The sequence below is a fragment of the Tyto alba genome, unplaced genomic scaffold, assembly GCF_018691265.1.
Source record: "Tyto alba isolate M040663 unplaced genomic scaffold, T.alba_DEE_v4.0 Super-Scaffold_42, whole genome shotgun sequence".
Lineage (NCBI taxonomy): Eukaryota > Metazoa > Chordata > Aves > Strigiformes > Tytonidae > Tyto > Tyto alba.
This window is the reverse complement of record NW_024881318.1, coordinates 15,957,044-16,245,401: the sequence shown is the minus strand read 5'-3', so window position 1 is coordinate 16,245,401 and position 288,358 is coordinate 15,957,044. Positions and strand designations below refer to the sequence as shown.

Sequence of the window (288,358 nt, the reverse complement as noted above, 5' to 3'; positions counted from 1 at the left end):
CCTGCACAGAGAGAGTCTCACATGCAGTCCAGTTTGCTGGATTCATGCCTTCCCTTACCTACAATCCACAGTTCTAAGTGTTGGGATATTTCTAGGCTGATAGGAGCTATTTGCTCTTGGCAAGTGTGTATATAGTTTGCCTTCTCATCTAACATGAATATGAAGGACTATCAAAAAAGACCCGGAGATTTTAATCTTGATGCAACACTCAACGTTAGCATTTAATGTGGTGCAAAATGCTTGTGCAATTCTAGTCCTCTTGTACTTGGCTCCCCTTTAAGGACTGAAAATGAGCTGAAAGCAGGGCTACTTCTTCTCTGATATTAGGAAAGCTTTAAACAGCATGTTTAGTGACTGTCAACTATGTTCTTCCTAACAACTGAGAGAGATAAAACATCAAGAAAAATACAAACAGGTTCTTCAGGAACAGACAGTCCAAAAGGCAGAAATATTTTTTTTCATAAAGTATAGACCTTATCCAAAATCAAGGTAAAAAGCATAGTATTGACCAAAACTCCATGAATATTCTGCCCGTTGATAAGTCTTACCATTTCCATAACTTTGAATAAGAAGCACATTTTTTGAACTGTCAGGTCAGCCTTTATTCCCATGGTATCTTTGTTGGTGGTTCCAGCTGAAGAGGGCATGTGTCTACACCATTGGATGAGTTGCAGTATTTTGGTGGCATGAAAGGGGTTTCCTGTATCCATAAACATAAACTCCCAAAGCCTCTTGAAATTAATGAGTTCTGGAGGTATGCTTGGTATTGTTCAAAACACAGGCAGAAAGCTTCAGTTCTTCAGATTAAGCCATCTGATGAACTTGGGGGAGGAATACAGAACATCTCTATGTTCATGTGGCAGCTCCCATTCCACCAGAGGCTCATTTGCTGCCATTAAACCAAGAGGTCCGCATTAGGAAAGCAGTTTGAGGATGATAAAGGTGAAAAGGAAAGGAAGACAAATAGTAGAATGATTAGAGAAAAGTAGTAGACTGGTGTAACTATCCCCCTCCAGAATTGAAGAACTGCAGATTTGTACCTCAGGATAATAGCAAAGAATTGTAGGAAAAAAAAAAAAAAATAAATAAAGAGGTAGAAATGAGAAGGAAGTAAAAAAAATAAAATAAAACCCTGGAGCTCTACCTCAGCTGACCCATTGGAAAATTTGTGACTGCTATATCATCGCAAGAGCCTAGTTACAAAAACCAGCCAGGATTGAATGAGACTCCATTAGTATAAATACAGTAATATGGGAAAGAAAAGCACTGAAACAAGACTATCATCAAACTATTACTACAGTAGCTGAGCTGTGTATAATAAACCAATTTGTTTATTTATGCTGCTATATTAGTTTCAGCATATAAACAGGTTTTCATAGTCACACACACACAACCACAAATAGTCAAATGCCCCTAACACTAGGTGCTGTGGGCAGTTCAAATTTTTGTCATGTATCTTGGCACTTTTTTAGATCCTCCCAACTTTAGTAGCCTGTAAATATGCAAGTCTGGGGCCATGAACAGGAGGACTATGCTACACATTTTTTGACATCTTCTTCAGGTGGTCCAACAGAGTTTTCTTTGTTTAGTAGAGAATAGTTCATTGCTGAAGGTCAAATAAAGACTTTTGTGTCCCACCGCTTGTACATAGGCTTGTTTGTCAACAAAGATCAGCTGAAATGTGGGATCAGTGAAAAGCAGGATAGGAACCTAATTGAAATATTCATCTATCTTTTATTACTTGGTATTATTTTATTTTCAAACCTCTCATTATTTGACAGGACAAGTTGTTTTTTTAGTACTCATATAGCTCTTAGAACACTTGAGGAGCTATTCCCTTAAATCTTTCAAAAATAACATCTTCAGTGACAACTCAAGTATGGGAGATTTCAGCCCAGATAAGAAGTGTTTTGAAAACTTGCCAAATACATAAACAGAGAATATATAATGAATACCCTGTAACCGACATGCATATGATTGATGCCGTCCATGAATGAGTTACTTAAAGCTTATTTTTGTGCACTTAGCCCCCACAAACTGGACCACAGAATCCAGACTGTAGTTCCTGCTGTCGTGGTGACTTTGGAGTTCGACTCTACCAAGGGCCCCCAGGACCTCCTGGGCCCCCTGGGATGCCAGGTAAAGATGAAGGTTAATTCATTTCTTGATCAGTCTAATTATATGCAATAAATTACAGGCTATTCTATGAAATATCAGTGAGTGGTCCAAACATCAGTATTTGGGGATGGATTCAGGAACAAGTTTTTCTGTAATTTCTGGGGAGACACAGATTTTCAAGTAGACTCTAAAGTCTTTTCCAGTGAAAACCGATTCGTTATTAAAATTCAGCTTTCAAAAATCCATACTGAAAGTAATCTTATTACATTTCTAGGGCAAACTGGTCTCTCTTCTTAAAGGAGCATGAAGCTTCCATTAAAGTTGGAAGAACTTGTTCCCTGGAGCTGATTATTGTGATCACCTTTGAATATCCAGCTATGATATTGTATACTGTATTCAGGAGATTTTTTTCATCTAGCATACTGCTAGCCAATATTTAGAGAGATACAAATGCTTCTATTCTTTCATAGAACTTTCTTCTTTTCTTTCTTTCTTCTTGTCTTCCATAATAAAAAGTATAAAAAGTACTTTTTTTTTTTTTTTTTTTTTCCCCTTAAAAATGCACACAGAAGAACAGGATACACACAAAAAAGCTATACTTTGATCTGATAATTGGTGTGGAAAAATAAGAGTCCAGAGAAGGGAAAAAGGTAGTTAGTTTCATGTTGGTGTAAGTTTGCTACAGCAGCTACTTTCAGGGATTTGAAAATCACCGTTTTAAAGCAGATGTATAACGTAAATGAACATGACACTGACTGGCAGATTTGTCTCATCTTCAAAAGCTTACATCTTATGTTATGATGATAAAAATGCAATTTCATAATCCTTCTGTCTCACAAATGTACTGCCAGTAACAGACATGATAGATAACCATACACACACACACACACACACAAATGTAGTGATTTTTGGTAGAAACAGTTTAGAGTAACAGTTAAATCTGACTGTTATGAAGTTATATCTAAGTGAATGAAGTGTCTCAAGAACTAGCCTCAGTTAGCAAAATATTGAAATAAATTGTTACTTTGACATATTTGGGGTATTGGGCAAAATAAGGTCATAGGCATTTTTGGTGTTAGCCTGCTGTGATCTATTCATGCATCAACACTTTATAAAAATACCACTGACCATTACAGAAGTAAGAGAAATTTAATGGTGAGACCACTTATGCAAAAATATTGCACTACATATGGATAAACTGTTGTCTTCTTAGAAGCAGGACATGATTTTGTATTAGACCCACACTTTCAAGGCTGCAGTGGACATACTGGGCCACAGCCCTGTCCCAGCTTTGCCCTTTCCTCATGCGATGACATATCTCAGTCACACTTCCTTGTCACCACAGTATGCCACAAATGTATGGCCAACAGCAAGATTCTGCACCCTGGAATTTCTCTATCTTGTTCATCTGCTGCATTTCATATAATTGTGCCTGTAAGGGGAAAAGCTGCGTTTCCCTTGATTGAATCAAATGTCACTTGCAAACTTCTGTTCTGAACTGGTACAGAAGTAGTTCTGGCTTTACATGAAGGATAATTCTTGTTATTTTTGAGTTATTGATTTCTCTATCCAAACAAAAATTTGCTTAATTTCTTCTACCATTTAGCTTATTTGCTTGAAGTATTTTTTTTTTCTCAGTACAAAAACTCTGAAGAATCACTTTATTATTAGATTTGATCTTAGACAACACCATTCTTGTAAATTCGTAACCAGAGTCACTAATCAGAACAGAGTGTCAAATCCAATTTCAGTTCAGGTAGAATTAGAATAATGATGACACTAATTAGTCCCCTGAGTAATTAACGGAAAGGTCAGGCTTTTGTTTCAGGTAGGCATAATAATTGCTCAGTGATTCTAGCCAACTTTAAAATTTGCTCAGTCATTTCCTCAGAAAACATCAAGTAAGTAATACTGCAGATGTAGGAATATATTTTTATAATGACTCTTTTTACAAGAAGCTATCTCAGAAAAGCTTCATTATAAAAAAATTATCTTTCTTTAAATCTAGGAATATTCAATCAATCAACCCCTTCAAGCTAACCAGTACCTGAGAATGCACACTCTCCTGGTTGGCACAGATGGATCATTTAGACAGTTTAAGGCTACAGCCATTCTTTATTTGTGTATACATACCTTAAAAATAGAAAAATGCTATACAAAATTATCTTATCCTATTCTAATTAGGTCAGATTATCAGGAAATAAGTATTTACGCAAAATGAAAGGCAAGAGTACTTATGCAGGCTACCTGGTATATGTCCATAGGCAGTGGTTTTTGCTTTCCTTGAGCCTCACAATCACTGAGGTCTTGTTCTTGCATTTTTTTTTCCAACAATACAGTATGTTGAGACATCCACAGTTTATACAGCAACACCAAGATAGCATGAGGGTTAACTCTTAAACATCAGTCTATACCCTTCTGGAATCTTGCTCATCAAAACTTTCACCTTCATCTTAACCACACAGCTGTTTCTTATCCATCGCAGCTCAATCTGGCTTTTATGGTACTGAAAAGTCCATGTATTGCAAACTGGTGGAAAGGACTCTGTCACAACTATCTGTTAAAATATATTACATGAAATTATTTAAGTTAAACAGAAAGCTCTGTTTGCTTTAAGGAAATCATGGAAACAATGGAAATAATGGAGCAACTGGCCAGGAAGGAGCCAAAGGTGAGAAGGGAGACAAAGGAGATATGGGACCAAGGGGAGAGCGTGGCCATCATGGACCCAAAGGCGAGAAGGGCTACCCTGGGATTCCCCCAGAGCTACAGGTACAAAATCTCTGTCTTCTGTTGGCTGCAGCAGTTCTCAGGTTATGGTTTTCTTCTCTGAAAAACAGCATCTAACTACTGTAAGATACTTAAGAAGCAAATCCCCCTGTAAATTAATACAGTGAGAGACATATATAGTCCTTGTCGTAACTGACAAAGGTGTTCTGCCAGATCTTCACAGACAAGAAAGACATCAGGGGTTAGTCTTTCTTTAGAGTAAGAATCCAGCTGAGAAATGGGCAGGAAGAAACTTCTTTGGTTCCCTTTTAGGGCAGAAAGCCAGTATCTGTGTCATTAAAGGAGAATAGTGGGGACTATAATTTTTCTATGAAGTTGTATCACATACATAACTACACTTCCTATGGCATATGAAAAGAGTAGAGGAGCCTCTCAGGCCTGTTCTTCTCAGGTCAGTCAGGCTTTGTGAGATTCTCAGAAGCATATGTATCCAACTTCTCACAGTATCGGGTCAAAACCTCCAAGTTCTGACATAAGTCCTCTGGTTTTTTTAAAAATACCCCTCAGTAGCCATGGTTTTATATGTTTAGATACCTTAAATATTTTGAAAAGCATGTCGGTTCCGCCTATGAATGAACTACCCAAAGGCCATATGAGCATTAAAACCTGGGTTCAAGCCTGAGCTGATAAGCTCTGTTGAGGGATGTGCTAAACTTGTTTGGGCTCAGAGCTGTGTTGGAATAGTTGCATAGCCTTTGGATTAGAGCTTCTTCATGTCCCAGCAATCTGGAAGGTGGCAGAGAGGTAATGTATATATGTATGTACCTTGAATATGGTGGAGAAGTAGTGTAGTCCTGTTCTTAAGGCAACGAAAAGTAAGTGGGACTTGAATAACTAAGACCCTTGGTTGCTGTTCCAAAAGGAGTTTAAGAGTGTTGTTCACACTGTATACTGCAGTGTAGCAATACATGAACAGTTCACCTGGAATAGCAGGAAAACTTTACTATCTCTGTGATGTAGCACAGCTAAGGCAAGCCTTTGAGATGTATCCCTCCTGGTCTCCAGCTGCCACCGTGAAAGGGGCTTCTGTAGGTCAGATCAGCCAGCCCCATGTTGGGGAATCCAAGAGTATTTCAGGTGGCACTAGATGCATTTGCGTGGGCAAGTGACTGTGGTCAGGTTCAGCTCCAGAAAGCCTACATGTGAGGGAAGCACCTAAGCTCCCACCTAGAAGAGCAACTCAGCTTAATCTGGTAGTCACTGCTGCTTCTGGGTAAATGGGACTTCAGACACCACAGAATATATAGATCCCCAGAAACTATAAGGGAGTTGACATCCTCAATCGTGTGTACACATTTTAATGGCTTGATCTGATTTGTAACCCCCAAACCAAGTCCATCACAAAAGGGACAAAATGGGATATAGCAAACACACACAGAAAGAAATCCCACTTCCACTCTATGTGGAAAACTGAAGATCTGATCTATTTACAGATCTACACCTTTTAACTGAAGGATAGTGTTTCCAAATAAGTCATTCATATATGTTTCATATCCTCATAAAAGGCATGCAAATTAACAGCAAAATCAACAGTACAACCAATGCATGCAGTGTGGGAAAATGGCTTTGGATTTCTTGGCACTGTGTATGTTTGAATTCTCCATCCTATGTTGCATGAAGATGGAATAACTGCAGACAATATAATTCACAACGAAAATGGTTTCCAAAATTACTGAACCTTTGTAATGAAATAGAATTATTTTAGCGTTCTCAAAGAATTAACTGGAATTAACATTATGGTTGAATATCTTAAAAACATACTTGTAATTACAGTCAACATAAATACTTTTGCAATTTTAAAATTAACTATCAGCATTTTTTTCTTACATAAATATAGTGGTAGTAATTTAATTAAAAACTGAATAATGAAAGAGCATGAATAACAAAAGCTCATATTGCAATACCTATTTCCAAGTAAAATTCCATCACCCTTTTTAACAGATGTGTTTTAAAATTCTTTACACCATATAGCATATAATTTCTTGTTAGCATCATGCTTAAGAGTTTTAGAATGGGGGTAAGTAGAGGGGAAAACACTTTTGAATATAATACTGTTTTAAGCACAGGATTATTTTGAGAGGCTTGGTGTGTCCATGTTGATCTGCTACTTCAAAATGAAACCTAGGGAGAAAAGACATCATTTTCAACTCTTCTGATCAGCCCAAGAAAAGTAGGTTGGGGCCAAAGAGAATGTGAAATGGAATCTAGACAAAAAGCAATAAATTCCATCAAGCTGCCATTGCAGCTGCTTTCTTTTAACACATGATGAACTTTGATGTGATCCTGGCTGAGAAGCAAGAAGTTAACAATTTGCCATCATAGAAAATGCATTCATGCAGGGATAAGGAAAATCAGCCCAAGCTTTCAGCTCACATCTGGAGCTCCTCAAATTTCTGAGCAGATGGCTAATGAATTCCATTGTTGGATCCAGACTTGCATTGATTTTGCCTGTTTTGGTTTTGTTCTCATCTGGATCTGAAATCAAAAGAACTCTGGGGTGTTTTTTTTAAATACCAGTATAACTGGAATCTCATGAAAAATGTTATTTTTTGTGAGGGGCAGTAACAACTGTAATTGAACACCTCATCTAAAAAGTTAAGGCAGAGTTAAAATGCCAAGTCACTATGTGACCTTCTGGCATTCAGGTACAGCAATTCTGCCTGAACCCTGTTTATTGACAGTCAGATGGGGGGATCACAGCCTCACAGAAGAGATAACTCCCTTTCCTGCCCATGCAAGTTGACAGGGTTGTTCCCTGCTATCTTCCTGATGGTAATTTGGATTGTCCAATGTGGGACATTTTGCACTGCTTTCTATGCAACATCTTCCACGGCCCACATGTCTCACTGCAAGAAGTGTAACATGAAGCTGAAGCACAGTTTTCACTTTCCTAGTTTCCTCTTTTGGTCTCCACCACACTCTGTTGTGACTGAGGGTACAGTCTGGTAAGAGAGGAAGCAACTGGTAAGAGAGAAAAAGCACTGAATGTTGAGTCCCAGAAACTGCATTTCTAGAGGACCTCTAATAAAAATGCTTAATCTATCTCTGAAAATAGTTAAGAAGAAACACTAATGCTTATGGATTTTACCAAGCATTATTTATTTCACACATTCAGTTAAAGGCAATATCCAGTCTAAATGCATTGGGGAATACATAAAAACTAATTAAATCACTTTTATCAGAAACACCATCCATTTCAGTACTAGTTTTCTGTTGCATCATTCTAAAGAGACTTTAAATAAAATCCTAAATGCAGGTTCTGACCTGCAAACACTTGCCCATACACTTACCTTTACAGTCATGAATAGCCCAATTGAATGTAAGAAGCCTAGTCCTCTTCCAGTTTCATTCAATGGGAGTTTTGTTGCTGGAATTTAATGGCCTTGGAACAGGCCCTAGAAGAACATCTCTGTCAGGAAAATAAACAGACTGCAAATACAGGAAAAAAATCTGTAACTGCTTCCTCTACACATATGCATTTCGTGAACAACTGTCTGAATAAGAACTGCATTTCTGTAGGTTGCATTCATGGCTTCCATGGCTACTCACTTCAGCAACCAGAACAGTGGGATCATCTTCAGTAGTGTCGAAACCAACGTTGGGAACTTTTTTGATGTCATGACTGGGAGATTTGGTGCTCCAGTGAATGGTGAGTGTTTGCAAAATAAAATAATGCAATTCTGGGAGCTATTGGGAGAAGCATGGTCAATAATGATGTGAAACTAGTTAACTGCCGTTGCACAAGGCACTGATAAGACTTATTCTGCATAGCTCTTGCTACCTACTTTCAGGAAAAATGAAACTGGAAACTGAGCAAGCCAAGAGAGGGCTTGCCAGACAGTGAGACTAGTGCTGGCACAAAGGCAAGAGGAAGAAGCATGGCTAGAGCTGTTGAGGGAGCAGGACTGTCTGCTTGGAGACCTTTAGCCCTTCTGCCACTGTGATGAGGTAACCATGGTCTTGATGTTGCAGCAGCAGCAGCTTCACAGCTGCCCCCTGCCTCCACTCATCCTCTTCATCCCCATCTTCCCCCATTCCAGTTCAGCTGTGAGCTGGCCGGCAACAGACGTGTGGCCAGAAATGAGGCATTACAGTTTTTCCTGAGTTATTTTTCAGCTGCACCAATACCCCAGCTTATGCAGCGGTGGTGCAGAAAGAAAGACAGGGGAGGCAGGGCCATAACCAAAAACATGTTGTCATGATTTAAGCCCAGATGGCAACAAAAGCACCAGGCAGCCGCTCTCTCACCCTCACCACCACAAGAATTGGGAGGGGAACAAAGGAAACAGTAAAATCCTGTGGGCTGAGATAAGGAGAGTTTAACAGAACAACACAAGAAGAGAAGAAAATGAGAGCAGTGACAATACTAAGAAACAGAACCTATAAATCGAACGATACACAATGCAATTTCTCACCAGCCAGTGCCCCAGCTCAGCCCCTTCCCCAGCTGGGATCACCCCCCACCCCCAGGCAGCTCCTCCAGTTGTATACTGGGCATGAGGTCAGCGTGGTGTCCCATATCCCCTTGGCTGGTTTGGGTCACCTGTCCTGGCTGTGCCCCCTTGCAGCTCCTTGTGAAAATTAACCTTATCCTAACCGAAACCAGGATGCGTGTCTAAGCAAAGTCTGAAAACACTTTCCTTCACTTGGCCTTTCTCACCCTGCTATTAATTTCCTCACTGCTATGGGAAAAGAGATTAAATAAAGGTCAGGCCCTCCAAGCTTGCTGTAGCACATCTTACTGGCAATTAGGAGTGTATGTCCTCAGAGCTATTTCCTTTTGAGGTTAATGTGTATGTGGTTGTCAATAATCTTTGGTCCACAATGACTCAATGACTTTGAAGCAAACTGCAAGCTCCCACTGAAGGTCAGTGCTACAGATTTACTGTTCAGGAACCAGGAGCTTGTCTTCCTGCCTGGGTCAGTCTTGTAGACACGTAATGCGGTCACACTGACAACACTGTTGGCACCTTTCAGACAGAGAAAGAGCTAAAAAGAAAACGGGTAATGGTAAGGGTGTGTTGTGCAAGAAGAGAAAGTGGTGGCTATGTCTGCATTGTTCAGGATGCTGTATGGTCAGGTGAGCAGCAGTGGGTGCTGCTGAAGCCACTCATGCCCTGCCTGACCCAGGCAATGTGCTGGCTGCCTGACAGCCTCTGAGGCTGAGACCTGGCTGGCCTGCAGGCTGCCCTTTTGGGAGAGGGCAGGAGCAAGAAGGTAAGGAAAAAAGGGTGAGAGAAGGGTCATCAGACTCATCTTCCGGGAAATCTCCCTTTCAGTGAGAAGGAAGGGATGAGCATTCCTGCCATGTTCAAATACAGTCATTTCTCTGGAACAGGAGGTATCTGAACCTCTGCCATATGCAGAATAAAAATGAATCAGGCTTTGGCACACTATAAGCAGAAGTAAAATAGCCACTGACAACTGGAGCGCAATTTTGGCCTCAGCTGTTATGTTTTCTAAGCAAGAAGCAGAAGTCTGTAGCATGACTACCTCCATCTATGAAGCGAATACATTGTTTTTTGTAATCTTTTCAGGAGTGTACTTCTTCACCTTCAATATGATGAAACATGAAGATGTGGAGGAAGTGTATGTGTACCTGATGCATAATGGTAATACAGTTTTCAGCTTATATAGGTAAGTGAAGGGCCAGGTCATTTTAATGCAAAAGACATACTTGCACAGATGTGATAGCTTGCTCACATTTCAAGAAAGATGAAATTGCTCATTTTTTTGAAGAAATTCTGTAAGGTAACCAGCAGAGAATTGTATTTTGCCCTCTTCAACTTGCAAATCTGGATCATAGCTGCCACAGATCCTGCACCTAAAATTCAGCCTTGATCACAAGTTCCTCAAAGCTCAGGGGAAAGGATTTAGCACTGCAAGTCAGGGTTGGAGTCCAGTGGCAACATGTTGACATTTTCCTAAAATATATTTTTATCCTCATTTTGCCTGTCAGAGAAAAGGCATAATGAAGTGTTCAGCAACCAGTTACAGTCTTGTTGAAGAATAGGGGAGAGCACTTAATTTTAAAGGTGGAAAGCATTTAAAATGCAGTAGTAAGGATAAATAAGAAGTAAAGGTCCTCTATTTACAGATTTCATTATCACTAGCACACTGAATAAAATGTTTCTGAACCCTTTATGTTAGCTGGAGGATCACCAAGAACGAGATCCACTTCTCATTTATCATCTTCTGTAAGGACTAGGTCAAGAAGATTGTAGACAGATAGATATCTGAAAAACATATGTGTTTGAAGAAAATATTATTTCTTTAATACCAATCAGGGGTCTGATGACAAAACCAAGCTTCTCTCCTGAGCCTGAATAAACAAACACAAATGCTTAGATTGATCATACTGGATTTTAAGCACTTAGATGATAGTAGGTTCATTTAAGCTGTCCAGGTTTCTTCAACAGCCTGTACCTGAAGCACCACCAAAGGGTACTTCATCCCTGATAGATTTTTCCTGCAAAAGAAGAAGTGCCCATTTTTTTTTCCCCTGAAGCATTGATGGCAGAAAAGTCAACAGGTAGAAAAAAGGGAACCAACATTCATGCAAAGCCAGCAGGTTAGCCCACATCAAACATATCTTTATCCTATGAAAGGATGGAGTGAGTTGCCTGTCACTGCCCACTGACTGTGCTGGGAGCAGAAGGGCTCAGCTCATATGAGACTCCTGACCTGGAGGCATTTAAAACTATCTGGCATGAATCCAAGAGAAAAGGAGCTTCACAGGAAACCTGGAGTATTGCGATGAATAAGCAGAATTTGACTTTAAACAACAGACTTATTCCTGTGCTCTGGAAAAAAATATGTAAATTAAACTTCCAGAATTTCAGAAAGGAATGAAATGATGCAACTAGGTAAGCTACAAAATTTGACAAGGAGATCAAATGCAGAAAAATGTTAGAATTTCCTCATAAAGCTTTCATGGATTCTTTTTTTTTTTTTTTTTTTTTGGTAAGTTGTTTGCTTGATCATTGTTGAAAACCAAAAAGTTGACTTGTTAAAATATTCATCCTTAGCTATGAATCAAAAGGCAAAGCAGACACTTCAGGAAACAGTGCAGTCCTAAAACTTGCCAAGGGAGATGAAGTTTGGCTGCGAATGGGAAATGGAGCCCTGCATGGGGACCATCAACGCTTCTCCACCTTTGCTGGGTTTCTTCTTTTTGAAACCAAGTAAAAAAAAGAAACAACCCAATAGATGTTTATCTGAGGAAACTTCTTCTTTGGAACTGGTATTTTTCTCTGGACTGGGAAGTAGCATTACAACACTGAAAGGTCAAGAAGGCTTGTTTTGATGCAATGTGTTGCTCTTTGTGTATCAGAGATGAGCTGAATACATTGGGTAGATTCACAGAAGATATATTGTCATCTGGGTTGTATCTAGTAAATCATTAAATGTTGCTCTTGTTCTCTTCTCCAAAGTAATTGAAAAACAAAGGAAAAAGAGTTTAAATAATTTAGAGAGCAGTTTACACAGTAAAGTACATTGTATCTGTAAACATACTTTAGTTAAGTATATGTCAGGAATTGAACAATTGAGTCAAGTTTTTCTGTTCATTTATTCAGTTCTTATTACATGTGCATTTAAGTTTGCATCATGAAAACAGGCCTGAATGAATTCTAAGTAGGCTCAGCTGAGACCAGGTTTAAAGGAAGATGTTTTTACTGGACTAGAATGAACTTTATAAATAGAAGAAAAAAATGTGAAAATAAAGATGCCAAGGATTCAGGTTTATTGCATTCCCATCTTAAACCTCTGAAAATGCATAATTTTTCATAGATTTTTAGTACATAGTTATGCTCACTCTCTCTTTCTTAGAAAAAGTGTGGTAGTAATTCTTGCCTTAGTAGCAGCTTGAAGGTAAGGTATTTCAGCCTGCAGTGTGCAGGGGATCAGACAGGGGAACTCTAATGTTTCTTCCCAGCCTTCAAATTGTTAAAACCTGATGTAACTAAATGCAGGGTGTCAAAGCAGAGGCATATATGCTGGAAAAGCTGGGATATGCTAACAGCACAAACATAGCAACACACCTTTTGTGGAGCTTGGATCTCTTTTAGAAGGATGTACCTTTTAATATTTCATATTTACTCAACAGTGAAGTTGTTGATACAGTTTTCCTAGCAGACTTCCAAGAACTAGTATTTCAGGAACAGACATTGCAGCTTGGCAAAGCAGCAGCTAACTCTGCTCAATATTTAAACAAATGCAAATACTGGCTGGCTCAAAAGCTCTGGTCACGGTAAACTGGGCCATTCTTCAGCATTAATATTTGCCACCAGTTTTTCAAAATTTGGGTATGTGAAATCCTTTCTTACTATTTTCTTTTCATAATAATCAGCACCAAATATACTAAGACAGTACTGAAGTTTGAATGTATCTTCTGCACAATCTGGCTCTCCACATACAAGCTAATGAAATATAAATTACATTTTGACAGACATTACATTTTAACCAGACATTACCTGTTATGCATAACAGACAGGTGGGGTTAAGAAAACATATATTTGCAATTCTTTTATATTCGATGCAGGTATCAGTAGTATGACAACAGAGCAACCAAGTCAAAATCTGCCCTATGAATTTGTTTGTCATTGTACGTGTTCCTAGTGTATGTAAGCCACATCTTATGATGAAAAATGCATGTTGATACTTGATGATTATGACTCGGATTTCTTAGTTTTATGCATCAACCACTGAAAATATTAGCTTTAATGGACTGTCATCCAATGAGTTTTATTGTTTCTTTGCTAACTTTGTGGATCGGGCAGGTATGTGGGTCAGGTTTGTACCACATAGTTTTTCAAACCCTGGGACCATGTTATTTTAATAAGAATTTTAGTAAAATTTTGACATGCCTTCAAACTAAAACCTACCCACCAGGTAATCAGATAAAATTATACTTCTGGAATCAGTGCACAAGTTGTATGAGATATAAGGCATCATGAGCTAATGTTCATAGTGGGAAAAATCTTGAAAAAATTATTTCCTGTTGTGTTAAGACTCTTTACTTACTTTATAAAACATACATTTACCCAATAAAGATGAATAGACATAAAACTATACTGGTTTGTTCATATATATATTTACAAAGGACCTTATCATTTGGAGACTATGGGGATATATTCTTAATATGTATTTCCTAAGCATTCATTTTGCTACTGAATGTGAGAAAGCCAGCACTAAGGGTCAAAATATATTTATTTTACATGTGCTTATATATATATATATATATACACACACACACATATAAAATTTAAATCCCTAAAGTTTCCTTTGGGGACTTAATTTTCCTTTATGGCATGGCCATTTTTTAAATCCATTTTGGTCAGAATAAAGCACTTAGAAACTATAATACATATACTCATCTTAAGTTCCTCTACATTATTTCTTGTAATGGCCGTGATATAAAAGGAAGCCGAGTTTTGTCATTCTCATTTTATGCTGTTTTCACAAGTTTTGCGCAACTTCGCCTGTTAAGAGCAGAAAGCAACTAAGAATGACCACAAAGGCTTCTGACAATTAAACAGCATCATGGTCTCAGTTCTGAGGTTAAAGCTAAGATGTTTTTTACGTTAAGGTTGAAACTTTCTAGTTTTTGTATGGAATCTCTACAGTCTTTTCTCTGCAAAGATATTGCATGCAATCTCTGCTGACTGAGTGTTGTAATTCTTAACAAATAAATTGTTAATTTACGTATTAATTTCAAAGATCCTTCAAAATACAGCAACTGATGTAAAAATCTCTGTCTGTGTGTGTTTTTACTCCTCAGAATTATCAAGTTTTATATTCAGTAAGTCATGTGGAATGTATGGGTTTTTTCTCAGAAATGTTTATGAAAATTAGTCATCTTTCCATTGCTGCTGATAAATGAAAGCCTCTTGCTTAGCAGATGCTCAAGACAAAACATCTTCTGCCAGAGACATTTGTCCTCTGTTATAAAATAGGTGGTATCTTGTAATTTGTGTTACGAGTGATAAACCTTCTGGAAACACAAAAGCTGCAATTTGGAGTATATTTAATGGCTTCTTGTCTTTGCTAAGCCCAATCTATACCTCTCTTTGTCCCACTTCATGAGCTCCCAAATTTAACCAAAACTTTGCAAGAGTTGCAAGCCCCTGCCTGCCACCAGAACTGTGGTTTGGTAGGCGATATCCTGCCTCCGTGGTAGAAGCTGGCATCCTAGCAGGAGAAAACACTGCCCCACATCGAGACAAGTTGAGTTCTGCTCTGTGAGAAACAGCAGCCCCCACTCTTGGCCCTCACGTCCCCCGAGACCCAGGACTGCTGTCCTTCCCCATGACATCCTTGCCAGGTAGCATCTCTCATCTCCAGCTTTGTTAGGAGCGTTAAGGACTGCATTTTGCAAAATGGGTCTGTGTGACACTTGGGAGGTGATGACTGGACCCCCTTGGCAGAGGTAAAACACAACTTCTGTGTGAGAAAAACATAAACATAAACTAAAATGAAACCTAGCCAAAGGAAAACATCTTAGGTCTGGGTCCTGGTTTCATGAGTGGTATTTAAAGAAAGCACAAAGCAGCTCAGTTTAATTAGAAATCCTTGAGAAAAAAAATCTATCTGTGGTTTTAATTTCAGAGGCTAGTCCATGGCCTCAGAGTGACTGAGTTGATCCTGAGGAAGCAATTTAGACTGACAACAGTTTGCATCCTCAGTCTCACTGAAAACCTTGTAAGCCAAAGGGAGGTCTTTAAATAGAGTGTAAGTTTTCTAAAGGGAAAATAAGGAAAACACTCTTCACTCAGATCTTTCAACTTCCCCATGAAATTTTGCATTGAGTTTCCTACATTACACCCTACTTTTTATTAAAACTGTTTTTCTCCTACTTATCTCACATTATTAAAATGATGTTTTCTGCTCAGAACCCAAAAAAATGACATAAGGACAAAACATGCAGGGAGCTGACAAGTGGTGCGTGAAAAGGCTCACAGTTCTTCATTTTGGTGAATCAGTAGCAAAATTTATCTATCTATTTTGCAGTTAATTCTGCTTCAGCAACCAAAGGAAATAAAAACCGTCAGTGATCAGCTCAGATTTAAAAACCTGAGGCAGCAAAAGGAATTATGCAAAGCAGTGTTCCAGGCTGCATGTCATACTTGGATTCCAATGAAGAAAGACGCAAACTCCAGAAACTATCTTCATAAATTAAAAGACCTTAATAAAATGTGCACTTCTTAGTATGACCAAGTCCCTTCTTACACCAAAGAGCAGCAGCTCCTATAGTCTTTGGGCCAAACCACACAGTCATAGCAGTAGTTAGAGCATCTGCAGTGCCATGTTAATTTTCATTATCAAAGAGTTTCCTTGAGGGAATTACACAGCAGAGGGAAGTTGCAGCAGAGGAGAGCCATGCTTCCCTAGCCTGATCCCCCTGCTCTGTGGTTAAATTGATAATAAAAACCAAAACGGTGCTAGAGTCTATTATCTGGCCCAGAGTTATTACCTGACTATGTTAAAGCTAATTAAACTCTCAGCCTCGGTAGCAGTGTGTCTGTTTGCAAAACAGTCTGTTGGGACCAGTCCCTGGCTTGCACTAACTTTCAAGTAGTACTGACGAAAAGTTTCAGAGATTGCTCCTTGTCATGGGCTAAAGGCATTTGCAGGACCATTCGCCTAACACTGGGAGAGGCTCAATATTGTGTATCTGCATTTGAAATGGGGCATGGCATCCTCCATGCATACATTCACAGAATAATAAAACCCATGTGGTGCAAGGTTTTATTAAACAAAGAGACTTCTTGTGTTAACTGGTGAAAAATTGTACAAATGGAGTTTTATTCTACTGTTTTTCTCAAAACAATCCAGCAGACAAGAGAAATTCCACAAAAATAAGTGTTTTAAAAGGATCACATTGTTACAACACCAAGAATGGAAATACCCATGTTAAAATCATCTTTGTCAACTTAGATTCTGTTTCCTGTGAATGTGTCTCATCATCTACACCTTGGCCTCATCCAGAAGCCATTATATGATGCTTGTTGAATAAGTCATAGCCCATATACTGGAATGTGATAGCTAGAGATGAATATAGAACAGCTTAATTCAGTAACTTCATCCGAATGAAGAACCGTTACTACAGAAAATAGAGCATACTAATACGTAAGAAAGAACAGTGGAATTAAATTCACAGCAGCAACCATAATTTGACCTTGTTCTCAGTTTTTAAGAGATTAATTCTTCAATCTCGTCAATTCTTTGAAAGTAAAAGCACTCCACACGCTCACGGCATAGTAAAGTTGATGAGAGTCAATGAAGCCTGTAAGGTCTGGAACTTCAGGCCAGGAGATGGGAATTCAGAGTTTGTGCCATTCTGTCATGTGAAAAGTCCAGGTCTGCAGCTGAAAGTGCAACATGGAATTTTGTATCCTGTTCATCTTTTAAACTAGAAAAGAGTATGATTGTTTTGTATAAAATCTTTCAGATACTGCATCACTTCAGATTAATGCTTTTTTCCCTCCGAGACTACCTGCTTCTCATAATGGTCCGTGTTTACTTTCTCACATTACCAAAGGCACACAAAATAAACAACGTGAATTAGGTATGCCACAGCTAAGGTGCAAATAAACAGCTCATGGGCAAGGCAATGGAAACAGTTCATGAAAACAAAGGCTTATCAATCCAATGCACTATCAGTGCAGGTGAAATTGTCTTTAATGAATGCAGCAGACAACACTATGCAGCAGGTGTGGCTCACTGGAAGTAAGTTTAGGGCAGGATGGCCAAGCAGTAGTACATGTGGTGCCCAGCACAGAGCTGAAGCTTAGTATCCAGGCAAACAAAATCTGGGAATAACCCTCGTCTAGAGTTTCCAGTCCCTACCAATAGTGGTTAATAAGAAATGTGCAGGAAAATATTTACTTTCTACTGATTACCCTGAATGAAGATTAGCTATATAAAGCTACCTGCAAGTCTCTTCATCTAAATCATGAAAGCACAGTAATACCATAAACTGTGACTGAAAGGAGTTAAAAGATGAGTATTTTGGTTCGGGTACAAGGGTAAATGACCAAAGTACAGGAGTCACTATCACAGGCATCAGTAATTTGTTCTACTTTAATAGAGTGTTAGGGGGCAAATTTCTGACACTGTGAAAGTTAATGGCAAAGCCTGTTTACTTCAACAAGGCCAGACCATCACCCCAGTGACTGACTGGACTACACAACACACGAAGAGTAGTTTTTCCAAGATGTGTAGATTTTAATCAAGTAGCACAAGGAAGCTTATGCAATTACTTTGTGCAGATGAGACTGAGATTTCATTATCTATAGTTCAAGCTATAATTCATAATCTCAGATAGACAGAGCCAGATTCTCAAGCGGCATGAAATCACAGCTACTTTAGAGGGATGTATTGATCTCACTTTGATTACATTCACTTTGACGCTTTTGCTGGTGTGTGGTGGGATGTACACTGAAGAGAGTAAGCAATAATACGTGAATTCACACAGAAGCAGAGAAACACAGAAAGGCAAAGAGATGCTCCAAGCTGAAGAACCAATTAAGCTATTAAGCTGCTGCATTTGACAAGCGTGTTGTATGAAAGACAGTGTGTCACAACACTATGCAATATGAGGTCAGAAATGTGGAGCATCACCTACACTGCCTTTGTGGATATCAAGAAGTGTTATGAGTGGAGCATAGCTTCTATTCAGGCAAGACATAAATGCAGGCTTTGGGATAAACCTCACATGCCTGAAAGCTTTGATAAACTTGGGACACAAAAATACTTCCATAAATTTCATGACTATCTTTAAAGTTCTCAGATGCAGATAAATGCAGAAATATTTGAAGAGACTAGAGAAGTTTCACCCTAAGTAGTGGCTTTCATCTTTAGGCAATTATAATTATCAAGAAGTGAGATATTATAACAGATGTGAGAAATTATTGCTTTTTCATTTAACAAAACCAATACAAACTGTACTGATACCAGTATTGCTTTAGCCATTTATTAAGATGGACTAACTTGTAAACAATATCCATGAGAAAGGGAAGAATCAAGGGTTTGTGTACAGCTATAACTTCACATTCCTCCACTGGTAGTTTTCCAAAGGACTGAGAAGCAAGAATAATTATAAACAACAAATCTGATACAAATTGTAAGATTTGTATCAGATTTGTTGTTTATATTTGTATCAAAAAGTCTGGCAAGCAGTGTAGCCAGTCTGTATCACAGAATTGCCTGCGCCTCTACAAGAAATGTTGATGTAACACACAGTATATATAATTTCATCTTTTTTAACACTGTGAAATCCACTAATTTCAGTATAGGAACTGTATACATTTTACAGGATAACAGAGATAGCAACTCACTGACGTACTTCAGTAAAGCTCACAAAAGCAGTCTGACAAGGTGTGAAACTCAACTGAGTGTCCTGTCACCCACACTGAGGTTTTAATCTCCAAACAATCTCCTTTCCTATACCCATTGCCCCTGCAGTGCTGAATTCATACAGCCACCTACTTGCTGCTGCGTATTAATGATGCATATTAAATGGTATTGCATAGATAAGCACTGCATCTCTTGGTTAATTATAATATCTGTTTCTCTCTCATGACTGTTTATTTCTTAGTTTTGTAAAATCCAATCTTTCAAAGTGGATTTAATGTTCATAAAATGGTCCCCTCGCCTCCCTGAAACTGAAATAACGTAATAAGGTCCTGACTTGAATGTTTCTGCCACAGAGTACCCATTGTAATGGTGGATGACAACAAAAAAGCAGGTGCAAAGGGCTGCTCAATTAAACCATCGCAAAATCCAGACATTATCCAGTGTGTGATTATGGTTATTTGGATGTGATAAACTAAGCAGCGTAAGGTGAAATGAAAGAAAGCGACACAACAGAAATTGCCTGTTTCTATTCAACACAAACTCCAAGACCTGAAGGTGAGAGAGAACAAATGAAACTGAAAATCACTTAAAGAAATGCAGTGTCCCAGTTACATTATGATGTCTGTGGAAATAAACGTTTATATGGAACAGTGCCTCTAAGGGAGATGGATAATAAACAAAACAAGGTAACTTCATTTGAATGAAAACATATTTTTCTCTCTGCCATCTCTTGTGGGTGGCAGCATAGCAGCAGATACAATCAGAGCCTGCATTACAGGACCAGGTGTCTACCTGGAAAATAAAGGATATTCTGGCAATAGACCTCTTCTGTTTTATTGCAGAGTTAGAACAAATTCTGCATTTGTATTTGCAGCCTTTACACATTTTTCTAGTCCAACTAATTTAAATAAATAGCTAAAATGAGCACGGAATTAATTTTAAGGGCCTCCTTGCTGTCTCCCACCAGGTAACCTGAAATACTGGTAGCAGGACATAAGTTTGAAAAGCTATGTTAATCCAACGTCTGTTTCATCACCTCTCCTGGACTGATGCCTGTTCCTGTGAGCAGCCTAAACAAAAACAAAACAACCATGGCCTCCAGTCAAATGTGGCTGTTTTTCTGGCAAGCTGTATTAAAAGAGCAACTGTGCATGAATGCAGGCTTTATTAAACCTGGTTTGATTTAACCGGACACAAGCCCCGGCGCTCTGTGCAGGGGAAAAAGGAAACGTTTCTGTCTGAAGTTCCAAAGCACAGCTGGTCAGCAGAAGGCTGATGGGCTGATGGCCTCCACAGTGACAGTCTTGTCTTTGTCACACTGTTGAGCTAACAGCTCTGCACAGGTGAGCTATGAGCGTCAAGACTTTGGTTAAAATTTGTATTTATTTGAAATCCCAGTGGCATGCTTGCCACAAGCAGCTGTGCCAGCCCCATCCTGAGCAGATTTATCAGGGACTGCTGGAGATGTTGCTAACCCAGCTCTGGGCTCTGTCCCTTCAGGAGAGGCTATGATACCTGTGAACGAAGATTATTAGAAAATAGGTATTTGTGGAATAGAATTATTAAGGTTGATTTAAGGTGTTTTGACCATTTAACCATTGTGCTCTAGAACAAATACTAATCTTTTGAGGAATAGTTAGAATAATTGTAGGATAAAGGAACTCATAAATAATCTTACTTGAGATGGTTTTGCCATGTAGTAGCAGGTGCAAAAAAACATACAGATAAGGAAGCTGCAAATTAGCAACAAAATCAGGCCAGGCCAGCCTTGAAGGACAAGATATATGTGACCACAGGGGTGAGTTTGCACAGAAGTAAGGGTCAACTGGTGAACACAGTGGAGAAGCTACAAGCATTCATCTAAAGACCCCCAACGACCACCTGAAGACGCCAACAGATATGCGCGAGATGCATTAACATATGCTAATGAGTTCCAGGGAAAGTTATGAATATTATAAAAATATGGTAAAAATGTAATGAATATGTATGATTAAGGTAGCATAAATGCCTGTTGATTTTGTTTTCACACATGCACATTAGGAGGAGCTATCCTCTGTGTCCAGCACTGTAATAAAGAATGCCTGCTTTCTAAAAGTCCAAAACTGAGTCTTAGAGAGTGAATTAATTACCGCTTTCCAGTACCAGGTAGGGCCCTGTAGCAGGAGCAACAGGACCAGCCAGCCTAGTTTAAAGGCACATCTGGTGGGCAAAAAAAACCCAAACCAAACCAAACCAAAAAACAACCCCCCCAAAAAAAAACAAAACAAAACAAAAAACAAAACCGCATTTTTAATAAGCTCCTCTGCAAATACCCCCGAGAGGCTGAGGTGAGTGTGGTTTGGAGTGTCCGTGTCAGACCCGGGATGGGGCGGCCGGCGGGCATCGCTGCCAGCCGCGCTGTGAAGCGCCACGGCTGTCGCCGGGGGCAGTTTTGGAGAACAAACAGGGTGTCGGTTTTCACCTTCCCGGGCGCCTGCCCGACCCCCGGCAGCAGGAGAACGCCCAGCTCCTGACTAAAACCCCGCGCGGAAGGGGGCGAGGGGGGACCCTCGGGGTGATGACACAAGTCCCGCCGCTCAGGAGGCGCGGCCGCGGGGGGACCGTGAGGCAACACGGGCCGTTTCCACACGCCACGGGAGGAGCCTCCTCAAGCCCTGGAGCGCAAAGCCAAGGGAAAAGGGGGAGCAGCGTCCCCGGCACAGCCAGGTGAAAAGGGGAGCGGCGTCCCCGGCACAGCCCGCTCCTCCCGGGACAGCCCCGTTGGCGTCACCGGAACCGCGGCGGCCGCCATGGCGCTGAGCGGGGTGCGGGTGCTGGAGCTGGCCGGCCTGGCGCCGGCGCCGCTCTGCGGCATGATTCTCGCCGACTTCGGGGCGCGGGTGGTGCGAGTGGACCGGGTGCCCCACTCCGCCGTGGCCACCGACGTGCAGGGCCGCGGCAAGCGCTCCGTGAAGCTCGACCTCAAGCGCCCCGCGGGGGCGGCGGTGCTGAGGCGGATGTGCCACCGCGCAGACGTGCTCATCGAGCCGTTCCGCCACGGTGAGGCGGGGCCGGCCCTGGGGGGGCGCCGGGGTGTGTGTGTGGGGCGGTGATGGCGGGGCGCGGGGGCAGCCTCGGGGACGGGGGGGTTGTGTGCAGTGCGGTCAGGGGGCCGTGGTGCGCGGCAATGGAGGGACTCCTGCCTGCGGCCTCTTGAAATGCATAGCGGACGGCGGGAAGGGAACAGTTTCGGGGGCGGGGGGGGGTGGTGGTTTGTTTTCCCGTGACTGGGTGAAAAACGCTGCGGGACGGGCTGGGACTTGTGAAGTTCAGCAGCCGCGCAGCACCGCAGGGAAGAAGAGGGGAGAGCGCTCAGCCAGGGCCTTGCCTCCGCTGACCGGGAGGCCAGAGGGCGTCTGAGCCGAGGAGCCATGTGCCAGTTTGGGCATCAATCCTGCAGTGCGGGTGTAAGTCAACTCACGTTTGTAAGGTTAGCATCTGGGTAAGATGTAGAAGGTAGCTCTAAGTCTCAGAGCTTACTGATCCCTCTGAAGACAACAGACCTTACATGCTGTCTTCGTTCATAAACCATACGCAGGCACTGATACAGTGCTCGTGCCCGAGCTGTTCCAGTGCCCCTGCTGTTCCTTGAGGGTGCTGTTCTGTCACGAAGACTGTCATCAAGGCCAGGTTGGACGTGGCTCTGAGCAACCCGATCTAGTTTGAAGATGTCCCTGCGCATTTCGGGGGGGGTTGGACTAGATGACCTTTAAAGGTCCCTTCCAACCCAAACCTGGCCTGTGATTCTGTGATCATGCCTCAGTGAGGAGCTAGCTGAAGCGTTTTGGGGTTTCTGCAGTCAGTTTAGAAATAGAAGGCTGTATCAGTTAAACACCTCACATCATAAACAGGCTTACGTATCATGTGTCAAAGACAGTGCTTTTCAATCTGAAAACAGCGGTTTATGATTGTAATGGTTTTTACCTTAATAATTTCTTGTTTTGTTTCTCAGAAGCTGTGCAAACAAAATTAAGACATTAAATTCAATTTTTCATTGTAGCTAGTTTCCTATTTTCTAGTGGGATATTTTTTTTCTTATAATGGAAGTTTCTGTTTTCATTAGTTTTAAAGGCACTTGGGTTTTGTTTTGTTTTTTAATCTGGAAAGGCAGGTAGTTTTGTAACTAGATATTAGGTTTGATGAGCCTGTAACTGAACTGTGAAAATCTGCGATCCAGTGTGAAGCTGGTGTGAACCAATGAGAAGATGAGAGCCCAAGTGGCAGGAGAGTTTCTTTAAACACGTGTACCATTGACCTTCTTATAACGACTTCATGATACCAGGATTATTTGGCACCCAGTTCTCACTTGCGCTTTGAAAATCTTGCTCTTTACAAAATTTCACTGCCTTCTCCTTGTCATTAATCACTTACCACTGCCCAGTAAGTAACATGATGGAAACAGATCTTAAGGAATTTGAAGGTTTAGTAATATCACGAACTAGTCGGTGGAAGAAGTTGCAGTAATAGATGCTGGGGTGGAATAGGCATTGACATTATGTTATTCATTCCCCTCCAAAATGTGCCTTCCTGTAGTGCCAGTAGTGCCAGTATAGATTATAGGGCATAGCCTGACCAGATTGCATCGAGCCAATAAAAATCTATGATTTATTTGCAACTTGAATTTGCTTCTTTTAAAACCACTATTTTAGAACTGCAAGATCAAAATTTTAGCCTTGATTACTGTAAACCCATGCTGATCAAACCTACATTTCATTGATTTCTAAAAGTTCCTTATTCTCTGCATTACAAAAGAACACATTTTCTTATGTGCAGTTGTTGCAAATCTATTGTGTCATACTGACATGGTCCATTTGCATCAATGAGTTAAAAAATAGAGGAGCATGAGGGGTACTGAGATGCTAATGTGGTGAGGAAAGTATATTCCAGTGAAAGATGGAAGTAATTTTAGGTCATTTTAATGTGGAAACTGTAGGAGTTTGCTATCTCTTTTTTTTTTTTTTTTTTTTTTTCCCCAAGCCTTTGGTAGTTTTCTCTCTCATTTAACAGTACACAGATTACAGCAAGCTGTCTGGCAAACTTTGGGAAAGTAAAACAGGAAAAAAAGCTGCAAAAGAAGGAGCGACTCTAAAGCCTTATTTTCACTTGATTGGCTTCTATTCAGAATGTATGCAGTATGTTGGTAATTCATAACATTCTGACTTCTCACATTGTAGTATGGATACTGAATTAGAATGTATTACTTCATAAAGAGCAATTCAGTCTGTTGTATAATTTAACTTTGAACCATGTATATTCTGAGTCATCATAAATGTGAATTAGGATTCCTTGCCTTTGTCTTTTTAAGGTATCATGGAAAAACTCGGGCTTGGTCCAGAGGTCCTTCTGCAGGAGAATCCCAGGCTCATCTATGCTAGGCTTACTGGATTTGGCCAGTCAGGAAAATATGCCAGGTCTGCAGGTCATGACATCAATTATTTGGCTTTGTCAGGTAGGCTCTAAAATTTCCCATCAAATAATGTTTTTTCCCCCCTTAAATCAAGACTGAGGAATTTGTTAAGATGTTATTTACAGGTAGCTCAAATTACCAGAGGTGCAGTCTGATGAAACAGCTGAGCAGATCTGATGAGAGGGATTTCTTTTTCTGTGTGCTTGTCCCTGTTCCTTTCTCTCCAGTCAGCTTTGGCACTTGCTTAACCCCTCTGTAAGCTCCCTCACAAGTCAAAAACTGCCCAGTAGAAATGAGGATGTTTTTCTGCCAGTTTATTGAGGTGAAGCAGTTCATTAAGGCATCCAGTAAGCATAGAAAGTCAGCACAAGAAAGGAGAAACATGGACTGCACAGGTTTTAATTTAGGCAGCAGCAGTGAGCTGTTAGGTTGAATCAACATGTCTTACCAGGCTATACAGAATTCCCCTTCCTTTGCTCTATTTTATCTGAATAAAGTTTTTCTCTTTGAAGAGAGGACTGAAGTTTTTTTGCATTTTTGTCTTTCTTCAGGGCCTCTCTCTAGAAAATCTGTGTTTATAATTCTGAAAGTGCTGCAGATTATTTCACATGTTTTTGAGCAGCTTTTTTTGAGCGAAGAAAAACTACGCAGCCTAAGCCATTTGAGCTCTTGTGCTTTTCTGCTGCAAATACCACTTTGATACCAACAGAAGGGAAAGTAGGCTTAAAATAAATTGGCAATGCTGTGTTTCCCTGAGGTGTTGTAGACAGTATCCTGTTTTTTAAGTGTCATGATTTTACAAGTATGCAGTAACAAACAATAACAAAATTACCCAACTCTGGTGATAGCGGTGATGTGTCATGCATGACCCCACCTACTGCTGCTCACATTGCTTCTGTCTCTGGTGCTCCTCTGAGCCTGCAAGGGAGGAGAGAAAGCAGCCCCAAACTTCTTGGTTTCCCTCTGGCTACGGCATTTCTTTTAACCCCAGTGAAGGGCCGGTGCAGAGGCACTGCAAATACGGTGATCTAGTATCACCCACTATGGGGAGTCACTGTGTTGTGTAATTAAGTTTCTTCAAGGATGGGTTCAGCCTTCTCTCATTATGTAAGATTGACAAAGAATAAAAAATGAGTAAAGAAAGTGCCTCGTTTGAAACACTTTTTACTTCATGTTAAGGTGATTTCAAAGTGTTACGATATTTTTATTTGTTATTAGCTTAGGGAAAGAGTCAGTACAGGAACAGTATAGTCCATCTCTACCTTAGACTGTAGTACTTTCTGTTTACAAAAAGAAGTGGTTTTTTTGTCTGGAACTGATTTAATCAGTAGTATTTTGGTTAGTGCTATCTTCCTAAAATTAAATAATTTTGCTTGAAATTTCACAGGTCAGGTTTTTCTGCCTATTTAAAGGAAATAGGGCAAGGTATTAGGGAGATACCATTCCTCAGAATGAGAGCTGATATCCTGAAAATTTTCCTGATATGCTTTGGCTTTTTTCTTTAACTAAAAAATGGCTTGCATTGGTAACTCCAGATCTAAGTTAATATGTTAGTCTGCTGGTGCATGTGACGGACTTTAGACCGTTAGAAGTGAGGCTTTAGTCAGCAACAGGACTTCATGCTTACAATACAGGCTCTGGAAACTTCTTTATTTTGTGCACTCAGGTGCTTGCACTTAGGAGTTGCATTAGGCCATTAGCTAACTAAACAGTGAATCAGAATCATGGAGTTCTCAGGAAATTTTGACCATATATGCTGCAAGTCTCAGATCTTAGGCTACAGACATAGGAGAGAGATGATTATACTGCAGATTTTTTTGCTTGCAGAAAGGGAATTGCTATGAGGGTACTACAAAGAGTAAGGTGACAGTAAAGAGGTTGTTCAGGACGGTAGAGAAATGCTAACAGATTCAAAGCTCTGTCTGAAGAAAACTGGTTTAGCCTTTACTCTATTCCCTTTCATTTCTACATAATTTCTGGCATAAACATAGGTTCCCTATGTCTATGGTGCATGCAATCAGAGGTAACTTTTCTGTGTTACTCACACTTTCCTCTTATACATAACCTTTTTTTTTCCAAGGGTAGTTGAAGAGGGAGTATAGGACTGAAGTTTAGTTGTTGGTGTGAAATCCTTTGTTATGATTATTAATTCATGCGTTATGTGCCCAGAAGACTATACATCTGCACTTTTTGCTTTAAAAGATTCAAAGAACAATTTACCAAAGTTGCTTTCAGACAGGTTCATAATGCTGATTGAATTATTATAGGGGAAGTTCTATACGTGTACAAAGTACTAATACAGAATTATTGCATACAAGTTTTTTTGGATGAAATTTTGTCCTTATGTAGCCAAATTATCAATGGTTTATCTGTGAGACTTTTATTAATCCATTTAATTAAATGCTTCTTCACTGATATGATGTCATATATTCCATCCTTTTGTGAATTAAAGAGTAACTATTTGCTAAGACACAAGCAATTAGAGACACAAAACTGTTGGTAGAAGTTTGCTTTATCCCTTGTTTATTTGCATAGATTGAAAAGAATGAAAATTTTAATTGTAGAAACTAATGGTTATAATTAATTTTATACTTACGTTTGCTTTGTTTGCTCTACTGTCAGGTGTGCTGTCAAAGCTGGGTAGAAAAGGTGAAAATCCTTATGCACCCATAAATCTTCTGGCTGATTTTGCTGGTGGAGGTGTCATGTGCGCACTAGGCATTGTTTTAGCCCTTTATGAACGTACCAAATCTGGCAAAGGGCAGGTCATTGATGCAAGTATGGTAAGTTTGGTCTCAAGGAAAGTGGGGGAGGTTTCTAGGTTTACTTGTTTGGGTTATTTTCCTACTCTAAGTGTGTAAAAGGGAGGAAATTTGAGCTATTTGTAAGGTTTAAAATTGAGAACTTGTGTAAGGGAAAGTAAGTAATCTCATAAAATAACTATTATGTCATGTGCAAGCAGTTTTCACATATCACTGTTGCCATAACATCCTTATGACATGGGACACATACAGTAGCTCTCCCCCTGTGCCATTCCCTGTCTTCCCTTTTAACAGTCTGCCTTCTTTACAAAATATTAGCTGTGTACTTATGATGAGTAAGCTTGGTTTATGGAAGTAGGGTGTATAATAAACAATTAACATAATGCATAATAGCAAACATGACGATCCTAATAAAATAAAGCATTGCATCAGCTTTATCCAAGATACATCTGCTCATGAATTTGTGACAGGTCATGTCTTAGAAGCACTGTGACCTTGAATAATTACACTGCCACGGATTATTTCCAATAAGTCAATTTCAAACACTTTGTATTAATGTGCCATAAAATAAATTAAAGGCTAAATTAACTTAATAGTTAATACTATGGATTTTTTTCACTGCAAGGCCACCCATTTACATACAGAGGAAAAATACGTGTTTACATTTATTCTTGAAACCTATATTACTTGCAAGTGTTTTTTTCTTTCTGTCTCTCTCTTTTTCTGTTTTTCTTTTTAAAGAGTATTGCAATTAAAATTGGACCTCCGTTTGAGGTGTTGTGATACAGTGAAGGCTATCATTTGGATTTAAATATAAATTGAAAAATAATTAAAAAAAATGCCTTTGCTGAAGAGGTCTTGAAGATAGGAGAATAACAAGAGATGTTAACCATCTTGAGTAAGTCAGGTTGTGTTTTTGACAAATTCATATGACATTCTCAGAAGTGGGTCGCAGCATTATGGTCTAGATGAAAATCCTGTGGGATTGATGCAAAACTGGTCTAATCTTTTTACCCTGACAGCTAATAGCATAGTTGTTAGCAGTTTATTGTCAAAGTGAAAAACTTATCAGCTGAAGTTCTACAGACATTTGTTGTTTTGTTTTCAGTGTTTTCTCCAATAAGATGAGTGGTTGTGTTGAGTAGATTTACAGATTATATGCATGTGGGAAGAATTAGAAGTGTATTGCATATTTGGATTAGAATTGAAAATGACCTTTTCAAGTTGGAGAAATTACCTAAAAAAAATAGCTGAAATTTATGGAGACCACTGCTCTGTAGTTCTCTTAAGCAGAAACAATTAGCTGCACAAATGCAGAATGAGAACAATTGGCTACAATACAATCCTGGGGTCTTGTAGTAGTCACAAGCTGAACACGAGTCAACAATATCATGCTGTTGTAAAACACATACACACTGTATTAGGATGTATAAGCAGGAAATAGAGCCAGCAAAGTTTCTGAAGTAATTCTTATCTATTCAACATTTATAAGGCTTCAGGAAAATACTGTTTCCGATGCTGGCAATCGTCTTTCAAAAAAAAAAACCGACCAATTTGAGGAAGTCCAAGAAACACAACAAAAATTATATGAGTCTGCAAACATGACCTACAAAGAAAAATTGAAGAATTTCCTATACATGTGAAGCAGAAACTGTGGAGAATTGTGACAAGTCTTCAAATATTTAAAAATATATTTATTGTAGTTATTTTCACTGTCAGTAATGTAAGTCATTAAAAGAATTTGTTAGGAGAAGAATCAATGTAAGTCTGCTAATGTCCTGATATGATCTGTGGCTCATTGGGAATGGAATGTGTTATGGGGTTTTTTACGCCCTCAAAACTTCGCTCTTTCAATTTTTTCTTGTTTCATTATAACTGTAGAATGTACAGTTCCCTGCTGATAAAACTCCTGCTGTCCTGTGAAATGGATGTAATATTGCCTGGTATCCTGGAATGTACTTTACCTGGCATTTTGGTGTGTTCCTTTCACTTGAACAGACTTTCAGTAAGACAGTTGATGAGAAATATACATGCATCATCAATAGCAAAGACAGTTAAATAGGCTGCTTTGATGAGCCTGTTTTTATATCTAAGGTTGCTTCATGGAAGTATGTATTTTTAAAATCACAATACCACAGCATTTCAGCTGTCATTTTGTTTTAACATTTTTTTCTATTTAATATGCCTATTATTTGTTGTACAGTTTAGGTAGTCTCAGTGTTGACAACTCTGATCCATGGTGGAATTTTCTACATTAGAAGAGAGAAAATTAATTTCTTTTTTAGCAGCTTTGTGTCCTCAGGATTTCTTTTAATGAGTTTTCATTTTTATGGATTGTTTTACTGACCACTTGTTTATTTTTTCCTTTTATTTCAATGTCTGTTTTTCAGAAATAATCTAAAAAAATTGAATATTTTTGTTTTTGAGGTTAGTAATTCTAGATTGAGGCCCAAATTTTTATGATAGAATGATGTTTTATTTATCCTTTATTTCTAATTACTATGCTAAAAGCTGAAAAATGGCTTGGGAGCATTCTTCTGATCAGTAGTATACACATGAGGAACTACTCCTGTTAGTGAAACTGAGCTGATACAAGAAGAGGGTAGAGGGGATCAGACCAAGTGCTAGATTTACATCACTGGTCCTGTTTCAGGTGTCTACCTCAGAAGAATTAAATTCCTGGTGTGAATTGATTCATGTTAGTTGCTGTGTCTTCTCACTGACTCTATAGGGGTCACAGGTATCTTACAGTGATCCTGGCAGTCCCATGTGCTGAGTAGGATGTGGAGTGGACTCTGCAGGAGGATACAGTGGGCGCAATTGTACGTCTGCACTCTTGCACCACACTGGAGTAGAAGCATGTGAGTCAAGGCCACACTTTAGGTTCACTCCAAATTCAGACACAGAGCCTTCTGCTGATGGTAGGCATCTGACCAAACATGACTCACTCTTTGTGAAAAGACAGCCGCAGTACAAGATGGTTGTAATGATCACTTGCATAATAGTCTCATGGCAAGAGCATTTAGCTGTCCAACAGAAGACTGGGGTTCCAGGTTTTTCTCAGCCTGGAGGTACTTAAAAACCAAAACTCCCACATCCTAGAGACGTCCATCAGTCACAAGGGATGAAGATTAGGTTGGTGTGGATTCATTTTCAGTTTTGTTTGAACTGCTTCACTCTGCAGAAGGAACAGAAGACTTGTGGAGCAGACAGGTCACCCATCAGGGTAATGCCTCTGGATTCTTGTCCCTGCTTCAGAGTCTGCTGATGCTTTTAGCTTGAGGGAGCCATTAAGGAAACACATAACTGTTACTGTAATAATTCTGCAATTAGGCTTGAGTGGAGTCTCCCCATGTTGTCCTTTTCATGTTTTAAAAGAAAGTGACCACATTAGTGTGTATATGGTGTTATTTGAGCATTTGATGGAGATGTTAAACACGTTTTCACTTGTCTGTGAGTTGCAGTGGGCCTTAGGCAGAAGGTAGCTGTCTGGTTGCTCAGCCAGGGATATTTCTAAAGTTCCTATTCAAGTCCAAAACAGATGTGCTATTTTATTTTAAGTGTTTCCAGGGTAAGCAGCACTGTGTGTAGGTATTGTAAGTAGTTCCATCAGCACCAAAATCTAATTTGCAGTTAGAGCATATTCTGATATTCTCTCCATCTATTGGTATCCTTACTTCCAGTGGGTTTTTTTGTGTAATTTTTTTGTTAATATAAGCAGTGCAAGATCAGATCATTAATAAAGCAAACACTTTTGATATCCTTGCAGTCATTTTGCAAACATGTAGATGAAGGTATACAGTATTTTCTCATATGAAGGTACTTTAATTAACTTTAACATATAACAAGTAGGGTAGAAGTATTCCTGTCCTGGCAGATACTTGAGAAAGAGGCCAAGTAACACACATTAAACGAAGAAGCTTTCATGACTGCATACTTCAGAGATCTGCATGTTTTAAATTCTTACTTAGAAAGTTATAAATTAATAGGTCTTTCCACATGAAAATTCAGTAGCTTTTTATTTTGCTACAATCTCTGTGCTTTTCTCTATAGACAACATTAGGTTAATTTTACACAGCTGAAAATACATGAATCAAGATGATACTGAAAATTATACAGCTCAGGTTTTTCTCCATTCCACTGGAATATTTCTGGCCATATACTGTTCCTGCCTCATCTTCTCTTACAGTTTTTCTAATGCAGTTGGAAGAAAATGGATTCTGCTGATGAGCAAAACTGTAGAATATGATTTTGCTTAGAAAGTTTGGTACAAGCTTGTAAGGAGAAAGTTGGAACAGGATTAATCATATTTTCTATTGCTGTATTCATCAGACGCTTGCCTATTTAGAGATTAGCTTGCTATGTCTATGTACCTGCCAGTGATGAGAGCGGAAGAATTTTTGTTTTAGCTTAGTGATGGAGATGAGCTTCCCAGTTCCCATGGTATAAGAGAGCATTAACCTCTGATTTCCTTCCAGTTTTCTTCTAAAAATAGTACTTGTATTCTAATCAGCAAATTCAAATAAGTTAATGTTGAGCTAAAAATTTGATACTTACAGGACTGGTAGAGGCATCTTGATTTCCAGAGGTTTAGAAGGCTTGACAACTGTTAGCTACTTCATATTCCATGGAGCTAAGAAGCTTGTCCGATCACCTAAAATTACGTACATTCTCTTTGTGAACTCATGTTTATAAACTTGCTAAATGAGGAAACTTTGTGCACTGAAGGTGTGTTATCCATTCGAAGCTGCATTATTACATTTATGCTCCTTCTTATTCTCTAATTTTAGATAATCTCACATGTGCAATATAAACAGTAATTAAAAATTTTAAGAAATTAAAACTACTTACCAGAGATTTTTGGCATTAAAAATCTTAAAAAAGAACTGGTAGTACATTTTTGTTGTTTTGCTTTACATAGAATTGAGGTGACATGCCAGCTAATTTACTGAAGCTGTTACTTTTTCCTACAAATCTTCAAGGTAGAAGGAGTAGCATACTTAAGTTCTTTCCTGTGGAAATCACAAAATTTGGGACTTTGGAACAGACCTCGAGGTGAGAACCTGTTAGACAGCGGTGCGCCTTTTTATGAAACCTACAAGACCTCTGATGGAAGATTCATGGCTGTTGGTGCCATTGAGCCTCAATTCTATGATCAGTTAATAAAGGGTAAGTAGCTTGGAGCAGTTGTTTCACACCAGCAAAGCATGATTGAATTAATTCTTCAATACTTGGTTTTGATTTATGACATTGGTTATGTTGATTTCTTTGTAAACGCCAAAAACTTTTTGAAACTAATTGCATAGTAGCGTAGCCGTTTAGTTGACTTTCTTCTTCTAGCTCTTGATTTCTTTCTTCTTCATCCCTCCTTTACCTTTCCCATTAAAGTACCCTTAAATTACAGGTTTTTTTCTGGAGCTATGGTCATGGTAGTCTGTGATGTTACTGGAGCACTAAACAACTACTTTTGGCAACCACTTTTTCAAGGGATTGTGAATATACTTTAAAAAGCATACATAACTCTTTGGTGTTGCAAATAAAATATCAAACATTTTCATTTATTTGTGCTATATTTAAAAAAAATAAACTATTTAAATAGTTTCAGAAATTAATGTTCATTGGAAGTAGTTAATATTTCTTGATAGAATGGAATTTTTCTAGAAGCAAAATCAGCTATATATATTAATATAATTAATTGATATTAAATATATATTATATGTTGTTTTGTAATTAAATAATGTATTAAATAATTCTATTACTTTACAGGTTATATAATCAATCGATAATATAATTAAAATACATAATATGAATATAATATGTGCTATGATTGATATATATCCATATATAATAGAATAGAATTACTTGAAACATTAAAGATAGTAAATATATTAATATATAAATTATATATTAATAATATGTTTATATATTGGCATATTGATATATTAATACATACTAAGATATAATTTAAAAATTTTACTGAAGACTCTTTAAATATGACTGTAAAATATGATTTATTCATTTGGGAAATTAGAACGGGTCATGCATATGTACACTGATTTTGTGTATAAACAAAAATTGTGTGACATTAAAACAGAAATTTGCAGGTGCCTCTTTACCTTTGAACTGTTTGTATGCTTCAGATACAGATATAATCAGATGTGCTCTTCTCTTCTTACTGGTTATTTAATTTAAAAATAATTTCTTCTGTTGTGCTCCTGGGGTGGATTACTATGCTTTCCATACAGAATTTATGAAAATATAAAAAATTCACAAAAGGATTTGGCATTTATTCTCTTTCCATTATTCTGAATGTGAAGGATATAAAAAGTTATCAATCTAATTTTAGCTTTCCTTATTGAGTAGAAGGAGTACTAACAAAGGATATACCTGAAATGGGTGTACCCAGTGTTATGTGAACAACTTTGTATGTGCACAACTTGCATGTGGTAAATCTTTGCTGAGTGAGGGTGGCAGTAGCTCCTTATTCTTGCTCGATCTCTCCCCACTGATTCTTCCTTGAATGAGAGCATGGATGCGTGCACTGGTTTTGGCTAGGATAGAGTTAAATTTCTTGATAGTAGCTAGTATGAGGCAGTGTATTGGATTTGTGCTGAAAACAGTGTTGATAACACAGGGATGGTTTAGTTACTGCTGAGCAGTGCTCACACAGAGCCAAGGCCTTTTCTGCTCCTCACACCACCCCACCAGTGAGTGGCTGGGGGTGCACAAGAAGCTGGGAGGGGGCACAGCCAGGACAGCTGACCCCAAGGCATATTCCATGCCATATGACGTCATGCTCAGCAGTAAAAATGGGGCGGGGGAGGTTGGCGAGGTAGCCACTGCTTGAGGACTATCTGGGCATTGGTCGGTTGATGGTGAACAGTTGATTTCATTTGTGTCACTTGTCTTTCTTGGGTTTTATTTTCTTCTCTCTCTGTTATTATTTTTTCCCTCTTTTCCTTACAATTTTAAAAATTATTATTTGTTTGTAATTATTAAACTGGTTTTATCTCAACCCATGATTGAGTTTCTCACTTTTACCCTTCCAAATTTCTCCCATCTCACTGCGGGGGAGTGAATGAGCGGCTGGGTGGTGCTTAGTGGCCGGCTGGGGTTAAACCGTGGCGATTCCTATCACAGCCAGTTAGTTACTGCCAGCTCAGTCCCAATCAAGTCTGTTGTGCTAACAAGCATAGTCAGTGCCAGGGCCTGCACTACCAGGATTTTTTGAAATTCAGGAGCATGGTAAGATGAAATGAAAGTGTGGGGTTGAAAGATAGGGTGTGCCTCTTGTGAACAGGATCCCAAAGAGACATCTTGTTCTGTACGGTTTGGCTTTGTTCTCTTGCAGCCTCTGGTGCTCCCAGAGTTCCTGCACATCTTTGGCTGTAAATGACTGCTTCTCTGTGTAGCTTAAAAAGGGCTGTGCAATTGTGTGGAGTATCCAAATTGGTACATGAAACGCATAAGGCAGGTTCCTGGAGTGACTCAGAGACATGTCCAGCATTGTGTGCTGCCCCCAGATCAGATGTCAGGTTTGGAAGAGCCATGTTCTTGGCTGAAGAAGCTGATACTTTGTCCCTCATTGTCCTGAGAATAACTTGTTTGCGAACTCCAGTTCTAAGCTACTTGATCTTGAAAAAGAAAGTATAGTTGATCCACACTTTGCAGTTGTTTGAAATGTTATTGTCTTCCAATCCCTTGAGTGAATTTTGCTTGCAAGAAATGGAGTTGGAGAACAAAAATAAATATAAGACTGTATCATAGTAAAATGTAAGCCCTTGCTCTGGAAGCTAGGGAATTTGGAATTCCAATACATTTCTTCAGGCAAAATGCCTACATTAAATACAAAGGAAACAAGAAAAGAATAAAGCTGCCTCCTCAAACACCCATGTTTGGCATAGAGTGATGAAACACTGGCCTGCAGTATTTATGGCTGCAGTGTTTTATTCTTCTCTAGAGATTAAGTTGAATAGCAGTTACTTTTAAGCTACAGGAGTGGGATGGATTCCATATTTGTTCAAAAAGAAAACAAATTTTGTAATGGAGTCTGGTCTTGTTTGTCACTCTTCTTAGTGAACCTTTGCTGGACACTCCAGCCTACTTGTATTGATCATTGATATGGAGCAAGACTCAGGCTTTCCTTTCTCAAATGGCCAGTCAGTTTATCTAGAAAGAAGCCTGTGATGGATGAGTCCAGCGTTCAGGCAATATAACATGGCAACTGATCTGTCTCTGTCTCATTTAGGTAACTCTTAACTGAGGCAAATGCTAAAATTTTCTGTTTTCCTCTTAGTTGTTTTGCAGAAATTTAGAACATAAAGTTGGAGCAGCAACTATGAATTCACCTGCCCATATGTGACCACATTGGACAACTTTGTTTTCATGTTTGAAAGCATTTCTTATGCTTACAATGCACAGAAATGGCTGTTAAGCTTGCAGCTGAAGTTTCAAAAATAGTTATTCCAGCAATAAAGAACTGGTGTATACATTTATAAGTAGACAACTGCAGTCACAGCTGTGCTTGTGTTTTGGTCTATTTCTGTCATATTTAAAAAAATCCAACATACAGACTACAGTCTTTTAAGGAGCTTTTGCTTTTTGCCTTTAATTGTATCACAGTCTTTGCTTGTTTACAGTCAATAATTTTTTTTTTATTTTGCCAAAGTGTACGGTTTAAAGTATCAGACTGAACTCAGGATCTTTTCACAATATTGCATTTAAAATAAGTGGTCTTGCTTCATTGTATTTTAGGTGCATATTATGAATTGTTCAGATTTTCACCTAGGAAATATTTATCCCCTTCAGTAGTTATGGTTGCAAGCTTTCTGAAGCAATAGTGTACTAAATTAGAACAGCAGATCCTTCTTGTGGCCTAGGGCTTTTTTCCTTTCTGGGATATCTACTGCAGAAATTGAATTCATAATTGAAGCCTTTGAATGCTATAAGGAAGAAAAATCTGCTTGTGAGAGTTGCATTGCTCTTTCACAAACCCGAGGAGCTTTGACTTAGTCTGAGTCGTCTGTTCCAGGCATTAATTCCCTGCTTTGAAATAGTTTTAAAATAGTATGTTCCAGTTACAATTTCCATAATTCTATTTCATACTTTTTTCCCCTAATTCTGGGCAGTTCTGCTGGTGAACTACTTGGTGCTGTTCCAGCCGAAATATATTCAGAAGCTACTTTATGTCTCTGTCCATATTCAGAGAGTAGGTTCCTTTTGCCACTCCTATATAATGAGAACTCAAGGGTATGGTTGTTGCAGGTGTAACAGTTGCAGATTTAAAGATTGCAGAATCGAGAAAGGAATGTGATTTCTGAACCATCTGTCACTGGTCACAGAATTCTGGTTAGCTGAAGTGAAAGTAATTTCCTTTTGGTTTTGATTCACTTCAGTCTTTCCCTGCAGAAATAAGAACCCAGTACTGGACCAGAGTGCAGTTAATGACATGAGGAAAGTTCTTGAGGGGTCTGCAGAGGGTAACTAAGTAAGTTTAAGAAAATACAGCATCTTAGTTTGAGAAGATTGTTGGCTTTGTGGATCATGCTCAGCAGGAAAAATTAAATTTCTCCTTATCACAAATTTATGAGCTTTTTAAAAAGACATAAGAGAAACTGAAGCTATGTAAAATAACAGTATAAAATCCAGTAAATAATTGCTGTAGTATTAGGAATTGTGTGCTGGACTCACTATAGCCTATTTGCTGTTAACAAATATGCTGTAATCCTTTTGCTTATATTAATTCTAATGCTACAAAAGTCTGCCAATAAATAACTAAAAAGCCTTTGCATCCTATGAAAAATCTGATGTAAGAAACATGTGCTTCTAATGTTAAGTGTCAGCGTTTTTGCAGAAGGAGACAGAACATCTTCCAGCTGAGCTGTAAATTGCTTCTGCAGGATTCTCTTGATTTTTAGCAATATGTACTTAATACTGCTGTAGCCAGGCTACAAGAGGCATGCAGAACAGAGTAAATTCTGTATATCAGGTGAGGGTAAAGTCTTCTATCATGTGGTATAAAATTAGTTACATAAGGTGAACTTAGTATCAACTTACATTGATGTGAATAGCATTAACAGTCACTAAAGTACTGAATATGTATTTGATAGTAGCCAGTTTGTACTACTTTCGTGTGACATCTATTTAAAAAGAAAGGAAAAATTTAGGAAAGATCTTGAAAAACATAATTTACATCATTATGCAGGATTTCACAGGGCTTTCTATTTTGTGGTTGTAAAGTATTGTGTAATGTATTAAAAACCTGCCAGTGTACTGAATTCAATACAATGTTGTTATGAAGACGTGCAAAGTGGATGAACAGTTTCCTTATTACATTTTAGACACCCTCAGTTACACATCATGTTAAGTTTTATTTGAATTTACTTATCATGATATGCCTTAAATATTGTACAAATGCTGTAGAGGGTCGGGTTCTTGCTCCACCAAAACATTTGCAATTGTGGTAATTAAATATGTAAACTTGGACTACAGCTATGGATGCATTTGCAGCTATGCTCTGATAGTACTTGGGCCTGATCAACCTTTTGCTGAACTGTCACTTTCTGAATAATTATTTAGTTTTGGAAACATCAAGTAGAGAAGAAACTTTACATAGTTACTTTAATGAAAACTCACTACTCTCTTGGAATATTCTAAAGTTCAATTCCCTCTGAGTGAGAATGAATTCTGTTTAGAGAGAGAGACAGCAATGGCAAACACCTTATGACTCTGGCTAGGGCCAAAATTAAGTATTCCCATAGAACCAGATGGTTCTATTCTCTCATGTTGTGGCAATGTAATTTCAGAATTACTGTGCTATGAGCATACAATTTTGAAAAGAAAATCAGCAAATTAAAACAAGAAAATCCTGAACAGAGCTATCCTAGGGATCCTAAATAATCTTTTAAAATAGTATGGCTGAAATACTGTAAGAAACTGTTTATTCCAACATACCAAAGCAATTTCACTGATTTATGTAATGAATTTTACTGTTTTCTCTCTTGAAATAGGTGCCTAATTTTACTGTATCTTGTCTAAGAAGTTCTGTAAAAATGGAGATTTCAATTTGTTGCAGTAACAAATGACATGCAGATGTATGTCAATAAAGCTATAGCATTTAAAGGTGACAAAGCTGTATCATTAGAAGGAGACTTAGTTTTTCATTTTTCAAAACTTGTTATTTCAAAGCTGCACTGGGGTAGGTTTGTTGTTTGTTTTGAACAAAAATACTTGGAAACAAGTTGTGATTGCTTTACCAGATATTCTGTGTAAATGATACTCTGTTGTTGATTATGTTGGGTGAAATCTGTCATCCTGTGGTACCCCAAACGATTCTGTTCTGTGTAATTGTTTCCTTGTTGACTCAGTCACTGCTGCTGTGATTCTGTTTGTGTGCACCACAAATGGTTAGCACAGGCTGGAAAATGAGAAGCTGTAGTTTAAATGCTGTCGGTTCATGCTATTTAAAGTTGAAGTCTTCAGTGGGCAAAGGAAAAAGAACATGTAATATTAAATTCCAGGTTCTGCATATTGTTCTATTTTGCTAGAGCATGTACAGTTAGGTTCAGCCAACTTTCCATCTGGCATGATCTTCAAACATAATTGTGTAATGGGATAATAATGATAGAGCTCTGTTCATGTTGAACTGGCTACTAAAACCCAAACCATAATTAATAAGCAAACAAATACTTATGAAACAATGTTTTCATGCATTGAGACAGAATCTCAGATAGAGACAAGGTTTCATGCATTGAGACAGAATCTCAGATAGTGTGTTGTTACTTAGCTTTACTTATTGTGGAAGGTAAATTTGCCTAACCTCCTTGTTCTTAAGTAAACTATATAGTACTGTTCATCTTTAATATTGCACTTTGAAGACTATTAATAAAATTGACGTTGACAGCATTGTTAGTTTTTATTTAATTATGGATGTACAACCAGTATAAGTAATCGTCAGCTCATCTTTTATTAGGATGATATAAATGGTTATGAAGACTGGATGGTAAATTTAGTGATTTAAGGTGAACATGACTTGGTAACTCGATAAGAACTTATGTTTACCTTGTTGTAGTACTCACACCATGTGAAAATGCCAATTCTGTCTTTGTGTTGATTTTCTTCTAAACATCAAGAACTGCAAGGCTGTATTTCTGAGTCCGGAGACTGGCAATTTATCTGTGTTTTCATTTGCAGTAGTAAAGTAGGTTTTCAAAGCATGTATTAGTTTTCAGAGATACTATTTAATAATCTTCTGATAAACAGTGAAATTCTTAAATATTATGATAACTTGGGGGAGACTGTGAGCCCCAAGAAGTGCATGCAGTAGAGACTATGAGCAGAAAGAAAGAACTTAAAGAGCAGAAGAATGGACATTAGCTTTTCCCCTGTATGTTTCAGTAGTTATATGTCTACCCAGGAAACTGTAGAAATAGAAGATGCAGAAAGGTTTTTTCAGCCTATCTACAGCTAAAAATTAGAGGAGTTCTGTGTCAATTCTACCCGAAAACAGGCATCTAGTAGCCAAGCCTGTTAACAGCTGCAAGTTAAATCATCAGTTACCGGATATCCAAAGGTATAAGAAAGAATGCTCATAATTAAATGTTTGCAGAACTCTGTATTTTCTCTGCTTTTTACACAGATCTGTTGCTTTCTAAGCAGCTCCCTTTTTTTTTGTTTGTGGAACATTATGATAGTTGGTCTCTAGCCTTTCTGATTTTTCAAATTAACTTCTTTCTTATCCCTGCTTTTTACGATTTTTTCCTGCTGTGTTCATGCTTCTGAATTTCAAGATGTGACTGTTTGGGCAGCCTTCAATATACCACTTCTGATTTCTGTTTGGTATCATAGACTCTGTTTGTACCTCTGTTTGTACTATCTCAATTTTGAAAATGTGGTTTAATTACTTTTTCTTGTTTCTTATCTCCTTTTTGAGATAAATGCTACAAGAAGTGATAATAATTCTTGCATCTCCTTGAAGTAGGAGAACGGAAGGGTAGAGGGTGCAGAGAGGAGAATCCTTGAGAACAGAAAAAGAGATGGGAAATTGGCTGCACAGGAGAGTTGGAAACTCCCCTGAGAGAGGGAAGATGGTGTCTGGTTAAGAGAAGAACCTAGGGCTTGCCTAGTTCAGGGAATTTTCAGTACAAATCCTGCGTGTTCATCTTCTGCTCTTGTGTCTCAGAAGGGATGTGAGTATCGCATACATAAGTGGTCCATGCAGCTGATCTTCTGGGGAGCAGAGTTCTTAAGCAGTTAGTGTAACTCACTGTGGGTTTAGCTTTTCCAAAACCTATGGGTTAGCTGTGGATTTAACTTTTCCAAAAGAGCAGCAGAGGACAGTTGGAATCTGGGAAGTGTGCTGAAGAGGGGAGAGCAGCAAACACTGCTGGAGTCCATCTGGATGGAGAGAGTCAAGAAGCAGGTCACTCAGCCTGCAGGCATCTGCAGCTGAGCTACCTCATGCACATGAAGCTTGGGTATAGCCATCTACACCATCTTCTCATCTGTGGCCTAGAAATAACCCGATGGTGTTGGAGTTCAAAGACTCTAGCCTGCTGAATGTCCAGCTCTGGCAGATGTACTGGCTTCTATGAGATAAGTGTGTTGCTGTAGTCCAAGACCCGTTCAGCAGACTTTTGTGTTGCAACTGCCAGATAGAGAATTCAATACCTATTATAGAAAATGTTCTCAGGACAAAATGTTATCTCTAGGCAGCTGCTGCTCTTATGAAGTACTTATACAAATGAGTGTTCATCGTATGTACTTAGTTAAAAGGCTGTAGCTGATGTGGTTTAGATTAATTGCAAGTGATAGAACATTTTATTCTGTTCCCTCCCCCCCTCACAGATATCCTAATAAAGTTTGAAGTGACTTTTAGTGTGCTCTGTTATGTTGGACTGTCAGCAAAATATTAGCTTCTTGAGGAACATACTTAGTTGTGGGCAGCACTTGGTAGTTTATCTAAGCTATACTATAGTTAAACTTTGCTTTTCTCCTTTCAGGTCTTGGGCTAGATTCAGATAAACTTCCCAGTCAGCTGAGTTTCTCTGACTGGTCTGAAATGAAGAAAAAATTTGCATCCATATTTGCACAGAAGACACAAGCTGAGTGGTGCAGCATATTTGATGGTACTGATGCCTGTGTGACCCCTGTTTTATCCTTTGATGAAGTTGCCTCACATCAGCATAACAAGCAAAGAAATTCTTTTATCAAAAATGATGGGGAAGAGATAAGTCCTAGACCTGCTCCTCTTCTATCAAGGACCCCTGCAGTTCCATCATGTAAAAGAGATCCTTTTATAGGAGAACACACAGAAGAGATACTTCTAGAATATGGATTTACTATGCAAGAGATTGCTAAACTTTTTTCTGATAAAATAATAGAATCCAGTAAACCAAAAGCTAATTTATAATCTCTAACTATGCAGATCAGACAGATTTCAGGCTGATACAGTAAGTTTTTATGCATTAAAATTTAATTATAAGACAAATAAATGTTTGCATGATATTGCTTTTAAATAATTTTAAAAAAAAAAATTGAAATTTTAAATTTAATTTAAAACAGTGGGAGTTATGTACTCATGTACCTGGATGATCTGCTGTCTAGAATGATGCCAGAATTGTGTTGGAAGATGTACACAGTTTGCTTAGTAAGCAGCTGTAAATCCTCAGAATGTTTCTTTAAATATCATATCCTGTGAAATGTTTCTGTCTTTTAATTATTAGTTACACTGTTGCTTTTTAATAGATGTTGTAATTACATGAAGGTGATACTTTTAATAAAATACAGATATATAGAAGGGATTTTTTTCTCTACCCTATCTTATTAATGCATTTGCCTTATCGTGACCAAAAGATGATTGAAATAATGCTGCTTTCTTATGTGCTGCTGCAGAGTTATTATCATAAAGTAATTCTATTTAATAGCCTGACTACATTTTCTTAATTGCAATCTCCTGATTATATTACATTTGGAATTTCAGTTTGCCTAGAAAATCACTTCAGAATAAAATCTGTTATTTTAAGATAACTGCCAAGTATTAAACCTTCCATCTCTTTTTGGGAAAACAGTAGGCAACTTAGCTTCACAGGTTTTAAGCAATGGTTATTCCATGGTGGTTTTCATTTCCTTCAAAATTAAACTGTCATTTGAAACAGTGTCCTTTAAGGCAAAAGAAAATATGGTTTTAAAAGAATTAGTTACATGGCCTTAATACAGTTTTCTTTAGTCTGACATGCGAGGAATTATGATATGAGGAGCTGGGGTTTTTGATAATTTTGTCAGTGTTTACCTTGCTGAAGATGTTTGTTGCTTACAAAGACTTCCAAAGCTGAGATGCACTTTGGCTCATTTTACATGTGCCATGCCAAGAAGGTCAGCATTATTACTATAAAAAAATCTTACATTCTACAACATAAACATCTGCCTGGAAGCAAGAATTATCTAGTAGGTCTTTACCAATTAGATAAACAATCAACAAAAGCGTCTTAAGTTTCCAGCTAATAATCACTCTGATGTAGACTACTGAATATTACACAGCTTTACAGTAAGATTTGACAATTTGCTTAGTCCCAGATGCATTTGATCATGTTGGAGAACAATAAACATGGTCAAATGTAATCTCCAGTGCGTCTAAGTTTTGACCCCAAAATAGCTGAAGTCAAACTCATGTTAACTTCAGCATAGGTTGGATCAGCTGCCTCACTCAGGTGGCTTACCTGAAAGGTACAGTTAAGGTATGCCACTACAGATTTCTTTTAAGGCTTTCTCTTGGCAGGTAAGACTGTTTTAAAAAACCCTAAGTGATCCTGATATCCTTTGTTTTTCAGATACCAAGAAAATAATCAGTTGTATTGAGGGAGGCACACAGCAGATACAAAAAAGCACATTTGGTAGTTGCTGTTTGATAGACTTCTGTCAAGCTTTTTATCTCCCGCTGGCATTCTAGAGCAATAGGTAGGGTCACATACTTATCTTTATGAAGTGTACTGAGATCCTTTTCTGGATGTATATTAGAGATTTTTTCCCCCTGCTCGAACAACAGGAAAGATGAGGGCTTTAGATTCTTGGTATCACTGCTGTCTTGCAGCAGCAAGAGGAACAGTTTTGCGTCTGGCTAATCCTGAACCCTACCCATGTGATGAATGTTCCCGTTATATTTCTGTTTCATGCCTGAACAGTAGTTCTTTAGTTGTGGTTAGTTGGGAGCTTTGCAGACTCCCAAGAGCTCAGATCTGCTAATGTGAACACACGCTTCCCCGCCCCCTTCCTTGCATAACTTGTGATCGCAGAGCCATGAAAGTATGTGAGTCCCTCCCCCAGCACAGACCAATCCCACCTGGCATATGACCTGGGCTCCATGTCAGCCAGGGCCGGCAGCACTGACTTGCCAGAGTGCTGCGTGTAGCCAGAGCGATGACCTTAACGAAAGAGAGTTCCCACAGGGCTCTTCCACCCCCTTCTGAGGTGACCAAGGCCGACATGGACAGCACCTGCGAGAAGGGGGAGGCTGGGCTGCACTCCATGACGAGGACTGGAGCAGTGGTGCCAAGGGAGCGAGCGGTGGGAAGGCTAGTCATGCACAGCATGGCGATGTTCGGCCGGGAGTTCTGCTATGCCGTGGAGGCCGCCTTTGTCACGCCGGTGCTGCTCAGTGTAGGGCTGCCCAAGAACCTCTACAGCCTGGTCTGGCTCATCAGCCCTGTCCTGGGCTTCGTGCTGCAGCCCGTGGTAGGTTCAGCCAGTGATAACTGCACCTGTAGCTGGGGCAGGAGGCGGCCTTACATTCTGGGTCTGGGCATCATAATGCTGTTAGGCATGGCTTTGTACCTCAATGGGGACGTGATGATCTCAGGTGAGTGAGGGGCGTGTGCTATGCTGACAGACAAAACTCATCCTAGCCTTTTGAATCATAAAGAAAAGAGGGGTTCCTTTTTTCCTTGCTAAAATGGAGTGTTAAAATTGGGTAACATTACTCAGCTGCACTGAAGGAGCTGGGGAATCTTCATATACATTCAATCCTAATGCTGCATGTTATGTACCCTGTACATAGTGTACTGTGTTTCTGCATGTGATCAGTGTGTTGTATGCTTGTGTGGTTGCCTGATCAGTTCATACAAGTAAAGCACTGCTCAGGCCCAGAGAAGTTTTTACAAACTAAAATCTACCTTGTTAAGTTAAATGGTCATTATTGTTGGTGTGATGTAATACACATCCAAACTGAGTATCTGTTAATCCCTATTTTAGATGGGTTGCCATTCAAAATATGTATCTTCAATTACTGCAGCACCGGCTTGACTCAGGACTGTGTTACGCCGGTGAATAATAAAAATCTACAACTCCCTGGAAACTATGTTGCACCCGGAATGTGCAAAATCAGATAGGAGTGACATCCCTAGACACTCTTATATTTCAACTTGAGATGTAGCTTCTCAAAGTCTTGATGGAAAGTTGTTGCTGTCATTATGACTTGGCAGATGGGGGAGGTGTGTGTTTTTATGGATAGATCTACTCTCTCTTCCTGGGTATCATTGGTGTTGAATATATTTGTATTGATTTGCCCAAAAAGAGATGTTACACTCAACTCTTGATTATCTAAAGCAATGGAAGAGTGGGACAAATAAAATTAAAAAGTACTGTGAAATGCATGTGTGTTAGGCTACCAGAGCATGCCATGAAGGTGCGAAGGAGTAGATTAAGGCTAGTTGATGCTCTTGATTGTGGAGCTTGGAGTACCCTGAGCTTGTGCTGACTCAAGGCAGTAAGTCAACCTAGCACAGCTCAGTGCTACACAGACTGCTGCTCTGATGTGATTCTGCTCTCTCTTGCATAACTGAGCATTGTTTAGATTTGGATCAGGAAAGATAAAATGTGGTTTTGCAGAACATGGCACTGTTGCTGTCAGAATGAGGGTGTTTTTCTTTTTGTAGCTTTCATCGGTGAGAGAGACAAGCAGCGGACGTGGGCAATAGTCATTACCATGCTGGGAGTAGTACTTTTTGATTTTTCAGCTGATTTTATTGATGGCCCCATCAAAGCGTATTTATTTGATGTCTGCTCTCATCAGGATAAAGAGAAGGGTCTGCATTACCACGCCCTCTTTACAGGTACTCATATCTTTTCCTCCCTACCTCTTGAAGTGGGGGGAGGTAATTGAATGGATTTTATCCTCACTGTGTTTCTAATCTTGAATGAACTGATCATCTGATCTCGCGCTTCAGTCACGAGTCTTTTGTTGCTGGGTTTTCACTACTCCAGAGAACAGCAACTTGTGATTGCTGCTACAAGAATTCTGCTGCAGAAGGCTACAGGGATAAACATTTACAGCAACATAGCCATGATTTAAGTAAGAGCAATTAATTATTTTAAAAAGTTAAGTAGTGTTTTCAGTTCTGATTTTTTTCAAGTTTCTTTTGAAGCGAAAATTAAGGGATGTAACTTTTTTGCTTGCCATAGCACACAAAAATAACATTTTTGACTTGGCATGTGACGTAGAGCAAGAGCTGCACAGACCAAAATAGTTGATTTCCATTCTTCAGCAGTGCTCCAATATGTGCTGCCTTCCTGTACAGAAACAGGAGGCCTGTGTAAAATTCAGAACCTCGCAACTTCCACAAAATAGATCCAAGTAGTTCAGTCCAGGCTCTTGCAAATGAAGTAAGGGCTTCATTTGCCTTTATATGTTTGAAGTGTTGCTGAGTTACAGAAGGAAACCTGCACTGCCTGAGCTCTGTGTTAAGAAAATGGACAGAGGAGACACATGAGGCTGCATACCTGTAATGTGAATCTGGAGGATCTTCCAGCTGTGTCTGAGAGCAGTGAAAGGACAAGACAAAAACCAGACCAGATGAGAAGTCACGCAATCTGTGTTGATGCAGATTTTTGTGGCTACCGAGCTACACCAAGAGCAGAGGCATGTAGATTCAGTGACAGTTGCTCTAGACAAGGAGGGAGGTGTAGTAGCTATTGATGACAGGCTGATTTTGGACATATGAAAGAAGTGTGTCCAGGAACACAGATTTAAGGGAATCTTACAGCCACATGGGAATGAAAAAAGTGTTACCAATTACAGACTGACACATAAAATTTTTAGCAATCTCTTGTTTGGACAGAGAGGGGAGTCAGTCTCTATGTATATTCTTGTCTTTAGTAGAAGTCTGGTTGCATTTTTTCCTTGGATGCTGCTAAAAAGGCTTGATTTCCAAATTTGGAGCTACAGATTTAGGTGACTCATTTGTCTACTGACCTGTGGAAAGGGATGTGGGTCAAAGCACATCAAATAAGAGTGGAACAGCTTGCATTATTTGGTCCAGCATTCTGTGCCCTCTGTAGCAGGATCATAGGTATCTTAATCCTTCCTAGCCTACTCTTGAAATCCTTCCTTGACAGGGGTTCTGCAGCCCTCCCAAGACAGTCTGTTCCAGCAATTCACTGCCCTTGTTGTTAGACAGTTTTCCCTATAATCTAATCTTAATATCCATGCCCTACAATTTACATTTATCATTCCTTGTTCTATCCCTATTAGACACAGACAGCAATCTTCCCATTTCTTTTGTCTTCTGTTTTATATATTATTTTGTTTCACCTATTAAGTTCCTTCTTTTTATTCTAGGTATCCCAGATCTTTCTCTCCAGTTTGTCTTCAGTTTAAGGTTTAAACATGAAACTCAATAGCTTTTCAGTTATGAAACTTATGACCACTGAGACAACTGGAAGAGTGCATATATCCAATATGCAATACTCAGACTGTATTCCAGTATCATGATTGCTTTTTATTAAAACAGTATGCAAAGATGACCTCAAACATCAAACATTCACTCTGTGCAAACACTTAGTGTAGTTTTTCTTCAAAAAGTTATTAACAGCTTGGTTAGTTTTCATGTGAAGCGAGGATACCGTCTCCTGTAAAATTCAGTAGCACACAATGATGGAGGGCCATAATCAGACCCAAGAGGGAAAAAAGTACAGAAAGCCCAGAGTGAAATAAAAATCCCATGTTTCGTAGGTGAAGCAAATATAGGTCCTGTTACCTCTGTTACTTTTTACAAGAATGGTTGTGCCATACATTGTCTTCAGTTCTCCTAAGCAGAAGAGCAGAAATCCTTTGAAGTCCTTCAAATGCTTCTATCCTGCTTAACTCCCACACAGTGCAGAGCCGCCTGGTTAACAAGATGTCAGGACTCTACAAAGCTGCTTCCCCTACCAGACCTCTGTGCTGTATGTAGCAGTGTACACTTCCGTGTGCTTCTGAAACTGTGTGCACAAGTAACAAAAAGAAGACGTAAAAAAATCAGACTGAATGCTGGTTTTAGTAACTTCAAGGCATAAGGAAGCATTCTCATTTTACCTTTTATTCTAAGTTTTCCAAGAAAATCACTAAATGGAATTTCGCATTTGTATTTGATCGTTTTTGTTTTATTTTCAGAGTGGCGAGATACTTGGATTTTGATAACTACAAAATAATGTGTTGGGTTTTATTTCCTTTTTTTTTTTTAAATTTCAGATGGAGACAGTATTTCTGTTTAGATCAGCTACATAAAATACCTTTTGCAAAGTGTAAACCATAGATAGTCTTGTTAGAATTTTAAAAATGTTTGTTTGTTCTATGAAGTTGAAAAAAGCCCATACATGTCAGTAGAACTTCAGTTTCTATTACCTACTGTTTCAAAGAAAACAAAGCCTCAAAGAGTCAAGACAAGAGATGGAGGCCCATGCCACTGTATGTTCAGGCATTTGTTGTAGACCTCTGTTTACCAGAGCTGAGATTTTTCAAGAGATGTTTTGGTAACTGCACATATATGTGATTAGCTCAGTATTCCTATTTCTTGTGATTAATATCTGAAAAGTGATTATTCAGTCATTTCTAGAGGGGATCACATGTTAAGGGTATTGTGTACTCTTTGTTTATCAATGCCAGTAGATCTTTTTTCTCCTTTTCTTCCACCCCCATAGGTTTGGGAGGAGCCCTGGGTTACCTGACAGGTGCTGTGGATTGGGGTCAAACTGTACTAGGATATTCCTTGGCATCAGAATTCCAGGTGATTTTCTTCTTCGCAGCCTTGGTTTTCCTAATCTGCCTTACTGTACATCTGCGCAGTATTCCTGAAGTCCCACTCAGATACGAAAATGAAGAGACAAAGTTCTTGTTGGAAGTGACTGAATCCTATAAATATAGCTCCATAGAGGAGGAAATCAAGAATGGCTACTTAAAATCGACCTGTACTGAAACAAAGGCTGCAGCTAAACCAGGGAAATGCACTGTTACGTCACGTACAGAGGTAAGTACAGAAGTGATTTTGTAAGCCATATCGTTGCATCCTTGGAGACCCTTCAGTTAGCTAATGCTGACTATTTGGAATGGAGCCCTTTCACACACATAGAATAATCCACCAGGATACAGGGTCTGGAGAAAGCCTCCTTTATTTTTTATTTATTTATAAAGTATTTCCAGTAAGAGGGGTCAGACAGACTAGTCCTGGTGTTTTGAACAATTGTCAGGGATGAGGGAGAATCAGGTTCTGCGTCAATCTCTTGATATCCTCCTCATGTGAATTTTGTCAAGAGGATCTACGTTGTCCTTTAGTCCTGATAGAATTAACATCAGACTGTGAACAAGGACTACAGACAATTAATCTTTGATATAAATCTGTAACTCACACTAAAGTCCACACACTTTCATATGTATTACACATGAAATGTTTATTCCCTGGTCTATTAAACATTTGGGTTTGCTGCTATTTAACATTTCATTGAAGATTTATTGACAGTACTAATGTGTTTAAAATTGCTACTCCTACAGCAATGCCACCTGTCTCCTGGAGTTTTAGTTTTATTTTGATGTGATGTTGTAGCTGCGTCTTTGGCAGAACTTTTAGGTGGGAGAGAATAGTGAGTACTTTCAAGTCATCACTGTTATTTTGCTTCTGCTGCATTTTTATGAGAGATTGCTTCAATCTAAGGCAACTAGGAAAAGGTAAATCTACCTGAAAAAAATCTGGAGAGCATTTTTCTAGAATGGTCTTGGGAACAGATAATTTTTACTGTTTTGTTGATGACTTTTAGTGCTAGGAATCCTCACTGCACTCTCATGGTACCCTAGGTAAGCAAAGGCTAATGTATACATCTGGCTCCTAGGATAACAATAAGTGATGAAGTAGTTGCTTGTTTTAATTTCACTTCTGATACAGGTCTTGATAAATCAGATAAAAAACACTGATAATGTGTAGATAGTTAGAAAACTAAACTCATGTTTAAGCTACAAATAAAAGGGATTTATTATGTTTCACTATTTATCATTTGTATTATAATAGCATTGTGTATTTCTAACCTGAAGAAAAATATTATTTCATCGGACAGTACAAAGGTAGAATAAAAGATGATGAACACTGCCTGATGAGAATTCCAGAAAAGCACAGAGAGGGGCAGACAGCAAAACAACAATTTGTTGGGAGAATATGGCTAGCACACTGTGTTGCTGTCCCTGTTTCCCCCATGTAGGCCAGCTTGAGCAGCCAGCATCCTTCACCAGGACTGTTCACTCTGAGCATCCTCCAAATTGTCAGAGATGCTGAGTATCATTGACTGCTTTGCCCATGCGGGCTCTAAAGAGAGGAAGGTAAATGAAGAAGAGAGATGCAGTGAAAACAAGGGGAGCAGACTATGGATTGGGGTAGCCTCCACCTTGGCAAGAAATAATTTCACTGATTAAGTGATGTCTGACACCCAAGGTGAAGCTCAGGCATCCACTGTGGGCAAACTCGTGCCATTGCCTTCCTCTCTATATTTTTAGCTGGATAGCCTGGCAGAGGCTCACAGTGCTTTGATCTGTCTCATGTTTCTTTGATGCGCCTGGGAATGTATAAATTCTAGACACTCACTGCCTTAATGATATGTCTCTTGTGGCACATGTTTTCTGAGTTAATTCATTACTGTAATTGCTTCCTTGAACAAATGGTTCAGCTTCCTGTTTTTCTGTGTCTCCTTTTTTGCCGTAGGCATCATGGCCCTATATCTTGTAAATTAAGGACTGTGCTCTTACATGCTAATAGCTGCTATGACTATTAATGACATTTGATCTGTTACAGTATGAACAGACATCCCTAGTGATTCATCTTTTCTTTTTTAGCTTGGCGCCAAATTGCTCAGGATCTGCTGCCATAAAAGCCAAGTCATATTAATTCCACTGCATCCATATGAATCATCTTAGGCCTTGAGTTGTAGTGATTTTGTAGAGAAAATGCTTGAGTATTGTGAGCTTTTGGAGGTTAAGGAACTTAAATGGAGCCAAACTTCAGCACGTCATTTATATCAGTGCAGAGTTTGTGTGTTGGTGTGTACTGAATGTGTGCATTAAATATTTTGGTTTCCATTTCCATTCTCTAAAATATCTAAATAGAAAGCAAGCATTTCTGTCTAGCCATCAAATTATTGTTTGTAATTACAGCAGTGTTCTTTGTAGTTTTCTAGTCTTATGTTAACACTTTGATTGGAAAGGCTGTTTTAAAAAAACTATGTGGGAGAGTTGAACAAATTAAAGAAGCCAAGTCAAATGATAGTAATTATAATAGCACTAATGAGGCAACGTAGAATTTTTTTGTTTTTTATAACTGTAGAAGAATAGAAAGCATATTGTGTTTAAGAGAAACGGTGATGCCAAGAGAAATTCCAAGGGATTTGGACAATATACTGTGCAAGGTGAAAGTCAGCAACTTGAATTTTGGCATTCCTATGAGGATTAAAAACCTCCCACTGGAGCAAAGTATTTTTCAACTTTATATGTGGTGATTTTTCATAGAGTAGCTTACAGCATAACCTAGTTCAAAGGAAAGCAGAATTGTGAAAAGTAAGCAGAACATTGGAAGAAGGAAAAAATGTCATCTTACAGCAAGTTGAAGACAAAATTCAGCTTTCCATTATTGAACATAACTTTTACAGTTCTTCCACATTTCATGACCATGCAGCTTCCCTTACCATCTCTCCCAACACTGTTGCCTCCAAACATCACTAGAGAAAATCGGAAGTGTTCCATCATGCACAGATAAAATAATACCTTTTTCTTTTTAAAAGCAAAGAACAGTGCAGGAGCTTTAAAGAAGTTAGAATTCTGTGTCATGAATGCCTGACATCAAGCACACCTACAGTACTAAAAAATATTCGGGTGATAGAAATGATCTGATGACTGTGACTGGAAAAGAAACCGAGAGTTTTGGGGCACAGGACTCAGACAAGGAGGAGAGAGATAAGGTGGGGCATTGAGAAATCTTGGTTTTCCCCATCAGTGAAATTTGTTAATCAGCACCAAAAATGTTTTGATTTGGAAATTAGTTGTTTCTCCTGTGGGATGTCATGTTCAGGTACTATAGCTCACTTTCTCTGAGCACTAGGATTTTGAGTGGTGCTGCACCTCCTGTGGTGCATCACAGTCTCTCCCTGCTTCATGGAGGGGAGGACATTACATAGTGGAAATCTCATGGTAATGATACACCAGAAGAGGTGAAGTTTTCTAGGGAATTTAGCACATAGAAGGGAATGAGAATGAGGTCTCAGAAGTGCCATATTCCACAACGGATACATTTTAATTCTCAGGAAGTATTTTGAGTTTAATTTTTTCCATGTCAGATTTAAATTTTCAGTTGAAAGTTGATTGTCTCCATAAATAAGTAACTTTTGTTTCTGTTTTTGTTTTGTTTTTTGTTTGTTTTTTTTTTTTTTTTTAAACTCTGCTGAATCTGTTTTGACAGAAAATTTTAACTTCGTTCTACGAGTAAATAATATTCCTACTGATTATAACAGCAAGAAATGTTAGATCCTTGCCGATGTACCCCAGCTCTCCTAGAGTCTCTGTGAATCAGATAACTTCATTAGGCAATGTCTCTACAAATTAAATAGATAGTGAAAGACACTCAGTACCCAAGCAACCCTTCCTAGGTAAAACAAATTTAAAACTTTGGAAGTTTAGCAATTAAAAGATGCTGAGGCCTTCTTCATTAGCTGTCAGCTATTGTATTAGCCTTCAGGGCAATAATACAGTATCATTGTTAAATACTTGCTTTTAGGATCAAAGGCGGATGACCCTTAAATCACTCTTGAAGATACTTTTAAGCATGCCATCCCATTATCGCTATCTGTGTGTGAGCCACCTCTTTGGATGGATGGCTTTCCTATCCAACATGCTCTTCTTCACGGATTTCATGGGACAGGTAAAAGTGTAAAATCCTCTCACTTCTTGTTCCTTGTAGCATCTCGTCCTCCACCAAAAAGAAATTAGACAGTGTTATAGTCCTGGAGAAATGACAGTGGTGGCAGAGCTGGTTGTATCTGTATGGCTCAACGAGAGTTTTGTAAAACAGCTAATTGATCTCAGTCCCTCATTCTGAGGCAGACCATTGGATCTTTTGGGAAGAACTTTTAGTATTAGTAAGACTATTTGTGTCTATTTAACTGTTCTAAATGAAGGTCCTGGAGCTGCTCCAAACACAACCATTCTCGGCTTTGGCTTCTGTCCTGGGTTTGAGTGGTGGTGGTGCTGCTCCAAGACGGACGGGTTTCCTAATTGAAGTGATGCTGATGTTGCCTGGATGCAGATGGCCTTGTCCTGGTGCTTGGGCACTGTTGGCACAAGGCTGCTCACCTGCACTGCAGACTCCCCTAGCTGAAAGCTCTTGTCTCCTTGAATTTGGCTGTCCCTGCCATAGCTCTTTAAATTTTTCCCTGAGTCCCTTCTGCCAACAATTGCTTGCCTTTGTGATACCCAGTGCTCCCTTTTTCACACCATTCCAAGGCAGTAAGACCATATGTCCCTGCCAGTGATTCTTTCCTATACAATCCTATCTGCCTCCTTTATTCTAGGGTACAGATATACTTACTCCTGGCACAAATCCTCTCATTGCCGCTTCCTTTTTTCTGTCATTTCCACACAGTATTCCCATGTCCTTGCCTTTTTTTATCTCTGTAGGTAAGAGGGACTTTTTTTTCCCCTGCAGTTTATATGAACAACTGAAAGAAAAAGTTTTGCTTGCCTAGATAAGGAAATGAATAAGACAATTACTGGGTGGAAAAATGAGTGTGTTGGGGTAAGCCTGAAAGAGAAAACAAAACAAAAAAAATTGTAGATAAATTAGGGAAAAAAGGCTAAGGCAAGAAGGCAGAAGGGGAGAGAGAAGGAGAGTGAGAAATCGGGCTCCCAAGGGTAAAAGAACAGATGAGTCAGTGTAGGGTGGACAGTCCAGGAAAAGGCAGAGGGTAACAAATGATGAGGAGCCTGGGGTATGAGAATCTGGGAGAAATGAGTGTGAAAGCTGGAGAAGTGTGAAGGGATGATTAGGGCACTGCTTAACAGATTTCTTGGGTGCTAGTTACCTGTGCTACCAGGGATGACACCCTGTGTTGAGTACTCTCTTCCCATAAGAAGGAGGTATTACATATATGCAGTCCATTCTTACTTTCTGTGATCTTTGTGGTCTCTTTCAGGTTGTATACCAGGGTAGTCCTTATGCTCCTCATAACTCCACGCTTTACCTTACCTACAAAGCAGGAGTAGAGATGGGATGCTGGGGGCTGTGCATCAATGCAATTTCTTCATCAGTCTATTCTTGTAAGTACCCAGGAATGTACTCCAGCACTGTGTTTTGAAACAGTGTTTGAACTGTTTGCTATTTGCCATTGTTTAAAAAAATAAATCAATGCCAAATTAACTGGGGCTTTTTTTCACAATAAATCTTTAAGAAATGTTAAATTCTCAGCATTGTAAGAAACTTGAATCTTAACATGAACAGTTCCTGACCAAATGATCAGGGGTTGCTTTGGGAGTAAGGCATTGTTCTGCATGTGAACTGACCCTGAGCACTGAAAATCATCCTGAAGTTAAATGCCAGACTAAAATGGATGCCATGAGTATCATTCTGAGATGCTCTTTCACCTAGCAGTGCTGTAGCTTTAGGTTCTCAGAGGTGTCTCTGATGGCCTCTCCCCATCTGCATTTCTCATAGAATAGCTCTTTCACAAAGCAGCAGAAGTTCTTGCCAGAACCATGAACCTTGCTCTCTCAAATGATGTGTAAATATGCTATCACAGTTCCCCAGATAGATTTCACCATAGCTCTTAATAAGGATTAAAAAAAGCAATTGAATCTAAAAGCTCAAATGAGTAACATTTTGGGGGCTGAACTGAGCATCTAAAAGAGGCTTGAGGGAAACCTTTACCTCTTTGGAGCAGGCATGTCTGTAGTACCTTCCTCAGGTCAGACAGAGGTTGATGCCAAATGTTCTCATTATAATCAAATAGCAGAAATGTCTGAGGTTGTCAGTGAAGGCAGTTCTTCTAGAATGGTGAACTACTTCTCTGGAGTTGGCTATGCCACAGTAAGACTATCCCCAGAGAGGGCAAGTATTCTTTGGCAAGTTTATGCCTACAGTAATTTGAGACAACTTTCAAAATCAGTAGGATTATCTCCTTCATTGCATTTTACATAATAAAACCCCTTAAAGGCTGAATGATGAAGTATGACCTGTTTTGTTTCAGTCTTATCAGCATTTTCACTTTCTTTTCACAGATGTGCAGAAAATGCTTCTGCCATACATAGGATTAAAGGGACTTTATTTCATTGGATACCTACTTTTTGGATTGAGTACTGGATTAATTGGTTTATTTCCCAATGTCTATTCCACTCTGGCTCTATGTTCCCTTTTCGGTGTCATGTCCAGCACACTTTACACAGTGCCATTCCACCTCATTGCAGAATATCACAGGGAAGAAGAGGTGAGTTCACTGTCTAAGGAAGGCTAAATTTATATCTGTCTAGGTCTTTTTAGTCAATGTTGTGAGAAAACTGGATAGAACTTGTGAGCAGCTTTTAATTTTAATTTCAAACTATTTATGATGACACATGTTATGAATGGAAAGTTTCTGACAGAGAGAGTTAAGGTACCAGCTCCAAACTCTTGAAACAGACCTGCAGTGAGACAAATAATTATTTATCATCACCACTGAAATGAAGGCAATTACAATACACTTTTGGGCAGTAAGCAGATAACAGGGCTCCACTTATGTTGCCTTAAAGTGCTACCTTCCTTCTGCCATTCCTTCCAGATGTATTAGCTGAGGACTTGACTTCTGAGTTCCTAAGCTTAATAACCACTTTGTAAAGGCTGGCAGAATTTTTAGTTAATTGCAAAGTGTTACAAAATCTGTTAGCTAATAAAGATATGAAATTCAAGTACAAACAGTTTTATAGTTCAGTATTAAATTACAGACCACATTCTCATTATCTCTTTAAAGGCCTGGGATTGGTTTTGGTCTTCCACAACATGGAATCCTGTTTCCAATGAAAATCTGGAAAAGCTTACATTCCTTACCTCATGTTACTGCGCACAGCAGAATCTTCATGTCTTGTAAAGTGCTGAGCTCTTTAATAGAAAAGTTCTCTCAAGTCTCTTGAGTTAGTGAGAGCGATGGAAACAAGAAGAATTAAGGACAGTCGAGAGGACTTGGGAAAAGTTCTTGTTATATCTGGGAACGTTAAGGAAATGTTGAATCATTGAAAAACAACATAGAAACATAGTTGAGACCAGCACAGGGCTAGATCAAGTTCTTGAGAACATGTCCTACTGTTCTGTACAGCTTTTAAGCATCACCATCTAAATGATGAATACAAGAAAACTCTCAGGTATTCTATTGAATCCCAGGAGGATGTCCCGGTGTGGTTAAGTATTTCATAAATCTGATTCCTAATTTTTCAGTTAATTTCTCTGTTCCGTCCAACAGAGAACAATCATGATGGAGAGTTTTAGAAAGATATAACAAAGGACAGGGAAGGAACACACTTTAGGGTGAGATCACAATCCTAAACTCGGGCCAACCAACTCAGAGAGAGGCATTAATGGCAAAATTGTAGTCTAGCTCTGATTCAGAGCTGTTCCAAGACAGAAGTGAAATCAAATATGCTGAAGTGTGTATGGAGTTTATATTTAATAGGCTAATACATTGAAATGTTACTTGTAAGACAACCAATTGTTTCTCGTTTGGTGTATGGTACTTGCACTGCCAGATGGGAAATCATATATAATTCTGTGTTAGATCTGATATTAACAGAATTAGGTTTAGCTCAAATCTTCTATAATGTACAAGATAGGCAGAAAAAATATAAAGGAAAAATCAAGTGCAAGATTGCATTAATTTACACATTCATATAATTGTGGTCAGAGCTACTGGCACATAGGAACACTGGGCACAGCCCAGCAAAATAGATATAATTTAAAAAAAAATTGTGTCTAAAAATGGAAATACTTCAGGTGAAAGGACCGTATAATTCTAGAACAAAGAGCAGGCATTTTCCCTCACTATGCATTCTACCAAAATCACGTGCTGGGTTTTAAAATGCTGCCTTTTCAACTCTTGTTCTGTGCTGCTGTTCCCTAAGATCCAAATTCAGTTTTATCTACTTGATTAGGAAGAGACTGTTTATCTCCAGTACTTTGTGTACTTTGAGCTTTGTGTGGTAAAGACTCAAAGGCAGTGTAATAGGTCTTGTGAAAAGCAAAAAGCATCTTAATGGCCTACAGTGTTTGGATATCAGAAGACTAACTTATGGCATTGAAACCTCGTTTGTTACAACACAACCTTCTCCGTTCAACAGCCTATGGACAAAGACCAATAAATATGTAATCTATCATCTAATTTCCCAACAAAACAGAACAGTTCCCTCCTGGAGGGAATCACTGAACAGCTGAAGTTAGAAGCAACCTCCAGAGATCATGTAGTCCAACTCCCCTGGTCAAGCAGGGCCACCTAGAGCGGATAGCCCAGAGTCATGACCTGTATGGTTTGAGTATTTCCAAGGATGGACACTCCACAACCCCTCTGGTCAGGCTGTTGCAGTGATCAGCCACCCTCACAAGGTGCTTATATATGAGATGCTTGTATACAGTAAATGAAGCCTTTTGCTCTGCTATATATATCAAAGCAGCTATACAGATAATCAGCTATTAATAATGGTCTTTGGTAGGGTAGAATAATCCTAGTCTGGACATTTGCTTTTAGATTATTTTTCTTCACCAGCAATAAAAGCATTACATTTAGATTTTAGTACTGAACACTTTCATGTGGTTTGAGCCATAAATTCATAGCACAGTGCTCCATTATAACAAATTATGCTCTGTATGTGTGTGGGACATAGTTTGACTCATTTTAACAATCCCTTGAGGCTCTCCTTCAACCATGAGAATTGGACTTAGTTATCAATGACAGGGTGTCCCATACTGTGAAGTGTCAGTTTGCCAGAGCTCAAAGAGACCCGAGCTTGAAGGAAATGGCTATTTTTTTCTGATCAAATTTAATTTCTTTCCTTGAAAGAAGGTATAGAGGGAAAAATCACAGATGGGAGAAATGGGCAATTTGGAGAGATCTTGGAAAACCCGCTATCACTTGTAAAATCTCTGCTTGAATTCCGTACCCTCTGTGGGACAAGCAGAAAAAACGGAAGGGAAGCAGAGAGCTGTTGGCCTATATTGCCGCACGTGGGGGTCACGTCATTGACTGAGAGCTGCAGGTTGTCGGTGCTGACTCATTTCACTGGGTTTTGTTTTGTGCTTATTTGCAGAGCATGAAGCTGCAGGATGGGGAACAAGCTGGAGAGCAGGAGCGAGGGAAGGGCATTGACTGTGCTGCTCTCACCTGCATGGTCCAGCTGGCCCAGATAATTCTTGGTGTGGGCCTGGGGCTCTTGGTTAACGTTGCCGGCAGCGCGGTCACCGTGATTTCGGCGTCGACAGTGGCACTGATCGGCTGCTGCTTTGTTGCTTTCTGTGTTCGATATGTGGAGTAGGACTGTGTGAAGCAATTGGAGGAAATCTTCCCAGGGGAGCATTTTCCTTCTGGTTCAGTAGCACTGGTGCTGTTGCTGTGCTAAGACTGCTGGCACATCCTCCTCTCTTACCTCCTCAAAGCGGCTGCAATTCCAGAGCTTTATGAAATGGAGACTTGATAAAACTGGTTGCCTGATGCCTCAGATTGAAAGCTTCTGTATTTTGACTACTTTATTACTTCATTCCTGCTGGCCTCAGTGTATTAACACGCTATTACATTTGACAATATGTGTGCCCATGGCATCTCAATGGCCTATGTGAGGAGTCATTACAAAACTCCTCATTACCAATTTGTGGAATTTAATAGATGAAGCATATGATAAATTGAAGAAGTAATAAAAATGGACAGAGTTAGGAGGAAAGTTGTTATTTATCTTATTTTTCAGTTATCTTAAGATTGGGGATATTCTCTCTGTTAGTCAAAAGCTGCAAGAGGATCAAACAGTTGTCAGAGGCTGTTCTGGGTACAATTGCAGTATGATTAGTAGTACTGTTCAATGGGATCAGTTAATTCCCAGCTACTGTCACAAGCAGATTTGCATGTGAAAGATGATTGGAATATAAAAAAGATTGAAGCCTATTGTTTAAAGGCATAACTGTGAAGTAGTTATTTTATACTGGATCCTGTTGCCTCTGTATAAATGAAAAGAAAGTGACTGAGCTTGTGATGAAAGTCTGCCTAAGGCTGCTCTGCAAATACACTTGTAGGCACCTAAACGATCCATCTATGGGAAACAGCTGTCATCTTCCTTCTTAAAAAACTAGCCTCTTGACTTTGATACTGTAATTGAAAAAATAAACTTGTCTGAAATAAGAATTTTATGAATGGTTGTAAGCCACTTATATATTGACATTGGATATGACTGTATTTGCCTTAAAGTAGCATCTCTGCTTTCTATGGTTTTTTTTCATGCGTATAGCTTTGAGTTAAATGGCATTTGCTCTTTACAGAATATTGTAAATAAATTCAGTTCTGCAAAGCACTATCAGGAATTATTGTACAGTAAATACTTAATTCCACTAATTTGTATCTAATTGCATGTGAAGCTTCATTCTTATTTAATAATATTGCAAGAATTTTGAAAATCCTATGTTTATGAAAGCAATACACTGTATTTATGCTGTGTTTCCTCTGTCCTGAAAATCATCATATCCATATGCTGTGTTATATGCTAAGCCACATGAAGCCATCTGCTAATGCAATATTGTTAATGAACAGTGACACAGAGAGACTGTTGCCAGGTATAGGGTTTGGTTTTCTTTTTTTTTTTTTTTTTTAATTTTGCACATGTAGAATCAACACTGTTCAGTCAAATGCACGGTTGAATTGATCAGCTTTTAGAAGCTCTGCATGATACGAACTGACCACCACCACAGATAAATGGCTATATTTGACCATAAGATGCCTCTGCAGAGATTTAGCAACTTCATGCTTTTTGTATGTTTTCAAGAGTAGAGTGAGTCATTTATTCTCAGGAAAGATAATTTTCACGTATGCAAACTCTCATAAATTATAACGAGCCCATGGCAGCCTCAGCTACCTTTTCTTGTTGATGATGGTGTCTCCTCTCTAGGCCCAAAACTGGGCTCAGTGCTTGCCAAACCTTACCTTTCTTCACAGCTCCTTCATCCTGCCATATGAAAAAGCCATGTTGTATGGTTTCTTTCATTTTGTAGCCGTTCATGAATCCCCCTCATGTCACACTCATGGAAAAGAAAAGCTTGGAAGACTGACCCCCCAGACTGCTTGAAACACTTCGTAGGTGGTGAGGGGGCTGGAGCACAAGGGTCTCAACTAGGACAAACAGGAGAAGGCCAGAAAATGAAGGATGGTTGTTTTCTTAATTCACTTTATGCCATCATTAATTCTCTAACTTTCATTAACTCAGTATGTTCTGGGAGGAGGAATTTTTAAGGGAAGAGAGTGGCTTATGAGCAGCCATAAAAATAGAGAAAGGAGGAGGTGATCTGGTTTTATAGGACTGCAGGACTTAAGGCACCACATAAACCCATGCTACAGGAGCTGAGGTCATAAAGCTTCAATTCCAGTGTCAGACTGGGAAAGAAAATTTGCAATGTTTATCTATGACATTGTCAATATTTTCTTTGAGGTTTAATGCCATCAGAACGTTAAAATTTGTATAGCCACTAGTGTCTCTGGTCTGTTACACAGAGAAATCCGACATTGACTCAGGCCCACGGAGTGACTGTAGATCTGTAGCAACATAACAAGAACTGTGAAACAGCAGACAGAGGAGACATGTGACCATCATGTATATCAGTGTTTTTATTTACAAAGGTATTCACAGAAAACTGTTTCAGGAACTCACATTATCATCTTTCTCGTGATCTTTCCTTTTGAAATTCACTGTGTGTTACAGAACACAAAACAGAATAGAGTCAGTTTTTCTTTGGAAATGTCTCCATATAAACATCCTGTAGTTATTTCTAAGACGAAAATATTAACTTTCCTAACGGTTCTTTGTCAAAAATAGCAAGCAGACAAAATACTATGTAGAATTTTAAAAACAGTGTTTAAAACAAGAAAAATTGTGATGGTGCTCATTCTGAAGTTGAAAATGTATTTCAGGTGTTACTGAAAACAATCTAAAATGTTACTAATTCATGAGAAGGGATAAAATAAGTATTTCTTTCAGCAACAGACATGCTAAAATGTTAAAAACGTTAAAGGCATTGAAGATTTGTACTGTGGTGCTACTAATTTAAGAAGTTCCACCTTTTCTGTCCTTTTACATTAGTTCAGGACTTGAGTTATCAATATGATCAGTTATTGTACTTAATATCAGCTTTTATTGCAATGATGTGAGTTTCAAAGTTAGAAGTACCCTGGGTCTGATCTTTCTCATCTGGTTTTATTTCCCTATACATAAATCAATAAATAAATATTTTCTCTATATTGTGTTTACACAAATGGTACCATTAGATGAAGATGAGATGTCTGAAAATAACCAAGCCCTCCTCCCTCCCACTTCAACAGGAGCAGTTATGGCTGAAAGAAATGAGGCAGGAAGCAAGTCTGTCATATTATCTTCATGACACTTTGCTTTTTTTTTCTCTTATGAATGCCTGCCACTTATTCCCGTTTAGCAAGCAGGCTCAAACCATTCAAGGAAGTTTTGGTCCTTTTGTTTAGGGGGCTTGCAGTATTAGTAATATCACCTTTTTTTTTTTTTTTTTAATGTTCATTCTGTCTTTCATAGTGATCCCATTAAGTTTCTTTGACTTCCTTGAAAACAAATAACCTAGGTGGTTTATGGGAGACATTTTTATTCCAGATACACTACACAAGTTAGGATGAATTATAAATGTCTTTGCTTTGGCAGAACTCACAGGTTTAGCATTGGTGCCCATGAGTCGGCACCAGTCCCTGCAGCATGTCAAAAGATAAAGAGAATGATGTAATTAGGAGATGTGGCAGTGATGACATTTGAACTGTAGAGGGATTGATTCATAGAGGAAAAGGGTGGAAGTATCTGCTGTAAAATGTCTTCAAATTCTATTTGGCATGATAAAGCTATCAAAAATTATCTATAAAATAAAACTTTTCCCTCTAAATTTCCAGCATTCATATTCCCTAGCTGCTCCTTCTTTTTTTTATTATTACTTTTTTTTTTTTTTTTATTTAAGCAGCAAATGTTTGGGGACACTATGAATATCTGTTTGTAATTCTGTTGTATTCTATGGTGTATTCAGTTCCACACATTGCTCCTTTAGGTATGCAAGGTATGTTAATCAGTTGTATTTCCTAAAGTTTCCTTTTGGAAATGAACTTTTTACCTTCCCATGTATTAGTATATTACCTGTGTAGTAAAGATAACGACCTTATGTTGTGTAGAGTCATCAAACCAGAGAATATTGCCTTGTGTTGCACCAGGTAAGTACTTGCAGAAGTGGGAAAATGAAATTCAGTGTTTTCCACTTTGGATTGCACAGTAGACTGAGATAAACAGATCCTGTATGTTATTTTCAAAGAGAGAGATCTGTGACCTTTTATAAAAAATGGACTGCTTTTTGGAAGGATAATTATCAAAGGCTATGTCTGTCCCAAGGGGGAGAGGGAGTGGGGCTGTTGTCTTTTTAAGAATCCAGTGCTTTACTCCCCGAAAGCTGGGTGCTTGCTTGCCTCCCAGTGTTCAACGATATTATAGCACTTTTTCAGAGCGTGGGAGCTGCCTTTCCTTGCATCGCTTTCTAACCTCAGTCCTGACCATCTCTGTTCCATCTTACTCTGAAGTTTCCTAGTAGTGATGCACTGCTCCAGTTCAGTTCTCTTTTTTTTTTTTTTTTTTTTGTACGTAGACAACGAAGAAAAGTTGCTTGTTACTAGCTGTAACCCCTCTGCGTAATGCCAATAAAGACAGTGCCATGTGGACACGTGGTGGTAGGAGACCACCGAGGATGTGCTCAGCACCAAACTCACGGCAGAATCTGGCCTTTGAAACCTTCAGTGCTAATGCCGAGATTCAACTCTGCAGTGCAGCCATCCTGCATTTGTCTGGCAGATGAATTTTTGCTGCATTGGCCCCCAGCAGATAAGGTGCATCGGGAGGCAGGGACAGTGGTCGCAGCATACTGCAACCGAGAGGACAATCGGCAGCATCAGGCTCTTCAACACCGCTGTTTTCAGGGACCCTCTGCTCATTAGATGCTAAGGAGGAGAAGTAAAAACAACAGAACTGTGGAGTCTAAGGAGTGACACGAGGGAAGGAAAAAGGTTCTGGCAGACATGCCTTTTGTTAAAGGCTGGGAGCACCAGCCTGGAGTTGCATGGCTGGCAGACCACCATATAAGTGCAAATGTATCTCAAATGATTTGTTTTGCTTTTCAACATGCAGATCTCTCTTCTTTTTTTTTTTTTTTTTTTTTTGTTTGTTTGTTTGTTTGTTTGTTTGTTTGTTTGTTTGGTTTGGTTTGGTTTTTTTCCCTATAAAGTAAATGTCATCTTGCAATACCTTTTGCAAGTTACCAGATTCCAGAGATTTTGAGGGCTGAAGTACTTGTTTCTTTGATAAGTGCTGAAATTCCAACATAATGCCCAATCCTAACAACTAGACCTCTAGGAAATATATTCCAAATATCGTTAGATTGCCATAGCATTGAAAAACATGGCAATAAAACAGCTGTTACAACTATGGTTATGTCTGAGAGACAGATGGCACCTTATCAAGGGGTGTTCTTTTCTGAACAGGAATTTTGGGTTTTGGAATATTTTACTTGGAATGACTTTATACCAAGTATGCTTAAAATTAAAGATTTCAGTCTATGTCTCTGAAAATGCAATCCCAAATCTGAAAGTCAAACTAGATTCTTCTTTTCACTATTTATGATTGGCTGTAAAGATTAAGCAATTATTTAATACAGTGCTGTAGGATCCCTGTTACCTTCAGTTCAGGAACTCATGGGTAGCTCTACACCTCTATGTACATCACTGGATTTGCCTGTGAATAAGGGACTGGAGTTCAGCAGGAAATGCCTTTTCACGGGCAAGAGGAAGAGTATATATTTCCTTTGAGCCCCTTCATGTGTTTCAGCAGAAATAGAAAGCAATAAAGCCATTTTTGAAATCTGTTTATGACCATAAACATGTAATAGAAGATTTGAAATACACAGTAGGAGATGATTTGAGAGCATAAAATTTTTAGAGGTTTTTCAGAATAAATGTCAAGCAAGACAGACATGTGCTACCTCTACCCTATTGGAGCAAAGCAATTTATATGCCATCACAGAGTCACGCAGAAGCATGGAATGGTTGGTGTTGCCTCTGGAGAGGGCCCAGTCCAAGCCCTCTGCTCAGCACAGAGTTGCTACAGCAGGCTGGTCAGGCGGTGTCGAGTCAGATTCAGAGCATCTCCAAAGATGGAGACTCCACAACCTCTCTGGGCAACTTCTTCCAGTGCTTGACCGTACTTACCATAAAAAGGTGACTCTTTTTCTTATATTTAAATGAAATCTACTGAATTTCAGTTTGTGCCTATTGCCTCTTGTCCATTCCCTGGACAACACTAAGAAGAGTCTGGCTCCATCTTCTTTAACTCCTACCCCCATCAGGTATTTACACACACTGATAAGGGGTCCCTGTGAGCCTTCTCAGCTCCAGGTAGAACAACCCCTGCTCTGTCAGCCTCACCTGGCATGCCAGATGCTCCAAGTCCTCCATCATATTGGAGCTTCTTCAGTAAGTTCCCCTCTCTCTTGTACAGGAAAGTCCAGAACTGGACACAGCATCCTAAATGTGGCCTCACCATGCTGAGCAGAGGGGAAGGACCATGTCCCTTGATCTGCCAACAACGGTCTATCTACCTAATGGAGCCCAGGATGCTGTTGGCCTTTGTTGCAAGGACACAACACTGGCTCATGTTCAACTTGTCCACCAGGATCCCCAGGTCCTTCTCTGCTTTCTGGTCAGCCAGCCCCCAGCCTGTACTGGTGCTGGGGGTTATCTGCCCCCAGGTGCAGGACTGTGCATTTCCCTTTGTTGAGCTTGCTGGGGTTCCTGTCAGCCCAGTTCTGCAGCCCACTAAGGACCCTCTGAATGGTGGCACAACCCTCCAGTGTATTAGCCACTTCTCCCAGTGCAAACCTGCTGAGGGTGGACTCTGTTCTACCATCCAGCTCATTCGTGAAGAAGTTGAACAGGACTGGCCTCGGTATTGATCTCTGGGGCACACCACCAGCCACTGCCCTCCAGCCAGACTCTGGGCTGTTAATCACAACCCTGACTGTTCAGTCAGTTTCAATCCAGCTCCCCTTCCACATATCTAGTCCATACTTTATCAGTTTGTCTATGGCATGTCATGGGAGAGACCGTCAAAAGCCTTATTAAAGTCAAGATAAACAACATCCACTGCTCTCCCCACATCCACCAAGCAAGATGTCTAATCAAAGGAAGTTACCAGCTTGGGCAGATGTGATTTCCCCATCATCTTAACTCCAGGATAATTGTTGGTAGCTATGAATTGAGAACAACTTTATTATCTCAGTTTTAGTACCTGACCTGAAAAGAAAATTTAAGGTATTTTATTTTCAGAGTTCTTGTCTAAGCTGATCAGAGACTTTTTCACAAATACAGAGACGATTTTTTTTTTTCTACAAGATTTCAATTTTATCCAGCATGAGGTTAGATGTGAACTCTGAACAAAAGTGGAAAGGTTCATTGAACAGCAATGCTAGAAATCAGTGTTGAATAATTAATTTGATCATTATGCAACGAGCATATTCATTTAGTTGGTCTGTGCAAGGAAAAAACACAGGTCTTTGAAGAAATAGTATCTCGTTGTCCCAAGGAATGGATGAGTGAGGGAGAGAGTTTAAATAAGAGTGGGCTACCTTTATTTTGTTATTTCCTACACTGAATAGTCTGCAGTCCTCCCCAACCAGGTGGGTCAAAGTTTGAAAAAACTTGCACAGATGAATAAATTGTTCTGTCTCCAGCTGCTTTTTTGGCCCAATTTGCTCAGCCATTCTGTGAATCTGTATTTTACAGTTAAGATTTTGGGAAGGACTCTGAGGCTATGCACGAACATGGGCTGAGAAACCTGCATATATCTGCAAATTCATATGGATTTGAAATAAATGGTTCTAAGGAAAACAACTCCCTGCAGCTAGGGAACATGTCTAAGGCATGTTACCAGCTACACTTTACCAAAGGAATGAGTTAACTGGCTGCCCAGCCTTTATTTGCAGACTCTGTCTCAACTGCTGCTGCACTGCCTGAAGCTGAGAATGTACCCAGAGGAGATTCTTATAACTGCCTAATCATGATAAAAAGATATTTTCAATAACACCCTCTGAATGGATTGATCAGACTTCTCTTTTGAAGCAGGAAGGAAATAACCCTCACTATAAGATCTAAGCTCCAAATCTAATGTCCTTGAGCTCCACTGCGCCCATACCTGTACCTGCTGAAGCTCAGGGATACGGATTAAATCAGAGTTTCTGCACAGACACTTAGCTGAATAATAAGTTCTAAAGCAGACAGTCATGAATAGGAATGAAGGGGACTGGCTTTTACGGTTACAGTGAGTGCCAGAATACCTCAAAGAGAAAGTGAGGCAATATCTCTACTAATGAGGCTTTTCAAAGGGAAACCTCGAAATGCAGTTGGAGGTTGTTATTACATTAAGAGCTTGGTTAGTTATTTGAGGGAGGGACGTATTTAAAAGTCCCTAGGCAATCAAAGCCAGCGCCTAATGAGAATATCTGGGCTTTGAAGGTTCTTCCAGTTTGTCACTAGATGTCAGCCTAGACCTTCAGTTCCCTATCATTTTGTAGCATTGTCCACCTCTACCAGCACCCCACCAGGAATCTGTAACAGGAGGAGACCCGTCACGAAAATCTCTTAAAGAACTCTGTAAGTACTGTTTTGTATTCTTCAGCTTTGTTTATTTTAGGCCAGGAAAAGATGATAGTTACAAATGAAGACACGAACATTCGGAGGAAACAGGAGTGTTTTTGAAGCGTGTTGTACTGATTACTGAGGAAACCCTCAGATACCCAGTAGGATTTGTTGTTAATGTGTAGTCTCAGAGCTGGAGCTGCAAAGACCCTCTGTGCAGACCACAGGCCTGGTGCTGTGTGCACACTCAGAACTGACCCTTCTTTGCAATGCCCAGGCTGGTGATCCTGCCCATGCAACACAGAGCCCAGATTTCATGCACTGATAGTTGAGACTCAGAGCACGTGTGAAGCAAAATTTCTCTCTGCTCATGCACAGCTAGAACAGTGCTTTTGGCCATGCTGGATACACACTGACCCACATAACCTGAACTGCCGGATCAGGTTGCTTTTGGCCTAAACCAACATTTGGCCAATTGTGGGTGGGTTGTGCCTCTTTTGAACAGAAGATTCATGACCTACACTTGATGGATCAGCACCTTGAGAGAGCTGCTCTCTAAGTCCATAGTCCAGTCCCTACACACCCAAGGTATTTTCCTATTTGGATGATTTGCCAAATGTAAGGTTTTTATGCCTTTAGTGATCAGATATCTGGGGCTTCCTCCGAGTATGGTATCTTGCTAGTATTCTGGGATAACCAGGGTTTTTTTCTGAACATCATCTATTTTACTGTGTTGCTTTGCTGACATAAAATTATGTCTACATTGACACCCACAAAAGCACATGGGTTTTGTCATGCTGAGCACTGAAGAGAATGTCTTTTAGGCAGTTTGCTATCTACTGGAATTCATAGTTATGCTTTAGACACCTGGATAGTTTTTTATGTATGCACAAGAACATTTAGGCATCAGGATAGGGATTAAAATTACGGCAAGCCAAGCAAGAAACTATGGTATTCAAAAGCAAACACTAAGAAGATAGTCTGGCTTTGAGATTAATCCCCTTTTCTTAATTTAGGCACTTTCTCCTGGCCTACAGAGACACAGTTAGATCTCTCTGAACACTGGAATTAAGTGTTCATGGTATCCTTTTCTCACACAACAGTTTAGCTTTCTTTATCTGTTAGCACAGGCATTAGGGCTTTCTCCCAGAATGAGACCCAGATGCATTTCTTGCAAATCCTTTGACAAATTAGGCTGCTAGATGTACAGGTCTAGAAAGCTCTCGGGCTCTTGCATGACATACTGAAACTTTAACTGAACCAGCACCTTGGTCCAAGTTAATCATTGTTCTTGGAAAGGGGAGACCTAGAATCCAGAACTGGATCCAATTTCTCTTCTGTATTTACAAGGGAAAAAAGCCTTGTCACTTTCCCTTTGGGTCTCACACCCTAACCACTATGCTGCAAAGAAGTGTTCAAGGGCTCTTTTTCCCTTTATGATCCAGCAATGGTGAGTGACTCATGCAACAGGGAACTGTTTCAAGCCAGAGGATTTGGGCAGTCATAGAGTAGTCCAGAGATTCAGTCATTCCCCGAGGATATGGAAGCAGGGAAGCTGAGCCTCCTAGTCTGTGGGCAAAAGCTCCACCCACTTATTTAGTGTTTCAGAAAGGAACAGGAGGAAGCATAATCTGCTCATGCATTGAAGGTGGGACAGGAGAAGCATATCTAGACAGAGATGCAAAGGGATGGGGGGAAATCAGTTAAGTTTACAGTGCTTCCTAATTTAGTGTGGCCTGGCACAGGTGTTCCTTGCTGGGCTGCAGAGCTGCCTCCCTCACTTAGGATACACACTGCGGCCAGTCCTGACAGATCCCCATGAAGCACAGAGATAATGCTACAGACTTAAGCAGATTTAGGCATGCTCAGGAGCAGACTTCTAGGCACAAAAAGTTTTACTAGAAAAAACTTTAAGTACCTACACACTTCAACTGGCAGCCAAGTCAGGATTTAGGAACTTAAAGGGGCAGTTGTACAGTACGTAGATGCTCAAGTTCTTCTGTGGATATGTCTGATTTCTTCAAAGTCTTTGCTTCTATAGAAGCACGTCCATCAGCTGCCAGCTCGCTTCTGCTGTTCTTCTCCAGTCACCTGGATCTTCCCAGTTAGCAAGCACCCAAGGCTGTAGCAGAAGTCTCTTTTGCCTTGAAAAAAAAACAGAACAGCTTCTCCTTTCAAGTTACAGAACCAGTTGCTTCCACACCAAACCTGAATTTTACAACAGGAGTTACCAACATGTACAGTAAACCTAATAGAGTCTACAAAGCATAATTGCCACTAATGGCACTGCAATATTCTCTGGAAAGAAATGCCAATTTTGCTCCACATCAGTACTTAGAGGTGACAAACAACCCCCTGCAGATTTTTTTTTTTTTTAGCAGAGTCGGGCAGATCTTGGAGTTAGGCAGAGGGGGAAGTGGCTGGAAACAGAGAGGGGTTCTGAATATTGTATCTATATATTCAACCCATATGCAGTATTTGGGATTAACAAACTTGTGTTTTGACAACAAAACAAGAACTGCTGCATTCTTCCATCTTTTAAAAGAAATATTTTTAACTTTCCATCTAAAATTATTTTCCTCATAATTTAAAAAATTATTTTAAAAAGTAACCCTACCATAAAAAGTTTCACAGCTTAAAGTTACACTTTTTTCATGCCCTTAGAAGTTCATTTTAGATCAACATCAAATTATTTCCCAGATGTTTCTCTGGTACACAGGCTGGGACAAGCATTATCCCTGCACTTCTCCAGGGTGTGAGAGCACTGAACCGCAGGCTTGAGGGCTGCTCACACCAGAGGAATTGAACACTTTATCAGAACAAAAACCTTTGTGCTTGGTCTTAGGTGAACCCAGAAGTATCCTAGAGCAAGTGGCTTGAAGCAGCTATGATTTGTGTTTTCTCCTTTTTTTTTTTTTTTATTTACAGTTGTGCTGATATCCTGGAGTGAAATACAAACAGTCTGAAGCACAGCAAGAACAAAGCCTGCAGCCTCAGTGCTCTGGGAGAGACACCCGCCTTGCCGCACAAGGTTTGGGGTGGTGGGCTTCCCTCCCTGGTGCAAGGCTGGGGAACATAATATTGGGGGGCTCACACCCTCCCCTCCAAACATGGGCAAAGCAACACCTCTCCATGAAGCTGCAAGTCCTGTCCTTGGGTTTCATCCTTGGCTGTTAGGGTTGCTCTCTATTCTGGCAGCAGCAGAGGGGATGGGGGGAGATGGGAAAGCAGATCCCACACAGATGCAGAGGGGAGCACAGTGCTGCTCCTCCCCTCTCTTTCCTGGGTCCCTAAGAGAGAGGAAAGGGATCAAGCCTGAACAAGCAGGAGCCTTATACCCACTTGTCCTGGCTGTTCCCATCAGGGCAGGTATGAAACAGGAGGTAGGCTGTCTGATCTCTGTGCCCTCACTGGAGCCCAGGGAGCAGTGACCACAGCTGGGCAGGCATCATTTATGGTGCCATGCAGCTGTGAGAAGGCAGCCCAGCTCCCTCCCCCTGTCACAAACACGTACAGAGGGGTGGGAGGGATGCTGGCCTCTTTCTGCTTGCACCTCCAGGTTGGGGGGACACAGCTGAGGCCACCCAGTCTTACTCCACCCCACCCAGCCCCTCTCCTCCCTATGGTGCCTTGCACATCCTGCATACTCCTGTGACCTTCCCCTGTTCCTCTTCTCCAGAGGAGGTACAAGCACTAAAAAACATTTCCTAGAGACACCGCAATCCCCAGTGCACCACCACTGCCTCCTCCTACTCCTATTCTCCCGTCTGGGAGACATTTTCAAGACAATTGCCATCAACAAGGTTCCAAGAGCAGACACAACCCCAAAAGAGCATCTCTCACACAGAAACCCTCCCTTACCCATCCCTCCTCCCCTTGTCCCTACCTGGCATTCAATATCCCAGGGCCATACCTTGCACAGAACACACAGTCCCACCCCCCTGAGCCCCCTGCCCATCTCAGCAGCGCTGCTCCGTGGAGCTAGCAGGCAGCAGGTCATAGCGGCTGCTGTACATTACCACCCCAGGGGGGTAGTAGGCCACCTCCGGCTGGAAGGCTGCAGCAGGGGAAGCAGCAGTGACGGGTTGGGCAGGCACCAAGGCATGCAGGGCCTGCTCCTCCTGCTCGGGCTTTGTGGTGTCAGTGAAAGGACGCATGGTGGTGAGGGAAGGTGAGGTGATCCTCCAGAGGAGGCTCTTCAGTGCCTTGCGAAACTCCCTGCGCATGAGGCAGTAGAAGATGGGGTTGAGGCAGCTGTTGGAGTGGGCCAGGCACACGCTGATAGGGAAGAGGTACACTTGGGAGAGGAAGTACTCAGTGCTGAAGTGCACCACGTTGAGTTTGATGAGGATGCCCCAGGTTGTGAGGGCTTGGTTAGGCAGCCAGCACAAGAAGAAAGACAGCACCACAATGGACACTGACTTGGTCACTTTGGAGCGGCGCTTGGTGCTGGAGCTGCTGCAGGTGCTGCCAACATGCTTGTCACTGATGAAGCGCACCAGGAGCAAGTAGCAGAGGCTGATGATGGCCAGTGGCACCACGAAGCCCAGCAGCACCTTCTGGATGTGATACAGACCCAGCCAGAACTGGGCATTGCTGCCTCGGCCCTCGGGGAACTTGACAAGGCAGAGCACATCATCAAAGACAGTGGCAGTGGTGGAAAAAATGGCATGGGGCAGGGAAGCCAGGATAGCGGACAGCCAGATGAGTGCACAAAGCCACTTGGCAGAGCAGCAGCCACCCAGTGGGTCACCTCGCCGCTGATTCTTCAAAGCGGAAGCCACAGAGCGGTATCGAGCCACACTCATGGCAGTGAGAAAGAAGACGCTGGCATACATATTCATGGCTGTCACATATGAGACAATCTTACACATTGCCTTGCCAAAGAGCCAGTTGAAGTCCAGCGCATTCTCCACTGCCCAGAACGGCAAGGTCAGCACGAACTGGAAGTCAGTCACTGCCAGGCTGGTCACGAAGAGGTTGATGGACGACTTTCTCCAGCCTTGTTTGCTTTTCATCAGGTAGAGCACCAGCAGGTTGCCCACCAGCCCCAGGGCACACACCACGGAGTACACCAGCGAGATGACAATCCGCACGACGTCAGAGCTGTCCCCCTGCATCCCGTCAGCTCGCTCCAGGTCCATGCTCTTGAAAAGCTGCAGGAAGGACACGTTGCTCCTGTTGCCCGTCTGGGCGCCCTCCAGGAAACCCAGCGGCGCGCCCCAGGACTCCCAGTCCGCTCCTTCCTTCATGCCGGCGGCCGGCGAGCAGGCACCGCGCTCGCACGGCTCGTCCATCCCATGCTAGGGGAGGGCGACGGGTCCACGGGAGCCTTTCCCCAGACCCCCGAGCAGCCGTTTCGGCGGGGACGGAGGCAGCGACTCCCTCGCTCCCGCGGGGCCGCGCAGCTGACGGCGGGGCCGCGCCGCGCCGCGGTTATATCCGCGCCGGCGGGGCCGGGGCATGCGCGGTGCAGCGGCGGAGCTCTCCCGGGTGCTGAGCGCGGGCGGGCGGCCGCGCCCCCGACCTCCCCCCCCCCGCCCATCCCCTCCCCGCCCTTCTCACACCGCCTTCATCCCCGCTCCTCGCCTCCCTCCTGTTCCGCCCGCACCGGCGTGTGAACCCACCGGCCGGCGCGTTTCCGTGGGCTCAGTTTGGCCCGACCCGAGGCGACGCCCTCTCCCAAAAAGTCCGCTCAGCGGGTCAGCTTCAGAAATAAATTCCCCCTGCCCTCCCTCCCGCGCTTGGGATGTTGTCCCACCTCTGCTCAGGTGCAGGGCGAGTCGGAAACAACCCGCGCGTTCCTCCCCGAGAAACCTCGCCACCAACCCTGGGCGCGGCTTCTCCCCGGTTTTAAAATGAAGGGGCGCGGGCAAAGAAGCCGTGAAGTGCGGCCGCCGGTAGCACGCAGTGCTGGGGCGGGAGGCACAAGCGGGCAAGGCCCGCGGCGGGCAGCAGGCGGCCCCGCGGGAGGCAGAGGGGCGGCCGCGGGCCCCGGCAGCCGCCCGCAGGGGGCCCCGGCGCGCCGGGAAGCGGCGGCGCTCGGCGGCGGCAGCCCGCCCCGTCCCTGCCGTGCGACCGGCCCGCCCGGCGCCCGCTGTCCCGAGGGGTCTGCCGCAGAGACAGAAAGCGACCCACGGGGGCAGGGCCCGAGGCTTTCCTTCTCCCGTTCTGCTTGTGAAGAAAGCAAAGTGAGCGCGCGCTTTGGAAGCGAAATCGGCTCTAAGTATACCTAAATTGAGCACTGCCAGTCAGCCATCTGGGGGGAGATCAAGGGAAGGTTTAACAAGTAAATTACTTCTTCATTGTCTTTAAACGGATTCGCCCTGTAGAAACGCCTGCAAGGACACTGTTGCGTGTGCCACTTGTTGCCAGCAGTCCACTCCTCCATCTCGTTTCCATCTACAGTGAAAGTATCAGGCAGCTCATGGGAGTGCTAAAGGGGAACGAGAGTAATTAGGAAGTTTCATGCATCATTCGTATTGCGTCTAATGAGTGCACAATTTACTGGAATTAGTAATGCAGCGCTCTGGGTAGGCTTAGCCTCCAGATTACTTGCTACACTAAGTACACTGGTACTAAAATGAAACAAAAAAATTGAAATAATGAGCCTTCAAAAGGCTGACTGCAAGAAGCCTTGAAAAATGCACTCCTGACATTTCTTCCCCACTTTCTCCAAATTATGGATTTTTTTCTAGGCTTCCATACCTCTTAATCACTGACTAGGGCTGCATTCAGGTAGCATTTTCAATAGTAGAGCATTAAATTGCATCCCCTAGCCTGGGAATGGCAACAGTTTCTCAAATTCTCTCACCCATAGTAAACCACCCTTGCAGTGAAACAACCACCCTATCAGCCCCACCTGTGTCGCACAGCCAACTGTCAGTACAGGCGGGCGAGAAAGCCAACGGTCCTTCAACACCAGCAATGCAACAACCATATAAAGAAGCAAAGTGAAATTGCTGAGTCTTAAGCAGAGCTGTGCCACTGCAGAGGTTCTGCAAACAGTACAGGAGGTGCTGTCTTAGTGTTAGTGTCAGGACTTATCCAACATGAAGGTTAGTAAAATATTTGAAATATGCAAGTCCTAGTTCAATTTTTCCCCTCTGCTTGGTCCCTCCACTATTAGGTCACAATTAAAAAATAATCTGTAATTGAGCCATGCAGAGACTATGACACATTCACTTGGTAAATCATTAGTGGGATGCACAGGGCAGAAGTGGATTTTTTTTTTAACTGAATTGAATTCTGCCTCATTCTGATCACATTGCTACCTCCATGCCCAATTTTGAACATTTCACTGGAAAAAATGCAGAAACCACATCTTGCACAATATAATTTATTCTACCATTTGACTACTTCCCTGCTTGGCACATCTTGTTGATAGATGGTGGAGGCTGAACAGTAATAAAGATTCAGAAAGGAGTGGGAAATCATGTTTTAAGATATACTGCCTTTTGTGTTAGCCACCCAGAGAAAGCAACAGAGCATGAACTGAGGTACCTCATGGGAACAATGGTAGTGGATTTTGAAATCAGACCTGCATGTGAGAAATGCTTGTCTGGGATTTTTGCTCATATTCTGACCAACAGACATGGTCCTTTTCAGTCTTGGGTGGTTTGTCATTTTCTTTCATCATTCTTCACCCCAGAGAAGTTCTAGAGGCAGGTGAAGGGAGTTTGCTGCACCCAGAGAATAATAAAAGAAGTATTCTCTGAATAATTTATTCATCACATCACCAGAACATTTCTGTAGCTGGAAAAATGTTAAAAAAGTCATCAGCTATTCTGAAAAAGTATTGCAAAATTCATCACATACACTATTGGAGTGTTATTATTCTGGAAAATATTCCACCAATGCTGCGAAAGGCTTGTTGCTAATATGTAACTTTATGGAGTTTTCTCTTTATCAAAGTGTCAGTGTAATTGGTGTTACTGACTCAAACTTTTTGAAAACTGTAATAAACTCGCTGACCATAGGCTTTCATATGTATTTTGGTGATAACAGAGAAATAGTGGCCGATTTGTTTACTTTGGAAATCTCGAACAGATCCTGTAGAGTTTTGTAAGAGGCTTTTTGGGTTTTATATGGTGCTATGCTAAAATAATTCATGGGGCTAAGGTTGCTAGTTTGCCTTCAGGTACCATCAATCTGTACAGTAAACCTGAAAAGCTTGCACCAGTTCAGATCACCAACAGAAGCTGCCCATCGATTTTGACTACATTGTGTCAGAGATAAAAGTGTCCCTGCAGGTATTTGTCAAATAGCCTTTAAAAATGTTTCAGATAAATATGCCAAATAAACATTCGGTGCAAATGATAATCTTCCTACAATTTACCTCAAAGGATCCCTATAATTTTTCACTTCCTTTACAGACCTTGTACACAAATGAAAGATTGATTATGATTACAATAGTGACTGAGGCAGCTATACATGGTTATGAAATGTTTTGGCAAGGGAGATGGGGTTCTGTTTTCAATATGGAAATAATTTTTGTGGCTTAAAGGAGATTTTTGAAATACTGATTGCATCACTATTTTAAATGCAGAAACCCAGGACTATTTCTTGGGGTATTTTTGTAGTAGCAATGGATTTTTTTTTGTCTTTTTCCATCCAACATACCCAGGCAACAAACAGTAATAGTAAAGCTCTTGAACAGATCTAATTAAAAAGAGTTATTAATATGTGTTACATAAATGGGATTTATATTATTCTTAAATGTTGCATTCTTGCCGTATGTTTGATGAGTAATTCTTTTAATGGCATTTTCTTCTCATTAAAACAAAATTTTGGATCAGGAGAAGGAAAGAGAAACAAGAAAAAAGAGACATTTCATATTTGTTTACTTTCTCAGTTCTAATTTCTAGAACCTATATGGTCTCCCTTTGGCTTTTTATGAGCTCAGGGCTATAACCCCACACTTTTGACTAAACTCAGACAATAACTGTTAACACTTACATTTTGAACTGGATTTTACAGCTTGAGTTTCTCCACCTTGAGAGTGAAGGTTTGGTGTGACTTGGTGTGTATCCAAAATTCATGGCAATTCTTTTGTTAAAAGCATAGAAGGAAATGTATACAGGTTTTCATTACAAAATCTCTGTTAGATAACATAATTGACATATTCAGTTATCTAGCAGAATGATCATACCATCACAGGTATGCTTCATGGACCACAGACATATTCTTGAGAAAGTATTACTTGAATACAGATACAAATTTTAATTGAAAAAAAAAAAAAATCATGTTCATGTCCTCTCCTCATTTGCTTTCTAAGTAGATCGCTGAGAACATATTTTCTTGGCACTAATTTTGAAAAAGCTAATTTCAGAGTGAGCTGTTTCTCCAGAAACATGCTTTAAAACTGTTAATATAGATTGTAAGACTGAATGAGCTTTTAAGTTCATATAGTCTAAGCAAAAAATTGTTATTTTGTTAATTAGCTCACCAATTACAAATAACAATCCATGTTTGAACACTAATCAGTAACCTGTGAGCATCCCCCAAAATTTCATGTATTAGAATCACTGACTACTTTAGAGTTTGCTTCCTTCTGTTAATTGAATCTGCACACAGACATAAGTTGAATGTCAGCAAATATTTTTTTTTTTCATGAGTAACTTAAGAAATTCCAAAAATCTTTAAAGGCTATAATTGAAATGGAAGTTGAGAGATCCAGCCGTGTCTCTGATTCAATTACTAATACTTAGCTGTGTTAAGAGGCTGCATCTTTAAACATAAGAGAATAAGATTAAAAAAAAAAAAAAAAAGTACTCACAGACTTTTCCATCTAAATCTGTCTCAAAAAAAAAAATCAACAGATGTACAATAGTTACCCAGCAAACTCCACAGAGTCTTTAGGATTCAGAGTCGTTCTGCTCCAGTCCATCCCTCTGCTAACACTCCGTACCTTTAACACAGCCCACCATATCACATGTGATTCATCTTCTTAACATTTCTAGTCCAAGCAAACCGTTAAGCTGCCCGTACAGTTAATAGACAGTCAGGTCTGGACAATGTTTCACTTTGTATGTGACAGAAAGAGATGTGTTATTCTCCAGAGGTATCTTCTTTCCCTACCGACTGGGGAGGCAGACAAGTAAGTGTACATTAGATGCCTTTTAGGTCTTTAAACATTGGGCAGGAGAATCTCATCCCTAGCAAAGCAAAATTTCCTGTCTTCAGCTGGGCTTCATTTTGTAGCAGCTCCTCAACACCAAATTGTATCAGCTGCAATTCTTCACTGCTCAGAACCTCTCATTTTCTGTCTCTGTGTACACATTTACACAAGCATATAAATTTATATAAACATATTTCTTTTACTGCTGTCTTGGAAGTCTACTTAAATTTAAAAGAATTCAGATATCGATTGTGCCTGGATTGTGAATCTTCAGATATTCAGATACTGATTGTGCCTTGACTGTGTCTCTTAATTGTGTATCTTTTTTCTGACCTCCTTTCAATAAATGTACGGGCTTTTCTGTGTTGAGGCTTTTCATAGTTGAGGTTGCATTATATAAAAAAAATGCCCTTACATTCACAAAAGGCTGCAACCTCAGGTTATGACTCTTTGGAACAGGCAACCACTAATTAATTCCTTATAATTAGATTTTTACAATTATTTGTGAATGACCAAATAGTTTAATACACAGGTATCTTATCTTAAGAGCCCACAAATATTCTTCTAAATCAGGTCTGTACTGGCAAGACACAGTGTCATAAATTCTGTTCACTTAAATACCTGGCTTCAGTATGTCCTCACAGCAGGACAGTGCTTTCTACTTGTGCCATTGCTTCATGTTTTAGCTGTATGGGACTGTGTCAGCTACAGCCACAGCATCCCTTAAGCAGAAACCCTACTGTCCCCCAGGGTATTTTCCGACATTACACCCAGTGAATCATTTCTTCTGTGTATATACACACTGGCACAAAGCCCAGGGAGTTATAGATGTTTTGGGTCAGATTCCCACAGTTCTCTTCCTCCATTCTGTATGACTCTTTCATCTACAATTTTTGGTCATTAAAAAAAAAAAAAAAATCAAATCAAAACACCCACATTGTCTCAAGCCCTCTTGAGTTCCTAAAGTTTTTATTTCTCCATCATTTCCTGATTTTTTTCTTTCTCTCATTTGATGCTGTCTGAAGAAGGTATAACAAGGAATAAAACAGGCAGGAGTAACAGGTTGAAAGAGTTAGTCTAGAATGAAAAACTCTGCAGTCTTTGGAAAGGGCAAAAGGAAAAATGTCTCCTGACTGGAGAGAATTACAGGCAACAGGAATCAACTTTTCCTGCTGAGGAAGAAACCAAGATGGAATCCTGCATGAAATACTAGTTGCCTCACATCAGATACAGTAAACACCTACCCAAAAGGATGACTGGAAATAGAAGCAAATAGTTAAATGCCTCTCACAGAAGGGCTGTTCTTCTGATTGACTTCAAGAAGCTCATTAAACCAGTGATTTGTAACATACGCCCATCCCTTGAACTTTCACCCCTTCTTTCCAGTGCTCCTAGCCTGTTCTGCTCATTTTACAGTCCTTTTCCTTTTTTTCCCCATTTATTGTAGATACTTCCTTATTCTCCAGTTTAATTATTTTAAAATATTAATGGCAAATTGTGTAGCTTGTTCTGTGCAACAACTGTCAAGTGTTTCCAAAATGTCAAGTATTATAGACATTATATCAATTTCAGATCGCACTTAGTCTTAAATTAATTTCAGGGAAGTACTGATCAAGAGCTAAGGTGGCTATAATATCCAATGTCACAAAACAGTCTAGTGCCCACTATGTGGCTAGACTACTCAAAGAATCCTACTACCAAGAACACCAGGAAACTTGTCACTGTAACAGTTGAGATAACATATGCAGAATATATGGATGGGTATATTAAAATAAATACCTTGCAATGAACAAATCTCTTGCCAAGTGTTTTGGGTATCAACTACTAAACAAAATTATCCTCTTTTACGTGGTCTGTGTCCTTCCATTAGCTAGAGGAGAGCATGTTATGACTCATAAATCAAATACCACTTTTATAAATACGTTTGGTTTCCAGAGTTATCATGGATCAAGCCTGGAAGAAGCCTCAATTCTATCCAATTTAGAAATCCTTGGATTTTTAACTCTTGCATTTTCATTCTCTGAAGTTGGAGGTTCACAGTTCTGAGAGTTCAGGCAGCCGAACCGTGACGGCCATTTGCCCTTGCGAAAGTCTGAGCAGAGGAATGAGGGTAATTAAGCATAGATTGCCATGAAACTACCCAAGAAACCCATGTTACAGCCAGTTTTACGCAGAGGGCTATTGAAGCGAACGACAAACTCAGCCCAGGTCTCCAGGACAGGATGGAACCAAAGCTGTGGCCAGGCCGTAACCTCAGCAGTGTGAGGGGATCCTTGGCAGAGAGAATATGGCACACACTTAAAAATGGAGGTGCCAATAGTGTTTGAAACGTTCCCTACAAAGGGAGGGCATTCAGAAATAACCCCAACACTAAAACACAGTTAAAACACATCGACGGCCTCAGCACTCTGGGGAGACAACCGGGAAGGCGGGCTCCGGCTGCCCGCGGGGTCTGAAGCCTCCGAGGGGCCGTGGGCTCCGAGTACCTCAGGCGGGGCGAGGCTCCCACACCGCCCCTCGTCACTGCGGCGGGAAGTGGTGGAAAAACGCGTTAAACACCCGCGCGCTTCGAGCACTTTCGCCACAAGCCGGGGTCGGAGGGGAGAAAAAAAAAAAAAAAAAAAAAAAAAAACAAACCAAAAACAAAAAAACCCAAACCCCAAAACAAAACACAACCTCTGCGGCGAGGCCGCGTCCCGCGCCTTCCCCTCAGCGTGGGGCCGGGGAGGGGAGGCTGCCTTCTGCGGGACGGCCCTCCCCGAGGCTGCCGGGGCTAACGCCCCACCTTTGCCGCTGCAGAAGGCGGAGTGGGGGGGCGGCAGCCCCCGCTGGCGGCCTCTCCTCCCTTCCCCGCCCCGCCGGCCCGGTCCGGTTCCCTCCGGCGCGTTAACCCCGGCGGCTCCGAGGCGGGGGCTCCCGGGTGCGGCTCCCTCCCCACAGCCCTCCTTCCTCCGCCGGCAGAAACCAGACACCGGGGCGGCCCCGCGCAGCCCTTCCAGGGAGCAGCGCCGGGAGGCCGCTCCGCCGCTGCCCGGCCATGCCGCGGCCCGGCTAGGCGTCGGCGGCGCCCGGCTCGGATCTCCCCGCCCGCACCATGCCATGTGTCCCGCGGAGCCGGGCGGCACACGTCCCCTTCTGGCTCCTCGTCCTTCACGTCCAAGCGCCCTGCCTGGGCAGGGCCCCGCCGGCCGGCGGCTCGCTTTTCCCCGACGGGAGGCAAGGTCAGTGTGGCGGCGGGGTGCGGGGAGTTCCCCGGGTTCGGGCGTGAGGGGGGGAGCGGGTTCCCGCCGCCGCCTCGCCGCCGGGGTGCTTCCCGCCGGTCGAGTCGCGGCTCCTCGCCGCGGCTGGGGCCGGAGGGGCGGCCAGCCTCGCTGCTTCGGTCGCCCCGCCGCCCCCGGTTTGGTGTTGGCGTTACCGCCCGGGTTCTGGCGGGGTGCGAGCTGGCAGCGCTGCCCTCAGCCCCTCCTGCGGCCGGCTCCTCCGGGCTTTAAAGTTTTGCAGTGAGAGCGCGCAGCTCTGGCTCTGCTGTTTGGAAGTCACCGAGTTGCACTGTGTAGATGAAGGTATTGCCAAATCTTACGTTTTACTCATCTTCCTCGTTAAGAGTCGTCCGTCTAAATACCAGAATCGTTTTGTACTAAAGAAATGAAAAAGTGTACTGTCCTGATTATTTAAAAACAAAACAAAACGTGATCACTTTTGTACTGCAGCAGCTCAAACTGGGGAAGGATTGGTGTTATCAGGGTGTGAAACCCACTGTGAGTTATTTATATTCAGTGAGGATGGTAAATTAAAAGCAAGGCTTCATCTGTAGGAGTCTCTTGATAAACTTCATTCCCCCAGTTGGTACTGACTGCACGCCTCCCTGGGGGAGTGTAACTCAGGAATTTTAGCCTGTTGCCTGTTTAAGGAAAATCAGAGTCAGGTCCCAAGAGAGAAAAATTATGATTAACTGGAAGACACTGCCTCGTGGTAGAAGACCCAAATGTGTAGGAGGAAATTTTGCTTCCTGAAAACCTTCCTGATGCAATCAACAGCTGTGGTGCTGTCAGTGGGAAACCTTGAACACAGAGGAGAAAATCTTCTGTGCCACTCATAGATTATGAAAAGTGGTTAAGTAAGCTGCCTGAAAAGTGAACAATTACCCTGTCGTTAATTTGTGCTGGATTCATTTAAAGTGAATGTAAACAATCATTGCATTCCTGTGACTCTACATGGGACAGAACAGGGATGGCTGTGTTAGCAAGTAGTAGCTGTTTAATTGTCAGGCATTTGGAAATTAATGTAGAATTAATTTAACTTTACAGACATAAAAAAACTATGCTTTTCCAAGAGTTTACAAATAGCTTTGTGTAAAGGCACAGTTCAAAATTTGGCTAAGTTTTTTCAATGGAAGATTGAATGCAGTTGCAAGTGTGAAGGACTAAAATTTGTATCTTGTAGAGCTGAAGTGACCGTTCAGTGTTGTGTTCCCTCCACATCCACAATGTGGCAGATGGGACAGTTTGGGATGCCCTTGCTGAGTGTTGAAGGCCTGCGCTCTGCCATGGAGCTTCAGAGCTTGCGGTGTTTCCTAAGTACAAAAACTTTCTTTGGCACCAGAAGACACTTGCTCCAGAGATGAGCAACACTATTTCCTATCCCAAGGAATTGTTTGAAAAGAAGCCAGGGGGTCTGAGGGGCAGATGTAGGTGAACTACAAAGATGAAGATGAAACGATGGCAAGTCATGATGCATTGCATTTTAAAGGAATTTTGTCATAAAACATGTTATCTGTCTAAATGAAATTGTGCATTTCCTGCCATGTGTGAGAGACTGTGTATGCTTTTTTCTTTATCCTAGTTTATCCACTTTGTGTACAGCTGTTCTTAATAGAAGCAGTTCTCTGCTGCGTGTGGTGAGTTTCAATCCACCGAGGAGCAGAACAGACAGCAGTGATTTTGAGTATTATCAGATGTTTTCAATGATGCATTATTAGGAGGGACTGCAGGGAAGGTTTCTCAAACAATTTAAATAGTTCTTAGACTCATCAAACAAGCATGGAAGCCCTGAACCTTGCTTGTGCCATGTACATGGGAGGGCCTGTGCAAACACTGTGACTGGAAGGCAAAGTACTGGCTTAAATGTGTCCTGCTCAGTGTGAGGTTTTGGTTTTACTAGTAGCACCAATGCATGCTGGCATGCTCAGACTGCAAGTGTGGAAAGACAGAGCATTCTCTGGAGCTACACAAGCCGCTAAGGGTAGTCGTCCTTTTCTTGGCCTATAAATCCTGTGCAGTGCCACTTAACAGGCAGGGCATCCCTGGAGTGAAGAGTATTCTATGTGGCCAAGGAGGACACTGTGACATGCCAGCCCCAAGGGTTCTCAGTGGTACTGGTATAGATTCCCTCTATTTAATGTTTGCTGGCACTAAGTTTTATGGGAACCTGTGGTGTTTTAATATGAATTAATCATTACTTTAGGAAAATTGAGGCAGTCATTGTTGAAGAATACAACCCTTACTCTTGTGCAGTCTGGGTTGCATGTATTAAGTTATTCTGCTTGTTGCCTCTGCCTTCTAGTTGAGTGTTACTCTTTCCTAGAAGTGCAGAAATGTATCATCAAAATTGTAACTCCTGTCTTTGTTACAGACTCTTCTTCAGCTAGAAATGTTAAATGGTATGTTAGGCTTAATGTGGAGCTCAGTAAATTGTTCTGGTATTGGTAGGATTGCCTTTGCTAACCTCTACCCAACAGTCTAGACAAAACTGGTAATAACTAACTGCAGAAGCACCTTTAGCCTCATCTTGTTAAACTTTGTTGTGGTGTAATCTTATTCCCTCTGGTCTTTTGAAAATTTATTAGTAATTAATTTCTGCAGTCATGTTGTGGTATATTATTATTGCAGGATAATTCCCTTCTCCAGTGACTAGCATTCAGAGATCAGTATTTAAGGAGTGTGTGGAAGAAGTTAGACTTCTCTGTTTTGATAATCTTGTTGCCACCAGATACTTAGGCAGTTTTCCCTTTTACTGATGATGATGTTTAATTTGCCTTAACCTCTGCACACTAATTACTGTAGTGATGAAGTAAAAAACTTCCTTGAATAGCTCGAAGTCCAAAACCGCAGGTCCTTGGTCTTGCATGGAGCTTAACAGTTAAGCCACAACAAATTAAGCTCAAGACATCAAGCAGAGGCAAATTGCACAGTGACAGCAAATGAGTAAGTTTTCCTTCAGGCATTTATTTCACAAGTTGTGCTGAAAACCATAGAAATGTGGGCCTGATCTTGCAGTGTACTATTTTAGCCTCTCTTTGCTGGTACAATATGGGGTGTGGGGCTTCCCAAAAATCTTGTAATTCAACCTCTGCAGTTAAACCGTAGTTTTGTGTGTTTCCCCTCTCTTCTCCCAGCTCATTTTTTGTTTCACTCTCGATCGTCAGGAAGGGGGGACCTTGGTTTAGCTTCAGCTGATAAATTGTCTGTCAGCTGGTACCCTTTGTGCTATCTACAGGCTGTGTAGACTGCAGGCCTGAAGGTGTGGACTGAGTTTTCAGTATCTCAGTGCCTGCTGTGCTTATATGGACAGGGACAGGAGACATCTTGCAGAACTTGCCGTAGGTGTTAGTCTCCATGTTGTCAAAACCTGCCACTGTGAAGATCTAAAAGCCCACTCCACTTTGTCCTGCAAAGGCACAGAATCTTTGTAGGCAGGTGGGAAGGCTTGTCTACAAAGAAATCTGTTGTATCTGAGAATAAGCTTGCTTCTGAAATAAAGGTGCAACTGAGGCAAGGTCAGATTTCTCATGTAGTTTTGTATATGTGCTGGGAAGTGGGGGTTTTGTGGGTTTTTTTGAACTAAGAGTGTTTCAGTGCATGTGTCTCGGGTCCATGGCTTGAGGAAACATGAGCAGCCTCATCTAATACTGCAGCTAATGAGGACAAAGGAGATATGTTCCTTTCCAAAGGGGATGAATCCGGACAGCTATCTGTCTGGACATGATTTATCCTGTGTGGCTTTGAAGGTACAGGCAGTGGAGAAAGAAGTGTCTATTGAAGGATTATTTTACTGGTCATAGGGAGGAGTAGATTCCTCTGGAAGTCCCTGGAGCAGGCTAATTGCTTTGTTAACCAGCTTAATTAATGAATGAGGTGTAATCATTTCATGTATAAGTGGCTAGGACTTTGGGAATGAGGAACAGCCCTGGGGAAATGGGAACTGAAACGACATGTATCATCACAATTTCTTTTTGATGGAATATGTTCAGATTGTGATTTCTTGGGCTGAAGTCAAGTATGCCAAGGGAAGGTAGCCTTGGGGTATGAGGCCTTAGGGACTGTGCATTATGTGCATCTATATTATTTACTTTAGAGTTTTGAGTTTTTTGTTCTGTATCACAGCAGGAGACAAGAATGCCAGTAACACTTTCCTCCACTGCTAGATCCTGACAGATGATAAGGTGTCCAATCTCATCCTGGTTGGAACCCCTTAAACAAAACTGTGTGGTTACTTCATTCCCTTTCAAACCCTTCTTGGAAATGCCCTTCTCTGCTGCAACATCTGCTAAAGCTGATGCTACTTAAGTGCTATTGCTACAGCCTTTCAAGCCAACTGGTAGTGTTTTCTTCACCCATGTGTACTTGTAAGGCTCTGTCTCCTGCTTCACGTGGTCAGCTTTCTGTATGTGTGAAGATGATCCCATTGATCAGAGCATCGTGTGCTGGGGCCTAGGGCAGAGAGGGTTCCCAACTCTATTTGGATTGGGAAGGAGTGTGTGTGTGACAGCTTGTCTTTTATATGAGTAGTAACAAAATATTTGGAAAGAATAATGTGTAGCTTCTAAAATGAGTGTTATAATGGGAGAGTAGAAAGCTCAAATGAGGATTGTATTGCATAGTGATCTGTGCACTGCCTGCTTTTGTGTTGGTAGAGTGGTGTGGTGAATTGCAGTGACTTTTAAGTTTCCCTTTAAACCATACGAGATCTGAACAGGCTAGCACTCACCCTAGTTTTGCTTCTTTTTTTCCCCCTTCCTCTCAGAGCAATTTATCAAGACATTGCCAGAATACCACGTGGTTGATCCAGCAAGAGTAGATGCAAGCGGGCGTTTTCTTTCTTTTAATTTACACCATCACATCTCAAACACAAGGAAGAAGAGAGATCTCGGCAAAAAGGAAAATGTGGTATATTACAAAATTAACCACGAGGAGAAGGATCTATTTTTAAACTTGACTGTCCACATGGGATTTCTTTCCCATAACTACATAGTAGAAAGGAGACGTGGCAACCACACTAGTGCGAAGATTACAACTCGCTCGGGAGTTCCTTGCCACTTCATTGGCACAGTGTTGCAGCCAGGTTCCGGGAGTGGGACAGCCGTGATCAGCAGTTGCAATGGCTTGGTAAGTGATGTGACCTTTACTGGGGTTCTGGGCTGATTTTGGTGTCAGTAGAACTGAGCTAGAGCATTGGTATATGAACATGTCTGGCAAGAAACTGGATGAGCTAATCTGATACCTTACTGACATAATACTCTGCAAGAATCAATTTAATAATATGGATGTCATTTGGATTTTTGGAAGAGAGAAGCAGAAGGTCAGAAGTTGATGCTGAGATCCCTTGGGGTTTACTTTTTGCTAGATTTTTTTTTCTGATGGTCTGGACTGAACATCTCTTACCATTCATGTGGCTTGAAGACATCCAAATACCCAGTCATTGCTTTGATCCCATTAGTAGTTGACGTGCCTTTGCTGTGCACCTGGATACGAGCTTCTTTTTTAGTTTCCTCTGAAACAAATGTAGCTCAGGTGCACCAAAACTGCTCTGCAAATCAAACCCAATGATGGTAGGTTGTGAAAACTGAGAGATTTGCTTCAAAGTTGAACTGCAACTTCAGAAATAAATGGTAGGGTAGATGCAACCTTAGCTTTAAATTAGAACTTAAACCACTTCTAGGAGTCCCTCATTCAAAATAGCACTTCTAAGGTTGGAGCTTGAAGTCTTACATCTCTCAGTAGCCTGTGGTTCAGACTGAGACAAGGAGGTGGAAACCTTATTTTTGCTGTGATATTTTGTAGCACTACCATAGCTTAGGTTTCTATTTCTGGAGGGTAAGGATGAACCTCTCCTGTCAGGGAGGGGAAGAAGAGACAAACTGCCAGAATGTGAAAGGGGTGCGGTGGGGAGCTGAGTAAAATGGCACACGTAATCTGTGGGAGGCAAAATGCAAAGGGTTTATCTAGTGTGTGGGCAGAGGTGATGAAATGTGTGCAGTGTGCATGTGCTCTAGCACCTTGATCCTTGAGTGGCAAATGATAGTATTTGAAAGTGTGTAGAACAGTGCACTGATGATTTTTGGCCAACACATCTCAATCTGCAACAGGCTATGGACTGTTGTTTCATTTTTGAGCTTGAACTCAATGTCAAGGTGAGTGAGTGTCTGTAAAACAAATCCTTTCCCTGCCAATCTGTCAATATAGAAGTGTGTTCCTTGCTGCTGAGCAGTATGCTCAGAAGTTTTGGAAAATCAGTGGGTTACAGAAGTATCCTGTCAGTATATGAAAAGAAACATGAAGGCATCTCTGATTAAGTGGAATGGGAAACTCTGGAATCTTACACAAGTGTTGGCAACACTTTTGACATGTTGCCTGGAGAAACAGACCATTGCTTGAGGTCAGAATCTTCAGTCCAACAGGCATGAAGATCAGGGATTTTCAGAGTAATTCTTCTAATGGGGACCAACTTATCAAAACATCTCTGAAACACATTATGGCCATACAGGTTCAGTAAGGAAAAGGAGATAAGGTGATACAAGTAGTTCCTTTGGTTGGTTTGTTTTGTGCTTTATCAGAATGTCTTTGCTAGTTTTCATTAGGATGAGAACTTGAAAATGAGGTGCTAGATCTTCCTTATGTCTTTTGAAGTATTTAGTCTGCAACATGAATTTAAAAAAAAATATTCAAATTACATTTTAAATCCAGTTTGGTAATACCCTTCAGAGTGATCCTTTCATTTGGGTTACAAACTTTTTGAGGCTTACTTTGATTTGGAGGTTTTTGAAACAATGTTTGCTAGAATACAGGCTTCTAAGCAACAATGTTTGCTTAGAATACAGGGATTCTTTCTTTTTGACAAAACACTTGTATTGGAAAAATACTGTGGTGGTTTGGTTTTCCCCCCTACCTTAAAGTGAAACTTTAAAAATACAGAATCATAAAATAATTCAGGTTGAAAGCTACCGGTGGGGAAGAACATGATGGTTTTGATGTGATGTTTTTTGAAGTCCAAAAGTCACTACTCTAAAGAGGTTGCAGTAAGAGTTGTGTCTGAATCTCTTAATTCCTCTGAGTTCTGGGGAAAGGTGGTTTAGCCTGCCTTACCCCTGGAATTTCTCTGGAAGATAGTGTCATATGAAAGCATTTGTTAATGAATACTTTTGCTAGCATTGAGAAACCAGTCTGGTTTTCAGGATAAAAACCTGATGTTTCTGAAACTGTGGTGGTCTGCTGCTTCCTGAGCTAATCGTAAATTATTTAATCATTTACATCATGCAGATACCCAATTTTTTTGCTTTTCAACACCATGTCTATGTTTGCGCTTTTTTTTTTTTTTTTTTTTTTTTTTTTTTTTTAACTTCCTGGGTTGTGTTGCACATCTGCATTGAAAAGATGTTTTCTGTTAATTCTAATGAGGCCAGGAAGGATAACTGAGAATCAGTAAACACCATCTAATTAGAAGGACTTATTTGAGATACTAAAAACCTATCTGATGAGGAGAAATTGTAAGCTTGTTTACTGTAGGATATTAATTTGAAAGTACTTGAGAAAAAATGTTATATAGAAATAATGAATTGCACAGGGTGAATTGATAAGGAACCTTGGGTCTGAGATGGGAAAAGAGAAAGATAACAAAACAGTGTGGTTGAAAGGTGCCAGCTTCCCAGAATGTGCTTTGGCAGCAGTAGCTGCTGCACAGGTCCTCACCTGTGACAGCATGCATGATTGTGTGCTTTGGTAAATGGGTCCCAATAAAACCTGATTTCTCAGCCCACCACTGCAAGCTGGCAGAGTGCTGACCTGCTCAAGTCTCATAACCCAAGCGCCGGTAAGAACCAATGTCATAGCCTTCAAATATGGGGATCAGGAATATTAGTGATGTTCCTTTCCTGATGCCATTTTGGCTTGACAGCTCAGGTATGTTATAAAATGATAAACTTACTGTGCTTTTTTAGTTGAGATGGTCTTTAATAAGATAAATGAGGCACCAGTTTACTATGGTAATGAACGACAGGAAAATGTGAGATCAATGGACTGCTAATTTTTGGCTTTCTTAATGATAGGAGCTGGTCAAAAAAATTATAATACTGAAAAATACTGATTTAATTAAATAAATATGTTTTACTGGAATATCCCATTTGTTGACATTTTTAGTGGGAAATGGTTGAAATGTTATCTTCTAATTTTGTTCAAGTGAATACTTAAGAATACGTCATATTTTGCAACACTGTCCACCCCTATCTCCCCCCTCCTCCGCCCTGAAGTGGATCAAAATAAAGTCATAAAAATGCTTGTGGGAGGGGAATCATAGTTTTAGTCCTCTTTCTGGAATGACTTCCTCTTGTGAAGTCTATTTGTTTCACATTTGAAAGTTCCTGAATTTCCAGGATAATAGCAGTGTATAAGAACAAAGCAAAGAGATGTGGTGTAGATTTGTGTTCTATCAGAAAAATCACTTGCACACAGCACTGAAAGTGCAGAAAACCTAGAAATGGATTTTCATCTCACTTGTGTTTTTACTTTGAAATATATTCATGCTTCCATTGGCATTACATGGGCATGGCTTATGTAGCAAAAATATAACTCTTACTTTTCATTTTTATTTGTGACATTCTTCAGAATCAAATTTCTAATGCATAGATGAAGTGTATGGTGCTGAGAAGATGTGGTTTTCAGAGGGATGTGTCTCTATTTTCAGAAATATATGTGGAAGCAAATGGCTAGTTTCATAAAGAGATTTGGGCAGAATTGAACAAGAGGATAAAGAGGACAAACTAGCAGAGATGGAGAGGAACTATGTTGTAATTTCCAACTAATTTGTTTTCTAACATATTTTCTAACACCTTGTGGTATTTTTGTTTTGCCTTTCATGCTAAATAGGTCATGACCTTCTTCACAGGTTGAAGAATGTGATGCTGTAAGCTCTATCTCTTCTTCTCTGGATTGATTGTCTAGTTAAGTCTTTTGCACTTCTGGGTCTTGTAGAATAATGCATGAGGCTGCATTAACATGGGAAGAGTGCATGTCCTGGGTTTGAGTGAGTGGTGGAGTTTTTTCATGGCAGGGGAGGAGGCTACAGGGCGGCCCTCTGTGAAAGGCTTCTCGAAGCTCCCCCAGCTCCAAGTCAGCTCCAGCTCTGCACCAAAACTGAACCAATCTGCCGCGCCTCTGCGATAACATATTTAAGAAGGGACGTGGTGACGAGCAGTGGGACTTGTGAGGAGGAGTTGCGGCAGCTGTGTGAACACCAAGGTCAGTGGAGGAACGGAGGAAGAAAGGAGGGGGGAGGTGTGCCGGAGCAGAGACCCCCCTGTATCCTGTGGTGAGACGGCAGGGCAACCCCTCTGCCACCCATGAAGATCTACGGTGGAGCAGACACTGATTTATGGCCTGTGTTTTTCGCATGGCTGATCAAGGTGCTGTGCCTGAAGAAGGCCAGGGTCTTGTGGGAAAAGGTAGCCCCCGCTGTTGTGGTTTGGCACTGGGAAGATTGCAGCATGCGGGGGTGTCCCACACTGGAGCAGCTCAGGAAGGGCTGCAGCTCATGGGAGGGACTCCAGTTGGTGAAAGTTTGTGGAGGACTGTCTCCTGTGAGAGGGGGACCACGATGGAGCAGGGGGAAGAAATTCCAGAAGCTCCCCCCACTGAAGATGGAGAAAGTGGCAGCACTGACTGCACCCCCCATTCCCTGCCCCTGCGCTGCTGTGGGAGGAGGTAGAGATATCGGGAGCAGAACTGAGCCCGGGAAGAAGGGAGGGGTGGGGGGAAGGTGTTCTCAAGATGTGGCAATGCTTCTCACTGTCTTACTTTAAGTGTTGTTGTTAGTGTCTGTGATAAATCTGTGTTCTTATTTTCTTCCCTTAATGAGTCTGCCTTTTGCTCATGACCCTACAGGGTGATTTCCCCATCCCAGTCCTATCTCAAACCCCAAGGCTGGCTCATTTGTCCCTTCTCATTGCCAGAAGAGAAGGGGAATGAGAGTGGCTGTGTGGTGTTTGGTTGCCGACCAGGCTTAAGCCACAACATTGGGGCAGACCTCACTGTTTATTTTGGGTCACAGTTGGAGGAGGAAACCCCAGAGGGGGAAGTCACTACTGGAACACCAGAAACAGATCAAACTGTGGCACTTGGGAAGACAGCAGACATGAAATCTCTTAGATAGAGGAAAGTTTCCAAGAAGGAGTAGAGAGAAAATAGTTTGTTTTTGTCTCTCTCTGGAAATAATATTTGGATTTGTCTTGGCAGGCTACTTAAGGCGAGCTTCTAATAATGCTTTCTGTTTCCACAGTGCCTTTCCACAGAAGATCATAATGAACTTTCCCAAATACTAATGCCTTAATTGTCAGTTGTGTGTTAGTCCTGAGTTCCCTTGTGTTGGAGCAGTAGTGTCAACTTGTCCCCTTGGTAGGGCTGGGATGGAGCAAGGCTCAGTGAATTTGAGAGCAAAGCTCAGTGAAGTTGAATGAATACCCTAGGTTTATGCACTGAGTCTTATAGATCTGGGAAGTGAATTTTTCTCTGATAGTTCATCCTCTTCATTAGGAATAAGGCCCTCTTATTAATCAGTAACACAGACATTGTTTATAGTATTTTTAGATGACAGAGCATCATTAAGGCTTTGTTTCCTTGTCACTTGTTTACAGTGTAGAGCTGTCAGTCGCAGTTGCTCGTGGTAATACTTTTATCTTCAAAGGTTACACAAGCATTAACATGGAAATGGCAGAAGAATGGAAGGACATTAGTATGGAAATTGAGAATGATTTGTGCACCTGTACCTAGTAAGCCCCTGGCCATGCTGAGCCTGGTGTAGCTCTCACATGTGCTTTGGCTGTCTCCAGCTGGTCACAGTGTTGTACCTCTGTCCTGATGGGCATCAACATTTACAAGAAGTGCTGTTGTTGTCTGCTACCGAGGCAACAACAGTGTAGTACAAAGTCATGAAGCACCGTTTTTTTATTTATTCCTCCTCCCAAAACCCAGTTACTGCAAAACACTGTTTCTTAACAGTGGCAGACATACACCACCACACCTGGTGGCTGCTCCATATCCTGGCAAGCTGTAGGAAATGGGGTTAAGTGTGCTGTGTGTGCCCAGGATTTTTGAAAGGTTTCCTCCAGATCAGTTCTTCCCTCCGTGCCCAGCCACAGTCAGGGCAGCCCTCTGAGTGTTTAATTGGTGGCTGTATAACCATTTCTCTTTATATGGTAGTTGGTGGGAGATGCTCCAAGTGGGACCTCTCTGGGCAGATCTGTATCTGCCCTGACACTTGTGGCAAATTTGTCACCAAAAAGCAGAATAATGGCTGAATTCGGCTTGAATGTAACTGGTCTCCTTATTGCAGGATATCACCTTCATATGAAGCCTAAGAATGAGCTCTGGTGCTTATGCAGTGTCACCTAGATTCTTAATCTGGTCCACTCAATGTAATATAAAATCCACCAATGGCATTTTATCTGTTGCAGACTTGCTTCAATTTTGCAGAATTGAGCTTGATCTCTTCTCCTGCTACATGCCAAGAAACTTTTCTAGTTAGTGTGACATGCCTTTTCCATGCTGATCCACGTTATCCTCTTATGATTGGTCCCAGGTTGAACAGTCCTGTTCAGTTACCATAACAATACCTCAGTGATAGTGTGCCCTATGCAAGTGGTGTGATGCTACTGTTTTGACTTTACTCTCCTATGGATATGGAAAGCCTGCATCAGGATGTTGGACTATGTTTTCCTTAGATGAGGTTTAGGGATAAAGGAATCTTTACCTTAAAACAGTTTTATATGTTTTTTTTTTTTTTTTCGTAAAGTAATGGAAGAATAAAATGCATTGCTAAGCTTATAGTAGGAATTTTTATCTGCTTCTGTATCTCCCAATTTGTGACATTGGTTGGTTATTAATAATTTGTTAATCTGTTGTTAAAGGTAGTTACTAGATCTCTGCAAAGCTAATGTTCTACTCAATTAATTCCTATAGCCCAGGAAAGTGACCATGTCTTTCAATTCCCTTCTGGTATACCTGTAACCAACAAAATTGCTTCTCTTTAAATGGAAGTGTTTTTTGATTACTTTAAGTGGTTAAGTATTTGGCAGTGCAGAAATACACTTAGGAAAAGGGGAGATGTAACCTTTTCTTCAGATGCACTGGTGACCACCTGAAACTGCTTTCAGTACTAATCCCATACATGGAATTATACAGCCCCAGAACACATTTGGACACACACGCTGCTTTGGTGGCTGTTACTTTAAGATATGAGTTGGAGTGTATTCCTGTAGTGCTACCTCAAGTAAATGAATTCATTCTGGAAACAAGTTTACCAGGAGATAAATACAAGTTGTTCTTCAGGGGTCTCTTCTGCTTCACTCATCTCTCCTTGCTTCCTCTAAGAGAGTCTCTCACTTCTTTGTTTGCCATTCCCCTGCTCTATAGTACTTGGTGGGTCTTGACTTGGTTAGAAGTATGGCAGATGGCCCTATCTTCCAGTTGTGTCTCCTTATTTAGATGTCAGTGACATCTCCACAGCAGCCTCCTTTGGTTTGTCCAAATAGTGATAATCTTCTAGAACCAAAATGTAGGAATAAGGTGTTTGGAGAATGCTGGGCATGAAAGCAAGCTGTCAGCCTTTTCCTTGGGGATGGGAAGTTCTCCATGGTTGGATATAATAGAGCTTCCAAAGTCTAAATGTTGTGATTTGGCTTGTTCTGGAATGTGTAAAGAAGGAAAGGCCTGCTAAGTAACTATATTGTGTATCTGCTGTGTGTTTCTTCTCTTAGGCAGTAGTGTGGAAAATGCTGTAAGCAGAAAAATTTACACAAAGTAAATGCAGTGTTCCCTGTGTAACTGTTCTATGTCCTGCTGCGGCTTGTTTGCCTGTTTTTTCCATCTGATACTAAGTATATGGATATTCTTGCTTGACTAGTGTTGTGGTGTGTTGTATGGCTTTGGTTTTGGGTTTTTTTGGAGGTGATCCAAAGATAGGGTATGTGGTGGTGTGTTGGTTTTTTTGGTGTAGTTCTTTTTTTTTTCCTCAACAGATTCCTCATTCAAACTTTGACTAGTATTTGCGGGCAGTACTTTAACATCCATTCCTTTTCTTTGTGTTTGAACTTCAACTATCCATCTGCCAGCTCCCTTCCCCCAGTCTTTTGTCTGCAAAAATATTCTAATTGACAGGTCAAATGAATCTCATCAGTGATCTCAATACATGAGAATCCGGCTGTGGCTCCTGGTCTTGGCCTTGTCACCTTTAACCAATATGAAGTTGTTAGCCCAGAAGCTGGTTATGGCTGGAGTTTTTATAATGTAATTGTTACATTTCAGTGGAGCAGTCACTGATTGGGCAGGTTAAGATAAGGATTAGTCAGTATGAATTGATTTGAATGGAGTACCCAGGATTAGAATGCTCCTATGAGATAACTATTTTTTGAGAATATGAAAGACAAGACTCCTTTTTTTTTTAATAAAGTTTTAAGAAATCTTACTGTATTGTTTAAATATGTACCTACTTATCTGCTAATTACTTAGGAATATGGTTAGTGTACAAAGCTGTTAATCATATTTCCAATTTCCATGAGTCTTTTTAATGAATAATCTATGTATGTATGTATTTTTTTTTTTCTTTTTTATGAAAGTCTGTGGTGGTGTTTTTTATAAAAAGTATCATGTTTACTGAGGGAAAAATGTAGGATTGTGACTTCAGTCTAAAGATTCAGAACCCAGAAGTAAAAAATATATATAACATCTATTTTGCCTTGATTCTGAATAATGTGAGGTTTGTAAGATGCTCTATTCTTTGTTTCTTCTAGTATCTTTGGAAGTTATTGTCCAAATTCAGCCCAATCTGAAAGAGAAATGGAGGTATCAAAGCCATTAAGTTCTTATGAATTTTGCAGGTAAAGGTGGGAAATTTCGATCAGTTAAATAATGGATGAACACATGCCAGTTGACCAGTGGGTTAACAACTGTAAGTTGTTACTGAGCAGGGTGCAGTGCTGCCCATGGCCCTGCTGATGGTGATGTATGCTGGAGGATTCAGGAGAGACTGGAGAAAATTACTTTAAGTGAGGAAACGGAACACGTGTGAGAAGCAAATCTGTAGGGAAACGAGGTTTTGATAGTTCTGCTGTTCATAGAATTTTTTTTTTTAATCCATCTTTGTAATGCTGAAAGGAAGAGTCGAGCTTCAAAGTAAATAGAATTGTTTGTACTGGTTTATTAACGATGTGCTGTACCTGCTGCCATCACAGCACACGCTTTGTATGTAATCATTAATAATGAGCAGAAGAGAGGGGAAGAACTGAAGCTTTCCTACATACCCAGTCAGTGATGCATATAATGTGATATTAATAGAGACAAATCTTGCAAATTGCATGTCTTACTTTCTAGCTGTTCAAAAAAAGAAAATTACCAAGAAAAGCCTGTCTTGCTCCTGTTCTGAGCAGACAAACATTGTCAGGATGCTGGGTGGTGAACAGCAATGGGTGATGTAAACAACAGACCCAAATAGTCTATCTACTGCTTGCACTTAGAGGGTAGATGGGCTAGTAGTACTTTTACAGCAGCTGTGTGAGCCTGGCTTCTGGCACCAGATGAATACCAGCAGCCTGAAGATCAGGTTCTGCCTCTTCAGTTCTTTTGTCTGTCAGAGATGAACAGCTGCAGTCCCCGAGCAGCGTCAACATCAGGGCGTGGTTATATATACACATATATCAGGCACACACATGTATACAAGTTGACATACATATATGTAGCTCAGTCATTTCAGAACAGTTGCACTGCAGCTAAAGCTCTTGGTTTATGATCCATACTTTGTGCCAAGAAGGCTTCTGTGCTGTTGTATGTATTGGGTATTACTAAGCCATGGCCAAATATTTTGTGTTTTTCTAGAAAACGGTGCTTAACAATGGGCTTTCCCAAACCATTTGTAAATTGCAACAGAATTTAATTATTTAGTAATTTAGGCTGGGATATTTATATGCTTTATATACACACTGGCTCCAGGGTGTTCTCTGGGGAAAGACTCATCTGAAATTGCAAGCTTTAAAAATAAATAAGTAAATAAAGTCAGAAAAAAAGCTGGTTGTCTTGGCTAAACAGTGCCTATATTTAAACACATCCATTGTGTATTCCAGTTTCCATGGCAAACAGCAAGTCCCTAATAAACTGCTTTGGCTTGTTGATGCTTGATGTTATTGATTAGTCTTTCACATACTTCCTTGGTCTTCCAAGTCATATGGTGCTAGAAGCATGAATCTTTAGTGTGAATTATAACACTTAAAAATTGATTTAGATGTATTGTCTTTTGGTTTTCACTAGCTTTTTATCAGCTTCATTTGATACTTCCTGAAGCTGTTTTCTTGGAGGAGAAAATTAACAGTCAAATGCTGAGCACAGTGTTTGAGATGGTTTATTCAGTGGCATGGTGTATTCTTCATTACTTTTTTGTTTCTTGGTAATTCTAAACACTTGACACAGCCTTTCTGGACAGCTGCTGAGATGGGCTCGTTATATAGTTTGAAAAATTTTTTATGTGAGAATGGCAGTTCATGTTTCTGCACATTTTAATAACCAAAAGTTGGGATTATTTCTCTGCTGCCTTTTCCCCTTCACCATGCCATGCTTTGTCAATTTTCTTTGATCTCCAGTGAATTACATCTTCCTTCTTCTTGTCCAGCTGCTCATGCTCAGGAGAGTTTTCTGAAGTTCATCAGTCGTACCTTTGTCCTTATTCTCCTGAATAACTTCTTGTAGCTGTGTTATGTCCTGTATAACAGACTCTAAGCTATTTTTTAATCCAAAATGTAAACACAAGGCAAGTTGCCACTAAGGAAAAATTCTGTATGTTCTTTTGCAACATTGTTAACAGGACTATAGCTCTGGAGTTTAATGAAATTTAATAGTTCAAGAAAATGGTTTTTTTCATTTTTGGTACCTGTGATTTTTGCCTCCATTTTCTATTTCCCCATATTTTCTCCAAGTTTGAGTTTATTGAATAGATAAATCAAGATCTAGCCAGATCCCCTGTCTTTATGATTAGATCAGATCAGATCAGTCAAATAGTGGATTAGGTACTGGAGGACAAAGCATGTTTGGTTCTAGCAAAAAAACCAATTGCTATGAAATTAATTTTCTTTTTTTCAGAAACCTTGTGCTAAGAATTAACATAATTCTGTGCTAGCAAGAAGAATATAAATATTTTGTGTTACTATAAATCTCCTTGGTGGATATTTAAGGAGCTGGAATGACATTGTACGTAGTATTTCACCCTTACTGAAGACGATTACAGTTCAGTTCATGTGTAACACTTGAGAAAAATGTCTGCACCAAAAAGTATGCTATGAATAATTACTTTTAGTAACTTCAGATCAACTACATTCAATTGGGAGAGTTTTGTCATCAAACAGAACATTTCCACCCACCACCCTTTTCCTGAAATGCTCACATAGTGTAATTTAAACTGGAATTTTAGTAGTATCCAAAACTCAATTTTCGTTCAGGATTTTGCCTCTCAACATGTAATTTTGGAGAACTTCCTAAAATGAAAGCTAGAAAACAGTTTTTGTTTTGGAATTATGGAAATTATTGGAAAAAAACTCTTCCAGTTTGTTAATTACATTGTTTTAGTTGATCTCAATTTGCAGGTTTTTTTTTTAAGGGGGGGGCAGGAATTGGCAGCAAAAATCATCAGCTTTATATTTCTGAATGCCAGGTAGTTTAACAACAAATCCCCAACAATTGTTTCCGTCTCAAAACTTTTGTTGAATTTGTCCCTGATTAGATGCCTCTTATTTTGAGCATGGACATGGGGGCAGCTAAATTAGAATTTTCTTTTGCGCTGCATTTCCGTCAGTGTTGAATGACAGATATGATATTGTGGTGCACCCACGCAAATATTTCTAGTGTCTCTGATGTTTTGAATGTTGCGTAATTATTGTTTATGATTTGCATAGTAGTGGCAATCTATTCATTCCAAATCATTTTTTGCAATCTACAATGGGTCAAATTTATATTTGCAAGACTGGCAGAGGAATACTGTTACCTGGAAGTGTTTATAGTCAGAAGCATCATCTTAAATTGAAAACAAACAAGCCTGGCACATAATTTCCTAAATTCATGCTATTTGTTTTTTTTCTTCAGGTCCTGTAAGTGAAAGAAAATTGTGTCTGCATAGTTCTCTTGAACAGTTGATCTCTGATAATAACATATTTTAACAAGCCAGAAATCATCGATTTTTCCAGGTCATGTATACCATGGTTTGCCTCAGACAATCTAGTAACTGGTTTTAAAAGGCAGCATTTTAATTGTTCTGTTAGTACTGTCAGGGACTTTGAGGGACAGTGTACTGAGTTATAAATAAAAACTGTGTATGGGGAAGTTGCAGACTTGAGTACACTTAGGTTAAAATTCAATTTGGTGCTGTCGACTCTAAATCTCAGTACTGTGACTGCTTGGACACCTCACAACTCTGCCCACTTGCAGGCAGTTAAATGAAGAAAATGCTTGAATAAGAGTAGTTGGTGAATATAAGCTGTCACTGTCCTTCACTGTTCCTTTGTGTACTGTTTCATGGCATGGAGCCCTTCCTGCTCAGGGCATGAATACGCTACTGGGCTGTAAGTTCTGAAATTTGTATGAAGGCCAGAGGGTTGAGCAAGTGTCTGTAGGCATCTCACACCTGGTTCTTGTGGGGTGTGCTAACGTATGAAAGGGCTGCATGAAGCCAGTTAAGAGTCTGGATCTGTTTGGGCAGCCCAGTGGGGCAGCAAGGGGCCGTAATGCTCCTTTGCTCTCATGCTGGTTCTCGGCACTGCTGCTGCTTCCCAGGCATTGGAAGCATCAGACAGGAGGAGGTGAGGTTAGGCAGGGTGAACGGGCCACTACAGCTGGTCCTGCATGCCAGGAAGCATGGCACATTCAGGATGTGCTGCAGCCAGGAGAAGCAAGGAGGCCAAACATAGGTCATTCCTTTGGTCTCCACCTCCATCTAATCTAATGTGTGCCCCTTGCTCTGGACTGCATTGGAGATCAACAGTTCAGGTGTTGTCATATATACCAATATGACAGAAAAAAATATTATTTAGTACAAATAGGGCTGAATCTTGCATCTCACATGGGTGGGAAAGAGTCTTTCTCTCATAAGGTGGATTTTTTAATATACCTTTTCTTTAGCAGAATTGCCATATAAAGAAGCACTTCTAACAAAGTGCATTCTGCTGGCAGGTGGCTGACAGACTAGCTGGGGTGTGGTATAGTGTGAAGCAGTATGTAGAATAAAACCAACGGACCCCAGCAGCATGCCTCACACAGGGCACGTGAGGCAAAAAGCATCTGGTGATCTCTCTGCAGTGAGTGTGTAGGTTTCCAGTCTGCTGTTCTTTCAGGAAAGGGAAAATTTAATGTCTTGGGAGAAAGGGTGTCCAAACTTGATTCTTGAATAACCATAGTGAATTGTGCTCATAGCCTGGAGTTGGTGTTCTATGTGTAGCCTCTGTTTTGCCTTGGCCATTAAAGTTGGCATAGTAGCTTTGATTCATAGTCAATGGCTATGTACTCAAGCATTTTGAATGGAGTATGGAATCATGAATGAAATAAAACTGTTCTTTGCAGCATCACTGATTAGTTGTTATTTTTTTCCCCCCCTTGCCTGCTGTGCAGCATGGTATAATACACCAACTGCCAAAGTAGAACTAGCCTTGACATTGACGTATTTCATTTGTACTTTCCTCTAGCTAAGTTTCTTTAGCCAACTCGGCTATAATTACGATAGCTGTTAGTGAGTACTTCTTTAATCTGTGGTCCTATTCTGACAAGTAAGATTATTTGTATTTTTAAATGTTTGTACAAAAAGGTATTAATTACTTAGTATTTGCCTTTCCCAGTCTTTCTGCTGTGTTAAGGTGTGCAATACAAATAGGAAGAGGAAACTGTGCTTACCTTAATGATGCATTGTATTTCATTATTAAAAAAAAAAAAAAGGAAACAATGTCGTATTTCTCAGTCTTTATTATCACTTCTTTTTCACACTGAGACTGTCAAGGGTCTTTCTGTTAGAGTTAAAAACATCTTTATGTTGTGTTAGAGTTGTGCTGAATATAATTAAGTACTTGATCTAAGAGTACAACTCTAAAGATCTGTCAAAATTACAAACAGTGTTTTGTAACTATTAGCTCGTGCTGGAATTTGCAGCTCTGATTTCTAATCCTGCAGATCTAGTGTGTGTCCCCTATGTGTGTGCTTAACTTCTAAAAGTGAAACTGCTTAAAAGTGATGAAGGGTTAAAAAGAAGCAGCTGGTGGTGTAAAATACTTAAGTTGTGTGGGACTTGCTTAATGATACCTTTTGGAGGCTCAAGAGAAGTGTTAATTCATTATTATTGTCTTAATTCTTTGAAAAACCCACAAAAAAACCTGATGGGAATAAACAGAATAAGAAGTAGAAGCAAGTAAGAGAAAAGCCATAATTTTGTTTTTGCAAATAGAGTAATTATATTCAGGTGGGGGAAAAATTTGAATTAACATACAAGCTGCTAAGATAACTGAAAAAACTTGGTTCATAAGCTAAAAATGCCTTAAAGAAAAGCTTGCTAAAGGTGCACAAATTGCAAGCTTTTTCAAGCACTTCACAATCAGAAAGCCTTCCTCAGATTCTGTTAGCAAATGTGTGACTGAGAATAAAAAGTGGTTGAAGGAGACAAGGCCATAGCAGAGAAGCTACACTATTTAATGAAAAACAAAAAAAATCACTAAGACGAGGTGCTTTCCAAAGGAATTAGTATTGCTGAATTACTAACCGTGAGATATAATCTGTCATTTAAATTAACCTTAGAAGGTGGGTAAATATGTGGGCAATGGTTTATCTTGGATGGCAGAGTAGTAAATGGATTAAATGAGCAACTGATGGAGGAAAGCTCCAGCAAAATGATGAGAAAGCTGCCTTTAACTCAAGAAGTCCCTCACCGGAAGATTGCCAGAACATCTGCAGGTCAGTGATTATGTTCTTTCATCCTTGTACTGTTCTTACAGCCTTTCCATGAGAACCTGCTCTTGTCTGCTGCCAGATGAAGAATACTGGGTTGAAGGGATCTTTAATTTAATCCACTCTGTCCATTCCTATGTTCTTATGGCGTAGGGTTTTCATGAACCTGAGTATTTTTGCTGTATCTATTTGTTAATATAGATGCCCTTCTCTAGAATGTTGTGCATGGTATAGAAAACAAGAACTGGCTACTGGCTGCTGTTGCTGCCCTGAGATGTGAGGATTTCTTCTAAAAATAAGTTCTTTCTGGATTTGTTTTCCATATGAAATCTGGATGTCCTGTGTTGCTCTTTGTTCTCAAAGAGCATCATTAGATCTTAATCTGCATTAAGCAGTCTTTGCTGTATCTGTAGATGACACCAAAGCATTCGAACTGCGTTACCTACACATTTTACAACAGCTGTTGTCTTTTTGCTAATAGGTCCTCATCAAAGGGAGAAGCTGTGTTTCTTCCCATGACAGATTTTTACACTGTGTCAGTTCAGAGTGGCTCAGCACTTGCTGACAGATTTTGATGTATCTTCATAAAACCTAGTTAAATTACAGCCTGGTAGAAGATGCTTGTCAAAAAATAGCAGGTGCATATAACATTTTTTGCATCAAAATGTACAGAGGAAGCTACTGCTATTTCTTCAAAGTAGGACCCCATTCCCAACAGCCAGGAGAAAGGGATAAATGAGAATCATACAGTTTTCTCCTTACACAAAGAAATACATGTTTCTTTTCTTACTGCAAACTAGGCTATGGGGACAACATACCACTTGTTTATCCAATTAAGTGTTCTCTTCCAAATGAGGAAATGGATTTCAATTGGCTTTGGAGAAGAGTTTAAAAATCTGAGAGTAGTAACTATTCAGGAGAGAGATGCCGAGGAGACTTACAGAGCTAAAGGACCATTACTGCTCCCATGGGAGTCAATCCACAACCAAGGAGGGAATGAAACCAGAGAGCACAAATTACTACAACTAATCTCAGAGCCCCTGCTTGCAGTAGTAATCACTGTCTTCCAGGAAAAAGGGTAACTGTATACTGAAAGAGTGTAATATCAGATATTAATAATTTAATAATAGTAAATATAAATAATAAATATAAAATTAATTAAATACGTAATGCCAGGTCATCAGCTACACTGATTTACCCAGGTGAGGCTTTAGGCTGTTGAATTTGTTTTGTAGTATTGCTTTGAATTGCTCTGGCTATTGGAAAAGAATATGATCTCCAACTCAGTTGTTTTACCTTTTTGGCCATCTTCTTGTAATTAGGACATTCCTTCTTCGAGCAAGATAGCAGAGCAGCTTTTGGCATAGTCTCTTCATGCTATGGCTGTGAATGTTCCTTTATACAATGCTTCTTCTGGTTAGGTTGATTATCTTAACACTTCTCAAGAAATGTGTTCTGTAAAGAGCTTGAATAACAACCAGATGTTTTAAAATGTAAACCAGCCAAGTTTGTTTATGTCAGGCTTCTTGGTGGAGGCTGAAGTTAGCCAAACTGAGTTCCATTTTTCATCCTTTAACTAATGCTCTGCGTTTCCCCATTACTAAGGATTTCTGTTCTTTGAAGTCCCATCTAACACTTGCATGGGAAGTCATTATTCATCCAGACACTACAGTGTGAAGACTCAAGATGCAGAACACAGAGATGCAGTGATGTACAAAGCCTGTAAATGGATAAGTCCTGGGGCAGTTAAAAGTCCAAACACATGACACATAATAGCTCAGACTTGCAAAGTCTGTGGATAGATTTCTGTGAAGTGTAGGAGTTTACGAATTGTCAGTCTGTCACTGGCATTCCTGACTCTTAGCCCTCATACAGGCTATTTTTGTGACTGAGCAAGTCACTTGGGTCCCATTTCTGTCCAAGTCAGGAGATCAGACTGATCTCATTTAAAAACAAAACAAAACCAAAAAAAAAAAAACCAAACCAGAAACCCACCATGACCGCCCATAAAAATCCATAAACCTCACAAAGTGTGGTCTGAGTACAAGACAAGGCCTCTTTAGGTGTTTAACCTGATCATGGCAGTAGATTGAGCCATTTATCTGTGTTAGGTATGTAGCAATGCCACAGAGAATTGAGTAGCATTCTCCACTGTTATTTGTCCATTGCAGAATTAAATCAGGACACTGATTTATATACTTGTGTGGTATATCTGCCATTGGTGAAGCACCAATTGTGTCGCTGGCCGAGGGGAGATGTGTTAAGCATTTGGGAACTGCCTTTCATCCTTTCTACCCATGTGGTTATCCAGCTAGGTGGGCTAATGATAAATGTGGCAAGATAAATATGTATCTGTCTGTAGCATTTCTTTCCAGTATTTGGCATAGATCAAGTGAAATGATAGCTCTGCATTTCACAGCACTGTGTTACTTGGGGTTATAGGTTGTAGGTCAGTGGTACATGGCTTTCCTGTGTCTGGTTTTAAGACATGAGCCATGCTCAGTTCTGCTTTAGGCACTGGAACACTTCCTATCCATTGACTAGAAAGGGAGGTGAGGTTGACTGATTCGGCTCATCTGAGTTGCTCATTGCTCTACTTGATGTAATATCTGTTTGATTGCAGTATAGTTGTCCAATTTGTCTAATTTGGAAGTCACAAAGAGGAACCTGAATGCAACCTGTAGGGACAAGGGGGTAGTAATTGGTGATTGCAGAGGTTTTCTGATTGTGGCAGGGTGTGTAACAGACCCCAGTGTAGAACAGATAGAAAACTCCTGGTGTGCTAGAAACATACTTGCAGGTCTAGTGGCAGTGTAGTGAGACAAGTGAACCACAGGCACTGGACAAGACAGTAACAACTTTCATTCTGTAGTACTAGGGAAGGAAGCCAATAAAACTATAAATGCCACCACAAAGATTTTAAGTAAGTCTGCTGAATTTTATGGCTTCATAAATTGGGAGAATATCAGTTGAGGGGAAATTATTGGGAGAAGTAAAACTGTTCACATAGTTCCTTAAGTCTCTGTACTGCTTTTATTTAAATTTTTCATTGATACTAATAGGGCAAGAATAAGGAACGTGTGATGAACTTTGCTCAAGACCCAAGGCTGAAAAGTATCATCAGTGCAGAGAAGGACTGGGATGTTGTATCACTAGGACAGATAAAGTTGCAGGAAGGAAGATTCAAGTGTCATAGTCTGGAGTGTGAAGTCATAAATTTAGCAAGTAATAGGATTTTTTGCTTTTGAAAGCTCATCTGTTGGAAGTATAAGACCAAGACTTGAATATACTTGCTTTATAGTTTGAGGTTTTTTATCACTTATTACTAACAGCATGTTACCTTGGGTGGAAAAAAAAAAAAAAAAAAAAAAAAAAAGATCCTACGATTGAGCAGGGATTAGAAAAATAAGGGATAATGTAGCTTAAGGTTCACTTAGAACAGAGCAGGCATTTTTCATCGTTCAATTTGAAAAAGACAGGGAAAGATCTAGTGGGAAGTATCGTGTTATTTTACTATTCTCCAGGTGTCTGCATTTGACAGTTCTGGGAAATAGGAAGGGGCGGGGTAAGAGATGTTGGTCTGAGCCAGTCCTGCTGCGCTTATGTGAGATTTAGTTTATGTGATTGAGAACTAGAAACTGGATCTGTTGATTTAGGGTTTCCCTTCACACCCTGTTTCTAGCTGCCAGAGTACTGTTTTGGTAACTCAGACCAGAGTGGTTTGTAAGGATTCACAGATGTTTCTTGGAACAAGCAGGCTAAGATTCTTAGGAAGACCTGGAAAACTAAGAAAAAGTAAATATACTTTGAAATTGGAGCATAAGAGATAAGGTAACTGGAAGATGATTTAGGCATACTTGGACCTATCTGAGGGTGGGATTTCAAGAAGTCAAGACATTCCCTTTTAGCACTACCCTGAAATTTGATTGATAAACATTTTATCTCCTTCACAAGTGGCCTTTCTTCACTTGAACCTTATCTTTCTTTTAAGGCATAAAGGCTGAAGCGAAGGTAATTCTCCAGAGTACAGTGTGCCTGTATTTAGTATGAATCCAGATGATGCAATTGATATAAGTGATTAAAATCAACACATTTCCCAAGTATAACCCCCCCAAATACCTAAAAGACTTCTGAACCAAGTGAGATACCTAACATAAGCTAAATTAACACAGTTATGGATAATATAGGGAGAAAGAAGGGAGAAGTAAAGAAGAGAAAGAATTTTAAGACAAGGAAGAAAAAAAAAAAGGAGAGGGTGTTCATGTAACTGATTGCAGAGAAAAGATCTTGGCAGCCATAAAGTTCAGTTGTCTGGGATCTCCTATATACAGAGGCTGAGGAAGCACAGCATGTGTATGTCTAAAGGACAGAGGGCACAGCAGTATTCCTGTAGGGCTTGTGTAAGGGAGCACTTCTCAGTGGTATGTATCAGGAGCATCCACTTGCCAGTGGCTTTATTTGGGAACACTGGTATTTGGGGAGGCTGCAGCAAAACTTCAGAAATGGGGGGGGGGGGGGGGGGGGGCAGGGAGAGGGGAGGAAATAACAACAGCAAAATACCGGAAATGTGCCTTGCTTTTCAGGGGTGTTGTAGGATAATTCTCTGTCTCTTTCAGTCAGGGGTGGCAGGGTGTGGATGCCACAGCATTGCAGCTGTGGAGTCTGACATAGCATTAACCTCTTTCCTGCTGGTTGTGGCAGAAAATATTGTTCTAGGCAAAAAGTGTATTTGCAAATGGGTTCTTTCAGACTGCTCAGTCTGCCTTCCCATCTTAGGCATTTCTGTTCCCTAGTTTTAAGCGTTTCTGTACTAATCACTACTGGTATACAGCAAGAGAAAATGAAATGGATCCTGAAAACACAATTTGCGTGAGGACTCTGCACTCTGATCAAATTTTGTCCATTCCTCTTCAGACTTTTGCTTAACCTCTTTCCTTCAAGAGAACCAAAGGTAGGTTACTGGAGTGTCTAGTTCAGAAAAGCAGGAGAACATCTGAGTACACTGGCATGCGAAGGGTGCACTGCCCACAATGGCAAGTGCTTTGGCATTTGATGCAGTGAAGGACATGAGGCAAGCATAAGTTCCAGACAGGGCTTAGGAAGTTTTTGTAGGGTCTTTCTTTGCCCTCTTCTGAGAAGAACCTACCTATGCAAATACATTTCATAGCTGTTCGCTGTAGATGGTGAACCCTGGGGAGTAGCAATTATGTGGGGTGCTGTGCCATGCTTGGCCAAGCACAGCCTGATGAAGGCAATGTCTGTCAGCATCAATATCCTGGAGATGCTGAATGAGGCATGCTTTAGAAAGTTTTTTTTCCCCTCCTTACAACTGTATCTTCATGCCCAATTTTTGTTCAAAAGAACAATTTCTGAAGGGAGCAGTGAGGGTTGCTGGATTATTCAGGCAGGATGCACTAAAAAGCATGAGCCTACCATGATTGTGTTTACAATGACCAAACAAGAAAAAGGTCCTCTTAAAATTTTCCCTTTGTTTTGGTCCTACTGGAGTTGCTGTGGTATTTTGTATCCATTAGCCGTACCTTAGAGTATATGATGTCTGAAGCAAATTAATATTTCTGTCTTCACATAACTTTGTCATAAGACCCCTTTTGTTCCTTCATGAACGACATACTGATGCCGTGTTACTTTGTGAGTGCAATTCTGTAGTGTAACACCAGCTTTTAGGTGTGACTATCATCTGCTATACACGGATCTGTGTGGTGTGGCTCAGCCTGATTCTGTTCATTGCTTGATCTGGCTTTTGTTACTCCCTCTGACTCCTGCTTACAGCTAAGGCCAGCTGCCTGCATGACCTCTCCAGTCCAAAACCAAGGAGGGTGATGGGTTCAGAGGTAGGCTGGGCACCCTCTTCCCTCCCTGCAGTCTGTGGCATCCTTTTTTCTCTTCAGCAAAGTGCTGTGGTGCTTTTCTGCAGTATCAGAAACGTTTGGTTGGAGGAGGCTGATTGAGAGCACAGGTCTCATACATTGAGGGAGTGAAGGGATGATGTGGGGGGACAAGTTACTCTAAATAGAGCCTCTGACTTTTATCATTAGATAGGCTCCAGTTACTGCCTACCATCTTTTGTTGGTGTCTCCCAGGGCCATATCCTTGCTTGTCAGCAAGAGCGGATTAACCTGGGAGTGACTGTAGGTGCTGCCCAGCGTCCCCTGAAGCTCACTGGCTCTTTGTCCAAAAGGCTTAATAGTGCCACAGTTTCTAGTACTATCACATGTCTTTTCGGTATTGGTTTCATGGGGAATTCAAATTCACTGCTTTCTGTTGCTGAAGTAAGATAATGTCTCTTACATTGGTTTGTTACATGATAGCAGTGCACTGGAGTTGCAGAGAGAGTAGCCTGGGCATCCTGTACTTGCATGCTAAATTCTGCAACATAAGAGCCAGATTAACTCTTTGGAGAATTATTTTCCAAGGAGTTTGCCAAGTTTGGAAAGGCTTTTGGGGTCACCTTTCACTTTAAGAATTTACTGGGCAAGTATGTGAGGCAGCAAACTATTTACTTTCTGGCTTGGATTCTTTTCTGTATAGACTTGCACTGGCTTTAGTCAGACAGCAGACATGGTGCTTACTCTGTAGTCTCTGCTTTTTTTTTTATCTCTGGAAGGCTAATTTGTGCTCCAGTGACCGTGGAAAGAACAGAGGTGAACTTGATGCTGACGACAAGAAATTCTAATTGTTTGGCTCTGTGTAAGTGTTGGACAACGTCACAGAAAATACTCTGGTAGTGCTTCCAGATCTGTCTTGTACAGAGGCTGAAACAAAGACAGTCTCTGGTTTTCTGTATTACTATAGCACCAAAGAATGAAACACGCTCTCTCTGTCTTCTGCAGCAGCGTAAACTTAATGGCTGACTTGTAACACAATTCTTCATGTTGTATTATGTTTTATTAGAGCAAAGATTTACCCAGAGGGGCAGTTTCATCCTGTGGTTACAGTAGGAAAAAGACACAGTCCCACATAATGTACTGTGCTGGTTTTGACTCATTAATTTTGCTAGATTTTTTTTAATCTGTAAAACGGGTAGAACTGCTCTTGCTGGAGCTAAGAGGTGTTAGAGTTGGGGCTGGGAATGGAGGAGTGGTAGTTACAGCTGGTCAGTGGGGCGAGCAGGTGTAGTGGGTGCCCATGGCTGCTGGGAACCTTGCTGCTTTTTCTTGGCTACTTCTGTGGGCAGAAGCCAGTGGTGGGTCTTGTCAGTCTGTCAGGTTTTCTGGCTCCCACAAACTGTCCAGCTGGCTCCTCTGCCCAGTCAGCCCAGTTGCTTCCTGCCTAATCCAGCTGTGAAATACAAATTAAAGGCAGTGTTGAAATGCAAAGTGTTTTGTTTTGCATATGAATTTACTCTGTACAGGGGCTAGTTAATCAGTAGTACAGCAGCAGCTTGGCCTGGTATCTCCAGGGGGTTTTGGAGTATGAGGAGAGCAGGGATTCTTGTCATAAGCAAACCAACATTTTCTGAGCCATAAAAACTCATGAGAATATTTGCAAAAGTCAGTCACAGAGCATTCTGCTCTTGTTGCACAGCCAAGAAAAGGGTGAACACTAGAGTGTGATGTTGAATGTTTTCCTATGCTCAGAGCAACTTCAGATCTTTGGCTGTATGTTGGTACAGATTTCCTTGCATATAATGAAGGAAGAATACAGTGCTTCTAAATAATTTTTTCATTTTTGTAGGATTATTATACAACACAACTGTCACACAAGGGCAGGATCTATATTATGGCTAAGTGTTTTACCGAGGACTATAATGTCAACTTTTCAACATAGCTCAGGTTACTTGTGTGGTCTTGTCAAGAACTGTATGCAGAAGTAGTGTTTGTATCTAGTTGCCCCTATTAAATATAATTCAGTACCATTTGATACTGGAGATGATGCTTAGTAGAAAATTTGAAGCGAACTACTTGTCTGTGTAACTACTACTGATAAAAGTAAAGGTACAGGAAAGTTTTCAAAGTTATGAGAGAAATCAGGAAGCATATCTGATAAACACTGTAAGGAACTAGAATAGACAGGCAGGAGAAGCCAGGGATGGGTTGGAGCAGAAAGTGGGACATTTGCAATTAGTATCCTGATGCTGTGAACAGTAATGGGGAGGTGCAGATTACCAGTGAAGGTGGTACCTGTGAGTACTGGAAGTCTGTTTGATATAGTTCAGACTGTTTCATATTGCCGTGGTTCAGAAGGCATATGTGGCTGTGGAAATTGGATGTCTGACATGAGAATGCAGGACCAGCATGCTCCCTGCTTCTCTTATCAGAACAGGCAGTTTGCTGTTCCAGTTACTGCATCCCATCTAGAACATGGAGTTCTTGTCCACAGTGGCTGGGGTTTTTGTTCTGTTTATTCTATTTATTTATTTTTAAACTAATATATGTCATTCAGTTTAAGGTGGAAAACAGAATCTCTGCATTCAGAAAACTATAGTAGGTCACTGCTGATAGTATTGAAATAACAAACCCATAAGAAAGGCAGCAGGCAGTTGAGAAGAATCTCTTGGGTATCTAATCAAAGTTAATTTCCAAGCAGGTTTTTTAATGTGTTGTTCCTGCTTGTATGGTAATGCTTTTGAGCTTATGGGAAAAACAGCAAGTTCATGTCCTTAGGCCTGGACTGACTTGAGCCTAATTTGAAATTCATAGGATATTCTCCTGAGCTGCCACATGTGCCTTCCTCTTATTCTGCCCACTATACTCTGTTCTAAAAATACTATGTGCATGTTGCCTCGGAAGCACACATCAATAAACAGTCATTGAAGGGCTGATAATGGGGATAGGTTTAAAGACTTTGGATCATTGATTTCAGGTGTGTGCTTTTGCAGAGAAAGATAAACGCTGCATTGGATTTGCCAAAATACAAAGGTGGGAGAGAAGGCTAAAACAATGGCAGTTGCTATGCCACAGAGAAAGATCTCTTTTTCTTTGTTTCTGAGGAAACATAAGCTAGCCTGCTGATTTAAGCAGTTCACCAGTGGCACCCGGAAGAATAAGGATGTTGTAGTAAGTACAGCTTGCATAAGTAAAGGTCAAACTGTACAGGTAGCTGAAGACAAAAAGACCATGGAAAAAATATGAAATATCATACTGCTTACCAGTGATAGGTAGCAATGTGTACTTTTGAAGGGTATACTTTTTCTTGTCATTTGGTGTGGCAGATCTGAAAAAATAAAGCGGTACTTACCTGATAGCTGCTTTCTAGCAAAGCTTTTCTGTGCTGAGAGAAGACTGGATATAGGTGAAAGTTGAGTAAATCTGTCGCTCAGGCAAAGTAGAGTTGGCAGAGATGTAAGCAGACCCCTTCAGCAATAGGTGGCAGCCAGGAGAGATTCCAAGATCCTGTTGTGTGTCTCACAGGATTCTGTTAACCTTTTTGACTGCAGAGGTCTGTTAAGAGCTAGTGTCTGGCAACTCTAAGGTGATACCAAGAGTCTCAGAGTTGCTGCTTTGCACAGTACAGCCTTGTTTCCTGGGCTTTAATTTCTCTTTTATGTGACTTTTTGTTTGAAAATCCATAAATTTGTGCTGTTTCCTGGAGATCAGATTACAAATGGCTCTGGTGATTGTGTGTCTGTCACCTGTCTTCCTGATAAAGATGCATTCCTGCAGTCTTTGTAATATCTACAGACAGCACCAGGAATATTTTAATGTCGTCTTTCAAATCTTTGTAAGAATGTTCAGTGTCAGAGGGGCAAAATTGATACCTCCAGAGGGTTTTGATAGAAATGTACCTGCTTGATAATGTCTCCTCACTTGCAATTGCGTCTTAAGCTCTCTCAGTTAGCCAGGTTTTGAATCAGTGGAATGTGTATAGCACTGATTTTCTTTTAAATCATTCTTCATCAAAATGTGCCAAGATAAATGCCTTACAAAGCCTAAATGTGTCATAAGCATACTGTATCTTTTAGTGGTCAAACTTGTAATCTCATTAGGAAATGTGATTATAAAATGTAAAAATTGTAATCTCATTAGATAGGATCTGTTGTTTATAAAGTTGGCTTTGGCCATGTTTCTTGCTGTTAATTCTTTGCTAGTCTGGTTAATATCAGCTGTCCTTCCTTCTTTCCCTTCCTGCCCACTGTAGATCATGTCAAGTTGACATGACTGTGATGTCCTGTGTTGTGCTGCTTGACCTCAGTAGATACTATGCCAGCATTGATGTTCGCCAGTTGCTGGATGTCATGGTTTGAGCCTGGTCAGCAGCCAACCACCACGCAGCCACTCTCTCCCTTCTCTTCCGGCAATAAGAAGGGACAGAGAGCCAGGCTTGGGGTTCGAGATAGGACTGGGATGGGGAAAAAAAAAAATCACCCTTTATGGTCACGAGCAAAAGGCAGACTCGTTAGGGGAAGAAAAAAAGAACATACATTTATTTCAGACACTAACAACACTTAACAGAGTAGGACAGTGAGAAGCATTGCCACATCTTGAGAACACCTTCCCCCCACCCCTCCCTTCTTCCCGGGCTCAGCTCTGCTCCCGATATCTCTACCTCCTCCCCCAGTGGCGCAGGGGCAGGGAATGGGGGGTGCAGTCAGTGCTGTCACTTTTTCCATCTTTAGTGGGGGGAGCTTCTGGAACTTCTTCCCCTTGCTCCATCGGGGTCCCCCTCTCACAGGAGACAGTCCTCCACAAACTTTCTCCGACATGAGTTTCTCCCATGGACTGCAGCGTTCCCCACACTGCTCCAGTGTGGGACACCAACTTTCTCCAACTGGAGTCCCTCCCACGGCTGCAGCTCTTCCCGAGCTGCTCCAGCATGGGACACCCCCGCATGCTGCAGTCCTCCCAGCGCTGAATTACAGCAGCGGGGCTGCCTTCTTCCGCAAGGCCTTGGCCTTCTTCAGGCACAGCACCTTGATCAGCCATGCGAAAAACACAGGCCATAAATCAATGTCTGCTCCACCATAGATCTTCATGGGTGGCAGGGGGGGCCGCCCTGCCGTCTCATCACAGGATACAGGGGGGTCTCTGCTCCGGCACACCTCCCCCCTCCTTTCTTCCTCCGTTCCTCCACTGACCTGGGTGTTCATGCAGCTGCAGCAACTCCTCCTCACAAGTCCGACTGCCCATCACCACGTCCCTTCTTAAATACGTTATCGCAGAGGCGCAGCTGATTGGCTCAATTTCCCAAACAGAAGTGGAGCTGACGTGGAGCTTGGGGAGCTTTGAGAAGCTTCTCACAGGGGGCCGCCCCGATAGCCCCCTCCCCTGCCACCAAAAAAACTCCACCACTCACTCAACCCAGGACATTGGGAAAATTTCCTTTTCCAAAATATGTTGAACAGCACTGTGAAGTTCCTACACAGTTCTTGATCTTCTCTTTACAACTCTTGGATACAAGTTATCAAAACATGCTGGCCCTAAAAGTGTCAAGCTTTAAGAGTTGCTCTTTAAAATCTTCCATAGTTATTTTTGAAGTACGAATAGTATGACTACATTGCAAGACTGTCTTCCCACATACCAAACAAGAACACTTTGATAAACAGTTCTGGTTTTGTTTGTTTGTTTGTTTGGTGTTTTGTTTTTGTGTTTGTTGATGTTGTGTTGTGTTTTGTTTTGTTTTGTTTTGTTTTTTCTCCTGGCTGTCTTCTATGTGTCAACAGTTCAGTCATCTCCATTTAATAACAGACCAGAAGTTATATTTGTAGTTTCATTTCCAGTAGGTATGTTATATTTGTGTTTCACTGCCTTTGTAATCACTGTCTGAGGGGTATAAAAGATGTAAGCAAGGTAGATATCTACTTCAACTGAATTCTTTAATTCTTCCTCTCTGCTGACTTGGGCATCTGTTAATTTTGCTTGAGGGTACTTTTAGCGGAAACTTATAATTACCAGTCCATGCTTCTGAGTCAGGTAGCATGACTTATTCATGAATGTAGACAGACATATGGTAGGTACAGTTTATTAGGATGAGATTGCAAGGACAGTATGAGTTAAAATAACATCAGTCTGTGGGCAGCTTTTCAGGCAGATAAGCCATTATGTTTGAACTCAACTGGGACATGATAGAAGCCAAGTTCTAGTGGACAGATGCAGGACCATGGCTTAGATTTACCAGCTTTTGACTGCAATTTGAGCAGCATTAAAAAGAAATAGTCTCTTAAAAAAATCCTTTCACAAGTGTAGTTCAGAGAAAATCTGTTATTCACATTGTGTATCCATGTAAGGCTGATCCTTTAAAATAGCTAACAAGAAAGCTGAAGAGATGAAGACCAGCACATCTGTTTCCCTGCAGGTTTTATTCCATCAATTTCTCCCTTTAAAAGGTTTTTTTTTAAATTAATGTGTGGCTGTATCATGTTTTAGGATGATTTTGTTTTGACTTTGCACTTTTATTTTTAAAAAATAGTGTGAGAGAAAAGCATGAAATAGATGAACTACATGAATACCAAGCAATACTAAGAATTTTGTTTTTCATGAAAGTCAGAAATGCTCTAGTAGCGGCATTATGGTTTACACGTCAAATTCACCCCAGTTGATGATAGCTTATGTTCACTCTCTTGGGTCTTTTATATGTTTTGCTTCATTGTGCAGGCTTGTAAATCCCAATTATACTAATGGGTGTCATGCTTTCACATTATAGGAAAGAAGTGCCAAATACAGCCCACAGTGGGATGCCCTCATCTAGCAACTAGCTGTTAAACTATGGAGTCTTTCTCTTAGCTATCAAAAACATTTAACACTGGGGAAAAGAACATTAATACAGCTTGTATTTGAGTCCAAGGACAATGATCCGGAAAGCTGTTTGCAGTTGTGTTCTGTCAGGTTGTTTCATATTGGAACGAGAGATAAAGCAGTTCTCATATGAAAGAAAGTAAGTGGCATTTGCAAAGTTGATGATCAGTTAATTATTGCTGAAAGATACATAGCAACTTGCTCTTGTACTTTTTAGAAACATTATTTGATATGCTACCCTCATTTACTGAAATGTCTCATAAAATAATTCTTTGCTATGAACTAGGAGGCCAAACATTTGTGCTCCCCTGTTTCTGAGAAACCAATTCTCAGAAAGACATGAAACATAGGTTGGCACCACCATATGGCATTTTGATGAGGCCTGATGACCTGTCTCTGTTTTGAAAGAAATCAAGTCACAGATGTTAACTGTGCTTTCCTGTGGACTGTTTATGTAGGATGGATAACTGTCTGATAGTTTTATATTGCTGATTTGGTTGGCAGCATTTTAAAGAGAGTCTGAATGAAAACTGGCACATTTGGAGAGATGTATGGACACCAGTTTTAGTTTTGCTCATGCTTCAAGCAAGTGCTCTTAGAAGTAGATTCATATAGGTTTATTTTAGAGATTTACCCAAGGATCTTGAGGTAGGAGCATGGTTGCTTGGGATGGTGGTCCAGCCTTCTAAATGTCAGAGTCTTTCTTCTGAAGACCTCTAAAAGGATCCTTCAGCAACTGCGTTCTTCACCTTGGTTGATGATGCTTCATAGCTTTGTAAAGGCCTTATCTAGCACTGGTCATGTTTCATCTTTCATTAATAACTTCAGTAGCTATTTTGAGTGCCTAAAGTTGGGTGGAGGGAATCTCTTTTGTTATTCCCGATTTAAGCAGGGGTAAAGTCTGCATGTTTGTGAAGGAATGAAGTTACTACAGCCAGGATTTTTCTATCTGTTAGTCTGCTCTTACTTTAGATATAAACCTGAAGTCATACCCAGAGGCTTTTAAAAGGATCCTCTGAATCCCTACCCACTGACTGGTTTAATGAGACATTTTGTCTAGTCTACGGCTCCCTAATTTAACGTCTTCTCTGGACAAAATGGTGGCTTTTTGCCTTTTTCATAATCCTGGCTGTTTTCCTTTCTTTTCTCCATCCCAGCCAAAGCAAATTATTGTGACAAATATTTGACATTGCTGAGTATGCATGAGCCCAGGGCACAGTTGATTGAGTTTTCAGCTCTGGGCTGCTGGTCAATAAACAGGTTGTCACTGGAGGGACTAGCATCCTGATTCTTAACATTTCCTCAAAGTCTCCACTGCAGGTTAGATGTTCTTAGAATTTAAAAGAATTTATAAATGTGCAAGGAAGAGAGTGGTAATACTTCTGTGGAATAATGATTTCATATTATAAAAGCGTGTAACTCAGAGGGAAAAGCATCTGGTTAAAAATACGTGCATTTTTCTCATTTCAGGTATAACCCCAGGGTTGTTTTTTCTCATTTTATTTCTGACTGCATTTCATTCCATCTAAGAACTTGTTAATGATCTGTGGCAATCAAAGTCAGCAAAGGCTAACAGTGAAAATGAAAGTTAATTTTGGAACACTATTGTCCCTCATTCCCCTTCTGTTCTGCTATAAAATGCTACAGGAACTTGTTGTGCCTTGTTTTAAATTATATTATTAGAGGTAGACACCATGTAGTCTTTTGTGGTTTTGATCTTTCCGACAACATCTCCTACCAATTAGTTTAATATGTATGCTGTGGAGATATCCACAGATGGAAGAAATGGGTACCGAATGACTAGAAATATGAATTCCTGCTCTGTTTATAAATGCTTTTATTTTTTAAAAACTATTTTTATTCCTGCTTTTATGTTAAAATTTGAAAAAAGAGTAACATTATATTTTAAATAATTGTGAACCGCCTCTAGATGTGTAGTAGAAGATAATGGATTTCATCATGGAGGGCCAATTTTTGTTCTCGATGTAACAGGTGTAAGTCTCATTTGTTCAAGGATTACTCCTTGTTATGCAGCTGTAACAGAGGAGACAGACTCTGTAACGATATTCCAAGAATGAAGAGTTGGACAGGGATGGCAGGCAGAAGGACTATTTAGGTGCTGCTCAGACGGACAAGAGGGCTCAGTGGCCTTCTGTGAAGTATGAGGTAACTGAAGAAGAGTAGCAAAGAGATTGTATAGCAACTCAGCTGTCTCCAGGTTGGCTGGGTGTCTAGCTGTCTTTGCTTACATCTGTGTTTTGTAATGTGGTGGAACGTGAAGATGTGGAAGCAAGGATTAGACTAGCTCAAGTACCAGAAAGGTCCAGCTCCAGTAAACTCTACCTCCTGACAGCAGCTCAAGCAGATCTCTGCTGTCCTGCACAAGGTGAATTCAGCACCAGCTGTGGTGTTTTACCCCATAGCTGTCTCGTGTAGTGCTGTAACTAAGTACAGGCCCCATCGCATGTCTTAAATGGGAGGGAGCTTACTAAACGGAAAAGTATATAAAATAAAAAGGCATCAAGAATTATTCTTGTTAACAACAGCTGCTAAGTTATCGTCTGATGATTCTGATTGCTTAAGTGCTACCATTTACTTGAATTTTAAAGGCAGTGTGAACCTTTAGTTCTGCATGAGCCTGACCTGAATAAGTATTTCTATTTAAAAACTGAAATGAAGTTCAGAGCTCTCCCTCTGTGTTGTTTGCCGGTTTGGCAGCTCTGGTGTGTGAAAATACTAAATGAAATTGAAATGGCCTTTTCAGTGTGGCTCTGGGCTATAGGGTTTTTTGCACCTGGTGGTCATAGGAATCTGTTTGAAATCATAACTCTTCTTTTTAGAGTAAGTGGAGGGATGTGCATGACTGACACAGCTGGCCTTCCTGCATGTCATCTTCAAAGAAGCTCCTTTTAATTATTTTTCTTGTGGTAAAAGAAGAAGTAAAAATTAATCTGGAGAAACCCTAATCTCTCAAGCACTTTTATAGATTACATTTTATAGGTTTGTTTTTTGTTTTGTTTTTTTTTTTTTTTTCTCCACCAATTGTTGTCCTCTTGTTGTATGTGCTGAGCATAGGAAAACTGGTGAATGCTCTTTAGCTTGCATGGAGATGGTATGTATGAGAAGAGTGGATTTTCTAGCTGAAGCATGCCTGAAATTCATTACAGCATTTTTTTTTTTAAATACTTGTCAGATCTGACTTTTCAAGTGTCTTCTTGCAGAAGCACACACTGTCCCTGCAGTTAACAGCAATTGCTAAACGCAGCCAGTCCTCCTTTCTCCTGTGAAAGTAAGCATCTGAAAAATACGTATGTTTGATGGTGCATGGTCACCCTGTCTTTGATACTCTCTTATTCTGTACAATACCTATTGCTGTTGTATTGATGTAGTTGAGACTACTGACTGATACAGTGTTTTGGACAGTACTCACTTCTCTGCATTGATAGTGCCATATTAGTATCAGACAGAAGTAATGAATTTTATTTCAGAGGTGTCTGTAATGCACAGTGAAACAGGTATTATTAGTTTGATGGGTTCAAGACATTATCTACTTTTCAAAGTGGCGACTGCTTAAAAACTCAGTGTGTTCTGGCAGAAGTTATTACAATATATATTTCCATTCAGCTGTGTTGCAGAGAAAAGAGTGAGGTCAGATATGTGAAGATAACATCCTGTTAGAATCCTATTTAATTGTTAAGCTGGGTATGCAAAATCTGACCACAGTCTCACAAAAGGATTCAGTCTGCTTACTTTCTAGATCTATCTAACCCTGAAAGCTCCTGCATACTAACATCTCACCTGCAGCTTGGCTGCAGACCTAGATTCTAGGGAAGGTGATGAAAAGTTAATTGTGGTTGTGGCCATGATTTTGGGAAATAATGTTCATCTTTTGTGTTATAGCCTACATGTGAGAATATTTTGCTCAGTAAGGAGGTGACCCATTTCAAGGCTCAACTCAAGGTTTTCATTTCCCCCTGGCACATCCAGGAAATGCAGGGCTTACTTTAGCCTTGGTTTTCTACCATCTAGAATTAAATGTGTAAATCTGTGGTGTATCTTCATAAACAGGTGACTAAATTGGCTGTGTGATTCCATCTGAAGTACTCAAAAGTGATGACCTGAGAAAAGGACTTGACTGTACAGCCCTTCCCTGGGATAGACCACATGGCTCTTAAAGTTAATCCTTTGTTTGCTTTTTTCGTTTGCTTTTCAAAGAAAGATCTCTGAGCTTTCTGAATGTAAACATGTTATTAACATCTCAGAGGTAAAAAAGTTGATATTTCAGCCTTCACCTCCAGTTTTTTTCTGTACCTACAAAATCAGGAGCTGTACGGATGTAACCAGACTGGGAAATGAGACTGTTTCTGTAGTACTGACTATAGGTTCCTGTCCTGGGTTTGAGTGAGTGGTGGAGTTTTTTGGTGGCAGGGGAGGGGGCTATCGGGGCAGCCCCCTGTGAGAAGCTTCTCAAAGCTCCCCCAGCTCCAAGTCAGCTCCACGTCTGCACCAAAACTGAGCCAACCAGCTGCGCCTCTGCGATAACATATTTAAAGGAGGGACGTGGTGAGGAGGCGTTGGACTTGTGAGGAGGATTTGCGGCAGCTGCATGAACACCAAGGTCAGTGGAGGAACGGAGGAAGAAAGGAGGGGGGAGGTGTGCCGGAGCAGAGACCCCCCTGTATCCTGTGGGGAGACAGCAGGGCAACCCCTCTGCCACCCATGGAGATCTACGGTGGAGCAGACATTGATTTATGGCCTGTGTTTTTCGCATGGCTGATCAAAGTGCTGTGCCTGAAGAAGGCCAAGGCCTTGCGGAAGAAGGCAGCCCCGCTGTTGTAGTTCAGCACTGGGAGGATTGCAGCATGCGGGGGTGTCCCATGCTGGAGGAGCTCAGGAAGGGCAGCAGCCTGTGGGAGGGACTCCAGTTGGAGAAAGTTGGTGTCCCACACTGGAGCAGTGTGGGGAACGCTGCAGTCCATGGGAGAAACTCATGTCGGAGGAAGTTTGTGGAGGACTGTCTCCTGTGAGAGGGGGACCATGATGGAGCAGGAGGAACAAGTTCCAGAAGCCCCACCCCAGTGAAGATGGAAGAATCGGCAGCACTGACTGCACCCCCCATTCCCTGCCCCTGCATTGCTGGGGGAGGAGGTAGAGATACCGGGAGCAGAACTGAGCCCGGGAAGAAGGGAGGGGTGGGGGGAAGGTGTTCTCAAGATGTGGCAGTGCTTCTCACTGTGCTACTCTGTTACATGTTGTTAGTGTCTGTAATAAATTTATGTTCTTTTTTTTTCTTCCCCTAATGAGCCTACCTTTTGCCCATGACCATAATGGGTGATTTGCCCCTCCCAGTCCTATCTTGAACCCCAAGCCTGGCTCATTTTTCCCTTCTTATTGCTGGAAGAGAAGGGAGAGTGAGTAGCTGCATGCTGTTTAGCTGCTGACCAGGCTGAAACCACTACAGTTCCTTATCGCTATGTGCTACCTGTCCCTTTAAATATGCAGAGACTGGGGAACCATGTCAGGGGGAGGAACAGGAAGGTTTTTCTCCTTCTTTTATCTGCGTTCATTGTAGACAAGAGAGCATTCAGTCCTTGCTCTTTTTTAGGGGAAGTTACCCATTCCCTCTATTGAAATGAAGAGGAAGGCATAGGCATTTGTTTTGCCAATTGACGGGGTTAGCACAAAGGACACAGACACCAAGCTAAAGAAATAGGCTTATTTTACTTTAGTTTAAAGCAGCAGAAAGAATAAGCAAGGTAATGCACCTAGACATTACTATTTAAAGCTAGCTATAGTGATTAAGAAAGATACATCACCAATTGCCCTCATACTTTACCTTCATCCAGATCTGTGCGTCAGCTGGGGAGCCCCGTCACAGCGAAGGGTTGGAGAGCCTTTCCCAGCAATTGGGAAGTCCTACGCAGTGCGTCCACTTGTAGGTGAGGTCTCCGTCTGTGCTGTGAGAGGGTCCGGCTTTTAAACAGTTCAACAAACAAACCTATACAAAATGCACGGGAGATATCTGGTAGATTGACATGCCTCACTCAGGCGTGTCTGGATCTGGCCAGGATCCCGCACGTCTGAGGATTTTGTTTTTCTTTACATTTGGGATTTATAGTTACTTCCTGTTGTTTACTTACAGTTTTCAGGGATTGTTCCCAGGGTTGCATTTCACGCTGATAAGATGCTGGTTGCTGGTCAGGAAATTCACTCAGAAGTCAACTTTGGTTTGAGGCCTATTGTTTGGGCCTTTTTTGTTTCAGCATTTAAAAAAAACCCCAAACACACCACCCCCCAAAAAAACCCCCACAACCCACAAGAGAAATTCCTGACCAAAAGTAGCTGGTGCTATGCATGTTGAGGAAAAGCAGTGTGAGACAATACAGTAATAAAAACAAGATGGTTGATGTGCAACTTCTTGTGTTTTTTCTTAATGCATTAAGCACCTAGTGTGCTGGACCTGAGAAAGATTTTTGACATGCATGAATGGCAGCAAGAGATCAAAATCCCATTTGAAAGCAAACACCTTACAATCTGTCCAGGCTGTTCTGGGGATTTAATGTCATTTAATGCCATACTGGTGAGTCTGGTATAAAATAGACTTACATATTTGCCTTTTCTGGTATAGACAAAAGTGCTTTTGTATTCTCCAGTTTTGAGTCAATGGAGACTTTGAGTCAAAGTTTTACTTTTGTATCACTTTGGTACAGATAACATTGTTGGTGTTGGTGTTGTACTCAGGAATTTATGCATATGATTGAAAAAAAATTTATTTCTGAGTGGTTTTTCCCCATCTGGAGCCTTTTAAACAAGCCATCATAGATGCTAGTTTAAAGTTTCATTTAAATTTCAGCTCTGTTCTGTTTGCATTGTGGATTATGTTGTTAGGTAAGTTACATCTGAGCAGTGCTTCTAAGCAAATCTTAAAGTTCAGGCATGGTAAGCAGGTGGACTTGACTGTTTTTCTGAGTTCTTTTGTTACTTTGAGTACATTCTTCGTATGTTTACAGGAAAATACATTTGTTGTGGTTTAGGCCTGGTTGGCAGCCAACCACAATGCAGTAGCTCTCTCTCCCTTCCCTCCTGGCAATGAGAAGGGACAGAGAGCCAGGCTTGGGGTTCGAGATAGGACTGGGATGGGGAAAAATTCCCCTTTATGATCATGAGCAAAAGGCAGACTCGTTAGGGGAAGAAAAAAAGAACATACATTTATTATAGACACTAACAACACATAACAGAGTAGGACAGTGAAAAGCGTTGCCACATCTTGAGAACACCTTCCCCCCACCCCTCCCTTCTTCCCGGGCTCAGCTCTGCTCCCGATATCTCTACCTCCTCCCCCAGTGGCGCAGGGGCAGGGAATGGGGGGTGCAGTCAGTACTGCCACTTCCTTCATCTTCAGTGAGGGGAGTGACCGGAACTTGTTCCCCCTGCTCCATCGTGGTCCCCCTCTCACAGGAGACAGTCCTCCACAAACTTTCTCCGACATGAATTCCTCCCATGGGCCGCAGCGTTCCCCACACTGCTCCGTCATGGGTCACTAACTTTCTCCGACTGGATTCCCTCCCACGGCTGCAGCCCTTCCCGAGCTGCTCCGGTGTGGGATGCACGGCTGCAATCCTTCCAGCACTGAATTACAGCAGCGGGGCTACTTTTTCCCATGAGACCCCGGCCTTCTTCGGGCACAGAACCTTGATCATGCAAGCAGAAGCCACAGGCCACAAATCAATGTCTGCTCCACCGTAGATTTTCATGGGTGGCAGGGGGGGGCCGCCCTGCCGTCTCACCACAGGATACAGGGGGGGTCTCTGCTCTGGCACACCTCCCCCCTCCTTTCTTCCTCCGTTCCTCCACTGACCTTGGTGTTCACGCAGCTGCAGCAGCCCCTCCTCACAAGTTCCACTGCCCGTCACCACGTCCCTTCTTAAATACGTTATCGCAGAGGCGCAGCTGATTGGCTCAGTTTCCCAAACAGAAGTAGAAGTGGAGCTGACTTGGAGCTGGGGGAGCTTTGAGAAGCTTCTCACAGGGGGCCGCCCCGATAGCCCCCTCCCCTGCCACCAAAAAACTCCACCACTCATTCAACCCAGGACAACATTACATCTTGTTAAATATATGGCTGTATAATTTGTTGGATTTGCAAGCATACATGTATACAGCTTACGTAGTCATGAAAACAGTATAGTTCCTAGTGTGACTCTGTCAAGGCAGCCTGCTTAAGCACAAAAAAGTGAAATTGAAGAGCTCAAACTGAATTTAGGTAGTAAATGAATGAATCCAACCTACTACTCAAGGTTTAGCAATTTCAGAATTATTGTTTTCAAACCATGCATGCAACATGCCATTAAATTATTTATTGAAATGATAGTGAAACTGAAGTGGTGGAGATTTTTTTTTTTTTGGCTCAGAGTGATACCAATTAACTCATATGGCCTAAAAAGATAATACAACGTAAGACTTCTTATCTATTTGAATTGAGATATCGAACTCTCACCTTAAATTTCACCCAGTTAGCCATGTTTTCACTGTGTTTAATATTAGTGAACTAAACGTCAGTGTGCTGATAATGATGGAGAGGGGAGATGAAGGGCGCCTTAATTACCCGATGTCCTGTAAGTGGCAGGAAATTTTTTGGTATATCCAGAGGTTTCTGGTAAATTGTGCTGTGTTGCAGAAGGTGGTGCTGGTTGCTTTCTGGTAGTCCTTGACAGTTTGGTGTGAGGTAGATGTATCCTAATCCCACAGTCAGGGATTAGTTTAATCATCACAATTGTAGTCAGACATGTAAAGATGTTTACTGGCACAGATTATGTTCGCATTCTTTCTTCAGAGCTCTGTTATTTTTAGATACTCAGATTACTAACCCAAATATGTGCACACTGCACATTATAAACAGACCTTGGATGCTGTTGGCCATACAACAGGATAGACCAAAGATGTGTAATTTCCCTGGCAAATCTGGGGTTTCTGTGTGTGTGACAGCTGGTTATAATTATCTGTTGGATGACTATGCTGCTGACTGAAATTTATTCTTTCCTTTCTCCTCGTTAGAACTGAGAGGGGATCTCCACTGATGCAAAATGTAACCATTTCTTCTTTATAAAGATCATTAAAAAATGAGTAATATCTTATTTTCAATGGGCTTTGCAACTTTCCTGTTGCTGTAGGTGCAAGGTGGCAGTTCTGTGCAGGTAATCCTGTTTCTTCTGTAGTGTTTCAGTGAGTGACCCAAGTGGGTTTTATCCTTCTGTGCTTCAATTTTTCTTTGCCAAAGGGAAATTTTCATTGAAGGCTGTTTCTCTAGGCTTTTTTCCACAACTATGTGCAACTAAAAATTTGATTAGGATGTTAACAGAAGCCTTTTTTTCCAGTCTTTAAGTCAGGATTCATTTGCATCTGACTCATCCCCAGTGTCAGCAGTCAGAGGAAGCTGGTTTGAGTTTAAAATTGCATCTAAAATCTGATGATACTCAGTCTGTTTCTTTCAGTAAGGACACTTTGTGCTTCTCTGGTGTTTGTTCCTCCTAATTTTCCTTTGGTGTAAGATTGAGAAGTGCTGTCATTCTTACAGGTAGTAAGTTTGTACAGAAGTGGCTTGCTGAAGCCTCACAGCCAATCATTAGCAGTACTGGGAGAGGAGAAAGCTGTCTTGGATCAAGACTTGCATGCTGTGTATGGTTAGATGATATAGTATGTAGTCTGAGCACTGGAAAGTTGCGCACAAAGAATAGTGTGGGGAATGACATGATCTGGAACAATGCAACAGTTGATAAATCTATTTCTTTTAGATCAGCTTTTCTTTGCTTGAAACTCATATTTAGCACTCTCCTCATTCTGATTGTTTCAAAGTAATCTGAATTAAAGAGCTGTAGGTGAATCTGAAGGGCACAAGAGAACTGTTACATTTTACTGCAGAAAAAGTTTACTGAAAGCTGTTAATTGCCCTAGAAGAACCTAAGGAAAAAACCTCTCCACAGGCTCCAGGAATAGATTGCTGTCTAAGTGCAAAATGAATTAAGGGATGAACAGATACAAAATAGCAACAAAAATATTTTTTCTCCCAGTGGATTATTGTATGTGGAAGTTTGTTGGAGACCATGTATGCCTAGTTATGTCTGGATGTTCATTCGAAGTAAGGCTTAGTACCAAGGAAACAGACTCAGTCTCCCGCATACTTTTTAGTGGTTTTTTTTGTTTTGTTTTGTTTTGTTTTTTTCCAGATCTTGTTAATGTTGTGTGTGAATAGCAGATACTGAAAAGCTATATGAACGACCTCACTTCCTTACAATCCTGTAATTCTATTACTGAGATTAGAAACAATTGCATTAAAGCACTGTTGTCGGTGGGTTGTGTGTGCAGTTTCTTTTCTTTCTTTCTTTTCTTGTTTTTTTTTTTTTTTTTTTTTTTAACAGCTGCCACTCCATGCCACCAGATACAATACTTGCTGATGCATGCTCTTTATTATTGATGGCCATGCTGTGGAAAGATACTTTGAAGCCATAAACGTAGTATACTTGTCAAATATATCACTCCTGCAAAAGGTGGCGATGTGTGGGAAGAACCTAGAGCAAACTGAGTTGTTATGTGATTTTAATTAAAGAAATCTACTATAACAGCATTAAGTTTGAGAAATGCCTGCTGCAGTGTTGCTGTTACAACCTCAAGTATGGAATTAAGGGTGCATGTGGTATGATATCTTTAAAAGACTCAGCCCTAAATGCTTTTTGTATTGATTCCTTTCAAGTATTCCTAACGACACATAATTGTTGCCATTTCCACTGTTTCTCATTGCTTGCTGTGTGGATACGTGTTTTGTTTAATAAGACCATGTTTTTTATTTTGAGAACAAACTTAATATAATGACTCCAGAGTTTTTCTGTGCTCATCAGTGTGACTTTCACAAAAATGCATGTATTTTTTACAAAGCTAGAATGGCTAAGGTGATAGTATTATCCTTTTTTACATATTATGTCTCTGAATACAGAGCAATTAAAATCAGATGTGATCACTGCTTTGAGATATTTAATATAAAGTGTCAAAAAGTTCATTTATATGTTCCATGGGAATATAAAATCACAAGTTTTTATATGTTCAGGTCCTGCCAGCTTTAATTGCAGGTTGAATACCCCCCAAAAAGTAATATGCTATTAAGGGTCACTTACAAGTTTTTGTGTTAAGTGATGTACCCAGCACCAAGTAAGAATGCTATAACAAATGCAGTGGTAGAATTAAATTATTGAAGTTTGCTTTAGCAATAGGTTCTTTATTTTCTTCCAGCATATGCTTGCAGATATAAACAAATGGTGGTCTAATCACACAACCTTTTTCTTTCCCTCTTTTTAAAATATGGTGAATTGCTATAAAAGGATAGAGCAGCAGAAGTGGACAGGAGAATCTGGCTTTTTGTGTTGTCCTGTAACTGTACCACTAGACATAAGCAGGAGAATCAGACAGCGATTACTTGTTTGTATCAAGGAGAATCTACTTTGGGAGAGCCAAGTCAAAAATTCAGCTTTTGCCAAGCCCTTAACAGCTAGGACATTTGTTATGTATGAATTGTATTGAAATTTTTAAAAATGTTAGTAAAATACTTGCACAGGGCTTGAGAAACCATTAATTGTATTGGGGAAAAATAAAGTTATTGCATAAACTGAAGTGGAATGTGCCAGTGCTCTTTCTGTTGGGTTTTATAACTTGGCTGATGAGACAGATTTTTTTCAGAAATAGGCCATAGCATAGTGCCATGGTCTGAAATCTGGAACTCAATGCCATATTAGGTATAGCTGTAATCAGCTGCAATTTTCTTGGAATGGTTACATATTGGGACTGGAATTTGGAATATGAACATGGTTATTAGCACATAAATGCCATTCCGATGGTTACCTAGCATTTAATTGTTTGGTCAAACTACACTTATTTTAACAGAGTTTTTAACACTGTCCTAGTATCTTGCAGCACCAGCCTGTGAAGTTGTCGCACTGACTGAGCAAAGCTGTTGTAATTTGCATTAAAACTAATGCTATTCTCCAATGCAGGCTCACTATTTTGACTAACAGAGCTAGTGAAATTAAGGAGAAGAACATAGGTAGTATTGTAAAAAGTCTGTTGCATGTGACTGGCAGTGAAGACCTTGTCAATGTGTACAGTTTTACCTCTATTGCTGTTTTTAAACCAGTTAAGGATTCCTAAATAGCCAGCAAAGGTCCTCTTTGTCTAATTAGCACATCTGATCCAGGAGCAACCAGAAATTCAAGGCAAACACAGCACTATGTGAGGCACTAGGGTGATCCCAGTTTAGCTGCTGCTTGCTAACTCTAGTTTGCAATTCCTGAGAACAAGGTACAGAACATTAGCAAAGGGTGAGGGAGAGGGCTCTAAAGCAATAAATAAACAAGCAGTTCTGGCTGCTGCTGCAGCTGTCTAGAAAGGGATTCTGCAGGACGATAAGGGCCTGCAAGAAAGGCTTCTGAGAAATGGTGCTTAGCTCCCAAATATCTTTTTATAACACTGCAGAAGTGACTATATCAGAGCGGAATGATTTTTGTCTGCCACACTGTATAAAACAGTATTATGGGCATTGTGCTTTGGGGAAAGAATGTGCTTGTCTTTTCCACCCATATGAAATTAAGGGTTGCCCCCTTTTGTTTTTAATGCAATTGTCCTGGGCCCTGTTGACAACAACTGTGCTCTTTAAACCCTGCTCTGGACACAGGCTACCGTTGCTTTGGAAAGCACTGGCAGAGTTCTTTGTGACTAAATTCCTCTTCGTCTATGTATGCTTTGGAGAAGGACAGGACGAGGCTATTTTATTCTTCTTGGTATATGAGATTTGAAAACAAAATAGGATGTGTCTCAGAGCTCTTGTTTCAGGCTTCCTGCAAGTATAAAATTTTTCACAATGAGAACAATCAGCCACTGGAATAATCTCCCCAGGGAAGTGATGGATTACCCAACATTGGGCACTTTTAAGATTCAGCTGGACCGGCTGCTGGGCCACCTTATGTAGACTGTACTTTTGTCAAGAAAGGTTCAACCAGATGATCCTCGAGGTCCCTTCCAACCTGGTATTCCGTAATTCTGTGCTTCTCAAGCAAATATAAAGGTTCATATGTAGAATCTGGCTGTGTTTTCAGAAGTCTTTCGCATCTACAATGTAAGAATCTAGCTTAAAAAAACTGAGTGGTCTGAAGTGGTAGTGTTTGCTGACTTTATTTGCTTTATAGGGTCCTGTTCCTTATGCTTTGAGAACTGATATATGTACAAACCTCATGAAATTCAACAAGGCCAAGCGCAAGGTCTTGCACATGGGTCAGGGCAATCCCAAGCACAAACAGGCTGGGCGATGAGTGGACTGAGAGCAGCCCTGAGGAGAAGAGCTTGGGGGTGTTGGTGGATGGAAAACTGACCATGAGCCAGCAATGTGCGCTCACAGCCCAGAAAGCCAACTGGTTCCTGGGCTGCATCAAGAGCAGAGTGGCCAGCAGGTCGAGGGAGGGGATTCTGCCCCTCTGCTCTGCTCTGGTGAGACCCCCCTGCAGTGCTGTGTCCAGCTGTGGGGCCCCCAACATCAGAAGGACATGGAGCTGATGGAGCGAATCCAGAGAAGGCGACGAAGATGATGAGGGGGCTGGAGCACCCCCCTTATGAGGACAAATGGAGAGAGTTGAGGTGGTTCAGCCTGGAGAAAAGAAGGCTCCAGGCAGACCTTATAGCGGCCTTCCAGTGCTTAAAGGGGGCTATAGAAAAGGATGGGGATGGACTTTTTGCAAGGGCATGTAGTGATAGGACAAGAGGTAACAGCTTTATACTGAAATAGGGTAGGTTTAGGTTAGATGTAAGGAAGTTCTTCCCTGTGAGGGTGGTGAGGTTCTGGCCCAGGTTGCCCAGGGAAGCTGTGGCTGCCCCCTCCCTGGAAGGGTTCCAGGCCAGGCTGGACGGGGCTTTGAGCAACCTGCTCTAGTGGAAGGTGTCCCTGCCCATGGCAGGGGGGTTGCAACTAGGTGGTCTTTAAGGTCCCTTCCAACCTAAACGATTCTGTGATTCTGTGGGTTTATGATACGTAGTGCTCTCTAGCTTTCCCATCACTGTGTAATATAGTGATCCAAGAGGGAATGTATTATAAGCATCATCTATATGAATTCTTAAAAATAATACTAATTAAATGACATTGTTTCAGTGGTCTGAAATCTTTCAGTGTTTACGTCATTTTTACAAACTGCTTTGTTATTTTTTTTTTATTTTGTTATTGCTACAATTTGCTAATGATAATGAGCACTGTAATTCAGCTGGATTGGAATGGGGTGGAAGAACTGAATCTGTTGCAAGTCTGCTTTGTGAGTTACAGGAATAAAGATGGTGGAGGGAGTTAGTATTTTCTGAGTAATGGCATTCATAGCAGCAAAAATTTACATGGAGGCATAAGAACCATACCATGGATCAAATGACTGGTCCAACATTTTATTTACTGATGTTGCCACTGCAACTTCAATATAGTGATATGATCATCAAAAAGAAAAAAAAAAAAAAAAGTCGTAAATGCCTAGATTAAAAAAAGAAAAAAGAAGATCAGAAAACTGTGGAAAATACATTTTCCTGAAATAGATTCAGTTACATAAGTTAATGAGGCTACTTAAGGACGTGCTTCTCAATGAAGCACTTGTTATATTTTGCTTCCAGTGCTTTACGGTTTTAAATGTTTTGTTATCTGGACAGGTGAGGATTTACTGCAAATAATCATAGTACAGCAATTAAAAATACTCCGGAATCCCTATACTTTCTTTATGTGGTGATTAGAAGTATCCCTGTGCAGTTGAGAATATCCTTAGTACTGGTGGTTGGGCTGCAGTACACTTGCTGAATTTTACGTGAGTTAGATGAAGATGTTACGCCCCAGGTGTCTGAACTTCACGCAGCAATACAGACTTAGCAGCAGTCAGTTCTTTACAACTGAGTATAGCTATTTGGTATTCTCTGGTGTGGCAGGGAGAAAACCATTAAGTGGAACACCAAGTAGTTGCGTGATATCCCAGGTCACTGTAAATGAGACGTACCTGAACAAACATGAATGTCTCATGTACAGGTGTCCACTTCTCAGCTTGTCCAGACCTTCTCCAGGGCCAATGAAGAGGACACTTCTAGGTGACTTTCTCAGGTGCAGTTTAATTCATCCTAGGACTGATGGTTCAGATCAGATGAACTTGCCTGTTCTTCACTGATTGTGAAGGAGATCCTTAGGGCACAATCTTAGAGGTATACGTTTACATTTTGTCAGATGAACTGTGTTTGGAGTTTGATTTTTGGCCTTGAAAAATAATAAATTGTGGGTTGAGCTTATTGGATCCAATTTGCCCAGCACTTGGAGGGTAATCTTTTTGTTTGTTTCATCTTGTAAGAATACGTTTAGCATGTGGAATTCACTTTTACCAGCTTTCCCAGTCACACAATGCCAGAGACAAGACACTGCAGGGGCAGGGAGGGAATCTAAAGGGATAAAAGCGACAGTGGAAAGTCCCCCTAAAAAGTAAATCAATATGTGGCCTCTTCCCTAATGTAGGACTAAAGTAAACATTGGTTTACATGATTAAAGTAATAGTTTCATTAGTAGCTGTTCTGTAAGCAATTAATATGTAGCCGCAAAGTCTGTAGATGCTCATTGGCTCTGCTAAATAGGATCTTCTGACTTACTGTCGTGGTTTAAGCTCAGAGGGTAACTGAGCACCACATAGCTGCTCATTCCTGCCTTCCCTCCCAGCGATGAGAAGGGATAAATGAGCCAGGCTTGGGATTTAAGATAGGAGAGGGAGGGGCAAATCACCCATTATGGTCATGGGCAAAAGGTAGGCTCATTAGGGGAAGAAAAAAAAAGAACATACATTTATTACAGACACTAACAACATGTAACAGAGTAGGACAGTGAGAAGCATTGCCACATCTTGAGAACACCTTCCCCCCACCCCTCCCTTCTTCCCAGGCTCAGCTCTGCTCCCGATATCTCTACCTCCTCCCCCAGTGGCGCAGGGGCAGGGAATGGGGGGTGCAGTCAGTGCTGCCGATTCTTCCATCTTCACTGGGGTGGAGCTTCTGGAACTTCTTCCCCTTGCTCCATCGTGGTCCCCCTCTCACAGGAGACAGTCCTCCACAAACTTTCTCCGACATGAGTCCCTGTCATGGACTGCAGCGTTCCCCACACTGCTCCAGTGTGGGACACCAACTTTCTCCAACTGGAGTCCCTCCCACAGGCTGCTGCCCTTCCTGAGCTCCTCCAGCATGGGACACCCCCGCATGCTGCAATCCTCCCAGTGCTGAACTACAACAGCGGGGCTGCCTTCTTCCGCAAGGCCTTGGCCTTCTTCAGGCACAGCACTTTGATCAGCCATGCGAAAAACACAGGCCATAAATCAGTGTCTGCTCCACCGTAGATCTTCATGGGTGGCAGGGGGGGGCCGCCCTGCCGTCTCCCCACAGGATACAGGGGGGTCTCTGCTCCGGCACACCTCCCCCCTCCTTTCTTCCTCCGTTCCTCCACTGACCTTGGTGTTCATGCAGCTGCCGTAACTCCTCCTCACCAGTCCCACTGCTCGTCACCACGTCCCTTCTTAAATACGTTATCGCAGAGGCGCAGCTGATTGGCTCAGTTTTGGTGCAGAGGTGGAGCTGACTTGGAGCTGGGGGAGCTTTGAGAAGCTTCTCACAGGGGGCCGCCCCCATAGCCCCCTCCCCTGCTACCAAAAAAACCCACCACTCACTCAAACCCAGGACAGTTACTTCAGAGACGCTTTGGAAGACTCTGCAGTCATCTTGCTGCAATAGCGCGAGCTGATGGCATCATGAGTTTCTTTCTTTTCAAAACCAGTAGTCTGGTTTATCTCTTGCTTTTTAAGTTTCTGCTTGTGGCTTGTGTTTCATCTTGGGATCACTGACCCTCTGAGTCTTGTCAGGAGTCTCCTCAGTCAGTGTTCCATTCACCACAGTCCAGTTCCCACTGATGTGAATTTTTGTACTCCACTAGATTTACATTAAACTCCCAGGAAGCATAGTTTAGACAAGAATCAGAGCATAAACAAGATCATTATTGCACAGTAACTGCAGAAGTGTGTTTGGTCAGGATTTGAACTGGTGGCCAGCTGTAACTGGGAAGTATACTTGCTTCTCCTGCTGCAGTGCTACCTATAGTGATTCTTCATTCTGTTCTTGTGTTTTATTTTTTTTTTTTGTTATTGTTGTTTTTGTTTTGTTTTGTTTTGTTTTAAATTTCTTTCTATTTCAGGTCATTGTTAGTAGTTTGGTAATGCAGCATATGAGCAATCAGTTTCATTTTAACCCTGTATTGTTATTCATTACCACATGTATTGCATCAAAATGCAAGTCAGCCTGACTTGCATAAATCAGAGTAAAAAAAAGGCACTTCCAGTATTGCATTCTGTATGTTGCCAATTAAAAGACACTAGTGTTTTTCCCTCAGACAGAGAGTAGGTGTTTCTGATTGCAGTGGTAACCAGTAGTTTATCAGTGAAGAATAGGGGTGGGGAAACATGGCTAGTCAATGCCAGGAGATTACAGATCTTCACTTAAACTGCCCACAGGCAGACTGGCCTAGCTGTCATTGTCTTTGGAGGAAAGCTGCTCCTTCCTAGATCAAGCAGACAAAGACGGTCCTTTTATTGAACCTTTGTGATTTAGTACTCCACATAGGTGCAAGTGACTGGGTACTGGTGCATCGAGCTACCATGAAAGGGTTTGAAACTATTTTTCTTCCTGGCTGAATCCAGTTTGGGTTTTTTTTGTTTGTTTGGGGTTTGTTTTGTTTTGTCTTTGTTTGTTGTTGTTTTTTTTTTAAATAAATTTCAGAGAACTTTTTCCAGCGAGCTAAATTGTTTTTCTGTCTTGAGTCATCATTGGATCTCAGTGTATCAACTGTCTCTTAAATCATGCTCTCTAACTCAGAAGGGTTGAGACAGTTACACTTGTGAGGCTCAATAGTTTCTCAAAAGATCAGAGAAAAACCTTTGATTTTTACTGTCAAATACTGCTTGCTTAAATCCCCTGCTTATATTACTAGTTGTGCTCCTCCTTACACACAGGGGACTGCAGGACAGCAATACTACACAGGATTTTGTTATACTATCCCACTAGCCTTGCTGAAAGCCCTCAGCTCAAGCTGGTTACAAATACAGAATAAATCAGGCAATGCTAACAGTTCAATGACAGTTTTGATTTCTGCTGCCTACCTCTGCTAATTCCTGTTCCTTTTACCACTCAATGTTACCCTGAATACCTTGCTCTGGAGTCTTACCACCTAGTTAACTGACATTTTTAAATTAGACACCTACTTAATCTGTCATCCTTCCGTGGCCAGTGGTTTCAGTCATATTCTAGAGATGCCTGTCTCTTTCCACAGACAAAGTTACAAAAGGCAGCACAACTCAGAGTTGTTTGTGTGATGATTTAAACATGAGATCAAAGACATTGATGATGTTGCCAAAGTGGTAATGTGAATTCCATTTAATAGTCAATGTTGTGCTGTCACAGCAAGACAGGAGATTGTAGCCTGTGGCAAGCAAAAGGCCTGCCTGTCAAATCATCCTGTTGCTCTCTGGTGCTGCACAATGATGTGTGAACCATGGGCTTGTCTATTCACCACAGCTTGCAATACCCTCAGTGGGTTTGCTCCTGGAAACAGGCTGCAGAACTTCACAAGAGCTCAAGGACTCTGTGTAGTAGCCTTTTTCTGCTCCCCAGCCCGATGTGTGGGCTTGACCATTCTCATCCCTTCAAATCTACATATCTTCAGAGATGCTTTGGTGTCTTCATGGGGAAAGGGTTGAGTTCTGCTAACACCGTTATATCATTCAGCAAAGTTCAGTTTTAGAAGGTCTAAGGTAAACATGAAGAAATCAAAGAAGAGTTTAAGGATATTCTTTACACTAATATGGCTTAATGTCCTGGGTTTGAGTGAGAGATGGGTTTTTTTGGTAGCAGGGGAGAGGGCTATAGGGGTGACCCCCTGTGAGAAGCTTCTCAAAGCTCCCCCAGCTCCAAGTCCACTCCAGCTCTGCACCAAAACTGAACCAATCTGCCGCGCCTCTGCGATAACGTATTTAAGAAGGGACATGGTGACGAGCAGTGGGACTGGTGAGGAGGAGTTGCTGCAGCTGCGTGAACACCAAGGTCAGTGGAGGAACGGAGGAAGAAAGGAGGGGGGAGGTGTGCCGGAGCAGAGACCCCCCTGTATCCTGTGGGGAGACAGCAGGGCAACCCCTCTGCCACCCATGAAGATCTATGGTGGAGCAGACACTGATTTATGGCCTGTGTTTTTCGCATGGCTGATCAAAGTGCTGTGCCTGAAGAAGACCAAGGTCTTGCGGAAAAAGGTAGCCCCCGCTGTTGTAGTTCAGCACTGGGAGGATTGCAGCATGCGGGGGTGTCCCATGCTGGAGGAGCTCAGGAAGGGCTGCAGCCGTGGGAGGGACTCCAGTTGGAGAAAGTTGGTGTCCCACACTGGAGCAGTGTGGGGAACACTGCAGTCCATGGGAGAAACTCATGTCGGAGAAAGTTTGTGGAGGACTGTCTCCTGTGAGAGGGGGACCATGATGGAGCAGGAGGAACAAGTTCCAGAAGCTCCGCCCCAGTGAAGATGGAAGAATCGGCAGCACTGACTGCACCCCCCATTCCCTGCCCCTGCGCCACTGGGGGAGGAGGTAGAGATATCGGGAGCAGAGCTGAGCCTGGGAAGAAGGGAGGGGTGGGGGGAAGGTGTTCTCAAGATGTGGCAATGCTTCTCACTGTCCTACTCTGTTACGTGTTGTTAGTGTCTGTAATAAATGTATGTTCTTTTTTTTCTTCCCCTAATGAGCCTACCTTTTGCCCATGACCATAATGGGTGATTTGCCCCTCCTTGTCCAATCTTGAACCCCAAGCCTGGCTCATTTTTCCCTTCTCATTGCCAAAGAGAAGGGGGTTATGAGTGGCTGCATGGTGTTTGGCTGCCAACCAGGCTGAAACCATGACACTTAAGCATTGGCTTCTGGCTCCTGTCCAGCTCTACACAACTTCTTCCACCACACAGCAATTCAGTCTGGGATCCCCCACAGAGCAGTGACTTCAGAAGCATTTGGGGAGTTCATCTGAGATGTAAGGACACCCAGAATATCTTCCTGACCAGCACAGTAGAGCCTTTACAGTGCAGTCTGTCCCACTAAGGAATCGAGATCCGCCCCTGTCAGATCTTTGTTGTCACGAGGTGACCTGCCTGAACAACACCTGAGAGCACCTACCCTGATGCCAACACATCTGTGAAGGCTTTCACAGATCCACCACATCAGACTGTCAGCCCTACGAATATTCCAAAATATTTTTTCCTTTATTTAGAAGTAGCTCAACAGATGTTTTAAGGTTGATTCTTGGGTGGCAAACTCAGAAGTTGAATTCTGCTACCACGACCTTCAAAGCTAACTGAGCAGAATCACAATCTTTGTTACTTAATTCCCGCCTATACCCTGTGGAAATACAACATGTGGTGGCAGTAGCATTGATGTTGCACACACCTTTTTACTTGTTTGGTCATGTCCAAATGGACAACTGAGACAGTCAGTGCAGGTAGGAGGGTAATTGCACCATGAAGAATCCAATTTTTATCAAGAAGCAGTGAATGCAGAATTCACCTGAACAGTGAAATGAAACTGTGGGTTTATTTTGCGACAAGAACTTTGAACATCATAAAGTTTTCCGTGGGCTCCTCCAAATGTTCTAAAACATTACAATGTTCTGAACTGATGGCAAATTACATAATGTGCCATTTACTGAATGAATAAGTTTTCTGAATTCCAGACATTGGCAGGAGCATGCCATGGTCTAAGTCGACAGGTTTGAATTTAGATAAAGGTCTGATGGAATTGTATCCAAATCTACTCCTCATGCATTTTGCACTTCTGCATGCATATTTCTGATTCTGTTTGGGCTTTCCTGTTAGAAATCAGTCTGTGGCAGCAGGGGACTGTGATGAAATCCTTGTTCTTTCACTCTTTAGAAATGTCTGATGTTAAATACCCAGGAAGAGATTCTATTTAATTTGCAGCATAGGGTTTATAAAGCTTTTCTGGCAATATGAGGATACTGTGTTTGAAAAGTAGTAAATGTTGCAAAATAAACCAATATAAATGAAAAAGTTTACCCCAGACCTTATTATAGTTTGGAAGAAGACTAATACATTGCTATTCTTGGCGGACCAGAAGTGGCCTGGGTCAGTGTGTCTGTAGAAGTACAAACAGACAAACTTTGGTACACAAGCAAAACTTCAGACAATTGGCTCCATTATAGACTGGTTTTCTGATATGCTTCTAATTCCTCTGTATTTAGTGTATGTTTAACAGTTTCTGGAGTCTGTCAGGCATTAAAAAAAAAAAAAATGCCCAATTGGTGGCTAGTCACAGAGATTCATAGGAAGCATGTTTTTGTGATGAACAGTGTCTTGGCCACCACACAAAGGGTTTGCTGGGTACTTCAAGAGGTAAATCCGAGCCCATGACATTTTGCAGCTTTGGCTGTAACATGGGTGTTTTGTGTTGCTGAGACTCAGAGGGAGGTCTGTGAACACACACATGCACTCCATTGCGGCAAGTGGGTGTACATGGTATTGTATGTCAGAAGTTTTTTCCAGCCATATGTCTGTAGGGAGCCTAAGCAGTAAAAGAAGTTTTACTCTCTTAGGTATTACTCATTTTTATTGTTATTATTACTAAGAGTAATAATTCACATGGCAGTAGTTATGTGTGCCTGAGTCACAGGCATCATACTAGGTTTCTGCATAAAAATTTACTCATTGCAGTGAGACTGTGAGTGTAGAACCAAAGGCAGCAGGATAAGTGCAGGCAGGAAGGGATATTTTCCCCTTGTGAAATGGTACGTTTGACATACATTTTGGTGTTCTGCCTTTTCTTGTTAGTGAAGGGAATGGAGTTTTCTGCTTGATTCTGCGGGGTTTTTCAGCCTTTCAGTTCTGAAACTCAGTGGACAAATCCCAGGAATTCAGTGAGTAGTCCTAAAATGTGCAGATGGTGTGTGTCACCAACAAGGCAGTGCTTGCTCCTGGGTATTAGAATCTGCCATTTGTTGGCTGTTAGTCCTACAGATCCATGGCAGGTGATCAATAAAATGGACTCATATGCTCTAAATTTCTTTCTGGCTCTTATATACAGGTACACATACTTGCAGCAAGCTGGAGTATGATATCTCTAAAGGATTTATGCATGTAGAGGAAAACTGTTTATCTGCAGTTTGAAAAAGGCATATACATATACATACATATATGTATATTTTTTATATATATATGTGTGTGTGTATATATATATATTTAACAAATGACCCATCTGGAGGACTGCAAATTTAGTTAAACTGACTTATTTTTGTATATACATTGCCAACAGAGTAAGACAAAAGTCAGCTGGTATGTTGCAAGTCGAGGATTAATTAAAAATTCCTGTGCTAAGTGTTCTCAGTTCTTGTCTAGCTATAATGCGCAATTGCTCAAACCTTCTCTATAATTGCAAGGATCCAAATGAGGTCTTAATTGTAATTCATGTGTTTCATGGGTGCTTGATTTTACTCTGTGTGTAACTCCATTCTTTGCTTATCCTTCACTTGCTTGCTTTCTGCACTTACTGCTGTGACTGAGAGCTGGACATGATTTCAAATGCTGGAGCTAGAGCCAGTATTTAATTTCTAGCGCTGTGTTACAGTCTTCCTGAATTAGCAGAATTATAGTTTAAAGACAGCAGACAAGCAAATCCCAACAGCTTCCCTGGAGCCTCACAAAATAATTGCTGAGGAATTATGGAACTATGGAAATAAAACTTCTGAAAAGACTGTGTGAAAACTAAGGAGATTGAAGATGAAAACAGAGCTTGTTCAGTAACTGCACATAGCTCTTACCTCAAATTTATTCTCAAATGCTTTTCAGTGAAAGGTAATCAACGGCTGTGACAAATTAATCAGATCAGATTGTCTGTGGAAACTAAACACAGAGTTTTGACAGTTTGGGCAGTAACTTCACAGGGAAGTCTAGAGCCTAAGGAGAAGGGTAGCTGGACACCAGACTAGCAGTCACAGTGAAAGGACAGCTATTATTGTCTTGGCAGCACTGGACAGACCTGTTAAAGCTGTAAGGCACATGTGAGTCTCAACATTTTGAAGATGGGGCAGAATCCAGAGATGTGCTGCCAAACAACAACCACTTTTTGGGTATGAGCCAGTCTGTGGAAGGAAAGGAGAACATGCATGCTGGACTAGGAGTAGGTTGTGTAGCTCTTGGAAAACAGACAGCAGCATGGGGGAAAGAAGCCTGCTGAAAGTGGTTTTTAACAGCCAGTTCTGCTAAACCACCTCTGTGTTTCCAGCTCAGCTCTGGCAGAACCTGCCTTGAAAGTCTTCCCTTACAAAATGCCTGTTGGCGATCTGTAAGTGCCGCCATGTGTTGAACACTGAGTGGAGAGTAAGGTCAAGCATATTTTAAAGTAGCAAAAGAAGGGATAGGAAGAATGCATGTGTTTTGTATCTGAGCCTAGAGGGTATTACTCGTTCATAGCCTTTGGAATCCACATGTAGTTTGTTGTGATGTGGGCTGTCAGATCCATTCCTGCTGCAAATAAATAAATGAGATTGAGTCAGGGATTTGGTGTTTGGTTCAGTGTTTGTTTTCTGGTTTTTATTGTGAGAGGAAAGAAGGAAAAAAGACATCACACTGACAAAGAAACAGATCAACCCGAGGAAATCTCACCCGATTTGTTTTCAGGAGGAGCAAAAGTAGCTTCTGCTTGGCTAGTGTGAAAACGTTTTTCAATGATAGAATTTCCACTAATGATACTTCAGTGCCTCCGTAATGATAGGGCATCATCCTGTACAGAAGTCCTGGGTTTGAAAATGTCTCCCTCAAAAAACTACAATCTCATCTCTCATTTGTAAATATTTCTTCAATAAAATTCTGGTATTTAGCTGTGCACCTCTGGCTAATAGTGAGAGCAGAATGAATTGCTTATTGTATGTACTATTTTTGTAAATTCACCTTCGTGAGGGGCAAATTGTGAATTATCAGAGATTCAGTCCTGACTTCCTTATAAATTTGTTTCTAAACAGTCCTCTGACCACATGAAATCTTATTAGGAGTTATGGGTCAAATATACCTCTCTTTTAAAAAAACTCTTAAGTCCTCTGGAGTTCTCTCAGGACTGTATATGATCTAATCTTGGTTATCTTCTATTTCTTTTTATTGTTAACAAGTTTTTGAATTTTCAGTATTCTTAAACTACCAATAATCATTCTGAATAGGAGCTGAAGATACTTGGTGTCTCTTAGATTTGAGTAAACTTTTACTTCTTCACTAAAACATTTTTGTCTACAGAACTACAAGCATGTCTTCAGGAAGGTGTTTCATCTGCAGACAACATCTGCCTGATCTGTTCAAAAAGTATTTTTCTTATTCTTTTGCATATTATCCTACATATCACTGTATCAGTTTCTTGTAAGAAGTATATAGCCTAAAGAAACAAACTGCTGAATTCTTAGAAATACTGAACATCTGTGCCTTTCTTAAGTTAAAAGGAATTTCTGAATTCCTGAAAGGTACATTATGAGGATTGCAAAACATGCCAACTTAAAAGAGAAAACTTTTCCATCCTGTGAGCAAAAGAAGAGGTGACAGCAGAGCTTTAACAGAAAGAAAATTACTCCTTTTATTATCACAAAATACTTTTGCTTACTTGCCTTGTTCCAAAGAATGTTTTACTGCAAATTTTTTTTCAGTTAAAAAGCCCAATTCTTTATCTTGTCTATTTTTTGTGCTATGGGATACCACATTCAAACATAAAAGGCTGAGTGCTGCTTTTAAGCAAGACAAAATGAAATGCTTTTATTACAAACAGTGTTGTATTTCCAAAATAGCAAAAGCAATCTTTTTGCAGTCAAACAAAGAATTGTTTTGATGGAAAGTCTAATTCTTCTGTCAGTTTAAAATAAAAGCAACAGCTTTTTCAACGGGCAAAATGTAATTTTTTACAGAAATACTCTACAAAAGAAACAAACACATGCATATCTAAACACTTAGAAGTTGAAATCCTAAATTCATAATTTTTAGGCTAAAATCTATCCCTTTGGTCTCCATGGGTGAGTTGCACAGCTAAGACATTTTGGTTTTGCAAGCAGACAAAAGTGTACCCGTGAGAATGGTTTGGAAAAGGAGCACTCTAAAGGAAGTGGTTGCTGCTTGCGTGAAGAGTTAAGACCTATGGCAGTACAAGGTCAGCCCAAAAGTCCAGCCTGCCTCACAGTCAGTCTGGGACAAGGAGGGCTAGCCTAAAGAGATAGGAGTGCACACACCATGCTGTGAAGACCCAGAAGGGCATCTTGGGCTGGTGTTACCACTAAAAGAAAATTAGAAACCTGGCACATGAAAGGCACAATAGCAGTAAGCCCCTGGGGCTGCAAAAGCAACCAAGAAGGCTAAGCACCCAGCTGAGAAAGCCTCTTTTTCTACTGAAAAAGCTGCTACAAAGGCAGCACCTGAGCAGCAGATCGTGATTTCCGTGTTGGTGGAGGGTGTTAATTTGCCAGACCCTTGGCTTTGTTGAGTATACTGCTGACTTTCAGAAGGAAGTAATTGTCAACAGCAGATTCCTGGGGAGAGGTGTAAGAACAGAGCTAGAAAATAGGGACGTCTCCTTGACATGCTGTCTGTTTCTGAGCTGTAGGTGGTATTTTTCTATTTAACAGCAAGGGACTAATCTCCCCTACACAGATGTATCCAGCGACTTCTGGAACCTCTCTGAACATTTCCGATTTGCAATTTTCTGTGGCAAATGCTCCTTCAGGTTAAGTATGTCTTCAGTGAAAAAATCTTTTGTTGCCTGACAGCTTCTTTTAAAGAGCCCTACCTCTTGCTTTGGAGAGCATTGACCTTGCTGATTTCCCACCAGCTTCAGGAGGACCTTAACGTATTCAGCACCTTAGAGAAGGTAGTTGGCATTTCATCAGATTTAGCTCCTAGCTGGGGGGGGAGTGCCTTGGAATTAACAGGGATTTTGTGCTAGTTTTAATGTAAGTAGTTTACTCAGTTATTGGTGTTTTGTACCGAATTTGATTTGGTTCTTACTGAGTGTCCTGCCAAGTTTTGAGCTGAAACTTGTCTGTGAGTACACTGAGGAATATAGTATTTGTTTGTCTTGCAGGCTTTTGTTCTTGTTGGGGTTTTTAATTTTGCACAACTTGAATTCCAAAGTATAGGTCATCTCTCTGTGCTTCTGAGACAGTTGTTAATTTTCTGCCCACAAGCTGTAGTGTCTCATATGTGCGGGTAATTTTGATGATGTATCAGTGTGTGCACTGTACCTCTCATATCAACAGAAATAGGTTTCAGTCAGAATTCAAGCCTCAAGGGAGGATTTAAATAAGTTCAGAGCTAACATAAGTGCTTTATGATTTTAAACCGACCTGAATCTAATGCTGAATGATCAGCCTTCAGCTTTGGTATGCATGGGAACTAGGACTTGTACTATGTGTGTAAAAACATTTACTGTGATATGCCAGATGCAGTCATAAAATCACTCTGTTCTCCTTTCTCAGACAGACAGAAATAACAGAGAAAGTCAGGCCAGCAGAAGTTTAGCACTTCTGTTGTGATTGCCAGTTACCATCATGCTGGTTCCCAGACTGCCACGTGCTAAGGATCAGCTGGGTACTAGAGACTGCACTTCATCCTCCAAGTTCTGGGACTTGGTTAGAAACTTGTTCTTATGGTTTCATTTAATTTCTTCTCCTTCCACATCCCATCCCAGTCCCTTTTCAACACAGCCACTGGTTGTGATGCAAAATAACCTTTTTGTAGTGTTCCGATCACTTGACATTGATATCTTAATGTGCCAGACCTCCCCTCAGCTGGGGATTGAATGTTCCTGTTTTGTGAGGTATATGGTTTTGATAACCTCCCTCTCCCTTCAATTCCTCTCCAGTGATAGTGCAGCAAGCTGCAGCTTGAGCAGGCTTGCAGCCTGTTGCAGGGCTGTGCAGGGCAAATGGACCAGCTGACTGTCATACTACCTGTGGAAACAAGGGCAGTGTGTTTCAAGCTGCAGTTGTTGAGCAGACGCCTTGATTCCTCATGTAGGCACTGAGCTGAAACTCTATGACATGGTCATGGTGCTGCTCTGAGGTTATCTTTCAGTGTGGGGAAGTCAACTTTTAGAAAGGCATTGGAGGCATAAATGGTAAGAAGAGACTGAAAGCATCAGTATGGGCTGCCTTTTAGGTCACCTTGATGTGGCACTTTTCCTAAGTGGTGGTATGGCCCTTCTTAGGCATGCTGAAATTCATTCATAAGTCCCAACTGTGCTGCGCAACCAGAGGCTTTGTGAGTTCGGAGGAAAGAGAGGCAGAAGCCTTCTCCCCCAACACACCTATGATCACAACTACAGATCTAAAATATGCTGTCTGCTCTCAACAGCTCTGCTTGCTTTTGAGCTGGACAGAATGAAGCTAGGAGAAGAGCATCAGCACACGGGCCAGTGTAGTCCAGTCTGATGTTGCTTTTCCCCACTGACTTCTGCTTCTTCAAGCAAAATAATTTCTGTGAAGTGGAAGAAGCTGGGCTGTGACCTTCCCTTACTCTTGTCCTGAGGAGAGTAGAGCTCCTGCCAGGCTTTCATGCACTGGAAAATGGGATAATTGTGCTTTCTTCCATCTATCTGCACACGTAACTCTGCTTTTCTGGCTGTTGACAGGATTCCTGTGTGTCACAGTAATACAAACAATACTTGTCAATAGAAATAATGCCACTTGTCATTTGATCAAATATTTGCATTTAGTTATTCTCTAATAAAGTTTGAGCTCTGCAGTATTAACGTTGTCATGTGCACTAGCTTGAAATTAGTTTTGGAATATGAGTGAGCAGGAAGCCAAAACAGCCATGGTGCTTTCTGTCTCCGGACTCAGAGATCATGTCTGCTCTGTGAACCCTCTTACTTGTGTTTTTACTGTTAATAGTAAGCACAGTTTAGGCAAGGAACCTCTTACTAACCTGGTGTTTAAATCTTTACTCTTCAGCGTTACATAGGCTTTAAATCATCAAACTTGATCTGCTTTGCAAACTGTAAATGTTTACTGTCTTCCAAATCAAAGCTATAGAACTTCTCATCCTGCTATCAAAAGTCTCAGAGGGGATTTCAAATGCTAGGTAGAGTGTTTATTTTCATTTTCATAAGAGGCTGTTCTGATATTAATGAGATTAAAAAAACCCCCTATTTGTACAATGTAAGCCCCCTGGATAGCGTGCTTTCTGAACGAAATAGATGTTCCAGGAGTATTTTTTTCAAGGAATAAAACAGCTGTTTCTCTTCCTTACTTTTCCAAACTAAAGGTCATTTTTGGAGGAATTGGGCAAACTTTTTGTTTTGATTCAGAACAGTGAAACCTGCCAAGTTGTTTTTGGATCCCAAATGAAGTAAAAACTTGCAAAACTCTCACCCTCTTGTGCTTATAGTTGAAGCAAGCCTCTTGCACTTGGAGAAACAGCTTTATTTATTCATTTATCTAGCTAGCTAGCTAGCTATCATCTATCTATCTATCTATCTATCTATCTATCTATCTATCTATCTATCTATCTATCTATCTATCTATCTATCTATCTATCTATCTATCTATCTATCTATCTATCTATCTATTTTAGCCCTCATTGTCATTAAAACTTCCAGTGCAAAAACAGGGGAGAAAGGGGAGGGAGAAAGCACAGATAAGAAGAGTTGAAGACTCACAGAAACACTGTGTTACTGTTCACCAAAGAGTGTCCTTCAGGCTAGATAGCAAAGTTTATTGATTTTTAATTTAGATTTAACTTGCTGAGGTTCTCCCTGAGGTAGAGCTTGCGTGTATATTGACTGCTTTTTCATACTCCTTGCTTGGTGGATTGCCCCATGTGACCTAGCTGATTTTTCCAGGATGAAAAATTTCTGGGTGTGCTTTATCCTCAGGAGCGATGTAACGTGCTGTGTGGATGGGCTCTGGGCACAGACTAGGCACCGTCCACTCAGCCTGTCCTGGTAGAGTGTCAGCTCACTGGCTTTGGGCAGACTAGGCAGCCCAGAGGACTGCAGTGTTGTCTTCTCCAAAGACACGACGGACTTGTCAGCAATTGAGTGGTAAAGAAAATGTTGATAAAAGGTGCCCCGGAACTCAGGAGTGTCTTGGGCTTCAGAGAGGCCTTGGTAGTCCATCTCTCACCTGCACTGTGGAAATCACACTGGTAAATAGAATAAGGGTTCAAACCGTGTTTGAGTGAATGAATTAAGAGTCAGCTGTGCCATGAAATCTCTCTGCTGGATGCTCAGCCTGTGGCAAATACAGGCTTGTTTCAATTTAATATAACCAGGACTGGAAGTTGTGTAAAATTTATTAAATGTCATCTTTGCTGTATTGTAAGACTATGAAAATGGCTAGTTACTAAATCTCCTTTAATGGATAATAGTTTTTTACCCTGTTGGAATTTAATGGTGTGTCTGAGCTTTAGATGCAGCAAAGGAGGACAGTTCTGGCTTAAAGAAATCAAAGAGGACATATTTCAAAAAGTAGAATATGAGAATGTGGAAGGAAGCTGAAAGGTTTGCTTGGTATTAGACAACATGAAGCGACTGCTGATGGGTCCTGTGATACAGTTAGAGAAGTAGAAGCTGTGGGAACACAGCTTCATGTTCCATATGAACTGCTGGAGATCTCAAAGCAGAAGTCTGTAGAGAGACTAACAGGGCTCTAATCAGGCTTCACAGGCACACAGTTATCATCTTTTGTTTGTGGATCTTCTATCATAAGAAAAGAACTAAGGTGGCATATTTCTGTGGTGCAGATATAGCGATGGCCAAGAGGGCACCCACAAGTGAATGTATGAATAAGGTACTTGGACTGTTTCTCCTAAGGATTATCAAAAAACAGTTGGAAGAAGTAAGAAGTGTTTTTAGGATGGACAATAATGCTTGGTAGTAGAGGACACCATGACCTGAAGCATGAACAAAGTTGTCTTTTAAAATTACATGTTACAAATTTTATTTTTTTTTCATGTGAGCATCCTCTAATCCCTGCAGAAGATTAATTTCACAGATAATTTCCTTGAGTGTAAATGAATGTGTCCAGAGAACTTCAGATTCTGTAAGAGATACAGACCTCACAAGGAGCTGGAGATCCATTGAAATTATTCCTGGCTATCAATATTGCTTAATGAACTGTTTCTGGGACACATCAGAGAAACAAATGAACACAGGATTTGGAATGTTTGCTTCTCTTATCCATTTTTATGAAGGGTGGATTTTTAACACTGTAGCTTCTTAAAATGTATCCTTGGTAACCTTAATCAAATCTCCATCTCCACTAAACTGTGGGAAGAGGAATGTATCTGTCCTGCTCAAGTGCAGAGAAAAGAAGAAACGAAGTGTGGTGTGATCACCAGCAAGCTCCTGCCATTACCTAGAGGAACAGTTCTCTGACAAGTCTTAGCTGAGTGATCATATATTGAACGTGGCTGTATGGTAGCTGATTGACATGACCATAGAAACTTGACTTTTCTCCTTTGCTAAGGGTATGTATACTCAGAAGTATTCAAGACTGAAGTCTGATTGTCAGGAACCTGAGAACTGGAGGATATCAGACACCTCTTTCTCATTTTTCATGCTGAAAAGCATCACTTTTTTCTGTAGATCTCTTTAATAAAAGCTAGAATGTTGTCCTTTTCTGTGGGTGATGTTCATGAAAGTCTCATGTCAAATATTTCAGTACCTAACAAACAGACAATCTCCTCCTTTCTGCCTGAGCAATGGCATGGTAGGTCAATTTTTTGAAGCTCTAGCTGAGGAGAGAGGTGAAATTTTTACCTGGACCATCATATCACATGGTCTGTGTTCTGGCTGAGATGGGAACAGATGACAGCTCAAAGAGAAAGATTCTTGGAAAAAAATAACACAGGGGAAGTAATTAAGTCACGAGCTGAAAAAGGAAAATAAACTCAGCATGTGTAATATTTACAGATAATTTACTTCACCAGTTCCGTTTTGATTGTATGCGACTGTAGTTCTCTGGTAATGTGTGTTTCCTATGGCACATTTTTTTCCTTAATTAGATAATTCTTTTATTCAAACTGAATGTCTCTTACCATGCATTACAGTTGTAATGAGCAGCTGGAGCAAAGTACTTAAAGGTAAAATCAGCATCTTGTCTTCTTATTTTTGCTTCAAGTCTCTTCTAAAAACTCACTGTGTTTTCAGAGTCCATCGCTGCCCTATTGTCAGAAATACTGCTGTTTGCTTACAGTGAGTTACACTGTTCTCCCTGCAGATGTTATTTTTTGGCATTATTGTCAAAATGCTAAGTTATATAGTTTAAGACTGCAAGTTGTTTTTTTCCCCTCCCTTTTTCTCCTAACATACACCCACTAATAAGAGCCCCTCCTGTCTGGGATAACATTGCAATTGCAAAACCTTAGCTGAGGCTAAAGCTGCTCTTTTTGCTTCCCACAGAAGTTGGCTTCAGCTTCCCATGTGGAATTGATTGAAAAAATTCTGCCAGAAAATATATTTTGACAAAACCCTTGAACTTTTGATCAGAAGAAATATGTGAAAAATGTCTTTCCACTAGAAAATTCAGATTTCTACTGAAAATCAAAAAAGTTGTTTGAAAACTCTGAGTCAGAAGTATCCTGGGATCACCATGTCCTCCTGGTGAGTGACACGAGGTGTGGGAGATGCGATGTGTCCAGGGAGCTGTTTGTGTCAGAATAATGAGGCATTTGAACTAAAAATCCCATTAAGTAATATCGCAACACTTCCAAATACAGACTGGGAAATATTTTGCAGCCAAAATATGTCAGAATTTGGGAGTGAAGGTGGAGATTTGAAGGAGGGGAGAACTACAATTTAGAAAAAAAATCTGTGGTAGATTTTTAGATTTTCTCCTACAGGCATTGAGTGAAACAAACAGTCCCCTGCCCCCCACCACACCACACCCACACCCACGCCACCACTACCCCCTATTTTCTGGCCATTTCTGTTACTGTTTTACATGGTAGCTTTTCAAGTTTAAATGAGGGAAACTTGGCTGCAGTCATTTTTTCTCGGTGAAAACTAAACTCTGTAATGAGCATAAATAAGGCTGGCTTATTTCCGATGAGGCTTTTGTAACGGCACTCCTTTATGTATTCTAAGGCCGTGTGACTGCACTCAGAAGTGGATGAAGCTACAAACTGCTAAAAAAAAAAGCATGTATTGTAGGTACACATAGCTTGAAATCTGATGGATTTTAAATGAAAAATTCTTGCTATCACGTTTGTGTGTCAGAAAAGAACAGATATAAAGAGAAAAACTAAATAAGTACTTAACCAGGAAAGGGAATTTTGCCAGTTCTGAGTGCTTTGAAGCAACTTTGATGTGGAGATTCATGGTGTTTTCTTCCAGTTGGTCTCAGTATTTAATTTCTTGGTGTATAGGCTGTGCTGTGTGATGGAAGTGTAAGTGCAAAGTGCAAGTTCAATAAGTGCTGGAAGTCTCTGGAAGCTGTTGGAAAGCACATCTGTGTGCTGGAAGTGGACTTTTACAGTGATTTCACCCCCTTGCACTGGCAGGCATTGTGCATTTCCCAAGTTTGATTTCCTTAATTGTCTTCACCCATGAACTTACACAGGTCTCTCTGTAACACATTTCTCTCTAAAGCAAAGCAAGAAGTTGAATTTATAAAAAAATACTATTTACTCCAGTAGATTAGCATTAGAAATATGAAATATTTATTTTTTTACAGTAATAAACTATTTTTGAGAGAACCACATTTTTCAGGGTTAAAACCATAATTTTATTCACTAGTGCTAGTGTATAGGGTCTTTATACTTTCAGCTGATAGATTGTGTAATTGATGGATTTTTTTAATTTATAACTTGTGTGTGTTGTTCTTTATGATGATGTGATAAATAATAGAAGTTTGCTTTTGCTAAAAGTAATTAAACAATTACTTCTTAGGCTAAAGCTATTATGAGTACAATGATCCAGATTTTAAGAAAAGTAAAAGACCTTACTACTGGGAAAAGAAAAGGGGGGAATTGATCTGAGGAAACACCAACCCAACAGCCCCCCCTCCTTGGGATGCTCACCAGATGATCCATATCAAAGGGTGGTAACTCCTTTGCAATGGAATAAGAACAGAATGGGCCATCTCTGGTATCCCTTGTCCTTGAAGTAAGAGGGGAACTGAAACCACTGAGCCATAAAAGACAGAGGAGCTGCAAACTGGCCCAGACTTGAAGGACAAGGTGTACTGACCACAGGACTGAAGAAAGAAGAAGATAAGATTGTAGAAGAAGCCAGGAGGCATGCAGAAGGTGATGAAACTGGCAGCTGGGTGGATAAAAGGGGGTTTCAAACTTAAACAATTTGGTGAGCCTGGACAGAGCTGCGACTCCTCGGCCACCCCAGTGCTGCATTTGCTCTCTTACCTTAATAAAGATTCATTAATCCATATTTGGATGTGATTTGCCTTAATCTACCTATAACAATGACAGGAACGAAAATCATGGTTTCTACCTGACAGCCAATCAGCTGAAAATAAAATAGTTTCAGGATAAACAAAACAAGGATAAAGCATTTTGATTTGGAAGATATATAAATGCCTAACATACCTTCTTTTGTCCGGGAGGGTATCAGCTCCAATACTTGTTGTAGTGCAAAAGTAGAACTGGGAGATGATTTTAGACATTCAGGAAAATTCTGTCGTACTAAAATGAGGGGAAAGTTTTGAGGCAGAACTGATCTTTAACATGAACTAAACATCATGTCTTCTCTCTGGTAAGTTTAGGCACGCAGTGCAGCCATTTGCAGATGATAAAAGTGGAGCATGTCATAATGTTTTACAGATTTTTAGAGGACATGAAGTAATGTACTTTTTTGTATGACTCTTCAGTTGCTTTTGCAGTAATGAGCATAATACATCTGTGCAGAAAGGTCTGCAGTTCCTGAGCCTCCCTAAATTTGCTTTGGTTTATGGTACCTGAGATAACATGGGACATAAAACATTTCAGTGCCACATTTACAGAGCTGTATTTGAGACACAGGTCTCAAAACCACTTATATCCTGTTGGACTGGTGACTGGAAGCAGCGGTATAGACCAGAGAATCTATTCAGATTGTTTTACTTTTTCTGTTCTCCTCTTCCAGTTTACTTCTCCACATGCTGTAACGCTGTGAGAACTACAGTTGCAAGATAAATTAGGGCAATGCATGCACTGATTTCAGGCTAGCAACATGGATATCGAGAACACCCATATGTTGAAACTGTCAGGGAAGAAGGAGTACTCAGGGATGTTTGGTAATACACTGTCTGACACATTCAGAGAGATACAATCTGGTCTAGTTCAATACCCTGTCTTTCTCCTGTAACAGGGAACACATAGAGGCAGCTCTCTTTACTGGAGAGAGTGTAGATAGCACTATAATGTGATGTAGGATGTTATGCCGTTTGTCTTCTTTTGTATTGTAGTGATGATGGTTTCATCCATACCTCAGACTCTTTCAGAAACTCCCAGAGCACAAATGTCAAGTGAAAGGAAAGATTGCTTATAAGTATCTTACCTTATTGGGGAATTTTTTACAGACAGAGCAGGCAGTATTTTTTAAATGAATTCTCTCACTACTAGAATTAATGATCCATGAGAACTTTCTGAGCAGATAATTTTTTTTTTGTTAGAACTTGCAATTTGTCACCTTATCTGGAAATCTGGTACTTGGAAAACTGTATGTTCTTCTAGTTCTTTTGTGTAAGAACAGTAACGAGAGTGTCACCCCAACCTTTCTTTGCAGATTTTTTAGATACTGTGAGTAGAGCTGGGCTTTAGTCTGTAGACTGACAGAAAACAGGAGAAAGTTTTGCACAACAGTGATGATTTATAACGTATTTTTTAAATGAGCTTTCTCAGGTGCCGAATGTACAGTCTCATGGCAAACGTCAGGTTTAAATCAAGATGCAGAGTTCATGTTACAGTGAGTTTAGAGGCAATACAGGCGCAGTGTAGCCTTGCTCCTCCTTCCTCCCTCCTTAGAGTGCTGTGTGGAGGGACTCATGGCCATAATTTGATGGCAGGAACAGGTAAGTGGGGATGGAAAAGAGGCAAGGATACCTTGCTTTCAAATGCTTTGTTGGGTTAAACTAAGGATTTGGTGTAGTATGGTGGGATACTGCCTTGTAGCCTTGATTTCATTATATTGATACTTTTCAATCCTGCAAGAAGTAGAAGGAGTGAAGGAAACAACCTCCTGTCCCAAGAACCACTTTTTAGGCTGAAGCTAAAACGTCTTTTTGTTGGTCACCATGAGGTCAGAGCTAAAACCACAGTTACTGCAACAAGCCATGTGTGTGGTTCAGAAATGCTTGGTCGGTGGGCCGATGGGTACAGTTGCACTCTCTTTGGTGACAAAGCTGGTTTATATATTTCCATGCCATTCCATCTGTTTTTTGTGGGGATGCACCATTGCACCAATTCCTGAAAGGGCTGTGTGGGTGTTTCCAGTGATATTGCCACACCAACCATGAAGAGTTGTGCATAACTTGAAAATATACCTAGGGTTCCTCTTATTTTGTTCTAAACCGACAGCACTTCTAGCTCCATCTTATTTGTGATACTTTATGGGTTTAGCTGCTTTTCAGTAAGTAGAGATTTTCTGATAGTCCCAAGGTGTCAGGAGCTGTTGTGGCAAGTTGAACTGTGAGTTAATGACACTCTTCAAGGTCCGGATGTCTCCTTGGTAAAATTAGTCCTCAGAATTATTCATGCTCTCCAGTGACTTCAGTCTGGATGTCCAGTATGCAAGCAGCCTTTATCTTCCCATGATTCAGCAATCTGTAGCCAAGAGATATGAAAGTTCTGGCTCTTATCAACCTCTTTTAAAGAACAAATGTTAAAGCTGTCATGTAGAAGTTACACACGCCTGGGGTGGCTTTCTTCAGGGGAGATCTGACACACAGGCATGGCCTCTTCCAGAAATTAAGGGACATTAAAAGTTTCAGCTTTTTCTGGATGAAGTGCCAGAGGCTTCTCTTGGACCTTGCCTCATGTAGCAAAGAGAAGACAAGCAGCTAAGTAGTAATTACGACATGGAGAAGGACAGTGTTGCTAGCTGTGTTTCTGTCCATACTTATCTATCAATGTAAAGGATGTAGCACATGTGGTAGATGTGAGTCAAGTAGCCACACATATTCCTGGAAAGCACTACAATGACAGTGACAGGACAGTACATGAACTAGTGCAGACAAGCAGTTACTGAAGAGGGCAGGAAGGACAACTCCCGGCTTCACCCCAGATATAAAAGACAACTGGCAGGATTTCTACTGCAGGTGGATGGGATGGTAGTCATATTGCTGAATTTAACAAATGTCTGCAGAATACCAGCTGGTTGGGGATGTTGTGGGTGCATTGGAACAGGGATGACTTGGGATAGAGTTGTTACAGCAAAAACCTGAAAGACTGAAAATAGATATTCCATACTGAAGAACAATAATGTTAAGCAAAGAGTAATAATAATAATAATAATAAAAAAAGCAATAATGGGAATGTCTGAAGCTAGGTTTTGTAGTAGCCAGTGTTTGCTGGCTCATTGAACAACCTTTACTGGCATCTGTGTGTGTATATGCAGTACGAAATATGATTAATTTTTGTTTTTTCTCCTGCTCCGTACAGCTTTGATGGAGAGCTGAATTTTAACATGCAAGTTTTGCAGGGGGAGCTTAGGAAATGAGGTTGCTACTTATATACTTCATTTTTTATATGATTGCTTGGCCTTTCTTCATACAGATGCAACTTTAACACAATAGCTTGGTGACTAATCAGCCTCCCCTATAAAATCAGGGTCTGCAGTGAAGATGGTTAGTTATTCCAGGTTCCAATGAGGTTAAAAAACACAACAGGAAGAGGAGGTCAAATAATCGAGACTTTCAGAATATTCAAGGAAGATTAAATTCCATGGAATAAAACGAATGGGCAAAGATTTGTGACAGTGCTTTGATTCCTTGAGCAGCAGGAGGAAAGCCACATCTAGCAATTTCCTGGTCTGTCCTCTGTATGGACATTCCTGCTCTGTCAATTCATGCTTGCTTGACATCTTTATCCAATCTAAACATGAGATTTATTGCTTTTGTAGTGTGTCTCAGCTGCTATATTAAAAGTAGTCTTGATTTATAATTTAAAAAGAAACCTGAGCATTTTTGGATTTCATGTTTAAGAATCAGAAGTCTTGATTTCTTTTTTTTTAGAAACGAAACAAAACCCACAAGCAGTAACTGTAATCCTACATGAGTAAATATAGGTGACTTCGAGTTCTGAACCTGTGAAACTTTATGGGTGTAACCAAAGCCAACCTCTGGCTTTTAAACTTTGACTTACATTGGGAAACTGGGAAGAAAAAGTTTCTTAAGAACTGTTGGCAAACTCTGTGAAATGACAGTCACAGCTATTTATTTGTAGAAGTTTGCTGTGGGGTATATTGGGCCTGTGACAATCAGAGTGGAGGCAGTCGGTATCTGGTAGAGGGGACTTTGAAGCACATTATGTGAAGATCTTACTGAGCTGCCTTTGCGCTCCTGGTACATCAAGCCAATGGTTGCTTATTTTTTAAGAATGCTTTTCCTCCATTCATAGGATTTCCCTCTTGTCATTACTGGCTTTCCCAACTACCCAGGGAAACTGGAAGACCTCAGAGTGTTTCAAAAGGTTTTTTTACATTTGTCTGTCCTTGTAAGTTTGAATACAGCAGCTGCAGGAACAGAGTGTTCTGCATTTTTTCCTGCTCCAGAGTAAGTTAAGAAGGCTGCACTGACCACAGCAAGAAAGTGAAGAGGAAACAAAGCTGTAAGACTGGGATACCTCAATCTCCTGCCACATAGCCAGTGTGGGCTGGGATGTCAGTAGGTCTATTGCTTTAGTTTTAGTACTGCTCTGTATATGTTGAAGTGGAAGGGCTATACAATGGTTTTGCAATGTTAGGAATCCCTGCAGAAATGATGAGATACAAGGGACCAAGGCCATGCGTAGTTGCATGTATCTCTTAGATCATGGCAGAGGGAGGTGTAGACTAATCCTGTGTAGTCCAGATGGATATCAAAGGTCCAGTAGCTCAGAGAAAGCTGGGAGGTTGATACAGAAGTTACAGCAAGATAAATGTTACAGTCTTTGTTATGCAGGTCTATGGCATAGTCACAATAGCTTGCTATAATTCCATGAAAAACTGCTTGTTTCTTTCACTGGAACCCTGATGGGTTTGTAGTCTGAGTTGAGGATGGACCACACAATCCAGCCCGTCTGATGGGCTGTGTAATCTGACTCTGGAATTGCAACTAGGAGCAGAATTGTACTTTGCACTTACAAAATGGCTTCTATCTGGGACTTGTTCTCTGGGTAATGGATGGAAAACACCAGAAGAGCAAGATGCAACTCCTTCTTGTGCATCATGTTAGACAAATGAACTTTTGACCTTTCAGTGGCTTTGTACAAATATGGGACCCCCTGCCTCTATATACAGGATTTCAGATTATTAGAAAGAAAATATTTGTTCTGTTCCCCTTTGGACAGTTACACCTTTGTGAGGTACAAAGCAACCTTGATGTATGCAGCAAAATAAATGCTGAAAAAGTGGTTTTTTTTTATTTCTGCAGTGTAATGACTGGTTTATAAGAAAAACTCAGGGATGATGATATGAAAAGAGTCTATTTTATTTTTGACTTCCAGTACTGGACAGTAGAGATTAACTCCCATGTGTTTATTTTCAGACTGGATATTTCCATCTGCCTCATGGGGACTACTTCATTGAGCCTGTTAAAAAGCATCCAAAGAAGGAAGGAACACCCCATCCCCATATTATCTATGGGGCAAATGTCCTTCTAAATACTTTAAGGAGAAGACGGGCGATCCTGATGGAGAAAGAACAAGCATGTGGATTGAATGGTACAAATATTGCTGGATTTATGCCTGTTTGCTTTCTGCATCTTTTTAAGCAGCTTTTATTTTCCAGTGGTGTGTGCCTTTCCTTCTGTCATCAGGCTTTTTAAAAATTCTCTGAAAAGAGATTATGCGAAATGAGAGCATCTCAGTCAAAACACCTTGGGAGCCACCCATCTGGGTTAATTTCTGAAAACTTAAATTCCCCTTATGACTTCTGGTATGTGTTTTTCACACTACTGATCCTTTCTACCCTTCACTTTTTTTCTCCAGCCAGAACTGTTCAGTGACTTTGACTTGAATTCTTGAGTAGTTCTGGGGTGATGAGAATTGCAGTTGTTATTATTTTTACTAAAATATTCTCACTCAATCCAAATACTGTCCTCAACATAAGATATCCCCCCTCTTATCCATGGTTTAAATTTATGATTTCTAGATTCTCTGTGCTGGTTACCAAAATATTTAAAGACTTGTATTTGGTTGTTCTGAAAGTGGAGTGCGAGGCATCAACATCAAGGTGTTTTTTCTTGCAGAAGCACAAGTAAAAATTACTTAAATATTGGTGCAATAATACTCAGCATCATGTCTTTTGGGAAGAAAACCTAATATGCTATCCTGGAAAGGAACAGTATATCTAGAGGTTAATTGGCATCTCCTAATTACAAAATGAGTTTCATTAACTTAGTAAAATCATTTACTTGGTTGACTTCATACCAAAATTTTACAGATCTCACATCGGTTCTCTGATGTTTGAGGACTTCCAGGTGAGTCTGCACCAAACTTTAGAAAAGGTACAGTATTAGTAGAGAGAATGAATAATAGCCTAAATTATATAAGGCCCAGTTTATGTACAAATAGAGCTGTGTAATACACAGGGGTGTGTTCCTGTCTGGTTTTCTTTGTTCATGGTTAAGGAGTAGCTGGTTCTTTTCCAGGGGTGGAAAAAAAGGAGGAATGTAGGAATTTTTAATCCTCAGTCATAACTGCTGCTGAAGTTTTACTGCTATTTAATATGAATCGATAAATTAAAGAGGCAAACAACAAATCAGCCCTGATGTATTTCTGATCATCTGCTTTGCACTTCTTTCTGGCTGGCCAAGAGCAGTGAAAGAATAACTGGGGGAAACTAGAAAGCTGATGGCTAGGAAGGAGCTATTCAGTCTTCTGTGATACTGTATAGGTGTGGATAAGGGGAAGCCATAAGAATAAATATGAATGCTGTTCTTTATTATTTTTCATCAAATAAAAATATATCTACTTGTTAACCAAGTAAGCCTGAATTTGAAAAGCCACAAACATCTAATGCTGATGCCTGTTTTGTCTTAAATCTGAAATAGCTCCCTGATTTTCTGTTTCTTCTGATGACTGCTGGAATAAATGAGAGGAATTAGTTTAGATTTGCATGTGAAGAATGAGGAAATGTTCTTGCCTACTGTCTTCCAGGTTTCTTTTATACATGAAATAACATCTGTAATAAACAATTTTAAGTACAAAGAAGAGACAGGAGGTACTAGGGATCATGCTGTGTATTTGCTTTGTGTAGCCTGCTTATTTTCTTTCTGCCTCTCACTTTTTACCTCATGTATCTTCATTCAAAGTCCTGCAGAATGTGACAGAAAAAGACTGGCTGTACCTGGATGCTGTGAAAAATTTAGCATAGTTTCACTGGGATTTCATGACTTAGACTAGCTAAATTTGCTCTAATAGGCTTTTGAATTTAAACTGTCTCTCTGATGTTAGGTGATTGGTGACAGCTGACATGTTTTCACTAAGGTCAAATCATGCCTGACAAATTTGGTGGCTGTCTATGACAGAGTTACAGTGTTAGAGTGTTGGAGAATGGCTCAGAGACAAGGGTCATGAGCCCACCGAGCAGTTGTACGATCAGAGCCTGGTCTAGGGGCTGATGCTGCCTCGCTGATGCTGGGCCCCACTAGGGTTTGCCTGCAGCTGCTCGCAGCTGCTGATACATGAGGAATGTCAAGGACGCTTCGGCCCTGTGTACGGTGGTGTGTCGAAAACAGGCTAAGGGGAATTAGAAATAGTGGCATGAGAAACCTAGTGTTATGAGAAGCTTGTGCTGTTAGCTAACTGCAAGTAGGTGGACCGTGTGAATACGACCTTTAGAGCTTAAAGCCAATCAGCTAGTGACTAGTAGGCATAATAATTAGCGTTGTCTGTATAAATATATGTACCCTGGACCAATGAAAAAAGACAATGCTCTATCACCCACATTGAGTCCGTCTCGGCACTTCGTTCCTCCGCCGCTCCGCATTAGTGGATAAGGGAAGAGCACTGACATCATATATCTGGACATGTGCAAAGCATCTGACACTGTCCCACATGACATCCTTGCCTCTAAATTGGAGAGACATGGATTTGATGGATGGACCACTTGGTGGATAAGGAATTGGCTGGGTGGTCTTACTCAAAGAGTTGTGGTCAACAACTTGATGTCTGAGTGGAGAGCAGTGATGAGTGCCGTTCCTCAGGGGTCGGTGTTGGGTCCAGCACTGTTTAATATCTTTGCAGGTGACAGGGACAGTGGGATCGAGCGCACCCTCAGCAAGTTTGCCAACGACACCGAGCTATGTGGTGACACACTGGAGGGCAATCCCAAGCACAAACAGGCTGGGCGATGAGTGGATTGAGAGCAGACCTGAGGAGAAGGACTTGGGGGTGTTGGTGGATGGAAAACTGACTGTGAGCCAGCAATGTGCGCTCACAGCCCAGAAAGCCAGCTGTGTCCTGGGCTGCATCAAGAGCAGTGTGGCCAGCAGGTCGAGGGAGGGGATTCTGCCCCTCTGCTCTGCTCTTGTGAGACCCCCCCTGCAGTGCTGTGTCCAGCTGTGGGGCCTCCAGCATAAGAAAGACATGGAGCTGATGGAGCGAATCCAGAGAAGGCCATGAGGATGATGAGGGGGCTGGAGCAAGCACCCCCTTATGAGGACAAACGGAGAGAGTTGAGGTGGTTCAGCCTGGAGAAAAGAAGGCTCCGGGGGACATCTTATAGGAGCCTTCCTGCATTTAAGGGGAGACTAAAGAAAAGATGGGGACTTACTTTTCATAAGGGAGTGTCATGATAGGACAAGGGGAAATGGTTTTAAACTGAAAGAAATTAGATTTAGTTGCCCAGAGAAGCTGTGGCTGTCCCTCCCTGGAAGGGTTCCAGGCCAGGCTGGACGGGGCTTTGAGCAACCTGGGCTGGGGGAAGGTGTCCCTGCCCATGGCAGGGGGGTTGGAACTAGATGATCTTTAAGGTCCCTCCTAACCCAAACCATTCTATGGTTCTGTGGTTCTGTGTTATTCATTCTAGGGTGAGAGAACTATTCCTGGTGGTAATAATACGTTCATGATATTCCAGGCTAACAAAGGCAGTGTCTCATAAGTTAAAGTAGTATGCTGTCATATATGTTTCTATGTTTAACTGACTGGATCAGTCTTTAGAGGTAATGTCTGCTTTTGATCAAGCAATAATCTGCTTGACTGTGACAAAATTTGAAAAGTGAAGAAGTCCATAGGGAAAAGAAAGCATTTCCTTCATTATATTTTTGCCCTTCGTGTGATGTTATAACAATTATTCTCTGAAGGCCTTAATTCTTATTAAATGTGTTTATGTTTTGTTATCTCACTTCAGTTGTAGCCAGCCCTTCAACAAAGGTAGAAAAAAGAAGTCAATGCCATCTCATGTTTACATTATGCATTGTCAAAGAGCAATTGCTCTTGTTTAAAGTGAAATTCAGAACGCGCAAGGAAAGTGTGTTAATTCTTGCTTTCTATGCTAAATATATTCACTGCACAGCCTTTAGTGAATACTTCATGCATCAATACATTTTAAAAGTAGTAAATTGACTCTTCCTCATTTTCAAGACCTCAGGTAGTTCATGCTGTTAATTTTGATGTCAGACGTCTTGTACAGCCACATGCTATCACAGATAGCCCAGATGAATGACTTTTGGGATCACTTTAAAGCAAAATAATTTAAATTTATAGTTCACATTTAATTGTAGAAACTAATTCTATTTTACAGATTAAATATCATGACCGTTCTGTATTCTCAGCCCTAGCTTTGACCCCACTGGGCTGGGGCCTAATTGATAAAGAGTTGCCTGCCATATCTCTTGCAGGATCTGGTTTTCAGCATTTTAACCTCGTGGGCTGAAATTCATCATACAGAGCGTCTGTTTTTTTTTACTTGAGTTCTGATTCTGTTTGTTTTTTGAAGGTAAGCTACAATTGAATCATTCTAAGACTTACACTTGGAAAACCTTTTGTGTGCCCTAGCTAAAATGTAGTGGTGATTTTTCCTTATAAAAGTTGAACCACCTGGATGCTTTCAAGTCAGCACACAAAGTTGGGTGATGATAAGAGTAATCTTTTAATCAGAACTAACCTGTCTGTCAGACAAGGAATATAAAGTCTAGTTGTACAGGTAAAATCAAAAGAGAGGATTTAGTGTGGGAGGGAATAGATGGAGGATGCCGACCTCCTATTCAGTCTTTTTTAAGCTTTTTTTAAATTCAAAGACTGTGTCACTACTTGGAAGAAGCCCTGTGCAACATGTTTACCACATGTACTGTGGCAACAATCACATGAACCTCCAGGCCCCAACCTTCTTGTCGTCTATCTCATCTACATACAGTAATCTTTTAGTATCAGTTACATTCCTGTGCTTCTGCAATTATTATATTAATTAATTTGTAATCTGAAGTATTCTTAACAGTTTCAGATATTTAGAGAAAAGTCTTTGTGATGAATGATGTAAATTAAAGCTTAGGTTTGTGCTGTACGCTTCTACTGCTACTTAGGCAACTGCCAGATGACTCAGTCATTAGCTGCATGCAAAACTGAATGCTAATCTTGAAAGTAGCATTATAATACTGTACATTGCAAGCTGCTGTCTTACTGTATCATTTGAAATCTGTGTGAGAAGTAGCAAAAATGATAAATGAAAAGTGTCTCTGGGCTTTATAAATAACTTTTCTAATAATTTGTGCCTGTAGGAGAGGAAACTAAGGTTTTGAGAATTTATTTTGGTTTTCGAAATAGGTTATCTTAGAAACTTGCCAGTGCTACAAGATATAATGCAAGAGAGAAGGAATTATCCTCCCTTCTACAGAATAAGAAAAGATCTCTTCCAGTTTCTTTCTGTTTTCATGCAGTCTGCCACAAGGTATTGGTTAGTTTGTGAGCTGCAAAATGGAGTGTTGTGAAGTTTGTGAATGAAAATGATGTGATGTAATAGAACCCTTCCTGACTCAGTGCTATAGAGGGGACTGATATGATACAAATAGATAGACTTCTTTTTCTTGAACTGGTGACGTGGCCAGGTTGCAGTCATTTAGGAGAGTAATTGAGTTTATTCAGAGTGCAACCCTGTGATTGTGGCAATCGGCTGTAATATATAACTAAGGAAAGAAAGGTTTAGGATATTAAAACAGATCTCTGAGAATATTTTATTGGAGCTTTACTTATATAAAAATTGTCATATTCTTTACCCTCATTTTGGCCTTGAAAAGATTTGATAGGTGAGTTCCGCACAGATGAGAAGTTAGGATTAGTTTGAGTTGTGCATGGACCTCCAACTCCTTGTATGCAGAGGAGTTATAAATCTTATAACTGAAAATTTTGCATTTGAAGCAATTTTGCATTGGAGCTGTGATGGGATAAGGATACGGTGGAAGGGAAGAGACAGAGGCCACGTCTTGTGTGAAATGAGAAGAGGGCTGAGCGGAGCTGAAGGAGCAAAATTGTCCCTGCAAAACTGTTTTTTAAGTCTTTTGAATGATGGCTTGATGGCATAGTTCATTTAACAGGTGACTAGAATGCCATTAAGCTGTTTCAGATAACAGTTACCTGTTGCTTTTCCTAAGGCTTATGTCTGAGTGCAGGATTTTATTCAATAATGGTCTTGATTTTTGATGATTAACTAGGTACTGCCAGAGGATTCTCTTCAATTTCTCTGCAAGCATACTGCATAAACTGTTAGTCCTGGCTTTTGACAGTGAAGTCCTTTGTTTAACCACTTGGAAGTGGGAGGGGAAAAAAGCCCAGGACTCTGTTTATTCTCAGAGGCAAGCCTATCTTTTTTTGGAAGAATATTTTGGCTAATGTAAGCAGCCTTACTTGCTAGCAGAACCCCTGGTACATGCTGGGTAGCTTTCATATCTTTTAAAGAATGATGCTGACATTTTTCCAGTATTTGTTTATCCTATATTTAACCACATTAATTACTATGCAGTTTAATTTGCTTAGTTTCTCCAAAATACAGAGACTTTTATTCTTAGGATGGTAATTTCACACCTTGAATTATAGTAACTGAGATAAATTCAGTGTAGAGGGAAGAGCATCTTTCTCCCTGCATCCCTCTGCTTTCCACGAACAGGCTCTACTAACCTGTTTAAAAATGCTTTCCATGAAAGAGAGCAAATAGGTACATTCAGTCAGAATGACCTCTATTTTAAAGCAGGCACAAGAACCCGATCAGCTTCCAGGAGTACATGGAGTATCTCTCATCTCTGGAACAGTTTGCATTGGACTGAAAACATTGAGTGTCTGCTGGTGCAGACAGCAGATGTAGCATTCCAGGGGTGTGCAATACCTGGGAAACAGACATGATAGCCGGTTTGTTCTAACAGTGGATGAAACAATTGCTGCTAACTGGTATCAAGAGATTTTTTTCCCGCCACCAAACAAGCTTGTGAAACAAAAGCAGAAGATTCTAACTTTAGGTTTCAGGAAGAGGTTTTTTATTTCTCCGTTGCTCTCTGGAGTTTATTAAAAGCTAATCAGAGATAAGACAGACTTTTTTCCATTGTCTTGTGCTTTCATTGTCCAGAAAAAGGAAGTCTTCTGTTTCTAAAACTTCTGGATTCTGTGCCAGGGAGATAAGAATCCTTCCACCTTTTTGTTTCTAACATCTGACATATGAATTTAGGAAGACTTCTGTGTTAATTTCGCTTTGCTGTCAAAAATCTTGTTACTTCTAAGAAATGAGCAGGTGCAAATGTGCAGCCTGTCTAAACCATAAAAGATTGCAGGTTTCATCAACATACAGATGTTTAATAGATATGTTTACTATTACTTGAACTCCAGGTTTTAAGGACACAGGATAAGATTCTTATATCTTGAGTAGTCTAGCAGTTAAATGCTTCAGCTTAAGCTAGTTGTGTTACAAGCTGTCTCCTTTCATAGTTAGTAGAGTAGAACAGTCATTGTCAAAGGCTGATTCATCTGATTCATCCTATCCTAAGATGTTGTCTTTGACTTTTGGGATGAATTGTCCTTGAGAGCTGCCTAGACTGTAGTTACAGTCAGTAAAAATATTGACAGAAGAGAAGGGAATAAAATACTGTATTTTGTGCAGTAAGGGAGAAAAATGTGGAAACAGGAGACTATTACAAGGTGATAGTTGTCACTCATTGCCACCAAAAGGTATCAGAAATGTGATACGCTTCCTCACTCAGTGACTGAATACATATTAAAGTTCTGTGACAAGCCATTTTCCAAGCAATATGAGGCTATAAGGAGGGAAAAATCTGCTTCACTGTGTTTCAGTGGAGTCTTTCTGTTCAGTCCCTGTGCCACTGGAAAGAGTGTTTTCTACACCATGCTTACTTACTGCACTTGCTTTCCTGTAGTTTAAAGGGTAGACTGTGGCCTCTTCCATGTCTTCATTGAAACAGTTTATTTAACCGCTCACCAGATTGACAAGTCTCAGTCTGGATCCAGACTGAACTTAATTCAGCATTTCTAACCATGTAGAAATAACAAACCATAGAAAAACCACAGAGAAATATATTCTGCTCTTGCTCTCTGCCTACAGTTTTTGTTATCAAACTGTGTGTGATGCTATTGCAATTTTTGACTGTTGCCATTGATTGGATCAACAAAAGCTTTGGTAATGTAAATGTTAAATTGCTGTAGTATTGATTCAGAGAGCAATAGCATGCTTTAAAATTAAACTGTTACATGTCACATGTCATCCCTTTCTGTTTTGTCAGATAAAAACTAGCCTTGAACAATTGTAAGCCATATTTCCACAGTTGAAATAGAAAACTGAGAAAGCTAAGCTGCATTTGGGAAACATTTTTCTTTCAGAAACTTGAAAATTTGCTCAGAAGACTTGACCCATTAATGGAGTAGTATTGGCAAAGCTGTTTGCCTTCAGTGTGTCTAGTGCTGGTTTTCTCAGTCATACTGAACTCTCTGTGAACTTTCTAAAAAGAAACTACAATTACCTTATTATTTCTGGGCAGATCACAGATTCCTAGTTCTTCGAAGAAGTTCTGGTCCTGTGCTGTGAGGCTAATGTGCTGATATGGACTCAATGGTCACAATTAGTTTTCTCCAAAGTCTGCATGACCCTGATGAACCTCTGGCAGCCTCCTATTTTACGTGACCCACTTTAAACAGGTGTCTCTGAGCACAGCTTTTCTGCATGAAACAGTGCCCTTGCAGCCTGTCCACTCCTTGCCTGGGGCTGGTATTCTTCACTCTTCATGTCCCAGCATCTGCCTGAGCTTGGATGCATCTTGTGTACTTGGAGAGACTCCTCTGGATGAATTTTACTTAAAAGGACATCGTAATACTCCTGTCAGCTTAAATTTTAGCTTTATGATTAGTTTGGAATAAGAGGAACTGTGTAATTTAAGAGGTTATAAGATTTCTTCTATCCACCACTACTTCAGTCATCTTGTAGAGAACTGTAAGCTCTCTCCTCTTTAGGGATAAGTGGGGCCATATCTGGACTTATCCTACAACATACAATTACTCGGTAGCATGTTCTGCAGTGCTCAGATCCTGTTCTGCACTCATGATTATCTGCTGAGTGTAGGACGGAGTTCTCAGCTGCAGTGATGAGTGTTTGAGGAGACCATTCTCATAATGAATTTCTGTCAGTATTGAGTAGCTTGGAATGTTGTATTTAGCAAACAATTTCACCAGACAGCAGTCCGCAAAGGGCATCTTTTGGAGTCCAGGATGTAATTTCTTGCACAGGTCTTTGTCTGAACTGCTTTTCCTTTTGGTTGTTGGAAACAAAGATCTGCCTCAACACAGATTTAATGACCTACTGGACTTGCTAGTTGGATTTGATTTGTTGTGAAAGAATTCTAGTAGGGAGAGGTTTGTTCCTCAGTTTCACGGTGCTTATGTAAAGATTACCAGTTACAGGGTATCTTTGTATATAATACCTCTTTACTGTGTGCTATTTCTGAACTGTACTGAAGAATACTGCATGTAAATAACAGACTGGAGGGATGCTGTTCACTTAAATATCATACAGAATTATGCACTTTTTTTTTTTTCTAGAGAAAGAATTTGTCCAACAGAAGTAGGCAGCCACCTTTATTCAAAAAGAAGTGGCCAGAAGATTGCTATGTTGAAAGGAATAGCAAATGTTTTCAGTTGATGCCTTTAACTAATGCACTTGTTTTGAAGACTCTGTGGAACCATTTGTTGCATGTCCAGGTTTCTATATGAAAGAGCGTAAAAGAGAATACTGTTTTTTTGCCATGATCTCTCCTACACTTTCTGCTTTTCTTCTCTTGCAAATATTCAACTTAAACTTACTTCAGTAAACAACTTTTAATCAGGGGGATTAGCTCAAAAAACTATGTATTCCTGTCCTCTTTAAACAACTAATGATGAAGTCTTTCTGCACGTAAATAAGACTGTTGAATTAGAGAAAATCTCTTCTAAACCATTCTAATCAGTCTGAGGAAACACTGCTCAAAAAGACATGTTTGTGCAAAATAGAAAGTCCAAAGCCTTGATGTCCTTTATTAATTTATTGTTTTTAAAATGCTCTAATTCTGTGTGGTCTCTGATTTGTACTAATTTTAAAAAAGGTCTTTTCTGATACCTTGCTCAGCAGCAAAACAATGCTTGAGTTGAAGCTGCAGAAGGTTAGATTTTTGTATTTTAAATACTTTGTAAACACAGCTAAACCACAGCCTCAGTCTGAGTCTTCCATTCTGGCAAAGTTAGAATGAGCAGCAAGTTTCTTGCCTGCCTGAGATCTAAAATAAGCTGAATGAAGTTCCTTCCTCTCTGATCTACACTGTCATCAGTTCAGCCACCAGTCTGGATTCCCCTCAGCTCCATGGAGGTTTGGATTTGGATCAAGGTCTTCATTCAGGTGCTGCAGTTTTAGCAAGGGATATTTCCTGACATTTTCTGTATTATTTGTCTGACATTCTCCAGGTAAAATATTCACTAAATCACTCTCTGCTTTATGGTATTTTATTTTCAGTGTCGCAGGTGCATCCATTGTCCATTGTGAGGTACTTCTGTCAGTTAGGACTTCCTCAGAGGAATTGCAAAGGAGGAAAGGGATGAAATCTCGTCTGCTGGGGAGGTGATGAGGAAGAAGGGGAGTAAAAGAAGGGAGTTTCCTGCAAAGCCTGGACTGGTAACATTGTCAGGCAGCTGAAAGTTTTCCAAGCAGAGGTAACCTTAAAACTGGAGAATGGATTACTGAACAGCCCCTTCCCCACCTGATGGATCTAACCTGGTTTTATCAATCATTATCCATTTTTGGGATATTTTTCTGTCCTTAAGCTATAATTAATCATACTGGTTTATGATGTGTGTAAACTGGTTGTTTCTTTCAGGCAAACCTGTCTGTGTTTTTCTCTCTGGTCCCCTGCATTTGCACACCTTTATAATTTCAAGGCTACCTGTCAAGAAGAGGAGCCAGGGACTTTCTGCAAATGAAAACTGAGATTGTAATTTAGAAAATAAATTACTGGGTCTGTTGACAGGGCTTTGCTTGATTCTCTTTACACAGGAGTGCAAATTTCAAAGTTCAAAGCCAGTTCTGAGCAAACACTTTCAAACTTCTTGGAATTTTAGTGTGCCAATAGCTCCTGACTGTGAAGGATTGTGTCAGTTTTCTGTCGGCAGTGAGCCACAGGGAGTCCAGTTAATTGTAGCTGCTATGACTGGTGAACCTTTGCCCTATGCATGACAAAAATGGAGGTGAATTAATGAGGTTGTGACATCCAACAGGTTATAATGACCCTGACATCCAGTCTCTGCTATGAAACTGGAATCAAAGGAAAAAGTCACTCTTAGAATTCTGGCTAAAACTGGAAACATCCTTTAGCCCATGCAGTGGTACTCCTGAAGAGCTGAGAATGGTACCAGTCACCCCAACAGGACTGCTCGTGCGAGATATCTGGTGGCAGGACTACTGAACCTCTCACGTGCAAAGATGCTGTTGGCTGCCTCTCCAGAGACGTCTTGATGTCATTTGTGCTGTTCCTCCCCTTGCTCCTTCTACCAGTTTACATATGCCTTTATCAGCTCTCCCCAGTTGCAGGATGGAGTAGCTGGGTGATGGGCTATTCCTGCTCTGCTGTTTCAACGGCTCTTGTCTGTGCATAGGTGCCTCTTCAAGGCCTTTATCAGGCAAAATTAAATCTTGTGTGCTGAGCTGAAGCAGGAGAACCTCCACGGTCATCTCTTACAATGTCGTGAAGCTGGAAAATGTTGTTATCAGGATCTGTTTCTAAGAATAAAAAACATTAAAATCAGTATGTGTCTGAGATTTTCAAGATGTCATATTAGCATAATTCATTTCAGTAACTTAAAGGGGGCCTACAGGAAAGATGGAGAGTTATTCTTCATAAGGGAGTGTAGAGATAGGATAGCAGTTTTAAACTGAAAGAGGATAGATTTAGATTAGATCTAAGGAAGAAATTCCTTACTGTGAGGGTGGTGAGGCACTAGGGCACGTTGCCCAGAGAAGCTGTGGCTGCCCCCTCCCTGGAAGGGTTCAAGACCAGGTTGGACGGGGCTGGGAGCACCCTGGGCTGGGGGAAGGGGGCCTGTGGCAGGGGGGTTGGAAGTAGGTGATCTTTAAGGTCCCTTCCAACCCAAATCATTCTATGGTTCTGTGATTCTATAAACTCCTAGACTGACCAATCCCTTCTCAGGCCAAGCCTCAGGGGAGAGTCCTCACCTGTAAGAGTTGCTTCTGCACTGCTGATGTTTTCTGCAGAAGCATAGGAGGGTTGGGGCTGAGGCTTTGAAGGCTATATTGCTTAGTAACATCATCTGAAATACAAGACGTCTGGACTCAGTCAATGACAAGGAGGCTGCTCAGAGGGCTAGCCTGTGTTTTTTCCTTTCAGCTTGCAAGTGGGACTGGTATATTTTAAATACAGTGGAGAAATGAAATGGAAAAAACAACTGGTCCAGAGAAAGGCCAAATAAACTCTGTTGTATAAGCCCAGAGAAAAGAAAGTGTGCTGGGTTTGTGTGAGTGGTGGGGTTTTTGGTAGCAGGGGAGGGGGCTACAGCGGTCGCCCCTGAGAGAAGCTTCTTGAAGATTCCCCAGCTCCAGTCGGACCCACCTCTGGCCAAGGCCAAGCCAATTAGCAACAGTGGCTGCGCCTCTGTGAGAATGTATTTAAGAAGGGGAACCTGGGAGGAGGAGTTGGAGTGGTGAGGAGGAATTACGACATCTGTGTGAACACAGAGGTCAATGGAAGAAAGAAGGAGGAAGAGGAGGAGGGGGAGTTGTACCAGAACAGAGACCCACCAGTATGCTCTGGTGAGACAGCAGGGCTGCCCTCTGCTGTCACCTATGGAGGTCTGTGATGGAGCAGATGATGACCTGCAGCCTCCAGAGGACCCCACATCATCTCAGGTGACTATGCCCAAAGGAGGCCAGGACCCTGTGAGAAGAAGAAGCCCCCACTCTTGTAGTTCAGCGCTGGGAGGCTTGCAGCATGTGGGGGTGTCCCACACTGGAGCAGCTCGGGAGATGCTGCAGTCCATGGGAGGGACTCAAGTCAGAGAAAGCTTGTGGAGGACTGTCTCCTGTGAGAGGGGAACCACGCTGGAGCAGGAGAAGAATGCCAGAAGTCGTCTCCCCACTCTCCCGAGGTGGAAGAAGCAGCAGCACTGACTGCACCCCCAATCCTCTGCCCCTGTGGCTCTGTGGGGATGAGGTAGAGATATTGGGAGCAAAGCTGAGCTGGGGAAGAAGGGAGGGGTGGGGAAGGAGTTTTCGAGATGTGATGGCACTTCTCACTGTCCTACTCTGTCTGTTAAGTGTTGTTGTTAGTGTCTGTATTACATTTATGTTCTTTTTTTTCTTCCCCTAAAGAGTCTGCCTTTTGCCCATGATCATCACGGGTGAGCCACCCCTCCCAGTCCTTATCTTGATTCCTGTGTCTTTTGCTCTATTTTCTCCTTCCCACCGCTGCAGGGGAAGGCAGGGGAATGAGCGGCTGGGTGGTGCTCAGTTGCCCTCTGAGCTCAAACCATGACAGAAGGTTATAGCATATGCAGCATTTCTTAAAGATATCGTATCAAACAAAAAAACGTCATATCAAACAAAAGAATAGCATTTCATTTCAAGATTAATTCTAAGGTGCCTTTCTCTTCTTTCCCTCAGTAATTTGAATTTAAACAAAACTAATTAAAATGCACAGTTTACCGCTTCAAAGATTTATTCTGTAAGTAGCCATTTCTCTTTTACAATACAGACATTATACATTAACTCAGTTGGGGTACTTTACATTTTCAAACTGTCTTTTGAACATTTAAAACAGATTTTTTTAAAACAATTCAGGTTTCTGAAATGTATTATAGTGACTATTTTCCATGTGTAACAAACTGCTGTGCAAGGACTGTTCACTTACTGATAGATGATGCATTCATGAGAACTTGGCCCCTGTGTCTGCAACGTGCCTCCAGCATGAAGGTATTCGACAGGTACATGAAGATTGGGAGGTGGTGAAAACGAGGCACAAAATTTCACTGACTTGACACCTGTCACCCCGTGCTGTCCACTCCCTCATCTTACTTTCAACTACTGTCTCATATGATGGTGCTGAAAAGATTGAATGGCCTACAGTATTAATTTTCAATTAAAAATTAATTTCAGAATTACTTTACATTAAATTTTCTCAGCCTCTTGAACAGAGTGGACCGATCCTGACTACTGAGAGGGATTCCTGGCCAGTGTCCACTCCTGTGCCATGCTCAGGAATTGATTGAGAGCGTGCTTGTTGGTCCTTACTGAGGCCATGCCAGGAACCATCCGCTTTAATAGACTAGGGAAACAAGTTCCAGTGCCTGGGTGTGTTTGTTCCCTGACTATATTTAACTTACTAGAGTAGAGAAAGCCTGATGGGGCAAGTCCTTATTGTATTTTTTTGGTGAGAAGAAGAGGACTTGAGAGGATGGAGTGCTGTTTTGCTCCATGAAGCTTCAGCAGTGGCATTATATATCTGTGGTATACAAAGAACACATCACCTGGAGAGGAACCAAGCTAGTGGTGGATGCTCTGTGCCCTGGCAGAGCATCTGTCTTGGGACAGTGAGGCTGCTGAGCTCTGCCAGCAAGTATGTCTTAGGAATGCAAGGATGCCACAGAAAGCCAAAGGTATCAGTGTTTTATAGCTGAAGATCAAGCTGGAATAAGCCAGTTATATTTTAGTGAAACTTCTCGTCATTCCAAAATAGAAAAGTCAAAAAGAAGTGTCTGAGGATTGCTTCTCCATAGGGAAATACAGAAGCCAGTTTTCAGAAGAGATTGCTGCTTGCAGCTGAGGTATGACCAGGATATTAGTTTTTGTACAAAAAGTTTTGGTTCACTGGTCAAGCTGGAAAATAAGAGGGATTTAAGTGTAAGAGAAAAATAACGTATTAGGTTGCGCTCTGAAATTTGATTTTGTTGTGGTGAAAAACAAAAGGAAAAATAAAAGTTATTTCAGGTTTAAAAGCATTTTGCTTAGGCGCAAATAAAGCATTTTAATTTGTATGGTGAAATGAAACATTTTTAGCTTTCATGTTCTTCATCCTGTTTTAAGTAAAGAGGGCTGTATTCAGGCTGAAAAAGGTTGCATAATTTAAAAAAAAGTCTCATTTTGAAAACATTGAAGTGAAGCATTTGACTTTTACAGTGTTTCTTTGACAGTTAAAGTATCAACATTACTTTGTGATTAGTTTCAGTTTTAATTTTTGGTGACAAAAGTAGCAGACTGAAAATTTTCCCGCAGCTCTGGACTATATTCATGTGTCAGAACAACACTTTCTCAATCACTTGAATGTACATCATTAGAGACAACCAGCTGAGCATTGTAGTAATGTAAGAAATGAATGTTCTAATAATATTTTGATGAACTCTTCATGCTAACTCAGAACAAGACAAGAATGCCAGTCATTACTAACTTCTGTTACAGAATAGTGTTTCTGAGCATTTTTTTTAGTTGCATGATCAGTTGGTTTGGGTGAGAAAAAAAATGAGTATTTTGTACAGTTTTCACTTATATCCAGCTAAAGATTGGCTAAACTTTCAGTGATCACTTGTGGCTCTTCTTTTGTTGGTTTGCTTATATGTGTAGAAAAGTTAATTTATTTGAACTGTCTTATAGACGCTTCGTGAATCATTGGTGGTCAGGAAACACTGTTGCAGAACACTTCAGACAGTCTGTAACTTAAGGGCATTAACTTTAATAGTTAAAACTAGTTAAATAACAAGTATGAGCTACACTAGATGCCACTGGTAAGTTTAACATCTGTCTGTGTTTTTCCCAATCTGTTACCACACAAATTCCATCAGGTTTTGATCTCTTTTTACCAGGGAGTGAATGAAGCAAATACTAGATGTATATAGAGAGATAAAATGTAATGTCTTTTAAGGTGCTATTAAAAATAATCTCTCTATATAGAAAATAGCGAGATGAGTATCTGTAAGGTGTAGGCCCAGTGCACTCATAATATTGCTCAAGTGCAAAAACTCTGCAAAATTACTGTTTATAATAGCTGAGATAGAAAGAACTGCTGTTGACTTCCAGAAGTCAGTGGAAATAATCAGGAGCAAAGTTGCTCGGTGTTTTTAACACACAATGTGATTTGGAAGCTAGAGATGGTAAATTATTATGGAATATTGTTAAGCTTCTGTTTCTTTACAGAGCCTGTTTAGACTCTGAGCCCTCCTCACGACAGAAAGTTTTATACAGAGAACATGAAACTCCTTGTTTAACTACAAGAGACTGTCCCAGAGCAGCTACTCAATATCTGTTAGGTTTTCTGTAGAGACTCAGTATGTGTAGATGTTCATTCATGGTACTCAGTAGGATGTCTGAAGGCAGGGATACATGCTGTGGGCTTGGGACAGTTTGGAAGGATAAAGAGCTCATACCAGTTGGTGACCTAAGTAGTTTTGACACAACTTTCTATTTTTGGTCCCTGAATGTTTTTGGAGTCTGTTTTGTCCTCAGCAAGCCCATGTATGGATGTGGGCCCTGTCCCAGTCTGTAATTTGATGTGATTCATTCCACAGTTCACCTAGGATGTGGCAGGTTTCAGCTCAAGCTTTTGACCTGGAATCAAAAATGTCACAAATACAGCTGACAAAATCTGCCACTAGCAAAGCAGAGTTAATACTTCCCTCATCTGAATAATCTCTCCATAATTCAGTTTTTTAGCCAGGAGGATACAGATAATTAATTCACAAGGTCGAAGAAAGTCTGACAGGCACAGCTGTCTGCTTGCTGGTTTTGATTCAGAGTTATCTGGAGCTTTCTGGGGGATGAGCTGAGCAGTGCTTTCTGAGCTGTCTTTGACCCAGAACAAGTCCAAGCAGAGCAGAGGAGGTGGAGCAGAGCGTGCTGACATCTGGGAGAGAGAAAGTTGGTCCTAAAATGGTATGAGGGGCTCAGGATGCCTGGGCTTGCTCATGGGAGTTAACAGCTGAGCTGAAACCTTGCAGAGTGTTCAGTGAGGGGAGCTGTTTTGTGTTCCAGGGAGGGAAGAGGTGCACTTAGGGCAGGAGACACAGAGGAATGCAAAGAGATTGGGCCAAGCAGGAGGACAGAGGTGGGTGATGTGAAATAGCTTTAATTCAGTAGCCATGCTTTTCACAGACAGTTACAAACCAAACTGCTGAGATTCAGTTTTTGTTAACTTAGAATTTTCTTTACAAGGGTGAAGCTATGAGCTGGAGCAGGGTCACAGCCTGCAGGGAAGCTGCATCGTGTTTTGGGACCACTCAACAGTCTGGGTAAACACAGGAGTGGTGGCATCTTGTGGCTGCTCTGTGCTGCCTGTGTGTGTTTGCCTCTGACTTTCTATAGTCCTGGAGAAGAGGCAGGAGCAGCTGGTCCCACCTGGGTCTGTAGTGATCATCTGCAAGCAGCGAGAGATGCAAGTCACTGGTTTTGCTGTATTTACTGAAGGGAAAGGATGAGCCAGAGAGGAGTTCCTCTAGTGCATATGTCAGCTGTTGGAGACCTAGAGGAGGCTCTTAAACTCACCCGACATTTCTGATTCTGCACAGGAGACCATAAACAGGCAAAATAGTGCTGGGCATATTGGTTTTGTGCTGATGGTAATAGTACAGAGGATTTTGTGAAGGGTATTTGTGTGGAGGGAGTCCTTCCTTGGCTGTTACAAAGCTGAAAAAGCCAATATGAGCATCATGGGTGTACGGAGCAGCAGTCTGTCCTCTCTGGAGAGGTGCAGATTGCTGAGCAAGACTGCAAGTGAGAAGAGAGGCCACTTGTTTTCCCTCAAGGAGAATACCAAGCCCTCCTATTCTGTTCTTCAGCTGTTTATCCCTAGTCAAAGCACAGGAAACTTAAACCCTGGCTGGAGGACAGACCATTGTGGAAGGAAGCACGTGTTATGGACCAGAGGAGAGTGTTATGATGACATACCTTCCTCCTTTGCTGTACTTCATCTTGTGGTTCTGTTGGGGAACAGAACAAAATGTTTCTTCATTTTAGGACTTTGATAGATATCTGTACCATGTAGAATTTGGTGTCTGGTAGAAGAGGAGCTGCACAGCATTTATGAAGTAAAATGTTTGCACAGGGAAATGTACTAGTTTATTTATAATCCCTGAATCAAATGTGATTTTTCTCAGCCATTCTTTCTTGAAGAGAGGACTGCTAATGTTTACCAGTTTTAGATTCAGTTAATACTGTGAATTTAAATATGTAAGTGTGGGTACATAAGCTGCTTTAATGGCTTTTGCTCAAGAGGAATGGTCTCTCCTCAGTCCCTTTGGTGCAGCATCCAGCCTGCTGCTGGGTACACAAGCTTATTAAAGTCCAGGAGATGGAGGCCTCTTTCAGCTGCCTCTCAAGTCCCTATAGTGGTTAGTTGCCATCTGCACAGCTTGAAAACAGCATTGATCTCTTGTCCCAAACACATGCAAAGAGCAAACCTTCCATCTGAATCACTGACACTGCCTAAATCCTTGGAATTACAACCCTTAGTAGTCCTTACCTGTCCTTTGTCTCTTCCAGCATAATTTTGGTTTTTTTCTGGCACCTTTCCTTGCATTGATACTCTCTGTCCACCATTCCTACATTCTCACCATCTCTTGGAGCTTGGCATTAGGGCAGCCTGCAAGGAGTGCCTGTTATGGAAATCACTTAGGTGACTTTGAAGAACTAGAGGGCACTCCAGAGACCTGTGAAGCCAGTTTGTAGATCCTGTTGGTTCATAACTGTCTTCCTGTCCATATGTCCAAGAAGCTCCACAAAAAATGTATCCTTCCAGAGTTTCAACTCTTTCTTTCACTGCTGAATTCTGTAGTGCCTGCACAAACTTACCTGCAGCATACAAGCTTAGGGAATAGAATCACAGAATCATTTAAGTTGTAAAAGACGGTTAAGATCATTGAGTCCAACCACTAACCTAAAACTGCCAAGTCCACCACTAAACCATGTCCCTAAGTGCCACATTTAGATGCCTTTTAAATGTCTCCAGGGATGGTGACTCAACCACTTCCCTGGGCAGCCTGCCCCAGTCCTTGACAACCCTTTCAGTAAATAAATTTTTGCCTAACATCCAATTTAAACCTCCCCTGGTGCAACTGGAGGCCATTTTCTCTTCTTGTATCACTTGTTAGTTGGGAGAAGAGACTGATACCACCTCGCTACAATCTCCTTTCAGGTAATTGTAGAGAGCGAAGAGGTCTCCCCTGAGCCTCCTTTTCTCCAGGCTAAATAATCCCAGTTTCCTCAGCCACTCCTTATAAGGCTTGTGCTCTAGATCTTTCACCAGCTTCTTTGCTCTTCTTTGGACACTCTTGAGCACTTCAATGTCTTTATTGTAGTAAGATCCTTGTAGCTTCTTATTCCTGACATAAGCAAGTTGGTGACCTCTGATCACCAGCATATAACCAGTTGGTTTTTCTTCATTATTATGTGAATGAATTTTATGAAACATTAATAGGAAATTTTGGAGTCTGATTCATGAACTTCTGGATACTATTCGGTTAACCTCACTGGAAGGCAAATCAACCCTGATAATGCACAGGGGCAAATCAACCCTGATAATGCACAGACAACTACTTCAAGATGTAATTTTCAGTTATTCGCATTCATTTTGTGCAGATGGATTTCCATATAGATATGCCAAAAGAATAAAAATTATTGTTTAAACTCTTGTTGCATCATAATGGCTTCACAGAACTGCATTGCTGTCATTCTTAGGTCAACAGTTCTAAAATTACCTGGTAAGAGACATTAAGACATAAATATAATTATTGGGAATTTTTAATCTGCAAATTTGTTTTACAGTGAGATGTATTCAGTTTTAGAAGATACTTGGTTTTCAGCAAATGAAAATAGAATTGTGCTGCAAATTAAATTGCTTTAAGATGCCATTTTATAAAGCGTTAGATTAATTCATTGTAATGTCATCTAGTCCTTTCAATCCATCACATTAATGTTTTCACCAAAATAAGAGGAACCAGACACTGAAGTTACTAAGTGAATGAGCATGGGAAGTTCAAATGAAATTGAGTAATGTACATCTAGAACAGCATCTTATGCAACTATATTTTTTTTTGTCCCTTACTGACTTGGATTTAATCCTTAGGAAAAAAAGTAAGAATGTTCAGATAGAATTAAAATCATGGTTGCAAAATGTAGGCAGCTCCAGGCCTAGCTGTTACCCACGACGTTGATCTCTGTGTACTTCCTGATGCCAGTGGCCCAGAACATTTATGATTCCATCCTTCCAGCTTAAGTGGTAATGAGCAGCAGACACACTCAGCAGCAGTATCTGATTAAGTGCATCAGTCGACACAGGTCCAATTTTAGCTTCATTCTGCATTAGAGTGGTGTGACTCCACTGTTTGATACTTCGTGTTTTTGACAGCAGGAATGTTAAACAAAGTTTGCAAAGTTGTAAGCTTTCTTTCTCTGTTTATTTTTGTGGAGACTTGAGGTTGTCAACATGGGGAAGTGTGTGATTAAATAGCTATAAGTTTCCTGAGTGAACACTGCTTCACACTCAGACAGCATTTGTGTGATTTAGCTTAGCCTGTTTCAGAAGTACTTATAAAAAGAGCTGGTTTGTCCACCTGTTCTGTTTTAAACTCACATCCATTCTTCCTTGTTGCACAACAGTTTTTCCATGTAGTGTGTGAGCCCTTACTCTCACAATGCCAGCACCCAGGCTTAGTTTTGTTATGGATATTTGTAATCACAAGTATATGTATAATAAGATTCTGTGTGTACAAAATCTCTAGTATATTTGGTTTTCTTGAGCTTTTCTAGATAGCTGCCTTATTTATTTCAGCAGAGATAGAGTAGGAGAAGAGGTTCACTTACTGTATTTGCGTCTTATAAATAATTAGTAAGTTCTTGCAGTAAATCAGCTATTAGAGTTACTCTCCTCCTTTGTGAGTGAAGGTGGAGAAGGTCACACCTTCTTTATCTAGGCATGTAGTGGCCAGAGCACTGTCCTGAGAAGTCCCAAGTCCTTTATTAGATCTAGCCCAAATCTGATCAGATAATAATCACTTTTCAGAAAACAATGTTGCTTTCTTTTGCCTTACTATCCTTTTAATTCTTACTAGTTGAGTCACTCCTCAACCTTTCCTTTATTTAGTCTATGGTTGGACTTACATACACTGTGTAGTGCTAGGTTAATGTTATTAATGATGATTTCATATGTTTATTGATCTCCTCTTGTACAATGTCTCTGTTCAACAGAGTTTATTGACCTCTTGAAGAACTCACCCCAAAACTATAGTCTTTTTGTTAATACTTAAACTAAAGTCACATTGTAGAATAAAGACAAAGTGAAGTTTATAGGAAAATCATAATGTAGAAAGTTCTGAACAGTGTGGGATTTATTAGTCTGGCATCCCTAGCATCGTTCATACCTCATGTCTGGAGATGTAGCATTTTGACTGTGCGTAATATAGAGTGGTAAAAATTAAAGAGCTCCTGCACAGAGAGAAAGGAGATAAGGATAGACACTGAAGACGTAAATTAGTACTACTATCTTTTGTCTGACAGCTTTCAGTCATAAGCTGCATTCTTCTCTTCCGAGAATTTCCATAAATTTTCACCTTGCTTCTTCAAAGCCCTGTGTATCTATATCCAAAGGTGTTGAAAGATGACTGTGCATTTAGCACCTTGAGGTCCCCTTGTGTTGCACTGTATACTGCGCTCTTTCTTTAGCAACACCTGCAGGAAACAAAAGTGGAAAAAAACCTTTGATACAGAAATCTCACATAATGCCTTTACATGAGGTGTGTCATATCTGTTCTTTAAGGGTGTTTGGAGGGGGGAAAGAGCAGAAATTAAGAAAAAACCCTTATCAAGCAGCATTTTGAGTGGGTGAGTTGTTCAAAGTGAAGAACTTAAATGTTTTTTGTGGTGTGACTATTGATATTATTTCTCAGATATTTGAAAGCTCCCTCTTAATAGGGATTGGCAAATTACAATACAGTTTTGTTGTCACCTGATGAAAAATGAAATTGATTTGCTAAAAGAGAGAATATAGTTTTTCTTTCCTACACAGAAGCCAGGAAGCTTTAACTCATACTGGAGAAGTTTGTATAATACTGTTTTTTTCATATATAGTTGAGACTCACAGTTAACTTAAAATCTTTACTTGTAGCTGAGAGTATATTGTTGAATTAGTCAAGTAGGATTTGTATGGATAGTCTCAGGGGACATTTTTTTCACTAAAAACAGTTTGGATTTTGATTTTAAAAAACAACTCTTTTGCTGAAATTCATCAGCCATTTCTAACTAGAAGTTGATGAAATGTCATCTACACCATTTTTCCTGGTTATGCAGCGATATGACTGGATAGCGTAGGTGATTTATGGAACATTGTGTGTGACTTGTTTGGCTGAATAAGATTTTCTAATAAAAGCTTCACATCTGCAAAATTATCTCCCACAACAGGTAGAAACGTCTGAGTACTACTGTTGAATTTCATGCAGTTTATTAGCTGAATCTCTTACCAGCCTTCTTTTTATTTAACCTTAGTCTATCCTGGGTATACTTTCAGCTCTACCTTCATTTCTGTTCCTAAGGACTCCAGCACTATACCAACCTGTGTTATATCTTTTCCTCAAAAACACATGGAAACCATCAGGGTTAAAGTATCCCCTTTCTTTCTTCTACTTGTGGCATGTGCTGTGCTCAGCAGTTATAATGGAAAAGTATAGGGAGGCAGGCTTTCCTCTGACAGTACTTTATGTTACTAGACCTCAGATCAACCATCACTTCCTGGGTATTTCTGAACTGGTGGGCTCCTGGTCAAGATTTCCATTTCTGGACAACAAGGTGCCTCGGATTTCTCAGCAAATCTGAAATCACTTCTAACACTTTGTTAATTTAAGGTAAAAGCAAGGTGAGATTATTTTACTTCAGAATGAAAAGTTTAAGAGAGACAATCATTGTTTGAAGAGACATAAAAGCAATAGAACCATATTTATAGCTGCCTGTATGTTAGTGTAAGTCCAAGAGGTTCTACCTCTCTGCTTCATCTATCTAAAAAATCTGCCAGGAGACTTAACACAGTGGGGATCCAGTCCTTAGATGACACCCTTACAGGTTAGATCCCTGCGCTGGAGGGGGTTGGTCACTGAAGAGAGAGTTTTGTCTGCAGAATCCTTTTGCTACCTGGCATTAATTTTCACAACTTGAATCTTCTCTGAGATTTTCTTGTGGTACATAGCCTCATGCTAAACCAGGACTCCAGACTTTTCCCTGAGTGATGTGCACTGTTGCAGTCTGTATGGCTTTAAACATTTTTACCTCCAGTGCTATCACCTGTCCAGACAATAAGCAAAACTCTTTGCTAGATGTGAATAAAAAGCCTGACAGCTGGCCTGGTGTTATATTTGGCCGTAAACAAATCACTTAATCAGCAGTCTGAACAGAAATTTTTGTTCAATAGCTGTGGGGAAGATTCTTCTCAGCACAAACCCCTTAAAAGTGTAACTGTGCTTCATAGAAAAAAGAATGCTGAAAACCATGCAAATGTACAAGAGAGACTAATGAATGCAGCTCATAAATAGCCCCTCATAGAGGTGACTACTGTAATAACTGAACAAAGATTGAGGGAGACAGCAGGACTGATGCTGCAGCCTGGGTGTTGGGGGTTAGGGTAGAGGTTATAGCAGCGATTGTTCATTTCTCTTCTCTTAAAAGAACCCCCCGCCAAACCTTAAACAAGCAAAAACAAATAAACAACCCACTTTAGTTTCTTTGTCTTTATTCACTAATTACATTCTTCCATTTAGACAAGAAGATATTTTTCCATGTAGCTCATTCTTCAAGATTAAGATACAAAAATGCATGCCTCTCTGACACCCTTAACTTGGTGGGAAGGCAACTTTCCTTCTCGACTAGCTTTTTTCGCTAGTTGACATATCTACAGGACAGAGTCTGTTTGTATGGGTACACAGGACAACATTGAAAATGATTTGGGTTGGTAATCACAAAGGAAATTGATATTGAGCTTTTTATTGGGACAGTGTGAGGATATTAAAAATTATAAGCTTACATGTTTATTGGAATTTATTTATATTTATTCAAACGTTTCTTACATTCAGTTATTTTTTATGCTGTTTACCTTGCCTGGAAGGTCAAAAATCTTATGATTCTTTGTCCTTCACAAGTAGTACTTTCAGCATCTTTTGAAATGCAACTGCCAGTTCATGCAAAAAGAAATCTACTAACAACTGGGGGTTTTTTCAATTTATTCATTATATTCTAGGTCTACAATAAAGAATACGTGATATTCTGCATGGTATGTTAATTCAGCTTCATACAGTATCCTTTAAAAGGTGGTCCAGGGATGTACAGGTTTCCATCTAGTAGACTGAACCTGGCTGGGGTAGGTTTGTAGGTTTGTGTGCTTCTCAGTGGTATGTGCCTAGTGCTGACTGAAATCCTGAACTGGTACTGCTAACTGTGTTAACTGTGCTCACCAGTACTAACTGGTCACAGTGTGTGTCAACTAATGGAGCTACTGTGTACTGCACCGTGGGAATACAACGGAAGACTGGTGAGGAGGACTGTAAACATGCTCAAGGGACTTGCAGCTGGGGTGCTGAAAAATACATACGTCACTCTAATTGTTATTTAGCTTTGGGTGCTTGATGGGTAGAATGTCTGCATTTATCTAACACAGGCCTGTGAGAGACTGAGAGGCACCCTGTCGAACATCCTTGAGATTCCTGCCCTGCTGTGAGAAAGATCAAAGTGCAGTGAAAAAGTACACCTGCAAAAATCCCTGATATATACAGGCGAAAGCAGCTCGTTCGAGATCTTTTCTTTCTGGCTAGCAAGGGCCGAGCTCTGCGGTGCCTGCGTCCCCACTTGCATGCCTCTGCCTGGGTGCTGCTGTGGAGATCACCTGGGTTGTGATACAACGGGAATAAATTTACTCTTTGCATTTCATCCACAGTTTTGCGGTTGTTTCTGCGTCCTGCCTGTGCTGGCTTACACATGCACATTTGTGCACTGTGGCTCAGTTCTAAATGTGTGATGTGACGGTGGTAGTTTTGATTATTAATGTGACATATTTCACTGTATTCATAACGTGTTATCTGAACCAGCATTTCTTTCTCCAGGTATCATTCAGGCTGACCTCAGAGAAGCCATTTCTATAAACCTGTGCATCTTCTTTTACACTAAGAGTTATATTATGCATATCATTAATAATCCAATGGTGCCACATTTTGTCAACACGCAAGATGCAGTGATACATTCTGTCTGCACTTAGGTCTTCTAAAGGGCAAGCAGCACATTCATGACAGGCATAACAGATGTGCTGGTACGAACAGAACTTTTGGTACCTAGCTGTCAGGTCATCCATTCTTCAAAGGAAGAGTAACTCTCTGGGTTACTGTACCTCAACACTTAGTAGTGCTGGAAGGTGGAGGTAATGATGGCTAACTGTTCACTGCCACACAGTAGTGGGGGTAATGCTGGGCAGACTGTAAACATTTTGAAGCAGGAGCTGCCTTTCTGGCTTGTGCATGTTCCCCATCTGGAATAAGGACATCCTCTTGATGAGTGAGCAGGATTACTGCACTGTCTGCAATAGCAACAAGTGCTCCTGATCCTTCCTAGGACTCTGGGAATCCCAGCACTGTAGAAGTGTTTCTCTGGCTTCTGGGTTGGAAAAAATTCACCAGTTGCTGTCAAACTGTCATCTCTTACCTCTTTTTCAGGCCTAGGGGTATTTACGTGCCTGGTATTACCCTGGTAACACAGTCAGCTTGTTCAAAGCTAGAATGAGTGGACAGTAGTTAGCCCCACTGAGCGCAGTGCAAGGTTGCCAGCAACTCTACAGAGCAAGGACTTCTTCCTGAAAGGCTTTAGATAAACAGATCCCATAATTATAGTGGAAACAGTAAGTGTCTTGCCAGTCAGTCATTCATGACAGCAGCTGAGGAACCCACAGCCATCTGCCTGGCTGGTATTTAGATGACACCTACTGGTGAAGTATCCCCACTCCTTGGAGATATTTTCCAGGCACAGAACGAACGGTTCATGGATGTGCCGCAGCACTGGGCTTAATGTGCCATTCTGCTGAGAGTGAGAGCTGCCTGCGGAGAAAGTGTGTCCTTTATCTCAACCTATGAACTGGTCTCAGAGAGTTTAGAGCCAAACCACAGAAGAGAAATTCCTTGAAAATGTCATCCCCAGTTTATTTTTTTCAGCGGGGCTCTGTCTTGCACCTTAATCACTGACATTTCAGTAGGGTTAACTTTTGGATGCATGTTTAATCCATCTAGGGGAGTATTCGGAACTTCACCCTTAGCAGGCTGATGTCACTTTGGAACTGCCCTTCCCATGGGTCAGCTAAGTGGCAGCCAGAAGTTCCTTCCAGCCTATAGCATCCAGTGATTCCGCAATGCTGCCATTCTGCCTGCGTTACAGCTATACACTTTAAATCAAGATTAAAAATATTTTCAAATCAGCATTGCTTCTTACTCTTTCAGATACCCTCAGCTTTTCCAAACAGCAGCAGCATGGGAGGGAGAGATGGGAAGAAAATCATACAGCTGTCAGAAAGGTTTCTCGGCGTTCTGTCAGCAAGGAAAGATGGGTGGAGACGCTTGTGGTTGCAGACAGCAAGATGGTTGAATATCACGGAAGTGACCATGTGGAGTCGTATATCCTCACTATAATGAATATGGTGTGTACAATGTTTCCTTTTTATAAATAGATGAATGAAGCAAATTTTGATTATGTTACCGATCACCTTGAAAGAAGTCCGTAACACTGAAATAAATGTAATATAGTTCATATATATTCATTGAAACTCCGTACTTTAAAACATTTTTTACCTTATATTTTTCATAGGCATAATATTCATCTGGATTTTAAGTGAGAGAAGGTTCATAGCTATAAAAGCTAGCACTAATTTTCTTTCCACTGAAGTTCCCTGTCTCCTCTGGAACCTGTTGCTCATTGGTGATTTCGAGTTGGTAGCTACAGCAAGAGAGAGAAATTCTACAGTTTTAAACATATGGATTCTTTCCCATATCTGTGGATGGGAAAGGCACACAGCAGTTTGTGGTAACTTAGCAAGAGCTAAAATACCAGTGTGTTACTGTTTTGGTCACAAATCCAAACAGCACCATATGAGCTATTTTGAAGAAAGTTCACTCTATCCCATTAAAAGCCAGTACAGTTGTTCTTCCAGGTAAGTATCCTGTGTCTAATACAAAGTCCACATTGAAAACAAACAAACAAACAAACAAACTTTCAGTCTTTCAGTGTTTTCCTCTGTGGCAAGTTTGAAAATGTCAGTTGACCTGAGAAAAGTAATAGCGTTTCATGAGACTGCCTACAGAGATGTCTTCTGTGATTATCTGCATCATAGTAGATATTGAACTTGGAGAGTCTGTTGAGGATATCTTCTGTGTCGTTATCATGTTATGTGTGTAATATATGTGAAATTAATAATAGTGTAATTCTAGCCATGATAACCAATCTGTCACTCATGTTTATGCAGTACGTTCCCAACTGTGCCCCAAGCAGTCTGACTAGCTACTGAGGCAGTGAGCCTGATTAAAACAGACACAAAGCTGATCTGAGCACATGAGGTTTTGTCCACACTGGGAAAATATGTAGAATAAAACCCTGTCATAATCAGATTCAAGAACAAACAAGTCTTAACATTTTCTTATTAAGGCTGCTCACAATGATTCAGTCTTCAGTCTAGTACCTTGAAAAAGACCCATATTGAAATCAGGCCTTTGTAAACACGATTTTCACTTAATTTTGGTAATTTCTCCCTTTACAGTCTTCTTCAAAATAATTTTGACCTAAACACAATCCATTTTGTCCATTAATATTTCTTGTGATATATGGCAAAGGTCACATATACCTAGGTTATGACTATCTTCTGTTCCTATTCCCTTTCCTCCTGCCTAATTCAACGTTGTGATGATGCTTCTGACATTTTATTTGGCTCAAATTTTTGCTGAGTTCAGTTCTTGCTCTTTTTTTAATGTGGATTTTTTTTTTAAATGGATTCATTATCTTTGCTTTTGTTCTTATCCTCTTCTGTGCTGTAAAAACACAGAAGTATCCATCATCTAACTGATTTCTCTTTGCCTAGTACTGACCAATTTTTGTTTTGTTGTGACAGAAGCTGATTCCTATCAAATCAAAACAGGACAATTTGACACACTATTTTTTTCACACACTGAGTGGACCTCTCCATCAGTGTTACATGACTCTAGATGTTGTGTTCTTTTCTGCTAGTGTTTTTCAAGAACACTGAAGTTCTTGAAAGGGGAATGGACATAAAATAATCCTGTGTGTGCTTTTTCTTTTTAGTTTAATAACTTTTGCCAAATCCTGTATCATCACTCATTTGGCAGAGCTGCCCTTTTCAGTTGTTCTAACACTTCTTGCATTTCAGTAAACTTTCAGTGAAGTGAATTGAGGATTTAAAAAACAAAACAACACCCCACCCCAAGATGAACAGTGGGCTTGAAGTAAATATTGTATTTTCTCTCTCAAGTCCTGTACTGCTATAGAGGAATCAGTTAATCAATCTCATATCTCCTGACTCTGGCACAGGTCACAGGGTTGTTCCATGATCCAAGCATTGGCAATGCAATTCACATTGTGCTGGTCCGGCTCATCCTCTTTGAGGAGGAGGAGGTAAGGTTTTTATTTTTTTCAAAATATCACTTATAAAACTTGGGAGTTCAATGCATTGAACCATAGTTACGGAGAGGAGGGTTTGTTTGCTTAAAATAATCTGTTTATTTTACTCTTCTATTAATCTTTGGCATGTCTGTTTTTAGAATAAATGCTGCCCTGGATAGCAAAGTATTTAGCTGATGACTTCAGGTATGTCTGCATAAAATCACCAAGGAAAATGTAATTAAAACAGGCAAATTAGGAATGTAGAAATGGAGTCTCCCCAGTGTCGAAAGAACATGAGATGCCAAGGAAGACTAGATCAGAAACAGAAATTAAATGTGTGCATCACCACTCAGAATCTAATTATGTAACATTACCTGGAGTGTGTTATAAACTGTAATGCTAGAGTATTTGCAGGTGTATGTAGAAGTGAATCTGTTATTGTGCAGCTCAAAGACACATTTTTATTTTTAGATCTCTCTCAAAACAAAAAAATGAGGACTAATTATGTGTAGCTGTGAACTAGCTATATATTTGTAGTTTCCAGTTACTCACATTCACATATGTGTTGCTACATGCTTAACTACATGCTGATTGTCATAATTTTATAGTTATTTTTTAAACACTGCGCATGACAGAGCTTGCTCTCACTATAGAAGTACATTAATGGGATTTTCTCAGTGGCTTATGATTTATGACCGCAAGCCAGATGGTCCCAGTGCTGTAGAAGGCAGCGGACCAAGCCATGGGGTCAGGCTATGTCTTCTGAAATACTTATTAGGATGGACTCTATTGTTATTATCTTATGCAGTGTAAGAATATGCTGGCCAAAAACTGTAGTTCTCATCTTAATGGGACAATTAGTACCGGAAGTCCATGGTGACCTGCAGTTCAGTTTACTTGCTAAATTTGGATTCCTGTTCAGTTGAGTATAGCAATGTTAAAAGCAGCAGTGTTGAGTACCTTTCAAAAGTTGATTTTAAGTTACCCAGAAATTACTATCCGATAACAATGTCATTTAGATGCTTTGTAAAAAGCATTGGTTAAACTGAGTAAACTGAGACAAGATGCAGTGAATGCTCAAGACCAGAAATGAGAAAATATGGTTTTGAATTAATTTATTTTGCATACTTTGAATTTCAGAAGAAATTTTGTTAACTTGCGTGGATACTATATAATAATATGATGAGGAAGACATATGTATGACTACATTGTTTTTCTTTGGAATTAAAAAATATTGTGAAAGAAATACACCCTTCGAAGAATACTTGTTCCCTGAGCATGACATTGTTCACATAACACTGAGTGACAAACTTGAGCATGAAGTCCTGCACTAATTAGTCTTTACCTTCTTCATAGAGGAAAACTTGCCTTCAAGAGAATATAAAATGCTTATTTGAAGGTTTCAGTCAGTGTTGGATCTTGCAAAGCTCACTTAGCAAAAAATATGTCAGTTTATGCTTTTCGTTTTTTCTATAACTCTACCAATTACCAAAATGGCAACATTTTAACTTACTATTCTTATATCTTAGATAAATAGGCGTCATTGCTCCTGATGATGGCTCTAGCTTTAGGCAAAAGCATAATCAATTACATTTCAAAGATTATTCAGCTTCACAGCTAGCATCACTGACATGTTATTGCAGTGCAGTGTGGTCTTTACAATAATGTTTTCCTTCATTTTCCATTAGCAAGGCTTGAAGATAGTTCACCATGCTGATAAGACACTAGCCAGCTTCTGCAAATGGCAGAAGAGTGTCAATCCCAAGAGTGACATCAACCCTACACACCATGATGTGGCCGTCCTTCTAACCAGGTATGACAGCAGTTCAGCAGCTGTAAATGACTATTATTTAGTTGCGTTTTTTTGCTAATGGTATTTTTTTTATAGGTTCATGCTATCATTTAGTTCATCCTGCATAGAACCCAGTAAAGTGGTCTGATGAAGCTATGCTATTTCTGAAACACAGTGTTAATGCAGAAGTAACCTACTGTGAGCATGTCTGTCACTCATACAGAGAGAGAATATGAGCTATATTATAAAAACGTGGTTGAAGTTAGGCCTACCTTTTAAAGGGATTGCTTTTCATTTGCTTTCAAAGTACATATAACACTTCGTGTATGCATGTGGGTGTTTTATTAGAGATGCATCTTAGTCAGGAAATTGAGATCTGTATGTCCCAAGAGATTAGCAATTTTCAGAGCTCAGGGCGCTTTTCACAGTTGATCCTATCTCATTTTTTGCTCAATCACTTCTCTATTCATATTTGAGGCAATATACCAAAACATCATAGCGTGTAGACGAACAACTCCATAATGAAAAATCCTAAAGTAATATACAGGTGCAGCTCAGAATGGAAGAGTATTTTGTGAACACAGTGTCATTTATTTTTAAGCTTTAAAGTGTATGATTTTTAAATATTATCTCCATATTTAAGGAGGTAGAAATATTTTTTTATGTGTGAGCAAGGGAGCCACAGAAGGCTTAAAGGTAATGTCTGAGGTTACACAGGGAGTTTGTGGCAGGGCATGAAACAGAACTTCTACTGATCTATAAAAAAGGATCCAATCTGCACACAAGTGAGAGAAAACATTGGAACTAAGTTCTATAAAAAAAAATGTCGTAAGTTGAAGTCTGTCAGGCCAAAAAAAAAAAAAAAAAAACCAAAACAAAAAAAAACCCCTCAAGTGATGCAGTAAAGAAGAAAGTCAACAAACCTTAAAATAAGAATGAGAAAAAGAAGTCTCGCAATCACGTGTGGTTTACCTTTCCAAATAAACAGCCTTTAAACAGTTCACTTGAATGAAGCTGAGTTATGGTGAGTTTAATAAACCATACTTCAAAACACCCTCAGAGGTGGAGGTTTTAAAACCTTTTTTTATTCAAGTTGACAATAAACATACGTTTTTAGGCACTACAGCAACATAAATATTGGCTACAAATTGTAGTAGTATAATACAGTAGTAACAGAGCAAGTGCATGTTGTCATTGCATATTTGTAAAAATGTTAACACTATGCTTTGCTTAAAATGCAAATTAGCGCTGGTACATTTTAAGATGGAAACTAACCATCCAATGTAAGTGACACTCTACAGTTGGTTTTAAGCTCTTTTAATGACATCTCTCTTTTGTGATTCTAGAAAGGACATTTGTGCTGGCATGAATCGTCCATGTGAAACCTTAGGTTTGTCTCATCTGTCAGGCATGTGTCAACCTCACAGAAGCTGTAACATCAATGAGGATTCTGGCCTTCCATTGGCTTTCACTATTGCTCATGAACTTGGACACAGGTATAGTTGAAAGTTAATGGGAGACCTAGCTGAGTTTAATTTATTTTTTCTGTGTTAATACTCAAGTTGCCAGACAGGAACAGAACGAGGAATGAGTTAATGTCTCTATTATTAAAATCAAAACTGCAATTGTTTTTTCTAAGCAAAAGAATAAGAAGATTATTCTTAAGCCTTTGACCTTGTTTATAATGAATCAATCTGCCCCTTTTAACAGAGCCTGCCAGGGCAGTACATCAGTATGAAATAATTGAGCTACAAAGAGGCATCATTTAATCGTGCTAATTTTTCCAAACATATACTGAGTTACTATGCAGTTACTATTACTTTAGATGATCTCCAAATCAATCCAAATAATTTACATAAAACATATTTCAATATTGCAGATTATCTAGAAATTATTTTTAATTCAAGCAGTTAAACTTTGCAGAATTATCAAATCTTTGTTCTTCTTTGTGACAAACAAAGTCACTTTTGGGCATTTCGTAATGACTGGTTTCTTCTGTATATTGCTATCATGGATACACTTAGGTCAAGTCAACTAAAGTTCTTGGGCATTTGGCATTTATGATTGGGTATTTTTACTTGAAACTAGATTTCTCAGTATTTCTGATTTCCAAGGGTGTTTTGGCTGGTTAGTTGATTTATTCAGCTCACCTGAAAAGATTCTGATTTTTTAATCTGTTTTAACGTGGAGCTATTTTCCCCCAGGTGGAGGCCTATCTCGTGGATACTCCAATTTGGCTATTATGTCTGCAGTTTTCAGCTCTACCATATTGCTTGGCTAGGTGACATGTTCACTGCTGTATCTACAATCACATTACTTTCCCAACCACCAGTCAGGACAAAGCCTGTATTTCTTGATGGGATATAATAATAAAAATAAAAATAAAAATAAAAATAAAAATAAAAATAAAAATAATAATAATAATAATAATAATAATAATAATAATAATAATAATAATATACAAAGATTACTCAAGTATGGATCCTATCACCCATTAATTGGCCTTTCTTTATTCAACCCCTCAATTGCCTGAAAGGAAGTAGTATAAGTAAATAATGCTGAAATCATTACAATTGGATCTGGGTGCTTTGGGTTTAGTTACTTGATTCCCACAAGCTCTTGCTGACAGGGAGCTTTTCTCATTAACGCTAGTTATCAGAAGACACTTCTTCCCCATAGAGCTGTGTGTGACCTCCTAATCTAGCCTGGGTACTGCTAACTTGCTGTCCTTTGGATTCTGTGGGACGAAGTACTGCTACACCTGCCTTTGCAGGAGTGGTGCAGGGCCTTGCCTGTAAGAATTGTCTCCACAAAGAAAATTGAATACTCTGTGGTTTGTTTTTAGCATGAAACCATCTTCCTCTCAAGCCAGGTTAGAATATGTATGTTAAAAAGTTCAAATATGGACAATAAAAGTCTGTAAGAACAGGTGAACAAAAAATAAGAAGAAGGCTTTGCACCTATTCCTTAGATGAATGCCAGAAGTCATCCCTTCCTCATACTGTCCGTCTAGATGTTTGCCATCTCCTGTGTCAGCAGACCATGTTAATGGAAAAGAGCCTGTCAATTGCTTTATACCTCAGACCCATTACTGAAGTTGATTCAGACTGAAATTGTGCCCTGTTTTTGGAACATTTGAGTCCTGGTACAATTACATTTTCCAGAAACAAAGTCTTAAGCTGTTTGAACTCACCTGGTCTGATCTGTGACTGAATCACTACCTGAGTCAGTTTTCACTGCTTTTTCATACAAGGGGTACACACCTTCAGATATTAACAGTGTAGGTGTCAACATCTTCATATATCAATATCTTTGTATATTATTATTTCAGATAATGTCCTTCACTATGAGATGACATGAAGGCATGTGTGTTTAATCAACAGAATCCCACCCAGTTTTTAATCTTTATGGCTTTTACAAGTTGTTGAATAAAAAAACCCTTTAATAAGTTGGAGAAGCTGGAGAAAAGCATGTTCGGAAGACCTACTGTGGAGGTCTGCTTGTAAGGCACAGTTTGAGAAAGCTAAATAGGAAGAAGGACTGGAGGTTGGAGGCTAATTCACTGAATGTTCTGTAATTTGGAAAACAGTATCTGTCTCAAGATGGATTTAAAAATAAACAAGCAATAGAGATGTGATTGTAAGACAGTGTAAGACAGAGTGTAACAAAGCCTGACCTTAGTTAAAGTGGAACAAGTTTTAAGTAACTGGGATCTAAGAGTGAGGAGGATCTTAATTTTAGCAGCTTTAAACATGACTGAAGTTTAAACTGAGACTCCTGGCCCAACTGTGCAATAGTGTTTTGACTCCCTTAAAAATACCCCTAAATATAGTTTCTGGCAGTCTGTTCTTTATTTTGTGCTGGACAGTATTTCTGTACATAACAGACATGTTTGAAAGCCTGTTGGAGTGTAGATTTTTTTTATCAGCTATGGGTCACATCTTCTACATTTTTTTTTAGCAAAAGGTATCTACAGCCCACCAGGGGAAGAGGCAACCTTAGAGTCTTTTTAAGCTCAGTGTAGGACCCATATGTAGGTGTTGTGGTACAACCAGTCAGCTAGAATTATTGCATGCTGTTTTTTATCTCCAGTTTTGGGATCCAGCATGATGGAAAAGAGAATGACTGTGAGCCTGTTGGAAAGCGCCCATATATTATGTCCCGGCAATTGCAGTATGATCCTACTCCACTCACCTGGTCGCAGTGCAGTAAGGAATACATCACACGTTTCCTAGAGTGAGTGATCAAGTTGTAGTATTTCCCTGAAATGAGTACAACTGTGTATGAGATGTTTTTGTGGAGTTTAAAGTAAATCCTGTGTTATTACACTATTAGATGTAGGTTTTCGTAGTGTGCTTGAGTTAATTCCCATGGAGGGCATACCCCAACCTTATTGCTCACTTAGTATTTGGGAAAAGCTCCATTATATTCTTGCCTTCTGGCAGTGAACTCAAGTCTTGTCATATCAGCCTAGGTTTGGTGCAACCTGCAGCTTTTTTGCAGTTATCAGGAAGAAAGAAGCCTTTCCATCAAAAAATCTGATGGAACATCATAAACCTTGGGTTTGGCCACAATGACATGTGCATGATTTCAATGACTTGTTCAAATTTGTTATGTTCTTTTTAAGAGCAGAGATATGGTATAGCTTTAAGCAGAGGCTGTGGTATGCTCTGAAGCCACTCTGCAAACTATAATGACCTCATAATAATTCCACTTTAACAAGATATATTTTGCCTTTGTAACCCTCCCTAAGTAGATGGAGTGCTGTTTGTGAGCAGCACTTCAGCATATGTTAGCTGGAATCTCAAAGTACTATTTCCAAAGGCCATATAAAAAATTGCTATTAAGAATTAGATACTGAAAGACTGTATAGAAGAGTCAGAAACGTGTGGTTGTGGGTTTTTTTTAATGTGCAGTTTTTGTCTTTCAGCCGTGGTTGGGGATTCTGTCTGGATGATATCCCACAGAAAGAAGTCTTAAAGTCCCCAGTTGTTGCTCCTGGAGTGATTTATGATGTGCATCACCAGTGCCAGCTTCAGTATGGTTCCAATGCTACTTTCTGTGAAGATATGGATGTAAGTGCTGTATGTTTTTCTTCATTCTCCTAATAAGAACTTAAGCTTCTTGAACGGTATGAAACTGCAGTCAGTGAACCTCAGTTGCTAACCAGAAATGCAACATGTTCAGAGTCTCATAGGCTAGATGTACAGTGCAAGCATTGCCTAACACTGTTCTAATTCATCTCTGCAGATTCTGGAAGTGAGTTGTTGAACTGCTTGCCATGTATTTTGCAAGACCTTTGCTGGATCTGGCCCCATATCTATTGTTAACTGCCTGTCCTTAAACAGTGAAATAATTCTGGTTTCAAACTTAAAATACTGATATTAGGTAAATTATCAAAACAGCATAGATCTCATTTTAAAACTAAAGATGCTTCAAGCTTATAGCTTTCAACTGACCAAATCATTCTGGGAACAGATCTTCAGTTCCAGGAACAGTTCTCTGAAGAAATCAGGGTTGTTCTCTCCTCTCTGAGTCCTGATTTTTCACACTCTTGATGTTCTAACTAATTAATGGAAATTTCAGTCCAGGTACCTTGAAGAATCTTTATTTTCCCAGAATCATGGGATTGTAGAATGGTTCGGGTTGGAAGGGACAATAAAAGATCACCTAGTTCCAACCCCCCTGCCACGGGCAGGGACACCTTCCCCCAGCCCAGGTTGCTCAAAGCCCCGTCCAGCCTGGCCTGGAACCCTTCCAGGGAGGGGGCAGCCACAGCTGCTCTGGGCACCCTGTGCCAGGGCCTCACCACCCTCACAGGGTGATAAGAATTTCTTCCTTACATCTAACCTAAATCTACCCTATTTCAGTTTAAAACCATTACCCCTTTGTCCTATCACTACATGCCCTTGCAAAAAGTCCCTCTCCAGCTTTCTTGTAGGCCTCCTTTAAATACTGGAAGGCCACTATAGGGTCTTCCCAGAGCTTTCTCTTCTCCAGGCTGAATAACCCCAACTCTCTCAGCCTGTCCTCATCGGGGAGGTGCTCCAGCCCCCTGATCATCTTTGTGGCCTCCTCTGGACCCACTCGAGCAGGTCTGTGTCCTTCTGATGTTGGGGGCCCCACAGCTGGACACAGTACTGCAGGGGGATCTCATCAGAGCAGAGCAGAGGGGCAGAATCCCCTCCCTCGACCTGCTGGCCACACTGCTCTTGATGCAGCCCAGGACACGGTTGGCTTTCTGGGCTGTGAGCGCACATTGCTGGCTCACAGTCAGTTTTCCATCCACCAACACCCCCAAGTCCTTCTCCACAGGGCTGCTCCCAATCCACTCATCTCCCAGCCTGTGTTTGTGCTTGGGATTGCCCTGACCCATGTGCAGGACCTTGCACTTGGCCTTGATGAACTCCATGATGTTCACACAGCCCCACCTCTCCAGCCTGCCCAGGTCCTCCTGGATGGCATCCCTGCCCTCCAGCGTGTCACCGCACCACACAGCTCAGTGTCACTGGCAAATTTGCTGAGGGTGCGCTCAATCCCACTGTCCATGTCACCAACAAAGATGTTAAACAACACTGGTCCCAACACCGACCCCTGAGGAACACCACTTGTCACTGCTCTTCACTTGGATGCTGAGCCACGGACCACAACTCTTTGAATGTAACCATCCAGCCAATTCTTTATCCAGTGAGTGGCCCACCCATCAAATCCATGTCTCTCCAATTTAGAGGCAAGGATTTCATGTGGGACAGCATCAGATGCTTTGCACAAATCCAGGTAGATGACATCAGTTGCTCTTCTCATCAAACATAAGATTTTTATGTGGAAATATGTAATTTACAAAGTACCCTGGGGTTTGTTTCACAGCACAGCAAAACACTGTTGTAAGGAGATGCAAGGGAGCAGTATGGTCACAGCAGCACAACTCTCTACAAAAGCTAAGAACCACGACAGAGTTAACAGGTTATATTAGCTAAAGTGCAGCAGTAGGGTATTTTAAATGTACCTTGCATGTTCAGAGGTATTTGGCTCCATGCAGCATTTTTCTATGTAGAACAGTGATTTCAACTGCTAATCTAGTGAAGTAGTCACTAATTTTTGCTGTGTTTTGGGCAGCAATATGCAGCAAACTTTGCAGACAGCATCTACCTTGCTCCCCCCTGTTGAACAGGGCTCTGCCAGAAGTGGTGTTATGGCTATCAGCAGTGCTGGAGTGGTTTTTTTAGGCAAGGTGTTGTGCACAGCTGTGGATTGGGGACTGCTGATGTTGACTGTTTATTCCATTCAGATAATTATGTGTATCCTCATCTACCTTTCTATTAGGGAGATTATTTCTGATGAATCTTCTCAGCCTTAGTAGATAACATGATTACCAATGTTGAACTGCAGCTACTGAATTTGAAGCAGGTATTGAAAGACTGCTTTCATTAGCCACTGTTCCAGTTTCCTCAGTTACTATAGTTGGTCTGTTGGTCAAGATAGAAAATTAAAGTGTAATTTTGCAGTATTAGTTCATTCTATCTGTCCTTGGATTTGAACCCAGTAGGCCTTTACATTCAACATCTCATGATTAACCAATTTTACAGCCAGACATATGCCAGAAAATTAACTGGTATTATCTCATTTTGCATTTTACTGGAAGGCCTGTGTTTTGCAGGTAGCTGCACTGGCAAGGAAAGGAGTTGTGAATAGTATAGTCTGCCTGGCATGTTGAATTATCAGTATAGTCATTTTCTGTAGGAGGTCTGACTGCTCTTTGCCTTTCCGCTATTTACTTAACACTTACTCACTGACCAGGCTACATTTGTTCTGCAACTTTTAATGTCTGACTGAATTCAATCCACAGATTCTTTTTGGGAGAGGAATCTGCATTTAGCTGATGATGCCCCAGAGTTCAGTGATTATACTTAGCAAAGACTGAGCTTTAGAATTCAGGTAGTGGTTATCATGAACCATTTAAGTAATAAGTCCTGTAAGCATCTTCTGAAGTACAGAAATATTGTCCCTCTATTAAGAAAATGAAAAGCAAAATACAGATTAGGGGGAGGAATTTCCCAGGTAGGTCTACAGCTTGCTATAGGACAGGCTGTAGGAGCTCAAAGTCCATATCTTATTGACTTCCTGTAAGGCGTAGACCTTGATGTCATAGATTGGGTGTGAAGTGTATACCACATTGATGATGATAAAAATCACAGTGTGTCCATGGCAGTCATGAATTTATGGCTGTTACCTCCAAAAGCACACCATAACCAGTGATTTTCTTGTACTGTTGTTATTCCAGTATTCTTAAAGATGGAAAAAAGCTCTGGTACATAGAGATCAATATGGAAAGATTCTTGCAAAGCTGAAGAATTTCCTCTGTGAACTCTTGACTTTGAAAGCTATGAGTGCACCTCATAAAAATATGACTGTCAGTGGAAAGCTGTGTTCAGTTTCTGTGCCTTTCTCTTGTATCTGAAGCACAGTGCAGGAGTGCACTTTATACACTAAAAAGCACAAAACATGTTCTGTATACAAGAGTTAAAAGAATGAATTTCATAATGAAAGAAAATTCATCAGCTGGAACACTTGGGTAGCTCTGCCTTAAGAACCTGCCAACATGGCTTCATGAAGAGTTGTTAAATAATGCTACTCTAGAACTATAAATAGGGATCTGCAAAACAACCTTTGACTTGTATACATTGTCCAAAAGCAGCTAAATGAGCTGAGGTGCAATGCCCCAGACATTGTATTCCAGCTAAGATTTGGAATGCTTTAAGATGTTCTGTACTATCAACTTTCTTTCTGGTGTTCTAGATGTAAACCAAGGTGAGCACACAATGCAGAAAGTAAACAAAAGGCAACTCTCTCAAAACAGACTGTACCCAACCTTAACTATTTTAAATAGAAACAGGTCAGAAACCAACAGCCAAGTTTTACATTTTACTCTTGGCCAAATTTTGCTGCTAGCATATTGGGGCTGGATTTTTGCAGGTGCCCAGTTTCCTTATTGGCTCCCAAACCTGGCATGTTGCTTGCTCGGAGTATCGTAGTGGGAGGTGCTAGTGGGATCCTTCTTACCAGCTCTTTCTCTGCTGACACTGAGAGCTGTCCCTGCTTCACAGCTGGATGCTGCCAGCTCTGTTCCTTCTCCCAATGCTGAACTTGACAGTTCAAACACCCTCAGCCAAAACCTGGCCCAGAACTTGTGGGCTTCTGCTGTTCCAGTTGGGAATGCATGGTCTGTCTGACACCCCTGGTTTCTCCAACTTGGAAATGATCTTCCACACAGAGCCCTGCTCATTCAGGAGTTCCCAAGCATGCAAGTCTCCTGTGTGTCAACCAGAGGAGAATGGGATGTGCATGTGAACTGAGGAGGGGGTAATAGCCCTTGATGTTTGTCCTCACTCTATAGAAAATAGTTCTGATGGAGTGAAGAAGACTTATTATAAGGTAGCAGTAATCTTTCTTGCCATGCTACCTTTGTTGACTTTCAGGAGTTTCTGTCCCTTCTGCGGCGTTGACCACTGCGTGTGGACCAGCAGCTGAAATGCTGTGCTTTACTGTCAATGTACTGCATTAAACTGGCACCAGTTTCTGAGTAACTTAATAAGCAGGCATTCACTAACCAGAGCCCTTACTCTACCCAACCCCTTAGGCTTTTTTGTCTGCTAGCTAGCCAAGACTAATTCTTTTAGATCATTCCCTTGCTATCTGCTTTTTCTTCATCCAGTTTTGGCACCTCCATGAATACTAACCTCACTGTTGTACTTGGAGACATGTTTTTACTTATCTGGCTGGTTTCTCTAACCTTCTTTGATTTCACTGTATGTTTTCAGGCAGATAGCAATGCAAAATTGAACATTATATTCATCAGTACTCATCAAATGAAAATAATAAAAACTTTCTTCACCTTCACTATTAAACAGTAGTGCCCTAACTTTGTAAAGCCATTTTTCCTGTGTGTAGCTGGGAGCTGAACAGCCAACAAGGTGAATATTAGAACTCACTCGGATAATTCACTTGATAGAAAGTATTCACCATTTTGTGTTTGTCAAATATTCCCTCCTTGTACCCTAATGAGGAACACCTAAATTTGGACCCTTGGTGTGTCCGAACTAGTGGAGAACCCTGAACGTATGCCTCTGGAAATATGGCCTTTATAAGGCCTTGTAAATGGATGTACAAAACCGTGGGACACTTTTGAAAATCTTGGCTGTAGGAGTTCAGCTCTGTTTCAGACTGCTGCAGTTTTCTTTCTTTTCCAGAACCTTTGCCAGACACTCTGGTGCTCAGTGAAAGGCTCCTGCCGCTCCAAACTGGATGCAGCTGCAGATGGAACTCGATGTGGAGAAAAAAAGGTGACTGTGAGACGTGATGCCTGTAAGCTGTGCTGCCTGCAAAAGGGCAGCAGAGGAACCATGAGTAGCTCTGTCATTGTTTAGTGTGAAAGAGGGGCATCCTGTGACATCTCTATTTATATTTCCACTTAAGTTTTCAGCCTTCCGGGACTGAAATAGCAAACAATTCACAATAACATTTTCCTGCTATAATGATCTTTAGCTGTTTTTCCTTTCTCTTTTCTGTTTAGTGGTGCTTCTCTGGTGAGTGTATTATGGTAGGCAAGACTCCAGAAGCAATCCATGGTGGATGGGGCGTTTGGTCGCCCTGGTCCCACTGCACAAGGACATGTGGGGCAGGAGTTCAGAGCGCAGAGAGACCATGCGATAACCCTGAGTAAGCTGAGTGCACAATCTTTTCTTACCTTTATTCAAGATCTCTGAGGTACTTATGACATTAGAAATTCTTTTGTATGAGATTGTTACCAGCACGTGCCACAGCAAGACAGACACTGAACACCTCTCCTTAACAGTTAAGCATACTTGTGTGAAATTCAGTTGGCCCACCTTTTGCAATCATCACCTTGTTCTTTAATCCTTACCCTCCATGAAGCTTATTTCTACACAAAATGAAAAAATCCTGTTACTTCATATTCAAGCTTTGCAGAAATAATAGAAATGTTGCTTTAATAATACTGACATGAATAAATAAATGTCCTCAAACACCAGCTGAGAACAATAGCTAGCAATCCATTTCTGAGGGAAATCAAGGGCTGACCTTTCATGTTTTGTTCGAGCCATCAGCTTTGTTTAAGCTTCAGACACATGAGTTGATAGGTACAGAATGTAAAAGGCAGAATTCTCTAAGGCATACCTGAGTTCATGAAGACCCTACGTCTCATTTTTCAGAAATCACTAAGAGGGTGCCTAACTGCAGAAATCACTTGACTTTTCTGGAAGAACTGTCAAACATTCTGGAAAATATGGTATTTTGGGGGAGTTCATTTGATAAGGTAATTTGTTGCGAGCTCAGCTGGGCAATGCACCAAGCACTTCTTTGCAATACAGGGTTTGTCTAGATCTCTGTGCTGCATACTGACGTGTTTGGGTACTTGAACATGTGAACAGTATTGGAATTGGTTTCATCTTCTTATCCCTTTGGAACCTGAAAGACACTGCTCTTTTAAAACTACTTTTTACCCAGAATCTCATGTCCCAGTCTCAATGTTCCTTTTCTAGACCACAATTTGGAGGAGACTACTGCACAGGAGAAAGGAAACGTTATCGCATGTGTAACATTAGCCCGTGCCGCAAAGGCTTGCCAACCTTTCGTCAGATGCAGTGCAGTGAATTTGATACAGTTCCCTACCAGAATGAATTCTACCACTGGGTTCCCGTTTATAACACAGGTATGAAGCTACAAATTTTTTAGTATCTTGTAAAAAAAGTCAAATTTACAGACCTATGAGAAACCTCTATGAGGACCGTAAGTCACTGAATTATGAGTCTTTTAATTAGAGAGAAAAATCTGGTGTGCCTCCGAATGTACGTGTGCCTTTTAAGTGTAAACAAAGGCAGTGGTTCTCCTCTATACGTAAGTGTTTTTGCAAAGCTGTAGTGGTAATGGCTGTGAGTGTATCTAGCCCAGTTGCTGGAAAGATACTGCACTAGGAAAAGCTGTTGAAGTCATATCTATACTAACTGTTTGGGATAGTCTTCAACCACCTTTTCCAGTGTCAATCACAGAACAAGTAGTACAGTAGCGTAGTGTAGAGCTGCATGTTTGGGCTTGCAGGCATCGCTTTACACAATAAGCACAGCTCTTCTGCTGCACAAATGTGGCTTTGCTACTTCCAAACTCAGATCTCTGTGGTAAGTGTGCTTGACACCATACTGAGGAAGTAATACCTCAAAAGGTTCAGTTTTGTACAGCCCTGTATTGTAGAGACAGAATCGATGCCTCTGCTTTATAACTTGCTTTGTAACAGCTAGTTACTAAATAGAGAGGTAACAGTTATTGCCATGCAGTTTGATTCTTGGTGTATACATAAATGTAAGGAGTAGATTATCCAGTTGAAGCTAGCAGTATATTTTTTTTAATGAAAAAATAAACCAGTTAGGGAAATAAAGCTCAAGAATCAACTTTCAATTTTGTTTGCCAATAGTATTTTTCAGCATACTCATTGCATTTTCACAGTTATTGGCAGTTCTGAATAGGCTACCTGAATTCCAGCTACTGTTTCAATTTCATCTAATAAATACACAGTTGAAGATGAACCTTGAGCAGACAGACTTCCGGGAAAATTTCTGATGAAAGAAAATAAGGTTGACAGAAGAAGACTTTTTCAGAAGGACTCACAGTAAAACCAACCGTGGTAAATTCTAACAGCCTAAGGCTGAGTCCAAAGCTGAACGCATAAACCATTTCCTGCAGTTGTCTGTCACGGAAATTGGGATTCCAGTCCTCTCTGTTACTCACATGTACCACTGTGGAATACAGCCTTGGTTCTGTTCACGTCCTCTCTATGGTAGAGCTACAGAACTGGTAGTTCTGCATATGCATTTGTTGCAAAAGATCTGCTTTTAAAGGGCATTAAGAATCATGAATCAAATGCTTCCTTCACACTGGAAGGTAGGCCTATGGTGTGTCTATGCCATATTTCAAATAGAGCTGATTGGAGCTTTACAGACAAACCACTTACCTTTAAAATGCTGAGTTCTCGAGCCTGATATATTTCATCTGGAACATCCTGGGTTTCAGTGACCTTTTACAAAAGCTTTCAAATACCAAGCAAATATTTTTTCTATGGCTTAAAAAGCTTTTTGACTGTTCTCACCTATTTTCTCAACAGCCTAGAGTTACATGTCTCCCTCATGATCTGTGAGGTCCTTAATGATACAACTTAATTCTTACATTCCATTAATAGCATTTGAAATGTTTTCTTAGTGCTAAACTCTAACTAACAAAAACCCTGGCTCCCTCAGATAGGCAGGCTCTCCTGGGAATGATGATCTAGGCAGGCAGTTGCCAAATCCTGTGCTGATCCTTCACATTACATCATCATCATTTTTTGATTAAGGGTGGGTGGCTATCATGGGCACACTGCTTCCAGTTTTGTCCAGCCAGCATTACCTACTGCTCTGAAATAGCATCACAGAATCATTGAGTCATAGAATGTTTTGGGTTGGAAGAGACCTTAAAGGTCATCTAGTTCTAACCCCTGTGCCACGGGTAGGGTTACTTTCAAAGGTTGGTCAAAGCCCCATCCACTGTGGCCTTGAACACCTCCAGGAATGGGACATCCACAACCCCTCTAGGCAACCAGAATCTCACCAAAGAATTTCTTCCTTCTATCTAATCTGAATCTACCCTCTTTCATTTTAAAACCACTACCTATCACTATACTCCCTGATAAAGCATCCCTCTCCAGCTTTCTTGTAGCCCCCTTTAAGCACTGGAAGGCCGCTGTAACGTCTCCCCAGAGCCTTCTCTTCTCCAGGCTGAATAACCCCAACTCACTCAGCCTGTCCTCACAGGGGAGCTGCTCCAGCCCCCTGGTCATCGTCATGGCCTCCTCTGGACTTGCTCAAGATGGACACAGCACTGCAGGGAGGGTCTCACGAGAGCAGAGCAGAGGGGCAGAATCCCCTCCCTCGACCTGCTGGCCACACTGCTCTTGATGCAGCCCAGGACACAGCTGGCTTTCTGGGCTGTGAGTGCACATTGCTGGCTCACAGTCAGTTTTCCATCCACCAACACCCCCAAGTCCTTCTCCGCAGGGCTGCTCCCAATCCACTCATCTCCCAGCCTGTGTTTGTGCTTGGGATTGCCCTGACCCATGTGCAGGACCTTGCACTTGGCCTTGCTGAACTTCATGAGGTTTGCACAGGTCCCCCTGGATGGCATCCCTGCCCTCCAGCGTGTCACTGCACCACACAGCTTGCTGTCATCTGCAAGCATGCCAAGGGTGCACTCAATCCCACTGTCCATGTTGCCAACAAAGATGTTAAACAGTGACCGACCCCTGAGGAACACCACTCGTCACTTCTCTCCAGTCGGAGATAGAGCTGTTGACTGCAACTCTTTGAATGCAACCATCCAGCCAATTCCTTTTATCCAGTGAGTGGCCCACTCGTCAAATCCATGTCTCTCCAATTTAGAGGCAAGGATGTCATGTGGGACAATGTCATATGCTTTGCATGTGTCCAGATAGATGACATCAGTGCTCTTCCCTTATCCACCAACACTGTAACTCTGTCATAGACAGCCACCAAATTTGTCAGGCATGATTTGACCTTAGTGAAGCCATGTTTGCTCTCACCAATCACCTCCTTATTTTCACATGCCATAGAATAGTGACTTAGTGACTTAGCCACTTCTTCCATCATTTCCTTCAGGACCTGCAGATGCATCTCATCAGGTCCAATGGGCTTGTGCACCTGAGTTCCTTAGATTGGTCTCAAACCCAATCTTCTTCTACAGTGTGCAGTTCTTCATTCTCCAAGTCCCTGTCTTTGCCTTCTGCGACTTGGGTGATGTGTCTGGAGCCCTTGAAGACCAAACCAGAAAAGTCATTAAGCATCCAGTCTTCTCCATATGCTGGGTAACCAGGTCTCCTGTTTCCTTCCAGAGAGGGCCCATGTTTTCCCTAGCCTTTCTCGTATCACTGACATACCTATAGAAGATTTTCTTGTTGCCCTTGGCATCCCTGGCCAGATTTAATTCTATCAGGGCTTTGGTCTTCCCAACCTGATCACTGGCTGCTCAGACAGTTTCTCTAAATTCCTTCTAGGCTACCTGTCCTTGCTTCCACCCTCTGTAGACTTATTTTTTGGTTTTGAGCTCACCCAGAAGTTCATTTTTCATCCATGCAGGCCTCTGGGCTTTTACATCTGACAGGTTTCCTCCCATCTCAGTTTCAAATTTTCTTTCATTCTCCATTGGTTGCTAAAGGAATCCTGGGCAAAATAACTTCAAATACACTCATGAACCAGTGTACTTTCTGTGAGATGGAGCAGTTTGAGCCTTTCTTGCAAGTGTTTCTTCTAAACAAACCAAGACTTTAAACAAAAGCAACAGCCTCTTGCAAACCTCACACAAAAAAAAAGCTGATGTTTCAGGTCTCTGGAAAGATAATCACCATATCCACCATACGTACAACCTTTGTTAGTGTACATCAGCTTCCCTTAATTCTTCCCTTAGCTGGTGTAATCCAGTTTCAAAGACTTTTCACAGCACTCTGTTACTTTAGCTTGCTGGCAAGAAGGCTTTGGCTTGTGTTTTATTATCAAGCATTTTAAATCCTCTTGCGCTTCCCATGGGATATCAGGGGAAAAGAAAATATCATGAAGCTTTCCCAAACCCTGAGTGCGTGTAACAGTTTTTGTGTGGAAGCATCTAGCTGAGGAGATGCAACCCTGAGCTAGACATTTTGTGACATTTTAGACATTCTGTGTTCCTTCATCCTGCTGGAAAAACAGTAAATGATCTAGTTGATCACAATTATCTCTTCTGTCTTTAATTTCATCGCTTACATAAGCCATTTCTAAAGAATGTCACATAATTAAACTCTGTCATAATGTCCTTTTCTGTTGTGTAAATTATATCTTCACAAGAGGACAAAGGCTCTTCTTGAATAGCTTATGATGTAATACAAAATGAACAAGCAGTTTTAACAAGCAACCTGGCAGAAGAGCAGTGAATGATATCTCACTGTTACCTAGACTAACTATATTTAAGGTTCTAGCTGAGATTTTTCCCTCCTGTTTTAAATTAATTTGGGCCTGTTGGGGAACTTGCATAGTCCTATTGTGGATTTGACCCCAAGCACAGAAACCCATGTGCTGACACTGGAACAGCTGAGTACCCCTGGGAGTCTCAACATGAAGAGGACTTCAGGTTCAAGGGTGGCTAAAGTATCTAGCAGCTCTGACAAGGCTATTTTCTGAATTGTACTCATGATCCAGGCCCCTACTTCAACACTTCAGTCAGACTTTGGTGCTGTTGTGGTTTGAACCTGGCAGGCCAGCTAAGCACCATGCAGCCATTCCCTCACCCTTTCCCTCCCAGCAGTAGGAAAGGGGAAGATGAAGCAAAAGGCTCAAGGATTGAGATGAGGACAGGGAAGGGTGGCTCACCCATTACGGTCACAGGCAAAAGACAGACTTGTTAAGGAATGAAACAGAACATCACTTTAATTCAAACACTAACAAAGACAACACTTAACAGACAAGGTGGGACAGTGAGAAGCTCCACCACACCCAAAAACACCTCCCCCCACCCCTCCCTTCTCCCCGGGCTCAGCTCTGCTCCCCATCTCTCCCCCTCCTCCCCCAGCGGCGCAGGGGGCAGGGGATGGGGGTCACAGTCAGCTCCTGCTCCTTCCTTCTCGGGAGGTGGGGGAACACCACACATCCCTCCCCTGCTCCCCGGGGCTCCCCTCTCACTGCAGACAGTCCTCCACGAACCTTCCAAGCAGTGAGTCCTCCTCACGGGAGGCAGCTGTTCCCAAGCTGCTCGGGCGTAGGTCACCCCTGTGCGTTGCAGTCCTCCCGGTGCCAAACCACAACAGCCGCTTCTCCCTTTGGAGTTCCGGCTTCATGTAAGCGGAGATGCCTGCTCTGGTGTGGGCTCCTCTACCACCCTCTGCTCCACCGTGGGCCTCCATGTGTGGCGGGGGGGTGGTCCTGCCATCTCACCACAGGATACAGGAGTCTCTGCTCCGGTGTACCTCCCCCCCTTCCTCTGCCTTCCTTCCATTGACCTCGGTGTTCACATAGATGTGTTTCTTGTAACTCCTCCTCACAAGTCCCAACCCCCTCCCAGGTCCCCCTTCTTAAATATGTTATTGCAGAGGCGCAGCCACCGCTGCTAATTGGCTCGGCCTTGGTGCAGTTGTGGGTCTGACTTGGAGCTGGGGGAGCTTCAAGAGGCTTCGCACAGGAGCCACCTCTGTAGCTCCCTCCCCTGCTGCCAAAACCACCACCATTCAAACCAAGCACAGGTGCTAATCTACTTCTGTTGCCATCAGGGTAACCCCACATTTGTTTATTTCTTACCTTTTGACAAATTACATTTCTCTGAATCTGATAGCTTCTCAGGGCTTAACTTCCATGAAATAAGTATGAGTCTTATATTGAATCATATAAATACCTACTGGCAGATAGGAGTTATGTTGCTAAAGTCTTTTAAATTTCATATTTCTTCCAAAATAGTCTATCTATCAAGTAAGATCTATACTGATACAGTCGCAGGGGCTGAGCTAACAGCATGAGGTAATGTTTCTGCTGCCACTACTTTGAAATTAAACTTTCTTTTGGAGTACCAAGCTTGGTTAAAGTGATAAAGTAGCTTCACCTCAGCTTTCTTCACCTGTTTTGGCTGTGTTTGGTAATTGTATTTTCTAATTTTCTTTGATTTGGATTTCCTCATCCAGTTCCGAGTTCTTGCAGAGGTGAGGGTTTGAAGAGGCCCACCTCCTTCCTGCTTTGTGAAGTAGGAACAAATATCGAAGCCTTATCTTCTGCTGGCAGACACATTAATCACATCCTTCTCAGTCAGGTTAACCTTGATCCTTCCTGTGTGTGAACTCCTGGGAGACAGCTGCAAGGGCAACAGATTTAAATTAGGAAGGGAATATGTTCCCATCTAGTTATCTTCATGTTGTTCTGTTTATGCTTGGTGAACCTGAAGTCTGTTATAATATACACAGGGGAAAAAAATGACATGCCTGAATTTTAGGATTTTTAGTCAACTTTGCTGGCTTGCTTCCTCAGTCCCATTCTGATTACCAATAAGTCACTGGGAACTTATGGGAGCTCTGTGGCTTTGGATTCCATTTCATCTGGATTTCTTCTATGTACTAGAGGATTGATCTTGTCCTTGTTCAAATCAGCAGCATAATCTAGGTGCAGGATATGGGCACTATGGATAAAAAGCAGAATGTAATTTTTCTAGGCTGTTGAGTGTTGGTGACATGTCATCTAAAAGCTTATGTCCAGCTAGGAGGAATGCAGTGCCAGGAGGCAGCCAAATTGGAGGAGGTTTACAGGAGAGAAACATGGAAGTCAGATCATTTGAAAATGTCATGGTTTGAGCTCAGAGGGCAACTGAGCACCACACAGCCACTCATTTCCCCCACTCCCCTCTAGTGCTGAGGAGGAGAAAATAAATAAAAGCTTGGGATTCAAGATAGGACAGGGAGGGATAAATCACCCATCATGGTCACTGGCAAAAGACAGACTCATTAGGGGAAGAAAAAAACCAACATAAATGTAATACAGACACTAACAACAACACTTAACAGACAGAGTAGGACAGTGAGAAGCATTACCACATCTCGAAAACACCTTCCCCTACCCCTCCATTCTTCCTGGGCTCATCTCTGCTCCTGATATCTCTACCTCCTTCCCCCATGGTTCAGGGGGACAGGGAATGGGGGGTGCAGTCCTGCCACTTCTTCCATCTTGGAAGGGTGGGGGGGAAAATTCTGGAACTTCTTCCCCCTGCTACATCATGGTCCCCCTCTCACAGGTGACAGTCCTCCACAACTTTTCTCCAATATGAGTCCCTCCCACGGGCTGCAGTGTTTCCCTCGCTGCTCTGGCATGAGATACCAACTTTTCTCCAACTGGAGTTCCCCCCACAGGCTGCAGCCCTTCTCGAGCTCCTCCAGCGTGGGACACCCCTGCATGATGCAATCCACCCAGTGCCAAACTACAACAGCAAGGGCTGCTTCTTCCCACACGGTCCTGGCCTCCTTTGGATTCAGTTACCTTAAATGTGTGTGCAGCAGCCCCCACAGGCTGTATATCAGTGTCTGCTCCACCGCAGACTTTCATGGGGCAGCCACCCTGCCATCTCACCACAGGATACAGTGGGGGGGTCTCTGCTCTGTTGCACCTCTGCCACCGCTTTCCTCCTCCATTCCTCCACTGTTACCTTGGTATTCACACAGATGTTGCAACTCCACAAAACTCCCACTACTCCTCCCAGGTCCCTTTCTTAAATATGTTATTGCAGAGACACAGCTACTGTAGCTAATTGGCTCAGCCTTGGCTCAGAGGTGGGTCCAGCTTGGAGCTGGGGGAGCTTTGAGAAGCTTCTCACAGGGAGCCACCACTGTAACCCCCTCCTCTGCTATGAAAACCCCACCACTCACTCAAACCCAGGACAGAAAAACATAGTTTATGGAAAGGGTTGAGAAAAGCAAGTTTTGCTCTAGAAAAAGGAAGATGGAGTGAGTTAAATTCCATCTACTTGAAGAGACTTTCTCGTTAGTATATAGCGTGCATATCCCTGAGCTGGTGGAGATAGAAGCTAGCAAGACTGCATGGCTCCATGCAGTGTTGTGCTCGGATCTGGAGGAAGCTGTCAAGATCCACAGAGTTTTGTGCCCTTGTTAACAGACTCTGAAGAGCAGGACCCTGTGGTCTTGTCAGATCAGTTTGAATGCAGCTCTTCTGCTTTCAAATGTGGATTTGGCATCAAGTTTTCTGTCACTGTACTTCACACTGCAACTTCCTAACCTCTCCGCTCAAGGAGTACAGGAATCCCCAGAGACAGCCAGATGCAGCACTTCTTCATGTCCATGAAAGGTAGGACAAACAGAAACAACCAAAACAGCAGGAGGGAACTTCAGGTTACACATTAAGCAATCTTCATTGCTTGGTAGGTGGTTAAACATTAGAGTTACCTAGAGGGTTTGAGGAATGAATATTATCACTGTAGATGTAAATACAATCTAAGCAGGAGCAGTCTAAGTGGCTTTGATACTACTTTGGTGTGGGAGGATGGGTAAAACCCTGTAGGCTTTACCCAGTCAGACATCAGCTCTGTTTAAATGGGAATTCAGTATGCTTTTTCTGAACAAGGATTTTGTAAGAGCACGGTCATTACTGAGTGTTCACAGATTGGATGTAGTATTGCATGCATATGCTAGATTGCGAGAATTTCTGTATATTTTGACCTAATAGTTACTAAGATGATGGACAGACTTTTTATTAAAGTCTCATCGTGAATTAATCAAATTTGCTGAAGTAACTGAAACTAAACCAGCTGCTTTAATTGGTTCCTTCTGAGCAACCCTAGTGCTCATATTGATCTCAGTTTATTTAGATTTTCAGGACTGAAATAAAATTTAGAAAATCTGAATTCAATGCCTGTCTTTGCTTTTAAGTTCTTCCATCATTTCAGGAAATGTATTTATTTTCCTGTGTGTCAGTTCTCTCTCTGAAAATAGGAGATAAAAATACTTTCTACATCTGCATCTGTTTTGTTTTTTAAATGTTAGACTTTTTGAAGACAGTGGGTAGTTCTAGTATGGTTTATCTACAGTCCCAGAATAATGGAGCCCTGGTCTTTTGTCAGGCCCCTGAGCTCAGCTGTAAAAAAATAATAACATTAGATAAGCAAATCATTTTAGAAAATGAGTGGCTCATACAGTGCTAGGAAAATTTCCTCAGTGATACCCTAACCAGCCTTCTATGCAGATGAAATATCAAAATAACTTGAAGAATAATGGCAGAAGTATAAATATTGGATAGGATTGAGTTGAGGGGAGGAGGGGAGCAACATCCTCTCATTTCCAGTGAGGCTGAGTAGAAAACATATAGGAGGAAAAGCAATACAAAATTTTTGGGTACAGGTAGGCTCTGATTTTAGATCAGTTACTACAATTAGGAAAACTATGAAAGCTTTCTTTCCTAGAAAGCCCTTCTTTGAATCATGAGCCTTTGCAAGTCTGAAAGCTTGCTTGTTATTTATTTTTACTTTTTATTTAGCTTTAGTAAGGGAGTTATCTTCCTCTAGAAACTTTCTCTGAGTTATGTACTTAGAGTATCATAATTATGTCAGGAATATGTCAACGATCAGCACTGCCTGCTTCTTCTTGCTCAGTGATTTCTGAAATGAAATTCGATACCGTCTTGCTTGTTATGTCAACACACAGCTAGGGAGGAGGTAGACATATCAAACTGCTGTTCTATTTATTTCATTACAAACAGTGTAAAAGCTGAAATGGCTTTATGCAAAGTCTATGTCTGCCAGGATAGATCCTAACCAGGTAGTAGACTAGCTGGAATTCTGGGATTCTCCTTTCTATAAGGGCATTATGCTTTGTGTTTAAAAAATGGTGCACTGAGAAGGTAAGCAAGGAAACAAAATTTAGATGACTAAAGTAATCAAATTAGCCACATGGCCAGAAAAAAATTCCTGCAGATAGAAGTAAAATTACATGTATCACTTATCATGACAGCTCTTATCAGAACACCTGAAGGATGTTATGGCTGGCAGTTTTTACAGAGGGCCTGAGGGCTGATAAGGATTACAAACTTCATGTTCTTGCATGAGACTCTTCTGTAGCTCCATTTCTGTCTATATTCTTGAACATGAATCACATCACCATCACTAAGGGCAAATCATGTGTGACAAATTTGGTGGCCATCTACGATGGGGTTACAGCATTGGTGAATGAGGGAAGAGCAACTGACGTCATCTGCGTGGATTTGTGCAAACCATTGCATACTGTCCCACATGACATCCTTGCCCCTAAATTGGAGAGACATGGATTTGACGGATGGACCACTTGGTGGGTAAGGCATTGGCAGGATGGTTGCATTCAAAGAGTTGTGGTCAGTGGCTCGGCGTCCAAGTGGAGAGCAGTGACGAGTGGCGTTCCTCAGGGGTTGGTGTTGGGACCAGTGCTGTTTAACATCTTTGTTGGTGACGTGGGCAGTGGGATTGAGCGCACCCTCAGCAAGTTTGCCAATGACACTAAACTGTGTGGTGCGGTGACACGCTGGAGGGCAGGGATGCCATCCCGAGGGACCTGGGCAGGGTGGAGAGGTGGGCCTGTGCAAACCTCATGGAGTTCATCAAGGCCAAGTGCAAGGTCCTGCACATGGGTCAGGGCAACCCCCGGTGTCACTACAGGCTAGGGGATGAAGGGATTGAGAGCAGCCTTGCAGAGATGGACTTTGGGGTACTGGTAGATGAAAAGCTGGACATGAGCTGGCATTGTGTGTGCACAGCCCAGAAAGCCAGCTGTGTCCTGGGCTGCATCAAGAGCAGTGTGGCCAGCAGGTCGAGGGAGGGGATTCTGCCCCTCTGCTCTGCTCTGGTGAGACCCCCCTGCAGTACTGTGTCCAGCTGTGGGGCCCCCAACATCAGAAGGACACAGACCTGCTCGAGTGGGTCCAGAGGAGGCCACAAAGATGATCAGGGGGCTGGAGCACCTCCCCGATGAGGACAGGCTGAGAGAGTTGGGGCTGTTCAGCCTGGAGAAGAGAAAGCTCTGGGAAGACCTTATAGTGGCCTTCCAGTGCTTAAAGGAGGCCTACAAGAAAGCTGGAGAGGGACTTTTTGCAAGGGCATGTAGTGATAGGACAAAGGGATAACGGTTTTAAACTGAAATAGGGTAGATTTAGGTTAGATGTAAGGAAGAAATTCTTATCACCCTGTGAGGGTGGTGAGGCCCTGGCACAGGGTGCCCAGAGAAGCTGTGGCTGCCCCCTCCCTGGAAGGGTTCAAGGCCAGGCTGGACGGGGCTTTGAGCAACCTGGGCTGGGGGAAGGTGTCCCTGCTTGTGGCAGGGGGGTTGGAAGTAGGTGATCTTTATTGTCTCTTCCAACCCAAACAGTTCTGTGATTCTATTATATGATTCTTTGAATTCCACCGGTTTTATAGCCTTGGTCCATTTGTGTCCTGTGCCTCTAACCACTCTGTTGCCCTTTACGAAGACATCTTTCTTTGAGAAGCTACAAGCTCAGCATTGTTGTCAGTCCTAAGATGCCATTTTAGCTCTACTGACAGGAGGGAAAACAAAAAACTCCTCATTAAAGTTTTGGATTTCCTGTAGCGTCTCTTTTTTAGTTTTTTGGATCTCAGTTCTGCAGAGATCCTGTTTATGTGAATGAGACTCATAGTTTTAAAGCTCAGGCTGTATAGGTTTCAGTCCTTGAGCTGCAAGCACTTTGGGGGCAGGAGCTGCTATCACTTTGGAGCACTGCATGGTGGTGTGTATATGTTGGTGCTGTAAAAGCCAGAGTGATGAGAGCAAATATACCCCTTCAAAAGAATAAACCTGTTTATAGGAAATTATGTAGTTTCTTTGCCTTACCAAAAGTTTTAATTTCTCTCATTACTAGAAATTCCTCTAATTTTAGACACAGTTCTTCGTATGACACAAGCCAGGTATACAAAGGAGAAGGGGGAGAAAGAAATAAATTCATTAGCCAGGTTGTAGAAGATATATAGTTACTCTGCGTCCCCCTGAGACCAAGGGAACAGTTTTGTCAGCTCTGTCAAGCACAGGATGAAACTGTCACTCAGCAGAGGCACCTCTGCAGCACACAGGGAGATTGTATTAAAATGGTTCAATAAAGGTGCCTTGAAGTCTTTACTGACTGGCAGTTTTAACGCCCACTGCTTTGCTCAGCATGAACAAATTGCTTTAACACCTGGCTAGACTGGGTTCTTGGCATAGACCAAAACCAGAACACAGGTCCTCTGTTGCTGTCCCTCATTGATGTGACAGTGGATGATTTTTTTTCAGTCAAATAACTCTGGCTCTGCTGGAGGGTTTCCAGGAATTGATAAAGGGCAGGGATTATATCTGTCTTTGCTTCGGCACTGGTTTCAGTTCTGACTTATGCTCCATGTACACAATTTATTTGTCAAACTAGTGTCCTTTGACTCTCCAAAGCCTGAGTTTCGGAACTGCCCATTCCCAAGGGCCAGTGTCTATGAGGCAGTGCAGTGTGTGTTTGGCTCTTCTTACTCCATGTATGGAATAGACTAAGGCTGGTCTGTTGCAGAAGTTTGTTTCAGAGACCCACAGGTTGCTTTTGCTACAGATTTTCTCTTTCCTGTTGCTTCCATGCACATCGATTCAAGAGCAGCCTGGGTCTGGCAAGCCTGCCAGTATTATCCCCATTTTATAAGTTGACAAGCAGGAAAAAAGTCCACTGTTTGAAATAATTTGTTAAGTGCCTGCAGATAGCTGAAAATAAGCAGTGATGTGACATTCCACTGACATGCAGAAGATCAGAAGCAACCATTTAGACTGCTCCCTGACAGAGGCTGATAGCAGTGATGAGCAGTTATAAGTCATCTCTGAAATCACTCAGTCATCAGCTGACAGAAAACTGTTGCTTGTCAGTGTCCTTGGCAATCTCACCCCCAGATTGCTCCTTTCCCCTCACTAATGACAGTTGGTTTGGTTGATTTCCCATCCCTTTCGCCATCAGAGCTGACAGCCTCATCACTGCTCGAATCAGCCAGCTGGCTGTTAATGTGTCAGTGATGGAGAGTATGGAGGTGTGAGGGCACCAGCCTCCAGCTGCTTCCTAAAAATTCACAAGTGGCATTTATCAGGCCTGTGTCACTCTGTTAGCAGTACAACCCTGGCTCTGCAAACTGCTTCTACTTAGGCCATTTCTGTCAAATGCCAGGGAAAGTGAGTGGATGGTGCAGTAAAGACATACTGTCATTCCCTGTGCATTACAGTTCAACATCCTGCAGAAGTATTTTCTGATGAGGTATCCTTGTTTTCCTTTCAGCAAACCCCTGTGAGCTCCACTGTCGCCCAATAGATGGCCATTTTTCAGAGAAGATGCTTGATGCAGTCACTGATGGAACTCCTTGCTTTGAAGGAAGGCACAGCCGAGATATCTGTATTAATGGCATGTGTAAGGTATTGGGTATGTTTGCATGTTTCTTTCTCTATGATTTTATTTTATAAAGTTATGGGAAAGTGTTTAACAAAATTTTTGAGGATCAAGGCCAAGTACTGCAATTTATCACATTTTTAATGATAATGGAAACAAGCTTATAGAAACAGCTTTTGCAAGTAGACATAGGAGTTGTTTCCATCCTTTTTAATGAATCCGTTAGACTGAGTGCTAATTACTTTTGGTGCCTATTAACTTCTCTCTTCTCCCATTATTTTAAAACATCAATTTAAGAAAATCTGTTTGTTTCTGATGAGATATTTTTACAAAGGATTGTAGCTTTAGGGTTGTAATTGGTGTCACCACTCTGCTTTTTTATGAAAATTAAGTTTAACATATACACATTATGTAGCAGTTTTGAACTGACTTGTAATAGAATCAAACGTTTGCACTTGAGGGCAGTAAAAATTATTTTAGTTTACAAGAGTAATTCAGATAACGGTGTACAATAAGATAACGGGAAAACACAAAGTATATGGTTCAATAATGTTCTGCTTATTGAAAATAAGTATAAAGTGCTATGCATATTCTGCATGGTGATAGTAGGTTTTCAGGATGATGTGTGCATTTGTGCCATTTGAAGGTGTGTTCTGTAAGTGCTGTAACACCCACAGCCTTAACATTGGTTTTAGTGAATTTCCTATAAATAAAATGAGTATTTTACTTCTCGGAGATGTATTTACAAATACAGTTTATTTTTTCAAACTGGGGATTTTTATCTGGTACCCCCTTGAAGCCTGATAGCTTTTTTGCCTTTTATCATCTTTGGAAACAAAAGCAGGACTTGGTGTCTTACAGAAACTACATTAGCTTGCCATAGGGATCTTGGGATTGTATGTCTTAAGTCATTGAATCATATAAAAATTCAACTGGAAGGGACCTTAAGAAGTCATCTGTTTCATTCCTTTACAAAATCATGTTACTTTTTGACATTTTTCACATTCTTTTCTTAAAGACTTCTAATGATGGAAACTCCACATTTTTAATAGGTCATTGGTATAGCCTCTCTGAAGACTTTCTGTTTTAGCAGAATGCCAATGTGTCAGAGAGCAGCAATAAAAGATTTAAGTTTCCTTGCAGGACATGCATTTGTGAAAGGGAGTTACCAAGACCCTGCTCAAATTCACAGTGAAGAGATTCTGCTTGACCTTGCTGAGAGCCAGGATGGGCCTTTTAACTGTGATGGTAAAAGACCTGACTTGGCCTTGAGCAGGTCAAGCCGGATGGAAACACATCTTTAGCATATTGAAATGTTTAGTAAATGTTGCATACGATATCAGTGCTTTTGACCTTTACTTGGAAGAGGCAAAGAGCTGAACTCAGAAGGCTGTCGTTGTAATGTTACACTTCTGTTTTCTGATTTCCAGCCCAAATGTACTGGGATCACTAAGGTTAATTTTAGTTTCCATATACTTTCTGTAATGAACCTTACCTGTGACAGTCTACATTTATACCTATTTTAGAAACATCAAAACTTAATTAATCAGAAGTGATAAATAGGAGGTGAAGGGAAATATAATTCTAATTGCAATTTATAGATACTAGATATACTCTAACATTAATAGATCTGGGGACTCAAAGCCTTCCTGAAAAATTTCCTTCAAGATACTGGTGCCATCATAAATACAGTTTTGTCATCATTTCACATGTTGACTAGTGCTTCACATCTTCTGGCAAACAGGTTTCATTTCAGAATCACAGAGTGAACAGTATTATCATGCAACTGCTACAAAAGAGTCCAAATCATGAATAGGTAACCCAAATAGTTCATATTTCTGAAAGACAATGTGATTTTATCTGAAATTGGTACCTAACATAACACTTGAGGAGAAGCTTTCTCAAGTATTTCCATATAATTTATTAGTATTTTAGTCGAGCAAGTTAAACACTAACATATACATTACAGGTCACGATGAATACATCTGGAAATTGATTTAATTAATCTGGTACATCATTCTTGTACTCTGATAGCAATGTTTTGCTAATGATGTGAAAAAGTTCACAAAGTTAGAGCTGATGCCTATTAAAGCCCTGTTCATGTTTTCAGTACTTTATCTCACAAAAGCACTTCACATTTGTTCTGAGTACTAAAATAACACTTCATTTAGATCTGAAATGGAGCAAAAAATTAAAACATTGAGATTATGTATGTTAGATCCACTGTCCATATTGCTCACATGTTGTTGGTGTGCAGAGTAGCTAGTTTTTAACAACCAATTTCAGAGTTTTCCTGGTAGTTATGTCAAAACCAGATAGATAGACTCAGATTCAATCAAGAATTTAATCTCCTAAATTAAGCCAATTTCAGTCTGATTTTGCAGTTTGCCATGGTTTTATTCAGAGCAGTCAGAGAAATTGATCTTATCTTGATGGCTAAATGTGGATTGAGATGCCTGATTTTAGCTACCTGAGGTACACCGGATGCTTTCCTAGCCACCTTGGCAAAGCCATAATGTGCATCTTCAAACGGGAAGTAAGTACAGACACAAACACTGATTCACTTGGTCCTTGCAATGTGTCCAATATATGGCTCCTAATTTTCAGCAGTGCTGTCTATCCCTGAGTGCAGAAGGAAGCCCTACCAGTGAGGTGTTGTTGGAATGGTATTCCTTTAGAACTTGCCTTGTCAATGCAAAGGCAATCCACACTTGTTTACTCATTTGAGGGCCTGGCATATAAAAATAGCTGGGTCCTCTCTCAGCTTTGTCCTTACACAGAAGACTTGTTCCCTAAACACATACAATGCTGTTAAACCACTCAGTGCTAGAACCAGTGGCTGCAAAGGGGTATCTCAAAGCTACGTGCCTGCAGTTGCAACCATGTTTAGTTATTGGTGATGCTAATAAGTAGATGAGAGATGAAGTCCCCTTAATCCTTTTATTGCGTTTGCACCTAGCCTGGCCTTCCTTCAGGTACCTTCTTAGACAACCTCCTGTCATGATACCTGACTTATAAACAGCTTTGAGTGGAGGAGGTCAGCAAGATCTGTCAGTAATTTAATCTAAAATCATCAAGATATCCCATGACTAGTTTGCTATTTAACTGTATTCCTCTGCACTCATACATTGAGTGTCACTTTGAAACACATATCCTATCTTCCCATATTTTAAATTATACATCAGAAGTACACTCTAATTCTTACTAGAGCAGTCAATCACTCCCACAGTGTTCATAAGCAAAGATGCTGCCGCTAGACTATGTTTGTTGACCACTAATACACACTGAGGAGTTTAGTTAAATACAAGCCGTGGCATCATCTAAAAGTGAAGGCTTACATGGTGTATACACTGAGAGTGTGCAAACACTGAGAGTGGAGGAAGTGGCATCTCCGCTGTCTTCTAGCAAGCATTCATCTTCAAACAGAATTTTAATAGGCTTAAATGACTGTCAGTCATGCAAATCTGTGAGATGTTCTCTGTGCTAATTCACAGCTGTTATGTTGAGAGGCTAACATTGTATTGGAGAATTACATAGCTGTGTAGCATTAGGGAGGAAAATGGGTTTTTCTCTTGCTGAAAATCAGATTATACATCTCAGACTTTTTGTAGTAGCTTTACTACCTCTCACTATGATTCAGTCTCTTCCTCCCACTGCTACCCTGACAGGACATTGATTCAGACCCATCTAAACAAATTATAGGAGAAATAGGCACATCAGGACACAGTTCTCTCCATTCAAGGCAATGGCATGGCCAACATGACATGAACATGATTTCTTTATTTGCAGACCAGTGGGGGAGGCAAACGGAAGAAAGAGCTTAAAAGCACAATGTAGCATCCACATAACTGATATTCAGTCAGTACATGCAGTCAGTACCCTTCAGTGTCTTTTTGTATCTGCCCCCCACTGCCAATCTGACACAAAAGTTTTTTCCTCTGGAAGTGGCAAAAGGGTAATATCTCTGGCTGTTTTCCCATTAGTCACTAAGCAGCAGGAAGGAAATTGTTTCTTCTTCCTGTAATGCAGCCAGGAAATTCAGGTCGTTATTTCTGCCTCCGCACTGTGTCTGGGACCAGAAATAAAGCTAGTCTCAAGTGCATCAGAAAGGCTCTTGCTGAATGGGGCAACGGCAAAGGGCTGCATGGATGGATTCTAATTTGCACTGCACACGGTGGTTGCTGTGGCACAGCATGTTTCACAGGCAGAGGGTGCACAAGGACATATGTATGCAAAAGAACAGAGCTTAATTGCTGCTGCATTTTTTTATGTTTTATAATCTGCATTTAGTCTCCAGATCTATTTTTAACAGGCAATTTGGCAGAAATTTGAGGCACATTATTTAAGGCAGTTTTAAAAAATGTGGCTACTGTATACCTAGAAGGATGAGGAAAGCAAGAAAAAGGGAGGAGGAAGCATCTAGAAATTATTCTAATGGATGACAAAAATAATGTGATATTCACTGGAGCAGGAAAGTAAAACATGGCGTGGAAATTAAAGTTCATATAAATGTACTTTGAATGACTGCTGGAGCTGTTTATTCTGACACATGAGACTATACACTTTGTGATGGTCATTAATGGCCTTGTAAGATGGGGCCCTGGTGCTAGATAGGAAAGTCATTGCAACACCAGCAGCACCCCAGAGCTAGGGAATAAAATTAAGGCTTTTTTTACTGTGACACAGTAAATTGCCTGCTCTGCCACAGTTGTCTGCAGTGCCTCATCCTTGGGGATCCCTGCACCCTACCCTGCTGCATGTAATAGGTGAGACTGTGATGTCTGAACAGATACAAACTATGGGTCAAATATCAGAGGAAAAACAAAATACAAGCTTCTGTGGTTATAACTGGAGGGGACAGAGGGATTCCCTTCATGTTATAATGGTGTCACGTTTTGATGCCATGGATATGTTGCTAATGGAGATGTATGGCCAAGTGGGAAAGATCTGAGCTGATTCTGACTGAGGTGATACAGAGACACTGCCCATGCAGAGACACTAATTGGCACCCCAGAGGCAAGAAGGTGATGATACTGTGGTGCTGTCACTGTGCTCATTTGCTAATGTCAGTGCAGTAGTTCAGGACTAATTTGTGCAGGGTTTGGGGATTTTTACTCTACACAGTACTCACAGTGATGTTAATTTCAAAATGTCTGATTGACAGCCCGAAGTAGATAAACTACTTCTGAGTCCAACCACTCAAACAAGCATGAACAGTAAATAAAGATGATCAAAACCTTTTTGAGAACATGCATTTTTTACTGGAAAATAATCTCACAAAAATGATAAAATGGGAAGACAAGTCTTTTTTTTAAGAAGTTCAAAAGAGAAGCTGCAAAACACTCATTAATAATACTTTTTAATAGCAGAACGTGAAGTGCAAGGGTTCCATTTCCAGATTTTTCCCGACTTTCTGTTTAATAGTGAATATATACATAGAACAGAAAATAAACTTCAATTTTCAGGACTCCCCAGAGAGGCTGGTTACTTCTCAAGTCTAACAATAAACTTGATAACAATGACTTTACTAATTGTGTGTACATGATCTAGTAGTACAGAAAATACACTGAGGAATGTATCTTTTTAAGAGAAGCTACACACCTACATCTTTAAATTCTTAGGAAGTGTTAAATGCAAACTGCAGTGCATCTGTGGATAGCAGGTGAAGAGTCAGATCTGAGCTCCTGGCAAGATAAAGAAGCATCCTGCACTTAGTGCAGTGTCATCTGTGTACTTTAAATACTTCATTAAATCCATCCTTGGTCAAATAGGTACATGCTTGGGAGCAAAATTATAGTCACCTTCTTAACGTGTGCTTATTTCTGTAACATTCTGTACTGCTCATAAACATGATCTTTGGTGCCAAGATATGTGAAAGACATTACAAAATCTTCCCTTTTTTTGAAAGTAGTCTTTGCTGAAAGGAGATAGAAGCTGAGGCTGCTGCAGAACCTTTTGGCATGGCCATTGTTTTTCAGAGCAGGTATCAAAGGTGCTGGCTAAGTGTTGGCATTAAGTGATAGATCAGTCTTTTTTGAATCCTCTGTAAAAATGAAAGTGACACGGTTTAGCACCATTTGTAACTTGAGGCCTTTCCTTGCTTCCATTTTTGCAGCTTCTCTAGGTGTTCATTAAATCACTGGTGCATAGAGGAAAAGTTCAGGTGATTCTTGAGTTGAAAATGACAGGAAAAATATTGGAGAATGCAGGAGCCTTTATACCTAGATTACTCAGGATTTTCCTGTCAGAAGCTTACAGAAGATTACAGTAGCTGAAGTACTGAAAGTAAAATAAGATCAGAATCAAAAGAGGGGATATCCAGATTTTCATACATCAAAGGGGTGTCAGAGAAGTTGTCAGGTATCGCACCTGAAAGCTTATTTTGAGAAAAATTTGCTGAGAAGCACTTTACATACCACCAGACTTATGGCTATTCATCTGAATCACAGGCCTCCGAATATCTTAGATACTATTAACAACCATCAAGTGTTGGATGTTAGATTGTGTCCTACAACCTTGCTTATTTTTAGAGAGATGCAAAAACCACCCCAAAGCCAAATGAAGATTTTGCTGAAGTTTAAAGGCATTAGTGCACAGAATTTTTGGTTTGGGCAAGGAAGCTTTGTCCTGACTCAGTATGAATACATTTTTCTCTCATTTCCTCCCTGTAGCAAGCTTGAACTGGAAATTCAGTCTTTACCAGAACTTAATCTTGACCCATTCCCCCATGCTGGTAAGCTGCAAGAGCAGCTGTCATGGGTATACAACTTCATGCCTGCTGAAGAGTTTCTTTTACCAGGGGGTTTGACTGCAGCAGACGTTCTGCACTGTCTGATGGCCACAAAAAGCTGACACAGAGATTTCAGTTCTGTTACTGCATTGTACTCCAGGGAATCCATGGATGTGTCTACAACGTAAGAGAGCAGACACAAATCCTAGATGTATTGGCCAATCTTAGATATTGAGGCCATCTGGGTGGCATGTTTCCATCTCAAGTAACTGGTTACAACTGTATGTTTCATGACTTGTGGTTTTTTGCTTGTTTGTTTGTTTTTCACCTTCATATAATACACATAAGTTTGACCTACATATAACAATCTCTACTATTAGTTTGTTTATATATGATGTATACTCTTCCACAAATTTGATTCTCCCCCATCTCAGAAGAGCAGAGTACACTTGAAGGCAGCAATACATGAAGTCTGAGTATTTAATTGTGGAGGCCACATTTATTCTGAAACTGTTTTTCCTTCTAGACTGTTGGCTGTGATTATGAGATAAATTCCAATGCAACTGAAGACCAGTGTGGAGTTTGCCTAGGAGATGGCTCTGCTTGTCGTACAGTGAAGATGATGTTTAATCAAAGTGAAGGATTTGGTAAAATGGGTTCCTCTTTTAAACTCTTCAGTTGGTGAAGTAATTTTTCTACATGAAAAGGATTAAGTGCTTCTCATTGCAAACTGAGTGATCAATCTGTGTAGGAAATTGTAAATAGACATTGAATCATGCTTTTGCTAGAAAAGATCTGTGATCTGTGCTTTTTAAGCTCACTTTTTCTAATAAAAATTATGTCAGAGACCGACAGGCCCTATGCAAGTACACAGATAATAATAAAACCCAAAATAACAAGTGCATTTACAAAATGAATGTAATTTACCACTTTGGAAAATCTGGACCAAATCTTTGGACAGTGTAAAACACCATGAAAATGCTGGAGTGGTTTTGGGATTAATTTAGAAGTGTCATAAATCTGATACCATTGGCTCTGGTGATCATGTGCCATCTCTTCCCCATGCAGAACTTTGCACTTCTGGATGCTCTAAGTTTTCTGTGAGATGCCTCTGGCTTGAAAGGGGAGAAGAGTAACTTCATACAGGGTTAAAGTGGTCTGAATCAGCAACTGGAGGACTGAGCCTTTCTTTACTGATGGCAGTGAGAAAATCAGGCTTTAAGTTGCCTTGTGTGGGATGAATGGGAGCCAGAGAGTCTAGAAGACGGAATAGGAGACTTAAAACTAAATGAGAACCATGGTGGTCAGATGGAGATGGAAGAGGCAGCCAGGACGAATAGCTTTGAAAGAGAAACCAGGACAACAGGGAGACAGGTGAAAAGAGAGGGCACTGGAGCGTGTGCTTAGAGCGAGGTCTGTGACTGAAGAAAGAGGCTGGTGCAGAAATTAGACACCTCAAGAGCAGTAATTGGTACCATGCTAGTGAGGAGGGAGAAACTGTGGTGGAGGTGTGCCTTTGGCTGGCTTTTGGGTTTGTGTGGTTTTTTTCATAAAATAATTCTGATTGGCACAAATATGATTTGTACTAACAATTTAAAGCTGGTTTGATGAGATTTCCCAAAGTCTGGGGGGAAAGCACCTTTAATATTTCAGGTTTTTTCTGTACGGTGTGCTTGGATTTGCTTTCCTCCACTCCGTATCCCACAGGTGAACTGTGAAGGTGCCTACAACCATGCATCAGTGTAGGTTGTATATGTGTGTGACATTTACAAAGGAAAATCTAGAGAACCCTCTCTTCCAATATTACAGTAATCCTCCAGCCTTTTGCTTCTGCTACTCTAAAATTCGTTCTGCCTTTGACTGTGTGTGGATTTTCCAAGTCTGCAGATGATGCGGTTTGTTTTCAGATAACAGTTTTACTAAAAAGATCCAGTACTGTAATACATGGGAGGATAAGTGCCTCTCATTTTATTTAAATTCTTTTTGTGTTTTATCTTCACTTAGTTTTCCTTTCCCCAAGATTCAGTAAGCCTCACTAACAGATACTGCTGAGAGATACTGAGTGTTAAGCACAATTATTTCATAGCTTTCTTTAGATTCAGTAAAAAGTTGATTGTTTCTGCAGATTCTTTCCCTTCTACAGACGTTAACCCCACTGCAGAAAAAATAAGGAAAAGTGTCAGGAAAGGTAGAGATTGGTGGGCTCTTCAGCTTTAAAGACAATATATGGATCTAGCTGATATTCACAGGTGTTAGAATAGGAAAATGGTTTTGTTCATAGTATCTGACTTCATTTTGTCTCTGACAGATACTGTGGTGTTCTGTCTTGCAGTACAGGTTTATGGCAGAGTGGCTACCAAACAAGTTATGTAAACATAAATGCTTCAGGCTCATAAATTCAGTTTAGATAACAAAACCGGACCAAAGCATACTGCCAGTCACTGGCAAGAAATATCTGAAGTTTTCTATGTTTAGTGGCACAGAGAAATAGAAAATCAAAGGAATACATTTTAATTTAAAGCTTTACTCAGAACCTGAGTCCAGCAGTACGTTTCTTGGATCTAGCGTTGCAGCGGTGAATGTTCTGTCTGAAAGTTGACAAAGTTGCCAGGTCAGACTAATGAAATGCTAGAAAAGAGTTTTAATAATTCAACCTTTCACTGCAGGGCAGGGTGATCAGCTTTACCTAAACTCTTACTGCCTCATGTTCAGATAGAGAAGTTTTAAAATTTGTATTATTACTTGGATTTTCTTTAAAATTCTTTGTCTTTCCTGTGGATGCAAGATGGGAATAGTGGTCCATGGGCTCCCAACACAGCCACAGGAATGGCAGCATCATCTGTGTAATGGATTCCATTACAGTTTCATGATAGGAAACAAATCAAAGGTCTGATGTGCACAAATGGTCTCAGCTGTTGACACTAATATTAGCAAGTACCTGGTCTGCACCTTGCTTTCAGAAGGTTTGCTTGAAAATCATTTACATTGTTTCAGCAGAACTCTAATGGCAGCAAGGTTGCAACCTGAGCAGGGCATTGAAAAGCAAGATTTTTGCCTGGGCAAAGAAGGCATAAGCTCTCCTGTTGTAGGTAGAAGTCTGTTTTTATTTTGAGGTAGAATACTTGAAAGTCAGAATCCCTGTTCGCATTTGTGTTGTTGTGATGACTGCAAAGGAGCGTTACTGTGTACAGCAGAATGTTTGCAAGGTGTGCAAACTCTGTTGGAAGGAGAATAAATTGTGCTACTGGATGAGGAGAAGCATTGGGGTAGGAGAAACACTGAGGCACAAAGGACAGGGGTTTAGGGGTTTGTGGCAAGTGCAGGGAATGTGGAAAAAATGGGTAATAAAAAGGGGGAATAAGGTTGCGGGGACCAGACAAAGGGATCTGCCTGGGAAGGAGTAGTAGCTAGGCAACAAACAGTGGTCAGAAGGACAGGTAATTGTCCTGTCTTTACCCTTTTGTGTGTGTAGGGGGAAATTAATTTTCCAGCTTTCAGTAGCAAGGGGACAATTCATTTAAATTTGTGAAAATTAGGGAATGAGGGATTGTACAAAAGGGGTGGAAGTGTCTTACTCTGCCAGTCGGAAGACAAGATTAGATGCATGTCACTCCTGTGAAGGGCAAAGTGATGGGCAAACAAGGAAACTGTTGCTGTGCTTGCCCTAACCTGGAGGGTTATCCTGGTCCTGCTATCTCATGACCAACTTGGCTGGGACTGAATTGACATGTGCCATGATCTCCCTGCAACCCCTGTTTCCTTTTCATGCAACTAAAGTGCAGACAGAGGTCCGGTAGGTGCCTGAACCTATCCCCGCGATGGAGTCTGGACGTAGCCATGATGCAAATACTGATCTGAGGGACTGGAAGGTCTCCTGGATCCTCACAAGACTGTCTCTAGACCGCAAGTTTTTTTCTATTTACTGTCACACACTGCAGCGCTCCCTCTATTCCATGGGAAGGCTCCATGCAACCATACCTTGACTTGCAAACCCGATATGCCACCAGGAGCCTGTGCTGTTTTCAACATAATATTCTTGTGGTAGTGTGTAGAGCCCGGCTTAGATGAAAATCATGCCTCAGGAGTGTGTATTTTTAAGGAGAGAAGCTTGCAGATACAACAAACTGGAGAGCAGGATGGGAGCTATTGTGATAAGGAGAACTAGCCAGGTCTGATTATCATCTGATCTGCAATACTTTGCTGATCACCTGAGTGAAATTACTCCTTTCTCACAGGAGTGGGAAAAGAGAAACAAGCTCTTTGGTCCTGGTAGAGCTGTCCCTACAACAAAGATTGCATGAATTTATTCATGTACGCTTGTCCGTGTTAGGAGCATATATATTTAATTTTAATTAAAAGGGGAAAGATTAATAGCATCTGAGAGTTGCCATTTCACATGTGTGTGGTAGCACCCACAATATGGATGCTCCAGGATTTAATGAGCACAGCATGTAGGTTAGCTGACATTTTGACTGTTATTGAATCTCACTTTTCTAGATCCTTATCAGATGAAACTGTATAACCAGGAACAATTACATAAACACCATCCACATAATTTTTAAACAAAAATTTATTATATTGAGTGACAAACTTGAAAGCTTGCTGCTGATTAGCTTTGCTTCAAAAGCAGATAACATTCATTGGGAATTAGTGTGAGGTTCTGGGAAAACAGGAGGTAATTTAGCTAGTCAAAAAAGAGAGGGACAGGGAGAAGGGAGTATAATACATTGACCAAATGGTAACATCTGTCACCAGACAGTTGCAGTACATTTAAAATCAGGGTTACAAGCAACAGCAGGTAATTCAGACAAAAGTAATTATACAGAAACTTAAGAGAGTTCAGATTTTTATGTTAGAACAGAAATAAAATTATATTTTATTGTTTTCATACTTTGTGCTTTGAACAAATGCTATTCTGATTACATCAAAAAAAAACCCAAAACCCTACTGGAAAAGGACACCAGTGTTGCGAAGCCAAGCTGTCAGGATGTGACACAATTAAGATTTTCCATGCTGTGTTAATTTGGCCCACTTGTGACTATGCCTTCTAATCAAGTTTTTAGTTACATGACCACACACTGTGTTCATAACACATTTCCTCTGCACTGAATGAACAGAACATTTGGGAGAATCATCAGACCTTGGTTACTTGTAATAGACCTAGACTGCTGGTTTCTTATAATAGAAGTTACTCAGTAATCGTCAAGATTTCGTTATTCCCTTCACTTATGAAAGACTGAAAAGTTTGAATTTCCACAGTCAATCTGGGAAATTTGCAAAAGGTGACATCCAGAAAACTCTCACTTGAATGTTAATCACTGAAAAAAACCCCATGTATAATTATATATTATTAATGTAATTAGGAAGGGCCTGAAGTAGGCAGATCCTTTTTTGTACCATAAGCAACATATGACATTAGAACTAATACTTATCACCCCACAAAAGAGCTGCAAAGGAAATTCAGATGTTAAAGACTTTTGAGGCGCTTCTTTATGACAGCAGGTTGTTGTATAGCATGTAAGTACTTCTGGTAGGTGGAGACTGTTGATATTGAAGATCACTTAGTATGCCCAGTGTGGTTTATCTCACCTATGTGAGTGAGCAATCAAAGGTGATAGGCTTATTTCTCAAGAAAGGTGAATGGGATGTGAGTCTCAGAATTTAATTCATGACCTTGGCAGTGTGTGATAAGCACTGGGGAACCACATATCTTTCAATCTTGAAGTAAACCAGCACAAGCTGCAGCTCACACTCCCAAGGCACCTGCTTGTAGACCTATCATTCATCCAATTTCTAAAGTTCAGCCAGAGCAATAGGAAGAAAGCTATCAGAGTCTGTGTTCAGATTTCTTTTTTCACAGTTCAGTAGCAATAGCAATATCAGTTCCCTGTAAGGTGAGAAGCACGGAGCCTGATGTCATGTATTGCCTGTGGTGCAAACAAAATTCTGTAATAGTTGCTCTGGGTTCATTCTTAACACATATACCAAAAATATCTTTTTACAGATAACTTTATACATTAAGAGATGTTGAACTTCCTGTGAACCATGGCACTTCCTTATGAAAATCAGTAGTTTATAAAATTGTGTTTAACTGATCATAGTAATTTGAGGCATTTGAATAACATACAGTTTTTTGTAGCAAGGCTATCTATGGGAACCAGTCATGGAGAAATTAAATGATTTAAGAGAATGTACATGGAACTATGTACATACCCATACATCGGTAAGAGATGAAAACATTGCTTGCAAATTGAAAAGACCTTTCTCACAACAGACTATTAACTTGATAGGACTCCCTGGCATTTCTCCAGATTACTCACATTGCAGTATGCCAGAGCCCTTGGGTATGGCTGTGGAGATGTTGATGCTTATCTGTGGAGTAGATTTCCTCTGATGCAGCTCAGAAAATCATTTAACTCCATATCCCTTCTAAATGCCACTGTCATTGCCTAAACACAATGTGTATTCATATTCCCCAACTGATACTGAAAATCCTGGCTTGAAAAGTCACGGTATTAACTAACTGAAATACAAGCTCCGTGATAGCATATTTCTATATATTTTTCAGGCAAAGCTGATATTTTAATAATCTTATACATAAGTAAAATGCAGTGGCATTTTTGTTGTTCACCTCCATGAAACTTTCTTGTCTCTTAGGATACGTTGATATTGGGCTAATTCCAAAAGGTGCGAGGGGAATCAAAGTCATGGAAGTTGCGGAAGCAGGAAATTTCCTTGCTGTGCGAAGCAAAGACCCAGAAAAATATTACCTGAATGGAGGCTTTATCATCCAGTGGAATGGTGAATACAAAGTGGCAGGCACGATATTTCAGTATGACAGAACAGGGGATCTAGAAAATCTGACTGCTCCAGGACCCACCAATGAATCAATATGGATTCAGGTAAGCAGGAGGTCATTAGCAGAACCTGCTGAGTTTGGACGGCAGCAGAATGTGCTGGGGCTCTGAAACCAAGGCTGGAAAAATACGTAGGTTTGTATATAAACCACTCTATTTGCATGTTGTTTTGCAAAAATCAGTTGAGTTACTTTGGAGAGAAATAAACACCTTGCTTGAGAGGGTTTCTCATCCTGACTGAAGATAGATGTCCAGTATCATAGTCTGATGATTGTTAAAGACCGGTATAACCTAGTGCTGCCACTAGGATAGGGATCCTGCCACCTATAGTTGGTCAGTCCATTGTCCAAACATCATCATCTCCTGTGCCAGCTTAGACCAACACATGTCTGTGATGTGAACCAGACCCTGATGAAAAATAACTTTATCACAAAAAGGGAGCTGATGTCAGTCTGTGAACAGTGAGAGCTAGGGAGGGCTGACAGCAATGACAGCTTAAACTGAGCAAGAAAACACAGCATTGGATAAATGAGTTTATGGTAAGTGAAATGGGTCCATTTAGCATCCACTAAGGTTGCTCCCTTTTGTTTCTTTTATGTTGGTTTATAGATTCTGACTTAAACCTAACCAGCTTCTGTTAATTCTGCAAAAATAGTTTTAAATTGCCCCTTTGTTCTCTGAATATATCTTTTCTGTCTTGTTTGCCTGTGTATCCACCATAGAGTTAAAAGAAGTATTAGGCATGTGATGAGAGCCAGTTTCACACTTTGAATGTCTGGTGAGAAGGCACATCTAATGGCTGCTCAGTCTTCGCTGTCAGCAACAAGGTCAAGGAAGCAATTAGGAGGAAGAGTAGAAGTTCATTGCTGAAGTCTTTTATTCCTTGATGATGTTTTTCTTGCCTCCCTTTGATAAGCCAAATGGGAAATTTCTTGAGTGGCTCTTCTCAATTGGAATTTTCCTTCTTAATCCAGAAACACTGAAAAATAATGTTAAAGCAGTGTCTGAATAAAGTCTGTAATTTTCTGACCTACCAGTTGTTTTGTAACAGTCATTTTAGAAGGTTAGGGAAATTATAATTTATAATGGTGATAGGGAATAGCTATTAATCAGCAGCACATTTGGCAGTGCCTTGGATGGACTTTGCATTATCTTTTCTTACAATCAATAGGATACTAATTATGCTGACCCATTTACTCCCACCTGTGCTTGCAAAAGTGCATGTCAAGCAACTGTGTCTTAGGAAGATACATATATGTCACTGTCAGCACACAAATGGAAGTTTTGCTAGTCTGCTTTTCTGATCTGGTAGTAGGCTCCAAAATGGGCTAGCTTTAAAGCTTGCTGATTCTTCTGTTTTCAATCTCTGAAAGCTTTGGGCCAGTAGATTATTAAAATAGTAAGTAATTAAATAAAATTCACTCTTTTCCCAGTTACTTTTTCAAGAAACTAACCCTGGAATCAAGTATGAATATACTGTACGTAAAGAAGAAAGTAACGAGAATGAGATTGGAGAGCCAGAGTATTTTTGGCAGTATGGAGACTGGACAGCTTGCAGTGTTACATGTGGAAGAGGTAATTTCTCACTTCCCTTTTCTGTTACTTTTTGTCTGCATTACTGGCAAATCTCATCTTTAAATTACACAGACAGTGTCCTTACCTCTTGTAAGGTTCTTTAATCTGCATTTGGTGGGAAATCAGAATACATGATTACAAAAATATATTTTGGCATTAAATTAAAATATTATTAAATCATTTAAGGCAAATAGGTTTCTGTAACACCTGCCCTGAAATTCTCAGCCTCTGTGAACCAAAATGAAAAACTACAGTTTTCTTTCCCCAGAATTTGTTGTCAATACTGTTCACAATAACCCTACTTCCCAGCAATATTAATTTATGACCTACTCTTGTATCTCTACTGAGTCTTTCCAATATGCTAACTACAAAAAATATTGTTCATTTCTGTCCTGCCTTGATAAGCAACAATTCTTTTTATGCATTTCTCAATAATTAGTTTATTTAAACCAGTCTTGAGAACTTCTGTGTCTTTGCCACGGTCAGTATAGTGGCTTGGGAACAGCTGCAGTTGTGTTTGAGTTCTGTGCAGCATGTTAAACCAGACAAGCAGAGTGACGACTATGAAGTAGGATCTAGCAACAGGTCTAAAAGTTCACCTTTGGTAACACAGAAAATGCTAGCAAGAAAATTTTCTTTAAAGTAGTTAAAAGAATAATGAGATGAAATTAATGTTTGCAGTAAAGTAACAATAACGATAAAGAGATTTAAGGTTTCTTTACAAAAGTAAAGGGTTTTATACATCCTTTGTGGGAATAATTTTTAAAAGATGAGAAAAATGTGTGTGAAAGGAAGTCTGCACTTGGGGAGAAGAGATTGCAGCCTTCCATCTGAATTAGTTCCTGAGTTCCACTGGACAAAAGAGTCCTGAAGATAGGATGGGAACCTTGTTCTTTGACCACCTGTGTGAAAACTGTACAGAACAGCCACTGAACACCCAACATGAAGTAAGCTTTTTCTTTTTCTAATGCTAGGGTATTGTTGGTGAGTTTTGATAATTACTGCTTTCTTTACTTTCCACAAGGAAAGAAAAGGACAAACAAATGTAACAAATCCAGTTGGGAGTCTAGAAGCAGTGATGATTACTGGAGTAACAACTTTTTAATCTTTCCTGTCAGGGAAGACACTAAAGTAATGTATTTTCAGTGGTTTGAACAAATATCATTGTATGGCCTTAATTTTAGAAGATTAAAAGAAGAATTTTAGAAGAGTAGTGTAAATTATCCCATCCCAATAACATTTCTATGTTGCAAAAAAATATTTTGATATATATAATGGACATATTATAGAGATGTTTATACATCCATATATATTTATATGTTTGTACAAATATTTGTGTGGTTTATTTTTTGTTGTTTTGTTTTGTTTTTTCAGAAATGCCTTTCAGCACAAAACACCATGTGCTTTCTGGTTAGCAGAGAAAAAAAACCAAAACCCATTGTCTTTAAATAGCTACCCAAAACAAGTATTTTATTTAATTACATGCTGTATGTTTTAGTTTTGATACCTAGTTGTGAATAATGTTTAATGTAATAATTGGCATGATAACAAAAAGAGGAAGGGGAAAAAGTGTTACTCATCTATATATTATGTTGGGGTTTTTTTACATCAGATGCACTTTTCCCAGAACTTTTTCCCACTAAGTAAATTATAACCCTGTGTACTACCTTCTGGCTAAAGAAATGTGTGACTTGGCTTTGATTTCTAACCACCACATGGATTACTTAAATGAAGGGCTGCAGGATATAGGGATTTTTTCAGTTTTTATTTAATAAGTGGCTTCCCCTGTTTACTGCCTTTGGGCTCTTAATAAATGTTTCTTGACCTCATTGGCTTTCTCTTTACATAAGTAGAAATTATATGTTTCAGGCAAGATTGTGGACTTACTGGCATGAGTCTGCAGGGGAACCTGCAGAAAAGGAAAGGTTTCTCTTCCCTCTTAGATACATATATTTATAAAAGTAATTGAACAGGTCTGAAGGAGGATGTAATCTGCTAATATACGATGCAAACAAGGTATTGCACAGAAAAAAAGGGAAACCCTGGCACAAACTTTCAGTGCATCACTTGAACCAGGGGAGCTCTGATATTGCAGTCTGTCTGCTGTTTTCTGCAGGTACCCAGTGCTTAATCAGGTTGTGCTATGGGCTGTCTGAATGTGGACCAGCTGTGCTATTGTCACATTAGCTTGGCACTGAATCTGAGCTATCTGGCCTTCGTAAGCACCACACTGGTGCAGTAATACAGACAGTTTATGCCCAGATGATCAGAGCACAAACACATCAGCAAAAATACCTGGAGCTTTGCTTCATAAAAGAAAGGGCCTAGCAGCAGGGAAGGTGTATTTGGAAAATGTTAGCTTTCCACCATTATGGAAATTTGGAAACTCTAAAGTCTTGCACATTTAGCAGGGAATGTGGTTATGGTAGTGGTTGTTGACCTAGAACAAAAACGGTCTCACATGGTTACTTGTTATTATGGTTTGATCCCCGCCCAAGTTCAGCTCAGGCAGAATAAAGGCAGAACTGATGTTCCCTGGATTAAGCAACACCCTTCTCTGACTTCCACAGAACTTTCTTATGGCTTTGAATTATGACCTTCATTTTATCTGAACATACACCGTGGTTAGATCCAGAATTTATTGCCATTGGCAGTAACAGACCTGTTGTGCCAAATCTCAGGCATTTGAAGAGTTTTGAAAGGTTTGTAAGATAAAGTACACTGAAGTAGTCAAGACCATCCTCTGCTAATGGTATGGTGCATGACAAGTCTTACTGAAGACAAGCCTGCAGTGGGGGTCAAGAAGATAAATTACATTTACTTAGACTAAAGGTAGTGGTAAAATAACCAAGGAATTTTGCAGTTATCTCTTGGTAAATAATAAACCAGTAGTTTTTCAGGATAAAAAGGAGGACCAAGAAAGGTGAGCTATTGAACTAACTTTGACATCCACAACCAGTGGAAGAAATTGATCCTTACCTAGCTAGAATTTTGCTCTGTGCAAAGCTGGACCTGCCTAAAGATTTGACATAGGGCTGCCCATCACAACTGGTCAATATGGTAGCAGTAAATCCAAGGGCACTTTGGCCTTTTGTTGCCACAGAGATCAGGACAATGCAAACAAATGCTTTCAGGATCCAAGAGAGTGAAGCTGAGTTAGGAAGTGACAAATGGCTCTACAGGCATGGAAAAGGGCTCTTGCAGGAAAGTCTCATCTGTCCTAAGAGAAAAAAATAAGCTTTTAGCCCTATGATACATCTTCTATCCAAGTGAAATGTACCTGGAAAAAGTCCCAGTAACGAATAATGACTTTGTAGATTTAAGCTGTCCCTTCTCAGAATTAACACAGGCCAGATCCCTAGAGATATTTTCCAAAAGATTCTTGGCCTCAAGACAGCACCACACCATGCCCTGACACATACCATTCCTCAGCTCCGTTGCAACTGAGAAAGAGAATATGCAAATGTGCTCATGTTTTCCTTCATTTCCTCTATGCACCCCTGTCTTTTATAGTCTCCCAAAGTGGGTCTGGCCAGTTTGCAATAACACCATTTAACAGGGGAAAAATATTGTCTGAAGAATCAATGTTTTCTGTAGCAAACATACCTAATACTGCATGCAGGGGAAAGGAGAACACATTGCAATACATGACATCTGTTTATAGTGTAGAAAATAATTCAGTAATTACATTCAATCCATTTCATGTCAAACAAATGCTGAAGGGGATAATTTACAGTAAAAACCATAGGCCTTGCTCTGTCCTTGCAGCAGGACAGTGTGATGCCCTGCCTGCCAGTTGCTTTATGCAGAAAGGAATTGCTTTGCAGTCAGAATGTGTGAACACTGGACAGTGTCCTGCAAACTGCTGCACCCTCTGGCCAAGAGCCTGTCCCTCCAGGGCCTACTGTTAAGACAGCATGTAAAGCCCTTAAGCTTTTTTATATGAAGATTAATTTAAATGCCTCACTGAGTTTTTTTCTAAACCACCTACCCATTATTCTTTAATTAAATAATGGTCAATTAGAAATTACAAGTATAAATCCGTCATCCTTATCTAAAGGCTTTAATCATGATTCTTAGAACTAGCTTTGAGTGGTATTGAAAGTTAACAAGAAGCAAAGTGCAGCATAGCCACCACTAAGGGAGACTATTAGGAAACTTCAACAATTTACTTCTCCATAGATAACATCAGTAATTGGCAAATTTTCAAAGCTTTGCCAAAGGACTTAAATATAAGATTTGTTTGGGGGTTAATTGTTATGTGTCCTCTAAATTCTTCACAATTGTTACCAGCAGTACTTTGCTAAATTAACTCCAGGTGTTTCTGAACTGAAATGTAGGACTAAATTTGTAGCACTGATTTTAATAAAAAACGGTCACTGTGTTTTCCTTCACTATTATGGATCTAAGTTTTATAACACCAAGAATGTAAAAGTTGGCTCTTACATTGCATGCATAACTTGTGCATGCACTGAATAGAATTTGTTCATTCAAATACCAAAGTTATCTCCTTGCAGAGTATCTGATTTGATGCACAATTGTGACAATTACATGATCAAATTAGTTTTACAATCAAATATGCTCTTTTGCCTACACATTTTGTATGTTTGCTTCCAGTCCTTCATTTCTGTTGTTCTCAGCCTTAATTTTGCCCATACTGAGAGCTATGCAGCCAATCAATTTCTGATCTCTATTTCAAAAACCTTCCACACCCAAATGATTTTAAGCTGGCACCTTTTTTTGAAAACTAAGTGAGAAATCGGGATCTGAGTGGGTCAACCTCACATCTAAAAAGTCCTGCGTTAGGGTTGAAGTGTCACAGAGAGGTAGAAGCAATCTCTGAGCAGATTTAGTGAAATCCAGAACTTTCTTGGATCAGATTATTGTCATTCTTGGTTTCTCTTTTTTTTTTTTTCCAGAAATATCTGTAGGGTTTTTTTCACAGAGCTGAGATAGTACACTTCTGTGTAAAGAAACATGGGTGTGGGAAGGACTGTGATGCAATGAGTATTGAGGTGAGCAGAAAAGGAATGGGCTGTTCCCACTCCAGGGGAAAAATCCGATTTTTGGAGTGAGATTATGACCACAGAGACAGTGTCCTGGTGAATACAGCCAGCATCTTTGTGCATGCAGAACAGTTGCTGGCATGGACTAGGTAGCACTGAGGTCAGAGAGAAGTAGAAGAAGTAAAGGGAGGAAAAGACCTACCCTCTCAGACCCATATAGAAATCATGCTTAGGTTTCCAATTTTACTGAGTTTAAAGTATATTTAAAATTTTTAATCTGTGATTTAAGTAGGATATTACATATTTAAGTTATGTAACTGTGTACATGTTTGGTAGGGCAGTGTCAGTGTGAGGTGACTAGTTTTTTACTTTTGCAGTGTTTTCTAGTTCAACTTGCTCAAACTGAAAAAAGCCAATTGTTTCATTATGTCACTATATGTATACCTACATACATATGTGTGTCAGTATATGCATGTAGGATTCCTTCCAACTTTGGAGCTGAACTATACACAGTCATGATGAAAAAGCTGTGCATTTATGGATTCTTTAAATATATACATCCATCCTGGATCTTTCACGATCTACAGTGGGAGTTCACATAACTTCCATAATAAAATTGTTTATGTGAATAAATTAGTTTATTGATGCCAGTGATCAGCAAATGTTTTATGGGAATGTACAGTCTATAAACAGAACTTTTGCAAATTTTTGTAGTGGTTTTAAAGTGAATTACAGCAGCTGAAATGACTAAAAAATTTATCAAAGTAAAAAAGTTCTTGTATTTGCATTTGTAACAGCAACATATCATGATTTTAAAAGGGACACAAACATAATTCTGTGAACTGCTTTGTTTACAACTAGCAGGAAGGTTGATAACTATTCTGGTTACATTTTTCCTAGAATAAAACAGAGCACTGCTCACTGGGAGTCCTGCACTAAGCCAAAAAGGTTTCTGCTGCTTGAACTCCTCTAGGGACAGCAGAGCCACATCCAGCCACGCTGCAGTCATGCAGCTACATCCATACCACGTACCCTGGAGCTTGGAAGCCCCAGCAAAGAGTATTAATGGGAGCACAGGGCTGCAGTCCCTTAATCTTCCCTTCTAGGTGAAACTAATCCTTGTTCTAGCAAATCAACCTTCATGTATGACTGGAGGAGACTCAGTAATCAAATCCTGTGCTGTTGTCAGTAGTTGTCTTATGTGTCTCAGTCACAAGTCTGAGAGTATTCTGAAAGCTTTTCCTCACAGTGTCACAGACTTGATGTCTTAAAGTGCTATAAAAATGAGATACAGGTTTCCATCTGCTTCCATGAAATGACCCAAATACACATAGAAAGTTTTTAATTTCCTTGTGTTGTGGAGGCCTTTTTCAATAATGTCTGACTACAACCTCCCTTTCACATATGCAGGCCATGCTCAGTTCTCCAACAGAAGTTACCTTTGTTGCTAGCTTTGGATTTCCTAGTATTAGAGTTGATAGTCTGTTTTTTCTTTATTTACTTTTATAAGTAGATTGTTAAATTTTGGAAAGGAATTAAAATTTGAATGCTGTGAAATTGCTTAAAGCAAGGGAATTGTACTGCTAGCAAGAAATTTTAGGACATATGTTTTAACTGCCATACATGGGGACACTGCTATATAGAAAACATATGTTGTATAGAGGAATATTTTCAGATTTCCCAAGTATTATTATCTATGGATTACTGTTCTTATCTTCCAAATAGTTTCCCATGTTATTTATTCGGAGATGTGAGGCAAGGAAAAGCTTTATTCCTAAACATTCTGCAAAATAGCCTAACACTTATGCCTGGCACCATAGTAACAGTGCTGTTAGGCCCTTTGCTTCCTAGGAGAAGGATTAAAGTCACAGAGGTACAGTGACCCACTGTCTGCATATTAATTGTTATGAATTAATTTGCTGTGAAATAATTGCACAATTAATTTAACAAGAGTTAATAAACAAGGCTTCTTTAGTCATTTCAGTCTTTGGGATTATTGTGGGCATAATGCCACTATTTTAATGCCTTTTTATCAAACTACAACCTTTCAAACTGTAATATTGCAATACTTTTTTTACACTGGATTTGTAGCACAGGACCTACCTCAAATTATTACAAAACTGTGTGGAAGGCAGGCCCCTGGAAACTGGCTTTCCTTAGGTTCACACCAGGTTAATGTGGCATTTTGGTTCATGTTTCTTTCTGTTAAATATGTGGGAGTTTTTGTAAGTGGAACTGTTAGGAAATAACCCACATTTTATGTATGGGATGTCTCTGTGTCTCTCATCATTACTCTGCTTTGCCTCTTGTGATGAGTGATGTGTATTAGTTATCTAGAAAACAAGAAGTCTTCCCTTGTATTATGGCATTACCATTTTTGGTCAAGATTTTTACCAAAACATCCTAAACGTGGAATTCAGGATTGAGAATCACAGGGTTATGGTTTCGCTCATACACTTCAGTATGTATTCTGCTTAAACAGCCTTCCCAGCGTCAGAAAGAAAAGATCAGCAAAAATACCCTTGCTGTGAATAGCCTGATGCTGCTGAGTTGCCTCTTATCTGCAAGTAATCCAAGAACCATTCATAGCCCTTAAACCTGCTTCAGGGCCTGCAGGAGCCCTTTCTGAGGCTGACAACTAAATTGAGAATAAGAAAAGTGCTTTCTAACATGTTGCTTCAGCTCTCTGATCCAAAAGAGCTCTGCTTAACACCTTTTCAACTTGATTAAAGGATACTCGTACCTGATTTAGCCCAGACATTCAGCAAAACTGACTTGCACAGCTGTTACTGTATTCTGGCATGTGGAGTATGACCAGTGTGTACTCCTCGTGCTAGAGGATTTCTGCAGTTCATCTCCAGCCTACATGGATTACTGTTAATTTTTTTTTTGTCTTTCTCTTGCAGGGGTGCGGCGCCAGATTGCCCACTGCATGCGGAAGGGAAGTGGGGCGATCAAAAACTCCTTCTGCGACCCAGCAACACAGCCAAACGGGCGACAAAAAAAGTGCTATGAAAAGGACTGTCCACCCAGGTAACAGACACTGGGAGTGCTCTGGTAATGCTAAATAGCAGCCTTACTCCAAGGAAAACGTTGGTTCTAATACCAGATTAGTGTGGCATCTGCAGCCTGCCATAGTGAGAGCACCCAACCATTTCCAAGTAAAGTAGCAGAAACCCAGTAATGGACAAATTAGGAGTGAGCTGCCTTAAGAGGTTTCCAATGCAAGTTACTGAGCAGTCTGTGCTGGGAATGGCACAGGTTGCTGTCACATCTATATGGATACTCTTTTTGTTCAGTTTAGGTGCAGGTGTGTCTGAAAACAGTATAAATTCTTACTTACTTTAAAAATCCTATTCCTGTTTTAGCTCAAGGGATGATGGATTACTGTGTGTTCCAAAAACTAACTTGCAGAGGGGTTTTTTTAAGCCTTTTGATGCTGTTTTTCAGTACTTTTTGATACTCCGTTGTCCTTTTTATGAGAGAGGATGAGTAGAAATGCCCACTGCTATAACCCTAGTTATTATACCTTCTTTATAGTGCTTATTATTTGGCATCTTTTTATCATGTCTCTTCTTATTTTTTCCTCTTAGTGAAGTGCAGTTTTTTCATTCAGTGGTAGCATAGGAATAATTTTTTCCATTCCCATAGCATTAGTTTAATTCATCTTCACCTCTGTTTTTTCTGTTCTACTATTTTAGCAAGTAGGGTAAGGAAGACTAAGCACAGGAAACATTCCAGGTGACAGCAGAACTATGGGCTTGTAAAATAGGCACAGATTTGCTGGAAGGGATCAGTCCTGGTTTTAGTTTCACGCTTTAGGTACTGGAACATCTTGGGCTTGTCTTTCATTGCCTTCAGAAATTGTTTATCATGCTGTTCTCAATGATATACTAGTTTTTCCCGAGTAATTCTAGTTAAATCAGAATAAAATTGAAGTCATTACAATGATTCCCTTAAAGTGTATCACATTACATTTGCCAGCAATGAATTTCATGAAGCTTTCATGTAAAAAAGTCTTCATGGATGTTTGCTTTATTAGTTGTTTTCCTAGTATCTTCACTGTTGTGAAGTATGTGCCTCCCCTGAGAATTACATCTTTGTGCTTGCAGCCTCTATAAATGACTGTTAAAAACATAAACTACCAGCATTTCATAATTCTTTGTAGATTGCTAGGAAATCAGTTGACAGTAGATCAAATTTATTAACTAGCTGACTAGTTAAGAGCTGAGGCTACTCACATACATGGAGTCTTTTTTATTTATAGCATGTATAAACTGCTATTTATTCCAAAGTTCCAGATAAGCTCAATTTATCCCGTTTGTTCTAAGTGACTGTATTATTCAGACCTGCTCTTGAAACTCAGGGAGCAGAATTTGTCCCTTGTTGGGCAGATTGCAGAATTATGTGACGTGTGAATCAAGCTCTTCTGCAGGCCAGGCAGAAAAGCTGTCATATGCTGCCAGCCTGATGCTTTTCAAGCTCATTCTGCACTGGAGAGGAAAGCACTAACTATCCTTCTGAGGATAGCAAAATACTGACAAAATGCAGGGCAGGAAACCCATAATGTATTTAGTTCTAGGGTCATGTTGTGTATTTATTTTTCTCTTAATAACAGAAGAGTGACTGTAGCAGTTTGACCAAGGGTCTCTCTCAGTCCCTGTTCTGTCTCACAGCAAGGCCTACATGCCTAAGGAATAGTAAACACAAGGCAAGCAAAAATTATATTTCTTTCTCATACTCTTCCAGCTTCCAAGTAGTTTTAATTCAGGGCATTTCCACAGGCTTCTATCATTTGTCTAATCAGTAACCTCCAGTGGACCTCTCTTTGGAGTACTTCTGCAGCCTTCCTCTGCAGCCTTGTAAAAGTTCTATCATATATAACTTCCTCTGCAAGAAGTCCCACAGCTTTAATATGTGTGAAACACCACCTCATTTTAATTATTTTGAACCTAGATCTCACTAGCTTCTGTTGGTGGCCCTGAGTTCTTCTTTTGGAAGAGATGACAGTGAAGAAGGAAGTCCTATCCACCCTTCTGAAGCCCTTCATTTTGTAGATCTGATCTCTGTTCGAGACTGTAGTCCCAGCATGGGATTTAGTTGGTATTTAATTTCCATGGTGTATGTGTCACCTCTAATCCGGACAGATGGTTACACATCTTCATCTGAAATGCAAGACAGCACTTTGTGCAGTTTGATGGTTCTAAAGAAAATCTGGATGTTGGAGGAAGGTGTGACTGTCCCATACAACATGATACAAGATAACTGAGAGTTCATGTGAAGCTGCCAAAGACCAAGTGTGCTGTAGAGAGGTGGCTAAATTCTGTGCTAGACTTGAGGACAGTGCTGTTAAACACAACACTGCAGGGGACCTTTGGTTAGTGCTGCAGCCATGGGACTGAAACTATTAGATGATCACATTCTTCCCAACAGTGAAACAGTTTCTTTACGGGAACATCCTATCTAAAACAAGAAGGATGTTCCCTTGCATAACCCTTCCTTTTATGATCTGCTGAATCCCACTGATGGGAAACAGGCTACCGTGGAACTAGCTACTAGATCTAAATCAGAATTAAATAATTTATCAAACTGCAGCTATAGGCAAAGAATAACTTTACTATAGTGTTTGTGACTCTCACGAACCAGATCCTTCAGGAAGTTAATTATAAACTGTTTAAATGACAGGCTTCTGAGAAGTCGAAGTCTTAACTTTTTTTTTTGTTAGCTGATTTGGTCTACGTTTATCTTTCCCACACTTTCTACTAAAAGATTCTGGAGAAAACCAATTATTTAAAATGTCTCAATATAGGTATGCCACATGCTGACTCAGAACAAAATAAAGATAGCTGAACAGTTGAGAGTTAAAATGTCATACAACCGTTCATGTAAAACATGAGTGATACTGCTTGGCAGGAGTGCAACAAGACTATAGGTTAAATGCAGGCTTTTTTTCATGTCATGCTATTGAAAATTATTTCCAGTTCTGTGTTTCTTTGGTGGACAGGTATTTAGCTTCATAGGTGTTAATGATAAAAAACAATAGATACTACTTGAAGAACAAGAGTGAGATTTTAACCACTCACAGTATTGTGAATAAAAGTTTTGCTCTCCCCTGTAAAGAATATTTCCTGGACCCTTTTTAACCTGACTTGAACAGATTAACCGTAAATAGATTATTTTACAAGTACTTGGGATCTTCTGCTTTTTATTGTCCTATATTGTCCTGCTTCCAGACTGCTGAGTAGACTCCAGCAGCATAATAAGAATAGGAAATCTCGTTTCTGTTATAAAACATAGAGTGAAAGTCAGTACCTTCTTGGTATCTGCTGTGACTGGTGCTGTACAAGTACATAGTGAAAGAAGACAATCTTTCTTTAGGTGTGACACAATATGGTGGGAGGAACATTCAGCCCCATAGGCATGAATATAGTAAACTTTGGTTCCAGAATCCCATGCTACTACTTTTTCAGCAGAATCCATACCTTGACCTTGTTCAGCTCACATCATCTAGGTATAGATGAGGATTGCATAATGGACAAGGCTGTTGTGACCCACCTTAATTGTTACAGACCTTCAAAACTCAGTGTGGGAAGAAAAGAGGTAGGTCTCATTTAAGGCAGCTGAATGCCACTTGACAGAATCAGATTTTCCCCCTACCTCTGTCCCAAGCTGTATTGTCAGAGCTGAGCACTCACAGCTGCAGCTGAAAACTAACTGGGGTTATGCTTTTACCAGACAGACTGCTCTCTAGTTCAACAGCCTAAGGAAAATCAGTGCTCACACAAATTAATTACCCAAATCATGCATGTTGCTTGTTTGTTTGTTATCACAATCTTTCCATCTCATGCCTGTCTGTGGAGATAAGGCAGTCCTGTCACTTTGCAGGGACCAGGTGATGCATTAACATTTAAGAACCACTCAGTTGCTGTAGTGGTAAATGCCATCTGAAATCAGAGGTAGGAACAACTATTAGATGATGACTTCCGTAAGGCTTCAGTTTCCACCAACTTGTCCCAGCCTCTCACCACAGTCTGAAGAGCTAGATCCTAGTTTTCTTCCCCATATCCTCTTCCTTGCCAAGCATTCTTGCTGTGTGTTTGATTTAAAGAAAGCCTCGTTTATAAACTGCCCAAAGCTGTGTCTAGCAGTGCCCTCCACTCTTTAGCTTACAGCTGGGAGGTCCGACAGTGTGATTGTTTCCATTTAGAAGTTGTGCGTTTAGATCTCAGATTGCTGTCGATTCTGGATGTGTGCTCAGCAGCCACCTCATCACCTCCAGTTTTGGTTATACCTCTGCAGTGTGAGGAGACAGCAGGAGCTCCAAGATAAATAGAGTTTGGCAAAGCAGTCACTCAGGTGCTGCTCCCTTCTGTGTGGTCCAGGACCTGCTTTGGGGCACCCTGTACCAGAACAGACAAATGGACGGTTGATGTTCTGCTGTCCCCGCTTTGCCTTTCTTCCCCTTCAGCTGTGATGCCGCAGTTCAGAAACCCTCAGTGGGGACCATGAAGAGGCAAGAGTGCATGTGTTGCCATGTTAAGTTTCCCATGCTAGAGTGTTTAAGGCATGTGCATGTAACCTAGAATGGAAATAGGAAAATGCACCAACAGAAACTCCAGTTACTGCTAGAATAAGCTTTCAGTCAGAGCAACTTTTTTGAAGTGTATGGGGTAAACATGGTGTTGATCAGCTAACTACTTGGCTCATCAGTACCATCTGTTACCTGCACTAAATGAGGAAGAACTCTATAGAAAAAGTTACATGACTACATGTAATTTAAGATTGATCATGAAGGTGCAATTAGATAAAATCTTAATTCTGGGGTTTCCTAAATTTGGAGCACCTTATTTTCTTCCATGACTTTTCAGAAAAATTTTGTGTGCAGTAGTCAATCATGCACCATTACTGCTGGTCTGATAATTTATTGCTAGGAGTTAGGTATTTAAACCTGCAAACTGCTGAACCCTCACTCAGAGCCATTTGAAAACAGTGAGGGAGAGGGTGTCATCTTAGCATGTCTGTAGCTTGAAATATATGATCTAGTTTCATTAAAATTAATAGAGCAATTTGCATACTTCAAGTTGCTTTTGTGCCAAACTAGAGATGATGAAATTGTAAAGAAGATGCAAGAGATGAAAACCACCCTTAATTGTCTTGATTCAGGTTGAGATAATACATTTTTCTTTTTTTATTGCTGTGTTCCACTGAGGTACGCTCACTTTTTCTCTTAAATCACTTGTTAGTTTTTCTTTGTTGTTTGCAGAAGTGTGGAAGAGGAAGAAACAATCTAAAGAAAGGCAGGAGGAGAAAAATAATTTGTTTTTTTATTGCAGCAATGTCCAGAGGCCTCGCACAGGGCTGCGGTGGCAATGGGCTGCATTCTAGAGCATGTAGCAAAACCATCTGTCTCCCAGAGGGCTCCTAGGGTAATTTAAAAGGAAAAGCGGTGTGTATACATAGCTAAAGAGAAGTAAGGTAGGTGTAGGTACCCCAGAGAAGACCAGATGGTTGCACAAATGAGCTGTGTGCATAGCTTGATTGCTCTGAGTATTTTTTTTTTTTTTAAATGGTTAGGAATAGATATCAGTGCTTTCGACATCAATGACAGCTCATTTGTAACTGAAGAATGAATTTATCAGGAAACAGAGAAGGAACATGGAAAATACAGAGGAAAGAGGAGAGGGATTGTAAGCAAACTGAAGAAGGCAGAAATGCAGTAAGATGGGAGACAAAGCAAGAAGCAAAAACTGTTATAAAACTGATAAAGAGATCACAGACGTTGAACTTTGATGTATTTATCAGAATGGTACTATATTGCTCTAAATTCTTTTACCTTAAAAGGAAAAAGATACAATAGAATGGTGTTGGTTGTAAGCCAAAACCAACTTTTTCCCCCCTTTCTGTCTAGAAAGTTGTTTAAATACATCCTTGTTTTGTTTTCAGCATAAGGCTTTGTCATGACCTGCTTCAAAACTCAAAAACAAGTAATATTCTCTAGTTTTGTGGTTTACAGTTCACAGCTGGGCCAGATTTTTTATATAGCAGCTTGGAGCTATGTTCTTGCTTAGGGCACCCAAAACAGGAAGGAAAAAGTATTTTCTTGTTTGTTTGCTGGGTTTTTTTTTAAGTGTAAAGGTAAATCTTTAGGCAAATATCACAGTTGATGCCAGTGCTTCTCAAATAGTAGAAACCCAGAAATTTTTGCCCTCCTTTCTTATCATCAAAGGCAGGTATGTAGATATTTGATCCACTCTGGGTCAGCATGAGAAGAAATAGGTGGATGAAGCTGGAGAAAGGCTAAGGTAAACCAAATATGAAGGGGACAGCTCCTGTCATCAAGGCATTTCCCATTGGAAAATACTGCAGTAGAGGAAACTTTTATCTTTCATTTGGTGGAACATCGCATAGCTTGCTACAGAAGACCAGCTTTAATCAGGAGACACACACGTAGGAGGCTCATTTTTACTTCATGAAGAAACAAAATACAGAAAAGTGCAGCCTAGAGCAGACCCAGAGACTAGGTCCAGAGGTGCAGTGCTGCGGGGCGCTGATCCCACATGGGTGCGCACAGCACAGCTCTGACCAGATGGGTTTTGGGGGTTGTGTGCCTTATTGCTTCCCCTTCTGGAGGTGACACAGGGCCAGTTTGAGCACTTGTGCAGTACTGGCTGCACAGACATGTGTGAGGGGACCTTCTTCACCTCTATGCTGTCATTACAGACCCTCCAGTCATTCTCATTTCTTAACTCTTTCTGTACTGAGGTAGCAATAAGCAGATAAACAGTAGGATAGAGTAAATAGATTACTAAACTTCCTAGCAGTTCCTCAAATTTGGATTTTAAAGACCATCTACTCAGTGGATCTTACACATTGTAGAAGCATAATACTTGGTGCCTACTGCTGTCTGGGAATCAGCATCTTTAGTGACTGGCTGGTAATGAAACACAGGGTGGAGGGGAAGCTTGAGTGATCTAGACTTAATATGAAAAGCATATATCCAAACGAAGTCTCTGACTTTTTCCTTAACGTGCTTGTGATGGAATGTTTTCTGATTTTTCTCGCCCCCCTGGTTTTCAGATGGTGGGCAGGAGAGTGGCAGAAATGTTCAACCACGTGTGGCCCAACAGGCCAGAAGAAGCGAACTGTACTTTGCATCCAGACAGTGGGATCTGATGAGCAGGCGCTGGCTGTCACAGAGTGCCAGCACCTGCTTAAACCAAAGACCCATCTGTCATGCAACAGAGATGTCTTGTGCCCGTCTGACTGGACAGTGAGCAACTGGACTGAGGTAAATTCATGTCAAGTGTCATATTGAACTGTCATATTGAACGTTTTTTTCAAAATAACCTATTATAGTCAGCAGAGAGGACCAATGACCTGCTTTTTTGCCTTTTTTTTTTTTTTTAAGATGTCCTCACAGATCCTTTGTGCAGAAGAAGAAAAGCTGCCCTGCTTGCTAAAGACCTCAGCAAGTGTTGGGTGTTAACTATTTCTAGGGGCTTGGCTTGCTGAGCTTTTGGGACTGTAGAACAGAGCAGAAAAAGTCTGTGCAACACTCATTAGTGCTGTGGACCAGATGGAGGGAGGCTCTGTGTCATGTGTGTAGGCCTGCAAAGAAGCATTTTTACATTCTTTGCACTCATATCTCTTGCATTCATAACACTGCTGATTTTGCCATAGCATGCAAGCTTTTTCTTTTTAGTATTAATCTGAAGTCCTAACAAACACTAGAATATTTGTGTGTCCTTCAAGAGTTAATTAAATATTGTGCAATTGTTTCACTGGCAGCTGATGAACTTCAGAATGTGAGGTCATTAAAATGATGACGTGTTCATGGTTCACCTCACAAATAGGCCGTTTAGCTGTCAGTGTAGCTGATAATCATGAGAAAATGCACAACAAATATTTTGCATTTCAGTTATCAATAAAAATGAAGTTTACTATATTTTTCAAAACTTCCAAGACCAATGATTTGAATGGAGGAGCTGAATGCACCATTAGTAAGTTTGCTGATGGTGCCAAACTGGGAGGTGCTGTTGACTCTCTTGAGGGACAGGGGGCCTTGCAGAGGGATCTGGATAGGTTGGAGCGCTGGGCAGTGATTAATGGGATGAAATTGAACAAGTCCAAATGCCGGATTCTGCACCTGGGATGGAGTAACGCCGGGCACAAGTATAAACTGGGAGAGGAGTGTCTGGAGAGCGGCCCTGCAGAAAGGGGCCCGGGGGTGCTGGTGGGCAGCAGGCTCAGTGTGAGCCAGCCACGTGCCCTGGCAGCCCAGGGGGCAAAGCCCACCCCGGGGTGCATCAGACGCGGCATCACCGGCCGGGCAAAAGCGGTGCCTGTCCCGCTGTGCTCAGCCTTGGTGCGGCCTCACCCGGCGTGCTGGGTGCGGTGCTGGGCCCCACCGTTTAGGGGTGTTAATGGTCTTAAATGGATCCAGAGGAGGGCAACAAAGCTGGGGAGAGGGCTGGAAGGCCCGTCCTGTGGGGAGCGGCTGAGGGCTTTGGATTTGTCTGGATCTGGAGAAAAGGAGGCTGAGGGGCGACCTCACTGCTCCCTACAGCTTCCTGAGGAGAGGACACGGAGAGGGAGGTGCTGAGCTCTTCTCCCTGGTACCCAGTGACAGGACACATGGGGATGGCTCAAAGCAGCGCCAGGGGAGGCTCAGACTGGACATTAGGAAGCGTTTCTTTACCGAGAGGGTGGTCAAACACTGGCACAGGCTTCCTAGAGAGGCAGTCGATGCATCAGGCCTGTCAGTGTTTAAGAGGCATTTGGACAGTGCCCGAAATGGCGTGCTTTAACTTTTGGTCTGCCCTGAAGTGGTCAGGCAGTTGGACCAAATGATCAGTGTAGGTCCCCTCCAACTGAAATAGTCTATTCTATTCTATTCTATTCTATTCTATTCTATTCTATTCTATTCTATTCTATTCTATTCTATTCTATTCTATTCTATTCTATTCTATTCTATTCTATTCTATTCTATTCTATTCATTATATTCTATCCTATTCTATTCTATTCCATTCCATTCCCTTCCCTTTTGGAAAACTCCTCTTCCTTCTTTCTCCTAACTCTTCTTTTTACCACACTCACTGTTGTGTTTGCGAGCAGATTCAGATAATGAATTAATATAATTTTGTGACAGTATTAATTCAGGGTCTGCTCTGCTTACAAACCATCATCACTGAATGTTGATTTTTCAGTGAATTGAGTAGCCACCATGTTTTAACTGCCTGTGGAAAAAATAGGGTGGGATTACTTGGCTAGCCATATGATCATATAGAAATGGCATGCTGTTACAGAATACAGCCAGTGCTCATGTGTTGTTGGATTACATTTGCAAGTTACTGACAGAAAAAAATTTCTACACCTGTAGAAATTGAGGAGGGAGTGTAACACAGGCTATTTCACCTGCACAAATGACAGGATTGTCGGGAGACTTGGAACTGCAGAATGTTCCTCACTGATGAATGTAAGGGAGAGATTTTACACAGGCAGAACTTCCTTTTGCTTTGAACTTACCTGGCTGTTAGAAAATCATTCCATATCTTATAAGCTGAATACACTTAATTAGGCAGATAATAGGGATAGAGCATTGTAGCCATTCTGAAATCTCTTTTTAGTACATGGCCATAATCTAAAGCAGACATTTTCAAAGGTAATTCTAGGAGACAGCCATTACCACAAAAAGCTAATGAGGTTGGATGTTCCTTTTAACTCACACGAATGTTAACTTAAATCATCCAAGTTGCAAAGTCAGACAGAATAAGTGTGTTCTATTTCTGTGTAAGCAGCAACATGGTGCTAGTAATTTCTATCTTCGTCAATAAGAAAAATCCTTTACTGAATAACTTTAGAGGTCAGATTGCAGCTGATGTAAATTTTCATAGCTCTGAGTATTTTAAATGTGCTATACAGCTGAAAGTGCAAGGAGGACAGACAGATTAACTAATGACTGTATCTACTCTGAGGTTACTCTGCTCGATTCTGTGCTCCTGTTGCTACAGAGGTGATATTATTTTACAGGTGTTAACAACAGAGTGCTCCAGTAACACAAGGTTACTGGTGTTTCTATAGCTCCGTGACCTAGACTACCTCTAAAAAGGAACAGATATCCCAGGGGCTTTAAAGTGGTGGCATTAAGAGTGTTCATCACTTCATGTTGAGCAGCTGGTTTAAGCCAGCTGAATTAGTTTGCCATCAGGCTCCGTCTCATCTGAAGAAGTCTTCCTCCAGTAAGTTATATGTACCATCTCCATTTATACTCATCCCGTCATCCGGTCTTAGTACCTCAAACCAGGGAAGTGTGTTGAAGTTTCAGAAAGTCCTTAGTGGAGCAACAGCTGCTGAAGGCATGGCTGTGCCTGTTGGGGCTGAGGATGAAAAACATCACAGAAAAACTGGGTCTCCTTGATTTACAGCACCCTTTTTACACAACAGCGCTTCTATTTAAATAGAAGTCAGATAGGTTAATTATTTCAGTAGTCTGTAATTTAGGAGAGACATCCTAGCAGCCCTGGAAGCATGTGGTGGTGGCACTGAGACTGAATGAAAAATCCATTTCATAAAGTCTACAAGGAGCTGTGAGCTGCATGGATGATCACAGGGGGTTTGTGGCAGTATGAGTCACCAGCACTGAGCCAGTCAGATATGGTTTTGGTTTCAGGTTTTTAGTCTGTTTTTTATAATCCTGTTGGAAAAGGTATTGGCAAAAAACTTCTGTGATTCACTGAAGAAATCAAATTCTAGCATATTACTTTCATATTTTGTCTTTATCTTGTGGTCCTTTTTCACTGCTGTTTCCCCAAGGTGACATTTACTGTTCTAAAAACTTAGAAATAGCTCCATGATAGTAGAACATAACTAGAATGAAGGGCTTGTTCCTCAGGAAAAGCTTTGTTATTGATTATTTATAATGATGCTTCTTTATTATAAACAGATGCAATCTGATACTTACTTTTGTTGATATGTACAACAGAATAAAGACGGGAGATACATTAATTCTGTTTCCTTTGCAGTGCACAGTTACTTGTGGTGGTGGAGTAAGGACTCGTAATGTCACTTGTGCCAAAAATAATTATGAGCCATGTGATACTTCCAAGAGACCAAACTCTAAGGCCCTGTGTGGTCTCCAGCAGTGTCCTTCTGCTGGAAAATTTCTGATACCCCCACTGGCACCCAGAAGAGGAAGAATCATAATCAGAAAAACAACTACTAATCCTGAACGGAGTCCTCCTCGCAGAATACCCATGCCAAGCCCAAGGTCCCATACAACAACAAAAATACCGAAACCTGAAAGTGCAACTCCCTGCTTGCCTACATCTTCTGGTATGGGTAATGTCTCAGAAAAAGGAGTATCCAACAGAACATTACAAAATAATTTTGTTGGATCAAGTGACGCTTACAATTATCCAGTTGTTTCTACTGAAAATAGTTCATACCAAAATACCACTTCATGGCCTTTTCATAATAGCTTAAGTACTGAAATTCTAAGGCGTGCTGAAAATATTTCTGAAAGTGAGCCAGTTTCTACTATGGAGAGTGAGGTGCAAAGAAGTGAGGACACTCCTGTCTCCTCTTTTACCAGTAATCTAGAAATAACTTCCAGCTATGATTACTTAACTGAAGAATCTGACGACATTGATGGGTTACCCGGAGTCAGTGAGAAACCAGTTGATCTCCTTTACAGCACAGAGCTCAATCCTGAAATCAGAACTGGGAGCACAACCCTAGATACTGTCTCTCCTGTCCTTCAAAATGAGAGCGTGACTTCTCAGCCCCTCCCAGCATCTCATCAGCAAGACCCTTCTGTGCTCCCTCCTGTAAACAGAGCAGCACAAGGGTTAACATTTCCAAAAACAGCAAACCCTATCAGTCTGCAAATTGATACACCTGTTGTAGAAGTAACTACCCCTCAAACATCAGTTACAGTAATGCCCTCAGTGTTTGGTCATGTACCAAGAGACCAGACTGACAACAGAAGAGAAATGAAGCTACCTGACACCCTCACACAATCATCAGCTCTTGAGCCTTCTCTCAGGAACCAAAGTGCAACGTCTGAGGGTGTTTTAACAAATGTCACAGAAAACAGCCACCTAATAACATCCAACATTTTGCCTGGTGATGCCTACTGGATAGTAGGCAACTGGAGTGAGGTAAGTTGGTTTTAACTCATAAGAAGTAGAGAGTGTGAACAGCTGTCTGAACCACTGCTGAAAAAATAAAGCTTGTAGTTTGTCATGATTATCTGAAATGAGTACCATACATTCAAATTAAATACTTGTCACACAAAAAAACTTGTAACTAGGGAATATCTAATATTAGATTGCTTACATAAAATGTGTCTATATTTATGGATTCTGCAAAACTGTGCATAACTGGACAGTAAAATTGTAAGGGACAGCTGTATCAGCTGAACACTCACTAGGATTCATGCCAGAGTACTGAGGGAGCTAGCAGGTGTTATGGCAAGACCCCACTCAATAATCTACCAAAGGTCTTGGGAGTCTGCGGAGGTCCCTAATGACTGAAAGCTAGCCAGTGTCATTCCAGTGTACAATAAGAATGTGAGGGAGGACCTAGGAAACTACAGGCCTCTTAGTCTAAGTGCCGTTCCTGGAAAAATTATGGAGAAGATCATGCTGCATACTGTTGAAAGGCATTTAAAGAACAATGCAGTCATCAGGCACAGTCAACATGGGTTCACAAAGGGAAAGTCTTATATACCTAATTTGCTGTCCTTCTATGATAAAGTCACTGACTGAGTGGATGAAGGGAAGGTGGTGGATGTAGTTTTTCTGGATTTTAGTAAGGCTTTTGTTACTCCTCCTGATCAAGTTGTCCTACTGTGGGATGGGCAGGTTCATAGTGTGCTGGGTGAAGAACTGACTGGATGGCAGGGCTTAAAGGGTTGTAGTGAATGGGGCTACATCTGGCTGGTGACCAGTCACTAGAGGTGTTCCTCAGGGCTCCATTCTGGGGCCAGTCCTGTTCAATACTTTTATCCACCATCTGGATGCAGGAGCTGAATGCACCATTAGTAAGTTTGCTGATGGTGCCAAACTGGGAGGTGCTGTTGACTCTCTTGAGGGACAGGGGGCCTTGCAGACTGATCTGGATAGGTTGGAGCGCTGGGCAGTGATTAATGGGATGAAATTGAACAAGTCCAAATGCCGGATTCTGCACCTGGGATGGAGTAACGCCGGGCACAAGTATAAACCGGGAGAGGAGTATCTGGAGAGCGGCCCTGCAGAAAGGGGCCCGGGGGTGCTGGTGGGCAGCAGGCTCAGTGTGAGCCAGCCACGTGCCCTGGCAGCCCAGGGGGCAAAGCCCACCCCGGGGTGCATCAGACGCGGCATCACCGGCCGGGCAAAAGCGGTGACTGTCCCGCTGTGCACAGCCTTGGTGCGGCCTCACCCGGCGTGCTGGGTGCGGTGCTGGGCCCCACCGTTTAGGGGTGTTAATGGTCTTAAATGGATCCAGAGGAGGGCAACAAAGCTGGGGAGAGGGCTGGAAGGCCCGTCCTGTGGGGAGCGGCTGAGGGCTTTGGATTTGTCTGGATCTGGAGAAAAGGAGGCTGAGGGGCGACCTCACTGCTCCCTACAGCTTCCTGAGGAGAGGACACGGAGAGGGAGGTGCTGAGCTCTTCTCCCTGGTACCCAGTGACAGGACACATGGGAATGGTTCAAAGTGGTGCCAGGGGAGGCTCAGACTGGACATCAGGAAGCGTTTCTTTACCGAGAGGGTGGTCAAACACTGGCACAGGCTTCCTAGAGAGGTGGTTGGTGCCCCAGGCCTGTCAGTGTTTATGAATCATTTGGATGATGCCCTGAATAACATGCTTTAAGTTTTGGTCAGCCCTGAAGTGGTCAGGCAGTTGGACTAGATGTCCGTTGTAGTTCCCATCCAACTGAAATTATTCTATTCTATTCTATTCTATTCGATTCGATTCGATTCGATTCGATTCGATTCGATTCGATTCTACTTCTACTTCTACTTCTACTTCTACTTCTACTTCTACTTCTATTCTACTTCTACTTCTACTTCTATTCTACTTCTGTTCTAATCTAAACTCTTCCAGGAACATGACATTCAGGTTTGACTTTAACCAGAAATACCTCAAGGGTTTTATTTTAAAGCACAGCAGAAAGGCTAGCTTTTAGATGAGTCCTGCAGATACCAAATGAATATACTTGTATTCCCAAATAAGTACATAACATAAGCTAGCTGTAGATGTGCTCTTATGTTCTAAGCTACAGTTACATATAATTTCTTTCTAAATTATGTGGATTTTCTAACTTAGTACGTGACCAGGCTCCTGTAGGTAAGTTAGCTTTATTTCTGTATAAAGTACATTAATACCGTGGATACTTAAACATATTTTTAGTTGGCTATTTACATTACAGATTTTTGTGGTGCATTTCTATCTCATCCCACCATCAGCCTTTGTATCCACCATTAAGCAAATGCCTCTGAACTCAAAGCATGATTCAGCCTGGTAAAACCAGTTTGAATCTACAAAGTAAAGATAAGACTGTTAGTCCAAAGTTAAATTAGTATATCCAGGGTTCGTAATTTGTCCAGCCCATGCCCATGGGAAGTCATTGTAATATGGAGTTCTGCACCTTTGTTTGAAGTTTAAGTGATCTTATATTGGAACCGAACTGTCGTAGTGGTAAAGGAGAAGCATTTTGTCTGGTTGACATAGAAACTAAAATTATCAAGCCAGTGGTTGTGGCTGTACAGTATTCTTTGGATACAGCAGCTGATGACTACAGTGTTATACTATGTCTTGTTTGAATGTGGAAATTAACGGTTATTTTATCTGCATTAAAGGCTGTGCCAAAATGAATTTTTTCATTTCTGAAGGTGATGAAATTCAATGAGAATGAGTGTTAACATCCTGTGATACTCACATTCAAAACTACTGTCTTTCTGTTTGAGTAAATAAAACCAGTACAGCTTACAGGGAGTTTGAAAACTCTTTTGATGTGTATAACATATAGAAGGTACTTTGAAATGTGATCACTTGTCCCTGTTCCCCTGATACCTTGTCATTACTGAATGGCTATAATACTTGGTTAATTTCTTCTTTCTATGCAGGAGCAGTACAGATTGCAAAGTTTCCTATGGTCCCAGAAAAGTGCTCACTATTTTTTGTATACTGTTTCTGACTTTTCTTTACCAATACCCAGCACCAGGCTTTTTTGACAGTTAGGTTTCTGTGCTTTTACCTTCCTGTGTCCCGAGACAGTACTTACTGTGGGGTCAGGGCTGGTAAAGGGGCATCCACTCAACTAGCAACTATAATAAAAAAGTATAGTCATCAGGGGTCTACTTACATTTTACAAACTTCTATTTAATATCCTTCCTACTGTAAAATTTTATTTTTATGCAAACAGAGTTCCTTATGTGCTAATGGATTTTAAATTCTTCAAATCATGATACCTAAAGTGAGAGACTTTCGTATCTGAACAACTTACCTTGTGTTTCTGATAGCCTTTTTTAACCAGGCTGATCAGTACAGCCAAAGGTCCAGATCTGGAAACCTTGCACTGATCTGCCTCTGTGTCTCAGTACTGACGGTGAAGGCTATCAAAGGTGTGTTTCTCTGTTCCTGTTTGCTCTTGGGTCTGTCTGGAATTGTGCAAATCAATGGAAATGTAGAAATGCAGGCCTAAAAAGGACATCAATAAGTAACTTAGTGTGACCCATGGCAGAGGAGTCACAGCTAGACCACTGAGATCACGCTGGTGCCTTCTGTCTGGATGCAGCCAGTGAGTAAGACCTTTGCTCAGCCAGCACCGCATCAGCAGTTGTTCAAGACATGCACCTCTGATGGCAGTTTGAAGTTTCATCTTATGCCTTCCCATGGCCAGGTGAGAATCACTTCAGCTTCACATGTTCAAGTGGAACAAGTGAAGCATTTCCTCCTGCACATGCCCAAAGACCTGCATTAATATCTGCTTGGGTGAAAGAGCCTACAAGAGAAAGTCCAGGCAAAGGTTTTGCTCCCATGCCCAGCGCATCCTGAACAGAAGTCTTTAATACAGAGATGCTACAGTCTGTCCTAGTTATTCATTGCCACCACTAGAAGTATTTTCCTTATACATAACGAAGGTCTTCTGTACTGAAAATGAAGATTCTGTTTTTTCATATGCAGACTATGGAAGATACTTGTCTTCTTAATAACTGGTTTAGGGTCTCATTTCTAAACAAAACAATCTAGTTCTTTATAGATTTTCCTTGTGTTTCCTAAATATCTGGGGACTGGTTGTTCTCTTCTGGGCTTGCTTCATTTTCATCATATATTTCTTCTTCAGTGATGTTCTTTATAGCCCCAAATGACACCTGGCAAATCAAATGGAATAATTGCTGTCATTTTATATATTCCCCTCTTTGTGAATGTTGGGATGAGATTTGTCTTGTTTAGTAACCATCCCAATTTGATTTATTCAATTTGTTGTTCATTGCAAACCCTGGATCCCTTAATATCATGTTTCTAGATTAGCAGGTGTTCTCAGTTTTGTTTAGGGGGAGTGTGTGTGTGTGTATATCTGTGTGTATCTGTATATATGTATGTATGTATGTATGTATAAAAAGTTCTCTCTAAGTGTGGTATTTTGCATGTTTTTGAATTTCAGGTTACTGTTTTCTTACAATTTCTAGCTTGGCAAGATGTTTTTGAATTCAGATTGTGTCCTCCAACATTCCTGACAACTCACCTAATTCGGCATCATCTGAGAATGTTTTAAGTGTGTGCTGTCTTTCATCATTCAATTAGTTAATGAAAATATTGAAGCAGGTGTGGCTCTGGACAGAGCCCTGCATGACCATATTTGAATTGTCTTTTCATTTTGACACTGAATCACTGAGGACCTCTTTATTACAGTTTTTCAGTTAGCTGTGCTAATTGTAATTATTTTACCTAGATGATATTTCCATCATTTGCTAAAAGAATGCCCTATGCTATCATGTCAAAATGCAGCGTATCAGCTGGTTCTCTATTTTTATTAAGCCAGGTACCTCTGTGAGAGAAGGATATTACATTGAATTGAATAATTTGTTCCAGATAGGTCCATGTGGGCTGGTTTATTGCTTTATCATCTTTGTTAGTATTTAACATTTTGGTCTTGATTAATAATTTGCTTTTGTATCTTCTTGTGGAGTAAAGTTAAGTGAAGTGCTTCGTTAGGCCACAGATCTGATTTCTTCTTTTCCTAAAGATAACTTGAAATAAATTCTCTAATTCTCTGGGACTTTTCCAATCTATTTTAAAAAATAATTCTCAACAGTTCAAAGATTGTTCAAGAACACTTGAATTCATGTTGAGGTAAGATCAATACATTCAGTTTCACAGAACTGATAAAATTTATTTGCGGATATTTAATGCATCTAACTTTACTATTCTTTAAGCTATTCTTATTCAAGCTATTGTTTCATGTTAAAATTAACTTTATGTGAAGCCTGGCACATTTAACTTTTTTTTTTCAAGTTTGAAGAAGAAAAGGTGGTGAAAAAGAGAATTTGTGGAATCTCCATCCTTGGAGATATCTGAACATGGTCCTGGGCAGCTGCCTCTAGGCGGCTGAGCAGGGGGGTTGGACAAGATGTCCAAAAGTCCTTGCATATTGACATCCAACCTCAACCATTCTGCGATTCTGTAAATAAACCAGATATTATCTCTCTCGTAAAATAAAAAGTTTTGTATTTCATGCACACACCTGGATTCTAACATTCACTGAACCTTTTCTTATTGTTCTTTACTTTTAATTCATTTTTAGTCTACAGTTATCTGACTTTATTTTTGCCCTTTCTATTTACCAGTCCCTAGTAAAACTTCATGCCTACTTTTAGATGACATGTCTCCAAGACATTAATATTTCAAGTCAGCCGCATCTGCCTAGATGAATCTCTTGCTATGCTCTCTTATCTTTCTCTTTTAGTAACTGCCAATATTCTGACATTTCTTTGCTCCTTAGGATATGTCTATACTAGTGAGAAAATGGTGCCCAAGATTAGTGATAATCACTATTATGTGAGGTGGAATGGTGTGACATGTCCCATAACAGTGTTGACACTTACCTCCCAAGGGAGAGTGCTGATTAGAGTAGGGCAAAACAGTGCCCAATGACACCAGTGCTTCTGTCTTTTAGCTTCTTCCCAACTACTTTCCCAGGCCATTCTGGACTGTCATTTTTACCTTTCTCAGAGCTTTCTGGATATCAAAGATACCCCATTGCCACCAGATCTGCTCATTTTGCATCTTTATCATGAAAAGTCACCTGCACTTCCTGCCTCTCTAACAGACATCTACTGTGACAAAGGGAAGTCTTGGTTCCTGAATGACAAAAGGTAAAAGCAGTAAATCTTCCTGAACTTCAGAGCAGTTAGACCCCTTTATGTAACATGAAACAATGGTCAAGGAATCTAAAGCTTTTTCTCAGTACTATTTGCAGCATCATGCCTTTCTCTCTTGGCTCTACCTGCACACAATTTTTTAAAGAATCCTGCTGTGTTTCACCTCTCTCAGACAAGAATGTAAAGCTTTGTCAGTATGAGCTGCCCAGCATCATCTCTGGAGCTATCTTTGGTTTTCTCATGAATGCTCAGAACGGGGATTTGGTCAAAGACTAAGCAGTGCTTCAGTAAAGTATTGGTGTTGTCAGATGGGCAGACCTGAGGGGAGCCATCCAACAGTCAGCAACCAAGACAAGGACAGTCAATCCTCTTGAACAGGCAAGTTATCTTGGATAGATATGTGACTATGCAAAACTGAATAGTGCAGTCCCCTTTAACACGGTCTTTGTGGCTTCTTGGACAGATATCCCAGGAATCTTGGAAGCTGGCTGGAGTTGGCATGCTGCAGAGGCTTTGCAGATTCACACTCTTCATAATGTTCAATTTTTCCAGAATTCTTTGTTGTGACCATTAACTATTTTTCCATTACACTGACTGAATCTGATAACAGCTCTGGCTTCAGTGTTGTTTTTTTTCCTGCCTTAACTTCAGCTTAGCTTTCCTCATCTTTCCAAGGACACTTACTCATCTTTCCTATTTAACTCTCCCACTTCCTTGTAGGAGTTCAAACCACACAATAGCAGTTTCTCTCTTCATCATTTTACTGACTTAATCCAAGATTACTTTTTGTCATGCCAGCTACAGTCTGCTTGGCACATGTTGGATTCGACTCTATGCATGTACTTCACTGTCCCTCCCCTTTTAAGGGAGAGAAAGGTAAATGGGTGTCTCCAGCTGCTTTTTACCCCTTCCTCCTTCAGAATACAATGATAATGACTTTTTTTGTGAAACGTGCACTCTTGAGATCTGGACTGTCATCATCAATATTCTTTTACCTCAGACACTAAAACCCTCCCATATGTTGGAAACACTTAACCACTGAATTCATAATTTCAAAAATACTTTTCCCACACAGTTTTCCCAAGAGTCTCACACATTTTATTTCAGATTTTCACCATCGTGCTCAATTTGCTGAATATCTCATCATCAGTATTAGGGATAGAGAGGAAACAGTGCTGAAGACTGGATACAATGACATTTTGCATTGGATCCTCAAAGATAACAGCAGGAAATGTGGAAGAACTGGTACAGATTTAGAATGTCTCAGTAAGCAGGAGTTTGCCAAAGAAGAACAGTGCATGGTATAAATCAGAATTGGCATTTTCTTAACAAAGCAAGAGAAAGCCCTCCTTCAGAACCTTAAGTAAGACTTAGGTGAATTTGAAATCTGCTTTTGAGTATCTCAGGTAGCATAGGTCATCTAAAATGGCTTTAGTTATTTATATTTAGGTACCTGGATTGCTTCCAGAATGATTTACTAACGTTGAGTTTGCCCCTGGGCTTTTCTCTCACCTGTGTGCAGTGCTCTACCACCTGTGGAATCGGGGCTTTCTGGAGACATGTGGAGTGCAGCAGCAGGAACACATCTCACTGTCAGCACACAAAAAAGCCTGATCCTGCAAGAAAATGTTATCTCCGCCCATGCGCTAGCTGGAAAACAGGAAATTGGAGCAAGGTAACTTCATTCAGAGCTGTGTGTGAACAGTAAGCTTACTAACTTCAAAGAGTAGGGAGTTCTAAATTTCATTTTTAAAATAATTATTTACTCAGTGAATGCATACATGATACCCAGTTGACCATTCAACACTAATTTACTCATTTCCTGACTAAGTTATTTATGGAAATGCATCTGCTGTGAATTCTCCTCTTCCTGCGTGGGATCGTGCTCATTAACTCTCGAATCTAAAGCTAAAGCAGGGCTCACCATCATGGTCTGTTGAGATCCTGGGGCAAAGCTGTACATACTTACATGTGGCATCTTTTTCATCTCTGCCTTCAGAAGCATATCCTAATTTTAAGAAGCAAGTAGGAACTTGGGAGAGGGAGTTGGTATGTTCCTATTCACCCTTGCCTCTATATATTATCTCTTAAGTGACATGATCTGTTCCCCATTCATGTAACCTCTTAAGTTATACATTACAAAAACTAAAGAAAAATGTTTGTGGAAGAATGCCTGCTATTGCTAGGGTCTATTTGGTCCTAGTTATGTACACAGGCCTGGTCAAGAGACAGAAGAGTGTCCAAGGCGGTAAGTGGAACCCAAAAAATTGCATTTGAGTTCAATTTCAGCATTGTAAGGTATGTGATGGACACCTGGAAGGGCTTCAGTGACTTCTTGAAGCTTGTTATATTTTGTCTTCATGCTGTCTGAAACTGGGGCTTCAAACAGTGGGCTATTTTTCAAGACTCAAAACTACAAAATTCTATTTGAAATAATGTTGATTTAATAAAGAAAAAGATAGATCTCTCAGACTTTCTCAGTATGTATCATTTTTCTGGACAATGTTGTTGCCATTGGACTAGAGGGCAGATTCATACAAAGAAAAGGTTATAGTTACAAAACCTATGTTATATTATTGAGCTCTTTGACATAGAATTGATTTGTATGTGAAATACATGCCTGTTTAGAAAGTCCAGGAAAGGCCAAGGCATTATATAACCATATTAAGCCTTCAAAATTAATTTTAAATGATACATAGATACTCTCCAGTCCCAGTTGCAGTAGGGCATATTTCACTTTCACTTTTCCTTCATAAATGTTACTGCTCTTGCAACAAGTCGATGATAGTTATGTCACAAAAAGTAGCTAGAAATCAAGTTTAGAGGAAACATATTTTAAAGTGTCAGTTCAATTGTGAGGCAAATTTGAGACAAAAGGCTTTATTAGCAGATTTCTCTTGTGTTAGCCACCCTTATTTTCCAGCAATTGAACTACACAAGCCTAATTACAATTTCATCTATAAAAATGGCTATTTTTTGTTTGCTTTTGCAAGGGGCAATTGTTTTTCTCATTACTTGTTTCAAACAGCTTTATGTCACCTTATCACAGCAAGATGGCTATATTCCCCTGCAAGTGTAGTAAAGCTTTCTCTGTTTCTTTTCTCTTACCCAATTGTTTCCCTCCCCAAAAAGAAAGGTGCTTCAGACTAGATCTTACAATCTAAGTTTAGTACCACATATAATTTGCACATATTTTTGGGCTGTGTGTGCTTAGTTTCTTGCACAGTCACTTCTGTTCATTGTTTCTATCCAAAGGGACAGAAGCTGCTGTGAATAAGAACATGGATTCCCCTTCCCTGCATCCTTCAGCTCCCTGGGGTAGTATTATATTCAGTTTCCTTGTTCAACTGAAGAATGCTTATTTATGCCAAGGAGAACAGCACCAGTTGTTACATTGCATCATGGCGGTAAAGATGAAAGCTGATCTGGAATTATTCAGTGGTGTCGGCAGAATTGGCTTTAATTCTGGATAAAGGCAAAATAATTAAATGTCCTTATCCTTGGGGTAGCAAAATCAGTTCTTACTCAGCAGCAGGAGAGGTCCTAGGCTTTGGTAGGTGGGGATGCAACCTGGTCCTGCTGTGTGAGGCCTTGAAGCAAGCTCTGGGGAGAAATAGGAGACTGGATGGGATAGCTTGGCTTGCCAGTAGTGGTCCAAGATGAGAAGTGATTTCACAGGCTGTGAGTGAGGCACTCTTCTCTCCCATTCTCTCACACCCACACTGCTTTTGGGGTATGGATCCTTCTGGTGCCATGGAGGAGCAAGGAAGGTGAGCGTGGGAGCTGCTGCTGTGGGATGAGTCCACTATTTCCCAGTGGTATCAGCAGCAACTCAAATCTATGGGCTAAGATGAGGAGCAGTTTTTTGCCAACCTGAGCAATCTGCTGCCATGTACACCTACCCCTTTCATGGCTGAATGAGAGATCAACTCACCCAATAGTGCCTGCCTCCTCCCTCAGAATCAACTAAACAACCAGCAATTTCCCTGTGTACAGGATTCATTTTTTATATTTATTGCATTATGACTCTTTCACTATGACATTTTTGGAAATAGCTGGCAAAATTTCCTAATTAAATATGCATCTGTGTTATTAATCGATATTCCAGTGAAGAAAGAGAAGTATTTATTTGCTGTGTTCTGATTTGCTATAATGTAAACCACAGTATTTAAGCCTAACAACAGATCCTTGTCATGGTAAGCTGGAAATTCCCTCTGTAAGTCAGGATGCTTAAAGCTCAGTCTGTCCTCCTCCACCTTTGTGACTGGGGAAGGGACAACCCTTCAGCGGAGCATCATTTGGAGATGTGCCCCTTTCTGTTTTGTGTACAGTGCTCTGCTAACTGCAGTGGTGGTTTCAAGACCCGAGATGTTCACTGCATCGATGTTCGTGAAAAGCGACTTCTCAGGCCTTTTCATTGCCAGTTACTCGGCGGATATAAACCACAAGTCAACACAAGTTGTAACATGGAGCCTTGCTTGCAGTGGCATGTGGAGCCCTGGAACGAGGTAATGTTCTTTAAAAGAACCTTTGGGAATGAGCAATTAGCTGTCAGTTAACAGTGACTGTTAGATCTCATGCTGTTAGGTAAACTTTCACTCTAAGGCACACAGCTAGTACCACTCTGAGGCTGCAGTCCTTGTGTATGGTTACAGCAAAAATTATCATAGACGTCGTTAAGACTTCCCCAGAATCTTTCCTAGGATTGAATGTGATATGCATCTAGAACAGTAAATTACCATTCCCTGAAAGAGAGAAGCAGATGGCCTGGAAGAAGATTTGTTTTAGCTATCCTAGTAGATCAGCAAATGTGATTCATTCAGCCTGATCCCTTTTGCTGTCATTTTAATTTTACTTTCTTATTGTGATTAATCTGGAATTTTCCTCTATACTTTATGGCTGGAATTTTATGAGGCCAGAGACTGAGGTCAGACATAAGATATATCTGACTTCTGGGTCACTTCGTAATATAAATCCGTGCCAACAGTCTGTAATATAATTGTAATATAAATCTGTACCAACATACTCATAGGCAGCCAGGCATGTATTTATGTCAGCTAAAGCACATGGTCTGATTATATTTTAGTATTTACTCCCACTAAAAGCAGATTTGGAGAAAGCACCACAGTGTTTGTGGTGCTGTGAACCTGACGCTTTTGGATTTCAAGGATAAGGGTAGCCAAATGATTGCACCCATTTGCCACTTAAAATATTTTATAAAAACACTTGTCCAGCCCTGACAGTTGTCCTCATGCTAGAGATACTGGATAGAATAGGATTGGAAAGGTTCATTTATCAGATATCAACTCTGGTCCTCTGTCCATAGGGACGCAATTCCTTGTGCATTATTCCAGTGCAATTCCAGTGCATTATTCAAAGTATATCTGGCACCTTATTTCATGTCAGAGTACAAAGTCTTTTGTGTATTTCAAGCAGGCTCTTCTGTAGACCTAGTGAATAGTAGTAAAAAATCAGTTGGTGAATAATACTAGAATGTGGACAAAAGAATGTTTAAAAAATAACCCGGGTCACTGCCTTTATATGACACTTTTATTGCCAAATAGTTAATTTATTGTATGGATAGGGTGAACTTTAATGTCCCCAACCACCTCATAAAAATAAGCTGTTGCATCTCATGAACTTGTCTTCAGTAAATATTACAGATTAATCCTGCAGACACATGTCTTCCAATCTTATTCTTGTTAGAGAAGTTACTGCAGCTGGTGGTGCTGCATGAGCAGTTCTGTGTTGCCTGTTCTGTGTTGCCACTTCCATGCTGTCCTATGTTCCTTGCATTAATACACGTCTAGAACAGCTTTCCCCCAAGTATTGTGGACCAGTGACTTCTTCCCTGTGTCTTTCCAAGCACGTGGTGAAATAAATGTCTCAATGCAGAGCTTTTCTTCTTTGCAGGCTAGCCTGTACATCTTTCTAAATCACATGGGTCAGTGACACGCTTCTTGTTACCTGTGGCTCCACATTTCTAAACGAAGCACATTTCCTACTGTCTTTATGGTCTGTTTCTGGGCTCTCATCCATTCCTACCTCTCTCATGGGTTTGTGCATCTCTTTTGTTAGTGTTCAAGAACATGTGGTGGTGGCCAACAAAAGAGACATATCTACTGCCCAGAAGAAGGCTACTGTGACTGGACAAAAAGACCTAATGCCATTGCTTCATGTAACAGGCAGCCATGTACGCAGTGGATTAACCAGGCATGGGGCCCGGTAGGATTCAGTTCTTTTTTGTTTTATTTGTTATCCTGAGTTGGCCATGTTTGGTCATATTATGACCACTTGTCATATGACCACAAATGGTCATATTAAGACCACTTGTCTGTGAACCTCAGTGCCTATGGCAAATATAGTTTCTTATGCACAGCTGGAGCTACAATGGAAGATCTTTTGAAAATATTGCTAAACATTTCAGAGCCAGCCCATCTCAGCTCCTTCAGTTGATAGTCATTGTAGCTTTTATGTTGCTGCATTAAATGTTGTTGGAGTGCTGGGGTTTTTTTCCTTTTCTAATAAAAAAGGAGATACCATTGACATTCTTCCATTGCTCATTTGAAATTTTCCACTGTTCTAGACTACTGGGGGGAGCTGGGTGACCCTTAAAGAAACTTTGTGGAATATTGGACTTGCCCACACAAACAGAAATTATGAATTTTGACCAACAGCCTTCTACTTTGGCATCTGGCAATCTAATTGACAAATATGAGGTGTATCTTTGGGGAACCTTCCAGTATCTGCAATACATGTTTAGTTATAAAGAGACTGGTACATCTAATAAACCTTTCCCTTCAATTTCCTCAATAAACCAATTCATACATTACAAATGCTCCTCACAGCAGAAGAAAACATTGAAAGCACATCAAAAGCCAGGAACCACAAATAAGGGAACAATGGAGAGTCATTTAACACAGAAAATTTAATGAGTTGGTTTTGACACAAAGCCATTAGATGGGATAAGACCATAATATAATGTAGAGTTAGTGTAACTCTAACACTTGAATATGGGAGTGAAAATGTTGGGACATGCATAAAATAAGCAACTGAATACCAGAACGTATAGCAACTATTTTACTGATTTATTAATCACATTTATTTTTCTTTATAAAAATAACTACCTTAAACATTAATCTATAGTTGCTGCGAGAATACCTAAGATATTTTCATGTACTTCACATCAGTAATAATGAGTTGTATGCACAGAGATACACATTAGAGATGGGATAATTCACAGAGGAATTAAAGAGGTACCAGTACTGTCTTCATCCCTTGAGCTTCATTAGCTGGCATTCTTTATCTGTTGGAGTATCTTGCTGACAACTATTTGTCTGAAGAGAAAAGTAATTTGAAATTAACTGGAATTCTCAGACTCTCTGGGATGTCTGAATTAAGTACATTTACAGAATAGTACAGGAACATATTTTGAAAATGTTCTTTTTTTTTATGTCCATCTGTGTGCAGCCAGAACAAGCTGCTGGCAGTTGTTTTGTGGTCATAAAGAAAGGATAACCACAGTGTAAATGTCACCAAAGAAAAACAATCCCTCTGAGCCTTTTTTAAATCTTCATCTCAGTCATTTCTAAACCTAACATTGCAATTTATTATTCATGATTAACTTAGATGGTGATAAAACGTGAAACAAAAAATGTCTGTGTGCAGTACTAACTGGCATTTCAGTTCATCCTCATCCTCCTCTGCAGAAAACAGTCCTCTCACTCTGGTTATGCATTGCAAGATGCTGTATTTATACTATTTACCCCTACACTGTATCCTGCCAAATCTGGCAACGATGCACCATGGAGGTATCTGGATGGAGAATATAGTAGACAAAGTAATTTAGTGTCATTGGTTCTGGATCATGTGTCATTTTTAGTTTCTGTCACATTACAACACACATATTGGCATATTGCACAATTTCCATGTAAAAGACTTTTATATATCTTAAAATTACTCTTTCAGTGCAATGTTACTTGTGGAGGAGGCATTCAGCAAAGACCTGTGAAGTGCACGAATATAGAAACTAATGAAACTGAAGATGACAGTATGTGTGTGGATAAACCCAAGCCCATGGCATATCAGAAGTGCAATCTGCAAGAGTGCAGGAAAAATACAGGTATGATAATACAACTGCATCAGACAGTTTCCAGAAACCTCTCCATTTGTGGTGAGATTCTGCAAAAACTGGGAGCTGACCCATATTTATCAACTTGTTGTGAATACTGTGGGCTCAGCGATTGTAGGTCAGCTTAATGTGCTGCTGCTCAGCTCGACTGTCGGCAAAATCACGCTGTCACATTCTCTGGCCCTGCTGGCCTTGTGTTGCCATCATGGGGAATGCAGTTCTCTGAGCAAGCATCCCTAATTTACAATGCCACAACTAAATGAATAGGTCTGCTTGTCTTGACCTGTTTTAGGTAACTCATAGTCGGTTTTCAGGACTGTGGAAGGACATGTTGTGAATCCAAACAGAACTCATTTCTTAAGACAATATGGGAGCTGCACATTCTGGACTGGGAGTGCAAGCAAGCAAAGTGAGACAGACACTGTAAGAAAAATCTGACTGGCAGTGAACCCAGATACAGTCTTAGCAGTATGAATTCAGTGTCCACAGGGTGAGACTGACTCCCAAATGAAGAGGTGGAGAGAAGTCCTCTTGTGACTCATGGTGTTCTGTACCTCTGTCCTCCAAGGACCCAGGAGTCCAGTTGTATAGATGGTTAATAGCCCAGAAAAGAAGTGGCAGGGGAGGAAGCTCACAGAAGGGTATCTTTATCTGTAGTCACTGTACTGCACTATTCAGCAGATACCCTCAGGTAGGAACAGCAACAGCTCAGAGTCCTTCTGGAAGAACCTTCAAAGGCCTTTTGGAGGAGGATTCTTCTCTCTTAGCAAGTCAGCAGTAAGGGTCCAATCGTGTAATGAGACAAGAGGTTGACTCCTGAGGGCAGTGCAGATCTGGCATACACCTGAGAGTGAGGCATCACTCCTGCTGTTCAGAGATCTTTAGCACATGTTTTGCTTTAGGGTTGAGTTGATCTGCTTATCTCCTGTCCCTCTCATGTTCAGAAAGACAGGCTCGGATAAATATTACCTACATAGATGAGTAATAGTTATTTCTGTGAATAAAAGTTCAAGGAGCCGGTAAAACATATATGCCCTACTGGGTAGGCCAGTGGTCCGTGCAGTCCAATACTGTGTCTCCAGCAATGGCATTAGAAGTTGCTACATAGGGAGAATACAGAAGTTTAGTCCTTACCTGTGATTCATTTCCATGGTATTCCTCCAGAATTCACAATTGACATATTAATATGAAAGGCATCCCTTTTAGTGCATTTTATTTTAAACTTATGGAACTTTTTCCATTAATATGTTGCATCCCATTTTGATCCTGCAATGCGCTCTGTTTCTACTCTCTCCTGTGGCATCAAGTTCCAGAGGTTCACAGCCTGCTGTGAAAATAAGTTAACTGTTTTATCTCCTTGTTGAGGGATTTGCTGAACAACAGCCTTGCATTTGGCTAATCCACCACCTTCCTGTTTTTGCAAACCTTCACTCTCCCCTTAGCCACCTCTTCTCACAGATGAGGGCCCCCATTTTGTAATATCTAACTAAATCTGACACATATCAGTTTATTAAAGTTGCCACAGAACTGTCAGCACCAAAATACATACAGTAGCAGTACCTGGCTTATCCTGGTGCTGCAGAAACTGAAGCACAGTCAAGCTGAACATGGAGTTACATGTGCCTTGTCGATGCTCTTCTGCCTGCCCTGCATGGCTCTGCAGCACACTGCCAGCCCATTGTGCTTGTCTTAAATGCACTATTACAAAAATGTGAAAGTACCAGACTCACAGATAATTGTTGCTAGATTTTCTTTAGCAGTTCTTAAAAACAGAAACATTAAGGTGAAAAACACAGATAAGCTATGTCTGCTGCAAAAGTAAAGCCTCACTGAACAGTAATAAAAGAGTGCTCTATTTCCAAAACAGAAGGTCACGTGAAGTTTAATAGGTGCTGTTCACTTACACGTCCTAAAGTTTTAGGGGGATCAAGCTGACTTGTAATACAAAGGAAGAGAAAGCCATCATAAAGAAGAGCCTTAACAGGCATGACTGTCTGGCATAAAGTAGTTTAAAATTCTAGAAATATAGATAATTTGTCCACCAAATATAGCTAATTCTTCTCATCTTCTTCACCATAGGGCTACCCTGCAGCAAAGACCAACTGTCAGTTCACTTCTGCCAGAGGCTGAAAGGCATTGGCAAGTGCTTGCTGCCATCAATACAGACTCAGTGCTGCTTCACGTGTAGTCAGCCCCGAATTCGTAACAAAGCAAGATACTGGGATCGGCGAGGCCTCAAGCAACAAAATTACACTATATCTAGAAGAAAATCACCTCAAAACCAAGAAAACGACAACCAAGCTGCTCAGCACTAGCTGTTTTTTATCTGGTTGCTTTGAGTAGAGCTTCTGTTTACAGGTTTTACATTCCTTTTGTTTCTGAACCACCCAACATAAATGGCAGTATGTGAACAAAACTGGCAAAACACATCCCTTAGGGTTACTGGTCCTAACTTACTGCTTCATGTTGTTCTCAGTAATAGTCCAAAATTTGTGACATAATTTGCAGTATACCAGCTGCTAGTTCTTCTTAGGCATGCATAGAAGCTAGAAACAAGCTTGCAATAATTTTTTGATTTTTTTAAATGAATGTTTCACTTGTTCTTTCTTCCATCTCCTTTCCAAAACCCACTTGAAATAGCAGTACCACTTACTCAAGAGTGCTGAGTGAAGGCGGCCAACAGGACAGCAGACACAGACCTGTGCTGCAGGCCAGATCCCACTGTGCTCACTCACATTTCTGTTTTTAGGAATCAAGATGAAGTGGCAGTGTTTCTCTGAATTCTTTGCTCACTTAATAAACTTAAAATCAGAGTTTTATAATAACTGATTATGATACGCAGGCTGAACTGAAACATTGGGTTATTCAAAAGAAAAAATGTTCATTTAGTACTTGACTGAACCTCTACAGAATACCTCAGCAATAGCCTGTCCTGGCCAGTTTTCTTCTGCTACAAGTGTCTTGCTGTAACCTGAAAACCCCACCAAATATGGGATGTTAAGTTCCTAAATATGTTTTAAATGACATTTCATGGTACCATGAAATCAAAGCTATTTGCATCTGCCACCTTAATAGAGAGATTGTAATTCATAATATTCAGTATTCAGTGACAGAGATATCATTTAATCTGGCATCTCCTAGTAGAGTGTAAGCCCACATCCACAAGAGTGCTCTGTCACTTCATACACAGCAGACTTTTCCCCCAGTGCAAATCCTTGCTTGTAGTGAGGATGAGGGCACCTGGGACAGGAGCCTGAGACCCACAGTATCTGCGTAGCTCTGGGCCTCAGGCATTAGGAGAGCACTAGCCAAATAGCATATCTGTTTTGCTGTTGAAGACAATGGCAGAACAAACTTCAGGAAGACCAGACTGGACCCTTTGAAGCAAGGCTGGGCATTTTCAAAAGAGCTGAACAGAATCTGACATTTAGATTCCTTTGAAATTCAGTAGGATTTGGACAACTTGGTTCTTCACACTCTTTTGAAAATCTCAGATTTACTCTCTAGCTACCTGACAATTTTAGATTGTAATACAGACAAATGTCACATTTTATGCAGTGTAGAGTGAGACACATTATCATGAATCCAAGTGTCACTGTGGTTACAGAGCTATGACTAGCAATAGCCCTATTTCTAGACAGAACTTTATGAAAGTCAATAGAAATATTTGGGCCTGGCTGTAATGTATTAACATAATGATGGCCACAAGTCTAATGGTCCTTTTTCATAGGTTTGTGACCTTTGGCTAAGGGCTCACTTCTTCACTTGAAGTCTCTGGGAGTTCAAGATATGCAGCATGGTAAGGTTAGATTTATTAACCTCTGTGATGGCAATATAACCCCAGTTACAGGTGCTGATAAAACTTAAAATCCACTGTTAAAAATATGGTGCTAATATAACAGATTTGGGGGATAACTTACAATGGTGCATGTGCATGTGTGTACATAGCATACATGCACATACTCTTAAAATAATACATCTATGGTGTTCCTGGCCAATGCCAGACATAACGTTGTTTTTTACGTTTCACAGCGTGCTTATGGGCCTTCTGAGGTCCTTAATGGCTACTGACCCTGTGAGCAATAGAAATCTGGGCAGTTCATATTTCACTGGAGACAGAAATATTGAATTGTGTGAAGGAGTGAAGGTGTCCCATCTGACTCAGGAAGCATTTGGGCAGGGCTTGGCCTCAGGCTGTGTTGTGTAGAGCAGAACCTGTACTGCTACGTCCAAGGCAGTTCTCTGATGGCCGAGCAACCTAGACTGGTGGACAGTGAAGATGTTTCTGATGTTCCCAGAAGCATTTTTCAGGATTTGGGCAGGACAAAGTTAGATTCACTTCAGAGTCAGACCCTTCTGTGCTCATAGGTACCTGCAGGTAGGAGGAAAAGTGCCTGGGAGGATTGTCCCCTCCAGTGTTCCTTATAGTTAGTGTGGAATAAAACTATTTCTGGCTTCATTGTTTTCTTCAGGGAGCTGTAATCTTATTTGAAATTGATAAAAGTGAATAAATTATATTATGGACATTAATCAAAATAATCTTTCTACCCAGGGAAGCATAGTCATCACTGTTGCTCAGCTTAAAACTTTAGAGAAAAGACTATGACAACAACATGAACTGTTTTAATAGAGCAGTGCCACTGCTGTATTTTACATAGCTTCTTACATCATACTCATCAGCCTAATATCTCCTCTATGTTAATAATCTGTGCAGTCATCTTTCCCATCCATTTACCAAGATTCCTTTCTTATGACATAACTATTTTTAAGTAAAGGTGGATTTATGATCCTAACCCAGATGGTCACTATTCTCAAAACTGAATAAAGTATTAAGCGCAGAGGCATAATATCATTACGTTATCATATTAGCCTGAGACACATCAGCTTCAACAGGTTGCTCAGGAAAAAATTTGTATTTGGCACATTCACTGCTTCTTTTAACATTTCAAGGTTTAAAAAGCAAACTTGGATGACATATTTGTTTCAAGTTTCAATAAATGGCATTGCTTATGTCTGATGTCTCTTATATTTTATGTTTCCAGTGCAAGAAGCTTTATAAGATGGAATTCCAAAGAAAACAAAGCTTAGAAATTATCTTTTCTATTCCAGGACAATCCTCACTGTTGATATTCCAACATAAAAGAGATCATTAAAAAGGGTGAGGGGAAAAAGTAGTGGAATAAACCATGATGTTAAATAAAAATATACATTAATAGGCTTAGATATTTCCTATTGAATAGATGACATCACTTCTAGTCCAAGCAGATGGGCCTTAGCTCCTTGGCAGCAGATGTGTGCATGTCTATTGTGGGATGTATTTGTTTTCCTGAAGGGTTGCATACAATATGATCATGCCCACTTCCCACCCTCCTGCCTCTGAATCTTTTCAGTACTCAAGTTCTGCAAGTACTGCTGATGCCCGTGTCCAGAAACTTAATCACACCAACCCTGTTTCTTGACATGCAGCCCATGAATGCAGGCATCACAACTAGGCACGTGTGCTTGGGTAGAGAGCACCATCCCTTAGCCCTACGTTACCAAACTCCACCCATGCAGCTATTCATGGGTTCAGCCTCATAACACCCCATGGAAGTTGCAGGAAGTTGCTCCTTCTTACTTCACGAAGTTAGTGTGGATCTCCAGCCCACAGGGGCAGCATCCAGCACAGGTGCTGTAAGGGAGAGGAATTAATTGACTTGAGAAATGAGTTGATGCTCCCTCCACTTTGCAAAGGCTTGTTAGGCATTCAGTGGATGACCTGGTGCACAACACACAGCCTGAGGAGCAGTCCCTGCTGTCTGCTGCACTGTGTGGCATGGCTCACTGCACTTTGGCCCATCCAAGCGTGCAGCACCCACCAAAGGAACTGCCTTTTGGCTGCCTAGCGTCAGCTCAAATTGAAATCAGCATGCAGGGAAAACATTGTGCTTGTGTCTCTAGTGGTTCCCTCCATGATTTTAGTAGGAATAAGGTCCCTAGACTGTGGGTGGATTTGAGCAATAAGTTGTCCATTTTCCGCCGTGGCTTCTGTAGAAAAGCACTCGTCAGTCAGTGGCTGTGACGGTCTTATGGAAATACAGGAGAAGTACTTGATATTACCCACGCTTAAGCAGAATTAAGAGTATGTAATGTAGACGTAGGCATCCAGGGATAGCTACAGGAAGATCTACTACATTTCGTGAGTAATCACTGTCTGCTAATGGTCATATATGCAACCTCCATCTGTCTGTTCTACTAGTTGTTTTAGGGCGCTTTGAGATCCAGGACACTGCCCTTCAGGAAGACCCAAAATGTCACACACAGTCACAGGAAACTCTACATCACGTGTGCCTCAAACTGTCAGGTACCATCCTGAAATTCACTGAGGGGGATGTTGGATGTCTTACTTCTCTAAACCTTCCTAAGGCTGCTGGCTGCAAAGGTGAGTGTGGTTTGTGGCACCTAGTGACAGCAGCCCTGCTGTGAACCTGCTCTGGGTAAGCCAGAGGCCAGATGAGTGTCCTCACCATCAACCTGGAATAACTTATTTTTTCAGTTGGGTTTCACATAGGGTCTGATCCTGTGCTCTGCAGTCCTAGTGGGCTAGACAGTGAGGTGTGTATAGGCATGAGTCTCATTAGTACCTAAACATGAAAATAGCTACTTTGTGGTACCAGGGCACAATCAGAACTAGACCTTTTCAGCCAGAGATTTATAGGTGTGCAGGCTTCTCTGCCAGCAGTAGCATACTTCCATGATGATGGGCTGAGGTGAGAAAAAAGTAGGGACATGAGGAATGGTATTCCAGGTGGAGGCACTTAATGCAGAAGCACTGATAGCTTAATTTTGTGGATACAGAAACACAGTGCATTGGAGACTTAAGAGGGAGAATTTTCAGTCCTGTTGAACTGAAAGCCCTAGATGTCCTTGTTTTCAGTGGGTTATCATGTTCCCTTGGGGAACAGGAATTGGTGTCAGATGCTTCTCTCTTCATTGGGCCGACTGATCCAGCTGTGTTTCCAGGATCTCATTCTGCTACAGAATGGTGATTCATAAGAAAAGTGGTTTGTTGCTGCTGCCCAAAACTGCAGCCTCCCCAACCCTTACACCTGCAGGTGGTAGAATATGGGGAACTCACACAAGGATATTGCTTGTTTCTCTGATTGGTCCCAACCTTCTCCTTTCTCTTAATGAATGAATGCAGATATGTCCAGCACACCCACAGGAACAAAACCTGGGATATGTTAGCCAGGGAGTACAAGCCTCTCCTCCAGTCATGGTGGTGGCAGCAGGAGGATAAGCAATAACTACAGTACCTTCAGAGTGGCCAGTCTTCGCTAAGTTGAGGTGCCTGGGTTTGGGGAATAATCTCTGGTGAACATGTGAGAACCAGGAAGTTGTTAAATATCTGGGCTGCCATCATATGCCTACTTGAAAGACACAACCAAATTAAAAAGAAAATTTATCAAGGTTCTTCAGGGCTTATGTTACCATTACGAGTCATTAGATGTAGCTTTCACTAAATCAAAGGTAAAAATTGAGAAAAGGTGAGAAGGTGGTCCTTGGCAGCCATCTATTCTACACTAGATTCAGTGATTCAGTGGCTTTGGCTGTGGGCTGAGACATGATGTAGCTCTTCTCCTTATATTGACTGTGGAGAGCAGTACTTTGAGGGCTCATGAAGGCTAATGAGTCAAAGAGGCCTGCCTCAAAGCCTGGTCTGTGAGAGGCTGCCATCGGACTTCCCTCCAGATTGGAAGGAAAGGGCTTGAGCTCAGCTTCCTAATTAATAGGCCAGCACAGTGCCCAAGGCACTGAGCGAAGGACACAGTGTAAGAGTCAGCTCTTACTATGCCATAAAGGCAGAACAGAAACCCTGAATTCCCTATTGTTTAGCATGAAGTCTCGATAAATTAAAGAAGGGGTGAACCTTGGATTTTAAATCCCTAGGGGTTGTCATGCATTTGGATAAATACTGTCTGCTAGCAAAAAGAGAACATGCTCTGTTTGTAGAGGCTGGGAGAAGCTGGAAGGAAGAAGAGGCTGCATGTGGGGTCAGGCCATTGTCTTGCAAATGAGAAGGGGAGTCCCAGGCAGGTGAAGGTCACTGTACACGCGAGCATTTCAGGGCAGCGTGTGGCTTTACTGCAGCATTAATCCTCGGGCTGTGAACAGGCACCCAGTGCTGCCCTCCTGTAATGACACATCTGTGTCCTTGTTGCCAGACCGCCTGGGCAAAGGGCACTGCTGTTTACTGGAGCAGTGGTGTTAGGGGAAATTCACACTGGGAACACTGGCATGCTGGAGTGATGGCAAACGTGACGTTAATGTGAAACCACCATAAAGAAAGCTCCAGTGAGGGAAGCTGATTCATGAACTAACAGAGAGGTAATACCTTATTACAAACCCATGAGCACTTTGTGAACAGGAGTGGATTGAATCTTCAAGCACCCCACATGCTTATTTACAGAGATGGCAGGCATGGAGAGACTATGTTTTCTGTCTATTGTCCTGCTCTGTTATCTGTCTCATACAATAGCTGAAATAATGAAGCTTGAGATTAAATTACCTCTTATGCACTGTGTTTGCTTGGAAGTATATTATTTGGTTGTTTGGCTCTGAAAGTAAAAATATATCGTCATGTTATAATATATGGGAGCCTGAATCAGATCATAACAAACAGTGCTGGCTTATAAAATTACTGTCCTTTGCTGCAACGCCTACTGTCTGAAAGCTAATTGAATGGTATTTTTCTCCAGAGGAAACTGCAAATTCTTTTCTATGTGTCCCTGTCCCTAGTCCTAGCCTTCGTGTGACACAGCCTTGGCCCTGGCAGTCAAAGCAAGTCACTGGAATAGCTAACACACTGAAAGACCAGTGAGATTCTGTCCCCAGCTAAAAATAGGTTGTGCCAGACCCTGCAACCAGCAGCCATGGACCTAGATGGAAAGCGACTGACTTCACTCCTCCTGCCTATCTCATGAGATGTTGAGCCCAGCTGGTCTGGGCTTCACAGCCATGTAAAATTAAAGTTACTGCATCTGAGCTGGAGGCCATGAGCATCCTCAGGCTCCAGCATGAAGCAGGAGTTTGCTTACAGCAGACGTCCCCCCTTGCTAGCAAGCGCACTCCCTGTGTGTGACCTGGCAGCTGACAGTTCCCTGTTGCTCCCAGGTCGCTTCGTTTCTATTCATGCCTGCCTTCCAAGTGTGTGCTTAGGCACCAAGGCAGAGGGGATGTTGCAGCAGCCAGACCCTGCTGGAGTTAATGGGAGCAGAAATCGGTCTCAGTAACTATTGTAGTTACACATTCAGCTCACTTGATTTTGGCTGAAGCTTCCTGCTGGCTCCCGATCTCCTCCCACAAGGGACATACGGTCAGATTGACAAGGGGACCCTCATTTATATGGGGACCCTGCTGGGAGCAGGCAGTGCTGGGTTTTTGATCTGTTGCTCCTTTGCCTCTTCAACACCCACACAGGCTCAGCTTCAATCTGCCTGACCTGCCTTCACCCTCCAAATGGGAAATGTGTTTTTCAGCCCTTGTTGGACTCACAGTATCCAAAAGAGTGGTGAGATGTGGAACACAAAAACATTCTCTGCCAAGCTCAACAAATCCTTTGAGCAACCCATGTCTCTGGGTTCACTGAGTGCTGTTGTTACAAGCAGGGGAGGAGGCAAAAAGTGTCCATTAATACAAATGAAGCTTTGTCCAGGGAGCTTTTATCCTGCTGGTGTGACTGCCATGGCCATGACCCTTATTGAGTCTGAAGCTGCAGAAAGGTAATCAAGGCTGGAGTTGAAATTTTCCACCCACTGCAGCCAGTCAGCCTTGCTCTAGGTGCAGAATGAGTTTGCCTGTGTAAATGTGAAGTTTTTGTTAAGCAGCAACGGCAACAAACTATGCTAGAAAGTGTAGTTGCTGAGAAGTGGAGTATTGGAGTGTTTGAAACCTTTTGCACATTAAGTAAGGTTCTGTGAGAAATCATGAATTATGTCAAAACTGATAATTTTGATATTTCTGAAATGAAATGTTTCTGTTGGGGAAAGTAGATGGGTGCTGTTCACAGGACAGAAGCTGTATTGGGTATTCATCCATCAACTGCCACTTGCTTGGAGTTTGCATTTGGATCAGGTACCCAGCTGCAATTTGGTGTGAGTGTCCTAAGTGCACATTTGTGCAGGATGCTGGAGTGGTGCCCTTACAGTCTTTCCTCTTGACAGAGTTTTCTACTATATAGTGACAATTATGGCATCACAGACAGTATAATGTGATATTTAGGGCTGTCAGCTGAGACCAAGGAGAAGTCCCCTCTTCGGCACACAGGGAAACATCTCAGTTTCATCTTGGTCCCAGATGATTTTTTTTTTTTTTTTAAATTAATATTCAGTCAGCTGATGAAGAAACAGTTACTCAGAAAAGCTATTTACTTTCTGGTGGCCAGACACATTGTGCTGATTTTATACAGGAAATCTTCTGAGCACAAAGCTGAAAGTTGTTGGTTTCACCGTGTGTGTTTTACTAGCTGATGGCTAAGGCAAGCTGATGCTGAATTGGTCTGGTAAGCAATTACCAAAAGTCCCCAAACAGATTTATAAGGTATGTGTGACTGATTCCCATTGTTTCTGAACACACAGGGCTGTCATGTGCTTGAGCCTGAAGACCTTTTATAGGGGAAACAATAAAATAAGTCTCTGAGGAAAGAACATTGTGTATCCTCTGCAATAGCCTGTGCCACCTGTCCCTCTCAGATGGGAGTTGCCTCCTGAGATGAAAATATGCCATATATGGAGTGCAAAATCCACTGTAGAGCAGAGCTACCAAAGCAAGGGGTTCCTTTCTCCTCTTTCATCATCTTTATTATTGGTTTCCTTTACATGTGGTGAATGACTGTAAATATTTAGCCCTAGATTAGTGAATTAAGGTTGCTAGTAAGAGGACTGTTGCATCCTTAACAGTACTTGTTCTGATCAAAGGAAAAAATATATTCTTAATCTGAGCTATGCAGAGGTTGTGTCTTGGTGAAATTGAGACATCTTGTTTGCTCATGAGTTGGGATGCTAGGATGACTGAAACTCCTGATTAACTTCATGTTTCATTACTGCACATTTTCAAGCTTTATGCATTTTACTAGCTGCAATTTTTGTACCTTCTGTTTCCAGCCTCAGAACTGTGTGCTGTCTTTCAGTGCCAGGAATAAGTGCAGCCTCCATGAGAAATCTATTCCACAGAGAGGTGCTTGCTAACTTTGTTCAAATCACCTGTCTTCCCTTAAATTAAATAAAAACACTGAGTTTCTTCAGTTATTCCAAGGTGTATTTCATGGACCTCAATTTTTTCTGTTGTTTTGGAACCCTTAAAAGTTAAACTTTGAAGTGCAGACACATAAACTTGCTACAGCATTGCAAATCTGCCTTGTCACTTCATGCAGCATTGGTATTCTGTTACTTTTTCAGGGTGAAATTTTACTCATTACATTCTAGCATTATGTTATAAACGTAACCAAACATAAACTCAATTGGCAGTTTGTCATTACTATGCTATTTTCCAATGTCATGAACTTCAGCATATATCCCCCTCATATATAACCTCTCATCTTTGCTTTTAGTTTTTCTTCCTTTATGACAGAAGATCTTTAAATTCCACTGACTTTAGCAAGTGACCCAGTTCACCCTATCTAACCAATATGCCTCATTTACTGTCTTGCCAATTTTTGTGTCATCTGCAAATATTCTTAGCACTGATTTTCTGCTTTCTTCCAGATCACCAATAAAGATATTTAATGGCAGGAATATCTCCCTACAGTAATAAAAGTGTTTGGTTGATATTTCTCTTGTATATTATTTTATGATGAATTCTGAATGTGCTTGTGTTTAACATAGTGGTACTTTATACAATCAAAATATTGCATGGGGAAAAATGAAATTTTTCACAGACATCTTTTGTCCAGTCCAACCAAACTTGTTGTCCGTTGGTGGGAAGCTATGTTTGCTTTGACAAGAACCAACCTAGTAAAAGCCACAACCCTAACCTTTGTCTTACTGACATTTCAACCTCAAAACATGCTCAACAACAGCTTTGAAATGTCTTTGATCTCATCTTTCTGTTAGCATAACCATTGAAACATCTTTTGGGTGGCCAGTTGCCATCTTAAACGTCCAAACTGGGAAGAAAGCAAAGTAAGAGACTTGTAGAGAATGTCTGTTGCATGACATACTTTGTTGCCTTTTGACACTTCTAATTATGCATTTGAAACCACAGGAATTTTGAAAACTTAAGTAGCTGCTGTTCCAACCAGCTGCAGACCAGCACATGGAAACAGCGAGACCCTGGGAATTTGTTACTGCAGAGGAAAAACTTCATCTGGCTTCTCTTCACACTAATGGCTGATACGCTGACTGTAAAGCTTCAATTGGAGATGTTCCTAGGGCATCCCCTGAAACTATCTGCCAGGAGTTTGCCGGCCCAGTGTTTACAGCTGGATGAAGCCTGGCTATGAAAGTGCCTGAACTTTATAGAGTGGGGATGGTGCTGATGTGTCCCCAGAGGTTACACACCTTGTTTCTGTAGACCATGCACTGAGACACACCAGCAAAAAACCTACTGCTGCTGAGCTGCAGCAACAGCAGCAGGAACCACCAGGGAGTTGTGTGTGCTTGCAGCTTCTCTGGATCCAGGCAGAAGCACCGTCTCCTTGCAGAGCCCAGGCTGAGCAACCTTTTAACACATCTGAGGAAGATCCTAGTTTTGAAAGTCTTCCTGAGCCAATACTTCTATGTGCCTGAAGATGTGATCAGTAGGGGACCCTGTAATGGGAAGTGCTGTGCTCCAGGCTCATGTTGGAAAAGATGCATACCAGTCCCAAGCTGCCGCCTTGGTGTACACAGGTATCAACACCAAGCCTAGCTGCTCTTCCCCAAGGGCCAGTAGTTGGCCATGGTTCCTACAGAGTAAAACCAAACTGAGGAAGGAAGCTGGCTGTTCTTATCACTGCCTTAATTGAGCAAATAATCCTAAGCTCTCTACAGCTGAAGCCAGAAACAGAGCTGCTTTTGATCTAGGGAGACTAGTCTATTTCAGTAACAGCTTAGAAGGGAAAGTATATCGTTCTATAAGAAGATCCAGCTACTGCTAGTTTGGAGGAGAAAGCAGAATGCAATTTGGAGTGCCAGAAGGTTATGAGAGGAGGCAGGTGACAGTGACCTTGTTACAAATCCAGGTGCTCTTTGGACTTGCTTGCCTGTGTAGTGCTGAGCTGTGATCCCTCTGGATGGATCCCAAAAGCACAGCCATAGGCTTGTGGTCAGGCAAAATGTCCATGGACAGCTCCAAAGCAGTAGTAGTTACTGATGACTGATAAAATGAAGTAAAAATGTGTGTAATTTTCATAAGAGAAGGAATTTGTCTCAGTGAAGGACTTGCCACTTTCCCCTTGTGTCACCACTGTATAAGCTTGTGAACAAGGAATAATTTGCCTCTGAATTGACAGTTGGGGAATACTTATCTTCAATGATCTGAGCTCACTCTCTGTTTAGCTATTTTATGACTGAAAATGTCGCCTTCTATATGAAATAATATTAGATGTTTCAAATGTCAACGGTATCTAGCTTATAAAATAACAGCTGGACTCTGAATATGTAGACAGCTCAGAACTAGGACTGGTCAGGAGTTTAATTAATAAAAAGAGAATTCCCTGAAGATATTTTGTTCAACTGTTGTAAGCTCAGAATTAATTTTTTAAAATTGCATATTTTAGAATAAATGACATCTTATTAGACAAGGTGATTTTTTTTCACCATAAAAAAAAAAAAAAAAAGAATACTGCCATAGTTAACATCTTTCTTTCAAAGTAAAGTCTTGGCAAAGTAGTTCTTAGTGGAAAGCTGACAAGCATTCAAAACCTTGACCAGTGTCTATTTGTTTGACCCTGTGTGCAGTCCTAGCAACTACTGAGAAATAACACTTAACATGTTTCTGAAATTACGGTGTTAACTCCAATGTCCTGTCTAATTTCCTTTCTGTGCCTACATTTCCCCCCCATAAAGATTGGAAGAATACTGCATGGTAACTGATGAGCTGTGCTGTCATTCATTATTGTTGTTCACTGTTAAATAGCCTTTATATGCTATATGTTATATGGCACTGGATGTTATTTATTAACATATGCAACTTCAAATCATGATTCACATGAACTTGATATCTCTGAGATCTGAAGAGAGTCCTAAAATGTTGCATTGAACATGATTTCTACCTAAAATAACAAGTTCTGCAACTTTGAAGAGGCAGCTGAGCAGCAATTCATAAGATTTCCATCAGCAGAAGTTTGCCCTTTCCCCATTTTTAAAATGAGAAACAAAACCATAATTGCTTTGCAAAGCTTTGGATAATTTTGAAGGAAGCTTCAGGTGTTCAGCTGTGTATCCCTTGGATGAGATCTTCATGACTGTAAGTTCCCAGTCTGAAAATTGTTTTGATAAGAGTGCAGGGGCTTTTTCTGACAAACATCTGTGTGCTCATCCTTCTACAATACCCTTCTCAGTCTCCAGCTCAACTCTTCTAGCCACCTGCTGCCGATTCTATTTCCATCACATTTGAAACAACATGTGTGATATCTGTCTAACAGACTTACTTTATCATCTTTGTGGCCCTTCACAGGACTCCTTCCAGTATGTCTGTGTCTCTTCTACTGGGGAGCCCAGCACTGGGCACGGGGCTCTAGATGTGTCTCACCAGGCTGAGACAAGAGGAAGGATCACCCCCCTTGACCTGCTAGCAGGGCTCTGCTTCATGCAGCCCAGGATGCTGGTGGCTGCCTTTGCTGCTAGGGCACATCACTGTCTCATGCTCACCTTCACCAGGATCCCCAGATTGATTTCCAGCCAGCCCCCAGCCTGTACTGGTGCTGGGGGTTATCTGCCCCCAGGTGCAGGACTTTGCATTTCCCTTTGTTGAGCTTGCTGGGGTTCCTGTCAGCCCAGTTCTGCAGCCCACTGAGGACCCTCTGAATGGTGGCACAACCCTCTGGTGTATCAGCCACTTCTCCCAGTGCAAACCTGCTGAGGGTGAACTCTGTCCCATCATCCAGCTCATTAATGAAGATGTAAGACAGTACTGGCCCCAGTATCAACCTCGGGGTACACCACTAGTCACTGCCCTTCAGCTGGACTTTGTGCTACTCATCACAACCCCCTTTAGCCTGACAGTTCAGCCACTTTTCAGTCTACCTCGCGCCCACTTATCTAGTCCATACTTCATCAATTTCTCAGTAAGGATTCTACAGTAGACAGTAGCAAAAGCTCTACCAAAGCTGAGATAGACAGCAGGTAGGTATTCAGGTAAGTAAATTCAAAACACTGATTTGCTTGACTGATGGTAGCCCAGCAGACTTTGCCTGGGGCACTTAAAGATGGGCTCACAAAAATCCATCTAACTGTGCCCGAGGCTACAACCCAAAGCAAAAAGGCTGTCAAAAGCAAGTATGGACTAGAAACATATTCAGCAAGCTCAGCCCTTTACAGTGTAGATAACTGAGATAAATAACATCTTGTCTTGAGAAAATTCAGTCCTCAGTCTTCTCACTCTACATTTACAAAAGGGTAACTGAGAGCCAAATGTTGTTTGCAGCTTAGATGGAGAAAAGAAAGCCAGCCTGTCTTGCACTGAGTTGTGTCTAAGGATGAAAGCTGTTGGTCTGCAGTACTTTAATGAGATTTGGTTTTATAAAATTGTCATGTGCTGCTATTATAGCAGGTAATCCTTGCCAAGGGTTATGATGCTGCCCTTCCTACCCAGAACCTCCCCTCCACCAGCTCTTCCCATTTCTCAAGCAGCAATGGTTCTTGTCAAGTATAAATGCCTTTTTTTTATAATGCTACAGAAATGCAACAATAATAAAGAGCTGTAGAGAGAAAAATTTCTCCACCTCCACCATGAAGGCTGAAAATTATTGGAGGAAGGGAGGGAAAAACTAAATTGCTAGCTATCAGGCTTTTGATGCTTTTGTGTTTTCAAGTGGATAATACAGATCTTGCTGCACACTCCAGAACTGTGTAGCAGTATCTTCATTGCTCACCCAGCTTCTGAAGTTGCTCTTGTGGAACAGAACAGGAAGGAGAAAAAGAGCCACTGATAAATTACTGCAGAGAGGCATCAAGCCTTTGTGAATAGCTCAGAGCGATCTGACCACAAAAGGTGGTGCCTGAACACTGCACGGGGTTATATACGGTAATAACAACAAACCAGGCTGCAAAGCCTCGGCACACATTCCTGTCCCTCTAGAATTATGCTTGATCATGATGTGTGGTGAAAACTGCATTCTTGTTGAGTGTTCCAGGTCTGAAGGCCCTGCTGATGAACTGAGGAGCACACATAAACAGCGATTTACATTTTTTTTGTATGTTTTTTCCAGACTTGGTTTTCCATGATAGTTTATGAAGACTGTTGTCCTCTGAAGAACTGAAGACATTTTATAGATAAAAAAACATTTAAAGGCACTGGTGATATTTTGAACACTGAATCTATAATGGGCCTGAAATACCATAAGCCAAAGTAGACCAGAGAAGGACTTGACTGAGTTTTTTTTTCCTTTTGCAGCTTTTGAAGCTGCACCTCTCTGGGCTCCTGTGGCTCCTCTTGCGATCCAGGCAGCACGGGCCCTTGTGAGATTGCTCTTTCCTGCAAATGCTGAGACAGAACAAATACAGGTGGTACAGAGCCGTACACAGCAGGTGACACAGATCGGGCTGGGTGGCAAACACCTGGTCAGCTAGTGTCCAGAATAGCCAAAAGCTTCGTCCTCTGGTCAGCATTAGCAGAGTTAACACCACCCCTCTGCCAGGCCCCAGTGCTTTGCTGAATTGGGCCTCAAAGGGGTACCATAAATATCTCCAAATGCTGTGCAGCTTCTGGGCCAGATCAGCTTTTCAAGGCTATGGGGAAAAGGCGTTAAAGGTTTGAAGTGCAGGTGGTCCCACTGAGAACAGGGAGTCACCGTTTCAATCCAGAAATCAAATTCTATAGCACGGAGATTGCTGCAGGGACTCAGAGCAGGGCTTTTTACAGCTGCGATTTAAACAGCAGATGAGCTCCATCCTTTCCAAGATAAAAAGTTTTGACCACATATCTTTTGTCTTTTTGTGGAGGATGGCGTGGTTCACTTACTGCTCTGATGTGAAGCATTGGGTCAGTGAGTACTGGCAGCTGCTAAAAATGGGTGGTGCAAGAAGCAGCAACCCCCTTGTGCCATGCCTGTTTGAGTGGTGCAGACAGACTCTGCACACATACATGCACACACATGCATGGTTGCTCTTTCTTCTAACAAACACAATCTAATTAAAAATGCTACTTGGCAAAGCAAATGGAAGAGGAAGTGTGGTGTGGGGAGCAGAGCCTGGTTTTCAAGCCTGAAGGTCCAGGGGTTTGCAGAGGACACCAGGTAAGTCACCAGAGCACTTTGCACTCCTGGTGCCCCCTGTAATTAAATCGCCAGCTCCTCAGAGCAGAGGCTGCCTCTGTACAGCTTTGAACAATGAGGCTTTGATCTTGTTTGAGGTCCCTTGGCACTGCATCAATACTATTGTATTAGTCATGTTATATGATTTACTGCCACATCACCTGCACAGTTTTTAAGAAGAATGACCCTGTGATGAAGGGACGGAGTTGTGGATGGGAAATTAAAACTTCTAGTCTGGATTGCTGTTACAATTCTGAGTTTAGCATTTATTCCTTCAACATGTATAAAATCCAGGCTTGCACAGGTTAGCCATCAGTTAACTAAGGTTTGTAGAAATTCTCTTGAGGTTGCTCTGCTGCTGTTGGTATTTATTTTGTCTCTGCCTGTAACACATATAATCCGTTTAAGATCATGTTATGTTCAAAAAGAAGCTACATAACAAAGGGAATATAAATTACCACTCATAAGCAAATGATATTCCCCCAGGGGTTTGAAGCCGAGAATGAATATGCTGGTCGGCTGCAGTGGGGAAGAGAGGGCCCACTTGGAAGCTCTTGGTACATATGAGAACAGAGATATCACTGTCACTGTTTTGTGCTGACAAGTGCAGCTCAACTTCGTATCATCACTTCCTTTGTCATCTAAGATGGCACCTGTGCTAGGAGGGTGAGGACTGCAAATACCCACCACTCCATGAGCCCTCATGCAGACAGCTGTGCTTCTCAAGCTGCTCAGTAGACTCCAGGTTGGAATATTGGAAAAGCCTCCCTGAGTCGTCCTCACACAGACCTCAATCATTTCAGGTGTAATTGCTGCAGCAGTTTAACAAAGTCTATTTGTTGCGGTGAAAGAGAAGAAGAAAGCAAACCATGTACATAAATTGCTTCTGGGAGCTTGGCCTTGCCTTGTGCATGGAGCCCTTGCCATGTGCTGACAGCAAAATGGCAGACGAATGTAAACGGGCAGCCAACATCTATCCTTCCCCATGCCAGGAGTGAGGTTGAGAGAGCACAGCCTTGTTTGCTGTACCCTGCTGCCTCCTTCATTCCTTGTCCTTCTCTCACACAATTCCTGCAACCTTTTCCATTTCTTACTTCATGATCTAATCTCAAGCCATGATTTAGATACTGCATAATTGCCTCTCATTTGATGTTCAGGAAAACAAAGCTAAAATGTGCTTTGCTGCAGTTTTCCAGCAGTGGCAGTGATTTATTCTGTTTACACCAGGGTGGGATAAGAATGGTGTCAGTGTTTTGACCTCGGCAGGTTCTTTCTTTACTGTGCTGAGACTAGTGCTCCACATGAGATACATATTGATACCTCTCTCCATCTTATATTTTAATGTGTAGTACAAGATAGATGGTTCTAAACAATGCAATACTTGCTTTTCTCCATTGACATGGAAGGAAAGTTGCATGATTTGGTTTATCTTAATTCATGTGCAGGCTGATGTCACAAACTATAGCTGCTACTGTCTTCCATTCATTTGAAAACACTGCTAGACAAAGAGTGACAGCTTGCCATAATCTCCTTGCACTATTTTCCATACGTAAGGATGATTGAAATGACCTTATCAGTGGTTTATGATACGTGTTCTGATGAGTTTGTTAATGCGAAGATACAAATTATCCTGTAAACAATGTACTGCTTTGCAAAGTATTCTTCTGTTGAGAACTTGAAGCCGTACACCATGTCATTGAACCTTGTGCTCCACCAGCTCTACATGGAGATCTTGAAAACTCAAGAGTTAACTGCTGGGAATTCAAGATTCATTAAAGCAGAAATAGCAAAGAAAGATCCTAACTTTATGTGCTGGTGCTGAGAAGAGAGTAGCTCCTTTGTATAAAGTAGAAATGTCATTGAAACCCCCAGTAAGAATCCTGCCTCTACTAGGCAGCACAGCCAGGACTTTTCTGTATTTCCTTACTCTCTTCCCTTTTCTTATGTCTTTTTCCACACAGGAGAGACCCCAGCCTCACAAATTTTTTTTCTTTGAACACTGGGGATTTGAGTTTGAATACCCTGAGGCAGAGGAGAGAACCAAACAGGGGATGCCATATCTGGGACAGGGACTCAGTGCATGGCAAGTGGCAAGTTTTAAGATGAAAAGACATCATCTCTACAGTTTAGGTACTTCAGGGGTGGGCAGTTGCTGGTTGCAGAATCAGTAACAGACTGAGACTGGTCTCTAGTTTCCACTTCAGTTCCACTCTAGATGCTGAGATCTTTCTTGAATTCAGTTGCAAGTGTTGAGGGTTTTTTTGTCATCTTTCCTGATCAATGAGTTGTGCTTTCCAAACCAGCCAGGTTAAATGCTGGGTTACACTGACAGTCTGTACATGAAATCTGAAAGAATTTTTTGAGCTCTAGTTTGAGGGAGCTGAGCCCTGAAAAAAAACAGCCTGAATTTCTTTAAAATAATGTCCTCTTTGTTCCTCCTTAAGTCTAAGTTCCCCGCAAATCCAGAATGGTGCAAGTTCATGTATCATACAATGAAATGGAGATTTGGTGTTTGATGGTCATTTCTAGTCAGATCTTGAAAGTCTTATTCTGTGGTAAAACTCTTATACTGAAAAAAAAACAGAACAAATCTGTCATTGGCAATTAGATGCCAAACATTCTGAATTTATTTTTATTTCCTGTGAACAACCTCAGAAAAATCTCTGGGAATAAAAGATACAAATAGGTCAGCCTCCTGATGCTGGGGAATCTAGTGATATCTGTCTTTCAGTGTGAGAAAAGGGAACCTTGGTAGTAAAGCGGATATACAATTGGTCCAGGGATGATCTGCTCAAAGACTTAGAGTGGTTTAAAAATCCTAGAAAAGGAAATCTTACTCTTAAAGAAAGTCTCTATTTGATGCATTTTCTCTACTAGTCTGATTTGAAGGTGTTTGGACTTCACCTGATCCCCCTGCCAACACCATCTGTCTTGATGTGGAGGCCAGAACTCAGAATACATATGTGTGATTTGATTTCCCATAGCTAAGTGGAGTGTTTATGAATTAATGTCATTTTACAGTTATTAACTCTCAGCTGGCAATGGCTTCTTGGAAAGGTATGCTTAGTAATTCATCCCATTTCGACATTTCAGTGGCTACACCAATAAAAGGTGTCTTTCCGTATTCATAGCTAAGAAGTCCAATGCTCAGTTCATACAAAGCTGTTCCAGTGTGCAGCCAGACATCTTTGCAGATATGCAGAGGTAGAGCTTTCACATCCTTTATGGGACTTTATCCCATTAAACAAAATTACAGAGAAATTTTCCTTTTATTGCTAATGTGCTGTAGCCAGGTTACAATTTGTCCCTGAAGTGTGTAACTGAAAAATCACATATTAAACATGATTAGATTAATGTTATTGTGCATTTAAGCTCTTGCAGAATATTAAGTTAACTTGTGCTGATGTTGCCACATACACTCACTGTACAAGGGTAGTTTTGAGTATTCCCAAAATGAACAGTTGTGTTTCAGGAATGTAATAAATCAATAAATGTCTGGTGTATAAGCCTGCTTCTTCTTGTGGTGGATAGTAAAAGGTGCTTTAAGTGTCAGCCCCAAACTGGCATGCAGTAAAACATATTCTTTTCAGTTCTAATGAGATAAAGCCATCGCAGGGTGGGATGCTTGGAAACTCTGAGGAGGTTAACTGTGGTTTGCATCTGGATGTCGGCAGGGACTGCATGTCTTTGTTCCATGCTGTCTTGCCCAATCTCTGCTCCCCTCCGCCAACCCTCTTGTCCCTGTTTCTGCTCCTCTCTGGGAATCCCAGAGAGGCAGTTCCAAAGACTTTGGGGCAGACAAAGCTGTCTCATGATGCTGTATGGATTCAGCTGTTACACCTCCATTCTAGCAGTCCCTACTACCTTATAAATACAGATGGATATATGCACTTGTCTTGTGGAAGCCCTGTCACTGGAATAAATATATTTTTTTCTGGATGCTGAACACTGCGTTTGGTTTGGTTTTTTTTTTTTCAGTTTTCACAGCTGCCCTCTGTGCATCTCAGAGCATTTTCCTGTGTGCAGAAGAGCTTTGTGATCCAGTTGAAGGCTATACTTTTGAGAGGGATACAGATACCTTGTGTACTGAAACTAAATGTGTAGCCCAGATGATTTACCTTTGATGTCTGAGGACACTACAAAATGTCCCTGGATGCCCCACTTTATCTGAGCACACGTTCTTTGTAGTAATTTATTGTAAGATGTTAATGCATGCCTTGCTCTACAGGCTCTTCTATGTGGAAAAACTTAACTTTGATACAAGTCCAAATGTAGCTCATTCTCTTCTGAGCATGATTAATCACAGTGCCTAACAAGGCAACAACAACAACCAGACAGCTGTGAAGGAATATTCCTGTCCAAGGAAGATGGTGCAGACTAGTGTGTAGATGTCGTGGTTTGGGCCTAGTTGGCAGCCAACCAGCACGCAGCAGCTCGCTCTCCCTTCCCCTCCGGCAATGAGAAGGGACAGAGAGCCAGGCTTGGGGTTCGAGATAGGACTGGGATGGGGAAAAATTCCCCTTTATGATCACGAGCAAAAGACAGACTCGTTAGGGGAAGAAAAAAAGAACATACATTTATTACAGACACTAACAACACGTAACAGAGTAGGAGAGTGAGAAGCATTGCCACATCTTGAGAACACCTTCCCCCCACCCCTCCCTTCTTCCCGGGCTCAGCTCTGCTCCCGATATCTCTACCACCTCCCCCAGTGGCGCAGGGGCGGGGAATGGGGGGTGCAGTCAGTGCTGCCACTTCCCTTATCTTCGGTGAGGGGAGTGTCCAAAACTTGTTCCTCCTGCTCCATCGTGGTCCCCCTCTCACAGCAGACAGTCCTCCACAAACTTCCTCCAACTTGAATTCCTCCCATGGGCCGCAGCGTTCCCCACACTGCTCCGTCATGGGTCACTAACTTCCTCCGACTGGATTCCCTCCCACGGCTGCAGCCCTTCCCAAGCTGCTCCGGTGTGGGATGCACGGCTGCAATCCTTCCAGCACTGAATTACAGCAGCGGGGCTACTTTTTCCCATGAGACCCCGGCCTTCTTCGGGCACAGAACCTTGATCAGCTGAGCAGGAACAACAGGCTGTAAATCAATGTCTGCTCCACCGTAGATCTTCATGGGTGGCAGGGGGGGCTGCCCTGCTGTCTCACCACAGGATACAGGGGGGTCTCTGCTCTGACACACCTCCCCCCCTCCTTTCTTCCTCCATTCCCCCACTGACCTTGGTGTTCACGCAGCTGCAGCAACTCCTCCTCACCAGTCCCACTGCACGTCACCACGTCCCTTCTTAAATACGTTATCGCAGAGGCGCAGCCGATTGGCTCAATTTCCCAAACAGAAGTGGAGCTGACGTGGAGCTGGGGGAGCTTCGAGAAGCTTCTCACAGGGGGCCGCCCCGATAGCCCCCTCCCCTGCCACCAAAAAACTCCACCACTCACTCAACCCAGGACAGTGGAACACTACACACTATTGTGTAGAAAGGCTGAGTGGTTCTGAAAACACTCTTTAAGCACCAAGCAGTATGTGCTGTCTTTTTAGAAACAAGCATCACCTCTAACAATATTTAATGTTCATAGGATCAGTTTTGATTGATACCATTATCAAATCGAAGGACCAATTGCTTACATCCTTGCCAGAACTGACTGTGCAGTTAAGATATGGTGGAGGCTAAGGGAATCATGAAATTACACAGGACACGAGCTGAAGGCCTGAAATGAATTTTCAAAGACCCATTAATTTTGACTTACTCTAACATGGGAGAAATCAGACTTGGCAAACTAGTTTTCTACTGCCAGAGTGCTCAGTGTATTTGCTTTTCTGGGGGAACAGGCACGGACTGAGTGTGAATGCAATGGAAAAAAAATGTAGTCAGGGCAAGGCTGGCCACAGCACTTATCAATTTATCTTACAGGTGGGTTCTCCCTAAAGGTGATGCTTGACTGCTTTTAGAGGACTTGACATAACATTACTGAATCTGAATATTCAAACTGCATCAGATTGTCCCAGTGGTGTAATTGAGGAAGTCGTATCAGCCACTGTGGGAATTTCATCCCAAGATGTGACAGGAAGAGTCTAAGTGGAATTACCCTTGGCCGTGGCAGTGTCCAGACGGCTCTGGGACAGGAGAAACTCTTTAAAGGGAGTTTGCAGAACTGAGGAGTTTCACAGAAAACTGAAGGCTGGCACAGTGATTCCAGTCAGGCACAGAAATTCCTGGCAGACCTTATTTGTATATACACGGATGATCTATCAGGTTAGAGATCTTCCTTCTCTGACATTCTGTGCATCTCCTTTAACAATTTGCTTTGGTATGAGCAAACAAAACTTGCTGTGAAGCAGCTGGAACTGCACCTTATCAGCTACTCCACAGAAAACGCCCATGGCATGGAGGATGTACAGACTGAAAACCAGTCTGCAAACGTTTTGTATTTCTGATGCCTACTACTGGTAATCAGAGCATGCTCTGCAGAACCGGAGAGGTGGCTTCCAGGCTTCTTCCCACCCTGGGAAGAGTTATACAAAGGTTTCTCTCCTGCTTGACAAGTGGTCCTGCCCTTAAGCTGTGACACCAAAGCTGCATCCTGCAGCCTCAGGAGACACACACAGTACTTTGCCAGGAGCTTAGTCCTACCAGAGGTGATAAGCAGTGACCAAAGCCCCTCTTCGAGAGAGAGGACGTGCTGCTGGGCCAAGCTGGTTGCGCTTGTGCGCACGTCCAAAGCTCTTGGCAGCTGCAGAACTTGAAACAGCAGAAAGCATGAGCTCAACTAGAACTTGAGTGCAGCATTGCACAGATCACAATTTGGATACAGACACCTTGGTTCTGCCCACACCCTGCTGGAGGTACATATTCTACTGGATCGTACCCTTAGGTGTTGTTTTTAGTAACATATTCATATACTTACATCTATATTGTTATATAGGTATTTTAAAGGATGATCTAAGTAAACGAGGTTTCTGTAGGATGACTTGTCCAAGACTGACACCTACAGAACCATACACAGCCGTGGCCAGCATTCTACAGCACCAGTATCTCATTACATGACTACAGCAGTTTAATGCTAGCGTGCCCAGGGACCCCTGCAGCACAGAAGGCAGAGCCAGAGCTCTCTGTGAACATCCGCAGGGACACCAGCCTGTGGAAAGGCGGTTTGAGGCACAAGAGGTGGTTCCTCAGGAGAAACAGAGCTAGTGGCTCCTTTTCCATGGTGGGGACCATTAATTACTCTGTTTTTTCCTTCTGCCCCAGGGATAACCAACATCTGATTCCAGTTTTACACACGGAACAGTCACTTCATAGCAAAGTAAACCAGGTGCAAAATACACAAAATAATAACCCACTTAACCCTCACTAATATAACTTTGAAAGCAGCAAAGCAGTGGAAAGTCAATTTCCACCCCCTCACCTGTTTTTTTTTTTTTTTTTCCACAGCAGTTAGATGGAACATTTAGTCTGAAATAACCAGAGGAGGAGGAAACAGATTTTGCTAGGAGTCGCTAGGGTTGTGGTCTAGTGAGACTGAATTCATTCTGGGTTCAAGTGCTAATACAATGTCACCACTGCCCCTGAGAAAGCTGAAAAAAGGCTAGATAAGATCCTTCTGCCCAGACAATAAAGGAAATGGTGAAACCTGTCCTCATATTTGGTTGATCTTTGCTAAGGCTGTAGCAATAGCTTTCTTTTTAAGGGAACAGTTATTAACTACCTTTGGAAGCTGTTCAGGTCAGTTAAAATTAACAAAAGAAAAAAAAAACAAAAACCCAAACCCCCAAAAACCTCAGACCATTTTATTTTTTCTCAGTAACAGACATTTGCTGCTTGTCAGCCAGATGTGAAAAACAAAACAAAACAAACAAAAAAACCCCACCCCAAAATAAAGCAAACAGAAAACTCAAACCAAAAAGCAATTGATGAGATCCCTCAGCTGCTAATTGAGTACGTGAAGCTTGGGAATGAAGTGTTCCACTGAAGGGGACTATGCCTAACAAATTGAAAAACTATTTGTCTTAAAAAAATAACCATTACTATTCTCTAGTTTGGTATGCTGTTGTTTCTGCCATGACATATATAGCCTTACTGAAAGGACAGCTCAGAGGAAGAACAGAAACAGCCTCTGATCCCAAGAACCCTGGCCCTGCTATGCCCTACCTCTTCCAGGCAATCCTATCCCCCTTCTACAGCTACAACCTTACCCGTAGAGCCAGCACACCTCAGGTACTGCCTCTGGAAAAGGGTAGAGCTGGCTTTAGTTAGCAGCTCGGTGCCCTGTGGCAGCCAGCCCCAGGTCAGGAGTGTCACCCAGCGAGAGCTGAGACACCCCCGGAGGCACCACACGCTACAGCACCGGGAGCTCTCCGCTCACTTCCCGTTCGTGTGACTGGGAACTGATCAGAGTCAAGCAGGGAAGACAAGGTACCACCTTCCCTGCTAAAGGAGACACTCCAAAAGCTGATGCCTGAGTTTCTTAGGCCTGAGGTATTTTGTTTAACTTACATTTTGAGAACAAATGTCTTTCATTAAATTTATTAACAGGGTAGTTAAGAGTGTTAGGGGTATTCCTGATTAACATTTCCATTTTCCCTTGCAGTCACAGAAAGTAATTTCATTTTGCTTCATTTCTCAGTGGTCAGAGGCCAGGAAATTTTACTTCAAGGTTTGTGAAAAACTGATTTTTACAAAAGGAGACATTTTTGATTAAAGAAAAATCTCTGCTAAAATGAGCAAGAGGTCCAATGGGAAATATATTCCAAATCTGTTTCAGCACAAAAACTCTGTGATTAACTGAATTAGGAAAACTAGATTTTTTTTTTTTTTTATGCCAGGTAGAGCAGATGGTGTTAAAACTCCTCTTCAGCTTGTCTGGAGCGAGAGCATTTCAGTTCCAGCAGTCTCTCCACAGTGTCTGCAATTGTACGCTCACCATGCACCTTGTTATCTCGGGTACGGATGTTAACTGTTCCACTTGCCTTCTCCTTTTCACCAACAACTAGAAACAATCAAGATGCAAAGGAATTAACACTTAGCAAGCTCTCTTTTTCCCCCCAATTCCCTTAAAATTTAGGCATACTAAACAAAAATTCTAAAAAGCTTACCAAACAACACAACAAATCTTTCTCTGCCCTCCTCCCAGCTCCCCCCACTTAGATCTGTAACAGCAAATAGCCTTATTTAATCTCCTATCATTTAATAGGTTTTAGTACATTATGAACAGCAATTTAGCAAATATGAGTACAGAGAAAATTAAACTTAGTCAGTCCAGCTTGACTTCTTATTAGAGAAAAACACAAAGTCAAAATGAGAAACACGGAGTACTGCACAGGCAAAGATTAGAAAGACAACTTGATTGTTAATAACCAATAGCTATTTGCTTTCTTTATAAAGACAGCAAAACACTTTATGGGAAAATCCCAGTTTTACTTAAACATTAAGATACAGACACCACGATAATATATGTATATCTCATTACCAATATAAATTCTACATACTATACCTGGAGGTTGCTACCAGAGATTGTATTTCTCTGGTACCTAATCTGCATTGAGTGGCATAACTGTTTGAAACAACCTCCAAACATAAATTAGGTGAGATTTTTTTCCCCGATAGGCTGATCATCTGTTCGTAGCCTTAAAGGTAAAATGTGATTGTGTTTTATCTGTCTTATATGCTTAACTTTATTCATGATTCTATCAGCTACTCTGAGGGCAGAGTTTCTCTGTCAAAGGCTCCTACTCTAGTGCATCCCAGATAGTTTTAGGGTCAATGTCAGAATGTCAATTTACATGACGTGACTAACACGGTGCTTCATATCACATACTTCAGGGTCAGTTTCTAATTGCATGTATAGCTCAGGAGGAAAATATGGTACTTACTTTGCAAAACTTCAAACAAAGGCATAAATTATTGCATGGAGGGGTGGGAAAAGAAATTAATCTGACTAACAAAGGGCAAGAGATCTCATATAAGTATCCACATTGCTGACTAGAAGACAACAAAGACCTTTTTATAAAGTGGCAGTAATGCCTTGGGCCACAGTGACCTCCCTTCAGTGAATTATACAAACCAGGAATGCCCATCACGTAGGCAGGAGATGCTCTCTGGAATGGAGAATCTTGGAAACAAAAATCACCTAAAACACTGACCACCACTCTCTGCCTTGCTCACAGAAGACCAAATCCTATACCCTATGCAAGAAAGTCCGCCAGGATAAGGTAACAGATACATTGTACATTACCCAGAATAAAGTTATATTGTGCAAGCTGAGCATTTCTGATCTTCTTGTTCAGTGTGCACCCAGGATCTACATCAACATCTGCCATTAATCCAGCGTCGTGGAAGTGCTGTCTGACCTAGAAGTATTTAACCTGTCACTATAGGATATTCATGACAATAAACTACTTATGTCTCGTAGACTTAAGCCAGTCCAGCTTCTCTGACCCCTAGAACAAAGGGACCATCATTGGCTCAAGCATTGGAGATGAGTGCAATTCACGAAATGAAAACAGGTCAACTATCATGCAAGTACATATACACTACATAACTAAGCAGTGATGTGAATATCTATTTTGGTCTAAATAGTGATTTGAGTTTAATATTGTGAAAGGCAGCAGGATGATGGAGCTTTCTGATTAGAAGATTTTTTTTTTTTTCCAGACTATTTTATTATGTACAATGTGCTTGAAAGAAATACAGGAGAAGGTCCACTAGTTGCTAAATATGCAAAGACCCATCTTCACCTTTCTTACTGCTTTTGCAAGATGCACATGGCATGGGAGACTGCAGCCTGCAGGGTACAACAGCTTTTGAGCTGGAGAGAAAAAACTTAAGTTTCCCAAAAATAAAAGCCTCACAAAGATCAGCATTTGTTGCTTAGATACCCAAAATCTATTTCAGGTCCTCTTTAAGATAAATCTAAAGCTTCAGCACCTAATTGTCACTGTGGTATAAAAATGACACAATGTAATATTCAAAGACTTATAACATTTATCTGGGATAAGTATTATTAATCATTAATAACCAAGGATCTCAACTAAATACAATATATCAAAAAAAAAGCCCCCAAATCACATACGTCACCTTTTGAGCATACTCATCACATGTTGGTCCCACTGGTACCACCATTACTTGCTGTGGGGACAGCCAGAGCGGCCTTCAATAAACAAATAGAACAAGTTTATATGGCTTTCAGTATTTTTTTTAGTATGAAAAATCCCATTAACAGATAGGACTAAAATGTACATGAGAGATTCATAAAGCCAGCTGCTTAGATTGGGTTCAGAAGTGATGATAGCCCTATACCTGTTACTATTTATCCCCCAAAAAGAACTGAGTATCTAAAAGAATTGCAGTGTGGACAAAAGTACTTTTTTACCTGAGGATCCAAGTTGTGTTTTACATCAGACAACAAATCATAATTGAGTTGTTGAGCTTATTACTACCTAATCATGGAAAAACATTTACTTTTGAGTCTTGTTATAATCAGAGGGGTCATCCCCATAAGGTATGATACTGCATCACGTAAAGGGGACAAGCTACATAAATGGCTCGCTGCAATGCAGCCCAGCTGCAAAAACGAAGTTCAGAGATACACACCCTTAGGCATACAAGCTGTATGCTGCACCTGCATGACTGGTATCCCGTAGAGGCTACCCTATCTAGAATTATTCAATATCTATGGAAGATGCTTCAGAAGGAACTGCCCTGTGGTACACCTATGGCACATCTCTGTAGCAAACAAGTAGAACAAACCCTCTGGATTCTTACACTCTTGGGGCTAATTTCTCTTCTACAAAAAGTGTTTGCTCAAACTAGAATAATAAATCTACTTTCCAACATTACCATTTGCCTCCATAGTTTTCAGTTAGAATGGCGATCATTCTCTCCACAGAACCCAAGATAGCCCGGTGAATGATAACTGGTCTTGTCTTGTCATTACCATCATGACTGTGAAAAAAGGTGGGTTTTTTTAAAAACGTTAAGCTTTTTTCTTGATGTAATCTTATGCCTGTAAGTGACAAGAAAGTTAGATTATATAGCAATTAAAACCACCAGCCTCCCTGCTTACCTGACAAAGGTGAGGTTAAATCTAACTGGCAGCTGGAAGTCAAGCTGGATTGTAGCACATTGGTGGTAGCGGCCAATGGCATCTTTAATCTGAATGTCAATCTTAGAAACAAAAAGACACAAACTTTTACTACAGTTTAAGATGGAAGCATGTCTCTCTGAAAGCAAACTCACTGTTTTAAGACAGATTTCACTCAATGCATAGCAACTCTATGTGGTTTTAGAGAACATACTTAAAACTTCAGTCTACGTTAGGACTTGAATGACTGCAGGTTCTGATGCAAAAAATGTTAGAGCTAATAACAGGGTGAGCAAGTACATACATGTTGCTTTAGGGGGGAAATACATTTAGTACCTCAGATTATTTTTTGTGAGTTTCAACCTGGGACTTTCACAGGCCTTTTCACTGAGTGAATTTAGCAGCACATAAGTGCAAATGCAGGATCAGGATTGAACACGCCTCTCCAAAAATGAGATTTCTTCAACTTCAAACTGGCAAACTTATGCTCCTTTATTATGCAGTATTTGAGCACATTGTAGCCTATATTACAAATTCGGGGTATGAACATGAGATGAGAATAGTCCACTTACCAGTAGGGATAATATTAATCAATGTTCCGACACTTGTTCTGACTCTGAGTAGCTACAGTCAAGGCTATTCTTTATATTGCATCCTACACTTTAATCCCAAGTACACTTATGATACCAGTTAGAGACACAGATAGAAAACATTAGATTTATAGTGTCCTGACCCAATCTATTTATCACATTGCTCTCTTACTCATCATTTTACCACTATGGCTACACGTTGGGGCTGTGTGCCTTATTTTAATTTATGTATCAAACAGACTTGTTTTATTAACTTAGGTTCTAAACGTCTTTCAATTTTGCATTCAGAAACCAGAGTTTATCACAGTTCAGCTACTCACCAAAGAGATTCTATCAAAATATTTACAACCTCTTTTAATTTCAAATTATCCAGTCACTGAGTAGGAAAAAAAAAAAAAACAAAAAACAACCAAGTAGTTTACCCTAGATATAGAGCTTAACTTAAAAATGTAACTTTAACTAGTTTCCAATAAAACCAGTGCAAAATGCCACATGTTTGCTCACCTTACTTTGGCTAGAGTGTATTAGGAGCAAGCATAAGGTTAATTAATGTTAACAAAGGTTCCTGTAGTTATTTGCCTTCTTTCAAATCAACTGAGGAAATTACTAAATCTTGTTTGCATTTCACATTATGAATCATTAGCTGCTATAACACATTTCACCTACAACCCATAAAATGAAATTGATTCAGTTAGCATACAGAGAAATCAGAGCCAGTTTACTAGATGACTAAATATAGACATAAATGTAGTACAGGTTTATTAGGGAAAGACTTACAGGTCATTTTGTAAGGATTTCTATCCTTATGCTCAAAGATATCAGGAAATTTCTAGAAAGCCCTATTTAATCTGTGCAAACTGAAGAGACAGCTTTAAAAAAAACCTCAACAAAACCACAAATCCGATGCAAGGGTCTTTTTAAAATATCAAAACCCATGAGCAACTCAACGCAGCTACAAAACTGTACCAGTAAAAGCAACGTTTTTCAAAAATTTGCTTTACCAGTTAGTTTATTTTTGTTCTTCTCATGATTTAGGATTCACTTATCACCCAAAGTATTGTCCTAATGCAGCAACTGCTGTGGTAATACAGATCTTACAGTGCCACCTTCTGTTCACATCTCCCACTAAACCAACCAGCTGTTCAAGCAGCCGACAGGTAGTTTATACATGTAAACTAAGTTTCATTAATGAAGTGACTGTTAAAGCTTTGTGAAAACCAGAATCAGAGTATTATTTCTCTCTGAAGTATGTCAGAGTTTATGTATCAAGAAAAACACAAAATTTCAGCCACATAGCATCTTAAAATGGTATTAGATAACTATAAAAAATTCCCTCTTCCTAATCCCAGTTTTTAACAATCTCAGGTTGTATCAGGTCATCAGTTTAAGAATCAGTTTTGTTTTATATCCTCCAGAGAAACTGAAACAGCACCAATGCTTTAGAAATGCATGCTGACATTGAAAAATTTAGTTATAATATTACATGTGAAGGGAACGTGCAGAACAGTAAGTGAAAAATAAAAATTGTCTTCACCAAGATTGTTAATAAAACCCAAGAGCATCACCATACTGTTTTCTCCCCCTTGCTCATAATAAGATACAAAAAACATTCCATATGCATTAGCAGCACTTAGGATCCATCTGTATTTGTTTAATTAACTTAGAGCAGAATGTTAACTAGATGGAGACTTTGTCTT

At 40.9% G+C, this 288,358-nt stretch overlaps 6 protein-coding genes across 8 annotated transcripts in view; 4 read left to right on the top strand and 2 right to left on the bottom strand.

The window, feature by feature from the left end:
- The window catches only part of C1QTNF3 (C1q and TNF related 3), a 17,953-nt gene extending 3,385 nt beyond the window's left edge, over window positions 1-14,568 (top strand). For both annotated transcript variants that reach the window (XM_009969098.3, XM_009969096.3), the window contains exons 2-6: window positions 2,028-2,139; window positions 4,736-4,890; window positions 8,428-8,557; window positions 10,446-10,545; window positions 11,937-14,568. In XM_009969098.3, coding sequence (XP_009967400.1) covers window positions 2,028-2,139; window positions 4,736-4,890; window positions 8,428-8,557; window positions 10,446-10,545; window positions 11,937-12,096 — 657 coding nt within the window. In that variant the 3' untranslated portion in view covers window positions 12,097-14,568. The remainder of the gene's footprint in view (window positions 1-2,027; window positions 2,140-4,735; window positions 4,891-8,427; window positions 8,558-10,445; window positions 10,546-11,936) is intronic.
- A 7,285-nt stretch (window positions 14,569-21,853) lies between these two features.
- Window positions 21,854-42,397, top strand: AMACR (alpha-methylacyl-CoA racemase). The gene is made up of 5 exons (XM_042804820.1): window positions 21,854-22,305; window positions 24,611-24,754; window positions 27,335-27,495; window positions 32,457-32,643; window positions 41,475-42,397. Exons 1-5 carry the CDS (start codon window positions 22,056-22,058, stop codon window positions 41,882-41,884), a joined length of 1,152 nt encoding a protein of 383 aa, XP_042660754.1. The 5' UTR covers window positions 21,854-22,055; the 3' UTR covers window positions 41,885-42,397.
- A 1,353-nt stretch (window positions 42,398-43,750) lies between these two features.
- Window positions 43,751-59,223, top strand: SLC45A2 (solute carrier family 45 member 2). Its single transcript, XM_009975689.3, has 7 exons — window positions 43,751-44,326; window positions 45,402-45,578; window positions 48,424-48,749; window positions 52,527-52,670; window positions 53,941-54,064; window positions 55,022-55,227; window positions 58,067-59,223. Exons 1-7 carry the CDS (start codon window positions 43,888-43,890, stop codon window positions 58,289-58,291), a joined length of 1,641 nt encoding a protein of 546 aa, XP_009973991.3. The 5' UTR covers window positions 43,751-43,887; the 3' UTR covers window positions 58,292-59,223.
- Window positions 59,224-66,732: 7,509 nt separating this feature from the next.
- On the bottom strand, window positions 66,733-72,133 carry RXFP3 (relaxin family peptide receptor 3). The gene has a single exon (XM_032992322.2). The coding sequence runs from the start codon at window positions 71,982-71,984 to the stop codon at window positions 70,647-70,649; it is 1,338 nt and encodes a 445-aa protein (XP_032848213.1). The 5' UTR covers window positions 71,985-72,133; the 3' UTR covers window positions 66,733-70,646.
- Window positions 72,134-79,598: 7,465 nt separating this feature from the next.
- ADAMTS12 (ADAM metallopeptidase with thrombospondin type 1 motif 12) lies at window positions 79,599-261,573 on the top strand. Of its 2 annotated transcripts, XM_042804887.1 has the most exons (24): window positions 79,599-80,028; window positions 84,830-85,191; window positions 151,536-151,710; window positions 177,949-178,145; window positions 180,044-180,127; window positions 181,804-181,928; window positions 183,254-183,403; window positions 186,000-186,143; window positions 186,838-186,982; window positions 192,155-192,247; window positions 192,478-192,623; window positions 193,466-193,635; window positions 206,786-206,919; window positions 214,150-214,270; window positions 220,281-220,525; window positions 221,914-222,055; window positions 229,968-230,094; window positions 237,139-237,349; window positions 241,084-242,220; window positions 249,948-250,100; window positions 252,757-252,933; window positions 254,504-254,650; window positions 256,394-256,547; window positions 258,636-261,573. In XM_042804887.1, exons 1-24 carry the CDS (start codon window positions 79,902-79,904, stop codon window positions 258,869-258,871), a joined length of 4,902 nt encoding a protein of 1,633 aa, XP_042660821.1. In that variant the 5' UTR covers window positions 79,599-79,901; the 3' UTR covers window positions 258,872-261,573. The 2 variants fall into 2 exon arrangements, with proteins under 2 accessions (XP_042660821.1, XP_042660822.1); XM_042804888.1 differs by lacking the exons at window positions 79,599-80,028; window positions 84,830-85,191 and adding an exon at window positions 143,560-143,564.
- A 20,191-nt stretch (window positions 261,574-281,764) lies between these two features.
- The window catches only part of TARS1 (threonyl-tRNA synthetase 1), a 16,321-nt gene continuing 9,727 nt past the window's right edge, over window positions 281,765-288,358 (bottom strand). Inside the window, exons 15-19 of the mRNA XM_032992253.2 lie at window positions 286,054-286,154; window positions 285,828-285,932; window positions 285,066-285,138; window positions 284,224-284,338; window positions 281,765-282,978 (exon numbers count right to left, since the gene is read on the bottom strand). Of these exons, the coding sequence (XP_032848144.2) occupies window positions 282,830-282,978; window positions 284,224-284,338; window positions 285,066-285,138; window positions 285,828-285,932; window positions 286,054-286,154 (543 nt within the window). The 3' untranslated portion in view covers window positions 281,765-282,829. The remainder of the gene's footprint in view (window positions 282,979-284,223; window positions 284,339-285,065; window positions 285,139-285,827; window positions 285,933-286,053; window positions 286,155-288,358) is intronic.

What these genes read in the sequence shown, in the direction of transcription:
- AMACR (XM_042804820.1), top strand. Translation starts at nt 22,056, where the DNA reads ATGGCGCTGAGCGGGGTGCGGGTGCTGGAGCTGGCCGGCCTGGCGCCG. An exon ending in CATCGAGCCGTTCCGCCACG is followed by an intron (nt 22,306 to 24,610) that starts GTGAGGCGGGGC and finishes TGTCTTTTTAAG; the next exon opens with GTATCATGGAAAAACTCGGG. An exon ending in CTATGATCAGTTAATAAAGG is followed by an intron (nt 32,644 to 41,474) that starts GTAAGTAGCTTG and finishes TTCTCCTTTCAG; the next exon opens with GTCTTGGGCTAGATTCAGAT.
- SLC45A2 (XM_009975689.3), top strand. Translation starts at nt 43,888, where the DNA reads ATGACCTTAACGAAAGAGAGTTCCCACAGGGCTCTTCCACCCCCTTCT. An exon ending in CTGTTACGTCACGTACAGAG is followed by an intron (nt 48,750 to 52,526) that starts GTAAGTACAGAA and finishes ACTTGCTTTTAG; the next exon opens with GATCAAAGGCGGATGACCCT. An exon ending in TCACGGATTTCATGGGACAG is followed by an intron (nt 52,671 to 53,940) that starts GTAAAAGTGTAA and finishes GGTCTCTTTCAG; the next exon opens with GTTGTATACCAGGGTAGTCC.
- RXFP3 (XM_032992322.2), bottom strand. Translation starts at nt 71,984, where the DNA reads ATGGACGAGCCGTGCGAGCGCGGTGCCTGCTCGCCGGCCGCCGGCATG.
- ADAMTS12 (XM_042804887.1), top strand. Translation starts at nt 79,902, where the DNA reads ATGCCATGTGTCCCGCGGAGCCGGGCGGCACACGTCCCCTTCTGGCTC. An exon ending in AGACCATGCGATAACCCTGA is followed by an intron (nt 192,624 to 193,465) that starts GTAAGCTGAGTG and finishes TTCCTTTTCTAG; the next exon opens with ACCACAATTTGGAGGAGACT. An exon ending in TTAACCAGGCATGGGGCCCG is followed by an intron (nt 254,651 to 256,393) that starts GTAGGATTCAGT and finishes TTACTCTTTCAG; the next exon opens with TGCAATGTTACTTGTGGAGG.